The 284,642-nt window shown below is 49.7% G+C and overlaps 7 protein-coding genes, 2 long non-coding RNA genes and 1 other non-coding gene across 15 annotated transcripts; 6 read left to right on the forward strand and 4 right to left on the reverse strand.

The window, feature by feature from the left end:
- Positions 1-429: 429 nt before the first annotated feature.
- Positions 430-77,460, forward strand: BAIAP2L1 (BAR/IMD domain containing adaptor protein 2 like 1). 2 transcript variants are annotated; one of them, XM_043456036.1, is made up of 14 exons: positions 430-740; positions 27,129-27,204; positions 32,703-32,789; positions 58,278-58,339; positions 58,436-58,507; positions 58,740-58,877; positions 59,523-59,675; positions 61,854-62,021; positions 62,947-63,094; positions 64,891-65,098; positions 65,787-65,864; positions 67,236-67,416; positions 76,467-76,504; positions 77,032-77,460. In XM_043456036.1, the coding sequence occupies exons 1-14, from the start codon at positions 690-692 to the stop codon at positions 77,105-77,107; spliced, it is 1,536 nt and encodes a 511-aa protein (XP_043311971.1). In that variant the 5' UTR covers positions 430-689; the 3' UTR covers positions 77,108-77,460. The 2 variants fall into 2 exon arrangements, with proteins under 2 accessions (XP_043311971.1, XP_043311970.1); XM_043456035.1 differs by lacking the exons at positions 430-740; positions 27,129-27,204; positions 32,703-32,789 and adding an exon at positions 56,816-57,191.
- On the forward strand, positions 6,885-7,319 carry LOC122433272 (40S ribosomal protein S23-like). Its single transcript, XM_043456037.1, has one exon. The coding sequence runs from the start codon at positions 6,885-6,887 to the stop codon at positions 7,317-7,319; it is 435 nt and encodes a 144-aa protein (XP_043311972.1).
- Positions 13,054-13,160, reverse strand: LOC122433690. Its single transcript, XR_006267173.1, has one exon. It is a non-coding gene; the product is annotated as a U6 spliceosomal RNA (small nuclear RNA).
- Positions 77,461-78,786: 1,326 nt separating the features above from the next.
- Positions 78,787-85,757, reverse strand: BRI3 (brain protein I3). Its single transcript, XM_043456038.1, has 3 exons — positions 85,424-85,757; positions 84,834-84,936; positions 78,787-79,190 (listed from the first exon to the last, which is right to left on the reverse strand). The coding sequence occupies exons 1-3, from the start codon at positions 85,560-85,562 to the stop codon at positions 79,058-79,060; spliced, it is 375 nt and encodes a 124-aa protein (XP_043311973.1). The 5' UTR covers positions 85,563-85,757; the 3' UTR covers positions 78,787-79,057.
- Positions 85,758-95,343: 9,586 nt separating this feature from the next.
- Positions 95,344-98,584, forward strand: LOC122433312. The gene is made up of 3 exons (XR_006267073.1): positions 95,344-95,476; positions 97,872-98,026; positions 98,546-98,584. It is a non-coding gene; the product is annotated as an uncharacterized LOC122433312 (long non-coding RNA).
- A 7,063-nt stretch (positions 98,585-105,647) lies between these two features.
- On the forward strand, positions 105,648-134,395 carry TECPR1 (tectonin beta-propeller repeat containing 1). 3 transcript variants are annotated; one of them, XM_043454775.1, is made up of 25 exons: positions 105,648-105,750; positions 110,573-110,808; positions 111,162-111,344; positions 111,595-111,717; positions 112,545-112,670; positions 115,433-115,607; positions 115,724-115,824; positions 117,011-117,112; positions 118,287-118,432; positions 121,122-121,435; positions 121,758-121,903; positions 122,367-122,522; positions 122,933-123,082; positions 123,171-123,328; positions 124,147-124,274; positions 125,093-125,195; positions 128,906-129,002; positions 129,077-129,156; positions 129,775-129,831; positions 130,226-130,406; positions 130,701-130,836; positions 131,569-131,661; positions 132,357-132,463; positions 132,615-132,734; positions 132,900-134,395. In XM_043454775.1, exons 2-25 carry the CDS (start codon positions 110,584-110,586, stop codon positions 133,041-133,043), a joined length of 3,351 nt encoding a protein of 1,116 aa, XP_043310710.1. In that variant the 5' UTR covers positions 105,648-105,750; positions 110,573-110,583; the 3' UTR covers positions 133,044-134,395. The 3 variants fall into 3 exon arrangements, with proteins under 3 accessions (XP_043310710.1, XP_043310712.1, XP_043310711.1); XM_043454776.1 differs by lacking the exon at positions 105,648-105,750 and having other exon boundaries at positions 110,667-110,808; positions 111,162-111,301; XM_043454777.1 differs by lacking the exons at positions 130,226-130,406; positions 132,615-132,734; positions 132,900-134,395.
- A 93-nt stretch (positions 134,396-134,488) lies between these two features.
- On the reverse strand, positions 134,489-138,277 carry BHLHA15 (basic helix-loop-helix family member a15). The gene is made up of 2 exons (XM_043454778.1): positions 138,152-138,277; positions 134,489-137,484 (listed from the first exon to the last, which is right to left on the reverse strand). The coding sequence occupies exon 2, from the start codon at positions 137,425-137,427 to the stop codon at positions 136,867-136,869; it is 561 nt and encodes a 186-aa protein (XP_043310713.1). The 5' UTR covers positions 137,428-137,484; positions 138,152-138,277; the 3' UTR covers positions 134,489-136,866.
- Positions 138,278-139,536: 1,259 nt separating this feature from the next.
- Positions 139,537-212,264, reverse strand: LMTK2 (lemur tyrosine kinase 2). Of its 2 annotated transcripts, none has more exons than XM_043454774.1 (14): positions 211,881-212,264; positions 187,753-187,877; positions 184,570-184,714; positions 182,545-182,618; positions 182,008-182,126; positions 178,210-178,297; positions 169,165-169,301; positions 162,205-162,289; positions 161,145-161,266; positions 156,815-156,964; positions 152,600-155,528; positions 144,302-144,434; positions 143,834-144,073; positions 139,537-143,030 (listed from the first exon to the last, which is right to left on the reverse strand). In XM_043454774.1, exons 1-14 carry the CDS (start codon positions 211,963-211,965, stop codon positions 143,002-143,004), a joined length of 4,461 nt encoding a protein of 1,486 aa, XP_043310709.1. In that variant the 5' UTR covers positions 211,966-212,264; the 3' UTR covers positions 139,537-143,001. The 2 variants fall into 2 exon arrangements, with proteins under 2 accessions (XP_043310709.1, XP_043310708.1); XM_043454773.1 differs by having other exon boundaries at positions 211,875-212,264.
- A 35,540-nt stretch (positions 212,265-247,804) lies between these two features.
- LOC122432765 lies at positions 247,805-249,506 on the forward strand. Its single transcript, XR_006266956.1, has 3 exons — positions 247,805-247,911; positions 248,003-248,152; positions 249,458-249,506. It is a non-coding gene; the product is annotated as an uncharacterized LOC122432765 (long non-coding RNA).
- A 25,988-nt stretch (positions 249,507-275,494) lies between these two features.
- LOC122433116 (oncomodulin) lies at positions 275,495-279,315 on the forward strand. Of its 2 annotated transcripts, none has more exons than XM_043455679.1 (5): positions 275,495-275,628; positions 276,267-276,334; positions 276,964-277,096; positions 277,545-277,654; positions 279,041-279,315. In XM_043455679.1, the coding sequence occupies exons 2-5, from the start codon at positions 276,274-276,276 to the stop codon at positions 279,064-279,066; spliced, it is 330 nt and encodes a 109-aa protein (XP_043311614.1). In that variant the 5' UTR covers positions 275,495-275,628; positions 276,267-276,273; the 3' UTR covers positions 279,067-279,315. The 2 variants fall into 2 exon arrangements, with proteins under 2 accessions (XP_043311614.1, XP_043311615.1); XM_043455680.1 differs by lacking the exon at positions 275,495-275,628 and adding an exon at positions 275,733-275,852.
- Positions 279,316-284,642: the final 5,327 nt, after the last annotated feature.

Raw genomic sequence — 284,642 nt, forward strand, 5'->3', positions numbered from 1 at the left:
ACCTATGAGAGCCTATATCCTGAGGCCCCTCAGATCTCTGAAGTCGGCGATTCGGGAGTGCAGGAAGAGGTCAAGCAGGAAAATGAGTACAACTGGGCGACACAGCACCCGAGGAGAACGTGGGCGTCAGGGCCCCTGTCGCTCTAGGACCACAGAGGTGTGACCGCCTACGGTGCGGGCTGAAAGCAGAACAGCGTCGCGAGCCCGCCAAGGACCCCTCAAGCGGTCGGGGTCCCAGAGTTCCAGCGCCTCAGTTGGAGACGCCCCGCCCACTTGGCCCGGCGCGCCTCCGCCCCGCCCACACGGGCCTCACCGCCCCGCCCACCACGGCTCGGCCCGCCTCCTCCCCACCGCCCAGGCCGCCTCAGGTGGGGTCGCCCCGCCCGCCCGGCCGCCCCGCCTCGCGGCCGCCCCGTCCACCCCGCCCGCCTCAGGTGGGGCCGCGGGGCCCGCCCTGCCCGCGCCCGCCGAGTCTTAGCTCCTCGCCGGAGGCCGCGGCGGTCGCGCTTCAAGTTTTGACGTTTTGGCCGCCGGGTCGCGCGACTTGCACTTCCCGGCCGACGGCTGTGGAGGCAGCCGACGCTTGAGGGCCCCTCAGCCGCGCCCCGGCGCTCCACAGCCGCCCAGGGTCGGGCGGCCACGAGGCCCGGCCGCGTCCTCCCGCGTTCGCCCGCCCGGCGGCTGCAGCCATGTCGCGGGGGCCGGAGGAGGTGAACCGGCTCACCGAGAGCACCTACCGGGTAAGCGGGCCCGGGACCCAGGGGGCGCTGGGGTTCGAAGGCGGGAGATGCGGGGACTGGGGAGTGGGGGGCCCGGGGTTCGGGGGCGAAGAGGCTGGGACCGTGGGGGCATCCGGGTTCGAGGGCGGAAGACTGGGGCGCCAGGGTTCGAGGCTGGGGGTGCGGGGAGAGGTCCGGAGCCCTGGGGGAGCCGGGGTTCGGGGTTCGAGGCCGGGGAAGTGGGGACGCCCCGCCGGCGGCCGGCAGTCCTTGCCCGGGGGGACGGTCGGATTCTTCACCTTGGAGGTGAGGAGGGGACTTTACGCGGGACTGTCCTCCCCTCCCCCTCCGTTCTTTACCCGGTCCCCTCCTCTCCCTCCCGGCGCAGGAGACGCCCGGTAAATTACACGTTTCACAACCAAACGTCTTCGGGGCGGGAGGGTCCTGTGTCGCCCCTGGGGCGCGTCCTCCCGCACCTTCCCTTCGGGGTCTGTGGCCTCGCCGGCGCGGCTGCGGCGCCTGAGTTCTCGGAGAGCCGAGCTCGGGTTTCCTCCGAGAATGAAGGGGGGAAACTCCCAGGTAATTAGCCAGCGCCAGGTGAGCGGGACTCGGCTCTGGGGCCTGCGGGGGGCGCCCCCGGCCCCAGGACTTCACTGGGAAGGTTTGAGACTCGCTCCCTCCGAGACCCTGCCTCACGTAGCTTTACGTTCAATTTGGCTTTCAGATATCGATTATTTGGGGGAGGTTAATGGGAGTCTAAGAACGTCCGAGGTTTGAATAAAGTTGACCCAACCTTAAGCAATGCGTTGATGGTCATTCTCTTAACTTGCACTTATTACGAGAGAATGTTTCCAGAAACATAGATTTAGGATTAGTGGCCAGTTTAGTAAGTTTAAGTACGTATAAATGAATTCCAGTTTGAAATAAGATATGTGTTTAATCATCTGCTATTAATAGAACACAAAACAACTTTTGTTTTAATTCGGCTTAGGCTCATGGAACCCAAGTTCTCCAAATGCATTTGTAGTCGTTTTTAAGACCCACAGTTGGGTCATTTCTATAGATTACTTTTTTTTTTTAACTCTAAAATTTAGTTTCTAGATTTGCAAGGTCTGAGTGAATTCCTGAAGTCAGAGAAGTTTATTGACTTTTGTTGGGTAAGAATAAAAGCATGAAAATAGGTTCATAATCCTTTGTTCAAAAGACTGGTTCCCTTTATCTGAATACACAAATCCTGTCACATGTGGACTGTATTGCATTCACACTAAACACAGTAGATACAGTTGTCATAGCATTCTCAGTAAGCTCAGTAAGTAACTGTGACCAAAATCTGGTCCTTATTCATGGTTCCTTAGAAGAGGGCAGTTTTTAGAAATCCCAGAAATTTGAATGTTAAGGTTTTACCTTTCTGTTGAGATTGTTTAGGTGATCCTGAAGATGGTGGGGGTAGGAATGTGTGGGCTGTTGACTGTGTTAATATAACATTGTTACTCTTCAACTTGGGAGTTGTGGCTACTCTGATGACTGTCAATTAAAGACAGTAAAAAACTGTATGTTATTGAGGAATGGAGATCATTGCAAATTTGAGTGGAATTGTGACCCCGTCCCCGTGCCTCCAAGACACAGGCTGGTATATCTTTCCAATCTGAGATGAGATATGACTCGGGCATCTAATCCTGAAGTCACTCTTCTCTGCTTTTTCTCCCAGTTCTTCCTCACTGTCACTTTTAGTGGTGACTCAGCGGAGGGGCTGTGCTCAAGTGAATTACAATCTCACAGATATCAATTTTGCATTACCCAAAGAACTGAGGCAGGAGGGAAAAGGTGTGGATTTCATGGTCTAGGTTATGTGTGTTTATCGACACTGTTGTTTAGTCGCTAAGTTTTGTTCAACTCTTTGTGACCCCATGGACTGTAACCCACCAGGCTCCTCTGTCCATAGGATTCCCGAGGCAAGAATACTGAAATGGGTTGCCATTTCCTTCTCCATAAAACATTGTAAATCATTTTTGTATTTTGAAAGGCTGTGATACCCTGACAGTCAGAGACCTGTACCTTATTGCTTTCCATTCCCAGGTGTCTTAAAACATACTAAAAGCTCACAGATGTTTATTGACTGACTTTAATCACCATTTCCTCGTTAATGTTTTAGGGTCAGGTTTAGGTTAGAATGGTGGGATAATAATTTACAGCCCCAGACAGCAAGTTTATATATAATCTATAAAGTGAATGCCACTAGCTCATGCTTTGACTATGATAGAAATGCACAGTGAAATTTCACAGATCTGATTGAAAGCCCAGCATCTTTTTACCACCTCCTCTTTCGGTTCTTCCTCCCCCAACCCCCTCAAAACCAAACCTGAAAACAATTTAAGTTTAATATGGTAAGAGTCTCCCAGCAGCGTGGATGAACCTGGAAAAGAGATCTTCTTGATGTTAACTGGCAAGTTAGAATGTTTTACTAATAGAAATGCAGCCTAACCAGGTGCATTTACAAAAAAGCCTCCTGCAAATGAGATTTTATGATTCATATGGGTTTTGGTATTTTTTACTACTCAAATTTCTCTAACTTTGAAATAAAGGAATAAATTCTTTAGAGAAAAGGGGGGATTATGAAGTAGTGTGACCCTCTGTATGCAGTATCAAATATCTTTAAATATTTATTTAAACATTTGCTGAGTTTTTTTCAATGTGTACTTAGACAAATGGTTACCAGAGAGCTATACTAAATCCCAGGAGGATGTGTGTTTTATGACTTCACAAGCAAATGGCATGATAGTAAGCCCCAAAATGTCAGGTAGTGTCACTGTTGCTAATTAGAATTAAGCCAAAGATCCCTCCCCACACTTCAGCCTATACAACACCCATAATTTCCCTCAGCAGCTTGCTCATGATTTTGCATGGGTTTTCTGATGGGTGCATGTTTTAGTGGTACAAGGAAGAAGAAGTTTAAAAAAAAAAAAAAAAACCCTTAATTAAAAGTAACCACACACACACACAGAAGTAACCACAACCTTGCTGGAAGTTAGACCTGTTGGTCTGAGGAAGTTAAGGACGGCTGGATGTGATGTCATCCCTGCATTAATCTTGCTGAAGCAGCAGTGTTGGGGGAAGGGACACAGAGGTCTTTGTTTAAATGTCACCTCCTCAGGTGTCCCACTCAGACAGCTTTAAAGTTGAAGACAGCCCTATCCGTCTCCCAACCCCCTCCACACTCACACACCTGTAGTGCTCACTCCCTTAGCATATATTGTTGTTCAGTCACTAAGACTTGTCTGACTCTTTTGTGACCCCATGGACTATAGCCCACCAGGCTCCTCTGTCCACGGCATTTCCCAGGCAAGAATACTAGAGTGGGTAGCCATTTCCTTCTCCAGGTCATCTTCCAGACCCAGGGATCAAACCCGAGTCTTCTGCATTGGCAGACAGATTCTTTACCACTGAGCTACCAGGGAAACCCTTGGCATATAATATATATTTATTTATCATGTATGTCTATTATTTACATGTATGTTTATTATTTATCATGTATGTTTATCTCTACTCCAACTCAAATGTGATCTCCCAAATGAAAGAAGCTTTGTTTGGTTCTGAGCACCTAGCACACAGTTCCTGGCACCTAATAGGTGCACATACTTATTGAATAAATGAATGTTTAATTAATTTAGTAAGCTCCTGTCCTGTGCCAGGCTCCCCTCTCCCTCCCTTGACACTTTTCATAGAGCATTTGTTTCATTCTAATTACACATCAGCCCTGAAGGTGGGCCTGTTTGTTTACTGTTGAGAAAGTGAGGCTGGAAGTCAGTGCCCACAGGCCAGTTCCCCTGCCAGCCTCCATCCCCGTTCCTTGGTATCGGAGTTTAGTTTGTAGTAGCCAACAAACGCGCAAACCAATTACATTTTCATACTTTGGTGCCTAAGGTGTCACCCAAAGTTTGTTATTGCTAACTCATCATCATTAGCATGTTGTAAACAAACCTTCAAGTAAGAAAATGAGGGACTTTCGTTCTTTCATTGGGTAAAGCAAGCAGTCTACACCTGCATGCTCAGTTTTGCTTGTATAATGGTGGTTTATTTTCTCAGCTTGGGTTTAAGTGGGGATGTTTCAGTGAAAGTCCTGCCTGGTTGGCTTCCAGTGTGGGCTGTGGCATATAGGTCTAGGTTTTGAAGCTGGTGGCTCAGACAGTAAAGAATCTGCCTTCAATTCAGGAGACCCAGGTTCAGTCCCTGGGTCGGGAAGATCCCCTGGAGAAGGAAATGGCTACCCACTCCAGTATTCTTGTCTGGAGAACTCCATGGGCCAGAGCCTGGTGGGCTACAGTCCATGGGGTCGCGAAGTCAGACACGGCTGAGCAACTAACACTTTCACTTTTTTTTTGGAAGCTTTTGGTCGCGGTTTATGTTTATTGCTGTTGCTGTGTTGGCTACTTGATATCTTCATCTGTTCCCATAACACTGCTTTCTTCAGGTATGCTGAAGATAAAATAGCATCTGAAGAAGCTCAGATAATTTGGGCTCCATGATGACTAAAAAAGGGAATTGTAAGAATCAGGTGTCAGGTAGCAGCAGAAAGGGTTGCCAGGTATCAAATATTAAACTGCACAGCCCAGTGTTATAACATCTTGTCTGTAAACACAAAGCTAAACAATGAGTGTCTTTTCCTGTCATAACATCTTTTCTTGATTGGAAAGAGGTTTTAGAACTATGATAACATTACTACGCGGACAGAGCAGCATCCTTTATTAACAAGGCTGGGGCCACTCAGACTTGTGACACCATTCACAAGTTCCAGGTTGCCTCTGACTACATGTGTGACATTATTCCAGGCTTGGGCATTAGTTCTTACCTTGCACTTCTGTCATAATGAACTGCAGGCAGACCTGCAGGGAAAACTAGTGTGTGTGCAGTTGCAACTGTTTGGATTGTTTTTTCCCCTCAGAATTCTACACAGCTATTTATTCTGCAGTTCAAATGTAAAACTCATTATAAAAGCAACACAAATATCCATTGAACTTACCTGTTAACATTTGCAAGTACATTTTTATTTATTTATTTATTTTTATTTCTAAAACTTTTTATTTTTACAGAAGTACAGTTAAAGATTTACAGTGTGTTCATTTCTTCTGTATAGCAGTGATTCAGTTATATATATATGTACATCTTACGATCCTTTTCCATTATGGTTCACAGGGTATTGAACATAGTCCCCTATGCTATACAGTAGGACCTTGTTGTTTATCCATTCTATTCCTAAAACTTTTTATTAAACTTTAATCTACATACTGAAAGGCTTGCTTAGGCCTTTATAGCTCACTAAATTGTCACAAACTGAACCCACATGTGTATTCAGCATCCAGAAGTAGACCCTGATCAGCCCCCGAAGCCCCTCTTATGCCCCCTCCAGGCGTTGTACCCACTCCAAGATAGCTACTCGCCTAACTTAGAGCAGCACGGGCTAGTTTGGCTTGTCTTGTCTGCCTTCTTTCACCCAATGTGTTTTTGGATCCACCCATCCATATCACAGCAGTAGTTGCCATCCGTTTTTCTTTCACTGTGTAGTATTACAAGGTGTGACTGTATCACGGTCTGTTCTTCTTTGAGGGGCGTTTGGATTGTTTTCAGACAACTCAAGGATATTATGAATAGTACGAGTCTGGTGGGCATAGGCCCTCATTTCTCTCGTGTATGTACACAGAGGAGTGGAGTTCCCGGATTATCAGGTATTTAAATATTTATTCAGCTTTGGCAGAAACTGCTAAGCTGTCTGCCAAAGTGGTTGCATCCGTTTACATTCCCACCAGAAGTGTGTGAGAGTTCCGGTTGGTTGCTCTACAACCTCATCAACAGTTGATATTTTCCTTCCTTTTCATTTTGGTCGTTCTGATGGGTATATGCAAAAGTGAAAAAATTAATTCAAGGCGAAAGTTTGCCCCAGGCTTGCTGGTTGGAGTTCTTGTAACCGCAGCAGGAATGCCATCTACCTGGGGGATTCGAAGACAGATTCAAGGACAGAATAGAGACCTAGGGATCAGATGCCTGAGAGAGGCATCAGTGGTGGTGTTCAGTAGAGTAAAAGATAAATTTCAGTTTATTGGACTCTCAGACTCTCATAGCTGAACACATCAAAAGGTTTTCTTGTGGGCTCAGGCCCATGGCGCCGGCAAGATGGACAAGTGTTGCAGTCTTCATACTGCCAGCAAGCTCCATGGTCACCGACAAGGCCATAAGTGGCGTGATAAACAGTACAAGAAAGCCCATTTCGGCACAGCCCTGAAGGCCAGCCCTTTTGGGGGCACTTCTCCTGCCAAGGGAATTGTGCTCGAAAAAGTAGGAGTTGAAGCCAAACAGCCAAATTCTTCCATCAAGAAGTGTGTCAGGGTTCAGCTAATCAAGAATGGCCCCAAAAAAAAAATCACTGCTTTTGTACCCAATGATGATTGCTTGGATTTTATTGAGGAAAATTATGAAGTTCTGGTTGCTAGATTTGGTCACAAAGATCATGTTGGTGACATTTCTGGAATCCTCTTTAAGGTTGTCAAAGTAGCCAACGTCTCACTTTTGGCTTTATACAAAGGCAAGAAGGAAAAACCAAGATCATAAATTTTGATGATGAAAGCACGATAGTAATAAATTCTCATATACCAAAAAAAAAAAAAGGTTTTCTTGTGTAAGAAGTTTGTGGGGCACAGATGAACCATAATTAAATGAACTAGACTGCTGGGAGGTGTAAAATCAGAGTTATTTGAACTTTCTAGTTAACTGAGTATTAAGGAGAGTTATGACCAACCTAGACAGCACATTAAAAAGCAGAGACATTACTTTGTCAACAAAGAGGTCCGTCTAGTCAAAGCTATGGTTTTTCCAGTGGTCATGTATGGATGTGAGAGTTGGACGGTGAAGAAAGCTAAGCGCAGAAGAATTGATGCTTTTGAACTGTGGTGTTGGAGAAGACTCTTGAGACTCTCTTGGACTGCAAGGAGATCCAACCCCAGTCCATCCTAAAGGAGATCAGTCCTGAGTGTACATTGGAAGGACTGATATTGAAGCTGAAACTCCAATACTTTGGCCACCTGATGCGAAGAGCTGACTTATTGGAAAAGACCCTGATGCTGGGAAAGATTGAGGGCAGGAGGAGAAGGGGACCACAGAGGATGAGATGGTTGGATGGCATCACCGACTCGATGGACATGAGTTTGGGTAAACTCCGGGAGTTGGTGATGAACTAGGAGGCCTGGCGTGCTGCGGTTCATGGGGTCACAAAGAGTTGGACGTGTCTGAGCGACTGAACTGAACTTTTCCTTTCTGTGTGACTTTTCTTAAAAACATACTTTACTGTTACAGGCACAATAGACTAGTTTTTAAAAGCATTTCAGTGAGTTACAGTTAAATCAAGAGGCTTCAAGACTAGTATTTTTTTCTAAAGGAAATGTTATTTTTAATTTGGGTCTTCTCCACAGTTAGATTGTTCATGCTTGAGAACAAGTCCCCCAGATTATACATCTCTGCGTTTCCCACAGTTATCCATGTTTTATTTATTTGTGTGTGTTGGTTTTAATCTTAGAGGCTCTTGAAAACTGATATTTTTATATAGATATATGTAGAAATAATATAGAAAATATAGGAAAAAAAACATATTTTGCTGATACCAGAGAATTTCCAAAATTTCTGTGAATATTACACTGAAAGTAATAGTTACCCAGAATCCCACACTATTAACTCTTATTGTCACTCTTTCAGATATTTTTCAGTACATCTTTCCATGTCAGTCAGTATTGTGTGCTTCGTCATTTCGGTGGCTCTCCATTCTTCCTCAGAATTTATTCATCCACCCACCTCTTCTTGGACGTTAGGTCGTTGCCAATACCTGGCTATTAAAGTACTGCTGTGAACACCATTGTAGGTGAAACTTGCACAGATCTGGGATCTTTTCCTTAAGCTAAATCCCCTGCAAGGGGTAGTCAACATATTTGCTATACATTGCAAAATGCCCTCCAGAAAACACACCCCAGGCCATGCTGTAATCTGATTGAGTGAGCATGGACCTTTCCTGAACCTCAACCAATTAAGTAGATGTTTTAAAATGGCTTCCTTTATACACACACACACACACACACACACATATACATATGATATGTATATATCTCATAGAGAGTTTTAAAAAAAATAGTAAAACATGTATAAAACCTATAACAGGGTAGTTTGTGGACATTGGCCGGGAAAACACCCGAGATTTCATGTCTGGCAGTCATGGGTGTAATTTCCCCTATAAACTTTGTACTTGATGTGTCTGCAGTAATTACAGCTCTGCAGCCCTTGAGGCCCATATACTTTTGTTCTTACTTTCCTCAGCCTTGATTTTATCATTCTCTTTACGTTTTCCAGACATTGAGTCTGTCTTTCTGGTTTATCATTATTTTAAGGACTGTGTTCTGTTATAACTCAAATCTTTGTGGATAAAGGTGAGACTTGTGGAAATGAGATGAAATGTTGCTGGTTTCTCTCTCATTCGAAAATAGATGAAAAATATCACGAGAATGTGTTCCCAATCCAGGGAGCAAACTTTTAAAAAAAAAAAAGCACCCCTCGGAGACATAAGGGATTGCTCACGGCCTTCCAGAGCTATGTGCTGAGAAAGAACAGCTGGTGAGTGAGGGTGCCCTTGGGTTTGTTGCTTAAAATGGTTTTATTTGTGTGGTACTTTGGAGGTTAAAAGTCCCTAAACAGTAGCAATTCCTTCACTAAAATAGGAAAGGATAGTTGTGGTTAACTCTAGGGGAGAGGACGAGGGGCTTTTATGTCTGTCTTACACTCTGCCTTTTGGTTTATATTTTATGTGGCAGATTATGTTTATAATATTTAAGCTAAAAAAAAACCCCTAGAAATTGATAAATCTATTCCATATTAATGGATAAGAAATTTTAAAAACTAACCTAAAATGTGTCACTTCCTCTGTTTTGCAAACTGACTTTCTAAGGGTAAACCTAATTTAAAATCTTACCATTTTCTCTTAGTTTTTCCCTATGGGGGGGAGGGGCACATGTTTACCTTCTACTAAAACCTGAAACTATGAATGCAGCAGCAGAACGATTCAGCAACACTGAGCACCGAATTCCAGCTCTTACAACTGTCTTTGCAAACTCTCACGCCTGATGCTGCAAGCAGGCCGCTGACCCCTTCAAGGTGCAGCTGTATCCGTGCACAGTGCACATGCAGGAAGAAGACATGTGCCAGTGAGCAAAGGTGCAAAAGCGGGACTCCAGCCTGCCAGTGTCGGAGGGACGGCAGTTCAGATGATAACACACCGCCTGTCGTAGACGCGGAAAGACTGGGGCAGGAGGTCAGGACCGATCTCAGCTAATGAGTCCAGCTACAAGCCACCCCCGGGTGCTTCCTTTTCACCTGCTGGACAGAGCGGCCCCTCCTGAGTTACAGGGAGGGAAGCCCCGGTCTCTGGGGAGAGGAGGACCAGAGACCACCCTGGTCACCTGTTGGATTCAGATGCCTGAGGCCTAAGCTAACCAATCCCTTTCTGGCCACAGAAGTTCAAAGGACGAAAGAAAATCAGGAAAATCACAATGACAATTCTTTATATTTAAGTGCTGCCATTAAAAAAACAATTAAAACTTTAATGGTTTTAATGGACCAAATGGTTTATTTTTTCTTTGGCTTCATCTTACACTTGGAGTGCCAGACACAACTATGTCTGATGGTACAATCTATTTCTAAGTGCATAGACACTTTAAACATACAAAAAACTTGTTCTTACATGACATTCAGTCCCACTGTTGTGCTCCCAAGACTGACGACTTCTTCAGCGAGCCGACCCATCCTTTGTGTTACCCCAGATTCCTGTATGTACTTGATGATGTATTTCTCCATTTGACCTTGCCTTCAGTTTTCACCCACCTCATACGATGGTTGTGTAGATTATGTGGATACAAAAGTTGTTAGGACAGTGTGTTAGCTGCTAGCAGTGGTGTTTTTGTTTGCTAGACCACAGCCACCCTGCATGCGTTGGTTTTCATCTGTCTTGTTTACTGCTTATCCTCAGCATCTAGCAGAGTGACCCACACATAAGTGGATAAAAGAATAGTGTCAATATTATTGGCACAAATTTTTCTCTTAGTCAATAAGCTGTACACTCCTTGAGGATTTTTTGAAATCTCTCATCGTGCTGATGGCCCAGTAAGAGTTTAAAAATATTTGTTGGGTAAACACAGAAGCTGTGTGCTTATCACACCATTGTAACGAAACCCTCACCTGCTCCGTAGTGGGTGGAACTGCAGTTGCACTGACGATCACAGCCACCATGTTCCAAGCAACTGTTAGGGATGCGCCAGCTTCCCACCTACATTCATTCCTTCAGCAACTCTCTTCTTGTGCACCAGGCTGTGCCAAGCACAGAGGTCACCCATGGGAACCACCCTGGAGAAGAAACAGCCTGTGCTGTTCTCGAGTTGATAGTTTATGACAGGACAGCAGTGCCTTTCCCTTGCACCTCAGCCTGCCTGGGATCATCAATTCCGCTTCCTTCTCCTTCTGCACTTGCAGTACTGGAGGTGTCCTGCTTTTACCAGTTCTGTTCTTCAGACTTTGTTTACTTTGTCCTAGTGCTGGGAGAAAGGAGGAAAAGAGGGATGTATGAGCAAGTCAAGTTCAAGAGGAGTTTCTTAGGTGTTTGTAAGCAGTCTTTGGAAAGTTGGCTGTATGAGAGAAGTCGGTGAGAAACAAAACATAGCAAAAGCTTTAGAAGTTTTGATTCCCCTTACCAGCATCAGAACTATATTTAAAACAAACAAGCTATTTTTACATTATTTTGAGTTTTTGAGCTATATTTCTGATTGCAAGGGCTTGGATTTTAATGCAAAGCAGAATGACCCGTCTCATGGGCTCTGATTGAGGGACGTTCATTAGAATTGTTCTAGGTATTATGTAAGAGTGGTGTTTGGAAAGAACTAGTAAATGTAAAAAAGGAATATCGCTGGATATTTGAAATCAGTAATTTACTGCTGACCATTGAACAACACGGGTTTTAATTTTCCCAGGTTCACTTATACTTGGATTTTTCTCAGTAGTAAAATCAGTATTGCTGTATTGATGAAATCTGTGGATATGGAGGGCTGACTGTACTCACATTTTCAACCGTGGCGAGAACAGGTGCCCCTAACCCTCTTATTGTTCAAGCGTCAACCGGACTTTGATCTGGTAAAGTTCCTGTTGCTCGTTACGTATCAATACTTGGGGACTTTCTAAACAAACACAACTCAGCACACAAGACATTCTTCCTGTAGTTTCATTGCTTTTAACTCCATGACACACCTTTTAAAATTAATAACTGGACAGACGGGAACACTTAACCAAATGGTGTAGCACACCCTACAGCCTTCAAAGTATGTGTCTGTTGACAGCTATTTTAAACCTAGTATCTAATCAGTCACTGTTTCCTTCATAGATACCATCTATCTGTGGTAAAGTCATATACTTCTAAATGATATAAGTTATATTAAAGACATTTGCATTTCTTATTTTTACCATGTCAGTCTAGATTGCCTGGGTATTTCTTCATACCCGTTTCCCTTAGACTCTGCATTTTCAGGGCCTCAGGGAGCTCTTCCTTCAGCCCGCTGTGGGTCCTATGTGTCGAGCGTAGGGCCAGGCTCACTGTATGTGAGTCATCAGGATTGAACAAGGCTCTTGTTGTTTCAAAGGCCCAAACATGAGGACTTGACAAAGTTGTGTGTGTGTTAAGTCGCTTCAGTTCTGTCCAGCTCTTTGTGACCCCATGAACTGTAGCCCACTGCTCCTCTATCCATGGGGTTCTCAGGCAAGAATACTAGAGTGTGTTGCCATTTCCTCCTCCAGGGGATCTTTCCGACCCAGAGATCAAACCCCCGTCTCCTATGTCTTCTGCATTGGCAGGCAGGTTCATTACCACTAGCACCACTTGGGAAGCCCCCGAAAGTGTGTCAGTCGTTCAACTATGTCCAACTCTTTGCAACCGCATGGACTGTAGCCTGTCAGGCCCCTCTGTCAGTGGGATTTCCCAGGCAAAGTGAAGTGATCCATAAGTCCACATTATCTAGTATCTATCTATCATTGCCGTGATAGATTGATCTCCCCACACACACATACACACGAATGCTAGAAAAGAAGGCAATCTCCAGATTCTGATTGAAAGTTATGCAGTAGTTGTCCTGGCACTGTGGCTATAGTAAGGATTATTTCCCTTCTTTCAAATAAGAACATGGGCCTCTAGGAACCAAGCAAAAATGGGTACTAGTATTATCATAGCTGGAATTTCAAGAAGTGATTCTTTTTTTTTTTTTCTTTTTTTAAAAATATGGAACGCTTCACGAATTTGCGTGTCATCCTTGCGCAGGGGCCATGCTAATCTTCTCTGTATCGTTCCAACTCTAGTATATGTGCTGCCGAAGCGAGCACAAAGTGATTCTTTTTTAACTTCCGACGCTCAGGTATTACTTCCTTTGAAGTTAAAGGTCCAAAAGTTGCTTAAATTCTGGGGCAGCGTCCCTGGATCCCCTTGCTAATGGAAGCCAGTATGGGCCAGGCATTGCTTCCACGTCTGATAACACTGGCAGTTGGCAAGCTGGGATTGCTTGCTCTCGGTGCTGCCCTGAAATTCATGCAACTGTGTGGAGTCACAGTACTGGCTGGACCTTGAACCCAGTATAATCATCTATGCTTAAAACCACAAGGAAAAGTGGTTTCAGATGATTCCACTCACAGACAGATGTGAAACTTTTGTCTGGTGTTTAAAGTAAAATGAAACTTTCTAGTGTTATAGGGTTCAGGCTGTTGGGTTTTTTCCCAGATTATGTTACCAGAGGATCGTGAACACCGATTGCCTATAACATGATTCTTCCTCCACAATTTTCTTAAAAGAACAACCCTTGAAACCTAGTGCAGTAGTTTACTGGGTGGGATAGCCCCGGGACATCATTTTCTTGACAGGTTTGATAATTTCGTCCAAAAGATTTGAAGAGTTACAGAACACACTTCTTTCTCACCCCAGTGTGTTGGGACCTTTTTATTCTGCTTAATTGTGCTTGGCTTCAGAGCAGTTTTGGTGGCCTAAATGAGTAGGGAAGGTGGAGTTTTGTTACAGAACTCTGTGTCTTTAAACAATGAAATAAAAGATCCCAGAGATGTGACTGCTTCTAGTTAACGGATCTTAAGAGGTAGCAGTACATACCTTTCTGGTTCAGGTCACTCTGCTTCTCATCACTTGATTGGTTCTTAAGGAGCTTAGGACCTACCAGGTTCTCAGAACTCTCTCAGAATGTTCTAGGAGAGGCTAAGCCCAGAGAGCTGGCCCTGTGCTTTACTAACCACTGGCCCAGTGGCTTCTTGGGCAGAGGTCATGTGGTGGGGGCGGAGCCGGGGACCCTTGGCACCTCATGGCATCATTTCTAGCATGCCTTTTGCCCTCTGAATGAAGGACCCGCTTGGTAGAAATAATTATCTATAAGCCAAAGCCTGGTTATGGATAAAGAAAGGGAGGCAAAACAATGTTTAAGTCAAAGTTTCTGAAGCGAGGTTTTGGGGGTCCTCTCCTAGGAAACTATCCTTCGAGAGGAACACAATAAGGATTTTTTTGCCTAGAGAAGCTTTGCCAAACTCATTCCTCAATTGTAGCTGGAGAGACAACCGCTAATCCAGCAGGAGATTCATCTCCAAATGGCTGGGTTTTCTTTTTCTACTAATGGATCGGATTGATTGAGCGGCAGAGGTTGCTGCTAAAGCTACATGGGCTTAAGTGCTCTTCAGACCAGGAGCATCGTTCCATCTGGTCCCGGACCAGTGTTCACAGAAGACAGGGGATGGCCTGTGTCTCAGCACATCCGACTTTTCAGTGGGCAGCAGGCTAGTCAGAAATCACAGCTCTGTAGCCTTGATGAAGGCTACAGTCTTCCCAGGTGTAAGGACAAAAGTCTTCCCAGATGGCTTAGTGGTAAAGAATCCGCCGGCCGGTGTAGGAGACGAAGGAGATGTGAGTTCAATCCCTGGGTCAGGAAAGATCCTCCAGAGGAGGAAATAGCAACCCACTCCAGTATTCTTGCCTGAAAAATTCCATGGACAGAGAGCTAAGCAGGCTACAGTCCATGGGCTCACAGAGAATAGATCACAACCGAGCGATTAAGCGTGCACATACACCCTTAGCAGCCTGGGATGTTGAGAAGAGCTGTCAAGGATTTTTGTTGTTGCTGTTTGTTTGTTTGTTTTTAAACATCTTTATTGAGGTGTAACTTATAAACTATAAAATTCACTCATTTTAAATGTACAATTCAATAATTTTTTAGTAAATTTACAGAATTGTGCAGCCATTACCACAAGCCAATTTTATAACATTTCCATCATCCCACAAAGGTCCTTTATGCCCATTTGCTGTCATTTCTCATTCTCAACCCCAGCCTCGGGCAATCACTAACATATTTTCTTTGTCTTTTCTAGATATTTCGTAGAAATGGGATCATACAATAATAGGTAGTCTGTTGTGGCCAGCTTCTTTCACTTTTGCATAATGGAATTTGTCCATGTTGTACTTTACTCATTTTTTATGGCATTTTTATTCCATATATGGATGTATCCTGTTTCTTCACCTGTTCACCAGTTAATGGACATTTGAATTGTTGCCAGCAAGGTATTTTTTTAAGAACTATATTATCACCTAACTATTTAAAAAGTAATTTAAATGTCAGCTTGGAGAAACATAGAGTTGGGAAGCAAAATTCACGAGGAAAGAATGGCATTTATAGGCTTTGTAAGCCTGTTATGGGGCTTCCCTGGTGGCTCAGTGATAAAGAATCTACCTACCAATCAATGCGGGAGACATGGGTTCAATCCCTGGATTAGGAAGATCTCCTGGAGAAGGAAATGGCAACCTACTCCAGTATTCTTGCCTGGAGAATCCCATGGACAGAAGCCTGGCGGACTCCAGTCAGATGAGACTTAGTGACTAAACAACAGCAAAGCCTGTTATGACTTAGTAGGTAAAGGGCAGAGTCTTGCAGCTTCCATGAGCCTCAGGTTGAGCTAATGAAGCCACGAGCAGTGCATTACCTCACTCTAGGAATCCTGGCCGTGGCTAATCAACCCGCCTAGTCATTGAGTCTGTGTGCTCATCAGATGAGCTGAAGGTACGTCATGCAGCCGATTCATCCAGGAGCACACACAGCTCTTACATGACTCTAAAAGAATTCAAGAACTGCCACTGCGAGTACAGCTTGGGCATTAGCCTGCTCTTGGTGCTGGAAGTGCAGTGATCCTTGACCTTAATTCATTTCCTTAGTTTTTACTAGTGAGACAGAGTACACAGGTAGTATCCTGTAAGGTAGAGACAAGCCTTTTGAGGAAGGAGAAGCAAGAAACAGACCTGGAAAAAGGAGGAGGGTCGAGGAAGCGTCTCAGACCCAGGCGGCTGGGTGTCCAGGAGGAAAACCTGCAGGCAGGAGAGCAGGGTCCTCGCCTTGGCCCGTTGAGAGCACAGCCCAGAGGCCGCTGTGTCTGGAGCACAGCGCTGCGGGTGGAGAGGGGCGGCGGCTGCCCTTGATCGCGGGCCATAGCCACGCTCTCAGTGCCTGGTCCTACCCTGTGGTGAGATGGACAGAAGTCACTGCTGACTTTCCTCCGTGGGAGACTCGGGCCCTCTGTGTGTTCTCTATGCTTGGTCATGTCTGACTCTGCGACCCCATGGACTGTAGGCCACCAGGCTCCTCTGTCTATGGAATTCTCCAGGCAAGAATACTAGAGTGGGTTGCCATTCCCTTCTCCAGGGGATCTTCCCAACCCAGGGATCAAACCCAGGTCTCCTGCATTGCAGGAGGATTCTTTACCAGCTGAGCCACCAGGGAGTTCCCTTTATTTCTCTTCCCCTGCGTAGATAGTTCAGTCCTGGGTCTTTTTTTAATGCTGACAAGGGAAACAGTTTATGGTACTTAAACAGTACTTTTCACCTATCAGGCAAAAAAGTGTGATAACACCAAGTGTTGGTGATCATGGCAAAATAGTACGGTGGTTGTAGGAGCACAGATTGTTGCAGCCACTTTGGAGAAAGTGTTTGACAATATCGAACAAAAATGAAAAATCTATCATGTACTCTCTGCCCCAGTGATTCTGTTTCTAGGTAAATTCTTCCCTGTGTGCACAAAGAGACATGGACAGCTTCTTGGCAAACAGTTGGTATTAGCAGTAACTTGTAAGCCCTCTAAATGTCACTTAGACGAGGAAGTAAAAAAATTGGCTTATGTGGTTGTGGGAGACTGGAAAGTCTGAAATTATAGGGTAAGCCGGCAGGCTGAAAGTCCATGAGCAGAATGTCTTCTTCCTCAGGAAAACCTCAGTTTTATTCTTAATGCCTTTCAATGGATTGAGTGAATCCCACGCAGATTATGGAGGATACTCTCCTAAAGGCTACTGGTGGTTAACCACATCTTCAGAAGTCCTAGACAGCAACACCTAAATTAGTATTCAGTCGACTAACTAGGTACGGTAGCAGACACACAAAATCAGCCATCACAAAGGGATACAGAAAGAAGTTAAATAGGAATAAACTCAATTAACACATATCAAGGTCAATAGGTCTCTGAAGTTTAACATTGAATTTTTTAAAAAGTAAGGTGTGACAGTAAAATTTATTATATGATACTATTTATTTAAATGCTCAAGCAAAATTACCAATCCTGACTAAATATATGTGTGTATAAAATGAGTTAGAAAGTTTCTAGTCAATTAGTGGTTCCCTGTGGGGAGGAAAAAAAGATATGAGACTTGGATGGGGTGGCTAAAACACCTTTTGGTTTTACCATGTAGTTCTGTAACGTTTAATTCCTTTTCAACAAAGGAAATCAACATGGCAGTGTTACCATTATTAATTCCCGGAAGGACTACAGGTAGTTGGAGAATCTTCTTTTTCTCCCCCACTCCTTCCCTTTTTTTAAAGGAAAGAAAAGGAGAAAGTCAGAAATATTTGTTTGCCTGGGTAGAACTTGTCCATATTGTGTAACTATCAGGTTAATTATACTCCTCTAACATCAAGAGGAGCTTCCCTGGTGGCTCAGCAGTAAAAGAATCTGCCTACCAATGCAGGAGATGTGGGTTCGATCCCTGGTCGGGAAGATCCCCTGGAGAAGGAAATGACAACTCATCCAGTATTCTTGCCTGGGGAAGCCCATGGACAGGGGAGCCTGGTGGGCTGCAGTCCGTGAGGTTGCAAAGAGTCGGACAGGACATAGCGACTAAACAACAGCTACAAATCAGGGGTAAGATTACAAGAAACCTTCCCCAAAGAAAATATTGTAGAAACTTGCATAATTTCTTACCCTAAAATAGTGATCTCTGCCATAAAAGCATTTCTATCTCACTTTATTGCATAATCCTCCTCAAGGAACTTATCTGGAGGCCTGAGGGGTGAGTGCAAAAGTTAGTGCCCGGGGCTAACTCTACCTGTGGGACCTTCGGGGAGGTTTTTATATTTCACATCTCAAAGTTTCATGTCTCACCTCTAAAATGGGGATGATAACTGTTGTATTGTTAGGGTCTGAAGAGAGAACCCAAGTGAGGTGCCAGGCCTAAAGCCTGAAACATAGACTCCGGAGCATCAAAATGCATCTCAGAAAGAAAAAAGGAATAGAGTTTCCAACTGGATAGAGCAGATAATAATTACACCTCCAGTTTTCTTGGTACTGCCTGCTTCTGGAGGTCTTTGTACTCATGGTCTCTCTCACCCTGACGTGACGCTTTGAGGCAGGAGAGCCCAGATCATTTGTTTTCACGTTACTGAGAGGAAGCGGTGGTGCCTGGAGACTTCTATGTAAATAGGAGTGCTCATCCCTCTGAAGAGCTGACTAAAACTTCTGAGCTCCTGTCTTGCAACGTTAATTACTATAGTTGATTCAGTGCACTCGGAGTCAGGTGTCCTGAAGAGCACACAGTAAGTGTTCCATAAATGTTAGTTATTATTTCATGGGATCTTCATACCCCTCATGAGGTAAAAATGAGTTTTTGCCATCTTACAGAGGAGGAGACTGGGGCTCAGCAAGGACAGATGTGATCTGCCTGAGGATTCAAGGCCATAGTATTTTTTATGCCATGTTCCCCCACCCCTCATGTTCATTGCTACTGGGATGGCATGTTACAAATTCTTTGTTGTTGTTCAGTCGCTAAGTTGCGTCTGACTCTTTGCAGCCCCGTGGACTGCAGCACACCAGGCTTCCCTGTCCTTCACTATCTCCTGGAGTTTGCTCAAGTTCATGTCCATTGAGTCTGTAATACTACCTAACCATCTCATCCTCTGCCAGCCCCCTCCTGCCTTCAGTTTTTCCCAGTATCAAGGTCTTTTCCAATGAGTCAGCTCTTCACATCAGGTGGCCAATGTATTGAAGCTTCAGCTTCAGCAACAGTCCTTCCAGTGAAGATTCAGGGTTGATTTTCTTTAGGATTGACTAATTTGATCTTGCTGTCCAAGGGACTCTCTAGAGTCTTCTCAAGCACCACAATTCGAAAGCATCAATTCTTCGGCGCTCAGATGATACGAATTGATCTGTAATACAAGTTGATAGCTGGTAGCCTAGACAGATCATGCAGACTGTTCACATTCGACTGGTGGGGAGCATTTTTGTGTATTTATATCTTCAAATATGAGTACTTTTGCCCTAACTTAATATTTCAAGCAAAAAACATCTCAGTTGTCTAATTTTCTTGGCTTCTGCTCCCCATTCAAGATAGGCATGAACACATGGCTCTTCAGACCATCAGTTAGCCCACAGGCATCTGCCCTTTTGCCAGATTTACTCACCATTACTTTTCCTAAGGGCTCCCCAGGTGGCTCGGTGGTAAAGAACCCACCTGCCACTGCAGGAGGTGCGGGTTTGATCCCTGGGTCAGAAAGAGCCCCTGGAGGAGGAAATGGCAGCCCACTCAAATATTGTTGCCTGGGAAATCCCATGGACAGAAGAGCCTGGAGGCTGTAGTCCATTGGGTCACAAAAGAGTTGGACAACTTAGCAACTAAACAACAGCAGCTTTCTCTAAAGGCAGGGGACGTAATCACATACTGATGATGTCAGTCTAGAAACTGCAGCTTCCAGCAACACCTGGAAGAAGGAAGTGAGATTTTCTATTAATACAAATGACTTCTATCTAGAAGTAATCTCAGTTAGCCCTTGTTGTTGTTCAGTCACTCAGCCGTGTCTGACTCTTTGTGACTCCATGGACTGCAGCACGTCAGGCTTCCCTGTCCTTCACCATCTCCTTGAGCTTGCTCAAACCCATTGAGTTGGTAATGCCATCCAACCATCTCATCCTCTGTCATCCCCTCCTCCTGCCTTCAATCATCCCCAGGATCAGCATCTTTTCTAATTAGTCAGTTCTTCACATCAGGTGGCCAAAGTATTGGAGCTTTAGCTTCAGCATCAGTCCTTCCAATGAATATTCAGGACTGATTTCCTTTAGGATGGACTGGTTTGATCTCTTTGCAGTCCAAGGGACTCTCAAGAGCCTTCTCCAACACCAGAGTTCAAAAGCATCAATTCTTCAGTGCTCAGCCGTCTTTATGGTCCATCTCTCACATCCATACATGACTACTGGAAACTATAGTTAGCCCTTATGAACAAGTATTCTTGTCAGATGAAATTAAAGGGTGCCTTGTTTAAGATCTGTGACATTGCTAGATTAATTCACATGAGATTGTTTAAAATAAAATACAAAAAATTTCAAAGATACATACAGTACCTGAATCAAGTTATAAAAAACCTCATATTAGAGATTCTTAAATAACTTTTAAAGCTTATTCTAATGTAACTATAATCCACACGTTTCAACTGAGAAAAGTTAAAACAAACAGCTGAAATATCAAATAATTTGTTCTTGGTCTTATAGAGAATTGACAAAAGAAATGGAAAGAGAAACTGCTGCTTAGGAATTTAAAGTCAGCCCAGTTTAACTGTCTAGTCATATTTGTATTTATGCCTTATAAATATCCTGTAGTTTCATACTGGTAAAGGTAATAATTTTCAATAATGAAAGAAAAATCTAAATGGTGAGAAAGTTAAAACCATCATAAGATTGTGTAATACTTTTCAAAATTATGATCTGTAACTATATATGAGGCAGAGAAATTGTATGAGCAACTAGAAACTAGTGAACAGAGCAACTAGAAATCTGGTGGGATGTGCCTGTAGGTTTTCAGTGGCCTCTTCCTCAGCGGTCTGGGGACTAGCTAAGGGCGAATTCCCTAGGGCCCAGAGCTCTTGTGACAGGACCAACCCTCTTCACTATGAGGTGCAGCACAGGTACAACAGAGTTGTTGCCAGTCATCTTTTTTAGCCTAGAAGATCCATGTTCTTCCCTGAATGGAAAGGAAACTCATTTTGGTTCAGACTGGTTTGACACATTATCCCTCTCGCTGAGCAGTAACTGTTGGAATACTTCCTAGGCTTTTGTTATTGATGGTAGCAAAATAGTGATTCTTGGCCCAATAATGCCTTTTATAATGTATTTTGTTTTTATACTTGAAATCTTAAACCTTTTATTCTTAGTGCCAAACTTAAAATGGATTTGTTCATTACTGCTCTTGATTCTAAACTTGAGGCGCTATAAACAATTCAGGTCTTGGCAAGCCTTGACACAGCATGGCCTTTGACCCAACTACTGCCCTCCCCCTCAAAATTTAGGACCTGTCCAATTCACCAGGACATCCATTGCTATGATTGAAATTTTGCAGATTGTGAAATAAGACAGCCACACTGCTTTTCTGTTCCTGAGTTTAAAAATACATGTACTTCAGCTAAAATAGCTAGATTAATGGCCAACAGCCAGTGAAGTAGATTTTCCACTATTCAAAGAGGCCAGAATTTCCAGGGGAACCATTTCTGTAGCAAAACCTAAAATAAAGAATTGAAGTATATGTTGATCTTCCAAGCTTAAAAATTCTTGTATTGTTTTCTCTGAAGTCAGTGGTGGTCTCTTGTCTTGAACTTTTTTTCCAGTTGAATCATTTGGATAGTGGTTTATGCTTGGTGTTAATTTTGGAAGTTCTCATGAATTCATTGTTTTTGAAATTTTAAGAGAGGAGTTATATGTAAATAGTCTAAGAATTCTATCAAGAAATCAAATTCTGTTTTCCCATTATTTGAGTAAAGCTGAACTAAGAATAATCTTAGGAAAGAACATAGAGCTTAGCTTCTTTTTGTGACTGCTTGTCTGCTAGAAGGCAGGTTGCTCTGTATTGGTATCCTTGTACATATTACCATCTAGACTCAGGCATGTAAGATTATTGTAAGAATTTTAAATGATGTTTTAAAATAGTTTTATCTTTTTATTGGAAAGCAACCATTTTCTAATGAAGTTATTACATTTTAAAAATACGAAATATCATACATTGCCCATGGGAATGTAAAACAGTACAGCCAACTCTGGAAAACAGCTTGGCAGTTTCTTAAGTTAAACATCCACCTACTGTATGACGCAGAAATTGAACTACCAGGTGTTTATTCTAGAGATAGGAACACTCATGTTCACACAAAAGTCTGTGCATGATTGTCCATATCAGGTTTATTTGTAATTGCCAAAAACTGAAAACAGCCCAAATGGTCGATGGTGAAATGGATAGATTATGATACATCCATACCGTGGACCACTAATAGAAAAGAAAGGAATAAGCTGTTGATACATCCAGCAATTTGGGTGGTTCTTAAGGACATTGTGCTGAGTGGAAAAATCAGTCTCTAAAGGCCACATACTGTACAACTCCACCTATGTTACATCCTCACAGTGACAAAATTATGACGATTGAGATCAGCGGTTGCCAGGGGTTAGGGTGGTTGGGCTATAAAGGGGTAGCATCCTGGAGACCTTTGTGTTACTGGGAGAGTTCTGTATCGTAATTGTGGTGACGGTTATACAAATCTATACGTGTGATAAAATTTCATAAAAACAAGGCACACACCGTGCAAATTAGAGGTATAACAACTGGTAAATCCAAATAAGATCTGTAGTTTAACTGTATTGTACCAATGTTGGCTTCCTGGTTTAGATGATGTACTTTGACCATCTAAGTTCCCATTGGCGGAAGCATACATGGGAGCTTTTATACAGTTTTTACAACTAGTTGTGTGCCTTAAGCTATTTCAAAATTGAAAACTTAAAAGAATTGAGGAAAGATGATAGAAATAGCAGCTATGGTGACAGGTCCCCATGATCAGATGCTAAGACTGACTGGCTAGCTGGGGGACTGGTGAGAGGTCAGCCTCGGCGCTGGGGCTTCATGGCTCCTGGCTGTGAATGAGGCTCAGCTGACTGGCTCCAGCAAGACAGGCTGAGTGGACTTCCAGTTAAGCGTGGCCCATTGACCTCATATGTTGTTCTTCTCTTCTGAGAATACATTAAAATGATGGCAAAGGAACTTAAACCCCCTGTAAATCCATAATGTAGAGACCTGAAAAAGGAAATATCTGTTGACCAAAAGCCTAAAGAAATTTGGGGTGATAGAAATGGACGGAGGTGCAATAACTGCCTTACATGGACTGAAAGAACCTGCACAGAGGAGTACCGAAGAGAACTGAGCCCTTCACCCCAGAGAGCCCCCCCAAGGCTGGGGAATAGGCCCCACAGAAGGAGGGAACATGCAGGTCTAGGATAGGAGTTATACAGGTGGTTCACCTCCAGGTTCCCTTACCTGCCTCAGCCAACACTGTCACAGCTGCTCCCTCTGCCTGGCAGCCAAGGTTCAGTCTCAGGATGTGTTGACTCAGATGCTTTCGACTTGGAAACAGCAGCTGAGGGACTGACACTCAGGAAGAAACCAGCACACTGATCTGTGGGATACCCAGCCGCCTCCCAGACCTGGGGGAGCAGACTCCCTGGTGACTGCTCCTTCCCCCCAGGGACAGGAAGTTAGACGTTTCTCTGGAGAGACCCAGTGGCCCTTGGTTACTGTCTCTTGGCCAGTTTCTTTACAGCTGACCTGCTGTCCGGCTGTTTCGAATGAAGCCGCCTAGTCAATAACCACCCTGTATGCACATGCACACACTTCCAGCCAGTGTTTTAGGGCTTGACTCCTAAACACAAACTGATAGTCAAGGATCGCCAGCCATTTGAGGAATGCCTCCAACATGAAAGGCAGTTAGATACCAAACAGTGGGGGACTGGCACATAATACCCCTCAAATTGCAGTTTATTCAGATAAGAGATGACACCACATCCATAAAGCAAGAACAGGATGCCTTTTAAAAGGAATAATCAAAAAACTTGAAAGAGCCCAAAAATATATCAAAAGTTTTAAAAACAGAAGAGTTGGAAAGTAAAGTTGAGGCTATCTGTCAGGGACAACAAAAAACGAAGAGTCAGAGGAAAAGGGTAAGATGATTAGAAAATAAATCCAGGTTATATAAAATCCTTCTCAGAGTTCCAGAGAATGAAGAGAATCAAATGGGAACATTTTCAGACCTGAAGGATGTAATTTTCTCTATGGATAGGGTCTGCTTGAGTGCCAGTAAATAAATTTAAAAATACCCACACTGAGACAGACCACTGTGAAGTTTCAGAACACAGGAATAAAGAGAAGGGTTCCAGAAGTAAGCGCCTTCCCCTGCCACATCTCATAAAAAAAAAAAGTCATATACAAATGACAGCTGACTTATCAGTAGCAAAACTGGACGTTAAAGACAGTGGAAGGCTTCCCTGGTGACTCAGCGGTAAGGAGTCCTCCTGCCAATGCAGGAGACACGGGTTTGATCCCTGGATCCAGAAGGCTCCCCCTTGCCTCAGAGCAACTAAGCTCGTGTGCCACAGCTCCTGAGCTGGAGCCTTGGCTACTGGCACGCCCTAGAGCCTGTGCTTGCTGCAACTAGAGAAAAGCCTGTGCAGCAACAAGACCCAGCACAGCTGAAAATAAATAAAAGTATTAAAACAAAAATAAAGACAGTAATTTATAAGGAGCAATATCTTTTAAATCCTGAGGGAAAATCACTTTAAACCTGAAATACTCTGCCCAGCGAAATACCAATCAAACATCAAGGTAAATATAATTTCAGGCACATGGGGACTCACGTCTACCTCCTTTGTCATTTCTTAGGTCATTCTTAGAGAGTGATCTCCAGCTAATAGGGATAAATGAAGAAAGAGGAAGATGTGGAATCCAGCTAATGAGACTCTGTCACATGGGGGACCAAAAAGGGACATGTGAGGGCAACAGCGTGGCAGGAAACGGTCAGGCCAGGCTGAGCAAGGGGACAGAGAGTCCTTGGGGAAGTTCTGGGAGAGAAAAAAAAACTGAAGATCAACTGACAACTTTGGCTTGAAAAATATCAATAGGCTTCTGTTAGATCTCATGGAGTGTGAGGAAGATGCATGGAAAAATCTAAGGAGGCATTGGAATGAGACTTGTTAATCTCCGGAGAAACAAAAAGGTGTATCAAGAAAGGAAGCATAGGCGAAGGAAATGGCAACCCACTCCAGTATTCTTGCCTGAGAAATCCCATGGACAGAGGAGCCTGGCAGGCTACAGTCCATGGGGTCACAAAGAGTCAGAGATGACTTAGCAACTAAACAACAACAACATTGAAAAAAAAGGAAGCATAATTCTTGGTACATCCCTTGCATTGTAGTGACCAGTATTTACAAAGTCATGATAAATATTGACTGTTGATATGCCAGGAAACTGCTGTTATATAGGAAAGACTGGGAACAAGGAAGGTAGAGTTGTTTACCATAGCAGAAAGCCAGTGGTTATTGTCCAAAGTCAAGAAATCAAGAATATTAATCAAAACTATGGCAGTAAATACGAAAGAGCACTTTCAGTGGAGCTGTTACATGGGAGTAAGGCCAGGGGTGGGGAAGGGTTGAGGCAGGCATTATTTTCCATGATAAGCCTCTATCAGTGTCTAATAAAATGCATCTAATAAAATAAAAGTTAATAAATAAACTTTTAATAATAATAAAAGTTACAATGTTCTTTAATAAAGAACAGTTATAATAAAATAAAAGTTATTATGTTCTTTCTCCCCTACTAACATGTAATGGAGAACCTCTTTATCCCAAAGAATACATGTGTCATGTCTCTGCCCTTTGCAAATTGTGTGGGTTTTTTATTCTTTGTTGCTTGGGCCTCTACAAACAAGGTACACATTTTGGTGGAGGCAGTCAGTAAACAGATTCGACTGGTCTACCTGGAAAGATTAATATTGTGAAGCTTATTGTTTGTTGGTGGGACAAATATATTCAGTCACCAAATATATTCAGAGCCTTGTAGGAATGATTTCTTGTCTGTAGCATCAGATTTAGGATAGCATTTTAAATTTAGACCAATGTTCTAAATAGTTGCTTGTCTTATACCTGTCATAGTGCTTCTCTCTCTGTTTATGACCTTCTATTGATGTAGAAATGACGCTATTAAAAATGAAATCCGTGACATCTGCAGAGACAGAGCATCATGAAGCCCAGAATGGGCAACCACATCTCCACCTCTGCTGCTGTGAGCACAGGGCCTGGTGCACACTCCAAAAATACGTACTGAGTGAACTGATGACCAGGAGAAAAGACCAGTGACCCCCTACAAAGAAAGTTCCAGGCAGTCCTGTGTCTTGGAGCCATCCACACCCATCCCTCTCCTAGTAATTAGGCAGAGCAAAAACATCTCTTAGAAATGTCTGTTCTGTTGCCCAAATTCCTGTCCATTGAGTCAGTGATCCTATCCAACCATCCAACCAACCTGCCACCCTGTTCTCCTCCCGCCTTCAATCTTTCCCAGCATCAGGGCCTTTTCCAGTGAGTTGGCTCTTCGCATCAGGTGAGGTGGGCAAAGTACTGGAGCTTCAGCTTCAGCATCAGTCCTTCCAATGAGTACTCAGGCTTGATCTCCTTCAGGACTGACTGGTGGGACCTCCTTGCAGTCCAGGGGACTCTCAAGAGTCTTCTCCAACACCACAGTTTGAAAGCATCAATTCTTTGGCACTCAGCCTTCTTTATGGACCAAAAATCTTCTTTATTGATAGCCAAAACACTGTCCATGTACTTAAGTTCCTGTCATGCACCCGTGTTTGCTGTCACTAGTGTGACAGCCATTAACTGACCTGAACCCAAAAGCAGCACTGGCTTCTGCACTGACAGCCCCCTGCAGGCTGTGCTCTGTGGGGGCTGCATGTCTGCTACGGGCTCCGTCTACAGTCAGCTCTAGGCAGCTCCAGGGCAGGCGTGGCCAGGCTCACGTGGCCGCACCAGTTCCCTCAGTCAGGATGGACGTGCTCTTTCCTGCTTTCAAATCGGCATCCATGACTTTGTGGACGGTGCCATTGGGCACACATGGGGATCTTCGGCTATGCAGTGACGACCTCTGAAGGTTACTTGGTCTAGTAGTCACTTATTTTCTTAATTTGGTTTTTTGTTTGTTTTTCAGAATGTTTTGGAACAGTTCAATCCTGGGCTACGAAATTTAATAAACCTAGGGAAAAATTATGAAAAAGCTGTTAATGGTAAGTGTCTCTTTTCTAAATTTATAAATATAGAGGATGTACAAAAGCCACTTATTAAATATTTTACTTAATTATTTTTAAATACTTGCTACTGAATTTCTAAAATATCTTTAAATTGGTACAGTTTATAATTAATCTACAGAAACTTTGCAATGGTAGGATATTAGTTTATTTGAAATAAGTGAATTGAATAATAGACTACTATAAGTGACATATCTTAAATATCAGATTTTGCTTTTTGAAACTGCTTAATCTTTTATATCATTAAAATATAAACATGTTTACTACCTTATAAACCAAATTTTTTGTAAACCAATATATTAAAAAGGTAGTTAAAGTATTAGGATCCTAAAGCATAGGAATTACTCTCCTTTTTATACAGAAGAATTTCTGATCTTTGAGTGTATCATTGGGTGGGGATGGGGGGGCGATATATCACTTTTGCTAGTAATAGTGAGAAATAAGATGTTTAGCCTGAATGGAAAAACATCTAAATTAAAAGTTGAACTTAGATTCTCATTTAAAATGGACTCAAGCATTGGCTTTTGTGTCTCTGTGAACTAGAGTCAGTTGCTGGTTTGAACAGATTTCATTTGAGGAAAGTGATATGCACCTTCACGTGCATTCCCCTCCCCAATCCCCTCCCCAAGGCGGGTGTTATCAATGATCACCTTGAAAATAATCACCAAATTCTAACACGGTCAGAACCATTCTCCATATGTAGCACGTGTCACCCACCCGCCAAACATTCAGATCCCTGTTTCGCCATCTACCCTGATTCACTAGGCCCAGCATGTAACATAAGTAGAAAGTTTAGTTTCCAACAGTTTGAGATTTGAAGAAGCCTTCAGGTCAAGCTCTGTGTCTTTTCTCCCCGTCTTGCTTCTGTCCGTCACAATACCCCCACCTCCAGCTGCTCCCTGGTGATGTTTTGAAAATAAATCTGCACCCTCACACCCTCAGCCTGGGCATGTGCCAGGACAGGGGAGGGGCTGGCAAGACCTGGGATGCTGGACGACGGGTGCCCTGCAATTGCAGTCGCTGCAGTGATAAGCTGCTTGTTGGCTTTCCTCTGGGCCTTGGCGCTCTCAGCCACTGTCCAGTGTCAGGAAGTGCAGCAGGCCTGGCCTTTTCCTCCCTCGCACCCCCGGCAGTGTAGATGACTTCTGTGGGTGCCCCCTCCCTCTTTTAACAAGCTGGAGCTTTGTTTTGCAAGCTGACTCTCCCCTGATGAGGGGGTGGGGGCCTTCCCTGGTGGCTCAGAAGGTAAAGAATCCACCTGTAATGCTAGAGACCCCGGTGTGATCCCTGGGTCAGGTAGATCGATCCCCTAGAGAAGGGAATGGCCACCCACTCCGGTATTTTTGCCTGGAGAAGTCCATGGACAGAAGAGCCTGGCAGGCTACAGCCCATGGGGTCACAAAGCGTTGAACATGACAGAGACTAACACTTTCACTTTTTTCTCCCCTGATGATCGCCTAGTCACAAAAACACAAAGTCATCACCTTATCCATCACCATGAAGGAGAGCAGTCTGACCTGCAATTGTTTTTTTCCTTTCTAGCACGAGCTGCCTCTCTGAGGCAGAGATTTATAAAGTGACGCAGCGAACAGCCCACAGCTTAGCCTCCTGCTAACAGGACTTCTCCCCAGAGGCCTCTTATCACTTTAATACCTCCTGAGGCCTATTTTGCACTTCATAAGGTGTTTCCAGAATTTCTGCAGGCCATCTGTTTTTAGCTGAAGCCATTGAGAAACTTCAATAAAACGTGTCAAGTCCTTGGCAAGAGTCCGTAGTACAGTCAAGGCTGCCACGCGTGCATCAGGACCAGGCACTGCTGCTGAAGAACACGGTCACGGGGGTCTGAGCCAGAAGTCAGGGGAAGAGCAGGCAGGAGGCCATGCGGGAGCTGAGCGGGGTAACCGGTGGCAGCAGGCAGCCGCTGCTTTCTAGTGCTCCAGGCAGAAGAGACAGCCTGCAAGCCAAGACCTGGGGTCCGCACTCGCATGGGTGCGGAGCGTGGGGGAACAGAAAACTTAAGGTGGAATGAGGTCCCATTATTAGTGTATGTGGATGCAGCGTCGGTTACCTGTTGCCGTGTAACACACTGCCCCTGAGTTTGATGGCTTCAGATGACAATAGTTCGCTATTTCCAATGGTCCTGTAAAGGCAGTACAGTTGCCTGTATGCCCGAGACTCTGCATTGCAGTCAGAATCAGCTGCGGCCAGGGCTGGGCTCACCTCCTCTCTCAGGCCTGGCTGGTAGTCCCAAGAGTACAAGCCCCATGGGAGTTATGCCTGCTAGTACCCCGTTGGCCAAAGCAAGTCACATGACCAAACCACGCCTCTGTGTCCTAGGCAACACCACCAGCTGGGAGTTCTGGGAGGTGTGATTCATTGAAGGCCACAATTGTAAAAATCCACGATGAACTCTGTGGAGTGAGACAGGCTCATCCAGGGCAGTGGGAGGCCACTGAAGCTTTTTGAGCAGAACTGTAACCTAGTGAAATCATATTTTAAGGAAAATTTTTCTGGTGGAAGTGTGTACTTTAGGTTGATGAAATAGCTGGTCAGCCACTAAATGAGAACTAATAAGCCTCATTCCTTAAAGCAGTAGCCGGTATAAAATCTCTTAATATATTTACAAGAGGGAACTCAATTATGAAAATACCAGTTTATTCTTTTTTTCGGGATAAATAATTTTTACATTAATACAGCTTTATCATAAAAGCAGGATATTTTACTAGACTAAGAAGGTTTAATAGTTTTAAACATAAGTCAACAGTTAGTGAAACTGAAAAACTGAAAAAATTTGAAACTGTTGAAATTGAAAAAATTTCAATGTAATATGTGGATGCAGACCAAAAATTTTGTTTGTGTGGTGTAATCCTGTATTACTCTTCTCCAGCTAATTTGCTTTTCAGCTTATCAGTACCTTACAATTTTAAATTTTCCCACGAAAATATTACATATATTAACTTGACAGCTTACTGGCTATAAGCCTTGTTTTTAGGTGGAGTCACCTCTTTTTCAGTGCTAGCTGAGACCAAAGAGTCAAAAAGCACCGTGATTTGCACCGAGGACGTGAACACGCCCGCTGGAGTTCGTGCACTGCCTCTGTTTCTGCACTGACCTTGGGTCTGGCCCAGAATGTCTCTCCTCTGCTCTCCTCCCTGAAACAGGGTGGTAACATCAGCACCCTGTGTCTTAATGCCGTCTGGTAGATGAATTATCTTAAGTAACGATTTGGAGAGTCTACCTAAATGCTATTTGTTGTTGCTCTTTTTTTTATAATTATGCTTTATGGTTATCCTCAGTTCAATTCAGTTGCTCAGTCGTGTCCAACTCCCCATGACCCCATGGACTGCAGCACTCCAGACTTCCCTGTCCATCACCAACTCCCAGAGTTTACTCAAACTCATGTCCATTGAGTCGGTGATGCCATCCAACCATCTCATCCTCTGTCATCCCCTTCTCCTCCCGCCTTCAATCTTTCCCAGAATCAGGGTGTTTTCCAATGAGCCAGTTCTTTGCATCAAGTGGCCAAAGTATTGGAGTTTCAACTCCTGCATCAGTCCTTCCAAGGAATATTCAGGACTGATTTCCTTTAGGATGGACTGGTTTGATCTTGCAGTGCAAGGAATTCTCAAGAGTCTTCTCCAACACCACAGTTCAAAAGCATCAATTCTTCGGCCCTCAGCTTTCTTTATAGTCCAACTCTCATATCCACACATGACTACTGGAAAAATCATAGCTTCAACTATTTGGACCTTTGTTGGCAAAGTAATGTCTCTGCTTTTTAATATGCTGTCTCGGTTGGTCATAACTTTTCTTCCAAGGAGCAAGCGACTTTTAATTTCATGGCTGCAGTCACCATCTGCAGTGATTTTGGAGCCCCGCAAAATAAAGTCTCTCACTGTTTCCTTTGTTTCCCCATCTATTTGCCATGAAGTGATGGGACCAGATGCCATGATCTTAGTTTTCTGAATGTTGAGTTTTAAGCCAACTTTTTCACTCTCCTCTTTCACTTTCATCAAGAGTCTCTTTAGTTCTTTGCTTTCTGCCATCCCCAGTCTTATGAAATAATACTATAGTAGACCATTACATTTTCTAAACTTATGTGTATATGCATGTAGTAAAAGCTGTAACTTTTTAAATTTTTTAACTCTACAAGACCTGCAAAAGTAGTTTCATCTGTCATGAAACTCCTACTTTTTTGGCCTTCAGTATCTTCAACCAGACTTATAGATCAATTAATTCTATGACCTCTTCCGCCTTTTTTCAACTTGAAATATCTTTTAAAATCCATCTTTGAAAAACAATACCCACTCTAAAATGGGTCAGAGTGGCTGGTGTGGCCTCAGGTTTTTTTCTCAGTGAGAGGAGATTGCTTAGGGCTCTTTTATCTTCAAAATCCTGTGATCTCCAAGGCTCCCAGGCAAAGTGAGGTCTGTGTAAGAAGCCAGCCTTTGAACAAGATAAAATATTTTCTCCAAAGTCACACTAAATAGCCTAGGTCTTGTTGAAAGTCTTGCTTACTGCATACTGTCAGTCTCCTGAAACCCAGCCTGCTGTAAAGTAAAAGAACGAATTGGTATTAGCAGCTTTGACTAGTTTGTCCAATACACATACTATTAGGGCATTTTTAGATTAACATCTTTTGTTTCAGAAAAGAAACTAACTTGCCCAACAAGGTCATGTTAGTTAGTTGGAAGTAACAGTGGAATTCAAACCCATATTCGTCTTGCTTCTGACACGCTCTCCAACCACCGCCCACCCCACCCCTCAAAAAAAGGAAAGAAAAAATAAACCAAATCAAAAGCAGATTTCTATACCTTATAATGTAGTTTTCAGAATCTGTTTTAAAGGAGAAATGTGATTTTTTAAGATAATTAGGATCCAGCTTGTATAGCAATAAGTTTTCCTGTCTCTGCCAGAAAGGAGGGGAAAGAAAAGCAGAGCATTCAGTTATTTTTCAGGTAATTGTGTCGTTTTTTGAAATGATAATGTATTTCAGATTTCATACACTTTTCTCCTGGCAACAGTATGGTAGTTGCTTGTGCCTTAGATTATCTGTTTCAACAGAAAAAAGTAAAAATGCCGTCAAAGGTCCGGTGCCTAGGCCACCCCACACAAGCCCCTCCAGCTAACAGCTCGCAGGCTTGTGTTGCTGTTAAGTAACCAGCCTGGCTGGAGTGGACATGTTCCAGCCTTGATCCTGTGTTAGGAACACAGCCGCTCTGGGACTGGCGTCGAGAGCAGCTGCTCTGGACCTCCAGCCCCTGCGGCCGAAGGTTCCCAGGGCTGGTCAGAGGCAAGGATGCCCTGGGTGCTGTCCGGCGGTGGGGACCTCCACTCCAGCACAGCTCTCAAGCACCACCGCTGCCCTCTCAGCCACACTCGCCTTGGCCACAAGGGACTCAGATGTTTGGAAGGAAACCTGTATTGCTTCCTCCTTTCTGGGTGTGACGGTTCTGTGTGTCACTTTCCCTCTCCAGCTATGATCCTGGCAGGAAGAGCCTACTACGATGGAGTGGCCAAGATTGGGGAGATTGCCACCGGGTCCCCCGTGTCGACAGAGCTGGGTGAGCTGACCGTCCGTCACCTGCACACCTAACTGAGCCGCGGTTCCTGGGCTGCCGTCCCGCGCACCCTGAGACGAGCACTCAGGGAAGTGGCACAAATCCAGAGTAGAAGGGGGCCTCGGGTCCTTCACCTCTGCGGTGATGGCCTCCCTGTGGTCTGTCCGTGGTGGGCGCTTAGAGGAGGGCAGGCCACTGGGAACTGAGCTTCTGCCCTGAGGTTTGGGCCCCAGGTCCCCCTTGAAGCCTGAAGCCCGGGAGCCTTGACCTAGATTCCTAACTGGAGGGGTGAGCACCGGGCCTCCCGCCGCTGGCTGAGTGTTTCCTGTGAGTCACCCCGCAGAGTCCGGCTCCTTTACGCTCTGCTCTTGGCCGTCACTGCTTCCCCAGTCGCCCTGGGTTGTGATTTTTCCGGTTTTGCTGGTATGAATGGATCCCCTGTGCACTCGCGGAGGGTGCGGGCAGCCACACCTGGGCGCGCCAAGGCTTCTCCGTACAGAGCCCGCTCACTGCCATCTCCAGAGCCTCACACAGAAGCATCATTTAAAAAACTTGTTGAACACATCTTACTTGATAAAGGGTAACATTTCAGACTTGACAGTGTGTGTCAGAATTTGGAAAGGATTGGAACACTGTGTGTACTTTCTTTTTAAAGACAAGTGCGTCCCTCTCCAGTTAAAAAGTGGACCGGGAGGCAGAGGAGGGGCAGAGGAGCATGTGTTTAAGGTTCACATAATGCACGCTGTTTCTGTGCTGAGTGTCTTGAGGGTTTTTTAGGTACGGTGTTTTTCCAAGATTGCTTGGAAAAAACTCTTAACTGACCCATAAAAGCCACGGAACAAGTTCAAGGTGTGGTGACGGTTCTGGGGTTGGAGGCTGGGCTGCTGGGTAAGGCAGTGGCTCTGGGCCCTTGTTAACATTCTCTGACAACTTTTGTACTTAAAAGAGTTCATAGTCTTGAAACCTGTAGCCAAAAGTGACGTGATGCCTGAAGTGATGCTGAATGATGAATAAATCAGCACTGCGATATGTAATAGAATCGGTTACCTGCAGAAAATTTTCAAAACCCTGAGTTGTCTTCTGTTGGTGCCATTAACTTCTGCATGCTCCGGCAAGATCTGAATTCTAGTAACTCCGTCCAAAGTGGATGAATTTAATAAAATACACAATGTTAAAAAAAAAATTACATGCTGTTATGTAGACAGAAGCAGTAAAACTTAGGATGTTTGAGGGATGATTGGACTGATTATAGGGTTCCAAAAATAGAACTTAATTAAAAAGAAGCATCCTATTTATGTCAGGCATTGGGCAAAAAAATGCCTGACCCTTAGGTTAAAACATATGGCGCTTTGACTCACCGTCATTCAATGTGCCTTTTTAATGTTTTATGGTTCTTGCCACTGTTTGAATAAGACTTCTGTTCCACACCTTACTTGATTCAGCTGTGAGTTCATACTGTTGAATCAACTGTTTCCACAGCAACCATGTTGTTACAAACATAGTCTTACAGCTTCAGCTTCAATGAGGAAAGCTTTCCTGCGTGTGTGTTTCATTCAGAGGGGATGGAAATTACTCGATGTGTTTCATTTTTGTTCCAAGTTGTCCTTTTCACTTATATTCACTGTATCATATACTTAATTTTTTACTCACAGCCATTCCACGAGAAAGTTCTGTCCTTGTTGGAGGTGCTTTTGGAGGCCTGACATGTTCTGCTTTTGATTCACTTAGTTTATCTTGTTAAAGTTTAGACTAAAATACTACCCTGTTTCTATTTAAATTCCTGTATGGAAGAGCAGAGGACAATTCATAGGAAAGAGAGAAAGACCTAAAGTAGATTGTGTTGTCTTTCTTGTTTTTCAAGAAGATGTTCTTGTCTGGTTTCTGACCTTGTGGTATTGGTGTTAAGACCCGGAGAGGAAGTGTGTGCCCGGGCTCCTCACCTCCGCACTTGACTATGCTTCCCTGAGGCCAAGGGAAAGGAAAGAGGCAGCCAGTCAGGTCGCTGAAGAGGAAGAAAATGGAAACCGCACGGTGGGGACCTTTTCCAGAAGGAGATGACCGGGAATCATTGGTGTCACAGCAGCCAAAGCCTGGGAAGGGGTGGCACATGTGCTGTTTTGAGCTCAGTGGTCTAGGGTCCCACCCAGGAACACCAGGTGTCATGGGGTCGAGGAAGATGGAAATACCAGAAGTCTTACAGACATAACATTTGGCTTCTTATGCCTGTTGCCTGACTTTTGGACTGCTGTGCTTCGTGTAGAAACTCAGGTCTTGGTAAATGCGTGTTGTGAGCTGCGTCCTCCATGCGTTGCCTCGTCTCATCCTCGGAAGTCCCGTCAGTGGACGTTACCTCCCAGGTTTGCAGGGCGGGCGCTCAGCCCGCATTTCCTCGGGGAGCCTGGTAGACTGTAAGAGTCAACCTGGCGGTCATGGCTTCCGCACGGGAGTGAGAGAACCTCCGTGGGCAGCCACGTGCGCTGCCGCCAAGCAAGGCAGGAGGGCTGTGGAGGTCGTGACCTCTGGGCGAGGGTGGTCAGCAGCGTAGGTGCCGCCCAGGAACGGCCCTGTGGCCAGGCGGGGGAGGCCGGCCCGATCTTACCCTCCCCTGAGGCTGCCCATCGCCTGAGACGGGCTCAGTGAAGCTCGCGTTGCTACAGTGCTTTTGTCAGCCTGTGCCGCCACCGGCCACACGCCACCTCCTGGGTGGGGGCAGGACCGAGGGAGCCGACACATTCTGGGTGGCTGGGAGATGGAAGGAGAGAGTGCGTTCTAGAGTCTCCTAGACCAGAAAGATGCCTCTCTTGTCACTTCATACGTTCACAAGTGTTTGGGAACTCAAAAATCAGTGCCAGTTGTTTCCATTGACTTTGTTCTCTTCCATGAAGTGGGTGATATGTTCATAAGAATACACATTTTGCCTTGATTATCCTTGATAATCAATTCAGTTCATGAATATGAACAGATTTTTTTCAATTCTCTCTATTGTATCTTTATTTTCTATTTCATTAATCTCTACTCTTACCCTTATTTTCTTCCTTGTACCATCTTTGGGATTACTCTACCGTTCTTTTCTAAATTCTGAAATAATACATTTAACTCAAATTTTTAAGTATAGGCAAGACCACAAAGATAGCCATACAAGTTAAAACTATGCAAAGCCATCTTAATCAGTGGGAGAAATTATGATTGTCCTGTGACCTTTAAAAATGTTTGTCAAAAAAAAAAAAAATGTTTGTCAGAAACACTAAAAACTCTCTTACTGTCAGTTATAAATGTATAAGGAAATGGAAAATTGACTTGGAACTTTTAAAATTTCTGTTAGCACTGTTTTGTAGTTTTTTTCATAGAAGTCTTACACATTTTTATACATGCATTTTTAGATATTTATGGTGTTTTTAAAAGGCCTACTGTATATGGCATTTAAATTTTTTCTAGTCAATTCTGTTGAGTTTTCAATTTCATTCTTTCTCATTACTATCCAAATTAATTTTATCATATTTTTATAATTGCTTTATTGAGATCTAATTAATACGTAGTACAGTTCACCCATTAAAGTAATATAGTTTAATGATTTTTAGTATATTCACAAAGTTTTAAATTATCCTCAGAGTCAACTTCAGAATATTTTTCTCACTCCAAAAAGAAATCCCATACCCATTAGTAGTCACTTCCCATTCACCCCCAACTCCAGCCATATTTAACCATTAATATGTTTTGTCTATTATAGGTATGGTTTTGCTAAACATTTCATATAAATGGGATATTGTGTAGATCTACCATGTTTAATTTTATCAGTTGATGGACATTTGGGTTTCTTCTACCTCTTAGCACTAAAAATACTGCTACTATGAGCATTTGTGTACAAATTTTGTGTTTACCAACATTTTTCCATCTCTTGGGTATACACTTAGGAGTGGAATTGCTGGTTCATATCGTAACTCTAAATATAACCCTTTGAGGAACTGCCAGACTGTTTTCCAAATGGAATACACCATTATACATTCCACCAGTCTTCCCAGATAGCGCTAGTGGTAAAGAATCTGCCTGCCAATGCAGGAGACACTATAGATAGGGGTTCAATCCCTGGGTCAGGAAGATCCACTGGAGTAGGAAATAGCAACCCACTACAGTGTTCTTGCCTGGGAAATTACATGAACAGAAGGAGCCTGGAGAGCTTCAGTCCCTAGGGCCACGGAGTCGGACATGACCAAGCACCTGAGCACACACGTTCCACCAACAGTGTATGAGGGGCCCAGTTTCTCTACATCTTTGCCAACACTTGTTATTGTCTTTTTGTTTGTTTGTTTGTTTATTGTAGCCATCCTAGGAAGTATGAAATACTACCTCATTTGGATTTTGATTCACATTTCCTTAGTGGCTAATGATATCAAGCATCTTTTCACATTCTTACTGGCCATTACATATCTTCTTTGGAGAAATGTCTATTCAGATCTTTGCCCATTTTTAATTGGGTTATTTGTCTTTTAGTTATTGCATTTGCCGATCAACTTTTTAAAAAGGTTTTGTTTTCTGTTTTGATCCTTTTTATTATCTATGTAGTTTGGGGTTCTTGATGGTCTAATTCTGCTGATGCTTTGTGGTGCCTCTTGATTATCATTCACGAGAGAGTCTTTCTGTAAGGGTTTTTTTGTCATCTCATTGTTCTCTTGCGTGTTGGGGTCACCTATGGAGGTATAAAAGTTTTGTCATTGAAAGTCACCAAGAAATGAAAAGTAGAAATGCCAAGTAATAGCGGAGCTTCTCTGATTTAAATTATCTTTACTTCTTAGAAAATAAAAAGTTGATATAATAGGACTTGCCATTTGATAAAACTCTTATAAAATATTTAGAACTTAAAGCAATAGAAATAGAACTTTTAAATAGAACTTTAAAGCAATAGAAATGCTCCTTTATTTTCTATCATATTCATACAAAGGTATTCTGCCAATTTTGTGGGGAAGTGGCTCAGATTTTATAGAAAATACTTTAAATATCTAAAATGTATAAGCTATTCTAATTGTCTAAAACTTAAGAAAAAACAGCAGATTTTAATTTTCTATAGGTCAGTTATATATCCTCCTCCCAAGGAAGTCATTCCTGATGGCTTTCTCTTGAAACTTAAAGTCCTTTATGAATAAAGTCTGTTCTCCTATTTCAGAGAATATTGAGAAAATGTGTCATTACTTTTTCTCAACTCTAATTTACACTGATAGAAAAATATTTTAATGATTCAAGAGAAATGCCAGATTTTAGTCATTTTTGTGCTAAATGCTCTCTATCACTTGAAAATTCCAATAAGAATTAGCATATATTTTGAAATTGCCTTCAAATTCAGTTTACTGAAGCCTCACCTTTTATCAGTTGTACCTTAACTGAGCAAACTAGAGCCAAGGGTCTGGCCAGCACCGATTGGTAACTGACATTTTAGTGGGACCCGGCCGTGCCCACTTGTTCATGGTTGTCTGCAGCTCCTGTCAGGGTGCAGAGGAGTTCGGCCTCTGAGACCTGAACTGTTTGTGACCTGGCCCCTGGCAGGCCCTTATCTGACAGTGGAAGGCCTGTAGGGTCATCCCATTGCTTAAGTCAAGACTGAGCGACCATGTGAGGGGTTTGATATCCTCCTCTCCAAAGAAAGCAGCTCCTTAACCACCTGGGTTTAGCACTGCACTTTCTGGGATTGTTCCTACAGACTGTTACTAAGTGCTTGAGTTTAACACACATCACAGCACCGTCCCAATAACCACAGCAGGCAAACAGCTCAGGGGCAAAACCGCCTTGCTCTGTCAGGAGGGAGGAACGAACAAACAAACGCAAAGCCAAAGACCAGAGCTCTGCAGTCAGGATTTGGCAGGTAAAATATTTTAATCCACTGTGTTTGTCAAAGAGTAAGTCATATGAATAATGTTCATGTGACTCAGGTTGTCAGGGTGTGTACCTGGAACTGTGCACATAAATCTTTATCACAGGTACACAGTTCCACTCTGGGAACAGTGCTTGTTTAAAAGAGGAAACTGAAGTTTGTCTAAAACTTCCAGTTTTGTCTTTAAATCAAATCACGTTTATTTTTTAAAACTTAGAAAATATGGAAAACGTTGGAAAGGGAAAACAGAAATGGTCAGGGGAAAATATTTTGGCAAAATATTCAAAAGAAACTTTGAATCAGTTTTTTCATCTTTAAACCATAGAAAAATAAAGCTTGTTCTCATTTATTTCTCAAGGAATAACAGGGGACTCTGCTTTGGGGAGCTGACAGATTTCCTGTGAGGTGTAAGGACCTCAACATTACATCTATTTAGACTATGTTACTTTTTTCCAATTCAGCCAGCTATTACATTATTTTGAAACATCTATTAAATTGTTTAGGCCAATTTCCTAAATTGAGTGCAAAACAGAAGATTTTATCTCTTCAGCATCAGGGAACCTAGACAATCATAGGTTTGCTTTTGTAATTGAGATGCAGTTTTAAAAAATGTTTATTACACTTTTGTCTTGTTGACACTCAAAATCCAAACTGACAGTCTTGGGTCTTAAAAATAAGAGCAGGGAAAAAAAAAAAACAACCTGAAATATTTTTAAAGAAATGTTATTTCTAAAAAAAAAAAAAAAGAAGAAGAAATGTTATTTCTTCAGAGAAGTATCTTAAACAGATTCCTAAAATTTAGGTAAAATAGAGTTAATACTAGAGACAGTGAGAAAGCTAAGTTGAGCCAAAGCAGTTGTTATTGAGCAAAACCATTTATCTTTTAGTTTCGGGTAAGGCTCACTTTAAAGAGATTAAACTCCTTCCCACAAAAATAGGAAAGAGTTAATAAGGAATTTATTTTATTTGTTTAACTTTGTGCCTGCCAAATGCATATGAACGCCTTTGCTCATCATGATAATTCTCTAAAGCAGGTGCTATTATTATTTTCATTTTACAGATGAGGATACTGGTGTTCGAAGAGAGTTAGATAACTTGCCGAAGTCACTCATCTGGTTAATGGCAGGTTAATTGGAGCCCAGGAAGTCTGCCAGTGGTACAGCCTATTATGCTGATTTAATTTCCTACATGTGGAAAAGATGAGCTTTTTCTGATGTGATTAATTTTATGGTGTCAGATCATCCTGTCCATTATAGTTCAGATAAAAGGTTGTGTAAAATAGTAAAGCATTATACAATCTGAAATTGATTCTTCATGTAGGAGTCTGTATTTTGTGTTTTCATCAGATATAATCAAGGCTTTGTAAATCATATTACAAACATTTATTCAGTTCAGTTCAGCTGCTCAGTCGTGTCTGACTCTGCAACCCCATGAACCGCAGCACTCCAGGCCTCCCTGTCCATCACAAACTCCCGGAGTCCACCCAAACCCATGTCCATCCAGTCAGTGATGCCATCCAACCATCTCATCCTCTGTCGTCCCCTTCTTCTGCCCTCAATCTTTCCCAGCATCAGGGTCTTTTCCAGTGAGTCAGCTCTTCTCATCAGGTGGCCAAAGTACTGGAGTTTCAGCTTCAACTTCAGTCCTTCCAATGAACACTCAGGACTGATCTCCTTTAGGATGGACTGGTTGGATCTCCTTGCAGTCCAAGGGACTCTCAAGAGTCTTCTCCAACACCACGGTTCAAAAGCATCAATTCTTTGGCGCTCAGCTTTCTTTATAGTCCAACTCTCAAATCCATACATGACCACTGGAAAAACCATAGCCTTCACCAGACGGACCTTTGTTGGCAAAGTAATGTCTCTGCTTTTTAATATGCTGTCTAAGATGGTCATAACTTTCCTTCCAAGGAGTAAGCATCTTTTAATTTCATTGCTGCAAACACCATCTGCAGTGATTTTGGAGCCCAGAAAAATCCATGACCATTTATTCCAACTTCGTAAATGATTTACCATTTCAATTTTCAAGTGGCAGTTGCACCTCTTTTGGAGCAAAAAAAAGGTCTAACTATGGAGAAAGATAGGCTTAAAAATTATGAATGTACAGTTTGTAACATCTACATAAACACATACAGGGAGTCCATATACCATCTAGGCATATTGGTATACATGCATGCTTGCTCAGTCGCTTCAGTCCTGTCCAACTCTTTGTGACCCTGTGGACTGTAGCCTACCAGGCTTCTCTGTCCATGGGATTTTCCAGGCAAGAATACTGGAGTGGGATGCCATGCTCTCCTCCTGGGGATCTTCCCGACCCAGGGATTGAACCTGCGTCTTCTGTATCGCAGGTGGGGTCTTTACGCTGAGCCACCTGGGAAGCCCCCAGGCATATTGATATAAGTATATATAAATTCCTAAAACTATGAGAAGGTGTTCTGTATTGTAAATTGTACCTCTCTACAGAGAGGTTATAGGAAAGGTATTCCTTCTCCCAGCTTTGAAGTAGCCGTATGTGCAGTGATGTATCATAATTAGGAAGAACTATAGGTACGAAACTCCCCTGGTGGCTCAGAGGGTAAAGTGTCTGCCTGCAATGTGGGAGACCCAGGTTTGATCCCTGGGTCAGGAAGATCCTCAGGAGAAGGAAATGGCTGCCCACTCCAGTACTCTTGCCTGGGAAATCCCATGGACAGAAGAGCCTGGTGGGCTACAGTCCATGGGGTCTCAAAGAGTTGGACACAACTGAGCAACTTCACTTTCACTTTTCACAGGTATGAAAGGGCTTCCCCGGTGGCTCAGCAGTAAAGAATCCACCTGCAATGCAGGAGATGCGGGTTCAACCCCTGAATCAGAAAGATGCCCTGGAGAAGGAAATGCTGCCAAAGAGCAGCCGGTCAGGGGGCCACCGCCATTGCCCTGTCTCCGTGAGGTGGGGCGGGTGCGGGCGCTGCCTCGCGACAACCTCGCCCCTCACCTGAGAGCCGCCTGCACCCCCCCAGCCCCTCGCAGGTGTCTTGCTCTATTCACAGTGCTGTGCTGGGCCTGAATCAGGAGGCAGCCCTGCTTACTTAACTTCTCTGCAGAGCACATCATGAGAAACGCTGGGCTGAAAGAAGCACAAGCTGGAATCAAGATTGCCGGGAGAAATATCAATCACCTCAGATATGCAGACGACACCACCCTTATGGCAGAAAGTGAAGAGGAACTAAAAAGCCTCTTGATGAAAGTGAAAGAGGAGAGTGAAAAAGTTGGCTTAAAGCTTAACATTCAGAAAACTAAGATCATGGCTTCTGGTCCCATCATCTCATGGGAAATAGATGGAGAGACAGTGGAAACAGTGTCAGACTTTATTTTTTTGGGGCTCCAGAATCACTGCAGAGGGTGACTGCAGCCATGAAATTAAAAGACACTTACTCCTTGGAGGCAAAGTTATGACCAACCTAGATAGCATATTAAAAAGCAGAGACATTACTTTGCCAACAAAGGTCCGTCTAGTCAAGGCTATGGTTTTTCCAGTGGTCATGTATGGATGTGAGAGTTGGACTGTGAAGAAAGCTGAGTGCTGAAAAATTGATGCTTTTGAACTGTGGTGTTGGAGAAGACTCTTGAGAGTCCCTTGGACTGCAAGGAGATCCAACCAGTCCATCCTAAAGGAGATCAGTCCTGAGTGTTCATTGGAAGGACTGAAGTTGAAGCTGAAACTCCAATACTTTGGACACCTCACACGAAGAGTTGACTCGTTGGAAAAGACCCTGATGCTGGGAGGGATTGGGGGCAGGAGGAGGAGGGGACGACAGAGGATGAGGTGGTTGGATGGCATCACCAACTCGACGGTCATGAGTTTGCGTAAACTCCGGGAGTTTGTGATGGACAGGGAGGCCTGGCGTGCTGCGATTCATGGGGTCGCAAAGAGTCGGACACAACTGAGCGACTGAACTGAACTGAACTGAGCTGAACAAAAACACAAAATGCTAATGCAGAAAGAGGGGAGTTTATGCCAAGGAAGGGTGGCTTTGGTCAGAGGCACCAGGCCTCTGTGACTGGCTGAGGGGAGGACCACAGGGGTCAAGGGAGAGGGACGTGCCAGAGATGGAAGTGGTCAGAATCGCGGTGTGGGTGCGTCCTGCCCTGACCCTGCCAGACACCTGTTCTCAAGCACACTGGGGGCGCTGTGGGGGTCGTGGTCGGTTCCTTGTGAGCCCAAGAGGGGTTCTGAATGTTTCTGGTCTTCAGCCACTTGGAAGTAAATGCACTTCCTCAGGTACTCTTTCCTGGTCTGAATGACTTAACAGAATTATTAAAAGTAAGGAGGCCAGTGCAAATCAACTATCCCTCAATTGAAAAAAAAAAAAAAGGATGCCAAGGAGCACGTGAAAAGATGCTCAACATCATTAGCCATTAGGGACCTGCACATCATAACCACAGTGAGGTACCACTCCACACCCAACAGTGGCTGTAATTAAAGAGACGCCAGCATGTGTTGGTAGAGAAACAAAAACTCTTGCACTTTGGTGGGGGGGAATGTGAAATGGAGCAGCTGCATTGGAAAAGAGTTTATCAGTTCCTCAGAACAGGAACTTAAGACCCAGCAACTCCACCCCTTAAAGGTCTACTCAAGACAAACGTATGCCCACACAGAATCTTCACGTTATTCCCAGCAGGCACAAGGTGGAAACCACCCAAACGTCCAGCGGCTGATGAATCGATAAACAAAACACTGTGTATCCACACTGTGGAATGTTAATCACACATAAAAAAGAATGAAGTCTTGATGCATGCTAAAACATGGATGGAACTTGAAAACATCCTAAGCGACAGAAACCAGATTAAAAGGCCACATATTTAAGATTCCACTCATTCAAAAATTTGAATCAGCAAGTCCCTATGAGAAAAAGCAGATTGGTAGTTGCTGGGGGTTGAGGGATGGGACAGTGGGGAGTGACTGCTTAATAGGCACAGGGTTTCCTTTTCAGGTGGTGAAACGTTTTTGAACTGGGTAATTGATGGTTGTACGACATTGTGAATGTACTTAATGTCACTATTGGTAAATTTAGGTTATGTGTATTCTATTGCCAAAAAATATAAGTATGCCACTTCTGTTAAGTCTTCAACCCTAACTAATTCACACTAAAAACAATATAATAGACATTGTAATAATTTGAGGGGCTAGTTGTGCACATTTCCCAGCCCTCTGTGAAGGGTTTTAGTTGGCCCCACCCAACTCAGAATGAATAACATGGTAAATGAATTTTGAGGCTCACACTTTGAGTTGTAAAATGAGTGAGTCATTGGGATGTAATGTACAGCAAGATGACTATAGTCAATAACATCATCATGTATATTTGAAAGTTGCCAAGAGAGTAAAACTTCTTATGACGTACACAAAATTTTTTGTTAGCACTGTATGATAACAGGGGATAGCTAGACTTCTCGGGGTGGTCGTTCTGCAGTGTATGCAGACATTGCATCATCATGTTGTACACCTGAAACTAATGCAGTAGGGTATGTCAGTTATACCTCAATATAAAAAATTTTTTATGAATTTTGTTGACATTAATGGAAATACAAAATTCAGAAGTCTCACTGAATTCTCACAGCAGTCCTCAGAGGTGGGAGGTATCGGTTCCAACTTTTTATAAACAAGAAAATGAGAACTTAGGTTAAATAATTTCACATGGCTAGATAGTAGTGAAGCTGGGTTTAAATTCCAATTGGTTGATTCCCTGGTGAATGAAGGGTTTCCCATAGACTTCAAGTCTCAGCTTTAAGGCCTCTCAGTTTCATGACATCTTTAAAAACCCTGTTGGTAATTTTGAATTTGGAATTTTGTACTCCTTAAAGCAGATCCCACAAAATTGGATTTCTACACAGAAAACGAATTACAAAAGTAGTCTTTAAAACCTGGAAGCCTGGGTGTGCAACAGAAGATGTACACATATTGTTCCTGAAATCCAGTGGAAGGAAGTCCCAGGAAGCCAGCATTTGGTATTTTCTGTATATTTGGCTGCCCCGGGTCTTAGTTGCAGCATGTGGGATCTTGTTCCCTGACCAGGGATGGAACCCTGGCCACCTGCACTGGGAGCTCAGAGTCTTAACCACTAGGCCACCAGGGAAGTCCCAGGAAGCCAGCATTTGGCTCAGTGTAGAAAATGGCCTTGGCACAAGTCCTTCTGTAAAAACCTGCTAAGGAGCTGTGAACAGCTGTGCTTATAGTAACATCTCGGAGGATTCTGAAGCGGGGTATCCTGATGGTAGTCCAGTAGTGTCTGCTCCAGGGAAAGTCCAGAGGGGGAGGGAACAGCAGCTACCACAGATGTGCCACCTCTGCCCCCACAGCGAGGCAAGGATGAGAGAGTAGGCTCCAGGATGAGCTTGGAAATGTTTGTTGGTGGACTAAATGAGTGTATCAGATAAGGGTGTTGGGCTCCTCCCTTCTGACTCTGTGAATCAGGTTTCTCTAGGCTTTCTTGAAACCATGACTGTTTGCAAGCTTAGTAAACTTGATCCCCTTCAGGATATCTCCAGCTTAGTATGGGAGATTATGAAAATACACACACACACACACACACACAGCTTTAACACAGGGCCAAGAGCAAGAGTGAAAGGTACAAAGCTACAGGATTCCCTCCTATGGGATCATACCTTCGGGTGGAGGAGGTGCTGAGTCAGGGGGTGCTGTAATCCTATGGACGGCCCAGAGATGGAAGGGGGTGGATTCTGCTGGAGGGAGCAGAGGGACAGGACACGGGAGAGTTCAGCTTGCCTGGGATTCAGGGCTCGTGGAAAGGATCATGGGAGATTTTGGATATATAGGTTAGAGTTATTATTTTGAGTGATAGGCTACAGGTTCTGTGTTTCTATGTCTCATTTCAAATTGAAACAAGAGTATTATTAGGACTAAAAGGTTTTTTCATGATGAAAACCTGACTAATGTTTTAGGAGCATAAGTTCAAAGATTAAAAATTATGAGATGACTAAAGAGGCAAACTAAACAGCATGCTCTTTACAACTAAAACCTGGACTCTTGATGTCCAGAACAGGTCTGTTTCTGTAACTGTTGAGTGTAGTGAAGATGACACACACATATATATGACTCAGGTATTTATAACTCAGAGCCATGGCTGATAGTCAGCAGCTTCCATTTTTATAACAATAGAAATTTGTGACATACTAAGTAAGGTTTCTTTTTTTCTCTTCATATGTATATGACTGAATGTTTTAATATTATCTCTTATTCTCTGCTTGATCTCGCCCAACTTTCCATTTTGCATTAATATTTTAAAACAACTTATGAGTCCTCTAGGAAGTTTAGAAACCATTTGATAATGACTATGAAAATATACTTCAAGTTTTTAAAAAATTAATACTTTTACTGAAAAATGAACTTAAGAAACAGTTTCAGTCTTTATCATTTTAAAATAGCTGTTTTAACATAATTAAAATCTGTGGTTATATAAACTATCTTGGGCACTGCTTTTTTTTTTTAATCGAAGGATAGTTGATTTACAGTGTTGTGTTTGTGGCGTATGGCAAAGTGATTCAGTTTATATATTATATATATATATTCCTTTTCAGATTCTTTTCCATTATAGTTTATTACAAGATATTGGATATAGTTCCCTATACTGTATAGTAGGACCTCGTTTATTCTGTGTACAATGGTTTGTATCTGCTAACCCCAGACCCTAATCTATCCTCTCCCTGCCCTCCCCTTGGTAACCATAACTTTGTTTTCTGTGGCTGTAGTCTGTTTCTGTTTTGTAAATAAATTCCTCACTATCTTTTTTTTTTTAGATTCCACATATAAGCGGTACCATGTGATGTTTATCTTTGACTTACTCCACTCAGTATGACGATCTCTAGGTCCATCCATGTCGCTACAAATGGAGTTGTTTCATTATTTTTAATGGCTGAGTAATATGCCATTGTGTATGTGTATGTACATGACATCTTCTTTATCCATCATCTGTCGAGGGACACCTAGGTTGCTTCCATGTCTTGGCTATTGTGACTAAGCGCTGCTGTGATTCCTGAGGGGGCACTGCTGTTTTAATTGAACCTTCCACGTGTATTTCCTTGAATTTATAAGTAATCCGTGTGATCATCATTCTGATGGCTGCCTCCGTCTCACTCATTTGTTTTCCTCTGTTGGTACCGAGGCAGAGCCCCTGTGCTCTGAGGGTGAGCACGGTAGTATTGGGATGAGGACAGGGTTTGTTTCTTCTTTACTCTCATGAAAAATTGTCCTTTAACAACAGCAACAAAAAAAGCCCTTCTATGGTTTTCTGAAAAGTACATAAAGCCCAGTATTCAGTAATCAAGGAATTGCAGTAGTTTTTCTTTCCTCATTTAAATAACAGTATGTTCACTTCAGTGAGCATCACTTGATAGGCATTGTTCTGGTCACTTAGGGATAAATCAACAGGTAAAAGGTCCCTGCTCTTGGGAACTTGCGTTCTAGTGAGTGGTAAACAGGTCTGATTTGCCAGGCGGTAATAAGGTGAGTGGAGAAGGCACTGGCACCCCACTCCAGGACTCTCGCCTGGAAAATCCCAAGGACGGAGGAGCCTGGTGGGCTGCGGTCCATGGGGTCGCTAAGAGTTGGACACAACTGAGTGACTTCACTTTCACTTTTCACTTTCATGCATTGGAGAAGGAAATGGCAACCCACTCCAGTGTTCTTGCCTGGAGAATCCCAGGGGCGGGGGAGCCTGGTGGGCTGACGTCTATGGGGTCGCACAGAGTCGGACACGACTGAAGTGACTTAGCAGCAGCAGCAACAAGGTAAGGGGCCGATGAGTGATGGAAAAGAGGGATGGGATGTAGCCAATTTGGGTAGGGGGTCAAAGAGGTGCGGGCTAGAGGGAGAGCGGCAGGCAGATGTCTAGGGAGAGTAGTCCCTTGGAGGCTGGAAGTGCAGCATTCCCGAGCCCTTGTGAGCTTGGGTCGCAATTTGGAAGCTGGTCGGTAGAGGTGCAGTTAAGGCTGGAGAGAGGGGGGCTGAGGGCTGGAGAGGGGCTTGCAGGGGTGGGACAAGTCCCGTTGGGCCTTGTGGGTCATGGTAAGAAAGTTGTCTTTTAACCTGAGGTGGGGTTGGGGAGCTTCTGGAGATTTTGATCCCCAGAATGAAAAGGTTTGACTTAGCCTTTAAAAGGCTCTCTCTGGCTTCTGCCCAAAGAAGAGATTGTGGAAGGGTGGGACCAGGGAGACGGGGCGGGAGGCTGTGGTACCAGCGCAGGTGAGCAGCAGTGCTGGGCTGCACTGGGCATCGGCCGCCAGGGGTGGGGCCAGGGGTGTGGGGGTGAGGGCGTCAGGGTGGCTTTCAGAGGTCTCAGGGTTGGATGCCTGCTAGGCCCAGTGGAAATGTGAGTCCGGAGTTCCCTGTGTGTACGTGTAGTTCTCTGCCCCTGTGGACAGGAGAGGCCCGTCCACTCACCCAGGGTCACTGATGCTTGACAGTGTGCTCTGTGGACTCCCTCGGCTGGAAGGAAGCCAGCAGCTGTGAGCATCACAGCGTGTCAGGTGCTTCACTTCTGTGTCCTCGTCTGAGTCTCACCGGGTTCTGTCAGGGGCTGTTTGTTTACATGTCCACCTCACAGATGGTCCAGGGAGGCAGGGACCAGCCCTCCCCACCCCACAGAAAGCCTCACAGCCCCAGGAACTTGCCAGTGGGGACCCTTTCCAGAGCGCCCTTCTCCAGTGTGAGCTGGGCTGCAGGCTGTGGGGTCCCTGCCATTTGCGATGGATCATCATCTTTTGATGGCTCCTTTCCTAAAGCATTTTTTGTTTCAAAAGTTTAGTGCCGGAAGCAGGCTGGCCACTGATCGCTCTGTTTGACTGGCAGCTGGGCCCGAGTGTGTGTTTGGGCCACAGCAGGTGTGGGAGGCCGGTCGTCACCTGTTGCCTTGGGAGGCAGTCGTGCCACTGTAGCTTTACTTCCTGCACAGCCGACACGTTGAGCTGAAATGGCTTCAGGCCGCCAGGCCCGCCCTCCCCAGTGCCTCTGTGATGCCAGCCATACGCCGCCCCCACCCTCCCAGGCAACTGTTCCAATAAAAAAACAGCCCTAGTAATTAAAGCGTCCCGGCAGATGCTGGGAGACTTGCCTTTCCCTGGATTTCACACATGCCAGGCATCATTCTGTCCTCGGGCCCGGTGGGAAAATCCAGGTCCTTTCTCATGCTTGAGTGAGGATGCAGGGTGGTCAAGAGCACAGGCTCGGGCTCAGACGTGAGTCCAGATTCCAGCCCCACTGCCTTTAGAACTTGTGTCATTTGGGGAAAAGTCATCCAAGGCCTCAGTCTGAGCTCCCGCTTCCGTTCAGTGGGTTCAGAGCTACTCTTAGGTGGTGAGGACTAAGTGAGGCCATTTCTGTGAGGCAGCCTGCACGTACTGGGCACCCGGGAATGACCTGACACCTGTGAGCGGTCGCTGTCTATGAGCATCAGAGATGTCATCTTCCCCTCTGAAGAAGGAAAAGGTAAAGAACACTTAACTGTGAGAGCACCGAGTTATTCTGTTTGTTCTTATTCTGTGTTCCCGTTGTTCCTGTGGAGTAAGAGATATAATAAAATGGATTCTGGATTTTCTGGAATCTCCCTTAAATTCACATCATAATAGAACTAACCAACATGTACCTGGGGTGTGTGGTTTTAGATTAATGGCTTTCCACTGGGAGCAGAAGCTTTGTTTTATTTCGTGTTTTTAAACTTGCCTAATTAGAACTGGTTGCTTTAAAACAAAACAACTGTAGTCTTTTGAAAAAATTCACTCAAAATTTTTAAGATGGTTTTTACCCATTAATACTGAATAGAAACTGTTTCTCAGTTACTTTTCTGTGTGTTGTCCTCATCGCTGTGTTTTGGGGCCTTGTTTTAATTATTTTAAATAATTCACATTTTTCAGGTGTAGCATTTTTAACGTTTAAATGAAAATACCTACAGTTCATTAGTGACTCTGTAAGAATAACCGGTTGTCAGCTTCATTCATTATTAGTAATGCGCTTGCTTTCATTTTTATTGGCCTCAAAATGGTTGTCTTTTACCTTTAATCTACTAAGTGATGAAAAAGGAAAATGAATAATTAATGTTAATATACCTCACGTGATATAACTAATCTTTTAATGCTGTATTTTGCATTCAGATGTAAGAAGACAACTGCTTATAATCTGTATATGGATGCAAAACTGATCAATTATCTGATATATAATATATACACTTGAATAAATTAACATTGTTCTTTTAGCTAAAATAAGAGTAGTGCATTAACATCCAACTTTTAATATCTTCATTACAAATCCTGTACTTTGTTTAACTTGACAGCACTTATTTACAGCAGGTAGGCTAAATTCATTTAATTGTTAATCAACAATGAAGTAGAAAATGAACGTTCAATTTGCTTCCTGAACCAATATTATGACAGAATTATCACCTAAACCTCAAATCTCCACCCTACTTAAGATAATACTTGGTTAAAATCTGAATGGACATCTTTACTAGGTGTTACCTTAGGTATTGTAAGACTAGATCTCTGATATTGTGGGATTGCATTTGCTCTGCACCTACCTGGAAAGACTTGATTCTAAAATATCCAGAAGTGTTTCTAGTGATAATTCCCATTGAGAGTTAAGTCCTGTTTGTAGGATAATTTGTTGTTCAGTCACTAAGTCGAGTCCGACTCTTTGCGACCCCGTGGGCTGCAGCACATCAGGCTCCTCTATCTTTCACTATCTCCCAAGTTTGCTCCAATTCATGTCCATTGAGTCAGTGATGCTATCCAACCAGCTCATCCTCTGTTGTCCCCTTCTCCTTTTGCCTTCAGTCTTTCCCAGCATCAGGGTCTTTTCCAATGAGTCGGCTCTTCGCATCAGGTGGCCAAAGTATTGGAGCTTCAGCATCAGTTCTTCCAATGAATAGTCAGAGTTGATTTCCTTTAGGATTAACTGGTTTGATCTCCTTGCTGTCCAAGGGATTCTGAAGAATCTTATCCAGCACCACAATACAAAAGCATCAATTCTTTGGTGCTCAGCCTTCTCTATGTTAGGATAATAGTAATATTTTATCTTTAAAAGCATTCTTACATAAGCTTAAAATTAATTCAGCATGTCAGTCCTATGGGGTTTATTAGTTTCCATTTATTCTTTCTTCAGACCTTATTCAGAAAAATGTCTCTTAAAAAAGAAAAAATATTTTAATGTTTCTTTTTCTAGCAACCTCCTTCATCCACTTTTCTTTTGCTGCCACACTTCCCAAACAAGTAGTTTGTACCAGCTTCTCCCTCCCTCTCCCAGTCTTTACCGGAAGTCAGGAAGCTGGAAGGTGTCAAACACTGAGTGTCTAGTGTGTGTCTTGCTCTTGGCACGTCTCCCTCGTTAGGATACTTAATCCTCACAACTCGGGCTGCCAGGTGTCCACCACTGAACCCAGAGTCTGGGATTGTAGCTTCTTGCTTGGCAAACTGAAAATTTTATAAACAAAAATGTCTCGTTTTCTTTTTTTTTTTTTAATTATCTTGTTTGTGGCTCAGGAGCCTCTGAGACTGGACCTCAGTGTTACTAAATCTTGGTGATAAGAAACAAAAGATGCCAGGAATTTGCTCCTGGAGGCCCTGTGGGTGGAAACAGCCCCAGATGACAGCCGGCTCTGCTGAGACTGCAGATGAACACCCAGCGCCCAGAGGTTAGGGCCCAGGCATGTGGGTTCCACAAAAGTCATTTTTCCTGTAGGCATTTCTGTAACCAGTATGGGTATAGCAATAGAATCAAACACTACAGATGCCACCTTCTGAGGGGTCCAGCTTTCACTGGTTTTCTTCTCTTGCCGTCACTGAACTTCCATGCTTTACTGCAGTCAACCTTCCACTCATTGATTCAGTGTATTCATTAACGACCAGACTCTTAAGGCCTGTGTGTTCCTGGCAGGCACCTGGGTGGGGGCGCAGCACACAGGTAACGGAATTGAGAGATCCACTTCTCTTCCGTGTTAACTGCCAGAAGCACTCAGACGCTGTGTGTGTGTTCCTCCCAGGGAGCCACTGGTTCCTAATCACTGCAGGGCCCACACGACTGCCGTGAATATATTTTTAATTAATAGACTTTATTTTTTAGAGTGGTTTTGGGTTTACACAGAACTGCCGAGACCTCACAGAGTCGTCACGCTGCTCCCTCCCCTGCTCACTGCTTCCTCTGTTTTTATGTCTTGCACCGATGTGGTGCCTTTGTCACAAATGATGGACCAGTCCTGGCACATGATTAACTAAAGATCATAGTCTACATCGGGATTCTATGAGCTTGACAAATACATAAAGAGAACCCCTACCAACCTTTGGCAGTCACTAATCCTTTTTTTTTTTTCCCATCAATGTTTCTATAGTTGTGCCTTTTCCAGAATGTCATTTAGTTGGAATTGCATATCAGGCAGCCTTTTCAGACTGGCTTCTTTCACTAAGCAACATATATTTAAAATTCCTCCATCTTTTTGTGGTTTAACAGCTGGTTTCTTTTTAATCCCTGAAGAATATTCAGTTGTACACACGTGCCAGTTTGTTTACCCACTGAGTTGGGTTGTTTCCAGGTTTTGGCAGTATGAATAAAGCTGCTTTAGGTATTCATATACAGGTTTTTCCACAGACGTAATATTTCTAGGCATTTGAGTAGACACCTAGGAGTACAATTACTAGAAAAAGACTAGTTTTGAATAATTTGAACTGTTTTCCTGGGTGAGAAGCTGCCTAACTGTCTTGAAGCCACAGTAGTTTTGCGTTCCCTCCCATCGTGAATGAGCGTTCCTCTAGCTCCACAACGGCATTTGGTGTTGCCAGTGATCTGGATTACAGCCATTCTGATAGGTGTGTGCTGGTATCTTATTTTAATTTGTAAGTTTCCATATGACTTGGAGCATCTTGTCGTATGCTTATTTGCCATCTTACGTTTTAATTGAGCTATTTTTCTTATGTTTGTGCTTTGAGTGGTCTTTATATTATTTGGGATACAAGTTCTTTATCAGATATGTGTGTTGCGGATATTTCTTCCCAGTCTATGAACTTGTCTTTTCATTCTACTAACAGTTTTTTTTTGTGGACCAGAAGTTTGTGATTTTAATGAAGTCCAGCTTGCCAGTTTTTTCTTTCACAGATCATGCTTTTGGCCTGATAGCTAAAAACTCAGTGCTAAACCAAAGTCATGTGAATTTTCTCTGGCTTTATCTTCTTAAAGTTTTATTGTTTGGTATTGTACATTTAGGTGTGTGCTCCATTTTGAGTTGCTTTTTATGAAAAATGTAAGGTCAGCCTCTAGATTTCGTTTCTCTGGAAGTAGATATCTAGTTGTTTAGCACCCTTTGCCAAAAGGACTGCCCTTTCTCCATTATTTTTGTCCCCCTCATTGTCTTTGGGTTGCTTTCGAAAATCCTCTTAAATGGAGTGTCAATTATAACCCACTGTTATTATCCTGGAGTCCTGTTGATGGGTGATGTGGTAAAGTATTGGAGAGGAGGAGCATCCTTTATAATCCCATGTTTAAATCTCCATTTTGGTGGTTTTGTGGTGTGTTACTGGTTTTTAGTGGCCACAGTGTGTGGGTCGTGATCTTCCCGAGAGTTTCTCAGGCTCTTTTCCCCTCTGCTTACCTGAGACAGGAAAGCGAGAGGGGCAGCAGGCAGCTAGTTGTCCTTCCCCAGATCAGATAGGGCTCAGGGAAGGGTTTCCCTGGAGGGCTGGCCTTCCTTACTCAGAACAGAGCAAGAACAGGGTAACTCTGGGCAAATTTCAAAACACTTTGCCCTCCCCACCACCAGAAGCCCCAGAGGAATTTCCTCATTCCTTACAATAAAAACCTGGTGGTGGGGGTGCGTCCTAGAAATGAAACTCCTGAGAAGTGAGCCCCTGTTGTTTTTAACTCTCCACACGGAGCCTCCAGCGATTCCTCCTTGAGTTCCTGGCAACCATGGCTCCAGCATCAGTTTCTGCTCCCTGTAAACTCTGATTTTCCACATCATTCTAATTCTCTGATGAATCTGAGAGTTGTTTTTCAGTGTGTTTAGCTTGTTTCTTGTTGTGAATAAGGGAGTGACAACTTTGAAGCTTTTTACGCATTGGAGCAGAAGCCCGAAGTGCCCTTATGGTTGGTTCTAACCAACAGCAATCAAGGTGTGCCTGTTCTCATAATGGATGATCCTGATGGAGTCCCTTCAACTACAGTATTGTGAAAGGCTGTGAGGCAGAGAAAAGTGCAGTGTATTCTGTTCGATGGTGGGAGATTGAAAACTTTCCTTTGGGCACCCTGGCAATGAAGCAGGGGGTTGGTGAGAGAGGAGATGAGCTTAGAAGAGTTTGGTGTCTATTTCTCTCATTCTATAAGTCTTAAGAGTTCTTCCAAAGCGTTTAAAATACATATATACATATATATTTATAATGTATAAGGCTTCCCAGGCGGTGCCAATGCTAAAGAATCTGCTGCCGATGTAGGAGACATAAGAGACACCGGTTCGATCCCTGGGTCAGGAAGATCCCCTGGAGGAGGAAATGGCAACCCACTCCAGTATTCTTGCCTGGAAAATTCCATGGACAGAGGAACCTGGCAGACTCCAGTCAAGAGTCAGACACAACCAAGCACACACGCCATGTTTGTATAAGGAGCAAAAGATAATAAAACATGGTGACTAGCTACAAGTTGACAGCCTCATACGTGGATTTTATTTCGGGAAGACAAGTGCTCACCCAGAAAATGGCTTGTTGAGGAGTGAGGGGGTTCTGTTGGCATACATCATGCATTATGGGGCTCACTTGTTCCTTCTGTCTGGGCATGCACACCTTACCAGCCAGCGTTTCCCTTCAGTGCTCAAGACAGAATCACACCCACCCAAGCCTGTGAAGCGTGTGTGCTGGTTGCCACCTGCTCACTTCTTTGGCATCGTGCCTGTCTGCACCTGGTTTATTCACACAATTTCAATACTGATGAGTGAGGAGCCCCTCCACCTGCATCCAGGGACAGGGGTAGACAGCCGTTGAGAGATGTTCTTAGACGCTGGCAGGTTGGGTCACCCGATGCTGGTACTAACGACCCTGAGTGCATATCTGTTGTTTTTTTTAACATCTCCCACCTGTGTATAATTTGCTTTTACTTTCATTATATTTCCTCTGCATCACATTAGGTATTTGGAAAACTCTCAGGAAAAGTATAGCCTTTTTACAGTAACTTTTTTTTAAAATTTTTCCTTTAATTCATATGGTGTAACTTTAGGCCCATAGTGGGTTGGCTTCCACCTTGTCATTTTATTGTCCGATTCCACTCGAAGTCACATAGAGGAAATAGCATGTGACTCAGTCACTGCTCTGCACTCTCCAGAAATAACAGACGTTGTGATTATCCATGATCAAATATAAGCGAGAAAGAACATTTATGCCTACGTGTTCTGTGTCCCCGAAGTCTGCTAGTAGTTTCCCTCTGGCTCCTCTAAACTTACACCATGAATTGACGAATAATTATCTAGTTGAAAATATATTAATAGTGCCATGATTAATCCACATTTCAGATGAAAACCTTGTGTTCATACTTTTTAAAATTTTGTTGTTTAACTTTTAAAGTCCATACTGCCTATTGGCTAAACACGTGTATCTTCATACAGTGTTACCCAAATTTTAGACAGATTTGTTCACGGTTCCTAGAATTAGAGTGATACCACCAATAGCTATTATTTGTATGAATTAGAGAGAAAAATTGATGGTAGACATTGACTTTTTAGTTGTATCAACTTCATGACTTTGAAAAATAGGTATATATTTCAATTTCTTTAATACTGCCATTTAAGAATATAATTTATTCAGACTGGGTCACATTACTGTACTTACTATGAGTTTCTTCCCAAAATATTGACTCAAAACCTTAAAGGGAAAAAAGGAAATGATTGATCCCGTACATACGGTGCTGTAGTTCCTGGGATCGACACGTAGATTCCTGTTTGGGCATTTATTTAGCTCTGCTCCATTGAATTCTGGGCTATGCTTTCTCAACTGCTTTTTCTTTTTTCAAAACAATTTTTTTCTTCCCAAATGTAATTTATGAAAAAGTAGGTTATGGAGCTAAGAGTAAAATGTGTGTGATTCCACATCTCAGACATAAAGTAGCACTTGCTTTATTAAGAGTAAACATCCGTAGATTGAACATAAAGGCTGTTTTCATTTTCTGTTCCAAGATACTCTTTGGGCAGCTTGCATAATCACAGGAAAGATGTTTTTTAATCCTTTTCATGCCTGAGGACTCAGAAGTTGCTGCTCTGAGGTCGGCATTTAAATTCCACCAACAGTGAGGGACTTAGCAGGGGTAAGGTTAGGTGTTCCCTTCCTGCCCGCAGAGTGAATGGTCTGTTTCACTGGGCCCTTCCATCAGGCTCTGCAGTGGGGAGGGGGCACAGGCAGGAGGGGGTGCGGGCAGCCGGGGCCCTCAGTTCAGGCCGGAGCACTCGCTTCAGCGGCGCTGGTGTTCTCACAAGCCCAGACTTTTGGTAGCACGTATCTCGGAGGTCGATGTTGTATAAGATTGTAGAAATAAAGTTCTTGACTACATGAAAAAAAAAATTGTGAACACTTTCCTCCTAGCCTGAATCACTCTGACTGATTTAAGCAAAATTATTTTAAGTAGATCTGATTTGCCTGGAATAGAGTGCTTGATTTTCAAATAATTGGTTTTTTTTGTTGTTTATTATTCATCTCCAACTGGGAGTTATTTATGGGTTTAAAATAGATGTGAAGTTTATTAATATTTCACCTCAGATTATTTCAATACATGAAATGACATTAATGTAATTATATTCTTGGTCAGATAAAGGCTTCCTTTGTGAAGAGCTCTGGTTTGTGTATTTGTTTCATGTTGAGCTTTAGAACTGAATCACAGGATAAATGGAGTCAGGATCACTGAAGGTACAGTGGGTGCCTTGATACCCTGGCGGGGGCCTTCACTCATGCTTACCCAGCAGCAGTTCCTGGAGTCACATGGTGCCTAGGGGCTTCCGTACCTCTAACCTATTAACCCGGTTATATCCTTCCAGGAGAGTCTCTGTCCCCACCACCCACCGTGGTCATTTTCAGCAACACCGTTCATGGTGGGCTTCAGGCTGAGGAGTTGGTTTACCTGGGACACCATGGGTGGGAGTGACACTTTACATGTAGATTTGGAGAGCCCCCTGGCACCTGGGAGGAAGCAGATCCAGAAGAGAATGGGCTGGGAGTCATGGGAAATGAGAGCTAGGAAGAGGAGGGCGGCTCCTCCGAGGTCCAGCAGGCAGGTTGACACGTGTGGGGCAGGGCGTCTGGGGAGACTCCCCACCTCTGCTGGAGCGGGCCATCCCCACGGGCCTCCTCTGCGGGGCAGCAGAGGGCTGGCACATTTGTCAGCCAAGGAAACAGGAAGAGTCAGGGCACAGTTCCACCCGCAAGCTGGCCCAAGCGACGGCCCCGGGGAGAGAGTCTTTGTCCGTGAGTGTGGCACACAGGCTGGCCATCAGCCCCTAGGACTGGCTGGCTGGCAGCCAGGAGCTGGGATTAGAGAAGACGGTGAGTGCACTGGGAGGCGTGCTGAACACGAGGTGCCCGATGGGGTCGGCAGGTGGGCGTGTTCAGGATGGGTTGAATTTCTGAGTCTGAAGGTGAGGGAAGAGCCTGGGCTGGCCCTCCTGGAGTCAGATGTCCTCAGGTGTCCCCAGAGCTGGGCACGGTAGAGTCCTTTGCACAGAGGTGCTCTCCGAAGCCCGAGTCCAGTCCGCAGCCTTTCCCTCTTTCCCCACGTCTGCCGTAGTCATCCTCTTCATTCTCCCTTGTCAACAGCCATTCAGTTTTGCCCAAAGAGTTCCTTTTCATCTGCCCACCGAACTGTAGGATGGTCCCCCCGGCACGTTGTGTGGTTTGGTATGACTTGGTGGTGGTCCAGGTGACACTGTTGCTCCCAGTTCTTGGCTATCAGACCCATTTGGTTCTTGTAGAGACGTCGGCAGAGGGAGGCTCTTGTTCCCTTCTAGAAGCCGGGAGGCAGCACTCTGCCACACACCGCAAGAGATGCACCTGGAGCATCTAGCTGCTTTTTGGAGCAACAACTCCTTTGTCCTGGAATATGTAGCCCCAGGAGATAAAACAAGGTCCCTGCTTCGGTTTCCCAGATTTTTTTTTTTTTTTTTTCAGATTTTCCAGAGTGATAGGAGAACTAATATAAGAAAAAGAAAATAACCTTTATCTGTTATGCCTGACAGATAATCAGATTACCCAGGGGATTAGATAAAAAATGAGTCATTTGTCCCTATAATTAGTTACTATAAGCACCAAGATAATCTTTTGTAAGAGAATTTAACAGTTAAACCCGATAGGTAGGATTCGGCTTAGGGGATGGGTAAGTAGCTGGAGGACGAGGGGAGCTTGAAGACAGCTGATGGGTCTTGGGGAGTGTTGTGCTGTTGTCAGCTGTGTCCATCGGGTGTCTACCCCTGCTGTTGGGCCACAGCCAGTGTTCCCAGTGCCGCGGGGCCGGGTGCTCACCTGCCCTGGGAGCAGCTGCGGACTAGGCCTCATCCGCCAATTTACTCCCCCTCGCATCTTTACAACACACCACACAGTGGCTTTTCACCCTAACATCCCTGATTTTGTTCACAGGCCATGTTCTCATAGAGATTTCGAGCATCCACAAGAAACTTAACGACAGTCTTGATGAAAATGTATGTGAACGGTTTTTCTATTTACCAAATAAATATACTTATTTTATTTTGCTTCAAGTCTCAAACCTGGTCTCAATTTTTCACTTGTGTTCACAGTTCAAAAAATTCCATAAGGAGATTATCTATGAGCTGGAGAAGAAGACAGAGCTTGATGTAAAATATATGAATGTGAGTACCAGGTTTTGCTTCACCTGCCCTGGGCGGAGGGCACCCGGGGCGGGGAACCTAGTTTTCAGGGAGGCTGTGCTCGCCTGATGGCTAAGCCTAAGGAGAACTTGCCCACGGTTGAGTCAGCGGCGGTGGCGGCAGCGAGCATGAAGGCCACAATACCCCGTTAAAACAGCCAGAGCAGCCACCTGCCTGGCGCTTCGGTAAAACAGGTGCAACATTTACCTTCCAGGCGACTCTCAAAAGATACCAAGCAGAACACAGGCATAGATTAGATTCTCTGGAAAAATCGCAAGCTGAATTGAAGAAGATAAGAAGGAAAAGTCAAGGAGGACGAAATCCATTCAAATATGAAAGCAAAGAGACTGAGGTGAACTTTTCAGCACTGTGTTACTTTATTTTGGGGTGGATGGTTTATACAGTTAATGGGAGGCATGCTCATCTCAGTCAGCCTATACTTTATCCATCAGATGTGCTGCTGCTGAAAGTCAAAAATAAGCATTTTGACTGACTTGGTGGGAACTGAAGACCGCAGAATTCCCCAGAGTTAAGAATAATTAGTCAAAAGCACTGGTGTTGTCTCCTGACTTTGGGAGAGTGATAAGCATTGTGTCCCCATTTTACAGATGGGAAAAGTGAGGCTTTGGTTAACTCACATGGTTGGCACTTGGAAATGTGATTTGATCTTGAACTTTCTGGTTCCAAAACCCATTATTTTCCAATAAAACATGATCCTGTCCCTGGAGTAAAAGTAATATTTTATGCAAATTGCCAAGTGGAATGTAGGGCCTTTGGCAACTTCTCTCCAGGCGTGGATCAGGGACCTTAATGAGAATGTTGATATCTGCTCGGATCAGGTTAGGGCTTTGTTGTTCTGTCTAATGTTTATCTGCCTTCAGCATTCACTCCATTATCAAAATAAATCAGCTGTAAAGATGGCAGGAGATAAGTGTCAGGCTGGGTAGCTGTTTGGTTCCTCATGTCATACTTGTATAATTATTATTTATTTTCCTAGTATGTAGAAACCATTACTTCTCGCCAGAATGAAATCCAGAAATTTATTGCAGATGGTTGCAAAGAAGCCCTGCTTGAAGAGAAAAGGCGCTTCTGCTTTCTAGTCGACAAACACTGCAGCTTTTCGAGTCAGATACACCATTACCACACACAGGTGGGCGCAACAGCAAATGTTTTCCTGACATTTAAATACCCTTGACAAGATTTGCCTTCCATAGGTGCCCCAGTGTAAAGCAATGGGCTCATTTTGCCAAGGAAAGAATTCTAAGGAAATAATTTTTGACCAACTTGAATGAGTAAACTTTTAGAAATGTAGATGAAATGGTCAAATGTTTGCTTATCATGTTGAATTTAGTGACACCCATTCATATTTAATCAATGGCTGAGAAATGGCACTTTTTCCCCTTTTCTCACCCATGAGCCAGCCTCTCTCAGACTCTCCCTGATGCATCTTCAGCATCAGTGTCTTCACCAGAACCACGGGTGAGTCCCGCCAGCCCCCAGGTACACCCCACCTGGGTGGTCTGAGAGGCTCTCCTGGGGGTCCATGTAGACGATGTTGCTGGAAATCCTGTCCTAGACCACAGACCCTGTCATAGCCTCAGGACAGCTGGACGGGAATCCTTCTTCACACTTTTTCACTCCTCAAGTTGTGTGTGTGTTCCTGATCCCATCAGCCCCGTAACTAGCTTTGTCACCCTCCTTCAGCACATGCAGTTGTGAGGTTATGCTTCTAGGAATCATCACAAACTATGTCCTAAATTTCCTTCCCTCGTTTTTTTTTTTTTTTTTTTTAATAAAACTATGGGCTCTGTTGGGCTTCTGTACGCATCCAGAACTAGCAGTGACTGAGGTCACATACTCACTGTTCTTCACGATGAAGCGATTCAGAGCGCACTCCATCACGCGAGAAGCGTTCTAAAAGCTTGAATGTAGGGCTGCTTCCTTTTGGGGGGAACCTGGCCTTGTATGCATGCATATATCATAGGTTACATATTCCATAAACTTGAAGGAATATTTAGCTACCAAATCTATAAATACCCAAGGTCTCAAATTGTTACAGAAAAGAAAAACAAACATGATGCATTAGATGATGACATTTGTCCCCAGCGTATCTGTAGTAGCTTCGGCATTGTTTCCATGGTGAGGGTGTCCGCCAGAGGGGGCCAGAAGCAACCTTGAAGCTCTCTGTGACAACACCCCGCCTCCCCCAGCGATGGGGCAACTTGGTCTATTTCCAGAAAGCTCTAGTAGTTGACACAGTCTTCCACACACTTAACCTTGAGTCCCAGTTATGTCTTTCAGCGTGACGCAAGCCAAATTTCCTTCTTTCTCTACCAGAAGTCTCTTCAGGTCTCTGAAAACCGCTTTGGTGCGTTCCCTGGTCCCAGCGGTTTCAGTGGCTCCTTGGACATAGCAGCTAAGGCCGTTGGTCCCCGGCGTGTCCAGGCCACAGGCAGGGGATGGGGTGGAGCGAGGGGCAGGGCTTAGGATTCACATTGACACCCCCAGACCACACCTGATGAACACAGAGTCTAGATGAAAACAGTACAGTTGTTACGAAAATAGTTTCACAAAGGATGCTCTACTTTCCTTTTCCAACTAAATTGCCGCCTAGAAAGGGGGCTTCTCATGAGGGCTCCCGGGAACCCGGGGTCCAGTCGGAGGAAGAGCCGGGCTGTGGGAGGCGGGATGACACCTCCGCCTCGGGCCGGGCGGCCTCAGCCCTGTCCTGCGTCTCTGCCTCCCAGCTGCTGCCTGCCCAAGGGCCCCGCCGGCCTGCGGTCAGGACTGCCACTCAGCACTGCCCTGACTCCAGAGAGCCACCACTCTCCGCCTCCGGTCCCCCCGTCCCGTAGAGGACCTTCTTAGGACAGACCTGTCACCCCTCCAGTGCGCCAGGCCTCTCTCTCGGCGGTGAAGTCCACTCCTGGTCCTCTCGCTCCATCAAAGGCGCTTCTCGTGGAAGGGGTGGGGGGAAGACAGAGGGATCGGCAGTTCTCGGGCCCCTGATAAACACGGGGGTTAACACAGATTGCTCCACCTTCTGTCTTAGTTCTGAACTTCCGAACCGTTGACGATCCTTGTATTAGCCTGAACTCTACCCACACTGAGGAAGGTGGGAAATCCTTTACAACAGGAGCCTACGTGCTCCTCAGCAAATGAGACACAGCAGATCCTCACAGATGCTTCAACTACTCACTGAATTTAACTCCTCACTCCCACACTTCCGGTGGTCAGCCAGGAATCTGAGTAGTAGTTATCATTTGTGTTCGTCCTTCTAACAATACATGTTTGTCTGTCTCTGGTTTTGTTTCTTTTGAATTTATAGTCTGCAGAACTGATCAATTCCAAACTGCCTCGGTGGCAAGAAACCTGTGGTGATGTCACCAAAGTGCCAGAGAAAATCATGAACATGATCGAAGAAATTAAGACCCCAGTCTCCACCCCAATGTCCGGAACGCCCCTGCCTTCACCCATGGTCGAGAGAAGCAGTGTGGTAAGAACTGGTCGTCACCTCAAGATTTCAGCCATACCTTTGCTAATAAGATTTCAGCCAGATTTGCACAACAGAGCAAGGCCACCTTTGTCAGTGGAAATCACGGGCCCGCCTGTATCACTTCCAGGGCCTACCTTTCCTCACTGCGACTTCACCCTTCCAGCAGCGCAAATACCGAGGCCGGGCCTGTCCCCAGACACACGCTGTTGCCCGCCACTTCTCCCCCCGCCCAGCGCCAGCAGCAGTCCCTGCAGACATGACCTGGACAGTCTGGCCCGTAACGCAGCAGGCAGGGTGATCCTGGCTGGATCACAAAGGCCAGGACCTCAACAGGCAGCAGAATGTTAGCGACAGAGGATTCTGAAAACTTTCAGAGAGGGGAAAATGGATTATTTATTACAAAGAAAAGAGAACCCCACTGAAACCAGACTTCTTTTTAGAAAACTAGGTGTCAAAAAGTAATAGACTAATGCACTCAAAATTCTGTGGAAAAATACTTTTAAATGGAGAAGCCTTGCGCCAAGCAGCATTTAAAAGGGAGCCTCGAAATCCACAGAGAAAGAAAATAGATGAGTGCTGTTCAAGGGCTAGGGGAAACGGGGAGGAACTGCTTTAAAAGGGGGAGGGGGGCACTTCCCTGGTTGTCCATTGGTTAAGACTCCGCACTTCCACTGCAGGGGGCGAGAGTTCAATCCCTGGTCAGGGAACTAAGATGCACGGTGCAGCCAAAATAATTAAATAAATAAATAGACAAAAGAAGGGGGTATCTTTAAAATAGTTAAAAATGGGGCATTACCCTGCAAACAAGAGAATTTGGGGAAGAAAATGGAATTTAAAGCATGTAATGCAAAACAGCCCTGGGGATCAATCTCTAATGCCATTGCTGTGTTATACTCGGATTAAACTAATAAGGGATTTTTCACAGGTTGGGCAAGATTGTGACAGCCTTTCTAAATACCCACCAAAGATCCCTGCAGCTCCTTCAGCCAGAGCCTTGACCAGCCCTTTGATCGATCTGTTTAAGAACCCAGCCACAGTCACACAGAACTCAGAAAGAAAAAATAATTTAACAGGTGAGCTGTTTAGTTGAATTTCCTTTAAAGTACCTTTAAATTTCTTAAATATTTAGTTAAGTGTGCCTTGAGATCTATATCCATAGAGTCACAAAGAGTCGGCCATGACTAAAGCAACTTAGCATGCATGCACGTCGTGAGCTAGAAGTAAATACCTGTGTGTGTGGTAGCACCAGCTCCACACTGGCTCAGGGGAACTCACACCTCCAGACAGGGGTCCAGGTTGATTCTAAAACTGTAAGACATGTTGCTTCGACAGATATGACTTCTGTATGCTGATAGATGTTTCCATAGAGTAAGCATACTATTGAAAGGTGTTATATTTTCAATACATGCAATATAACAGAACCTCACGCTGTGTTCCATATTCACTGGCAGCTGAAATAAAATCTCTTTTCAGTGAAACAATGAAACAGATGATAGAAATTCACATATCTAAGTTATGGTTCCTAGTCTCACCAGTAGGCTTCGATTGAATTATACTCAGTGTTTTTCATCATCTCTAACAGAGCACATCATGCTTTCTGAAGGCTTCAGTTTCAACTGTTAACATTTCTTAACCCAGCTGACGTGCTCTGAATAAATCAGGAACACGTCTTGTCTGCAGGCATTTCAGATGGCTTCAGCCAGGCTCCACTCTTGCCTGCAGGGTCTTTGGCGTCCAGGACCTCAAGACTGCGGTGGCACTGGGCGTGTGGGGGTCTCACAGGCCCCGTGGGGTGAAGGTCGTGGCAGTCACACAGGGCACTGCTAGCGAGAGTCCGCAGGCTGTCCAGCGCGGGCAGCTGTGGGGAAGGAGATGAGACTTTCAGAATGTCAGCTGCAAAGAGGACACTGTAGTCACTCGCCTTTGAAGACTATGAGTTCTGTGTATGTGACATAGGGGAAAGCATACAGCACTGTCTGCACCCTGGTCATTCACATGATTCTTTGGTTCTTGTGGGAAATCACTGGATTCGGTGTAACCTTGATAATTAGAGTAGACGGCGTGTCAAGCAGAGAGCAGAGTTTACATTGTAGTGTCAAGAATTTCTGAGGACGATGCAGACAGAGATTCTGCATTGTTTTATAGTAAATAATAGGCTAGCAAAATTTGAGTGGAAAAAAACGTATCTGGAAAAAAATGTTTCCATTCCATTTTTTTTTGCGGGGTGTTGGGGTGGGCTGGTAAAGACCAGCCCGCGTTTGAGCTGAGACCTGACCTAGTGCAGCGATGGCTGTGGAGGCGGGCTGCCCGCATCGAGCTCGTCTGGTTCCGGCTCTGGCACCGAGGGTGGGGTCGGTACGCAGGGGGTGTGCTCAGCACGTCCTGCCCCACTCGCAGGTGAGCGGCCACGGCTGCCAGAGCGTGTGTCCCCAGCGTCCTCCTCTCTTGTGGCACAGGCCCTGGGCGGTTTGGTCTGAGCTGGTGCCTGACAGCACTTCCGCAGGCTGTGGCGGGCGAGCTGGGCGGGCAGAGGCGCGGGCCTGCTGGCGTGGAGCCCTGGCCTCTGTGGGCCGTCCCAAGGGACTCCATGCAGGTGAGGCTGGGCCACGTGGCTTCATCCTCTTGGTCTGAAGGGCCTTTGGCCACAGGGCTCCTCCTCCGAGAGGCCTCAGGCCAGGCTTAGGCGCTGTCCCTGTCTGTTGCTGTCTGTCCAGCCACAGGCGGAGGTGTGGGAATAGAACCAGTTGGCATTTCAGTGGAATGAGTGTGCTGGTGACATGGGGTGGCCAGGTTTCTGGGGCTGGCGCCTTTGAGCTCGCCCAGTCATCCTTCTTTGAAAAGTCATCGCTGCCCTGCTTGCTTCCGACAGGTTCTTCCTTTGACCCCAATTTGCCGCGATCTGTTTCCATGGCCTCCGGACTGAACATGGTGAAAAAGCAGAAAGTGAAAACCATCTTTCCGCACACGGCCGGCGCTAACCAGACCTTGCTCAGCTTCGCTCAGGGAGACGTCATCACACTGCTTATCTCTGAGGAGAAGGACGGCTGGCTGTACGGGGAGCACGACAGTACCAAAATGTGGGTCCTGGGCCGGGCCGTTCACACCCTGAGGGCTCCCGTCAAGGCCATCCTTAAAGGCAGATGAGCGCCTCCACCCCAGCAAGGTCATACTTTAGTGACAGTTCTAGCCTAGTTAACTGCTGTTAGTCTATCCACGTTGTTCCCAAGCTGTTTTCTGTATGTGTGTGCATATAGAGATAAGTTTTTTAAAAATTTTGGCCACACTGCATGGCCAGGAATTGAGCCAATGCCCCCTGCACTGAAGCATGGAGTCTTAGCCACTGGACCACCAGGGAAGTCCTATAAATTTGACGTACAGATAAGAGACCTCTGAAAGTAAAGGCACTTGTTTGTATGTGACTTCAGATTTCTCAGGATAACGCTCTAAATGAGATCTGACACATGAGTACTGTAAATGCCAGTGTCCTCATTCCAACTGTGCGCACAAGCCTTCCTACAAGGTTAAATTGAGTTTCTGTGTAGATTATTCACGTACTAAGTTTAAACCAAAATGAAAACAAAAGACGCAAAGGGAATCCAACTAGAAATGACGTGTATGTAAGAGGCTTATAATGGGATGTGATGCAAGTGGCCCAGTCGCCCCCCGGCCCCGAGCAGTCCCCAGGCCATTCCAGGCGCGTCTGGGTCCGCGTGTCCACTGCCAGCACCCCAGCGAAGTCGTCTTCTCCCCGCTCTCCGCCTACAGGAGGGGCTGGTTCCCGTCGTCCTACACAAAGCTGCTGGGGGAGAATGAGGAGGAGGCCGCGAGCGAGCCGACGCCAAGGTAGGACCGCCTGTGGCTCGGCCAGCTGGGCTCGCTGGGCCCCCGGCTCCCAGGCGCGTGGGGGTGGATCTGGACGAGCGGCAGAGCCCACGACGACGCCACAGCCGGGCTGGCGGGAGCGGGTGGCGCTCCGTGTCTGTTTCCTTCCCGATTTCCTGTCTTGGCGCTGTACCCTCTGCTGGGAAGAGATGCCCCTCTTCTCGGCCCACGGTCCCTCCCAGTCCTGCGCCCACCACAGTGAAGTCCCAGGCCACGTGCCCGGCCTGTCTGCCCTGGTGAACACGTGCTCTGGAATGTTCTCCCCCGCCTGCCCTCTTCTCTCCTTCCCTCACCAGCCGCCCGTTTTCAGTCCCCTCTCAGGCCTTTCCTCCGCCCTCTGCTCAGACACAGGGTCCTCGGGACCCGCCCTCGTCCTTTTTCCTTCCCGTGCTCCCCGGGCCACTGTGACTGCTCCTGTGGCTCGCGTCACATCAAGGGGCTTCACTCAGCACGTCTGAGCCAACAACCCCCGTCTGTGTCCCACCCAGGAATGACTGTCACTGCCGCTCAGGAGCTGGCCGCTTGCGCTGACCACGTCATTTCTTTCTCACACAACCTTGTGAGGTCAGGCCCTGGTTGAAAATTGAGGAAACAGGGGCACAGGGAGCCAGAAGTGATGGAGTCAAGGCAAGACTAATTCGGGCAGGTCTCTCCCAGCCGAAACGGGAGGGTCTGTGTGTGGGTTAGTTGGCTGTCCCGTGGGTCCTCAGAAACACGTCCCAGCAGAACGTGGCATCACCTTGACCACAAGCTGCTTCGGCCATGGTGTCTGCCGTGTTCAGAGCAACCCCCGGCCCTTGCTCTGACAAGGGCCTTGCTGTTACCCTTGCTCACGGCCAGCTGTGTGTCTCTGTCCCTTGCAGAACAGCTCAGCTGCCATTGGCCAAGAAATGAGACTGAGGATCTCAAGGGTGTTAAAGTTCTGAGATTTTTAGTTTGGAGCGCTCAGTGCTGTCGCTGTGTTTTCTTCTTGAACTGGATCAGGAGTCAGCCCCCAACGGAGCTAGCTTTCCTCTCCCTTTGTCAGGCCTTTTAAAGACTCTTGTGAGTGTGCATGTGCAAGCCAGCAGAAACACTGGCACTCCAGGACTGTTGCCTGGGAATCCCTTGAACAGAGGAGCCTGGCGGGTTACAGTCCATGGGGTCACAAAGTGGAACGCGACTTAGCGACTAAAAATCAATCAAGGAACAGTGCGGTGCTGTGTGTGTTGCACTGGTCCCGCCCCACCGTTGTGGATCACTAATTCACGTAGTTCCGGCGGAGGAGACGCGGGATGTCTGGGGTGCGGGGGCAGGCCTCCTCTAACCCGCAGCCTCCGTTCCCATCGCTAGCTTGGTGCCCGTCCGCAGCGTGAGCACAACGAACTTGGCGGAGAAGAACAGCGTCGTCATCCCCCCGCCGGACTACCTGGAGTGTCTGTCCACGGGAGCAGCCACTGCTGAGAAAGGAGACGTCTCCCTGAAGGCTTCTAACCATAAAGCCCCAGCGCCCAAACCAGAAAGCACGCCTCCTGTGAGTAGGGCCCCAGGGGCCCCGACCCTGACGGGCAGGCTCTGGGGTGCAGGGCCCCCTTCCCTCCAAGCAGGAAGGGGGTGACCCTTGGGCGGGGCGCGTGCTTGCTCCCAGGGCCTGCAGATTCTTTCTGTCATGCAGTCTTTCAGCCGCCTTAACTTTTGTCCTCCTCTTGTTTTTATTTCATCTGTAAATGATGGCTGGCACACACGCGGTCCATCGTTTCCCAGACTGTGCCCGCTTTCAAGCTTTCCTTGCCTTTGGTCATGTCTGCAGTCCTTTCGTCCTATAATCACCTTTCTCTGCACTTCCTTCAGTTTTCATATTGTTTCCTGGAGGAAGACTGAAGTAGTGATCTAATCGCCACACCTTCAGGAACTACCCGGTACACATGTTATCTGTGATCTTAAGCCTGGGACTGGGACAGAGGCCATGAGTCACTTCATCCATCCCAGTGATGACTCTGTCTTCAAGCCAGGCCCAGTGGGCTCTGGAGGAGCCAGAGATAAACAGCTCTGGCTCTGCTGGAGCTTAGGCTCTAGTGATAAGATAAGCAGCAGACAGTGAGAGATAGACAAATATGTCAGAGCTGGGAGCTCCGTGGGAGAATGGAGCCAGGTGCCATGACGACAGGGGGTGCGGTAACATCTTGGATGGAGGTCAGGGGTCAGTTTTCCTGGGACGCTGACTCAGTGATGAGGTGGGCTATGTCCACAGCTGTGGAAACATCCAGAAGGCAGAGGTGGCCCGGTGCCCCCACAGCCCCCGCTGAGAGCACTGGGCCAGGATCCTGGCAGGGGCAATTCCTGGGGAGCGCTGCCCACCTCCGCAGCCAGAGCCGTTGTCCTGAAGGGGGTGCGGCCACTGAGACAGGGACCAAGGGAGGCGCCTCCCAGATGGGAGGAGCCAGAAGTTTACAGCTCCTGGCGGGGTGTACTCAGCACAGTCTAGAGGGGATTCTTGTCGTCTTTTCCCACAACATAGATTATACAGCAGAGAAGGCAGAGAGGACGGAGGAAAGGGGGGTGACTGAGAAGGAAGGGGCTGGCCCGCCAGGAGCAGGGACGCGGGTCCCCTGTGCCAGCGGGGAGGGCAGACTTGGGGGGTGTTGTCTGCTATCAGCGCCGAAGGAAAGGTCGCCCTCGGACAGGGCAGGCGGAGTGGCGCTGAGCAGGTTTGAAAGAAGAAAATTTGTGCCGTGGGTATTTCTCAGAGGGAGACGGTGAGCCTGCCCCTGAGCGTGCTCCGGAGACGAGGGCATGCAAGCCAGTGGTGCTGTAATAAGCCTGGGCCACTTCGACTGTTTCTTCTTCTTCTTTGTTATGGGTTTGTTCTTTCTGTGGTGATTGCTGGAGCCACGCACCCCCACAGGGGTGTCCCCACCACTGGGGACCTCTGTTCAGCTGAGTGGTGCTGGGCGGAGTCGGTTACAGGGAATGAGACTGAAAGATCGGCCGCGGGTACAGTGGGGACCACGCCTGCCTCCTCGAAGGCTGCAGTGTGGGTTTGGGTCCCGGAAATGCCATTTTGGAATCTCATTCAGAAATGTCTTTGGCTTCTCTTCTTCTCTTCCCTTTTCATACTGTTCATGGGGTTCTCAAGGCAAGAATACTGAGGTGGTTTGCCATTCCCTTCTCCAGTGGACCACATTCTGTCAGACCTCTCCACCATGACCCGTCCATCTTGGGTGGCGCCACACGGCATGACTTAGTTTCACTGAGTTAGACAAGGCTGTGATCCGTGTGGACCTGTCTCTTGAGAAACCTGTATGCAGGTCAGGAAGCAACAGTTAGAACTGGACATGGAACAACAGACTGGTTCCAAATAGGAAAAGGGGTACATCAAGGCTGTATATTGTCACCCTGCTTATTTAACTTATATGCAGAGCACATCATGAGAAATGCTGGGCTGGAAGAAGCACAAGCTGGAATCAGGATTGCCAGGAGAAATATCAATAACCTCAGATATGCAGACACCACCCTTATGGCAGAAAGTGAAGAAGAACTAAAGAGCCTCTTGATGAAAGTGAAGGAGGAAAGTGAAAAAGTTGGCTTAAAGCTCAACATTCAGAAAACTAAGATCATGGCATCTGGTCCCATCACTTCATGGGAAATAGATGGGGAAACAGTGTCAGACTTTATTTTGGGGGCTCCAAAATCACTGTAGATGGTGATGCAGCCATGAAATTAAAAGATGCTTACTCCTTGGAAGGAAAGTTATGACCAACCTAGACAGCATATTAAAAAGCAGAGACATTACTTTGGCAACAAAGGTCCATCTGGTCAAGGCTATGGTTTTTCCAGTAGTCATGTATGGATGTGAGAGTTGGACAGTGAAGAAAGCTGAGCGCCGAAGAATTGGTGCCTTTGAACTGTGGTGTTGGAGAAGACTCTTGAGAGTCCCTTGGACTGCAAGGAGATCCAACCAGTCCATCCTAAAGGAGATCATTCCTGGGTGTTCATTGGAAGGACTGATGTTGAAGCTGAAACTCCAATACTTTGGCCACCTCGTGCAAAATGCTGACTCATTGGTAAAGACCCTAATGCTGAGAAGGACTGGGGGCAGGAGGAGAAGGGGATGAAAGAGGATGAGATGGCTGTATGGCATCACTGACTCAATAGACATAGATTTGGGTAGACTCCAGGAATTGGTGATGGACAGGGAGGCCTGGCGTGCTGCGGTTCATGGGGGTCGCAAAGAGTCGGACACGACTGAGCGACTGAACTGAACTGAACTTCTTTTCCCAGATAAGCACACTGCATGACTCCTTGCTTTCACTGTTATTGCTGCAAATCACTCCAGCTTTCTAACTCCAAAAATTACTTTTAGAAGGATATGGAGCTTTCCCGTTTTGTTAGTGAGAGATGTCAAAACTGGAGACGCTGCTTGAAAGGGCAGATCTGAAATGCTATTTCATTAAAGGGCCTGGTATATTTTAAAACAATACTCAAACTATTTGGAAATGATCTTAAGGCACTTCTAAAAGCATAAAAGTTCCTTTTGCTGGGAAAAAAAAAATCAAATTTGCATGTCACAAAATTCAGGATCCAGGCATACAAGGTGTGGGACCTGTTGGTCTATAGTGCCTTCTTCTGGATTTGATTTTCAATTTTTTTTTATGGAAAAATTCAAACACACATGAAAGTGGAAAGAATAATCTACTGATCTGGTCCCCCAGATCAACAATTATTAATTCATTTATAAATCCTGTTTCATCTCTCCCTTACATAGTCTCAGATCAGCAAAGCCAATTCCAGACTTCATATCATTTCATCTGTAAATATATTAAAGGTCCTCTTTTGTTTCTCACAAAACCAACTATTGTTATCATGTAAAATTGACATTAACTTCTGAATATCATCACCTGGTCACTTCAAATTTCTGATTGTCTCATTAAAAATTTCTTGACAGTATCGTTGTTCGAATCTGGACCCGGGTCAGCTCCCCACACCGTCGCTGGTGACTGAGTCTCATGACTCGTCTTTTCGTACCTAGAGATCTCCCCAGCTCTTTCCGTGTCATCTCTCTGTAGGAAGCCCAGGTTACTAGTCCTGGAGGGTGTCCCCAGTCTGGATTTCGCTGGTTACATCCACATGGTGTCCTTTATTGAGTTCCCCTTTTTCCCTTGTTTCCAGCCTGGGGTCAGAATCTGCTGCCATTGTGGTTTGTTGGCTGGTTTTGTGTGGCGGGAGCATTTCATCTGTGGTGGTGGCCAGTCCACCTGTGGTCCAGTCTGGTGGTTTCCTTCTGTGATGATGACCATTGATGATAATGACCACCCGGCTCTGTGACTTGATAAAGGTTGCACAAGCAGACCTCAGATGCAATGGGTTAGTTTCCAGACCATCTCGATAAAGCAAGTCACATGAACTTTCTGGTTTCCCAGTGCATGTGAGAGTTATGTTTACATACACTGTAGTCTATTAGGCATGTGATAGCATTGTGTCTAAAAATAAATAATAATTTTAAAATATTTTATTGATAAAAAATGCCAATTAGCTGAGTTTCAGTGAATCGTAGTAGTGACACCAAAGAGCACCAATCAGTGGTCACGATGACTATGATAATAATGAAAAGCCTGAAATATTGCAAATGTGACACAGAGACATGAATTGAGCCAATGCCATTGGAAAAATGATGCCAACAGACTTGCCACAAACCTTCCATTTGTAAGGAAAAGAAAACAGTATCTGTGAAGCACAGTCAAGTGCAATAAAATGAGGTCTGCCTCTATACTGCCTTTTAAGGTAAAAGAATCTTGCCCTAAAATCATAGCTAACACTGGAATTATAAATGAGAACACATTTTAGCTAACAGCACTGAATTCAGAAGAAAACATGTTTTAACTTTCAGTTTTTTTACCACGTGGATGAAGCTCAATGAAGACGGCATCAGTGTGGTTCTCACCACACTGAATGGATAGTGAAAAAAAATCCTGGCTTTAGATGTCAGCACAGTCTGCAGTGATATTCATTATTAAGCATTTGGCAGTTTAAATGAGCTCTAACTTTATCTCCCTGTTGGCTGGACCATAACAGACTGTCAGAACCAGGAGGCTGTCTTGAAAAGCGCGAGGACCAGCTGGGGAGCCTTGTACACCGCGCCCACCTTTTTATTCCTTCCACTTCCTGGAGCAGAAGAGCCTTCAGCACATCTCTCTCCCAAGGCCCAGGGTGTCCTGTGGCCGCCTCCCCCCATGGCAGGTCCTTGTGGGAGCTGTCGCCCTCCCGCCAGGACCGGGTGTGGGGCCTAAGCTCACCCCCTGGGCTCCCGTCCATGTGGTCCTGGCAGCCCCCAGGCAGAAGCCCCCTCTCCACCGTGTCCTGTCACCCTCAAGTCAGTAACAAGGTCTCCCAACAAAGCCTGAAACCCGATGGCTTCACTGGTGAATCCTATGAAACATTCAAAGAAGAAGGAATGCCAGACCTGCTCCAACTGTCCTTAAAAGTGAAGAGGAGAGAACTCCTAACTCATTCTGTGAGGCCAGCACAGCCCTGGCAACTCAGGTCAGGCCCCCTTATTTCTGTCTCGCAGGCCGGAAGGCCTTTTTCAGTCTTTGATTTTATTATAATTAGTGGCCTTTAATTTTTGATTTCTTGGAAGAACATTTAACAGCCCTACCTATCTAATGAAAATGCCCTCCTTGTGTGAGTTCCCATGGTGATTAGTTGTTGCTGGTTTTGCAGATGTCAGAATAATGAATGTTGATGAACACTTCCCTTCATGATAAGCGAAACCTTCCATGAAAAGGGAACAGGCATAGAGTTGATACCTACAGTGAGGTCACAGCAACGTTAGCAGTGAACATTTCCACGGCATCGGACTCCGCTGACCAGCTGAAACCTTTGGTAGACACGGTCAGCGGGCACCTGAAGGCACAGCTTGTGAAGAGGGCCTGCAGGTCACACTGGCCTCGTCCGGGGAGCGTTTATTGACGAGCTGGTTACAGTCCAGGCCTGCTCCAGGCTCCAGGGAAGCAAACCAACCCAGAAGTCCAGTCCAGGGAGCAGTGATGAAGAGGCCGTGGAGGAGGTGTAGGGGCAGGAGGCGGGGAGGGCTCCAGCTCCAGGGTGGGGCATCCAAAGTGGCTTCCTGGGGGCGAGCACGTGAGCTGAGTCCTGGAGGAAGAGCTCTGAAGAAACCCAAGGCCTCGCAGGCGGCGGCACAGGGTCTGGTGACTGGGTGACGGCTGATTCCTATTCCATCTCTATCGCTTTATCTTGGGAAGTAGTATTTCACGATCCTCTGCAAACTGCCGGAGACGAAAGTGCACCTCCGTCACAGCCTTCGACACCACCGCCTCTGCCCGCCCTGTCCTGTCTATGAGAGGAGCTCCTGCATCTCATCCGTACCGGGTCAGAGCCGCAGTCAAGCTGCAGGGCGGACAGATAACCGGTGCTGCCTGCAGGAGAGCCCCTGGGGACCGGGTCCTGGTGGCCTCTTGCAAAGACAGGAGGCATAGGGTCAAGTCACCTGTGCATCAGTAAAGCACCCAGAGAGTTGACGGGTCGGACAGAAATGTGCCAGAACCATTTTAATCTAGTCACACGGTGAGCAGCCGCCACATGGGACAGCCAGGTAGAGCTCACCCGAACGAGCAGAGATTCCATGTAGAAACCAACCTGGAAGGTGATGTCAGGAGCAGGTCCCACAACAGGCCCGTCCAGGAGCAGGAGGGCCGGAGCCTCAGCCCTGGGATTCCGTATCTCAGAGGTTCTCATGCCTGGCAGGGCTGGTAGTTCATCTTCCCTAAGCTGTTTACAGCAGCTGATAACACTGCAGAAAACCAGGCTCTATCTCAGCCAAACGTTGGGGTTCACGGAAGCTGGCACAGCAGCTCGACACGATTACGTGTAGATTTTGCACACACACAACCACCAAGCGCCATCAGTTACAGGTAGTTTTGTTTGAACACCGGGAAGCCTAGGGTACCCCCGGTGGCTGCCTCCCAGCTGCCGTGTCCTGGCTGCTTGAATAGGGCCTCTGAGGGCACTGGGGTGCATGCAGCTGTTTGAATTACATTCTTATCTGGACATAAGCCCAAGGGCGCAATTGCTGGATCAGAGGGCAAGTCTGTTTTCAGTTTTTTAAGGACCCTCCACACTATTCTCCACAGTGACTGCACCATTTTACATCCCCACCAGCAGTGTAGGCGGACTCCCCTTTCCCTGCACCCTCTCCAACGTTTGTTATTTGTAGGCATTTTAACAATGATTATTCTAGTGGGCGGGAGGGTCGTACCTCCTCGCAGCTTGGATTTGCATTTCCCTAGTAATCAGGGTGGCATGTCTGACTCCTTGAGACCCCGTGGACTGTAGCCCACCAGGCTCCTCCATCCATGGGATTCTCCAGGCAAGAATACTGGAGTGGGTTACCATTTCCTTCTCCAGGGGATCTTCCCGACCCAGGGATTGAACCCTGGTCTCCCGCATTGGAGGCAGACACCTTTAACCTCGGAGCCACTGGGGAAGCCCAGTAATCAGTGATGTTGAGCACCTTTTCATGTGCCTGTTGGCCATGTGTGTCTTCTCTGGATAAGTCTTCTGTCCACCTTTGGATTGGGTTGTTTTTGTTACTGCATTGTACAAGCTAGCCAGGTAAGTGGCTCAGACAGTAAAGAATCCACCTGCAATGCAGGAGACCTGGGTTCGATCCCTTGATCAGGAAGATCCCCTGGAGAAGGAAATGGCTACCCACTCCAGTATTCTTGCCCAGAAAATTCCATGGACAGAAGCCTGGCAGCCTTTAGTCCATAGGGTCGCAAAGAGTTGGACACAATTGAGCGGTTAACACTTTCACTTGTATGAGCTATATGTATATTTCAGAAGGCAAGCTTTTGTTGACAAAATCATTTGCAAAATCCTTCTCCCAGACCGTAGGTTGTCTTTCCGCTTTGTTGATGGTTTCCTTTGCTGTGCAAAAAGCATGTAAGTAGGATTAGGTCCCGTTTGTTTTGTTTTTGCTTTTACTTCTATTGCCTTGGGAGACTGAGCTAAGAAAGCATTGCTGCTTTTTATGTGATGTGATTTTTGTGGCAGAGAATGCCCCGCCTGACGGCCCTGCTATTGGGACCGGGTGCTGCCAGCACCCGCCGAGTGCCTCGGTGCCCCCTGTCTGTGCTGCTTGTACCAACCGGAGCGGGCTCAAGGGGGCACGGGCCGCGCACCAGCGCCGGTGGCTTCAGGCGGCCTCTTAAAGAGTCGTTTTGCCGTCCTTCCTCGTGGCACGAGCTGTTACTTCTCACCACTTCCCCACCAGGGCTGGACTCGGATGCATGTCCTTCACCGTCTATTTCTCGAGGCTCAGTTCACAGTTCAGCTGAGCTCCAAGGTTTCTGCCTCGAGGGCAGCGGGGGCACGGACGTTCAGCAAGCAGGGGCCCTCTCCAAGACGAGGGCGCACAGAAGAGGGAGGGGGGCGTGTCCTGCCCCGGGGACAGGCAGGAAGACGGCTTCCCGGGTGGGAGGACACCCCTACCGCCCCTGAGCCACAGCCGGGACTCGGCTCCCCGCTGGGCGCCCTGAGCACGCATGGGGCTGCACACGGACATCAGGGAATGTCTGTAGAATCGCAAATGAGCCCTCCATCCCCCTGTAACACAGGAACAGCCTATGCCGAGGCCTGCTGGGCGTGCCCTGCGGGGACAGCCCTGTGGAGACAGGCCTGGGGTCGTGCTGACAAGCGAGGCAGCTGCTCTGGGCTTCCCCCTCCGAAGGGGAGACAGGGAATTGGGGTGCCAGGCTGACTGTCCTGGTGGCGGGGTGCCCCCTCAGGATGAGCTGGGTGGCCCCGGGTCCAGGCCAAGGTGTGTTCAGAGGCCCAGACCCGCAGGCACAGGTCAGAAGCAGCCCTGGGCCCCCAGGCTCCCTCCGCCTCGAGGGTCTGTATGTCCAGCGCGGCACAGAGCGTCCCCAGGGAGCGCTGGTCATATGGCGTGACACTGCCCCCTCCTGGGCGGCCAGCTCCGACAGCGAGCCTGTGCGGCAGCCGGAGCAGAGGTCTGGGGGGCGAGGACAGGCCCTCACCTGGCCCCTGGCCATGCCGTACCCAAGCCCCGGGAGCCGGAGGCTGGGCGATTCCCCGAGGTGGAGACGGCGCCTGTGCTGCTCCGTCTGCCCCGACCCCCGCGCCGGCGGGACTCCCTACAAGCTCAGGTCTCTGGCAGTTGGCAGCAGTCTGTGTGCACCGAAACCCAACAAGTTTCCTTCTGACTTCATGCTCCTCACAGCATCCGTGAGGACCAGGCTCCCGGAAGCCACTCGCGGCCGCCAATCCTCACCTGGACAGACCAGGCGAGCAGCAGCGCCCCCGTGCCCTCCTGCTGGACGCACCCGTGCTCCTGAGGGCCAGCGCCAGGCTCCCCAGCTTCTCCCATTCTCGCCCCGATTCCTCCGGGGGAGTTTAATGTCTCCTCCCCAGTGAATGGAGACTATCCGGAGCTCTCTGCACTTTCAGCAGCCGTGGGCTTCAGATGTCCATACCCTCAGGTCTTACTGCAAACTTCCCGATTTCTTGAGCCTTCCATAAATGTCCTCTTTCTCTTTCCCACAGAATAATGCAAATGGGTTTGCAAAGCCTCCTTTCCTCAGGTAAGTTAACTTCCTCCCCAAGGGCCTCTCCCTCCGGTTCATCCCTGGGGGCCTGGGCTCACTGAACCTTAGTTCCAGACCAGGGACTGACCTTGGGCCCCTTGGCAGTGATAGTGCTGAGTCCTAACCACTGACCGCCAGGGAAGTACCCCTGCCGACAGAGGGGCGCCCTCCTCTCCGTGGTCCTGCCTTGGGTGCGGGGGAGGGTCGTGGTAGGACAGCCTTCCAGGATGGGCCCTCCCTCTGGATCAAGGCAGAAGCAAGCCCATCCAGTGCCCAGCCCCCAGCCCCAGAGGACCCCACAGGCCTGAGGCCTTGGGATCAGTTCCCTCCGAGTCCAAAACAATCAGTGCTTACAACAGGCGGTGGGGAGAGAACCATCCCAGAACGGAACTTTATAATGTTCAGAAAACGCCTGAAATTTATAGAAGTGTATGTTACAGAACAAGGGTAGTCACTGGCTGTTTTCAAATCAAACCCATCTTGGCGTATTTCTGCCAACATTTTTCCTGCCCCACCCCCTACAGTGGAGAGAACCCCTTTGCTACTGTGAAACTCCGCCCGACGGTGACGAATGACCGCTCAGCGCCCATCATCCGATGAGAAGGCGGCCCCAACGTTCTCCTGGTTCCCCGCTGGGCTCTCGCTTGGGAAACGATAGGTTTGTGTGTGACAAGCGCCATCCGGTTGTAAAACTTCTCCAGAGAGCGTCTGATTCTGTGTGTATTCCACTTGAGCAAATCAACACATTTTCTAAGTTAACATAGTTGGGTTTACACATTTCTTTAAGATAAATCAGTTTAGTTACAACTCAATCATTTACAAGTTTTTCCCTATTCTGTTAGAAAATAGTAAATTTGGTTCCAATCCTTATTGTATCACTTTTTGTTTAATGTTCTGATTTTTTTTTTTAATAGCCAGAGTAAGGGATAGTGGATGCTTTTGTGACTGGCTTTCTGCACCCAAATGCAAATGAGATCACAGTTTTATAAGGCATGTGCTCTTAAATAGCATTATGAAGAAGATACTATGTAAATTTGCATCCCAGCATGCAAATAATCTTAAGCAATATAAATTATGAGGATATTGTATAACACTTATTTAACTTCAAAATTTGTTTACTATAGCCCTAGCCAAGATGAAGCATCCCACAGGTTCTCGTGACTTAAGACAGCTCTAGAGCCCTGAGATCCGCCTGGCCCTGTCATAGCCGGGTCTTAGTACTTGAGTAGTTCTCAGAGGGACTGAGCCTGGGGCTGAGTGACCTCACTAGGATGACCCGCGGAAACCCGCCAGGCTCACGTGCCTCACGGGGTCCTGGCTCACAGGCCGGCACCTTCCTGGGGAGACTCCACGGGCGGGACCAGTCGCCTCTCGCTACGCTAGTCGACCAAAGTCGCCTCCAGCACCGTTTACTCTGAACCCTCTCGGGATGCAAGTTTCTCTCCTTTTCAGTCGGGCACGGAGACGCCCAGCAGCCCGCATGAAGCCAGGAGGACCCCTGGGTGCCGGGCGGGGGAGCATTTCAGCCCAGCCCCACCCTGCGCTGGGCCTCGGCAGGGAGTCAGAGCGGTGCTGGGCCGGTCTCTGCTGCGGGCCAGCGCCATCTGGAGGGGACGAGGGGCGAAAACACACGCAGGCCGGCACCGCGTGGGGGTCTCGCTCCTGGTGCCAGCTTTCGGTTCGGCTGTGATGTCCTCCTCCTCTAAGCACGAGAACCACTGAGGGCAGGTAAACAGCGTGGGGCGTGGCGCTCCCGGGGCTGGTCCTGTCCCCCGGCCAGTGGGCCACGCGGGCGACCCCTCGGTGGCGGGTCTGGGGCCACTGTCCTGCAGCAGCAGCCGCGTCCGCCAGCGAAGACGACACTCGGGTCTGTCCCGGGGCCAGTTCCTTCCCACCGTGGGGGCAGGCTCTGGAGGCTCGTGAGTCAGGGGAAGGGGCAGGGGTCCCGCACCCGCTCCGGGGGTCGTGTGACTGTGAGGCTGCGGCGCGGGGGTCTTGGGTCCTGGGGTCACCAGGCCATGCACACCGCCCTGCTCACAGGACGGAGGCCGGGCGGTGGATCCTGGGCATGGGGCGCGTGCTCTGCGGATGTCAAGGTATCAGGCTTCGTTCTAAGAATAAAAACTTGAAAACAGGCACATTCTTGGAGCTGTGTAAGGGAAGGTCGCCCGAACTGCGTGGTGTTGGGGGGGTTAGGGCCGGAGAGGCGCGCCTGTGTGTTTTCCGTAACAAAACTTGGTGACAGCGTGCACACACTGAAGAAGCAAAACCAGGTGAACAACGGTATGGATCTCATTTATTTAAAACAGTATTTCTCACCTTTCTCAAATTGAAGACTGCGAAAAATAAAAGCAGCACTTTATTGAGCTTCGTTCAGCCGGGAACAGAGCCGCCCGTGTCCTCACTCCGACCCCGTGCCCCTCGCCCGCCCCGTCCACCCGCCTCACTTTACAAAACAGTCCTGAAGCTTCATCAAATAAAGCTATTGTACACGACATTTACATTAGAAAAAGATAGCTGGGTGTGGGAAAGCCAGGTGTGGTGTTCCCTTTAAGTGAAGTTGGCTCCACAGTTGGGGCATCTTCGCTTCCTCAAGGCGAAACAGCAGATGAACCCAAAGGGGAACAAGACGATGGCCAAGAAGATGCCCAGGAAGGTGAACGAGTCCTCCAGAACCCCGACCCTGCGGAGACAGAGCGGGCACGCGGGTCAGGGCCCTCGCGGGCCTGAGGCCACCCCGAGGTGCCCCCACCCTCTGCAGCAACCAAGCCCGCGGCCTGGGCACCTCCGGGGCCGGGCGCCGCTCGTGGAGGGGACGCCGGGGGCAGCTGCAGAGAAAAGCGCTCAGAACAGGCAGCAAAGGCCGGTTCCTGTAGACACTTACATGGCCAAGAACACAGCCAGTTCCTATAGACACTTACATGGCCAAGAACACGAGACCCAAGTCACTTTACAGTATTTTTTTCCCACCGTTGGAAAGTTTTAGACTTATTTTTCCATTCCCTAGAGGAAAATTCCAAGAATAGTGATAGTTTGGATTCTGTGGGGTTTTTACTGGTGGGAGGAGGGGGCAGCAGGTTTCAGTGAAAGCCTGAGATCACCCAGGTTCACACCATGTCACTTACCTTGGGAGGTTTGATCTCAAAGCTCCTCCCTGGAAAAAGTCACATTAACCCTCCACATGCCCAGTCTGAGACCTCCCGGACCGCGAGGGGCCAGCCCCCAACCACATCCCCAAGAGGTCACCGCCCAGGGCCAGAGTCCTTTTCCAAGGCCCCTGAGGCGGGTAGAGGAGCTGCCACACGCCCTCACGGCTGAAGTGAGACCCCCGACGCCAGCCCCCAGCCCCAGAACCACTTCCCTCCCACCCCGGAGCTGCGGGAGAACCGGGACCCACCCCACCCCACGCCCTCCCCCATCTTCCTGAAGCCCCAGCAGCCCTGTGACACTGCGGAAAGTCAAACGGGGGTTCTCGGGGAACCCCTGAGGTTCTCGGCCCTCCCCTGGAGGCCCTAGCTGAGTTCAGGAAAGGTCCGAGAAGCTGGGCAGCAAAGCCGCCCGCGGGCCAGGCCTGCCCCAAGGGGCTGCACTAGGCTGTCACCACACCTCTGAGCCCCGGCCCGCCCAGACCGCACCTGCCCGGCTCCAGGCCCGCAGCCCAGGAGGCAGGACCCCCGCGGAGGAAGCACGAGGCTGCAGGGGGTGGGGGGTGCTGCCACCGCCAGGGCTCCACTTGGCATGGGACAGGCCGGCGGGCGGCCACGCCCCTCAGGCCACTGGAGGGGGGCCAGGGGGCACCTACCCCACCTTCTCTACGTGGGGCCAAACCCCAGGGCACAGCCCTCAGTCAGAACATCCAAGGGGGAAGCAGGGGACAAGGGCCCCAGGCCTCCCGGCTGGGTCAGCCGCACCAGCTGAGACCTTTCAGGAGAGGCCTGCCCCCCAGGGTCACCCACAGACACTCCCCGAGCCCCACCCAGGCTGGACGCCCTGCCGTCTCACCGAAGGCCCAGACTGCAAAGAGGCACAGCCTAGAACCCCATGCATCCCCCGGGGGCTCCAGGATTCGCCGGGAGGGCGCGCTGAGGGGCACCCAGGCTGGAGGAGCCTCGCGGCGTCCACCTCCCCTGGCGCAGGGGCAGGGCTGGCCCGCAGCCTGGTGCCTCGTCCACACGGGCAGCCCCCTGGCACGTCTCCTGGCCTCTGGGGTCAAACGGCAGCAGCCCCACCCCCCTAACTGCCCACCCAGACCCAGACCCGGTCTACACCGCACAGGGGCGGGCTCTCGTGGGGCCCTCGGCGGCCTGAGGGCAGACACCGCGCCCCAGCCCACGAGGCCCGACAGCCCACCCCGCGCGCCTCAGCCCGCCGACCGCGGCTTTTTCTGTGCAGATCTTTCCCTCTCTCCAGCCGGAGCAGAGCGGCAACCCTTCCCACGCCCTTGGTGGGAGTCCGGGTTTGATGGCAAGAGCTGCCTCACCCCCTGCAGAGGGCGGCCAGGCCACCCCGGGTCTCGGGAGGAGTCGAGCCGCTCCCCTCGGGCAGGAAGCGAGGCGAGGCTCACAACCAGACCTGACCCCGCCCCACAGCCCCAGGGACCAGGGGCCTCTGACCCTCACCTGTGCCCTGGGCCCACACCTCTGAGCTACAGCCTCAAACACCAAGGGCTCTGAAAGCGGGACTTTTTAACAAAGTTGGTAACAAACTCAACCGGCAGCCACCGTGACCTCAACTACCATGCGGCCGTTTACAGTCCTAACGTGTCCACTCCACGGGAATGTGTGCGTCCTGCTGCAGAAACGTTCGCCTCTGACGATGCGTGCTGCCTGCCTGGGCCGCAAAAGCAGGGTGGCTGTGATTGACTCTTTTTAAAAACCCAGAATCTTTTACACTGAAAAACTCAGGCTGGTCTCTAGGCCGACCCTGACGTGGCAAGAAGCCCAGGGTACAAACCACCCAGTCCCTGTGGGCCCCCCGCCCATCCTGCCAGCCCCTCCTGAGCAACCTGGCCGCTCCTTCTCCAAGCCCCTCAGGAGCCCCCATCAGCTCAGCTCTTTACCACCTGGCTCTGAATCCCAACTGAGCAAGGCCCCGTCCATGTTCCTCTGCAACGGGGGTGAGGAAGATACGGAAGCTGGAGAAATCAGGGAGCTAACTCTAAACACACGCATCTCGCTGCCTCTGACCTCACGGAGAAGCTGGGCGCTCGGCCAGGTGGGGCCCCCTCCCCAGGAAGCTGGACCAGAACCTGGTGGGGCTGCAAGCAGCCCAGACCCGGCCAGGGCCCCCGCCCTCTGCGCCCCCCGCCCTCTGTGCCCCAGCGGCAGGAGCAGCCCAAGCAGCACCAGACCAGCTTCCTGGGCAGGGGCCAGAGGACTCCGCCTCCTCCAGGAGCTGTGAGCCCGTAGCCAGGTGGGGACACGGCAGGGTGCCCCAAAGCACTGGCAGCCCCCTTCAGAGACCAGGTCACGTCTCGTCCCCTCAGGACACACGTGCCCCACCAGGGGTCCTAGGGCCCCACTCCAAGCAGGCCTCCCCCGAGGGTGGGTCTCAGGGCCTCCGGAGGGGGCGGGGGACCCACGAAGCCGGAGGCCCGCAGGGGATCAGGGGACACCAGGCTCAGTCCAGGATGGATGTCCCAGGATGGGGCTAGATGCCCCAGAAGCTCTGCGCACCCTGCCCGCTGCGGTCAGGGCTGGGCTCAGACTGGGGATGCCCCTGGGCAAGGGAGGCTGGGGCACCGGCCCCCTCGCTGCCCTGGCCTGCGGACAGCATCTGACCCCTGCACGCCCGTCTCGGCTTCCAAGACCCCGGCCACCCCAGAGCCCCCGCATCCCCCTGGTCACCCCAGGACCAACACCCGGCGGCACCCAGCAGGACCCTGGGCCTGGATGCACCTCCGGCCTCCACACCAAGCCAGGGCCCTCTGCACAGGCCCGCCCCCTGCAGCCCCACCTCCCCATCCCACGGCCTGGGATAGGCCCCGCAACGGGGCAGGACGGCCTCAGACAGGGCTGAGGCCTGGGCCAGGCAGTGCCCGGCCCACAGCGGCCAGGGGTGGAGCGCGCGCGCCCATTTGCTGCTGCTAAAAAGGGAAGACAGGGTCAGGCTACCCACGGGGGCTCCGATGGTGGCAGAGGGCCCAGTGGCACTGGCCTCGCTCGGGGAATCACGGACGTGTGACTCCTGCAGATGGCTGCCAGGCTCCCAGGGCAGACGGGCTGGGCGGGCAGACGGGCCGGCTGGTAAGGAAGGAAGCTCGGTCACAGGACAAGCTCTCCCGACCCACTGCCGCCGCCAGACAGGCCAGCCAGTCCCCAGGGGACCCTCCCCAGCCTCCTGGAGGTACCCACTCCCCAGACAGCTGAGAGGCTCCTTGGACACACCTGGCCCCCGCCCACAGAGAAGCCCAGCTGCTGCCCTCTGCCCTCCAGCGACATCAGGGCCACAGAGGACGAACCTCAGAGGCTGCGAGGGGGTAAGGCCCGATCGGGGCCCTGAAACTTGTCTTCAGCACACGTGCTCCCCTCTCGCTGCGCCCACCGCCCAGAGGCCGGGAGGACTGCGACCCCAACCCAAGGAAGGAAGCCTGTTTCGGATGCAGGGCCCCCCCAACGCCCCCAGCCTTCGCCAGCGCGGAGCCCACACCCCTCCCCAGAAGAGCAGAGGGACGGGGCTGAGGGCGGGAGCCGGGCTCCCACCCCGGGGGAATTCTCGGCCCCCAGGACCCGCTGCTGGTCTCCTCTCCTCCATCCAGGGCCAGCCAGACGGCAGAGCATCCACCAGCGTCCCCCTGCCCAGATGGGGCACTGGGCCCGCCGGCACAGCCAGGACGGGAGCCCGGCTCGGCTGGGCCCCGCACTGGGACGCCAAAACCCCAGCTGGAGGGCTCCGCTCCGGGGGCCTTCCTCAGACTCCGCGGCTGCGAGCCTGACACCCTCCTTTGACTAGGAGATGGCTCGAGACCCCTCATGCCCAAAACAAGCCCCTGGAGTCGCCCAGCTGAGCCGCACCCACGGACCTGGGCGCCCAGGACCCGTCTGGAAGCCAAGCGTGGCGGTTCCCTCCCCCCACCCCGCTGTGCCACTTCCCCCGATGGCCCTCTCGGCCAGGACCAGCCTTGACCCTTGCCCTGCCCCACGGCATGTGACCAGCCTCCCGGGCCACGCCTCCCCGCTCCAAGCCCATCCACGTGCCTCCAACCGATCGGCTCTGCCGCCCACAGGTGCCCGGGGCAGGGAGCGGCTCTGGAGGCGGCCAGTTGTCTCCCTTCCCCCTTCACGTTCTCCAAAGGCCAGACTGTCACCAGCTGTGTCAGAAGACACACCTCTTTCAAGTCTGCCATCTGGGGTCCCCCGGCCACCGCAGCCCAGAGGGCTCTCCATTGCCCACCGCCCCCTCAGCAAGCACGTGGCTGGCTCCGGGGGGGTCCGGTTCTGCCCCCATCTCTAGAAGTCCTTCTTCCTTGGCCCTCCAGTCCTCCCCACACGGCTGATGCCCAAGACTCAAACTATTAACTTCCCTTGGACGCTGCTCAGGGCCTGCCTGATACACTTTTGCAACTAAGGAAACCAGAGTTTCTCAATTCCATCTCACCAACTCCAACTTCCGCACCCTCACCCCCACAGGCTGCCCCCTGGCAGACGGAAAAGCCAGTTCTGGCCAAGTCTGCCCTGACTTTCTGAACCATCCATGCACTGGAATCCACCAAAGGGCAGGGAATTTGAACCCTCAGGACAAGCATCTACTAGCTACATCTCAGGCCCTATGAAAACAGAAGATGCTGGCGGCTGGACTTTGAGAACATGAAACACCGCTCCCACCCAAACAAAGAACCTCAGCGTCCCTGTCCTTGTGCAGCTGCCAGCCGGATGTGGATTGAGCGGCCCTTGCCCGTCACCCCCAGCCCTCCAGCTCCTCCAAGACACTGGTCACCTGAGTCTGGGCCCTCCTGCCCATCTCTCCAAACAGGACCCTTCCCGGGGAAAAGGGAACCTCTGGCCACCTTCCAGAAGCAACTGCAGAGCCAACTTGCAAGTCCCAGAACCAGGGACAGCAGGCGGTCAGTCCAACTGCTGACATTTCTGCATCCCATCCCCATGGGGCTCAATGGCCCAAAAGCACACAACGGGGGGAGAGGGACGGACACCCAGCCCCCTCTGCCACATGAACCCTGTACGGACCCAAGGACCACCGGGCGCGCTCTCTTCCACGGCGCAGGTCAGCAGCTTCGCCGGAGACTGACCATGTCTCCCCCAGATCCTGCCTTTATGAGGCTCTGAGCGTGTCCTTAGTGGCTTCTGGAGCCCCCAGGCCTGGGACATACCTGCAGACTGGGCAGCCTCCGACCACGACGATGGAATTGGCAGGGTACCGGGTGACATTCCGACTGTGGATGTTGTAGACCCTGGGGTGGTGGGTGGGTATCCCTGTGGGCAGGAAGACACATGAGAAGACGGCAGGGAGGAAAGAGGGTCTGAGGTCCACTTCTCCTGCCCTCCCCCTCCCCCCCAAATGCATCCTTTTCAAAATCAGTACGACAGCTGCGTCCACTAAGTACCCACTATGAGCTTTAATTAAGCGTTAACTTGTGGACAGCGTCTCCTTAATAAAGTTAAACCTACAGAGAGATGGATGTGCTTCCTAGGAAGGGCGAACCGGGCGCGAGCGACCCCGCAGGTGGGCTCAGGGCGCTCGGGCGGTGCCCAGATTCGGGGGCCCGACTTCCTCTTCCCGGGGCGGCGCCGTCCCCGACCCCCTGCGCGCGCCGGACCCCGGGGTCTCCCCTCGACCGCGCCCCCCGCCGCCGCCACGTCCGGAGAAAAGTTGGTTTCGGGGTTAAAGGTCGCGGCGGAACTCCGCCCGAAGTTCGCTCCCGGGCCCCCGGCCCGCGCCCCGGGCCCGGCCCCAGCGCACCTGTGACGAGGTAGGGGTAGGGCGGCGGCGGGGCGGTGGCGATGGCGCCGTAGCCGTGCGGGGCGCACGCGAACTCGCCCTGGCCGGCCTCCAGGTTGTAGGCGGGCGGCCGCTCCTGCAGCAGGGGCTTGTGGTCCATGGCGGGCGGCGCCCCCCGCGCCCGGCTTGGCTCCCGCTCCCGCTCGGACTCGCCCCCGGCTGCGGCTCACTCGGACGTGCGGAAGCCCGGCGGCAGGACCCGCGGCTCGCGGGCGGCGGCGGCAGCGGCGGGGCTGGGCCCCTGGAGGCGGGCGCCGCGGGCTTCCCCCCGCGCCTCCCCCGCCGGTCACAAGACCCGGGTCACGTGGCGCGGCTCCCGCGGGGGCGGGGGGAGGCGCGGGGGGCGGGGCCGGCGGCGCTTAAAGGGGCCGCGCCCTCCCTCGGCCGCCCCGCGGGCCGATTGTCAACCGAGACCCCGCGCACCTCCCCGCTGGGCGTCCCCCGGGGGCGAGGGGGCGGGAAGAGACGCAGGGGACGGGGCCGGAGGCGCTTAAAGGGGCCGCGCCCTCTTCGGCCGCCTTGTCGACGAACACCCAGCGCGCCTCCCCGCTGGGCGCCCCCACTCCACGTCCGCGGCCTCGGGCCTCACACCCCGAGGAGACCCCCCGACACACGCACACGCACGACTCCCAGAGGCGCCGCGCCAGCGCCGTGACCTTATAAGGCCTGTCGGCAGCGCCCTCCCAGCGCCAGATCCTGATCTCGGAGGACGGAGACCCCAGGCCCGCCAGGCGTCCGGTGACCCGAACCCACCCGTCCCGGAGGACGGGCCCGGCGACTCGGGTCTCCGGGCCGCCCGCTGGTCGTCGCCATCAGGGGCGGAGGGCCGGGGACTCAGCCTCCGGAGCAACTCGGGTCGGGGTCGGGCAGCGCTCAGGGTCAGTGGAAGCTGCGGCGAGCCGGGCCTGCTCGCGCCCAGCGCCTCGGTTTTCTTTTGACAAGGCCGGTCATGTATGGGGTTGTGGCCTCTGATCACAGATACTGCCCTGTTGGGGACGGCGGACGCTGCCCCCTGCTCTTCCTGGGTTCACAGCCTTCCCAGCAACCCGGGAAGTAGTGACCCCCGGTCCACAGTCCGGAGACAGCTCAGAGGAGAGGAGGGACCTAAACGGGACCGCCAAGGCCGCTCGGCCGCACGACCTCACGGAAGCACTGGGCCTGTCGCACACCAGCGCTTAATAGTTTGGTACTAAACTTGAATTTGACAGACGTGTGCGCTGTGGCCACACCGTGGCCGCCACCCCACCCCCCGCACCCATTCCCCGCCGTCTGCAGCATTTGGGGTTTCGCAGCCTTTCTCACCTGACCGGCACCTTGATCTAGCTCAGGGACAACTCTCAGACCCCACCTCATTTTTAACTTTTCATAAGACAGTATCGTGATTCTTTATCAGGAGTGTAGCTCCTGGAACCCTATCCACACCTGTCTTATCCCAGTACTGCTCAACTGCGGTCCTCCCAACAAGCCTATGGAGAGGGACAAGGGGGCCAGATGGGGGCCTGGCTGGCATGGGGTGGGGGTGCCCAGTCCAGATTGGAGGCTGGACTTGAGTGGCCAGGGACTTCCGGCCAGCAGAGGTCTAGGGAGGCCATGCCTTCCCAGGAGTTTGAGCTGTAACCAGACATAGGGTGACAGCAGGGAAACCAACAGCCCCTGCCACGCCCCAGGGAAAACTGAGGGTCAACCCCAAGCTTCGCCAAGAAGAGAGAAAAAGTGGGCTCCAGGCAGGCCCCCTAATACTGGTCAGCTGTGGAAACAAGGTGGGGGGCATCCTTCCCCTGCCCCACCCCCAAGCCTTTCCTATCAGACTCCAGCTAAGTTGGCAGATGTCCCTCCAGTTTCAGGGTTAATTTTCCTTTCTTCCAATGTCTCTGTTTACAGATCAAACTCCACAGAACCATAGCCTTTGGCTCCCTTCTCTTCCTGTAACAGATTTCTACCCCCAGCGGTGACTCCGTTGGAGCTTGGAAACCCATATCTGTGAATGAGAGAACGTGGGGTTTCCCAACAAGCAGAACCCCCCTCCCCATCACTCCTGGCTGAGCCAGGGGTGACCTGCTCTCCCAGCTCTGCCTCCCCCACCCCAGCACAGATGGCAAGGGAGAAAGATAACTGGTCAGGGACGCAGAAGAGAAACAGCCAGACAGTAAGCTCACAAAGGCAGTGCAGTGAGGCTTGAGCGGTCATTTAGAGGTGCCCAGGGGCCCTGGCTGCCTCACCTGCAAGGAAAGCCTGGGGGCGAGCATGCCTGGAAGAGTGAACTGGGATCCAGAGAGCAGCAGCCACTACCTGCTGAGACACCAAGTCGCCTGACCTGGCCAGAGCCCCAGGGGGAGGCCCAACTGCTGGGAGCCGAAAAGGGGCAGCAGGAGCATCAGGTTTACTGTTAGGAAAATGATTGGCGGTGGTGGAGTGAAAGGAGGCTGGGGAGTCAGTGAGGAAGGAACAGCTGGGGAGACGGGAGGAGAGTCAAGGTGTGAGAGAGGTGGACAGCCTGTTAAGACCTGGCAGCTTCCAGAGTGGATACGGGAGACTCCGGATGCTCAGGTTTCTGGCTCAGGTGGTGCCAGGGCCTGGATGTGGATTGAGAGAAGCCAGCAGAGAAGACACTGCACTCCCAATGCAGGGGCCCGGGTTCGATCCCGCATCAGGAAACTAGATCCCACATGCTGCAACTAAGACCTGGCACAGCCAGATAAATATATATTTTAAAGGTATCCAAAAAAAACAAGGGAGCCCCGAGGGTGGACAGGTAAGGAGGTGAAGGAGCCCAGCAACACTTGAAACTCACATACCATGAAGACACGCTGACCAAAGGAAGGCATGCACATCTGAGCAGCTCTGCTCTTCGAGTAAAGACCTGAGACCATCTCAGTGGCCGCTCACCCTCAAATGTTCTGGAGCAGACACTCTGCCCCAGGAGGCAACAACACTAGTGACCCCCCACCTCACGGAGCTGATGCTCTAATGGGGGGTGGGGGGTTGGGTGAGCAGAATGAGCAGGGGCGGGGCGTGTTACACTGGTATTCAAGGCGAGCCAGGCCGCAAGGTGCGCAGGTCTGGAAGGAGGCGGGAGAGTCCACCCACGAGGAGCCTGGAAGGACCAGCTCTTGTATGTTGCTAGCTTTCGGGTGTTTGAATGGAAGGGGAAGTAACAGCAGGTTCTTAAGTTGCTGGGAACAATCAGATGCTGAGGGGGAGTGGGAGGAAGGGCTGGTGGGGGGGAGGAGAAAGGGGATGAGGTCCCTGGCGGGATCCTGGACACATGGGTGCCTATGCAGGTGGGCAGAGGGGACGCTTTCTTCCGATGGCCTCTGTGTGAAACAGGAAGCAAGACGAGCTTCTGGGAGTAACCTCACCTCCAAGCCACCTCCTACCTCAGCTCATCCCGGGGCCATCCCGAGAAGTAGGCACCGGCATCCCCCAACCGCTTAACGAGGAAGCCCGGGCAGAGAGAAGTGGCGGGGCCTTTCCCCGGTCCCCAAGCCACAGAAGGCGGGTCTCTGGACCCCAGATGTGGACTTGTGACCCTAAGGAACCGCACCTCCATGCCAGATGCACCAGAGAAGCCAGCCACAGGGCGCTCCTTTTAACAGAAACACACCTCCTCAGGCTCCCCTGGTGGCACAGCGGTAAAAAATCTGCCTGCCAGTGCAGGAGATGCAGGTTCGATCCCTGTTCCGGGAAGATCCCACATGCCCGTGTGCCACAACAACTGAGCTTGTGCTCTGGAGCCCAGAATCTGTGACTGCGGAAGCCTGCAGGCCTTAGAGCCCACGCTTCCGCAGCAGCAGAACCACGGCCATGAGCAGCCTGTGTGCTGCCAGGGGGCCGCAGCTAGAGAGAAGCCCACGCCCCAGGGAAGACCCAGCAAAGTCAAACATTTTTAAAAATAGGAAAAAAAAAAAATACCTCCCTCCTGGGCATATTTTTCAGATCGCTGAAATTCTGCTCCTAATCCAGTTTTATATCATGAGTAAATTAACCCCCAAAAATATATATTTTAGCATTGCCAGTTCCACAGAAGTGAGAATATGGTTTTAACTGGTACGTGTGCATGTTTTTGCTGGGAGCCCTCGGCAGGGGATGTGGTCGGGCAGTGGACGCGCTGTCCCCTGGCTGGGGGTGGGGGGGTTTCGGGGGGCGGGCAGGGAAGCTGACACTGTCCTCCCTGCAGACCTTGACAGTCCCCAAGAACTGTCCTCAGCTGTAGTCAGAGGAAACCAAAAGCAGGTTGGTGCCCTTTCCGGCAGGCTTTGAGAAGTGCTGCAACCCATCACATGGGCTGCTCACACATTCAAGCTACAATCTCACATGGTTGGGATTGTGGCAAAAAAATAAAAAAAGAAGGAAGCAAATATCATTTCAAAATCCAAGACTGTAACTGATTACAGACTGCCTGGCTCAGAGAAAGCCCTTACCAAATATTTGCTAAATGTTTCTCTTAGATAAACACTGAGTTTTCAGTTTGATGGTAAGCCTGTGGCAAGCCTTACAGTTCTACTAGACAAATCTTTCTAAATATTTTATAAATTAAGCACAGATGTTTTTATACCACACAGGCAATAATTTTGTGCAAGTCACGTGGTGAGTCTTACTGAAAGCATAGACAGACCTCCAGTGCACTTTGCAGATACTGTTTTTTTTTAATTAAAGAAAGGGAAGCCCATGGCAAGTCTGTCAAGAGCCAGTTTTACAACAGCACATGCTCACTTCCTGTCTCTGTTTTACGTTTTGGTAACTGTCCCAATATTTCAAGTTGGTTCATTATTACATTTGTGATGGTGACCTGTGATCAGTGATCTTTGATGTCACAGCTGTGATCACTAAAGGCTTAGATGATGGTTAGTATTTTTTATCAATAAAGTATCTTTATATTAAGGTATGGGGATGGGGAGGGAGGTTCAAAAGGGAGGGGATACATGTATACCTATGGCCGATTCATACTGAAGTTTGACAGAAAACAAAATTCTGTCAAGCAACTATCCTTCAATAAAAAAATTAATAAATTAAGGTATGTAAGTTTTTTAGACATAGTGCTATTAACAGACTACAGGGTGTTGTAAGCATAACTTTTATATGCACTCACTTTTCTGTGGTGAACCAAACCCCAAAATACCTCTGGGGTCCGCCTGGATGGCTTACTATACTTAAATCCATACTGGACTGCCCTGGTGGATCAGTGGTTAAGAATCTGCCTGCCAATGCGGGAAACGTGGGTTCGATCCCTAGTCCAGGAATGAAGATCCCATGTGCCATGGGGCAACTAAGCCTTCAAACCACAACTACTGAGCCTGCAAGTGGTAGAGCCTGTGTTCCCCACGAAGAGAAGTCACCGCCGTGGGAAGCCCGCTCGCAGCAACGAAGACCCGCTGCAGCCAAAAATAAGATCTAAAACACCTTCACACCCTTCGTTCTCTCAGAGGTGCTCCTCACTGCATAATCCTGCCGGGTAGAACACATTTACTAGTGCAGTGGAACACAGAAATCATCTCTTGAAGTCAGAATTTCCTAGTAATTCTCACAAGAACAGAGTCAATAGTAGATGGCAAGTTTCTGGCTAAGTTACCAAGCAGCTGTACTCAAAACCTCTGAACAGCCCTGCAGTATCAAAAGATGTCACTGACGTGTCTAGACCAAGCACGGGCTAAAACACGAAGTCCACATGTTGGTGGCGACCACACGCAAGGTGAATCGAGTGCCTTTCATCACTGCCACGTTCAGAGGAACAGAGCAGGGTGCTTCTCCGGGACTTCCTGACGGGAGGTAGGAAGAGCCCAGGGAAACCTCAGCTCGTTTGGACGCTGTGGGAGGAAGCGTGCTCTGGTCCCCACTCTGCCTGTCCCACATGCTCCCCGTGTGACTTGACAAGTCATTTCGCTTCTGGAAGCCCGGCTTCCTTACAGAGACACTCAGCATCCCTCAGGACTATAACAGTGTCCCCTCTCCTGGGGGCAGGTTCACCTCATCACCTTCCACGACAGAATCGCCATTTCAAGGGTGAAGTCCACGTGTGTCCCACTCTGAGTGTGCGTGGACACTGCAGGGACCCCCACTTCGTATCAGGGCTGTGACACTTGGGTACCACCCTAACCTGGGGGAGAGAGTTCATCTCCCCACTGAGTCAGGTCCACTGAGCCCCTTGTGTCTTATTTCTGCATCTCCAGTGCCTGGAACCTGCTGGATGTTCCATGAACGTCTTAACGGAGCTCAAGGTCGCCTGCCCAGGTGAGGGTTCACACCTAGGTCCCTCTGCTCCAGACTGAGCTCTGGCCCAGAGACCATGAGGTGTACCCCTCAGGCTGGATCATTCCCGAAGGCCATTCCCGGTTTTACAAAATCAAAGGACCCAGGGACTTCCCTGGTGGTCCAATGGTTAAGACTTGACCTTCTAACGCAAGGGATGCAGGTTTGATCCCTGGTCCAGAGCTCATGCCTCATGGCTAAAAAAACAAAACATAAAAACAGAAGCAGTATTGCAACAGACTCAATAAAGATGTAAAAATGGTGCGCTTTGAAAAAGTCTTAAAAAGCCAGTGTCCAGATAGTAGGGAGACGCTTGTTAAGACGATGCCTGCTCTTTAGGACCCGCTCTGTCTTCTGTGACGACAGAGCATCTTTCAGGGGAGAATTTCCAGCCTCTGCCAGACGTCAGTGAAAGGTACTCAGACTGACAGAAAGGATTTCTCTCTGAAATCCGCCACCGCGTGGACTTGGGACCCTTTACCAGAGCAGTGAATTTGGTGACACCTGGGCATCTCTCTGGTTGGGGGCAAGCGAATGACCACTCGCACACCGAGAGGAGAGGGCACGGCCTGGGGTCAGGAAGGGGCCTCTGTGGGCCGCCCCCCGGCGCCTGATCGGTCAGGGCCCTGCAGGGCCTGGGAGGGCCTCGATCCCCGCTCTCTAGGTCATTCATTATTCTGTCAGCAAGCCCTTCAACTTGGTTTTCCTGCAACCGCAGAGAGAAGCAGAAGAAACCACGCGGCCCTGGCTTTGTAAAATGGGCAGGGTTCCTCAGGAAGGAGAAGGGACCCTCTCCCCCACCCCCTCCATCCCCTCCCCGGCCAGGCCCACCCTCCCCGCTCCTACCTGCCGCCTGCACGGTGGACATGGCTGGCTTCAGCGAGAGGCCCCTGGGCGGGAGGAGGGAGCCCACGGACGGGGCCGGGAAGAGCGCCCTTAGGCTCCAGAAGAGAGCAGGAGGCAGGGGGCGACATGAATGAGGGACGCAGAAGGCCCCGGGGGCGGGGCCATCGCGGGCAGAAGGCCTGGAGGAGTGGGGCCGGCCGGCCCCTGGGGGCACAGAATGCGGCCTCACAATCCAAGGTTCTCAGGTTCTGAGCCTGCAGCCGCCACCGCGGGGAAGAAGCCCCAGTCCGGATTCCACCTCTGGCAGCTGGGGCGCTTGGAGAGGAGCCCGTTTCATACCACTGTTCAGGGGGTCCTTGATAAAAACCACGGCTTACGAGTGGTATTCTGGCCTGGAGAGCTCCATGGACAGAGGAGCCTGGCAGGCTACGGTCCACGGGGTCGCAAAGAGTCAGACACGACTGAGCAACTAACACAAAAACGACGAGTGGGGGGGCTCCTCCGGGGGCTGTGCCTGCCCACGCAGGAGACGTGGGTTCGACCCCCGCATCGGGAAGATCCCCCGGAGAAGGACCCGGCAACCCACTCCAGTACTCTTGCCTGGCAAATCCCATGGACTGAGGAGCCTGGCGGGCTACGGTCCACGGGGTCGCAGAGGAGTCTCGGCGACTAAGCAGCAGCGGGAGCCCAAGCCGCAGGGCCTGGAGAGCCGGCCAGGGGAGGTCCAACGGCGGCAGGCACCGCGACAAAGGCCCGCCAGGCGCTCGCCCACGTCCTCCAGGGCGGCGGGGACCCGCGGGGGAGGACTGTCAGCAAGCAGAGCGCTGAGGCTCCAGGAAGCAGGCCCCTTGAATGGGCCCGCCGCTCCTGCTTTGCTTCCGAGGACAAGTTCCTTCTTCGGTTTCCACGGAGACCCAAGGAAAGGACATGGGGTTCTGCAGCTCCACCAGGAGCAGGGCGCTGGGGTCTGTGCGTGGAGCTGGCGAGAGGAGCCCAGAGGCGTGTCCCGTGATCACGACTGTCAGTACTTTCAGCTGCTGCCGTGAAAAGTGCTAACAGGTGTGGCGCCATGTGGCGAGTTCCCGGGACTCCCCACGGGCCACCCGGCCCGAGGAACCCGCTTCCAAGGCTGGGCTTTCCCTGCAATTCACACGATTACAATCAGCTGAGCTGGATGCCGAGGCATAGGACTGGGTCTTTGGTGCCTCCCACTAGGTAACCCTCACCTCTCATTTAGGAGAGGCGCCCTTCCCTATAACAGGCCTCCTTCCATCTTCCTACCTGGAGGAACCCGGGCCTGTAGCCTGCTGCAGGGGTAATGGTGTGGTCTCTCTTTTAAAGCGGACACAGCCTACTCTTCCATCTCGGGGCTGCGGGTCCTGGCCCACTAAGAAGGAGCCCACTTCTGACTCAGTTTCCTCACCTGTAAAACAAGGCCAGTCAGTCAGTTCAGTCTCTCAGTCGTGTCTGACTCTTTGTGACCCCATGGACTGCAGCACGCCAGGCTTCCCTGTCCATCACCAACTCCCAGAGCTTGCTCAAACTCACGTCCATCGAGTCGGTGATGCCATCCATCTCATCCTCTGTTGTCCCCTTCTCCTCCCGCCTTCAATCTTCCCCAGCATCAGGGTCTTTTCCAATGAGTAGGTTCTTTGCATCAAGTGGCCAAAGTGTTAGAGCCTCAGCTTCAGCAACAGTCCTTCCAGTGAATGTTCAAGACTGATCTCCTAATTTAGTATGGACTGGTCGGATCTCCTTGCAGGCCAAGGGACTCTCAAGTAAGATGAGGCACTTCATCGGATCTCTATGAGAGGAGACAACACACGCCACCTGAGTGAGCGACTGTCAGCGGAGTGTGGGGTGGCCTCGGAGCCCAGGGGCGGCCTGGGGACCCTGCGCAGGAGAGCTGACTGCAGGCGAGACCCGACTGCCCTCCCCGCCCCCAACCCACACGTTGTGGCGAATGGTTTAAGGTGGGAATTGTCATCGCTCTTGTTACATGTATATGCGAGGCTTCCCAGGTGGCTCGGTGGTAAAGACTCTGCCTGCAATGCAGGAGGCTCAGGAGATGTGTGTTCGATCCCTGGGTCGGGAAGATCCCCTGGAGAAGGAAATGGCCAACCACCCTAGTATTCTTGCCTGGAGAATCCCATGGATGGAGGAGTCTGGTGGGCTGCAGACCATGGAGTTGGATAAGACTTAGCGACTAAACAAAAACAGGCATATGTGTAATTGACAAGGGTCGACTCTTCCCCCACATGGATTCACCTTTCTGTTTTGTTGTGCAATTTGCTTTTTCTCCTTGGAGATCTTTGCTTCTCCTTCAAGATCCCATGATCTCTGTCCTCTGTCTGACCAGTATATCTGTCCCTGCTCGTTCAAAGGCCAGGTCCCCCCTCAGATCAGATTGCAGTTCCCTTTCCCTTGCTGATGATTTCCCAGGAGTGTCCATGCGCTGTGGACTCTGTTTAACTCAGTTCATGTTCAGTGAACCAGATTTTACAAATCTCTCTTTTTTGGCACATCTAAATAACAATTACAAACACATTAAAGCAGTTCTCTTATACAATGTAACCTGCAGTTTTAAGTATGGCATGGTTAGATTCTTTTGAATATTGCAAACACCTCAGACAATGAATAAAGCATATATCAATGCAATGATTACCAAGCCAATCTCTTACCCCAAGTAGCAACATCATGAATTAAACTAACATCTTCATTATTCCCTCTTTTTTTCAAATATCTTTTTCAGGTTACAGTTATATTTATTTTGATACTTTTCCAGGAGTGAAGGCCCCAGAAAAGAAGAACACCATCTCTCATCAGCTGGGTTAAGGCATTTTGGTTATAGATGGAGGAATTCCTGGATGGGGCTGGATCTAGACTGCTCTTCCCAAGGCCATCAGATTAAAGTTGCTGTTTGTAAGTAAATGTCATTTGCTGCATCGATCAGAATTGAAAGCTCAAACCCTTCACATAGCTTTCAGTTCTTTGCCAGCTTGTATTTCCTCTAAAACAATGCCATCTATAAAGTCTTGCTTGATGGTATTCTGTAACTTCTTATGGAAAAAGCCAAGCGAAATTCTTGGGCCAATACATAACCCATCTCTGGGTGTTTTGTTTTTCTTTTTTAAACTTATCTGGCTGTATCAGGTCTCAGTTGCCAAGTTGCCCCATGGCATATGGGATCTTAGTTCCCCGACCAGGGATTGAACCTGCGTCCCCTGCATTGCAAGGTAGATTCTTAACCACTGGACCACCAGGGAAGTACCCCATCTCTGGGTTTTTATGTTTGACTAACGCGGTCCTGTCATTATGAATTAGTGACTTGACCTGTTAGTGTTATTATAGAGTTATGTTTGTTCTATTTGTATTGTATGAAAATTAATAAGGCCGCCTAAAGAAATGAAGGGTTGAGTCCTCCTGGGCACCTGGGGAGACGGCTGCATGACCCGGGAGCACCCTGCTGATCCCCCCCTTCCCTGGCTGCTCTGTGTGGGTGCTAGGGCAGACCCCTCCTGCTTCTCGAGTGACACTTCCTGCTTTCTGGGGGCCAGTGGCAAGTATGCAGCGTCACTTTGTAATGGGAGGAGGAACAACACCCCTATATGTTAGCAGCTGCCCACTGGATTAGTTTTCTGTGCTACACAACAGAGGACCACAGACTTAGCAGCTGAACACAGCGCCCATCAGTGATCTCACAGTTTCTCTGCCTCAGGAGCCTGGGCTCGGCTTCACTGGCCATCTGCTCGGGGGGCTCACAAGTTTGCAGTCGACTGGGCTGCAACCTTACCTGGAGGTCTGAGTGAGAAGGATCTGCTGTCGGTCCATGCAAACTGCCGGCAGGATTCACTTCTTGGAAGCTGCTGACTGAGGGTGCAGGCTTCGTGACTGCTGGACGTCCTTGGATCTAGAGGTTGCCCGCGCTCCCCCGGGGGCTGCTCACAGCCTGGCTGTTTGCTTCTGCAAGGCCATCAGGAGAGAGAGTTTCTCGCCTCAAAGAGTGAGGTCCTTCTGCAAAGGGCTTTTATATAAATGAGCCAAGATCACCCAAGATAATCTTCATTCTGAATAACTCAGACTCGACTGATTTGGTATTGTAATTACACCTGCAAAATCCCTTTCTCTTTGCATTATTCTGCCAGCTAAAAGGTTGTTACTTGTCAGCCCCCATTCCAGGGAAGGAGTTTTATGGGGGGAGAGGCAGAGACCTCAGGGGCCACCCTGAGTAGACAATGAAATCAGTGAAACCTAAACACAGTTGCCTAGGAGGCACTAGTGGTAAAGAACCCGCCTGCCAGTGCAGGAGACATGAGAGACCTGGGTTCGATTCCTGAGTGGGGGAGATCCGCTGGAGGAGGGCATGGCAACTCACTCCTGTATAGTGTTCTTGCCTGGAGAATCCCCATGGCCAGAGGAGACTGGTGGGCTACAGTCCACAGGGTTGCAAAGAGTCTGACATGACTGAACCGACTTAGCATGCACACACAGTACTCCTCCACTTCTGGGTAACCACCATCCTGTGCACCCTTCACAGTCCCGGGTCCCTGCAGAGCATCAGTATGAGCTCACGGGTTCGCCGCGGCCCCAGAGGCCACCTCCCCCTGGGCCTCCTGCACCTGGGCTCCAGTCAGCTGGCCAAAGTCCCTGCTTCCGGGCCTTCGCACTTGACGTTCCCTTTGTCCACTTCCCTCCCCCGCGTCCTCACACCTTCACTGTATTCTGGCCTCCACTAAACTGCTGCCCATCAGAGAAATCCTAATGCCCCGAAAGCCTCGCTACATGCCTCCTGATCAGACGGCCACCGGGGCTCTCAGGGGCCCTTGGCTCCTGCCTGTTTTGAACCTGGTTTGGCAGCCCTGTGTCGATTCCACAAGCTAAACAAAACCCATCACCAGGGATTCCCTTTCATGGTTTGGTTTGCGACCCAAGAATCCTGAGTGGCGGTGTGAAAATGGGCAAATTACTCTCCTTCCAGGAACCCAAGGATGCTGTAGGTGGGGCTCTGGGGCTGTGTGAACACGGAGGACCCTCCTCTTTCCCCAAGAGAAGCTGGGATTCACTTGGGCTCAGTTTTTTGAGGATGACAATGAAATACATGTCTATAATATTTATTAACTTGGTTTCATGTACTTATTGTCAAGCCACATTTGGGATAAATTATTATCTTGAAAAGATGTTTTTCGCCCTTACTTTTCTGGAAATGACTTTTAACTCAAGCTTATCATCATCTTCATCATCGGTGTCACTATCATCCCAGAATTCTCTCTCTGCCTCAGATTCCCAGCTTACCTGGTCTTGTCTTTTTTCTGGACAGTTCCAGCTATGGCCTTTTTAAAACTCATGTGTGGGGGACTTCCCCCGTGGTCCAGTGGCTAAGAATCCACCTCCCCAGTGCACGGGACACGGGTCTGATTCCACAAGCTGAGAGTTGAGGCCAAAAGGAAAGAAAATCCTGTGGTGCTGTGACTGGTAAGTCATCCCACTCATGCAAAACTAGGACAGCCACTTTAACTATACGTCCTTTTCAAAAAAAAAAAAGAAAGAAAGAAAAGAACCTTTTTAAATTGTAAAATATAAAATGCAGAGAAAAATATAGAAGATTAAATGTGAATTATTTTCAAGCAAAACATGTAACCACCACATGGGTCAAGAACTAGAATGTTGGCAACAATCTCAAAGCCTCAGTATGCCCCTTTGGTGCCGCCAAAGGCATCTACATCCTGGTTGCTATGGTAACATTACGGTACTCACTGTCTTTATACTTTGACCATTAAACGTACATCCTTCAATGTTATAATTAAGTTCTTGCCTATTTTTGAATTTCACCTATAAAAGGATCATATGAGCCTCTTTGAGGGTTTGGCTTTTTCACTTGGCACATGTTCAAGATTCATCCATGTTGTTGCATTGTTGTCCTTCATTCTGTTTTTCTTGTTACCAATAGTATCACATATAAATAAACAGACCACATTTATGTATCCATTCTAGCGGTGATGGACACTCGGGCCATGACAGACAAGGCTGCTGAGAACGCTCTTGCACCCGCTCCTGCTGTGTGTACGATCTAAGGCAATACTGTCCCCAGGCCAGTCCTAGCTTCGGCATCAGAGATAAGTGATGATGTCAGACCAATTTCCCCAGTGATAGCATCAACCTACAAGTCCATGCGGCCTTCCTGGTGGGTGTCCATTGTGGGTTTTATCTGCATGTCTCTGCTTGCTGAGGTTGAGCACTTTTCCCTACATTTACTGACCATCTGTAGTTTCCCCCTTTTTTATTTCTTAAAATTTGATTCGAGTCCTTTGTTTTTTTTTTAAAGTGTTTGTCTTGTTCATACTGATTGACAGGCGTTCTTTGGATAATCTAGATCCTGGCCCTTTGTTGGCAACAGGTGTTGCAAATATCTTCTCCTGCTCGGTGGTTTGCCATTTGGGGGTTTGTTTGTTTTTTAATATTTTATTTATTTAAACATTTTGGAACTTTTTATTTTGTACTGGAGGATAGCTGATTAACAGTGTTGCCACAGTTTCAGGTGAGCAGCAAAGGGACTCAGCCCTACATGTATCCATTCTCCCCCAAACGCCCCTCCCCTCCAGGCTGCTACATAACGTTGAGCAGAGTTCTCTGTGCTATCCAGTAGGACCTTGTTGGTTATCTGTTTTAAATATAGCAGCGTGTACATGTCGATCTCAAGGTGGCTTGCCTTTTCACCCTCTTAATGATCAAGAGAAGTTTTTGATTTTAAAGTAGTTCAAGGGGGAGGGACAACCTGGGAGATTGGGACTGACATATACACTACTATGTGTAAAACAGAACTAATAAGAACCTACTGTATAGCACGAGGAATTCTACTCAATACTCTCCAATGTCCTACGTGCGGAAAGAACCTAAAAAAGAGTGGGTGTGTGTATACGCACAGTTGATCCACTCTGTTGCACAGCAGAAACACAACATTGTAAATAAACGATACTCCAACTAAAAAATCATCAAAAAATAAAGTAATTGAAGAGAATAAATGCTTTCTTTTTTAAAAATTATTTTTTCTTTTTTTAAAATTTTAATTGGAGGCTAATTACTTTACAATATTGTGGTGGTTTTTGCTATACATTCACATGAATCAGCCATGGGTATACATGAGTTCCCCATCCTGACCCTCCCTCCCACCTCCCTCCCATCCCATCCCTCAGGGTCATCCCAGTGCACCAGCCCTGAGCACCCTGTCTCATGCATTGAACCCGGACTGGCGATCTATTTCACATGTAATATACATGTTTCAATGCTATTCTCTCAAATCATCCCACCCTTGGCTTCTCCCACAGAGTCCAAAAGTCTGTTCTTTACATCTGTGTCTCTTTTGCTGTCTCGCATATAGGGTCATCGTTACCATCTTTCTAAATTCCACATATATGCATTAATATACTGTATTGGTGTTTTTCTTTCTGACTTACTCTGCTCTGTATAATAGGCTCCAGTTTCATCCACCTCATTAGAACTGATTCAATGCATTCTTTTTAATAGCTGAGTAATATTCCATTGTGTATATGTACCACAGCTCTCTTATCCATCTGTCTGCCAATGGACATCTAGGTTGCTTCCATAATAAATGCTTTCGAAGACTCTTGTACAGAAGACGCTTGAGAGTCCCTTGGACCCCAAGGAGATCAAACCAGTCAATCCTAAAGGAAATCAATCCTGAATATTCATTGGAAGAACTGATGGTTGAGATTGAAGCGCCAATATTTTGGCCACCTGATGTGAAAAGCTGACTCACTGGAAAAGACCCTGATGCTAGGAAAGATGGAGGGCAGGAGGAGAAGGGGGTGACAGAGGATGAGATGGTTGGATGGCATCACTGACTCAATGGACATGAATCTGAGCAAACTCCAGGAGACACTGAAGGACAGGAGAGCCTGGCGTGCTGCAGTCCACGGGATCACAAAGAGTTGGACACAACTTAGCGACTAAATAACAAAATAATTGAGTGTATTAATTTTTTCCTTTAAGGTTGGTGCTTTTTGCATCTCTTTTGTTGAAATCCTCCCTTATCTCAAGATTGTTAGGATGTTCTCTTATACTATCTTCATGATGCTTTGTTTGGTCTCGCACACCTAGCCCTATGATTAGCGTGGCCTTACGTCTTGGTGTGTGCCTCTCGTCTTAGCATCTCTTCCAGTGAGCATTGCTTTACTCTCAAAAGTACCTGTAGAATTTCCTTAAGCTTTTCTTCCAGGGCAGATGATACCTGTGATGCTGGCTGTGGGCAGGGTTCCACTTCTATGCTGGAGAGGTTGCTGATGGGGTCTGGGATGGGAAACACCACTCTGGGGTAGCTTAGTAAAAAACCTTGTCTGTAAATGGCTGTAAATGTCTTGACAATGAACACATTTTAGGTACAATTGGTGTGCTGGCCAAATTATATTCCTGGAGTCAAATATGCAGAACATTCCTTTTTTATGCAGGTCTAACACAGATCATCATCTGGTTTTGAATATTCTGTGAGACTTTAGCGCCATTTGATTTCTCTGGTAGCTCAGAGGGTAAGGAGGCTGCCTGCAATGTGGGAGACCCAGGTTCGATCCCTGGGTCGGGAAGATCCCCTGGAGAAGGAAATGGCAACCCACTCCAGTTCTCATGCCTGGAAAATCCCATGGACGGAGGAGCCTGGCAGGCTACAGTCCATGGGGTCGCAAAGTCAGAGACGACCGAGCGACTTCATTTCACTTCACTTAGTGCCATGAGAAGCTCCTCAAACTGTTCCTGATCAGGAGGCATCGCCTGGTGGTGGGTGCAGAGTAAAGCATAAGGCAAGTGGAAGGTGGGCCCTGCCTGGAAGGCTTCTGGTGGAGAACAGATAAATAGACAGACCCGTATTCCGACAGGTATATAAATATCAGGGACTTGAAGGTAAGAGTGCAAGTTAGTTTATCTGGCTGTGCTGGGTCTCAGTTGCGGCATACGGGATCGAGATCCCTCACCAGGGACTGGACCAGGCCCCCTGCACTGGTAGGGAGTCTTAGCCACCAGACCACCAGGGAAGTCTCATGAGTGCAAGCTTTATTTTGTTTGTTGGAGTGTAGCTTATGTTAAGCAAATTAACCTGGGCTTCTTGGTCCACTCCTGACCCTTGAACTTTACCACTGACCTCATCAGTTTATCCTCCTTAACCACTGATTAGCCGGCTTTATACACTCACGGAGAAGGCATTGGCACCCCACTCCAGTACTCTTGCCTGGAAAATCCTGTGGACGGAGGAGCCTGGTAGGCTGCAGTCCATGGGGTCACTAACAGTCGGACCCGACTGAAGCGACTTAGCATACACCCAACTCAAATAAACCCCTACAGGTTACAGAAGGCCTTTCCTGCCTTCTCACATATTCCTCTCTCCCTAATTGGACGTTTCATCCACATGAAGAGGTCTCTTGACCAATCTGAACCCGCAATAGGGCCTGACACACAGTGAGCACTCCTAAAGTGTTTGTCAAGAGAACGTTTGACTCGGCCGTGCTTACATGACTGGGTTGGGGTCAGGCGGCCGACAGTGACTGTCACTGGCTCCAGTGACATTGCTTAGCTCGCTGTTTGCCTGTCAGAGGTTGTGTAGGTTTTCTCTTGGATACAAAACATCCCCTCTTCACGTGAAGGCACGGTTGCCTGACCTTGGATAGGTGAATCTGGGCATGCACGTGAAGTCTGAGCTGTACTTTTCTACACAGTGTTTCTGCAAGTTTTTCTCTGCCAGAGATGGGGGAAATACCACATTTTCAGCTGCTTCATCTCTTAAGTATCAGGTGAAAAACGAAAGTGTTGAAATTCATTTCATCAGCAGAGCGCGAAGAAAGGAGCTATACGGCGCGGCCACCCTGGGGGCCGGGCAGCCTGGTGGTGAGAAGGGGTCGTCAAGCCGAGGAGCGAGGCTGCCCGGGGTCCCGCCCCAGGAGCACCAGTTTCACGGCCAACATTTGACTGACTGGCTTTACAGAGCAAGGAGCGGCTGTAAGCAGAGATAAAATGAAAAGACTGTGTACCACTTGTGGGAAAGCGTTTACTCCCAGTGAAAAAAAATTTCCATAGAGAAAGGAAACATCAGTGGCTAACAGAGATGTGCCATGGCAGAGTTTAAGAACAACTTGAGCACCTCAGCTTAGCTCACGGTAGACAGCCTACTGTGTCATGAGAGGATGACACATTGCTGATGGGGGTGCTGAAATGCAGCGATGGGGTGAGATGTGTGGGAGTCAGTTCTGCTAATCTCTGCCCTTTTTGTTCAGGCCTTTCCAACATTTCTCAATGTATGAATTTACCCTTTATCCGGGGGACTGAGGGAGGGATATTCACTCCTTTAATAAAAATCAAGTACCTGTTGTGCGCTGAGCAATCATAAAGCCCTGGAAATTCCAATATGAGTAAGAGAGGCACTCCCTTGGAGATCTCATAGTGTGGTCACGGAAACAGATAGGAAGACAAACTATTGTAATATGACACATGAGGGGCTAGAAAGGAGAATGTACAAAGTATTAGGGTGTAGACTCAGGTCTACTTTCCCTTGGTAAGATCTGACCTTTGATCTGAGACTTAAGGTGGGATGAGAATGGACAGTGGAAGGAGGAAGGTGGGGAGGACGTGTGGGACAGTGGGGTCTGCGTGGAGGAAGCCTAGGGGTCTGATGGAGCAGGGGAGGGCCCACATATGGAGCTCTACCAAGGCTCAACTTAAAGGTTCAGGGGAGCCGAGGCTACCACGGAAGGGGAAGCCAGGTGGGGGAAGCCATCGGGAAGAACCTCAGCTCCACTGGAGACATCCAGTCAGCCCATCCTAGCATCAGTCCAGCCATGCCTCTCTGCCCCAAACAGCAGAATATACACAGTAATGTCCATCATCCTGAAAGGAGCCCTCTACCAATCATCTGGAAGGGTGCTGGATCCAGGGTTGTTTAGTCTAAAGTGTTTCTGGAACTCTCACAAAGCAGAGATGCAAATGGCCAAGTTCACCAGCCCAATTACACAGAGATGATACTAACACTAGGAATGCATGAGTCCTCACTGGGGCCAGGCACTGCTGTAAGCGGTCTACACGCACTTCCTCACTTCATCCTCTGCACCACGCAAAGGTGCAGATGGTGATGTTATTCCCACTTTGTAGATAAGGACACAGGAGCTGAGTGACTCACACAGCAAGCGATGGACCTGGAATCTGAACCCCGGGGAGAGAAGTGACAAAGTTAGGATGGAGAAGAAACAGGAAATGAAAGTTGAGATTTTAAAAAGCAGAAACAAGAATGAGGATGATCAGTTGTGGTGAGGACAGAAAAATGCAGACCTCCTGACAATAACTGAAAGGTCTGCTCTGCAAAGGCTGGAAGGACTGGGGAGTGGGGTGGGGTGGGGGAGAAACGTGGGTCCCCAGAAGATCCACTTGTCAGACCCTGAATCCAGGAAAACTCGCATGGAACTCTGTCACAGCACATAGCACTGCAAGGACCTTGGAGAGCTCCTAAGTCAATGGCCTGTTCTAAAGCAGAACCCAAGGCCAGAGAGAGGAATTGGCTACAAAGTGTCACATGCAGAACAGGATCTAGGTCTTTCTACTTTGAGACTAATGTTTCTGCAGACCAGTGGCCATTCATGCTCCTGCTAACAGTACTCCAATTCTCCTCTGAGGAACCACCATCTCTGTCTGGCTGGGCCTTTATGCTATGGGTCTCAGCTCAGGTTGCTACAAGAAAAATACCACAGTCAGTCAGTCACTGGGTAGTTAAACAACAAATATTTCTCACCATTCTGGAGGCTGAGAGTCCAAGATCAAGGCACTAGTACATACTGTATCAGGGGACAGCCTGCTTCCTGACTTGAGGACAGCCACCCTCTTTGCTATAGCATTACAAGAGGCAGGGCTGTGAGGTCTTCTAGTCTCCTCAAGAGGGCTCCACCTTCATGACTTAATCCTCTCAAAGGTCCTGTCTCTAAATGTTGTACCTTCAGGGATTACAGTTTCAATTATGAATCCTGGGAGGACACAAACATATCATCCAAAACAACCCACTTCTCCAGGCTCAGTCAGTCCACACATGCCATTCCCTCATCACACACAAGACTCTGCAGAGCCATCCAGGGTGAACCAGAGGCTTCAGCTTTTTCTCCCTCTGGAGCCAATCCATGCGGGGCTTCCCCTGTGGGTACCCAGAAAGGAGCAAGAACCAGAGAGGAAGGGAGAGAAGCAAGGTCCAATTGCTACTGCTTTAGCCTCTGTGTCTGGCTGTGCCTGGCCTTTCCTCAATCGCATCTCCTTTTTTGGTTTCCTTTTTCTTTCTCCAGCCCAACTTCGGGAAAAACATCATCTCCTACCTCTCTGGGTTGTTGGAGAGATGAATTGAGAAGGTCCACAGACAGCACTTACACTTACACCACATACAGCACATGTGAGGCACCCATGGAGCACTCACCTGTTGGCATTACTACATAAAGCTACCTCGAAGTAGGTCTTCGAGGGTAGTTAAACACCGGCAACACAGAACCTGAACAAAATGGTGACTTGTTATTGCTACCACACCATGATGTACTCACAAAATCACCTGTCCTGGGATTTCTCCCAAGAAGCTTTATGTGTAGGCAAGGCGACGTTTCGATCAGGTGGAAACCACCTGGACACCTGTTTCGATGCCTGAGCCCAAGTGCCCACAAGCCGGCTCGCACCATCACCCCCGGCCCGCTCCTCCAGTCCCCGCAGGGCTGTGCACCCAGGCGCCTCCCCGACCCTGCCCGGCTCCTCGCCTGCGGCCCTGAGAACACACCGCCCGCTCCAGTGGGTAGCCCCTGGGGGCGGCGGGCGGCCTCAGGAGGCGACCGACCAGGTCCCGGGGGACTGTGGACCGTGTGCGGCCCCTATGGCCCCGGGAGCGCGGGAAGCGCGCGGAGCCACCGCGGCACTACCGAGGCTTCGCAGCGCTTCAGTCAGACCCCGGAAGTAGGCGGGCACGCGACCCCGCCGAGGCCCCGAGGCCGGGTGAGGACGCAGTAGGCCGCAGCCAATAGCGGGCCTGCGGTCTTTTGCGTCACTGCAAGGCTGACCAATGGGCGCGTGTCTGGCTGCCGCTTCCTGCCCACGGGCTCCTCGGCCTCGGGGGAGGGCCGGGCCGCTCTCCAGCCGCCGTGGAGCAATCGCCGCGACCCCGTCAGCGCGGTGCCCCTCTCCCGCAGGTGAGTGCAGAGGCGGCAGGGAGGTGGGATGGGCGCCTCGGTCCCTCCTGCAGAGGTTGGGGCGGCTGAGGCAGCAACTGCGTTTGTCCCACGCGCGCGGAGTGGGGAAGGGGCTGTGCTGGTGCTCTTTGCTGCACACCGCGGGGGCACCGCCCCCGGCCCGCCCCCCCGCAACATGACACCCCAACCAGCATCTGCCCTGGAGTGACTTGGGAAGTGACTGGCGGGTGTAGAGGATCGAGCTGCTAGGAGCCCGTCTTCCTCTCCTGTGGGCAGTTATGAGAGCAAAGCTGCTTGTCCTGGGATTAGCTCAGGCAGATGGTCAGGGACCGGCGCTGAGATGCTACTAGTGGCCCCGCAAGGGGCCCACCTGTCGCCCAGCCGCTGGGAACGAGAATGAAATCAAGCTGACCGCCCAGATCCGAGAGCCGGCGGGGGGCAAGGGAGTTTCTATTTTCTGAGCTGCCAAATGTGGGAGAGGATGGACCCAGCTCCTCAGGAAGGGCTCAACTACCTGGCATGTCCTTCTGTTTTCTCCCACCTCTTTGACCCTGACATCGCCTCCCAGCAGCCCTCACAATTGTCAGGCAGTGAGCTGCTTTAGTAGCAAGGGGTTTTCTCTGTTTGTACAGGGGATGGGTGTGACAGGGTGTGATAAAAAGAAAAAAAAAAAAACCCACAGCAGAAAACCTTGCAGGAAGCAGTCCTAAGTCGACTGGGAAGTAAATGCTTCAGGCTCTCCTTTGGGACCCTGTCCCTTCCTCTACCACACCCCAGCCTACTGTCTCCACCCCCACCTTCCCTTGGGTACCTCCACTTCTCTGAAGGAATCTGTTAATTAACTGCACAGAGAGGCAGATGGTTCTGAGGGTGGCCAGCAAGTCTTCTGAGTAGAATGACTGAGGCACTAACTGGAAATCATCATGCAGAATTTCTTGGTGAATCGGAGGTCACTTTCTTGGGAGATGGTTGCCTCTACCTCTTCACTTCTACAAAACAAAGAAATCCCAGAACCGTGGCACTCAACGCTTCAACCTCCCATTCAAGAGTCCTCTGACCCAGTGACCCAATGTCCCTAGACGTGTTACCCCATCACCTCACAGCCAGAAACTGGCTTATGAGAAATTGAGACCACATCCTGGCCAAGGAGGTGGGACTAACCAGGGATGGCTACCTCCTGTCATCTTTAGCTGGGAAGTGATGGGCACCAGGACTTTCCACTCCAGATGGAGTTTACAGATATCACCCCCAGGTGAGTCTTCTGTTAGCTGCCCAGAAGGCTCAATTATGTCTGTTTGGAAATGACCACTTAGTCATTTCTCTGAAGGAAAGTGTATCTAAGTTCAACATCATCATTCATTGAGCTCAAGATGCAGACTGAGCTTGACCTCACGGGTTACTTGTACAGTGAGCCAAGAAATGTCTTTGAAGACTGGGTTTACATTAAAATGTCACCATGGGGGACTCCCCTGGTGGCCCAAAGGCTAAGACTCCATGCTCCCACATCCCACATGCTACAACTAAAGATCCCATGTGCTGCAGTTAAGACCCGGCATAGCCTAGTAATAAATAAAACATTTTTTTAATTAAAAAAAAATCACCATGGGAACTGACATACCTCCTTCCCCTATGTAAAACTCTTACTTTTCCCCAACAACTTATGAAGAGGATTGTCAAACATAGTCAAATTGAAAGAATTATACAATAATCACCCACATAACTCACCTTCCACCTAGATTCTACTGTTGACAGCTTAACATACTTGCCTTATCACATACCTATCCACCTATTAGAAGCTTTGTTGTTGTGGTGTTGTGTAGTCGCTAAGTCGTGTCTGACTCTGGGAGCCCACCAGGCTCCTCCGTCCATGGGGTTTCCCAGGCAAGAATACTGGACTGGGCTGCCATTTCCTTCTCAAAGGGATATTCCCAACCCAGGGATCAAACCTATGTCTCCTGCATTGGCAGGCGGATTCTTTACCACTGAGCCATCAGGGAAGCATGACCTAGGACCTTACTTTTAACCTGAAGTATTTGTGACATTTGGCTTCCCTGGAACCGTATTTCCATCTTAGCTCAGGGAATCAGTGAATGTAGGTGGCAGTGATTTTCTGTAACTTTGAATAAACACTCACTTTGTGCAGAGCACTGGGAGATGCAGAGGAAATGAGGAGGTCAAGGACTCTGACTGACCAGAAAGGGCTTTGATTTTTTTGTTTGTTTGTTTTTAAGAGAGAGAAGATTGGCAGTCTGGGATAGTAAATGCCAAGAAGTAAAATGATTTCAGTAACACTTGTTGAGTTCCTGCTGGGTGCTGAGCACTCTGGTACAACTCTGTGCCTGTGTTACCGCTTTCAGGTCTCACAGCAACTACATAAGTAGGTCAGTCCTCCTCTCTGCCTTTTCCAGAGTAGGAGATTGAGGCACAGAGAGGTTAGTCAGTGGACTTTTGGTCATGCTAGAAAGTAGTGGGGCCAGGACCCAAATTCCCACAGTCTGGGTCCAGTGTGACTCTGGGACTGTTGAGTGACAGTGTAAATGCTTCAGGGGAAGAGTAGACCCTCAGGCTTGACCAGGGAAGAGCAGAAGGCATCTGGAGGTGCCACAGCTATCCCAGGAGTCCCAGCTCAGGCACCCGGATGAAGTTGCCAGTTTTCAAATGGCTTCAGAAAGCTGGCGTCCTGACTTCCCATATGTTTGACCTGGATGTTGGTGCCCCAGGTGGAAGGATCACACTTCTCCATTCTTCCTGTCGCCACTGCCTGTCCTGGGTGTTTTCCAAAGTTTGGCACCTGCTCCACTTCCCGACTTCTATCCTTTATCCTTCAGTCACTTCCTTGCCACCCACACTCTCTTCTCCACGTCTGTAAGACACACTTTGTTCCAAATGAGCCTAATTACTCGTGTTTTCAGAGGCGCTCCGTCATCCACGTTGCCATTCCAGCTGTCACGCTTTCCGTGCCCCCAGCGTGTCTCGAGCAGAACAGCCTGGCTCCAGCTGTGAGGCTGTGAGGCTCCGTCTTCTGGTCGCTCCGGTTTCCAAGTCAGACAAGCTGTCTTCCTTCTGCGGCACTGCTCAGCCTTGGGTGTGGGGGCTGCTCCATCAGGCACTCACTGTGACTCCCCCAGCAGCCCCCATCCAGCTGTTCTGTCTTGCTGCCGTAGGTCTGGCCACGTGGCCTTGCCAAGGCTCCAGGAGTCACACCCCAGGGAGCAGCAGCCCCGTCAGCCCCACGGTTGAGGGGCGGGGGGAGGCAGTCAGTGGTGATTCTGAAAGTTCAGCTTCTCTGCACACCAGTGCCACACTGGATCTTGGAGACAGACCCTGATGCTGGGAAAGACTGAAGGCAAAAGGAGAAGAGGGTGGCAGAGGATAAGATGGTTAGAGAGGTTCATGTCTAAGTCAATGGACATAAATTTGCGCAAACTCTGGGAAAGAGTGGAGGACAGGATCCTGGCATGCTGCAGTCCAGGGGTCGCACAGAGTCAGACACAACTTAGCAACTGAACAACGACAACAGAGTTTTGGGTGAAGTGAAAAAGGATAGCTTTACTGCTTTGCCAGGCAAAGATAACCACAGCAGGCTAAATGCCCTCAAATACATGTGTCCCGACATGGGGAATGTAGTGACAAGTTTTACAGTAATTGTCCAAAGAGGGTGTGGTAAGCTCATGGACATTCTTCTGATGGGTTGGTGGTGAGTTCAGCCCCACCACCATCAACCTTCAGCATTATCAACCTTTGGGTCCAATGGCCTGGGGTCTACATGTTTGTGGGCAGCATACTATGGTTAATCATTAACTTCTCCCACCTGCAGGGGGTTTCAGCGTCTGCAAGGTAGCTTAAAGGTCCTGTGGTGTGTGATGGGGAACCAGGACCTTGCCCCAAGGCTGCTCTGGACTCTCTCCCTGGTCTTGTAGGCCCTCCTTCCCTAATTACCAACTGCTTGAATCTGCCCCTTGGAACTCAGGGAAGGTCATGGAGGCTGAATGAAGGCCATCCTCTGTAGTCAAAGACATGGAGGACACAGAAAGGCCTTGTGCCCAGGAGCCCCCCGGGGCCCTGCACGCATCAGTGGCAGAGCACAGGCGTGAGCCTGCACACCCTCCACAAAGCAGAAGGGAAGAGGAGAGGAGGAGGAACAGCAGTGGAGAATGGCAGGAGGAGAGGGTCAGAGGGAGGTGGTCACCTACGGCTGGTGAAGACAGGCCCCTCCCATCCCTGCCACCCGCTCAGTGGCTCCTACAGGACCACACAGGACTCTGGCTGGGGTGCCAGGCCCGCGCGAACGCCCTTACCAAACCCGGAGGACGCGTGAGGGGGTCCCTGTGCACCAGAGGGTGGGGCCTCTGGGAAGGCCTCTCAAGGATTCATTAGATCTGCAGCCTGTCATTTGTTCTTTAGACAAGAAAGATCCAAACTATGACCGAATATAATTCTCAATAATATTATCAATAATGTTATAATAACATATAATAATAATAATATAATACTGTTAACAATAATAATAATAATGAATTATTATTCATTAAATTGGGGACAGTAGGTACTTGGATGGTACATTTTTTTTTCTCTTGACCCTTTTGTATATTTGGAGGAAAAAAAATCCTTATCGTGAGAGGGAGAAAAGGCAAAGAAGAGAAAGGAACCTGGACTGAAGCTGAGCTCTGCCCCCACTTTGCTGGGGTTGGGGAGGGTGCTTAGCCCCCTGCAGCGAGAGATCATCACCCAGGGCTCCCTGCCCGGCCAGGCGGTCCCCGGGGCCGGGTCCTGGAGCGGCCGTGCCCGCTGACCTTGCCCTCCTGCCTCTGTCTCCCCTCAGCCCCCGCAGCCATGCCCAGCTCAGTGCTATGGGCAGTCGACCTGTTTGGGAGGGTGTTCACGCTGTCCACGGCCGGGCAGCACTGGGAGCCGTGCAGGGACGCCCAGCTGGAGTTCAAGCGGGTCAGCGCAGCCAGGGACTGCTGCTGGGGCATCGCCTGTGACCACCAGGTGTATGTGCTTGTGGGTGCCAGCGACGTCCCCATCCGCTGCCAGGAGGAGGCCTATGAGAATCAGGTGGGTCCGAGGGGTGGCGGGGTGGCCAGGAGACAGCCCCGCACCCGACGCCTGGCCAGTTCCCGCCTGTTTCCTTCACTTTGCTGAGATCAGGCTGCAGCAGCCACGCCGCAGCAGCCAGGCCACGGCCAGGCCTTACCCAGGCCGCGGCCGGGTCTGCACAGGGACGGGTTCTGGGAGGTCAGCACGGCTGTGCCCCCCGCTGCCCGGGGCGGCAGGTCCCTGCCCTTTGGGGTGCGGTTCTGGTGGCCCTCTGCTCACTTCCTGTCCTGGAGAGGAGGTGAGGGCCCCGCTGACCCCAGAGAGGCCCTTGCCACACAGGCCTCAGGCCTGTCTCTGCCTCTGGCCCCCAGCGCTGGAACCCCGTGGGCGGCTTCTGCGAGGCGCTCCTGCCGAGCGACCGCTGGCCATGCAGCGATGTGAGTGGGCTCCAGCACCGGCCGCTGGATGGGGTGGTGCTGCCCTCGCCGCATTGGGAGTGGGAGTCGGATTGGTACGTGGATGAGAATTTTGGAGGGGAACCCACCGAGAAAGGGGTAGGTGAACTCGGGTCTTGCCAGCGGGGCTCCCCCATCCCCCCAAGTGCTGTCCCCAGTGCCCAGTGGTGTCAGACCTCAGCCTGGGCCCTGCACGCTCCCTGCTTGCTGGACGGGGCCCACGGGTTGACGCTTCAGGCCACGCGCTGCCTCCCCGCCCCTCTTCCGTCCTGCTCCCCCTTCCCTGCTCTTTCCTGTCCTTCCCTGGGAAACTTCCAGAGGCCCCCCCACCCCCACCTTGATGTTTCAGGGGTGGACGTATGCCATCGACTTCCCTGCCACCTACACAAGGGACAAGAAGTGGAATTCTTGCGTGCGGCGCCGGCGGTGGATCCGGTACAGGAGATACAAGTCTCAGGACACCTGGGCCAAGGTCTGGGGACCCGCGGGACCAGGGGGCAGGTAGACCGCAGGCCCGCCGTGGGGAAGGTCGCATGGACCCGTGTGCCCAGCCTGGGGCCTGGCCTCTGACTCCCTCTGGTGCTGAATGCTGTGACCCTATGTCCCTTCCTTTGGGAAGTGGCCGCTCCGGGAACCAGGCCAGACTGTGGCCCAGGACAGCACAGCAGGGCGTTGCCCTGGTCTCTGGACTGCCCTGTCCCGGACTGAGACTTGATCTGGGTACATCTTCCTCCCCGCCCTCCACCCCACCCCGTGCGGGAGCCACTCAGGCCCTTATATTTTTCCAGTGACCCAGAAAAACCAACCAAGGGACGTGAGGCCTGGACTGGGGTGCTCGGGGGCCTTGAATGAGAGGAAGGCCTCAGACCCTCAGCCGACCTCCCTGCAGGGCCCTTGCCACAAGGTGGGGCCGCCGGCCTGCCTGCCTGGCCCCAGGGTGGGAGCAGTCAGGCAGCAGGGTGATAGCCAGGGTCACGGGAGCCCCCACCCCATGGCCGTGTTCTGGGGTCAGCTCCTTCTCCGTGGCGGATGGAGTCAGAGTGAAGCGGGGGCCGCCATGAGCCCTCGGGGCCAGCAACCCAGCCTGGGGCCAGTGGGGGGAGGACACGGCAGAGGGGGTCCTCCGCCCGATGCTGCCCACCCTGTGGGGTCAGCGGGGCCGGGCTAGAGGACAGAAGGCAGCGTGCTGAGGGCTGGCGGGGCAGCTGGGGTGGGGGCTCGCAGGAGCGGACCAGCGCCGCCCCCAGTCCAGGCACCCACGGGCACTGACGGCTCCTGCCTCCCACATCCTTGTTTCAGATCCCTTCGGAGGACGACCCCCAGCAGCTGCCCGACCCCTTCAGCGACCTCTCTGTGGGCGGGTGGGAGGTCACAGACGAGCCCGTGGGCCGCCTGTCCGTGTGGGCTGTGACCCTGCAGGGCAAGGTAAGGAGGCGGCGGACAAAGGCCGCCCCCAGAGCGGGCGCGGGAGAGGCTGCCCCTGCCAGCCTCCCAGGGTGGACAAAGCCGGGCTCTCCCCGGGCCCTCCTCCTCACGTCCCGTCCCAGCAGCGGGGGCTGCCTGAGCAGGTGGCATGTCGCTGGGGTCCCCACAGCACCCCCTCCTGCGACCCTGCTGTCCTGGGCACCCCCTGGGTCCTCGTCCTCCCAGAAGCCTCTGAGCTCCCGCGCATGCCTGGTCTTGGCCTGTCCCCCCCGGGCACCTGGAGCCTTGGTCGGTGCCCACCCTGGGCTGGTCGCATCAGGCTTGGCTCCTCAGAGAGAGACTCGGCTCCCTTCCCACTGACCTGTGGAGCCTCCCACACAGCAGAGTCTCCGGTACATTAAGGGTGGGTGGGAAGGATGGGTAGATAAGTGGATGGATGGGTAGGGGTGTGGATAGGTGGGGGTGTGTGTGTAAGTGGATGGATAGTTAGGTGGATGAATGCATGGATGAGTGGATGAGCAGATGGGTTGCTAGATAGGTATATGGATGAATGGATGGTGGATTACTAGGTGAATGGATGGGTAGATAGATGGGTGGATGGGGGGGATGTTCAGACAGGAGAGGAGAGCCTTCTCTGGGGAGCTTGTGATCTAAGAAATGTGACTGAAAGAAATGACACCCACCCGACAGCAGCAGTGACAGCGATGCCGACGGTCCTGGGTGCGGGCAGTCTCACGCTGTGGCTCCTCGGCACTCTGAACACAGACCGATCACAGACCTCTGGACGGCTCAGGGCAGTCCCAGCGGGTGTCTGTCAGGCTCGCCTCCAGGCTGAGGCCACCCGTGGTGGTGCTCTCTGAGCCACACTGCGGGGTGCTGGGGAGCTGGGCTGGACGGAGCACCACTGAGGGGCCACCTGGATGCAGAGAGGGAAGAATGGGTTTGCGAGCCGTGCCGGGTACGAGCCAGCACTCCTGTGGCACTCCTGCGGTCCATTAAAGGTGGAACCTGGGCTTTGGGAGAAGCTGGGCAGACAGTCGGGTCAAAACCAGCAGGCAGCAGGAGCGGGGCTGCCTGGGACTGGTTCTGCAGCGTGCGGGGCCGTGGATCCAGCCGCTGGTTTAGTCACTGGATAAGCTGTCTGAAGAAGCACCCAGCAAATAGGGCACATTACCCAGAACGCATGTGGGCAATGGTGAGAGAGTTAGAACCTATCCACTCCAGGGTCCCTTTTTTCCGTTGGAAAATACTGTTTATACTAAATCACTGGAAAGGTTTTATTCATTATCATAAGTGAGATGTTACATATTTCAAAAATGTTACTCTGCAGAGATAGCATAGAATTTAAAGTTTATAAATAAAATTAATGAGTAATAAATCTCACTATAAAGAATTTTTTTTAAAAAAGGTGAGGTGACAGGGTTGGAAGGCCTTGGACCTCAGCCCTCCTGGACCACAGAGATATGCTGTCCCCTCCAGATGAAACGAGCCACATAATTTAGACAATAGAACCAGGTGGTTCCATCTTAAATATCTGATTATGCTCCCTGTCATCCGATTAAGGACAGAAACAGCATTTTGCTGTTGTTACTCAGTTGCTAAGTCCTGTCTGACTCTTTGGACCCTGTGAACTGCAGCACACCAGGCTTCCCTGTCCAGAGTTTGTTCAAATCCGTGTCCACTGAGTCAGTGATGGCATCCAACCATCTCATCCTCTGTTGACCCCTTCTCTTTTGGCCATCAACCTTTCCTGCATCAGGGTCTTTCCCAATGAGTCAGCTCTTTTCATCAGGTGGCTAAAGTATTGGAGCTTCAGCATCAGTCCTTGCAAAGAACATTTTGAAGTGAAGTGTTAGTTGCTAGTTGTAGCTGACTCTTTTGTGACCCCATGGACTGTAGCCCACCAGGCGTTGCCAGTTCCTTCTCCAGAGGATCTTCCTGACCCAGGGATTGAACCCAGGTCTCCTGCATTGCAGGCATATTCTTATACCATCTGAGCCACCAGGGAAGCCCAAAGAACTTTTTGTTGTTGTTCAATCTCTCAGTTGTGTCTGACTCTTTGCGACCCCATGGACTACTGCACACCAGGCTTCCCTGTCCTTCACCATCTCCTGGAGCTTGCTCAAGCTCATGTCCTCTGAGTCAGTGATGCCATCCAACCATCTTGTCCTCTCTCGTCCCCTTCTCCTGCCCTCAATCTTTCCCAGCATCAGGGTCTTTTCCAATGAGTCAGCTCTTCGCATTAGGTGGCCAAGTATTGGAGCTTCAGCATCAGTCTTTCTAATGAATATTCAGGATTGGTTTCCTTTAGGATTGACTGGTTTGATCTCCTTGTAGCTTTAGACATTCCTAAAAAGGAGGCTTAAGGGTTTTCTTTTCTAGCCATCCAGCCCCCTGCTTCTCTTAGAGACAGGTGTGGTGAGAGCATTTGGCCACTAGGGGGCGCAGGACACCCAGGCCAGGGCTGGAGTTACCGCAAGTCAAGCAGGTGACAAAGGAGGTCTGTCCCCTGGGACCGCCAAAATCCACGTGTCGGTGTCGCATATTCTAGCATAGGCAGGAGACATCTAATCTGGCTCAAGGCTCTGGATGGCAGCGGGGGCAAGGTGAGGGAGATCTGGGTGGTCCCCTAGAGACCCCTGGTCCTCTGGAGACCCCCACACCTGGGCTGTGCACAGGCTGGTGCAGATACAGCCGAGCTGTGGAAGCCAACCCCGGCATGGAGCCCTGGCCTGACCCTGCTGGTATCCGTTGCCTCCCAGGTGTGGTACAGAGAGAATGTCAGCCACCACAACCCCGAAGGCTCGTCGTGGTCCCTGGTAGACACGCCCGGGGAGGCGGTTCAGATCAGCTGTGGGCCCCACGACCTGCTGTGGGTGACACTCTGGGAGGGCCAGGCCTTGGTTCGGGAAGGAATCAACAGGAACAACCCCAAAGGTGGGCGGCTCTGCGTGCTGGGCTGGGAGCGGTGGGCAGGGGGCGCCCGGCTTCAACCCCCCACCCCGAGCTCCCAGTGATGGGGGCTGCCTGCACTTCCTCCTGGGGCCGGGTAGGAAGTTCCTGGTCCACAGTGGAGCCTCCCACATCTGAAAACGGGATCCTGCATGTCTCCACGGGAGTCTGCGTGGTCTGGGCCGTCACTAAGGACCGGAAGGTAAGACAGGGTCCCTGAGGCAGGGTCCGAGGGCTCGGTTTAATGTTGAGGGTTGTGTGGGTTTTTGTCCTTGTGAGTGTGGTCTTAACTCTTCAGGGCTTCCCTAGTGGCCTGGTGGTAAAGAATTCTCCTGCCATTCAGGAGACATGGGTTCGATCCCTGATCCGGGAAGATCCCACATGATGCAGAACAGCTAAGCTCGTGGGCCACAACTATTGAGCCCTCGAGCTCCAGAGCCCGTGCCCCACACAAGAGAAGGCACCGCATGAGAAGGCCATGTACCGCAACTAGAGACAGCCCCTGCTCACCACGACTAGAGAAAAGCCCACACGGAAACAGACCCAGCACTGCCAACAGTTAAAAAATGAACTAATAAAAAATAAACAAATAAAATTAAACTCTTTAGAACACATCTGGCATCAGCTGAGCCTTGTGCATTTTTCTGCTGTTGTCACTGACGATCTCTGAGCTCTTTGGTGACCCCACCCGTGCCTTGCCTGCACCCCTGTACCAAGCACAGAATGACTATCTCTCAACAAGCCATAGCATCCCAAATATCAGAAGCAAACTCTCAGCTAACTGACCGATTCCCCGTCCTGTCCAGACGTGCTCATTTTTACTTCATCGGAGGCAAATCCAGTGAAATAAGCTTACTTTGAGTTGCTTTCACAATCTCTTCTTGTTGCTTCCACGATCTCTAATCCCACATCCAGGGCGTCCTTTCTTCCTTTTTTAAAAGAATTCTTTGTTTTTCTGTGTTGGGTCTCAGCTGTTGTTCGGGCCTTTCTCCAGTTGCAGGGAGCGCGGGTCGCCCTCCAGCCGCGGCGCGGGGGCCTCTCACTGCCCGTTGCAGAGCCTGGGCCCTGGAGCCCACGGGCCTCAGCAGGGGTGGCTCCTGGGCTCGAGAGACAGGCTCGGTGGTTGTGGCACGCGGGCCTAGTTGCTCCGCAGCAGGTGGGATCCTCCTGGATCTGGGGTCACATCTGTGTCCCGTGCACTGGCAGGGGGATTCCTCACCGCTGAGCCGCCGGCGACGCCCGAGGGCATCCTTTCTGAATGGCTTGCTGTGCTCATCTGTGGCCTGGACCAGAGGACCAAATTACTCATTTGGTCTTCCTGAGACTTAAAAAAAAAACCTTGCATTTCAGTGGCCCTCCAAGGAGGTGTTTATTTTTTATTTTCCCAGGTTTGGTTCCGAAGAGGCGTCAACTCTCACAACCCCTGTGGCACCAGCTGGATCGAGATGTTTGGAGAAATGATGATGGTGAACGTGGGCCTCAATGACCAGGTGTGTGTGGTTCTGAGCCGAGGTCAGCGGGGGCGGCCTCGGAGCGGGTGCCCCCTTGCTCCCCACCATCCCTTTCCACCGGGCCTGCCCGTGAGGCTGCTAGGGGAGGGGTCTAGGGCGGGCACACACTGCAGGCCCACGAGGGCAGCCGGGAGGCCGCTTCCGGCTGAGCCCCAGAGCAGTGGCCACAAGCACAGATCTGGGCGGGGGCGTTCACCCTGGAGACTGGGAGGCATGCTGAGAAATATTTGCGCACAGGTAAAGGGCAAAACATTTTCCAACTCTAGCAGCAGCGTCTCGTTAAGCGTCATGTTAAGCGTCATGAGCATGGCTCCTACAGGGTAGCCGCCTCCTCACAGACAGAGAGGTTTGGCTACTCATAAGGCTCAAGGGTGAAGGCGACACCTTTCCCATTGCTCTAGAATCACTTCCGGGGTACGGGGGTGGCGGCCCTTCCTGTGCCCGCTCACCCTCCTCACTTGCCCTGGTGGGCTGGGCGCCCATGGGCGGGGGCGAGGTGGGTGCTCGCTGGTGCCCACAGGCGTGACCACAGAGGCCGTGAGCCATGACCAAGTAAGAGAGACGCCCCGACCCCCACAGCAAGGCCTCCTGGGGCCACGGCTCTGCCTTCGGGCACCCCCAAAGCCAGGTCCCCTCTTCTGGGTCCCTCAGGTGCCCACACACCCACCTTCCTCAGCGCCCAAAGACAGAGGGCAGGAGGCTTGCCCGGCCATCTTCCCCCTAAAAATGAGATTGGAATCAAGGTTATTTCGCCTCTTCAGAAAGACCAGGAGCATCCTCTGGGTTCACTTGGGGAGCAGCTTCCTTCCCACAAAATGTCACACGGAGGATGGGGACACGGGTGGGCGTCCGTCCCCACACAGCACCCACCGGCATTGGCACCTCTGTGGACCCTGGTGCCCCAAAGCCCTGAGTCGGCCTGAGGTCGTGGAGCCAGGCTGGGCTCCCTGCTCCTCCTGGACTTGGAGACGCACCCGCCCCGGCCCCTCTGGGCTCCGCTTCCCGCATCCGAGTCCTGTACTCAGCAATGGCCCCCAGCCCCTTCCCAGGCACACCCCAGCCGACGCCCGGGGTGCTCGCCCCACGCGGTCCCGCCGCCCCCCAGAAGGATGGGAGCTCCACGCCGCCCGCCCAGCAGTACCTCTCCGCGCAGGTCTGGGGCATCGGCTGCGTGGACCGGGCCCTGTACTTCCGTCAGGGCGTCACCCAGAGCGAGCTCAGCGGGAAGACGTGGAAGGCCATTGTCGCCGGCCGGGAGGGCGACCGCTCGCTCTCGGGCAGCTCCATCAGCCTCCTCAGGTGATGGGCGGTGGGCTTGGCGGGGCTGGCTGGGCGGGCGGACGGGGTCAGAGGAGGCTGGCCCGCCTCGTCCCCGGCGGGAGAGAACCGGGCCGACCCACGAGCTCCACGGCCGTGGGGCCTCCTCTCCTGGGCCGGGATCCTGCTGGGCCCAAGGGCAAGAGCCGAGCGCGGGAGGTGGGAAGGCGCAGCTCTGGGAGGCCAGGGCATCCGTCCACATGGGGCTTGGGGCCAGCCTGAGCGGGGCTGGCCTTTGGTCTCGAAGCCTCAGGATCTGGGAGAGGAAAGGCTTCCTTTCCAGGGCTGCTCAGACCCTGTGTCCGAGGAGAGTGGGAAGGAAGGTGCAGGGTCTCAAGCTGGAGGCGAGGTCCCGGACTGAGACCAGAACTCCTGGAGGCCTAACTCTCTGGGATCCTCACGCCCAGCCCTCAGAGCTTCCTTTTTGAGGTTCTGCTTTTCTCGCAAGGTCCCTGGTCTCGCTGGGGTCAGAGAGGGGGACGCGGCCCAGCCCTGCCCGCTGGCCAGGGGAACGCTGGCAGGTGACCCTGCGCCTCAGCCGGGGCCGCCTCTGTTCTGTGGCAAGGGGCTGCCCGCACTCACCCTCCCGGCCACGGCCCACGATCCTGTCTGCAGCTCGGGCCCCCCTCAGACGCTGGTCTTCACCCTCCGCTCCCTCAGCCTGGCGCTCAGCACTCAGCTGCACCATCAGCCTAGAGGGGTCGGGAGGCCAGCCAGGCAGGGTTTGCTCACATTTACCTGCTGGTTTCAGCTTCAGCCAATAGTTCTCGAAGGAGGCAGCACGTTGGAATCAGCTGAGAACTTCCAACACCACTGATGCCAGATCTTGGTGACCTTGGGTTTGGCAACGGCTTCTTAGATATGACACCCAAAGCACGAGAAACTAAAGGGAACGTAGAGAAGTCAGAGTTCATCAACATTTAAGAAAATTTTGTGCCTCTAAGGACACTTCAAGAAAATGAAAAAATCAAAAGGATGGGAGAAAATATTGGAAATCATATATATGACAAGACCTACTGTCTAAAATATACAAAGGGCTCCTGCAACTCAACAACAGATAAAAACAACTGAAAAGGGCCAAGGAGGGACTTCCCTGGTGCTCCTGCAGTAAAGGATCTGCCCTGCAATGCACGGGACATGGGTTCAATCCTTGGTTGAGGAACTGGGATCCCACAAGTAGAGAGTCCAAAAGTGCCACAAGTAAAGAGTCAATGAGACACAAGCAAAGATCCCAAAACGAAGATCTCGTGTGCCGCAACTAATACCCAACGCAGCCAGATACATACATATTTTTTTTAAAAACAGAGTTTGCATGCCACAATGAAGATCAACAGTCCCATGTGCCACAACTAAGACCCAAGGCAACCAAATAAATAAATAATTTTTTTTTTAAAGTAGGGAGGAAAAAGACTTGAATAGATACTTCTGCATAGTACGGTACATGAGTGGCCCAGAAGCAGAGGAAAAGATGCTCCACGTCATGAGGCATGAGGGAAATGCAAACAAAACCACATTAAAAAGACAAACACGTTGGATACCACTTCACACCCACCAGAACAGCTGGAAAACAGAGACAGAAACAGTGTTGACAGGATGTGGAGAAACCAGAAACCTCCTGCCCTGCACTGCTGGGGGTGTAAATGACGCAGCCACTTTGGAAAACAGTGTGGCAGCTCCTCAAGAAGGTAAAGACAGTTACCATAGGACCCAGCGATTTCAGTCCTAGACACATGCCCAGAAGAACTGAAAACAGATGTTTAAACAAAAATTTGTTCACGAATATTTATAGCAACACTGATGGGCTTCCCAGGTGTTGCTAATGGTAAAGAATTCGCCTGCCAATGCAGGAGACGCAGAGACGCAGGTTCGATCCCCAGGTCAGGAAAAATCCCCTGGAGAAGGAAATGACAACCCACTCCAGTATTCTCATCTGGAGAATCCCATGGACAGAGGAGCCTGGTGGGCTAGAGCCCATGGGGGTTGCAAAACGTTGGACACAACTGAGCAACTAATACATCCCTTATGCTCACAATAGACAAAACATGGAAGCAACTCAAATGTCTGCCAATGGAAGAATGGATAAATAAAACAGTGTATACATACAATGAATATTATCTAACAATAAAAAGGGATGAAGAGCTGACACCTGCTACAGCAGGGACGACCCTTGCCATCATTACACTAAGTTGAAAGCGGACAGTCACAAAAGGTCATAGCCTGACCATGCCGTTTGTATGAAGTGTCCGGAATAGTCGAGTCCGTGGAGACCGAGCGAACTAGCAGTTGCCAGGAGGCTAGGGGGAAGAGAGGAGAGTGGAGAGTGACTCCTTAATGGGTACAGTTTCCATTCGGGGTGATGAGAAGGTTCTGGAAGTTGGTTGTGGTTGCACAGCACTGCAAATGTACTTAATGCCACTGCATTTCACAATTTTAAATGGTACATTTTACATCCCATGTTTTTACAATAAAAAAGCCATAATGCTGCCAGATCGCCACCCAAGATACATTGATTTGGTTGGTCTGGGTGTGACGCAGAGACCTTTCCAAGTTCCCAGGGTTCCCGCTCCCTGGGAGGCAGGTACTGGTGTCTATGGCAGAGAGGCTGTGATTTACCCAGGGAGTCACACATTCTGTGTCCAAGGGAGTCACAGGTCTGCCCCCTTCCTTCCAGCGCTGGCTGCTTCTTTGGCAACGAAGTGAGGAGCAGTGCAGAGTCCTGTGGTCCTGGCGACACCGATGCCTCCTGGGAGGTCCCCGGCCCTGCCTCCAGCCCGGCCAGGCTGCGTGGGAAGGAGTCCAAGAAAGGGCCCAGCCACGCAACTGCCAACTTTCCGGAGGCCACCGACCTGTCCTCGCTGACGCTCCTCCCGCTGGGCCTGGAGGAGCCCGAGAGCGCCGACTGCCACGCGCTGTGGGCCTGGGTGTCGGGCGGAGGCTGCGCCGTGGAGGCCCACACCACGCTCAAGTGGTTCACCACCCAGTCAGGTAAGTGTGGCTGCCCAGTGCCGCAGAGGGGGCCCCGGGGATCTGGAGCAAGCCTGGCGCCCCCACCGTGCTCAGCCCGTCTTTCTGGAGCCTTCCGCGACAAGTCAGGTGGTCGGAAGGAAGGGCATCGGCCTGGCGCCCTTCCCCTCCCGTCCCAGCAGGGGTGGCCATCCCGGGCTGACCCGGGGGACGCCTGCTTCCCTACCAGGGTGAGCGATGGCAGGGAGGGCTCACAGGACATTTCACAGAGATGCTAGCCTTCCGGAAAGAAAGGGCTGATGCTGGCCTGCAGCCCGGCCCTGAGGCTGCGACTGGCCGGCAGGCCTGTCCCCCTCGGCGCAGACGCTCTCGCTGTCCATCACTCCCGCCCAGACCGCTGCCTGGCGGAAGCAGATCTTCCAGCAGCTCACGGAAAGGACCAAGCGGGAGCTGGAGAGCTTCCAGCACTACGAGCAGGCGGTGGAGCAGGTGCGCGGCGCCCGGGGCACCTCCTGCAGCAGGCATTCGCTGAGCGCCTGCCGTACGCCCGCCCCGGGGAGAGTCGTGTGCGGGCCCCACTGTGCTCCGGGCACAGAGGACCTGGCCCCATCTTGGCTGATGTGGGTCCCCGCCTTGCAGCTGACTCCTCTGTGACGCGGTTGGGCACAGAACTGCCCGGGCCTCAGTTTCCCCACCCTGTTCAGGGGGTAGCGGTGCTGATCCCGAGACTCACAGAACTCCCTGGCTTGGGGCCTGGCCCCTGGCGGGTGTCTGATGGTGTCACTTTTGTCCTTAGGGTGAAGTGGGGGTGGGGGGCGGGAGGGCTGAGTGGAGCGACCCCCGAGGCAACGAAGGGACCAGGGTGGCCCTGGGGCGCCGGGTCCGGGCTGGAGTGTGGGGGCCCACGGGCCCGCCTCTGACTCCATCCCACTGTGCTCCGGCTCTGCCCCAGTCTGTGTGGGTGAAGACCGGGGCCCTGCAGTGGTGGTGTGACTGGAAACCCCACAAGTGGGTGGACGTCCACGTGGCCCTGGAGCAGCTCACCGGCAACGATGGGGCCCAGGACAGCATCCTCTTCGTCTACTACGTGGTTCACGAGGAGAAGAAGGTGGGCGGGGCATCGTGGAGGGGCGGGGAGGTGGGTGGGTTGTCTAGGGGAGGAGGGAGGTGGGGGGGCGGTGCTGTGTTTAAGGGAGGGGCGTCCAGGGAAGGGATCGGGTGGCCGCATCCCAGGCAGTGGGGGCAGGTGTGTGCCGGCCCTCGAGTTCCAGATGAGGAAGCAGGTTCTGGAGGCAGAGTCAACCTCCCACCAGGGCTGGAGTTTGAACCAAATCAATCCGGTTCTAAACATCAACAAGGTCACTCAGGTTTCTGCTCAGGAGCGAGCCCCCCACAGTGACTGCCTCCCACCCGCACTGAGCCCCACCGTCCTCGGCCCCCAAGGCCTTCTGACTCGGCTCCCCCCACGGTGCCGGGCCTCCACCCAGGGTCCCACTGACCCCCGCCTTCTGCATGCAGTACATCCACGTGTTCCTCAACGAGGTGACGGCGCTGGTCCCCGTGTTCAACGAGGCCAAGCACTCCTTCGCCCTTTACACCCCCGAGAGGACGCGGCAGAGGTGGCCCGTGCGCCTGGCCGCCGCCACCGAGCAGGACATGAGCGACTGGGTGAGTGGGTGGGGGTCCCTTGGGTGGGGGCGGGGGCCGCCGTCTTGGAGCCAGCCCAGCCTTGCTGACCCGCCTCCCCCCTCGCCAGCTCACCCTGCTCAACCTGTCCTGCTGTGAGAGCCGGAGACTGCACGGCCGCCCCTCCCCGCAGGCCATCTGGTCCGTCACCTGCAAGGGAGACATCTTCGTGAGCGAGCCTGGCCTGGACCTCGAGGCGCCCGAGCGCCGGCTGCCCTGCGACCAGATGTGAGTCAGCTGCACCCGACTGGGCTGAGGGCTGGGGGCTGGGGGCTGGTCCGGCCCCAGATCTGGGTTCCCGCTGGCCCGGCCTGTGCGAGGACCCCAAGGGGGCCCCAGGAACCTGGCGGGGCTGGGGGTGAGGCAGGCGTGGCCCACAGGTGGCATTTAAAACCACAAGGTGGAGTGAGGCCCCCCGGGGGGGCAGCGTGAGCAGAGTCCTGAGGACGCAGGGCTCCGACTGTCCTGCTGCTGCTCCCCAGTCACCCAGAGCCCGTGAGGACCGGGGGCACGTGGGTGAGGCCGGGGCCCCACACAGGAGGGAGAGGGGACATCCGCTCGCCCTCTGCTTCTCCGCTCCTGGTGGCCCTGTGTGCCCGGGGCCCAGACGAGCCTCCTCTGGTGACAGTGCAGGGCCTCCGCCCTCAGGAGGGCAACCCCGGTGGCCGCACACCCCGCATCCGGGACACCATGCCAGCCCACTTGGTGGCTCACCCTGCTCTACCATGACCCGCCCCGACCCGGGGAGCAGGAACTCGGGGTGCTGACCTCAACTCCCCACAACCGTCCCCGTTATCCACACAGCTTCGCGGACAGGGACTCCTGAAGGCCCTGCCCACCGCAGGCCTGACCGGCTCCTGCGCCCGCTCTGGGCCCCCTTAGCTGGTTAATTCCCCCAGGGAAGCCAGGCCGGTTCCCTCGTCCTCAGTCGAGTCTGTCACTGGAGACCAAAGCTGAGTCAAACAGGAGCCCTGGAAGGCTGCGGAGGGAGGGGACGAGGCCGGAGAGACCTGCTGGACGCGCCCTCCTCCCTCCCCACACTGCAGGTTCTGGCGGCAGATAGGCGGCCACCTGCGGGTGGTGGAAGCCAACAGCCGGGGCGTGGTGTGGGGCATCGGCTACGACCACACGGCCTGGGTCTACACGGGCGGCTACGGCGGAGGCTGCTTCCAAGGTGAAGGAGGGCCCTGCTCCCCCAGGCCCACCCTGCTCTAATCCCCGGCTGGCTTCCCTGCCCCCGTGCTGGCGCTCGGCTGACGGGTGACCTTCACCTCTGCCAACCTCCAAGTCCCAGGGCCAAAGCACACGGCATGAGCCCACAAAGGCCTGGCCTCTGACGAGCCTTCCTGGGCACCCATGGCTGAGCCGGAGACCGTGCAGGTTTCAGAAGGACAGCTGCCGGAACGAACCACAGTCTCTTGATTCCCAGGCCTAATTCCAGTCCCTCTTTAGTGGGGGTAGTGCCTTAGTGGGTGAGAGATTGCTGAACCCCCATGGGCTCCCTGCGTCCCAGAGGCAGGGCCCCTGTGTCTCCTACAGATAAACGAAGGCAGAAGCAAACCCTGAAACGGGACATTTCACGCCCTGGCCCACACACCCCATGGTGAGGGCAGCTAACCCTGTGGAAGTGTGGTCCAGAGACCGCTGGAACATATGTCTGCACAGGCTTAATGGCATCCGTTTGTGAGGCAGGAATTCCCTTGGTCCCCACCTTACAAATGAGAACATGGGGTTCGTGAAGGTCATGTGAGGGGTCCGAGGCACCTTAGTAAGGAGTTGAGGGGCCCTCACACCCACCGGGTGCCAGGTAAGTGAGATGGAAGGGGTAAGAGGTGTACCCAGTAGAAGAGGGGCAGGTGATCCGCCCCCTAGGAGAAGAGACACCCAGCCGGCCCACCAAGCCCTCCCGGGCTGCCCGCCCGCCTGCTCTCACCTGGCCGGGTGGGTGGGCAGCAGGTGTGGCTTAGGTCTGACCACCTCCTCTCGCCCCAGGCCTGGCCAGCAGCACCAGCAACGTCTTCACACAGTGGGACGTGAAGTGCGTCCGCGTCTATGAGAACCAGCGCTGGAACCCCGTCACGGGCTACACCAGCAGGTAGGCCACGTGGGCGCCTGCAGAAGCAGGCCCCAGTTGGTTGGACAGCCGCGTCCCAAGTAGTGGGAGAGCTGGCGTCCAGCCCCCAATGTGGAACTAGCTGGATCCAACTGCCTACAGGATTTTTTCCCCCATGAATCTTTAAGTATAACACATATCTTAAAAACTCACTTATGGAGAGCATAACATATATCAAGTTCATGAAATGTGCATATACATACATGTGGCGAGATGTGTCTATCGAAGTACATGTAGACATAACATAGATATGTCCATGTATATCACTGTGTATGTGCGTTCTGAGTCGCTTCAGTTGTGTCTGACTCCGCAACCCCATGGACTGTAGCCCACCAGGCTCCTCTGTCAATGGGGTTCTCCAGACAGGAATACTGGAGTGGGTTGCCGTACCCTCCTCCAAAGGATCATCCTGACCCAGGGACTGAACTCACATCTACTCCTGCATTGGCAGGCGGGTGGGTTTTTACCACTAGTGCCATCTGGGAAGCCTGTGTATTACTGACTTATCAGAAATCAAACACCAATGTAATCACTACCAGGGTCAAGAAATAGAACACTGCCACCCCCTCCCCATCCCATCTGGTGCTTTTTTTAGGGGGAAGAGGGGAGTAATTTAACTTTTTTTAAAAGTTTTGCTTAATGGAAGCTACTGAGAACACTGCAGCCTTCACCAAAATTATTTTAATTCCTCAGATGTGAGGCTTTGGGACAAGAGAGTGGTGTTGTGTTTGGGACAGAAGTGGAGACACTAGAAAAGCTAGATCGTATGCCTCTTATTATTTCCTCAACATAGAAACATGTTTCTCATACTCTTCCTGGGATATGTTCTTTTGCTTGTTTTAAAAAGTAAACGAGTTGTGGTATTTCTTGGCCCTTAAAGCCGTTGCGTGAGTTCCAGCGGCCAGAGCAGCCTTATCTAAGTTCAGCGTTGGGGAGCCTCCCGGAAAGACTTTGTCCTGTGGGTCTCTTCTTTCCACTGGTCCCAGTATAATAAAACTACAAGAGTTCTCTCATAAGGAGAGAGCTTTCCTGAGTTCTGTGAGTCATTCTAGCAGATTATCAAATCTGAGGTAGTGGGAGCCCTTGTTTGTAGTCAGTCAGTCAGAAGCCCGGTGTGGCTGCGGCCTGAGGTGAGGTGGTTTTGCTGCGGACCGTGTCCCTTACCTTGTGGGGGCCTAGTGGTGTTGCCGTCCACCCAGTTGATGTTGGAACTGCCAGTTCTCTGAAGTGGGCATGCCCCCACATTTTTGCTGTTTCTGTGTTGCAGCCATTTTGGTGACCATGAAGTAGTGTCTCCTGTTTCCAGTTGCTGTTTCCTGGCAGCTAAATGGGCAAAGGGCCTGTCACATACGTGGCACTTGGATACTTTCTCCTTTGCAAAATGCCCCTTCGAGTCCTTGTCCTGCGCTTTTGTTGATCTTTTTATTGATTTGCCAGTGCTCTTTATATATGAAGGTGTGAGCCCTTTGTTACATATTCACCCTATAAGCAGGAACTTTTAATTATTAAATGTAGTCCAATGATCTTTTACGTAAAAATGGAGCCATACAAAAACCCTCTTAAGAAATCTCATTAACCCTAAGGGAATAAATACATCCTCCTATCTCTGCAACTGCAGTCGGCAGACTTTCTATAAAGGACCAGACAGTAAATAGCTGAAGTGTGGCGGGCCTTAGGGTGTCTGTCACAACAGCTCGCTCTGCAGCTGTCTCTTGAAAGCAGTCACAGAAACAAATGAGCATCACTGTCCCAGTGAGATGTTACATCTGGACACAAATTTGAATTGCATAGAATTTTCACTTGTCATGAAAGCATTGTCCTTTTTTCCCCAACCATTTAAAATGTAAAAACCACCCTTATCTTGTAGGCTGTGCTGACAGTTGTGATTAGGCCCCTGGGACATGATTGGTCCAGCCTGTTCTAGAAGCTTTACTTCTCTGTCTTATCCACTTAGGTCTAGAACCCCCTCACCCGAACTAGTTGGTATGTAGTGAGGTAGGCATCAAGTGTTGTTCGTCTTTTACTATCCAGTGACCCACACCATGTATTGAAAAGACTATCCCTCTCCCTTGCATCACAACAGCCACCTTTGTTCTAACTCAGGTGTTCATTTACGTAGATCTTTAAATTTTATTTATTTATTGGCTGTGCTTGGATCCTGATTGCCGTGCTCAGGCTATCTCTAGTTTTGGTGAGCAGGGCTACTCTTTGTTACGGTGCGGTCTTCTCACTTCGCTAGCTTCTCTTCTTGCAGAGTCCAGGCTATAGGCACATGGGCTTCAGTAGTTGTGGTTAAGTGGATTCATTTGCCCCATGGCATGTGGAATCTTCCTACAGCAGGGTTCAAACCCCTGTCCTCTGCATTGGCAGGAGGATTCTTAACCACTGGATCACCAAGGAAGTCCTATGTAGATTTTTAATTTCTTTTTAATAACATTTTGTGATTTTCTACGAGATGAGGGTCTTGATATCTTAAAAATGGTATTTTTATATTTTTATATGGTCTTAAAAATGCTATTTTTATATGGTTCATATTTTTGATACTAAAATAACTGGCACAGACCTTTTTATTTCTTGTTTTTTCAAATTGATGAAAATACGAAGTAACACGAATAAAAACTCTAATCCCACCAACCAGATAGCCACCACTTTCAGCATTTCAGAGTTCTCCTTCTGCCCGTCCCTGTATGCCTGCATTTGCTGGTAGCGGGGGCAGCAAGGGGTACAGTCAGGCACGTAGAGATGGTGGGTGACAGCCTCCACTCAATCCCTGAGGGTGGACAGGCTTATCTAACCTCTCCTCAGTCGTGGATGTGTAGACCATTTGTGACCTTTCGTACGGACAGTTTCAAGGATTTCTTCATGTGTAAATATTTGTGTCTGTCTGTTCATCTCAGGAAATCAGGGTTTGAGCTCTTCTAAGGCAGCTTATACACACTGCCTGCATGTGTTCTGGAAACCTCTGCCTCAGCTGTGTGTAGGGTCCACACAGGGTGCTGACCTGCCTGCCTCTGCCCTTCTTCCTCACTCCCCGCTTGGTCCTTGGGCTGCCCCGGCTCAGAGCCACCCGGGGAGACCACCCTGTACTGTGTGTGCTGGGAGTGTCCGTCAGGCAGTGTTGCTGTAACAAAACACCACGGGCCAACAGCTCAAACAGCAGACGTCCATCCTCTAGGTTCCAGAGGCCTCGGAGCCTGAGTCAGGTGTCAGCAGGTCTCTTCCCCATGAGGGCCATGGAGAGGATCTGTTCAAGTCTCCCTCCTGGCTCCAGGGGCCTCAGGCACTCCCTTGGCTGGTGGCGGCATCACTTAATCATTACATGGCCTTCTCCTGGTCTTCACATCAGCTTCCTGATTTGGGAAGCTTGGGTCCCAATCTCCCATTTCGTAAGGACGCTGTCATAGTGGAGTAGAGCCCACTCAGTAACTGTCTCATCTCAGCCACGCCCTCTGCAGAGACCCCCTTTCCAAATAAGGTCATGCCCACAGGACACGACCACACACAATGCAAAAGAAGGGGGGTGGGGTCCACAGGCCCCAGGTGGGTGGTCTGGCTGTCTGGTGTCTGGAGCTCCTTCTGTTTCTGCCCACCCCACCCCTCCCTGCAGGAGATGCAGGCACCTGGGCGGCGGGTGGTGGCGGTGCTGTGTTCCCCTCTCTCTGGCGTCACCTCACCCCTGGTGTCCCGCGCAGGGGTCTGCCCACTGATCGGTACATGTGGAGTGACGCCACGGGCCTGCAGGAGTGCACCAAGGCCAGCACGAAGCCCCCGTCCCTGCAGTGGACCTGGGTGAGCCCCGGGCTGGGGGTGGGGCAGAGGTTGCAGTAGGGGGTCTGCCCACACCGACCCACCTGTTCCTCCAGGTTTCTGACTGGTTCGTGGATTTCAGCGTCCCCGGCGGCACGGACCCAGAGGGGTGGCAGTACGCCAGTGACTTCCCCGCGTGAGTGTCTCTTTCTCTCCTTGGGGAGGGGCTCTCAGCGGGGCTGGGGCCCCACACATCAGGCCTGGCAAAGTCAGTCGAAGCCCCTCCACCCTGCCCAGTGGCGCAGGCCCTTCACGGTACACGAGTCACGTTCAGATGGAGGACGGAGCCGAGAAAGACCGAGCCAGAGCCTGAGCCGAGGCTTCTGAGCAGATGACGTCTGATGGGGAGGAGGTTTATCCTGATCTGAGCCTTCCCTTTGACCTGAAGCCCTGAACTTGACTGCTCGCAGAAGAGCAATATGAGGCCTGGGATGGGGAGGGCTCAGAGGCCCCTTAGCTAGAAACCACCGTCCCCTGCACCCGCCCCCCACCCCGGCCACCGCAGGTAGCTGCCACGTCTAGGCCTCACTGAGGTCCCAGCCTCAGGGAGAGGAGACCCTGACCCCAGGAAGACCCCCTCCCGAGGGAGGCCTGGGTGGGGCTAGAGGCCACTGAAGCAGGAGGATGGTGTCCTATATTACCTGCTGCCCCTGCTTAGCTCACACTGAGGGCCTGGGAGAAGGAATGCATGTGCAGCGTCGCTTTCCAGAAAATTCCACAGAATGGTGCTGACTTCAGCTTTTTCCTCTTGCAGCTCGTACCACAAGTACAAAACCATGAAGGATTTCGTCAGGAGAAGGTGCTGGGCCAGGTGAGAAGGCAGGTAACTGGGGGGTGTGGCCGCGCCCCTCCCTGCTGGAAGAGGGGAAGAAAGGGGGAATTTACAACTGGGGAGGAGAAAACAGGATCAAAATAAATGTCAGCCCAGGAAGTGCCCCCGGGCTCCCAGGGCTGTTTCTGAAGGGTTTGTTTTCAAGAACAAATAAGAGAAATGTCATTGGCAGGGCCCGCAGGATCCTGGGGGTTTGGGGGGGGGGGGCTGGCTTGGAGTGGGGGCAGGGCAGGGGCAGACAGCACAGGAGGGTGGTGCCCAGCGGCTCCTGTCGGGGTCAGGGGCCTGGCTGCTCCCTTCTGTCCAGAGCGGGTGGCCCTGGGGCTCCCAGCACCACCAGGGTGACCAGGGCTTTGTTCTGTCTGCCGCTCAGAAAGTGCAAGCTGGTGACCAGCGGGCCCTGGCTCGAGGTGACCTCAGTGGCCCTCAGGGACGTGTCCATCATCCCCGAGAGTCCCAGCGCCCAGGGGAGCGGGCCGAACATTGCACTCTGGGCCGTCAGTGACAAGGGGGACGTGCTGTGCCGTCTGGGTGTGTCCGAGCTCAACCCCGAGGTGGGCACCCCGTGGGGGAACCCAGGGCCTGCCCAGCCCGCTGCCCCCTCGGGGCTCGGGCGGATTCTCACCGAGACATGGCTCCGCCGTGGAGTCGGGCTGGGCTCCGGCCTCCCCGGGCCTGACCAGGACGGTCCCTGGGCCCGGCGGACACCGCACGTGGCCCGAGGGGGTCTCCACGCCTGCGGGCACTTGGAGCTGAGGTCGAGGTTGGCGTGAGGAACTGTCCTCCCCGGGGCGGGGCGGGCGACAGGCCGGACCGGGGCAGCACTGAGCGTCGCTCCTTCATCTCAGGGCTTCTGCTGGATGCACGTGGGCACCGACCAGCCCTTCACCTCCGTCTCCATCGGCGCCTGCTACCAGGTGTGGGCCGTGGCGAGGGACGGCTCCGCCTTCTACCGCAGCTCCGTGTCCCCCTCCAGGCCCAACGGTGAGAGCCCTCGCCTCAGGCGGGCCCTGTGTGCCCGCCGCCGCCGCCATGTTGTGATGGGCGCCAGGGGGCGGCTACGGCTACTTCCGCTTCCGGGGGAAGTCGGTTGACGGGTCTCCGTTTAATTCAACAAGCATTTACCGAGTGCTGCCTGTGGACCCGGCATGGGGCCAGGCTGGGCTACCCTCAGCGTCCACGCCCCCTCTGCTGGGGTGACCCAGGGGTGGTCACCGGTGACGGGGCTGTCCTTCACCACCCCCGGCCTCCTGCCCCTCAGGGGGCCTGCCTGGGCGCCCCCCGTGGCCCATCCACAGTGTCCACCTTGACTGCCCTCCAGGAGCGAAGGCCATGCAGGCTTGTTGTTGGCTGGACATCTGGACAGTGTCCGGCACAGGGATTGATGGGTGTGTGGCGGCTGGTGCATCTCTGCCCTCCGCCTGGGGCAGTGGGTGCGCACAGCAGCCCGTGGCTGGGCTTCCACCCCAAGCCTGGCCGCGTCCCCGTCCCTGTTAGGGCCAGCAGCTGATAAGAGGCTGCCCCAGCCTGGGGAAGGCCCGGGCAGGCCAGGGCATTGGACAGCAGGACCCAGGTCAGCTCCCGCAGGGCTCTGTCACCGGTGTGGTCCGCCCGGTCTGGGGACTGGGGTTGGCTGCACCCGCTCGACCCTGAGAGCTGCAGAGGCGGCCAGATGTGCCGCTTCCAGGCCCCATCCCAACCCATCTCCCACCGCAGGCGACTGCTGGTACCACATCCCGCCTCCTCCCAAACAGAGGTTGAAGCAGGTGTCCGCGGGGCACACCTCAGTGTTCGCCTTGGACGAAAATGGCAAGTGGCTTCTGATCGCCAGGGGTCACCTGGGGAGGGGGTTCCCTGAGCACCCCGATGAGATGAGACCAGACCCTTGCCCACCAAGGCCCCAGCACAAGACCTTCCTGAGCCCCATGAGAGCTGCCAGTCTGAGGTCGGCCTTCCCGCAGGCCCCCCTCCCCCCGGAGTCATGCAGGGTGGGGAGCACCAGCCCCCCCCCAGGTGCTCAGGCCTGCCTGCGCCTCGGGCAGAGAACACGGCGCCACGGCCCAGGAGCATCTTCTAGATGGTGCCACCCGGGCCTGGGACTCGGAGGTCACCTGCCCGGCCTGGGCCACCCCTGCCCCCCAACCCCAGGCCACCTCCGAGCGGTTCCGCCCGCGCCCTTTCCTGGCCTGTCGCTGTCACAGCTGAACAAGGCGAGGAGCTGGAACCCGAGGCTCTCATCCCAGGCCGAGTTGCTGTGTCGTTTAAAGAACTCCTTGTCCTCAGGTTCTCATGCGTGGACACAGGACGAGTGTGCCAGCCCGGTCCAGCACGATGATGATGTAGCGGGGTGCAGGCAGGCCTGGGAGGGCAGGGCTGGCCCAGGCTGTGGGCAGATGGAGAGGGAGACCCTGCCCGTCCGTCTCTCGGTCAGACCTCCTGGCCGTGCAGACCCTGCAGTGGGTCAGGACGCTCAGGGTCTCACGTCTCTGGCGTGTCTCTCCTAGGGAACCTGTGGTACCGCCAGGGGGTCACGCCCAGCCACCCGCAGGGCGACAGCTGGGAGCACGTGTCCAACAACGTGCGCCATGTGTCTGTGGGGCCCCTGGACCAGGTCTGGGGAAACGGATGGAGGGTGGATGCTCCCTCTGGGGGCGGGGACTGGGGGGGTCTGGTTCCTGCTCTGGTCTCCCCCGCTGCTGTCCCCATGGACCCCATGCCGCGAGGAGGGGGAGGGAGTGGGCTTCAGCAGGTCTCTGTTCCAGGTCTGGGTCATCGCTGACAAAGTCCAGGGGAGCCACAGCCTGAGCCGGGGAACTGTGTGTCGCCGCACGGGCGTGCAGTCCCTGGAGCCCAAGGGGCAGGGCTGGGACTACGGCATCGGGGTGAGCAGGCATTGGGTGGCTGTGCTGGCCGGGGACTCCGGGCCCCCAGGGGTCAGGTGGGGGGTGCCCTGGGCAGAGCCCGAGGGTCTGGCCACCTGGAGGGAAGGTCTCTGCCCTTTGACCCCCTCTCTCGTGGCCCCCGGTGAGTCGGTTCTCTTCTCCCAGGGGGGCTGGGATCACCTCTCCATCCGGGCCAGTGCCACCAGGGCCCCGGGGAGTTCATCCCCGAAGCCGGCCAGCAAGCAGAATGGGCAGCCCCCGAGCGTGGCCGTTGCCCCATGGGAGACCCCCAGCCCCGTCTGCTGCTGAGGCCGCCTCCCCTCACCGGGAGCAGCTGTGGCGCCGGGTGCCGAGGACCAACGCTGATGCGAGCCTTCCAGTCGGAGCCATGCTCAGGCAGAACACCCTGAAACATGGATCTGGGGGTGGCGTCGCCAGGCCCAGACTCCACACTCTGTGCAGAACCTGGCCTGAGGTCACGGCCACCTCGGGGGCCCTGAAACGGCCCAGAAATGTGAAGCTCTGTGGACGCTACGCATCCCCGGCCGTGGGGAGAACGTGGGGTGTGTGGTGGGCCCCCATTGCCACGGCCTCAACTGCCTGCCCCCCGCCCCTCTGCCTCCTGCCTCTCGGGGTGGGAGCCTGGAGCCTTCCAGGAACACTGCCCTAGGGAAGAGGGCCCAGGGAGCCCCCTCGGCCCTGGGTGGCCCCAGATGGCATCAGGACCCTCCTCCCCCAGGAAAAATGGCAGCAGGGCTCAGGATGGTCTTTCCTGGGCCCGATCAATTCTCAGAACAGGGCTCGCAAATAGGACTTCATTTCCTAAGTTAAGGAAGGGGTTGGAAATAAATGCTGGGGAGGGGTGTCGTCTTCCCAGGGTGGACAGAGAACGGCCGGCCCACTGTCCAGTTGCAAGGTCAGCATCACCGGCCCTCAGCCAGCCCTTCCCCAGATGTGGTTGGGGGCTGGGGGGGCTCCTCTCACGGCAAATCCTGTTGCAGAGGGTGGGGTGGGTAGAGGGCCAGCAAGAGGAGCCTGGAGGTGGCAGGCCTGAGCCGAGTCCTAGGGAGGCACCCCTGCCCCCAAGCGACCCCACTCCCAGCGTACAGCTGCTTTTTATCAGAAAAGGGGCACACTTGAAGCCTCAAGTCAGCCTCCCACAACCAGGTGATTTGACTCGTGCAGACCCACATCTCGTCTCTGCTGGTTTTGAGACCCCGATGAGCCGACTCCGCCGGCTGCCCCGGTAGGCCCACCGGAGGGGCTCGGCAGTGCGCTGTTTTGCCTCCTGTTTGCTACCCAGAAGCTGACTCTGAGGAGGTGTCCCTTGGGGTCCCCTCCGCGGGGGGCACTGGAGGAAAGCTGGCGGCCTCTGCCGGGTCGCCTGAAATTGGGACCAGGAGGCGGGAGTCAGGGGCAGCACCCAGGGAAAGCTCGTGAAGGGTTGGCGCCCTCTTGTCTGTTTACACTCAAGTCGTCAAATCTCTCCAAGTGGGCATTACGGCTTCTACAGTGGCGCCTGTTGCTCTGCTGTGAATTGCTGGTTTCACCCGCCCCCTTCTCCAGGGCGCCTGTTTCCCCCACCCCCAACCCAGCTCAGCATCACTGAACCATCTCGATTCCTTGGATGCTTTATTCAATAAAAACTTAACACCAGAGTATCAAGGACATGATAATTATTTTTTTTTTACTGCTACCACTATGATTAAAACAGCTCCCCACCCACTCAAGCATAGGGCAAAAAGCACCAATCGCCCCATTGGACCTTTTATTTTGGCTTCATTAGTACCTGAAGAGGCTGTTAAGAAAAAATGAAAGCAAACTGGGGTCGTTTAAGAAACATTTTCACCATAATTACAGCGGGGGCACTGGCCGATCAGTTCCAGGTGGGTCTTCCCCACAGGCAAGCCGCAGTTCCGGTTTCTCCCCGCCCCCGAACTCACACAGGTCTGGTCTGCCTGTGGGTCTGTGGCCAACGGTGCCGGCCCCAGGCTCAGGGTGCGTGAGCCTCCGACTTCAGGAAACACACAGCCTGGGAAGGCCGGGCCGGGCTGGGCATCCTCACAGGTTCAGCCTGGGCTTGGAGTCCAAGACGAGGGTCGACGGAGCAGACCCGGCAGCAGGCTTGGCCAACCCCCTCTCCATGTTCAACAGTCCGAATCTGGACCGGGACCTTCTGGGCCCCTTCGTGACATGGCCACGGGGCAGGCAGGTGCGCTCCGGCCTCAGAGGAGACGACGGGGTGCCAGTCTGGGACAGACAGACTCACAAAGGCTCTCCTGCAAGGTGGTGACCCACAGACCCCCAGGCAGCAGGCGTGCCCTCCTGGATGGAGCCTCTGCTGGGCCGCCCCGACCCCGTGCTTTCGGCTCAGGCTTTGTCTCATTCAGCAAGTTCAGGGACCAGCTGAGCCTGCCCTGGCCTCAGCTCAGCCGGAAAAGAGCTGCCAGGCTTGCGGGTCTCCCCGTCCCATGTTCCAGGCGGCCCCGCCACCCACAGCAGGGGCGCAGAAGCCCCATCTGTCCCCAGCTCGGAGTTGCCCTCGACGTCAGCGCCTATTGGGTGGACCCCTGACCACTGACCCTGAGTGGCCTCCCCTGGGGGACAAGCCAGGTGCACCTGGGGTCCGTCCTCACCCATGCTGAAGGTTGGCTGGGGCGAGGGGCTGGGACCAGACCAGGCCTCCTCCGGTGGCCCTTCCAGAGGGCCTGGCCCTGGGGCCTGGCGGCGGGGGAGGGGCGGTGTCCGGCTGGTGGGTGACCTGGAAAGTTGGGACTGAAGCCCCTAATGGCTGTTTCCAGGGGCGCCACCTGCTGCCCTTGATGCAGCCGGGGCTGATGCCAAGACGGGTAGGACGTGAAGTGGCTGGGGCCCAGATGGTCAAGGCTGGGAGACTGAGCCTGTCCATCGGGGAGGGGTCCTGGGCTGTGGCAGCCCCGCCCCCAGCTGGGCTCAGCCCCCACCCACAGTGCCCATGAGGGGCTTGGCCCCCGGGAGCTCTAGGACAGCTCCAGGCATGGGGGACCCGGCCCCCCCCGGGGCCAAGCCAGCTCCAGCCTCTCTGCAGCCCCTGTGCCTGGGGCGCCTGCCTGAGGGCTGCCCCGTCCCCTCCCCAGGCTGGCCCTGGGCAACCGGACAGGGGAGACAAGCTGCCAGGGCTGAGAGCAGAGTAACCCAGCCCATGAGGGCTGGCGGGGCAGGAACACCCCAGGAGGAAGCGTGGCCCGAGGCGGCCGAGACCTGCCAGGCTGCCCAGTCCTGCCTTTGAGGAGCACCCGGTGGGGGAGGGGAGCCCCTGCCGCCCTGCACGGGCCCCTGAGCGCAGCCAGGACCCAGGAACATCCTGACGTCTGTCAGACCACCGTCCGCCCAGACCCCTGTCTGCCACAGACAGGACCATAGATTCAACAACGCGTGGCAGACCTGGAGGGGACCCAGAGGGAGGCAGGGGGGACAGACCCTCTGCCTGCAGGGGGAGACCCCCGACCGCTCCGGGAAACCAGGCCGGAGCAACCTCTGTCTCGCCCACCCACCCACCCGGTCCTGTCTCAGCACCCCGCTGGCCGCAGACCCTCCTCAGTCAGGAGCCCCAACCCGGGAGGAGGGAGCAGAGACCACCCCAGCCCTCTCGCTGGACAAGCTCCCTTCAGAATCAGCGGGAAAGAACCTGAAGGGCTTCCACCTGACAGATGCTGAACTGGAGGCTCCGAGCACCCCCGCTCAGCCCCACTCTCCTCCAGGTCGTGCGCTTTGTTTGCCCCATGCCTCAGTTTACCCAGAACGAGGAGGCTGCGGTGTGGGTCGGGGGAAACCCCTCCCTGGGCCCCGGGTCTCAGCAGTAACTGGGGAACTTACCCAAGCCACCCTCTACATGGAATCTCCCCTCGCCTCGGGAGAGAGCAGGAGTAACGAGGACTCAGGGACCAAGGCCGGCGGCTCCTGCCTATGTGATGAAAAAGCAGGTCCCAGGACCTGGAGGAGCTTCGGGCCTCCTGATGCCCAGAAGCCGCGGCCTCGACCAGGCCACGATTCACCCGGCCTTGTCCCCAGGGGGCCGGCGCGGGCCAGGGGAGGCACTGAGCATCCGGGACCCTGAGCCCCCGGCGTGGAGGTCCCAGGCCCCGGCAGTGTGCTAGGAGCCCTCGCGGAAGCTGTGGATCTGGGTGGAGTATTTCTGCAGGTGGCCCTCGGGCGGGGCCTCGGGCACCCCAAGTGCGCCCCCAGACGCCTGCTGCTGCTGTTGATAGTGCTGGTAGAGCTTGGGGCCCGGCCCGTCCAGGCCCGGGAGGCGGCCGCTGGACATGGTCAGGATGGTGGCGGTCAGCGACTTGATGTAGTTCTTGGCCAGTGTGAGGGTCTCGATCTTGGAGAGCTTCTTGTCGGCGCGCACGTGTGGGATGACCTCGCGCAGCGCCTGGAAGGCGTTGTTCAGCTTGTGCATGCGCTGTCGCTCCCGCTCATTGCTCTCTAGCCGCCGCTGTACGCTGCTTTCCCGCCGGCCCCCCGGCACCGGCCGCCGGCGCCCGCCCTCCGCCCGCGCCCCCTGCGCCCGCGCCGTCCGGCTCCGCAGAGCCTTGGCCGCGTCCGGTCCCCCCGAGCCCGGCGGTGGCCTGTCAGGCGTCCGCTCTGCTGGGGTGGCTTCTGAGTCTTGCGGAGGTGCCCGGCGCCGGGGTGGCCGGCTCTTGGTCTTCATGGCTCCAGACTCGTTGTCCTGCAGGTGTTGGCTCTCAGAGGGGGTGGGCCTTTGGAGCTGAAATCCAGAACACAGGCCACCCCGCACTCACTCAGCAGGCCAGGGGACACTCAGGGCAGCTGTCCCCAACGGCAGCTGACCGACCACTCATTGCACAGTGACCCCTGAGTCCTTCCCATTCACCTCGTGGTGCTGAGCTGACCCCACCCCCACCCCCGCGGCCCCGCTGGACCTCACATTGACCCCTCAGACGTTTCCCGGATCTGGTGGGTGGCACGCTTTGCCCCTGGGCCTTTCTCTGGCCCCATGCCCCTCACTGTCGCCTGAGGGCCTCCTGAGCTTAGGTGGCCAGTTGGCACTCTGCTGAGACCACTCAGAGGTGCGGCCCCTCCGCCAGAAGCTAAGCTGCCTCCAGCTTGCCCGGATGGCCAGGCAGTTACTCGGCCACCATGCTGGCCGTCCTGCCCCCAAGACGTCACACACGCAGGGACACTAGTGCCAGAATGGCTGTGGACCTGAGGCGGCTGTCGGGAGGTCAGCAATGGGCAATGGCCAGAGCCCACAGCAGTCCCCAGGCCCACCGCGGGGATTGGACGGCCGTGGCCCCGGAGGGGGGGCTGCAGACCCGGACTCCCGACCCAGGTTTTCCCCGCCAGTCGCCACCCCGGGTCCTGCCCCAGGGCCCTCTCCCCGCCGCCCCACCCGCACCCCCACCCCCCGTTACCTGGGGATCCGCGGCCGCACGCGCTGGGGCTGCCCACGGGGGACAAGGACACGTCGCTTTAGGCGCCTCGGGCGGGGCGCGGCCGCATGTAAATGAGCCCGCGGGGCGGGCGTGGGGCGGGGCCGGAGTCCGCGAGTCCCGCCCGGGCTGAGGGGGCGGGGGCGCACCTGCAGGCGGGGGACCCGTGGCCGCCTCCCGGCCCGGCCCTGCCCCGAGGAGCTCTGGCCCCCGCAGCCCGGGCCGCGGGTCGGATGGGAGCCCGAGGCCTCGCCGCGAGCCCGCCGGCCCGGAGGGGGAGCTCCCGGCCGTGGGGCTGTGAGCCAAAGTCAGACTCGTGGAGCAGCCGTTTGGCAGTAATGCTAGGGTCCCCAGCTGGCCACAGCCCCCGCGCCCTCACCCCGCGTTTCGGAAGGACCCCCGCGGCACCCGGGGCTGCGGACCCGCCCCCCGCCAGGCCCGCGGCGCCGGCCCAGGTGCGAGGGGGCGGAGGCTGTCCGGGGGCACCTGCTCCGCCGCTCCGTGGGCGGATCACCGGTCAGAGGTTTTCCTTTGCAGGTCTCCGGGGGCGCGGCCGCTTGAGCTCAAAACGATCTGCCACCTACCTGCTCTGCTTACTCGCCCCTGGCCTCAGCTTCCTCACCTCTGACTGGCGCACTAAAAAGTGTTACCGGCAGCAACTGGTCAAGGGTTCCCGGGGGCTGAAGGGAAGCTCGCAGAGCGCAGGTGGTACCCACGGTGGCGCACGGGCGCGGGCTACCACCCCCTCCCGGACTCGGGCCCTGCCTGCCCAGGGTCGGCGCTGTCTCCGCACTTCGGGGACACGGTCTCTCGCTGCCCCTCTTGGGCTCCCCGAATGGGGGTTCACAGGTCTCTTCCATCTACCCCCCCCCCACCCCACCCCGAGAGCCACACCGCAGTTGGTGTAACCTGAACCAGGGCCAGACCCCCCGTTTTGGTACAAGGAGGCTGACTTCCCTGCTGGTGGCAGCTCGGACCAGGCCATTAAGGAGGAGACACTCAGGGCACAGAAAGGCTGGTTTTGAGCTGATTAGCCCCTGGGCTTATTAGAGCTCCATAGAGGCTGGCTCTCTGAAACTAAAATGCTTCTGAAGTTCATCCGTAAGTGCAAACACTTTGAATTACAGATACACTTTACAGCGATGCAAACACTACCCGCCAGTCCCCCGGTGACTATACAAATCCTTGTTCTTGGGAGGCTGGAAGGGGCCGGGTTTAGGCCTGGCACAGCAGAGGGCACACAGTCTCTAGGGACTTAGGGCAGCAGGACCCAGGGCTTCAGGCTCCCGGCATCCTCCAAGGCAGCGCCAGGCCACCCACCTCGGGCTTCACACAGTCGAACACACAGAATCGGTGTGGCAACAGAGTTTATAAATATATAACTATATTTATTTTGAATATTAAATAGTTTTTAAATTACAAGCAATTTATTTGAATCACACTATGCATCAATATACAGTAAAAATCTTACAATTTAAAAATGTACACAATTTAAACTCCAAGTTCATTAACTTGTTATATTGCCGTGAACCTCTTACAACCGAGTCTAAGCACAACAGTGAAACCTCGGAGGCGGTGGGACAGCCCCGGGGTCGTTGGCGGCTGGGATGCAGCAGTGGCTACTCACAGCGGGCTGTGATTGCCATCTGTCTGTGCCTGTGCCAGCCTGAACTTAACCGTGTTCCAGCCATTCACATAACAGGTTGTTGGTGATTCAATACTATCAACACCTCTTTTGAGAACTCACTTATATAACTAAAGAGAGCTTTCCTTTTCGAGAGCCAAAACTTGAGCCAAACCCGCCCCCCACCCCCAACTTAGGAACATTGTCTCTGAGGGTTTAAATCGGAAGTAACTGTGTGCACCCACTCTTGTTTTAAGGCTACCTCTCAGAAGGCTAATCCTCTGAAGCGCCCCCATCTGCAGCCTCACACTTGGTTCACTTCTGGAACTTGCAGAAAACCAGGAGCTGCCTCCCTTGCTCCCAGGCCCTCAGGACAAACATGCAGTAAGTCATTAACCCCAGACACCCCATGAGAGGTGGTGATAAAAGGAAGAGGTTTTGAAAGGTGTTTTATGGCAGCAAGACAGAGAAAAAAACTTTTCTGTGATAAATCCATTTCCATAGAAACAATCGCCTGCACATTTAAAAATAGAACAGATGGGTTCTGTTCTCCATTCAGCTTCCTGGAGCTTCTTCAGCCTTAAGATGAATGGGTTCTCACCCCGACGTACAGCCCAAGTTTCAGGAGGATTTTGGGGGGGGGAACACTTTTCCTACTCTTCTCTTTCTGGCTTGTGACTGAGTCACTGGATAACACAAGTTAACACCTAGCTAGGAAGGTGATGAAGGAGGGATTATGGTAGGATTTAAGATAGGTGAACTCCACCAAAGTAAGACAGATCCCAAAGGAAGCCAGGAAATACCGTTGTGAACCAGGTATGATGAACCTCACCGACATCATCTAGAGAATTCCACCGATGTTATTTCACTGCGTAACTGAGAACAAGATTGGTTTAGAAACCCACTACTGGTAACCAACTGAGTGAAACGAAACTGAATCAAACGACAAAGCGTGTGCTGACCTTTCAAAAACGGGCTGAAATTTTTAATCTACATAATTTCCTGTACATCATTTCCTGTGTATTGCTTGAGATTTTCAAAAGAACATGTTAATTCACGTGTTTATTATAAATATAAAATCTTCCCAACCATGCAACACCACACTAAGACCTACTATTCCAACCCCCGCCCCCACCCCCCATATAAAATGTTTTTGGCAATTTATGAGTGATACAGACCTTAAATTAAAACGGGAATTACGTTGTTAAAATCTCCTTAATCGTAGTGAAAAATGTACAGCCCCAAAGAATAAATTTACCCTGGGCTGACTGTATAAGACTATATATACTATGGATCTGCTTGATTTTTAGTCATTAGAGCTGAACTCCTTAAACCTATAATTTAAAAAAAACAAAACACAAAACTAGTATAATTGTGTCTCATTTTCTTTCAACCAAGACTGGTAGATGTAAAAATTCAGAACACACAGGAAGTCTCCATAGCAAGAAATTGAGAGTTACAACAGTTTTGGCAAAATCACCTCCTAATGCCCTGGTAACTGTCTTTTCGACACGCGCGTCCCCGGGTCCAGCCTGGCAGTGCAGTGGGCTCACGTGGGGGAGGGGAGGGGCGCTCCTGCCACCCGGAGTTGGCCTGCTCTGGAAAGTTATTGCTTGTATAAAAAGGGAGCAAGCCCAACTTGATAACAGAGGTCACAATGTACTACGGAAACTCTTGCCAGCGAACACACCTGCATCAGGCCTGATGTCCCGCCCCCCAGCCCGAGGCCTGGAGGGTCGTCCCAGCATCCTGCTAACAGCGGGAAAGCACGTCAGCACGGGAGACCCCAGGGGAGCAGCCGGCGTGCGGGGCCCATGCTCCGGGGCTCCACCGTCCACGCCAGCTGCCATGCTGCGGGCAAAGCAGAACTCAAGGACCGCAGGGTGAGGTCCGCTTTTTATCACAAACGCCGGGCTGCAGCCTACATCACGACACTGCGCCGGACGGGCTTGGTCCTTTCAAAGCAAGCGGAGAATGGGGGCTTAATGCAGAAGGGAGGGGCCAGTGCAGGTGAGCCCGGGGTGACGGCCACTCGGGCTGCCCCAGGCCCCGACAGGGAGGACGTGCTGCCTGTGGCGGCTCTCCGGTGTCCCGTGTCCCCCCTCACGGTCGAGGGGTGTAGTGAGTACCCATGGTTCCAGACACCAGCCTCACCCGGGCGAGACGGGATCCGGACTGGCTCTGGGGGCTGTGAGCAGCCAACACTCGAGTGCACAGGCAGGAGGAGCCCAGACGGTCCTCGGCGCCCAGAGCCCTTGGCGGAGGAGCGTCTGTGCGCCTGAAGGCGGGCGTGAGCACAAGGGCCCCAGGCCACCGCCACCCGCGCTGCTTAGAACCCAGCACAGGGCCTGGGGCCCTAGCTGGGAGGGGGCTGTGTGGCCCCGGCCGGGGAGAGCGTGGGGGCCTGGACGTGCCAACTGCAACCAGCTCTGGGAACCACCCGTCGATTTGTACCAAGAAGGTTTTCTGAAAGTCGGGGGAGGGGCGAGTGGGAGAATCACACAGAGGGGCTGCAAGACCCGTCAGCTCCTCGGAGAAGCCTCATCTGCAACAGGGACAGACCACCTTATAGAGAACAGACAGAGATGTGTTTCATTCCATCAACGAAACAGAGCAGTCTTTCCGACTCATCAAAAGTATTTCCTATAAGAACATAAAACACTAACATTCAGAATTATTTATCATTTACGAAAGAGTACCATATGTACAATTCCAACAATTTCTAAAGACAACATAACACTCAAAATACTTAAGCTTTACGAGTACCATGCAGAGCAAACAAACTATAAAACAGAAGAAAAAAAAAATCAAACTAGTGGATAGCACCAGCTTGACCTGCCTTATTTTCCTCAAATAATTTAAGATTCTGTACAGTATCAGGGACTCTTAGGACATTTATCCACAGTGCAATTACAGAAAGCAATTAGTGATTTTTTTAAAAACAATAAATATGGCTCACTGGTGCCAATTCCCCTCGTGGTCTGCAGGGCCCTGCACACGGATGGGACACACAGGTGTGGACGCGGAGGACACTCCACGTGGGAACCGGAAACCGCCTGGAGCCCACAGCCCCCACGCCGGCCCTTCCGGTGGGCAGGGGAGGCCTGGGCGGCAGCCGGCGCAAGAAGACCGGCTGGGCACCTGCGCCTCCTCCCGGCCGGGGACACCGCCGCCAGGGCAGCCTGGGCCCGCGGGGCCTCGGCATCGCCTAGTCTTTCTCTCCGTCTTCGCTGCTTCCTAGGAGAGAGCAAGCAAAGCTGGGTTTTTAAACGGATCGTCAAAGGTAAAAATAGCATGGATGGCGTCTGATCTTCGCTGCAGAAAGAGGAACTGAAGCCAGAAGGGCAGCTCTCGGCCACCTGCCCAGCCGCCTGCGGCACCTGCAAGCGCTCTGGCTGACACGTGTGCACACTCACACGCGGCTATGTGTCAGAGCTCAGGGCCCCGCACATCTGCCCCAGCAGAGAGGGGGTGACGGCCGCTATCTAATCAGCACGGCGAGACCCGGGACAAACAAACAAGCGCTCTTTATGTTTCAGAGTTATTGTTTGATCTGCAAACGTCACATCAGAAAGTGCACCGACTAACCGTTATCTTCCGATCTAGCCGTGCGGGAGAAAAGGCTCCATATGTCCAGCGACCACTCCACGGGCCCTGCCCATTCCCCCTGCCCCTCCCCGAGCCTCCTGGGCCTCCTGGTGTCACGCGAAGACCAGGACTTAATGGTAAAATCAACATTCCCGGGGAAGGGCCCCAGAGAATTCGGGCTTAAGGCCAATATCACCGCCAAGTGTTCTTCAGAGCCCTTCTCTCTGGGGGGGAGGAGGGAAGATGGGAGCTGATAGCAAGAAAGGGAAAAGGAGAAGAAAAGGGGGAGCAGCCTTGGTCCCCCGGCCCAGCGGGGCAGAGACAGCAGGAGGAGGCCGACAGGCCCCGGAGCACCGAGCTGTGAGCCCTTCAGAGGGATCTGCACGACGCTCTCGGGAACAGCCGCTCAGCTGCGCCCCCCGCCCCGCGCTCCCGCCCCGCGGCCTCCTCACCTCCCTGCTCCATGTCCGAGTCCGTGAGGTGCGTGAGCGAGAAGCTGGCGATGCTGGCGGGGGTGATGGAGAACCTGGAGTATGGGGCGGCGTGCGGCCAGCTGGGCTCCGCGCTGCGGGGCGGCGGTGGGGAGAAGTACTTGGAGTTCTGAAGGGCCGGCTTGGAGCTGAGGAGGTGACTCGTCGTCCTTGACAGGAAAGGGTCTGGGGAGAAGTCGTCGTCCCACTCGAAGCCTCCGCCTGGAAGTAAGCCGGAACTCACCCTCCTCTCCTCGCCGCTCTCCAAGGAGCGGAGCACGGGGCGGGGCCTACAGACCACCCTGTGCGCACGCGCAGGCCTGTGCCGCCCCCCCACCCCCGCCCGGGTGAGGGGGGTCCCTGAAAGGGGTATGTGGGGTCATCCTCAAGAACAGTTCACACCCCGCGGATCTTTAGCTGCGTTCTGAGCTTGCCCCCCGAGTGTGGTACCTTCTTCGTCGGTGGAGCTCTCAGAGTTCAGGCCCCGGCTCAGGTGCGGGGAGCCCGCCGCCGGCGCAGGGCTGCTCGGCTCGGGGCTGCGTGCGGCTCCCCCGCAGTGGCCCAGCTCTTTGGTCGGGGTTTCCTGAAAAGCCCAACACAAGTCCCATCAGCGGGGGCGGGCTGGGCAGCTGTGACCCGTGCCTCCCGCCCTGGGGCGGGGAGGCCACACCCCTTCTGTCCCGCTGGACGGGCTCTGAACCCCCGCAGACACGTCAAGTGGCTCCCGGAGACCGAGGAAGAGACGGCAGTGGGTAGGACGCTGGAGTGAGGACACCAAGCCGGTGGTGCACACAGCCCGCCCGCCCGCACCTGCCCCAACACTTGGGTTCTGGCTCCAGACGCAGAAGGGGGTCTTGTGATGCTTAGAAAAGAGGAGAGGAAATTCCAGATTTTTCTCTTTCCCCGGTTCTCGCTCCCACTGCCAGCTACCCCGGAGCGGTGAGCTTGTCTCCAGTTGGAGAAGCGGGGGAACCCCACCCCCACCGCCTTTTCCCTCTGTCCTCCGGTCCCCCAGCCTCACAGGGCAGTGTGGTAACCCACACCCCAGCCCTCTGGCAGGAGGACGACAGAGGAGGCCCACGACGCCGGACGGCCCAAGGGCTCCATGGGGAGCCGCCGGCTCAGCCCCACTGCGCCGGGCAGGCCTGACCCCAAACAGCTCACCAGGCTTTGGGAGGGAACTGCAGGGGGACCACTGCCAAGGCCCAGTCTGGCCAAAGGGGCGGCAAATGCCCAGGACAGGCTCACACAGCACAGCAAAGGCTCTGAAAGGGGACCCCAGACCCGGGGAGGCTGGGTGGAACTTGCGACTTGAACCCGACTGGGTCAATGCCTTCTAAGATGAAAACATCTACATTCTCCATAGAATCCATAAACAAGACAAAGAATCGGAAAATGAAAAAACAAAGGTACAATCTAGAATCACTCAGCAAACAAATAAGGAAAACCTGGATTCACAGGAGAAAGGACAACCAGCAGATACCAGCGCCAAGCCATCCTCAGCCAAGCCGTCCTCGGACACGAGAGCCACCTGCAGAAGACCGTCACACACGCTCCCACACAGTGAGGGAGAGCACGCCGGAGACAGATGGGCATGTCTCAGCAAAAAGAGAGGATAAACACAACAAAACGCACATTGTGGAATAGGAAAATACAACAATCAGAATTTAAAACCTCCCTGGCTGGACTCAACAGCAGGATGGAGGCGAGAGAGGACAGGCTACGTGCACGCGACATGCATCAGAAACGGTCCCACCCGAACAACAGGGGGAGCAGAGGCTGGAGGGGGAGCCAGGGGCGGGGCCTCAGGGCCTACAGGCTAGTTACTCGGTCACTAGGCTGTGTCCAGCTCTTTTGCGACCCCATGGCCTGTAGCCTGCCAGGCTCCTCTGTCCATGGGGTTTCCCAGGCAAGAATACTGGAGTGGGTTTACAATTTCCTCCTCCAGGGGATATTCCCAACCCAGGGATGGAACCCGCATTTCCTGCATTGGCAGGTGGGTTCTTTACCACTGAGCCATCAGGGAAGCCCCTATATCCTAGAGACCAAAAGGCATAACACTGGAGTCCCAGAAGCAGAGACAGAGTGTGGAATAAAATATATAAGTGTATGTAAGAAATAATGCCTGGAAACTTCTGAAACCTGCTGAAAGATACAAAACTATGGGTTCAGAAAGCTCTACAAACTTAAAATGAAACAAAGAAATCTATGCCTGTAATCCAGAAACCCATAATCATACTGAAAGACACAGACGGACTCCTGAGGGCAGTCAGGAACAGGCAGTCAGAAACAATGCTGAAAGTAAAGCACTGTGGCCTGAGAAGTCCATGCTCAGGAAAAACACCCTTAAGAAAAGAGTGTGAAATACAGAGACTCTCAGATGAAGAAACACCAGGAGAATTTGTTTTAAAAAAAAAAAAAAAAGCCAAACAAACAGAAGGGAAATGATAACAGAAAGGAACCTGGAACATAAGAAATGGAAAAAGAACAGTGATAACTACCTGAGTGAATATAATCCTATTCCTCTTCAGTTTCTTTAGTAAAAGGCGAAAGATTTATACGATCTGAAGAGAAACCAGAGTATCCTCTTCAGTTTCTTAAAATATGTTTGATGACTGGAAGTAAAGCATAGAGCACTGTGTGATGGGGTGTTTAATGAGTAAACATGTGACACATCGGACAACTTGAAGAAAAGGTCTAGGAGAGGATGAAGGACCTATAGAGCACAGAGGTTCCTACATTCCACTTGAAATGGTAAAACACTGATTCTAAGGAGGCTGTGGGAAGTATGTACATTGTAACCCCAAGAATACTCCAAAAACTATACGAAAAGAAGATATATAGTAAAAAATACAATAAATAAAAGATAAGACTAAAAACTGTTCAAATTACCAAAAGGAAAGCAAAAAGAGGAAGACAATAATTAAGAACTAGTGGAACAAACAGAAACACTGAATAAAGTGGTGCACCTATATCCAAACTTGAATAACTCTATTAAATATAAGTGGCCTAAAAATACCAATTAAAACACAAAAGGGAGAAGGAAATGGTAACCCACTCCAGTATTCTTGCCTGGGAAATCTGGACAGTGGAGCGTGTCAGGCTACAGTCCATGGGGTCACAGAAGAGTTGACATGACTTAGTGACTAAACAATGAACAGAAAGACAAAAAATTTCAGAACAGATTTTAAAAACCACCTAACTGTGTGCTATCCAGAAGAAACTGCTGAGTTTAACTACAAGGATGCAGATGTGTATAAAGATGGAAAAAAGCGATAGCACATAATTACTAGTCAAAGGAAAGCTGGAGCCGCTTCATGAATATCAAAGGAATAAAGAATGACATTACAGAATGACACAAACGGTCAATTCACCAAGAAGATGTAATAATTGTAAATGTGTACGCAGCTAACAAGAGAACTACGAAACAGACAAAGCAAAAATGGACAGAAATGAAAACACAGACAGACAAATCTGTTTATACAGCCGAAGACTTCAATGAACACTTCTCACTCAGGCATAGAGCAAGTAGAAAAATCAGCAACAGTACAGAAGAAATGAACCAAGTGCATGTGACATTTATAGAACAATCCACCCACCAGAAGTGAAATACACATTTTCAGGTGCACATGGACCAAACATTTACCAAGATAGACCATATTCTGGCTCTACAAACAAAACAACACACATGAAGGAATTGAAACCCTACAAAACACGTTCTCTGACCAAAACAGATTACACCAGAAGTCAGTAACAGAAAGGTTAAAAAAAAAAAAAAGAACCTCCAACCCTTGGAAATTAAACAGTATTTTTTTTTTTAAATAAGTAATCCTTGGGTCAAAGGGAAAGTCTCAAGGAAAATCAGAAAATATTTTGAACTGAATGAAAAATGCAACTTATTGCATTAAATATTAATAGTAGAATGAAAAAAAGGTCTCAAATCCCTTGCTTATACTTTAAGAGTCTAGAAAAAGAGCAAAATAAATCCAAAGCAAGCAGAAGAAATAGAAGATAAAATAGAAATTGATAAAATTAAAAAGAAAACAAAGGAAAACATTCCATGAAACCAAAAGCAGTTCTTCAGAGAGAGATCAATAAATCCACACAATCTCTTCCCAGAAGAGGAGGTGATGCAGCTGACCCGACTGATGCCCACGGGCCGAGGGCCCCGATTCCTGCGCAGCTGAGGACCCCCTGGAACTGTACCGTCGCCCCTTGATAGCCAAGGTTCCACGTTCACAGATGCAACCAGTCTTGGATCGTGTAGTATTTGGTAGGTGTTTAGTGAAAAAACCCACATGTAAGTGGACCCACACCATTCAACCCTGTGTTATTCAATCGACTATGACTTTCCAACTCGCTTTATGAGACCAGCATTACCTTGACACCAAACCAAAGACAGAGCAAGAGTAAAAGTCAGCCAAGTAGTCAAACACCCCCCAAAATTACAGGCCAATATGCAGACCTCATGAAATCCTCAACAACATACCAGCAAAGCAAATCCAGCAACATGTAACAAGAACATTACAACCAAGTGGGCTTTACTTTCCAGGAATGCAAGGCTCATTAAATATTGAAAAATCAATCAATGTTATGTAACTGCTCTATTGAACACTGTCTTGGAAGTCCTAACTAGTGTAATAAGGTAAGAAAAAGAAATGAAAGAGATACAGTTTGGAAAAGAATAAACAAACCTGTCCCTATTTGCAGGTAACACGCTTGATTGTGTAGAAAACCACAAGGAATTTGAAAACAAAATTCCTAGAACTGATAAATCAGTACAGCAGGATAGAAAGTCAACATATAAAAATCAACCACATTTCTGTATACTGGCAAGGAGCAAATGGAAACCCAAATTTTGGTAAAGGGGAAGATATACAGATCAATGGAATAGAGCAGAAAGTCCAGAAACAGATCCATTAAAAATATGGCCATTTAACTTTTGATGAAGGTGCAAAAGCAATTCAATGGATAGAGAATAATCTTTTCAACAGATGGTGCTGGAACAACTGGACATCCATCCAGAGGCAAAACAATGAACCCCAACCTAAACATTATATAAAAACTATCTCAAAACGTGTAACAGATCTAAATGAAAAACGCAAAACTGTATAAAACTTTCAGAGAAAATATTCAGGAGTTAGGGTTTGGTGAAGAACTTAGACATGACACGTAAAGCATGGTCCATAAACGGAAAAAAAAAATTATAAACTGGAATCCATCAAAATTTAAAAACCTTGCTCTGTGAAAGATAAGCCATAGATTGGGAGAAGTATTTCCAAGCCATATATCTGACAAAGGACTCTTATCTAGAACTTATAAAGAACTTCCAAAACTCAAAGAACACAGAGAATTCACCTAGAAAATGGGCAAAAGGGGCACTTCACTGAATAAGACATACGGATAGCAAAGAAGCACACGAACAGACAGGCAACATCCCGATCCAACAGGGAAATCCAGTTTAAGACCATGATGAAGTATTATTTCACATCTGTTAGAAAAGCTAAAATAAAAATTAATGGGGACTTCCCTGGCAGTATAGTGGTTAAGACGCGGTGCTTTCACCGCCACGGGCCTGCATTCGTTCCTTGCTTGGGGTACTAAGATCCCACAAGCCGCATGGTGCAGCCAAAACAAAACAAACAAAACAGGAGAAACTAGGTCTGGAATGCAGAATGATACAGCCACTCTGGAAGACAGTTTGTCATTTTCTTTAAAAACTAAACATACACTATAAATCAACTGTTGTTACTGCTCAGTCACTAAGTCGTTGGTCAACTCTTTGCAACCCCATGGACTGCAGCACACCAGGCTTCCCTGTCCCTCATTATATTTCAATTGAAAAAAAAAAGGCGCCTAAACACACACACTTATCATACAACCCAACAATCACAGTCATGGGCCTTTTCAGAAAAATTAAAAGTTGTGTCCACACAAAAACCTACAAACAGTTGTTCAAAGCAGCATTATCTGTGACAGCCCCAAAGCGGAAACACCAAAATGTGCTTCAGCAGGTAAATGGTTAAAACGATCATATGTCTACAAGATGGAATGTGTCTAAAAGGAAGGGTCTACTGCAACAAGCAACAACTTCTACAGCTCTCAGAGGAATTGCACTCTGAGTGAAAACAGCCAGCCTCCGAAGGTTACACGCTGTGTCACACACGCTGCTGGTGGAGTGTAAAACGACAGAGGGTGTTCTCTGCGCTGAGGGAGCTGTGTCTCTCATGGTTCTGCGGAGCGTGACATGAATGCTAACGTTTACAGCATTGTACACACACACAAGAGGGGCCATTTTACTGTTTAACTTTTAAAAAGATTAAAAACAATTAAAAAAATAAACAATTAAAAAATAATAATAAAAATAACTGGGTGTAAATATTGGCCAGCAGATTAACGAACAAAACGTAACACCCACACAAAGGAACGCTCCTCAGGGATGAGTGTAGAGCGGGGGGACTCCCTGACGCTTTACAGAGTGAGGCTCTGGACACACAAGGTCACACACGGTCTAATCCCGCCACGTGGCCTTCCCCGGCGGCTCAGCCGTAACGAACCCGCCTCCCAGCACACACGACAAGGGTTCCACCTCTGGGTCGGGAAGATCCCCTGGAGAAGGAACTGGCCACCCACTCCAGGATTCTTGCCGGGAAATCCCGTCGACAGAGGAGCCTGGTGGGCTACACTCTATGTTATAAAAGAGTTGGACCTGACTTAATGACTAAACAACACCCCTGCCACTTATACACGATTCTAGAAAAGACAGAACTCCAGTAACAAAAGCAGGTCAGTGGTTGCCAGGAGAGGGATGTGGCGGGGACTTTGTGGGGATGGAAGAGTTCTATTCTGGAGGGGGCAGTTACGGAGAGCGCTTACTTTTGTGTGTGTGTGAGATGTGGTAGGAATTACAGACAAGTTTTGTTTTCTTGAATGCTTTTCACCACGTAATTTCTGGTGTGTGTATGTAAGTGAAGTGGTAGCAATTACTGAGAAGTTGGTTTTCTTGAGTGTTTTTCTGTTCTTTAAATTGAAAAAATTTTTTTCCAAGAAGGTATTTTTCCTTATGCTCACTGCATTTTTTTTTTGAAGGAACATGTCCTTGTAAACCAAATGAACTAAAGAAACACAGCACACAGACCCTCAGTTCCCCGTCTGCCCCAGGACCTCACAGACTCTGGGGGCTCTGGGCTGTGACACCACCTCCCACACTGTCCGGCCTGGCCCTGTCACCATAGTGACCAGCGCTGGGACGCATGGGACTGAGCTCAGAGCTCACCTGTCCTGTGACAGGCTGAATGGTGTGACCGTACGTCACCTTACCTGCAAGTAAGCATCACCACCCACTATGATGGCCGTGAGAACACTGTGAGTCCGGGGCAGCGGGGGCGGGGGGGGGGGGGCGCAGTGCAAGAACAGAGGGTCAAACGCGCCCACCAGGCTCATGGAAGGGCCTGTGAGAAACACGGGGAGACCCCCGCTGCGTAGTGAAGCTAAGGAGACCCTGCTTGGGAAGGGCGGCACCCAGACACTCACTTGCTGGGCTGTGACTTCACAAGAAAGTTGAGTAAGCGTTCACCAAGCACCTGCTGAACCAACGGTGAAATAACCAAGGCAGAGCTGCCAAAACCCATGATGCTCAGTGAAAACTCTGGAGCTTAGGAACTTAAACCACTTAAAAACCAAACCACTTCAAAACAGGCTCATGAAGCTGGAGAGCAGAAGCAGGAGGGAACCTGCCGGCCAGCAGTCTGAAGCCACAGGTAGCTGTGACTCCATGGAAGCTGCATGGGACCCACTGGCCACTGCAGGAGCTTTTCAGGACTTTGTTCGGGACTTCGCCCACATTCCCACTTTCACTGTGACAAACTTCACATCTAGTAAGATTTTCAGGACTTTGTTCGGGACTTCGCCCACGTTCCCACCTTCACCGTGACAAATCTCACATCTGTTAAGCATGCCGTACACTTGATTTCCGTGCCTTTGTTCTCATGCCGTGAGTCTGGCTCTTAGGCAATCCTGCCGGCTTCTGAACCCATCAGAACAACACTCCCTCCCCACCAAGTCCCCACACAAGTGCAGCCCTTCTGTAGCCCAGGTGGTGGCTTCCACAGGGGCGGGGTCCACCTCAATGCTCCAGAGACCCCCAGACATCTTCCCCAGCGCCTGCCCACACTGCTCACAACACACAGTTCATAACTCTTTCTATTCCACCTACAGGTCATCAGACCTGTGAAAGGCACAGTTCAAGTGCGCTGAGAAGATGAAGGAAGGGACACGTGAATTTGAACAGCTTTTGACAAACACAAAGCCTGGGACCAGGAGACCCCTTCCCGCCCGCCCCGCTGTCTCGCCAGCCCGGCCCTGCTCCACAGGCACCGCCTGTCGGTGTCTCCAGGGCTACGTGTGAGCCTCGGAAGGTTCCAGACAGCCCGGGGCGCTGGGCATCACTGCCAACCACCTGCGGACACTCGTCTGCTCAGGAAAGGATGAGTGATTCAGCAGGGCTCTGCCAGGACACCCGGGAGGAGCCCACAGCCCCCTTCACGCGATAGGAGTTCCCAGTGCAAACCTCGCTTCTGCGTGTTCTTGAAACTGACATGGTAACCACCCCCAAATTCCCTTTACTGAGAAAATCACAAAACAATTGGTGTCCTCAGAACGGCAGTCAGAAAACCCGAGCACACTCGTTTCCCCGACACATGCTGGAATCTCCAACGTGACAACCCAGAGGGGACAGGGAACAGATACCTGGTCAAAGAGATAGACTGTGACGTCATCAAAAAACGTCACCGCCTTCCTCTCCCTCCTCCAGCCGGGCGGCGGGTCCGCGGGCTTCAGCAGGCTCCGCAGGCAGCGGCCGTCCTCGCGGCTGAGGACGACGGGCACCGGGTGCTCGGCCTCGTCCTCGGACTCGGAGCTCAGGCTGTGCAGGGTGAAGGCCCGCAGGTCCTCGTCCGAGTCTTCGCTGTTCTCGTCCTCCTCGTCGGCATCCATCCCATCCTCGGCGAGGTCCAGCATCCCCGACACGCCGAGCTTCCCCAGGTACTTTCCCTCCACGTCCGGCTCCTTCAGCTTGGGGCCCTCGGAGTGGCCGCACAAGGCCTTCTCGGCTGTCGGGGCCGCGGGGCCGCCGCAGCGGAGAGGGGCGTGGGTCAACGCCAGGAGTTCATCGGTGTTGGTGCCAGTGGAAGTCAGCGTGCAGGGGGGCTCCTCGGGGGCCTCGAGGTCATCCCCGCTGCTGAGCTCCGAGTTCTGCAGACTCGAGGGGCTGCCAGCCTCGTCGTCGGGGGGAAGTGTGTGTGTGGGAGCTGGTTCTGCGGCTTCTCTGGATTCCAGGTGACGGGAGTTCTGCAGATCAGGACAGCTGGGGTCAGGCGGGCTGCTGCTGGCGTCCAGGCAGCTGTCCAGGGGGCCGGGACTCTGCGGCGGGACACTCTCGGGCAGGGGCTGGTCGGCTCCTAGGGCCGACACCGAGGTGCCCAGGGCCCCCTCCGACCTCCTGTCGGGCTCAGAGTCGTTGTCCGAGAAGTACGCGGAGTCTCGGTGCGAGCCCTGGGACGCAGGCGCAGCAGTCTGTGAGGTCGCCTCCGCGCCTCTGTGGCCGTCAGCAGCATCTGAGATGACGATGAGGGGCTTGGGAGGCAGCCTGTCGGGAGTGCCCTCACGCGCCGAGGCCGTGTCAGGCGCCGGGGCGCCCTCGGGGGCCGGGTGCAGCGTCCACTCAGGCGACTCCAGGTTCTCTGTCTCGTAGCCGCTGTCCGCTGGCTTGTCGGGGGTCAGGAGTTTCTGTGGCGTGTGAGCACCTAAGGAGCCCAGTAAAGCCTCGTGGACGTCCACCGAATCCAGGGAGTCCGGGGTCTCCGCGGACGGCTCGGAGGTGGGCACAGGCGCCGACAAGCTGTCCTCCAGGAGGCTGTCCTGACTGGCCGAGTCTGAGGAGAGGGCGGACACCAAGCCGCCCTCCTCTGCAGCAGCATCTTTACGACCCAGCTGCCCCAGCGCCTCCACAGCCTCCCGGGCTCTCTCCCGCAGGCCTCGAGGGCCGTGCTCTTCCAAAGGCAGCTGGTGTTTTAAGTTCTGCCTCAATTCTGGAAGGCCGTTCCCTATACTCACCTTGCTGGCGGAGGTGTCCTGGACCAGGCTGGGGTCACTTTGGGTCAGGCTCACGGCCCCCTCCCCCTGCTGAGTCAGGGCCGGGGACCCGTCGCCGGTGGGGGCGGGGGTGTCCGGTGGGGCGGGCGTGGAGTCCGCGTTTACCTCTCGGCAGGCGCCGTCTTCACGGACACCGCCCTCTGGACACATGGGCCCGTCTTCACCCTGCTTCAGGGCTACACCCGGGGGGACTTCGTGAGGCGGCCCCTGGGTTTCAAGCGAGGTAGGAGGTACCTGCGGCTGTGGGGAGCGTGGCGAGGCTGCCACCCCAGAGCCACCCTTGGGCACTGCGCCTGACTCCCTGCCCTGCACGCTGACGCTCTCCTGCAGCGAAGAGTCTGGTTTATTTTCAGCAAATGTAGGCTCAGCCTTTACAGACTTTCTACTGGGAGTTTCTAACATGTATTCAGGAAAGCCAGCATTTCTGAGTTCTGTCTGCAGATCATTTACATGCTCTTTGCTGGACAAGGAGTCTTTCAGTAAGTTCTTCTCTTGAAGAAACAAAAAATTTTCTGACAACTCTTCAATGTCCAGCTGATCAAAACCATCTTGGTGTACGAGCTTGTCTGTGGAGTAAAGAGGCTCGCAGTCAAAAAGCTTACGGGGCTGTTCCTTCTCCAAGTGGCGCGCAATTACTGACTCTTTAGGGTCATCCAAATTTGAACTCAGGGTGGGCGGCTTAAAGTCAGCTTGGACTCCATTTAGTTCCATCAAGTCAAATATTTTTTGGTGACTGGGCAGAGCCTCTGACTTGTCAAGGTCATTAAATAAACTGTTGAAAGGGCTCTCGGGACCCTTGGTGCTGTGTGCCTCCTCAGGTCTGCTGGCATCTTTGGGGTCTGCACTCTTCTGGAAGAAATCCTCCTCCGTACTGGACTCCTCAAGCTCCAGGCTCCTGAGCGTCAGACACTGGGACGCGCTGTCCCCAAGCCTCTCAGGATTATCCATCTCCGTCGTGAGCAGAGTAGGGGGGTAATCTAGGTCCAAGTTGCTACGGCTTTTTTCTTCTAACTGGATGTAGTAGTCGCTTCCGACAGAAAGGTTGTGGGCGTCGAAAACGGGCACCACCCCGGGGGCCCGCAGGGGGACGTCCTGGCCACTGTCATTCTGCTTGCCAGGACCGGGGTCTGAAAGCGAGCTCTCGAACGCTTCCGTGGGGAAGAAGATGCTGGTGTAGGACAAGGCTTCGTCCGGGGGGCCTCGGCTGCGCTCGTCGAAATGGTCGTGCTTGGCAGCCTCCCAGACGTACTCGAAGCTCAGGCCTTGGCTCGTCTCGGTCACGGTGAGGACCTCCTCCATCTCTCGGCCAAGCCGGTCCCTGGTGAAGTGGTCGAGGATGGGGAAGGCGGCGTTACTTGCAGCATCTCTGCTGTTTGCGCTGGGCTTGAGCGCGTTCCACTGCTGCTCAAAGTCCACTTCCGGGTCCCTCTGGCTCTGCATCCGCAGGTAGGTGAGCAGCCTGTGCACGTCCTCCGCCGCTGGCCGCTTGTCTGGTGACAGCCAGCAGAACTGCAAGACTTCATACCTGAGCAAGACGGACAGGAGATTAGTGGACAGATGACAGATTGTTTCAAAACAAGCAAAGACCTCACAAGGACGCCCTAGGCCAGCTCAACACCCCAGAAGCCCCAACACTTGAATCGCTTTGCTGGCCACCAGCAGGAGTCTGGTTCACGGTGAGCTCTGGGGAAAAGAGGAAGTGGAGAGAGAGACAATCTGGCCACTGATTTTCTGCGTCCTCAGGACACCGTGCAGCGTCACTGCAATTCTTCTAGCCTTGTCATTTGTTCTTCTGGCGTTTTCCAGGCGCTCAGCCACTGAATTTACAAGCAGCCCTAAAATGCTCTCCTCTGAACACGACCGCCATCGGCCTCCTGCTTAGTCCAGGACGCACGTGTCTGACGTGTGAGACTTACTCCCTCTACTCTGCGAGGACTCACGCAGACACACGCCGTGGTGACTGCCCTCCAACGACTCCCCCGACAGAGAGGGACAGCACAACCCTCTGCGGCACAGCTTCCCTCAGGCCACCAGAGGAGCTGAGGGCGGAGGGCAAGAGCAGAAGCAGAAGCCCAGTGCAGGCGGCAGTCAGGCGCTGGTCTTCAAAGGGTTGGCTGAGTAAGGCCAACGCCTTAAACTGCGGCCGTGAGTGGAAGGGAAGACAGGATGACAATGTCACGGTATTAAATTTACGGCATAAACATTCAGTTATTCTGGGTGAGTTAGTTCTAGCAAGTCGGGTGAGGGGCTGAGCAGCGACCACACAGAAGGGCACCAAGGTGCAGAGGCAACGCCCGCCGAGTACAGGGTGACGCGGACAGGGGCCTCGGCATGGGTGAGCCCAGCTCTAACTGGAAACCGAGTTAAGAACGGGTCTGGAGACTCTTAAGAAGTGAATTTGTTTTGCAAATGTCAACACACATTATGCAAACTGCCTCAGGTGCCAATTCAAACTCCATCACGTCTATGCTACCTGTCTGGTCACACACGCCGGGGTATCACACAAACAGCCTCATTCAAAAACAACTCCACAAGAGCACACGCCCATAAACTGATTCTTAGAATTAACTCGGACGTAACAGGTTTCTTATCACATGTAAGACATAAATTCCTGCTGGTTCTACATCAAAAACAAAAAAAAACAGCATTACATCTTAAAAACTGGACGTTAATTCCCAAATCAGTCATGAATAGTATATAAATGGTTGCTTTTCATAACATTTATTGTTGAAAATCAGGGAATATATAACTAAGACCTGTGGAGACAGAATTTCTTCACCTTCTGAGAGAATGTGACATGAAGTTACCCACCATCTGTCGGAGTAGGGCTGCTCCAGCTGGGGCTTTGGGAGTTTTGTGTCTCTCTCTCGAATGACCTGGTTGAGCACATCTAAGTTGGAGAGGCTGGAATAAGGCTGAGCAGCATTCTCAAAGAGCTCCCACAGCGTCACACCCAGGGACCTGCGGGGGAATAAAAAAGCACATCTTTCTTTCTTCAGATACTGAATTTTTAACACCCACATTTTTACATGTACAGTCATTAGTCATTTCAAGCACAAGGGTCTGAGGAAGAGGTTATTCAAGATAGCTCTTCAACATGATTTAAAAAGCAAGCACTTCTATTAAGATGCAGACCACAACAAGAACACCTCCTCAGATTAACAGAATGTTATTTTAGGAGTAAAATGAGATGGAGCTAGAGAGAGTAATCACAGGGAGGCATTCAAATGACTGTCAACTTTAAAACTCAAGGAATTATAAAGATCATCACAATGGCCTTGAAAGGGTTCAGCAACATGGCTAGATACAGAGTAAACACAAGGACTTCTGAGGGTTTTGGTGGGGGGAAAAAAATCCCATTCACAACAGTAGTAAGCAGTGGAACTTCCAATATGAACAGGTCTTCCCTGTTGACCTGTGTGTTTCCTATTGTAGTTGTTCTTAGTATTCAGAGCTTTCTGCTATTAGGAAGGATGACTCTTCACTGCTCGGCGGAAGAGGCCACCTGCCTGGGTCACTCACCACCTGCGGGTGCCGTCACCACAGGCAGGGACCCCCTTCTCGGTACCTGCCCCGCCTGCCGGCGCGGTGCCCGCCCGGTGCCATCCCCTCAGAAACGGCCTTTGCTGGAGGGGCGGGGCGGGGGCGGGGTGGATGCCTCCTCTACATGGTCTCCACGCTCCACGTGGTCTCCACATTCCTCCCACCACTTCCCCTTCCGTCCTGTGTTACAGTCTGTCTTCTGCAGTGGCTCCTAGACCTGGCAGATCACCTGTGTCACCCAGACGCTGGTACTGAGCACCCACCCCCGAGGACTTGGTTGGCAGATGCAGGTGTGGCTGCATGCTTAAAAAGCGCCCATGTGACTGTGACTCCTGTCAGGTTTAGCTGTCGATGGTTCGCATGAAGATGACCGATACCTACCAGAATAATAACCTGTATTTGAATACATCAATCTATTATTTGACACTGCACAGTACTTATGAGTTAACTTATGAGTTAAATTCTCTTTATGCTCATCTCACAAATCAGTGAGTAAATCAACATATTCAGTATCTAAGTGGAGAGGGCGTTTCTATCAAGGAAATAAAAGAACCCGAATCTCTAGTCCAGTTCAAGAAGGGAGATGTGCCCCTAGCACAGAACTGCTAGGAGCAGAGGGCTGTCTTGGATTAAAAAAGAAGTTTAAGACACTGTCAGCGACTTTAGGGAATTACCAACTTATTTGATTAAGGAAAATAAAAAGTTTGCATGAAATGCTAAAGACCACAAAGGCAGCCTCTGACTGGGACACAGTGAGTGCTATCAGCGCCACGTCTGGTTTGACCCTGGGCATGTACCTCTGCCCGCCTCAGTTTCTCCAGATCCCTGATGCCCTTTCTCTCCCCTCATAAGGCCTGTTCCTGAACCAGCCCTCTCCTCAGCCCCTCCCCTGCTCTTCAGAGAACATGAGGCCTGGGCTGTCTCAGCCCCCAACTCCTAACACCTTTCTCCAGCATCCCTCGTGCGTCTCCTCACGCAGACCAGTGAGGAAGACGAGACGTGTCCCCCTCCCCAAGGCCCCCCTGCAGCTCCCTATTCCCTCGTCTTTCTGCCCAGTCTCCTCAGGAAAAGCGGTATCAGCCACTGCCCATCATTCCCTGTCTCTCTAAAGACCAGTGGCCTGCTTTCTTCTGGGAGGAAAAATGTCCCGTAGCTCTTCTCCCCTCTTCCACCAAACTCACGGGGCCAAGAGCCTCAGGCTCGTCCCCAGCACAGGGCAGCGTGGCCCCTGCCTCGGGCAGAAGCTGACACACTGCCAGTCCTGCCGCCAGACACTTCTCACCCCCTCAGAAACAAGGGGCGGCGCTGCCTCTGGGAACACGGGCTAAGTCTTCAGGTCAGTCACCCAGCTGAGAGCAGTGAAAGCATGGATCATGAGTGAAAAGCAACTTCTTATGAAACACATCAAACAACAGATAAGCTAGCGGGGAACTCACTGGACAAAACCTGGAGCTTAGAGAACAAAGGAGAGCACCACACCACGTCCGACCGTGGCCCCTGCTGGGGCACGGAGCCTGGGCGTCTGTGTCTTTGGTGAACAAGGCTTGATGGTGGACAGGCCAAGCCCTGGCCCTGCCCAACAAGGGGCCTCGCAGAGACCTCCTCATCACAGTGGGAATAAACCCACCCCTCAGAAGCCTGGGGGGCAAGCTGGCTTGGCACTGAGGCCCTGTGAGTGAGTGCATGTGTGTGACTGTGAGTGTGTGTGAACATGTGTGTTGAGTACACAGGTGTGTGTGTGCCTGCAGGGGGAGTGGGGTGGTGGATGGTCCCAAAGAAGCTGGTCACAGAGCCGGCCTTACTGGGATTCACAGCCCAAGCTCATACAGTCTAAGTGCCCCCAAGACCTCAGGCTAAATACAGAAAGCCCCAGGCTGCTGTCGTCCCTGACCAGCCAGGACACCCAGAAGCCTCACAAAAGCACGCGTGCACCCTCTCTGAAGGAATGTTCTCAAGTCCAGGCTTCCAGGATCCTCACCAGAAGAAGGCCCCAAGGAAACAAGGCACCATCAAGAACCAGGAAGGTCAAATCCACAAAGACTTCACATTTGGGAATTATCTGATGTAGATCATAACCAAATTTTAAAAAACTCTGGGCCAGTTTTTTAAAAAATCAAATAGACCTCCTAAAACAGTAAAGCCAATTAACTCAACTATAAAATTCGGTAGAGAGATTTAACAGAGGAATAGACACAGCTGAAGAGGAATTTTAACAAGACCAAGAATTGGCTGCTAGAGCACAGATCTGAAAGGGAGCTGAAGGGATGAAACACATAAAGGAGAGAATAAGAGACAAAAGACAAAGCAAGAGGTTGTGATGCATGTCCAATCAGACTTCCAAAAGAAGGAAAAATGGGGCTGAGGCAGTTATTGGGAGGGTAAGGGCTGAGAACACCCACCTAAGATATGAAAAGCCAAGCAGAAAAACAAAAAAGTCCACACCCATACTTATCACAGTGAAACTACAAAAAACCAAAGACAGAAGAGTTTAAAAGTTACCTTTAAAGAGCTTAGGGAGACTTACAGCTGACTTCTCAAGAGCAACAATGGAAGCCAGAAGACAGTGGAGTGAGATCTTCAATACACGGAGAGAAAATAACTGTCATCAAGTAAAAAAATACACTTCAAGAATGAGGACAAAACAGAGGTATGCGCAGACCTACAGAAAAAGACCTGAGAGTCTGTTACCAGTGAGACTACACTACAGGGAATTCTGAAGGACATACTTCAGACAGAAGGGGACTCAGCCCCGACAGAAGGTCTGAGATTTGGGGGAAAAAAAAAAAAAGAAAAGAAAAGTGATCTGATTATGTTGGATAAACCTAAACAAACACTGATGTTAAGAAAAATAACAACATCTTGTGGTGTTAAGAGAAAAAATATGATACCTCACAATGATGAACATAATTGCATGTGTGTGTGTGATGTAAAGTTAAAGCATGTTAAAATACCCTGGGGTCCTTGTATTTCTCAGAAAGGGGCCAAAGTAAGAACTACGGTTAGACTAAGTTAAGTATACATGTTATTTCTACAGCAGCCAATACAATCATAGCAATAGAGTACACAGCTCCCAAAATACGAGAAAAGAAAAAACAATCCATAAAAAGGTAAGAAGCAAAAAAAAAAAAAAAAAGAAAAAGCAGGACAACAGCACCCAAAAAAAAAGTAGATATAAATTAAGAAAGCTATAACAGAAACTGTTAGTCAAAGACTTCTTACATACATTTTTTTTCAACTTCCATTAAACTGAGCTATATCTCAGTACTATGTAATGGCCCAAACCTCTTTCAGTTTTTTCATTCACTCGATTAATATTTATTAAACATCTACTATAAACAAGGTCCTATAGTAGGCAAAGAAAATAGCTTTGGTTCCTGCTTTTATGGAGATTATTACTGTTGAATGGGTAGAAGTTATTGCATCATTGCAAAAACTGGAATCATTACTATGATGTCAATAAACTGCCTTTCACATCATCAGTCCCTGGCATTCCTACGTCTTATTCAATTATACTTTCCCGTAAGAAAGTAGTTGAGAAGAAAGAAGTTAGGACTTTGTTAATAACAAAAGCCTAATCGAACGGTAAACCGATACATACCAGATATTACTGTATTTGGTTTGATCTGCAGTTAGCAGTCTGTCTTGAAAGCTGGTTACTAACTCTGGAGCAGTCCACCGAAGAGGGAAAAGTTTTTTATCATCCGTCTCAATATAATCCTCCTGTTTTGTAAGAAATCACACAGAATTTTGAATTCTCTAACACCTCTATGTGAGCTCAGTAACTTAATCCCAGGTCATTCTCAGAAAACACATACTCTACCTAAAAACACAAGTCAGAAAAAGAAATGGACACAGAGACAGAGTTTCCGGGCAGAGGGTGGGCTGAGGGTTTCTCTGAATCAGCCTCCTGGGCCTCATGAGCTGGTCTCTGAACCTGCTCAGTCACCCTTCCTGGAAAAGGAAGGTACGCCATGTCTGATGTTACAGAACGCAGACTCTGAGCAAAATATCTTGTAAACTATGCTGGGCTGTATCCCTGAGCAGAAGAACAGGGTGGTTAATGAGTAAGAGCGCAGGCTTTCGAATTGGACAGGCTGGCTGAGTCAACGTTCAACCAGCTACCAGCTCTGTGACTCTGAGCAAGCAGCAAACATGCTGAGCCTTCTTCCTGACCCGTAAGATCAGGAAGATGCACCGGCCTTCCCTTCATGGTCAGGATGACGTGAGATCATGGGGGCAAGTACTTCACAGTGCCTGGGTGGTATACAGCCAGTGCTCAAGATAGCCAGAGCTACTACATAGACTAAGAACAGACTTACATTTGCATGAATTTTTTTTTTAACCCCACAATAAGCCACCTTACTCAGCTGGGCTAAGCAAACACACACAAAAATTTCCCAGGTACTTCATTTATTTTCTTTGGGAGATATATTTATGACAGAGTTGAAAAACTCAAATCCCAAGCTTACTGATCTGAGCTGAAATTTTAAGTTTCTCTACATGTATGTAGAAATATTTATATATGATGTGTATATTTCATTATATGGTAGCAATAATTATTTACCCTCCCTTTCCAAACAGGCATGGCATTTTGTGATATGACCACTTCATGAGCATTAAATTAGATTAGGGAGAAAACCCTTAAACTTCTGGCTTACCTTGTACCTGCTGAATCCTATTCCATAATCACCCACTTTCACATTTAAGTCCGAGGTAAGAAAGCAGTTTCGCAGGGCTAAGTCACTGAAAACAGAAAGAGTGAAGTGAACATGAGAACAAGGAGAATCAACACCCAGGATGACATGACGTGGAACTGCCGTGGAAAAAGGCTTTCTTGGGAAATCAGGGTGGTAAGTGTATTGAGTCCCCTGATGAGTAATTCATGTTTTAAAATCCTTTTTCAGAGAAAAAGGCAATGCCATATTCCTAATTACTTAAAGAATGGAGATGATCAGATTTTTTTTTTTTTTGTAAATCACTCTGACTGCTAACAGGTTAAATTCTAAACATATTTGTACCTTGTTCTGCATTGATACCAGACTTGTGGCTCATTTCCTGGTATTTTTAGAGTTGCCAAGGAAGCATTCTAAACTGGCTAATTTGTCTGAATTTATTTTAAATAGCTTACATTACCTAAGCAATAATCTAGTAGTAGTCTCTTACCTGCAAGTAAAGAATAAAGTTACAACTTCAAGCACACTAAAATAATCTACATTATTAAAAATGTTTGTTTTAATTCCTTTTTCAAAGATATGCAAGCATTATAAGTGATTTAGCCCCCTCCAATTCACTCTGTTCTCTAACTTCTCTTCCAAACTCTACTTCTCTCCAAGAGGGAGGCAAAGAGCATATTTTCAAGACTGACTCAAAACGATTTACTCAGTTTATTTAAGAACAAATTAGTTTTAAAAACTACCTAACTTGAAAAGTAAAAAACTTTTTCTAAAAAAACTTCCCATAGAGACAGCAGGTTACATTTTTTGGATTTCAGCTTTAACCCTTGGAATTTTATTAATTATCAATTGGCATATGAATGAAAAAGCCACTGAACTAAAATAGAATTGAATACCTAACTTACAGTTTTAAATCCTAAATAAAAGTTCTCAGAAACTGAATTTCCACAGTCCAAAAATTTAAAACGTTTGTCTTTGGCCAAAAATCAAAAACTTTATCAAATTCTGATTTTCAGTGATTTTAATTTCCAAAGCTCACGTGTCTGAAATAGAACAACGACGTGGATAAGGACACAAGAGCTAACGCTGACGGAACCCAGTGACGGCCTGGTGCACACCACCACTGACCCCATCATACCATCAGGGCTCATGTTTAGAAAGCCCTTTACACACAGGTGTTTCTCCAAGCGCCTGATACGTATTAACTCATTTCATCTTCACAACAGGCCTCCCAGGTGGGTACCATTATGTTCCCCGTTTACAGAAAAGGAAACTGAGGCGCAAGGAACTGAAGCAACTCTGCCAGGGTCAGTATTTCTCTCACCATCAATAACCATCAACAACAACCCATTGCCAGTCAGAGCGCACTGCCATATGTGCGACTGGTCCTCAATAAACACGCTGATCTCACGTTGATCTCAGTAAACGTTCCTGACTGTGTCACATCGAGGTGGCTCTCACAGTATTTCACACCTTGTCGCTGTCATGTTTGTTATGACGATCTGTGATCAGTGACCTTCAGTGTTACTACTGTAATTTTTTGGCATTTTTTAAGCGATGAAAGTTTTAAGTCCAAGATAAGAAAGCAGTTAGATGTATTCAATTAGTTAGATTGTGTTCAATCAGTTCAATTAGTTAGACTGTGTTCAATCAGTTCAATTGGTTAGATTGTGTTCAATCAGATGTGTTCAATCCCTCCCTACATTATGATTACAAGCAGTGTTTTCATGGCACTCCACCAGGCCTCTGGAATGTCTGGGGAAAAACTCGGGACACCTCTAATGTTACAGACAAAACGCAAGCACGCGGGGGGATCAGTGTCCCAGACCACCTCAACAAAGCGCCTCTCATGATAAAGCGAGTCCATGCATGTTCAGGTTTCCCAGTGCAGAGAAAAGTGATGTTTACACTACACTGTAGTCTATTACGTGTCCAAAAACATACCAACACACAAACGCTATGTATAAACCTTAATTAAAAATACTTTATCATTTAAAAAATGTCAAAATAATTACAATAGCAACACTGAAGATCGCTGATCACAGATCATCGTAACAGATGACGATGACAAGGTGTGAAATACTATGAGAGCCCGACGTGGCACGGACGGGCAGCGAGCACGCGCGCTGGAGAGAGGCGCCTCCAGACCTGCTTGACGAGGGCTGCTGCAGACTTCTGACCTGTGTGTGTTTGGGGGAGGGAGCCCAACAAACCCACGGTATCTGCGAAGCATGGTAGAACAAGGTGTGCCGTAGAAACCTCACATCTCAAGGAGAGAGGTGGCCCCTGGGTTTTGGAAATGATGGAAGGAAGGGCAGGCAGCCACGTGTGGGCAGCAGAATGCGGGGCTCCAGGCCACCTGGCCCTCTGGACTGCAAGCGGCACACGCGTGGCACCGCGGGTCCTGCCCCAGAGGCTCCGGGCACCGCCGGCCAGCACTGCTAAGGCCCCTGCAGACAGACACTCCTCAACCTTCCCAACACCTCTGTCCTGGGACCAGAATGAAGATCTGGGTGCCAGGGCCCCTGCCCAGGAGTGTGCAGGTCATCTGAGGCAGGGTGGCAGCCCGAGGCGGGGGCAGGGAGGGCACCTGCAGGGTGGCCCCTGGCACCTTCCACTCCGCCCACTCGAGCCACACCAGCGCGGCCTCCCTCCACACCTTTCCCCTCACATGTGGTCCCTGCAGGTCTACAGACACGAAAAGCAGGTAAAAGATGAAAAGATATGTGCAAAGGGCCTGGGGCTCTCTGTACACGACACTGTGAAACTCTCCTACAATTTGACTGATGGTCTCAGAGAGAGAGGAGGAAACGCCTCTTGTTACCACAACACCAAGGGTACTGAGGAGGAAAATGATGCTGTGACCAAGGGAATTTCCTCTAAACTCGCCCTCTACTCCGCCCCAAACATCCTGGTCACCGGAGGACAGTGCAAAAGCACTGGACAAAGTCAGAGACCGGCGACCGAGTCTTGGCTCCACCACTCCTAACTGTGTGACTCTGGCAAGTCAGTCAGCACACCAGAGCCTCAGTTCTCCTTGGCAACAACAACAAAAAAAAGAGAGGGTGTGCGCTAACCTGTAAGGGTTACCTCGTAAGATTTTTATAAGAATACAGATTTTAAACATCGAAACATTGAAAACATCAAATTGTTGTCCAAATTCAAAATTATAAAATTCAATTCAAAAGTAGTAACACATAAGTACTCTCCGAGGCCCAATAACGTACCAAGCTAAAGAACAGGAAAATGTAAAGGTGTAACTTTTTAACAGCAGAGGTAACTCTTGACGTCAATGGCCAGTTTGGGTCAGGAAATACAAACATACCAGTATATTCTTCCTTCAAGTTGAAAAACAGGTCTAGTGGCAAAGCTGCCAGCTGACCTGGCCCTCAGAGCTTGGGCTCCGCCGCCCTAGGCAGTGGCTGCAGGGACCCCGCCAGGTGAACAGAGCGGCGGGCACACAGGGGACGTGCTCTAAACAGCTTCCCGCCCTGATTCACAAGGGGTACAGCTCCCACTGGCGTGAGAGCTCGCCCACCTCAAGGAGATCGTTCTTGTGGAAACAGCTCAGCGGGGCTGCAGCCGTTTTCAAAACCACTCTGTCCTCTATTTAATTAACATACTACCCACCAAGGCTCTCCCAGGAACCTGAATTCCTGATCAAAAGAGCAAGCACGGCCCACATTACCTTATGTAATCCTGAGAAAAGCACTTCAGGGCAAGATTACCCTGTTTCAGGGAAGAAACAGGCTCAGAGGATTAAGGAAGGAGAGGCCACTTAACAGCTTCAGCTCACCTGCCGCCAGCAGCCACCACGGTGTAAAAACTAATCCCCACGTGGGCTGTGAAGAGACTTCCACCCACTGGAAGGTGGCTGCAGCTGCAGAGGCAGTGGCAGAGGAGCAAGGCCAGAGGGTTCAGACGCAGCACAAAGAGGCAACTGGGCTCATTCAGCGTCTGGACAGCTTCGCCCCTGCTCATCAGGTCAGCCTGCATCACGCTTCTCTTCCCCGACATCACAGTCCAGACAAGGTCTACAGCCCAGGCCTATGGCCGGTCCTCCCTAGCCCTCTCACACACACCGTCCCCATAAACTACGTTCTAAGGATGCCGGGCTCCTGTAACACTGGGACACCCACGCTCTGAGGGCTGGAGGACTTAATGACCTCGGTGTTTCTCAGCAGATAGTAACTTTTAACTTTAAACTGGGAAAATCCTAAAGAGGTCTTTTGTGCAGTTTTGGCCACACTACACGGCACGTGGGATCCTCGGTTCCCGGCCGGGAATCGCACCTGCACCCCTGCAGTGGGAGGCCGAGTCCTGCCCACTGGGCCACCGGGGCCGTCCCTCGGGAGGTCCCTCGCGCACGGTGTTACCTGGGCGCACCTTAAGGCCACGGTCACCTGGGCCTCCAGCTGCAGGGGCCACGCCCACACCGCCCGCTGGAGGCTGTGCTCTCACTCATCGCAGTGGCCTGGCGGCTCCTTCCTGCTCCTCCAGGAGGACTGACAGGCCGGGCACAGGGAGTCCTAGGCGCTCGGCCAGCAGGTCAGGAAGGTGCGGAGCGCGGCACGCTGGCAGCTCCCGCTGTTTACGTGGCCTGCGCGGACGTCGCGTGTCTGGCTGCAGAAACGCAGACTACCCAAGACCCAGGCTGACGTCTCCTCTTAGACAATAAGTAAAAGTAAAAATTAACCGGGGGTGCCCTGCTAGACCAGCTTCCAGCTGGATGCGTGGGAAGTTCTATTTCCAACCAACATAGAAAGTTCGACTTTGAGTCAGCAAATAAATATTCTAAAGTCCAACTTAAAACTATGCTGTTGTGCACTCAGTATCTTATAACAACCTAGAATGACAAATAATCTGAAAAGCATACATATAACTGAGTCACTCTGCTGTACACTTGGAGCACAATACTGTAAATCAACTCTACTTCAATTTTAAAAAACGCTGCTACAGTGTGCTACCAACACAAAAACAAAGCACACAAAACTACATAAAATACGGCTACTTTTTAAAAGAAAATGAAACCGTTGTCGATGGTTTCAGGAATTTTCTTTACCTTGAGTTTATGTACCTGAATTACATCCAAATCATGTTAGTTAATTTATCATATTTATTTGTTTGAAACAAGATCCTAAAGTAAGTAAAACTTTAACCTAAAGAAACACACACACACACACACAAGAAACTCACAGGAAAGTAACATTTACTCTGACATCTCTGCCAATTTTTAAAATGTAATCATAGAAACCAACTTGGGCTTGAAACAATTTCCAGTTGACTTTGACAATTTTATGTTGCTGATTCTGATGTGATCTTCTCTGAAAATGCTCTGTTCTCCAAAATCTAAAAATTCCTACACCAAGTATTTAGGTAATAATTACTTGTGTTTTATAAAAGAGTAACAATACAAATATGCTGGGTATTAATCTGTTACAAGGGAAAAAAACAAAATATAAGATTTTTCCATTATAAAACAAATAGATCTGTATATTTTGACATTTTGTGTAAGGGTTTCTGCCTTGGGCCTGAAGAAATTCATAATTATTCGAGTCTCTATAAAGCACCTTATCAGAATGATCTGCTCACTGTGCAAGTCAAACAAGATAGATACGTAAGAAGAGTGTTAATTTTCCTTCTTCCCACCCTGAAGTAATGCTGAGAATCTGATAGGTATAATTTTTCCATATCTGCTCACACACATACACACACAGACTCACACAAACCCCCACAGATATAAGCATTTTTTTTTTTAATGGCGTCATATTTTAAATACACTATATGTATGTGTGTATATATAAAATACACAACCTGTGCAACCTGTGTCTCCGTGTCAGTACACAGGTGTTCCTTTTCAGGTCTTTGGATTGTTAAGAGTAAAATGATTGAATTAAAGTCAACTAAAGAGACAGCTCAGTGGTAAAGAACCCGCCTGACAATGCAGGAGACTCAGGAGATGTGGGTTCGATCCCTAGGTCAAGAAAATCCCTTGGATGAGGAAATGGCAATCCACTTCAGTATTCGGATGGAGGAGCCTGGCAGGGGGCGGTGCAAAGAGTTGAACATGACTGCGCACACATGCATGCATGCACACATGCATACACACACGCACCCATGCGCGCACACACACAAACTGAGCACGCCAAGAGTCAGACATGACTGTGCATGCATGCGCACACATGCGCGCACACACACTCTCTCTCTCTCCCCAATTTGTCCAGAGACCTGAGAAAACATTTCAGACACAAATCAGAGCTGAAAAGGCTGGAGGAGAACAAGCAGGAGTCTCCTTCTGAGTTTAAAGAACCATCATCTCAGGACTCAAAGCCCTTTGCTGTCCTAATTAAAACAATTATGTGGATGATTGGAACAAAACACGACGCGCTCTGAAGAGCTGTGGCTGTTCAAGTGGGACCAAAAAGGTCTGGAAAGACGCGTTACCCCGACCCCACAGCTGCTCACATACAACCCAGCATCCCCGGTCCAGCTAGGGCGGCTTCACGGAGTGCCGACCAGAGACCGACACTGGGACCTTCTATCAGAAGATGATGTCAGACCCTCACAGCCCTCCTCTTCCCGCCTCTAGGACGGGAGAGGGCCACACGGTGACAATGATGCCGAGCAGGTAGAGGTGGAGCCTGAGGCTGATGTGAGGGGGACGCCAGGGCAGGAGTCCGGAAGGCAGACCAGAACTGCTCCCTCAACTCTGAGCATCACACCCTCTCGCGTGCTTTGAGATTCTGGCAATAACCTCTAGGTCTTAGGCTGTATTGAGGCACTCTGTTCCCTGGAGCCCAGGTCGGCCCTTATTCTGACCCTAGGCAGGAGGGGACGGCTTGTTTATAAATCGAAGGTTCACCCCCACCGCCGGTCCTCCTTGGGCTTCCAGCAGCGCCCGTGCCACGTTCGGGGTTGGGGAGGCGCTCGCGCGGAGGGACCCACCTGTGCAGGAAGTGCCGCTTGTGCATGGCCGCCAGCCCCGCCGCGATCTCGCACGCCAGCCTCTGCAGCAGCATGGTCTGGGCGTCCCCCCGCGCCGGCTCCGGCTCGCCGCCGCGCAGGTAAGCCTTCAGGTCGCCCTGCGGGAACCAGCCCAGGTCAGTTTCCAGAGAGGGACCGGGGGGACAGACGGGCATCTCAGCTGACAGAGATACTGACATGACTTCTTGGAACTTACTCAGATTTGAGTTTAATGAAGAATCTTACCGAACACATTTAAAATTACTAAAAAAGCAATTCCAACCAAATACTTCAAAGCTCGAGAAAATGTCCTTCTTCTTTTAGGATCATTCTAAATTCAATATTAGTTTACCTTTGTCATAGAAACACATGGATAACAGCAGCTAAAAAATAATAACAACAAAAAAAGATAATTTTACAATGACACACAATTTACATTTAGCGCTGAGTACAGAAATGCCCAGGTCACCGGGAGACGAGATGGAGAGCAACACCGTCTTCAAGGGTTCCAGGGGACGTCACATCACAAAAGCTCTCAGGAGCAACAGAGAGGGAAGGAAAGAAAAATGGATGGGAAAGGAAGAAAAAGCGTTTTCGAGTGCCGGTAACTGCTTCAATTCTTTGCCGGCTCCCCCACAGCCCCTGTGAAAAAGAACATTAGGGCCACTTCCAAAATATTCATGATGTGACCATAATTAAGTCTGTTCAAAGGACAGGAAATTGAACAAATTCACACTTAGACCCCATCACACAGGTGTTTTCAATGTCCCAGGTACTCTCGAAGGAACCCCCCACCCCCCCCTTCCCCCACAACACACACAAACCTTTCTTGGTTTTTGTTTCCTGACTCTAAGGGTGGTATGTCCTGGGGGATTTACCATGTAACTCTTTGGGGAAATACACCTTTGAGGCGATCTTCCATGTTCTGCTTACCACATGATTAAGTATTTATTGATGTGATGTAATTCCAAGGTAAAGCTTTATATAATCAGTTAATAAAATTTAGAAAAAGCAAGTCAAAAGCTTTCAGTTTTCTTTACATGTGAGTCAAAAAAGATGCTTGAGGAAGAAAATTCCTTGACCAATTAAAAGAATCTAATACCTTTCTAACAACTGCTACTGAAGACAGCAAACTGATCAAACCTCCCAAACTAAACTTTAAACACAGTATTCCTCTACTAGCATTCGTCCACACTCAATACTAAGTGCATTCTAAGGTAATGTCTAAGTCCACACCAAGAACCTAAATTTGTTTTCATTCCCAGTTTCAACGACCTTTGTATGAATGATAATGTTGGTATCATGGAGTTCTCATGGCTGGGAAAGATTGAAGGCAGAAGGAGAAGAGGGTGACAGAGGATGAGGTGGTTGGAGGGCATCACCGATTCAATGGACATGAACGTGGGCAAACTCTGGTAGATGGTGAGGGACGGGAGGCCTGGCGTGCTGCAGGCCATGGGGCTGCAAAGAGTCGGACACAGCGTGGAGACTGGACAACAGGAACAAGAATGCTGGTATCAATAACTGTCACCATCTGAGCTTTCAAGCAGGAGCTGACCACTGTGCTGGGAGTTTCTGCACCTGTTACCGCAAGTGACTCTCACAGTTTGAACCACTTTCCGGAGGAGGCTGAGGGAGGGTGAGAACTTTGCCCAAGGTCACAGAGCTAACAAACAAGTGCACTTCCACTCTTCTGTTTACCTGCCAAGAAACTCCTATTTGGTGAGTGAATCCAATTAGTATGCAGATCAAATCAGTTATTTTATAAGAATGAACGTCAAGTCAGTGAAAGTCAACCACACAGCTCTCTAGAATTCCCCCCACTCAGCGAGCTGCTCCGCCATGGGGGCTGCCGCCCCGGGCCAGGGCGGGTGCTCACCCCCACCGCCGTGCACACACAGCCTCTCCCCTTCTGCACCCCCGCACAGCTACAAGCTGCTCCCGACGAGAAACACCTTTTTCCCCCTTTAAAAATACATTCTCCTCACCACCCCAACCCACCTTCACCCAGGCTAGGCTCTGTCCAGTGCAGAAGAGGTGGGAATAAACCCCGTGTTGGGTGACAATTAAGTTAACCCAGAAAAACTCCAGCAGAAAGCATGGGGCCTACAGGCTCATGGGATTTTCATAAGGTAGTCCACACGGAAATGAAACATGAGAACAGAGAGCTGAAGTTTATTCACCTTACCAGTGAAACGACAACTTAAAAGGCATCTGTCTAACCCCCTTCCTTCAATGTCCATCTAAGGAAAAAACTACCCTCACACAAAAGTAGGACTATGCTGTTCTGCGTCTGGCCAATTCTCAAAGCAAACAGGAGCTGCTGGCAAACAGCAAACACTTCCCAAGTGATTTTGGCCATGAAGGCAGGAACAGCAGAATGGGTGTAGCTGTTTTTCAAGGTTACCTAAAGTATATTCCTTACCACTCACTGTTCTTACGTTATCTTCTCTCCACAATAGGCCACTGCCCAAATTTGACCCGGAGATAAAGTATAATAAACAGAAGGAGATTTTGCTTCAGCTCTGAAGGTTTCCAGCTTGGCAAAAACTCAGTCTCTCTGCATCTGCACTGGGGTGGGGGGAGGCGGGAGGGTGAGCACGGCCCAGGCAAACACGTCCCTAACCTGTGGAGTGAACGTCAGCGGTTCCTGAGGAGCCAGATCAGCTTCTCATGGACGAGACCTGTGATGGGCTGGGAGGGGCCCAGGGCTACTTCTATGTTCTAGAAAGAACCCCAGCGCTCTCCTGGCACCACCGCGCAAAAGAAAAATCAGCTTAAGATTCAACTATAGCAAAGACGTTTCTAAAACTACCAAAAATTGATCCATTCTATCCAAAACAGATAAAGCTGTAAAAATTTAGGTATCTGGGTTACGTTTTAATGACGCTTAGTGAGTAGACTGGGGTTATTACTTTGGTCTATGACTTAAAAAGAGCACTGAGAACAGCCATGTAATCTAACAAAGTTCCTTTTATCCAAGTTTTAAATATTTCTCACATCCTCCCTAATGCCCTGCCCCAAAAAACTCAAGGAAACCGTAGGACGCTAGGTGGCAGCAAAGCGCTGGTACTGAGCCCAGACACCAGCGCGGCGGCCTTCCGCACTGAGGCGCACGGACCTTCGGATGCGCCCTCCGGAGGGCCCTCTTACACCCCAACACCGACTGTCGTGAGTGCTCTGTCCAGCTGTCCGCCAGACACGGAGAACCAGGAATTCACTCCAACAGCGTAAAAATCCAACAAGCAAATAGATTAGAAATTACAATTGCTCATACGTTTGACAGAAGGATATGGGAGAAAACTTTGTTTTTAAACAAAAATTTGACCGACAGCCACGTGCTCAGCATGTGCTGAGGAAATGAACCTCTGCGCCAGGCGGGAGGCCCGGGAACCGCCAGCCCGAGGGTGCTCACTCCTCACGCGGGCTGGGCCTCCTGCGGTCGCAGGCGCTCAGGCCCTCACCTGTCCGCCCACACCCGCACAGCACCTCCTCTCCTCACGAATTCCCCTCCCCGAGCCCATCCTGTCTCTGCTCAAAGAATCAGCACCCGCCCCTCCATACCCAGCTCCTGCACCCACCCCACCTCCCTCTTATGGACACAGGGCTTTGGGCCTGCCGGCTGGCCTGCCCCCACCCCCGGAAACCCTCACCCCACAACAGGCTGGGCTCCAGCTGCTCCCATCAGCTATCCCCACCGCCTCTGCCGGACGCAAGGTCGGCGGTCACCAGCAGAACCCAGTGAGGGCCCCGCTCCTTCCTTCCCCACCGGGCTCCCTCTTCCAGCTCACCGGCCACTCCCTCCCAGGCCCGTGTGGAGCCTCCCCCTCCCTCCGGTCAGCAGGGCCGGCGCGCCCAGGGCTCTGCCCGTGGTCCTCATCCCTCCTCACCGCAACACTCACTCCTGGGCGCGCACATCGCCCCACGGGCACTGAGCATCATCGCTCACACACCCTTCTGGCTCAGATCCCCCACCCCGAGCCCCAGGCTCACCTGTCAGCTGCTCACTCGACACCCTTCCCGGCATGCCCGAGAGGCACCTCCAACCCGACGCACATAGTGCAAAGCTCCGAGATCTGCTCCGTCTCAGGAACTGACATCTCTGTTTCCCCAGGGCATCCAGCCAAAACTAGAGTTCTCATTCTGGAGTCAGCTCTGGCCTGAGATGCCCACCACCACCCATCACCAAGTCATGAACCTACAGTTAGAGAGAGCCTGGGCCGCGGGGCCCAGGGCAGCAGTCATGTGCTGGGGGGGCGGGGGGGGCCCGCTGGTTGGGCCCTGGGAACGCAGCGCCCCCCACCAGCCGCCCACATCGCCGCACCGCCAAGCCTGATCACACCGTGTTGTCGTTCGGCACGTGTCCCCTCTGCGGGCTTGGAGTTGGGGACACTGTCCACGTGCCCCCTCTGCTCCGCCGTAAGCCCATGCCCTCTCTCTTCTCCTTGCGCTCCTGAGGCACGGGGCACATCACTCATCTCCGTGTCTAGAAGGATCCCCGCCCACGGGCTTACTTCACAAGTTCATTCATGAACAAGACGTGGCACTTCTGTACAAAAGGTGAATTCAGGGAGGCTTCCCACTGGCGGAGCACAAATGTGCAGGCGTTAACCCCACCTGATACAAAAGCATGCGGAATACAATTAAGCCATTAGTTAAAATCCCCACTTCTCCACGGCAATCATGTGACTCAGACGAGGGGAGGGGAGGAGAAAGCGTGGTCCTGGGTGTGGCCGGCAGAGCCCTGGGTCCTCCCTTGCAGCTGGTCTTCTCATCTGTAAAATGATGCTGCGGCCGCCTCCTCGGAAGACTCGGTGCCCAGCAGGAGGCCCGGCACCGTCAGGGCCCCGTCTCCTCCCCCCACGCCCGTGCAGGCAGGGGCCGTGCTTCCATCAGCCCCGGAGCCTCTCCTGAGCTGCTGGAGCCAGCCAGCCACAGAGGGGCATGAAGTCTACACAGACACCAAGAACGCTCCCTGGCAAAGGAAAGACTCTCACCTGTACATCTCCACTTCAGAGTCTGGGGACAGAGGCAGAACTGCTGACCCTCATCCGAAACAAGACGCAGTGGAGCGGAACCTGCTTCCTCTGTCACCCTGGCCTGCAGTCTGACCTCCCAGTGGTTGGTCTCTGCTCAACTCCCTTCCAGCCGATCCCTCCCAGCAGACGCCAACCTGCCTCCCCGATCGTGGTGCTCTCGCCCACCAGTCCCCAGGCACCCCCAAGCCCACACGTGCACACCATCAAGCTCCCCTGCCTGGCTCACAGGTCCCTGAGACCCTTTCTTGCTGAGCAAAGTCCATCCACCCACCTGTCCACATTCAAACCAAACACCACCTTCTTTGTGAAGCCTACCCCAGTGAGCCTAGTTAGAAATGCTACACAGAACCACCAAATCCTTAAATTACGATCAACTTAAGAAAATAAGAAAAATGAATAAATGTAACTACCATTTCCTGAGGACTTAGTATGTGCCCAGCGATTCACATTCACCAGCTTATGGTCAGGCAGTCCACAGGAGAGGCAGGATCATCCCCATTTTACAGATGCCTACACTGAGGCTTCATGAGGTTAGGACCTTTGCAGGGAGACACACAAGCAGGTGGCAGGCCGAGCGTGTGCAGGCAGGCCCGCCTGGCCCTACGGGTGAAAAAGGCAGGATTGGGGGTGACTCGCTGTGCTCCCCACAGTGCGGGGCACAGCCCTCAGTTCCCAACGGTGCTCACATACTTTAGCTGAGTGATCCTGACCCCAAACAGCCTCATCGCCCGCCCAGAGACACACACGGGGCGCGCCACAGCCCCCGCGGCCACGCGTTCCACACGGCGCTCTGCGCTGAGCTCTCCGCCCACGAGCACTGCGCTCTCGGCAGGACACACCGGTGACTGCGGGCCAGCTACCAAACCCGGCAGTTTTTTATTTGCTTTCATAAAAATTCTAAGATAAAGTGTTTTTCAAAAAGAGACCAGTAATTCCATCTCGCGAGGAATGACTTAAGTAAGTACGAAAACATACTCTCCTTTCTCCTCAAGAGATGGTATCTCTGAGCATGCTCTCTGCCTGGTGATGACGCGAGACGCCAACGTGCCCGTGCCAGCTCCTGACCTGCTAAGAACCTGTGAGGACAGTGGCCCCTATCACGGCGGCCGCGGCGACTCGTTCCCAAGCCTGGGCCGGCAGCCTTTGTCCTCTGGACCCTGGCCAGAGGGTGCCTCTGCCTCGGATGACGTGCCTCTGCTCAGGCCGGCCTCTTTCTGGGGGGGTCCTGGGGCACCCAGGCTGGGAGCAGGGTTCAGGGGAAGCCGGGCCGACATGAGCTGAGCATTTCTGTCACCAGCCCCTGAGCACACTGAGCCCGAGACCCTGACCCTGACCCTGACCGCGCCCCCGGCGAGGCCCAGCCCTGCTGCTGGGGAGCTGGTCTCTCCCACATGTACTAGGGTCCAGAGGTGATGAGCAGGAAACCGCCCTCAGAGGCAGATGTGACCTCACCAGGGGCAAGGTGGGGGGCTCCCTAGGTTAACGGCCTTACCTTCACACGAGACTGGTCATTCTGATGCCAACCGACAGACTTTCCACGGGCACACCAGCCTCCGCTGGGCGTAGGTTACGCTGGTAGAGCCCCTGACCTAACACTCAGTAATCACCAACGTCTCCTGTGTGTGATAAAAACCACCTAACGTAAGGCTACCTCCCAACCACTTCTAAGTGTCCACTTGCACGGCATTAAGTCCATCCACACTGTCGTGCAGCCCTCACCCCCATCCACCCTCAGGACCCTCTTCATCTTCCCAAACTCAGACTCTGCTCCCTGCTAAACACCAACTCCCCCTGCCCCTGGCACCCAACCTACCACCTTCACCCCGGAGGGACCGCTCTGGGAACGTCATGCAAGTGGATTCCTACACTATTTGTGTTTTTGTGACCTAGGTTATTTCACTGAGCATAATGTCCTCAAGGTTCATTCACATGGCAGTAGATGTCAAAATTTCCTTCCTTTCTAAGACTGAGTAATATTCCAGTTCATGGACAGACCCAATTTTCCTTATCTGTTCATCCACTGAGGGATCCCTGGGCTGCTTCTGCCTCGTGGCTCCTGTGAATAATGGTGCTATGAACACGAGCATGAAAATGAGACTTTGTGCTCAACTATTTGAATATGTACCTAGATGTGAAACTAAACTCATCACCTGAACCCATTCAGAAGAAAACATCAAGCTTTTACTATTCCAGGAAAAACAACAACACTGCCCAGTAAAACTTTCAGGAATGCAGACAGGGTGAGGAATAAGAAAATGCCAAAGCACATGGGCTGCTTTTATAAACCACCTCGATTAGCCTGCAAATGTGCCATTTCAGGAAGATGGTGACTCCCACTTATTTCTCTGATGCTTGCTCACAAAGAGTGCTCCCATTGCTGTTTGTAATCAGTATCAGGAGCCAATTAGGGACCAAAAAAGACACCATTAAATGTCTCACAAAAGCAGAACTTTGACAAGCGGACCTGTCTCATCACATGAAAATACTTCTTTGGTCTTCCTTCTCCACAGGCTGGGTCACCTGTCATAGTAGTCACTCAGAGCTAGGCTAAAAGGATTATTCTCATATTCTATTTAATAACAACCAAGGATCATGCATACTGTACCTCTGATAACACTGAGACAACCAGCATCAACTGTGCAATAAAACCATCAGAAACACAACTGGGAACTCCTTCCCCTTTGTTCTCACACCTCTATGAAATAATCCGGCTAAATGGCAATTGTCACATGTTTGCTCCCTCTCGGCAGGAGACCCAGAGGACAACGACCAGTTTTCTCTTTGGGTCCCGTGAGAGCAGGGAACCGCCTTTCTGCAACAAGTGTTCAATCAGGAAGCAGCCTCCACTACAGGAGAAACCGTGGGGATGGCACAGACAGAAGTGAGATTAACTCTGGCTTCCTTACACAGAGAGAGAGCTCTAGGAGGTGTCTCCTGAGGAGAGTTAAGTCCATTAATTTTAAACTTTGTTACCCTAAAGGTGGATGTTGCAACTTCTGGTGTAACCATACACCAAATTAGAAACAGTATCTACAACAGGAGATGGGGAAAACTGAAACAAAAAAATTTAAGAATCCAAACCAAGGCTAGAAATACAGTAAATAATAAAAGTTGAAACAGGTAGGAAAAACAATACAAAATAGGCAGGTAACATTCTAAACATCACAGCTGGTAGGATAAATACAAATGGAAAACTTGTTCCACTTTAAGTAACCAAGACTGACAGATTAATAGAATTCTAACAATAAGCTATTTACAAGAGATGTCAACCAGAGGATTGGCAGAACTAAATCAGGCAAATTCTAACCAAAAAAAAGCTGGCATGGCTATATCAATATTGTTAAAGAGACTTTATCCTCAGTAATGCTTTTAATCTTAAATAGAGTCCCTTCATAATAACAAAAGTTTCAAATTACCGGAAGTTATATCTATTCTAAATTTGTATCCCTGACACAGTAGGTATCAAAATGTACGAAACAGAATAACTAGAACCATAAGGAAAAAATAAGGAAAATACATAATCAGAAGATTTTAACATGCCTCTCAATACCTAACAGAAAACTGACCCAGGTTCCCTCTGTTCTTGCCCCCTCTCCACAAATGAGGAGCAAACAGGACATGTGAACAGCCTCATAAACTTGACCCAAAAGATCCACACAGACAGACTGTCCTGATCACCACAATACACATTTCCCGCAGCAGCTGCGACGGCATGAAACACCGACCCTGGAGCGGAGATGAGCGCGGCTGGGAAGAGTGCTGCAGCTGACCCCAAGCCGGCGAGGACTGTGCTCGGTCACAGGCTGGGGCGAGCGCGGGGGAGAGTCTGCCACAACATACCCCACTGAAGGCAGATATATACAGCTTGCTAATCATGCTTCTTTGGAATAGAAGTGAAGGCCATCCCTCAACCAGCATTTCCATCTGCCAGAAACACTTTGGTAAAAACTTCTGAATACGTGACCTTGAACTTGTACTAGAAACTTACCAGGTCACAGAACTCGAACACCAGAAGATAGGGGATTGCTTCTACACATTGTCCGACACACTGGAGGACATTTGGATGCTGAAGGATACTGGTAAAAAATAAAAGTCACAGCAGTGTTCATGAGGGAGGCCAGTAAAACTGTTCAAACAGTAACCCCAAATTGAACATTCTTAACGATTTAAATATGATCAACTGAAAAGTGCACCAGAAGATTGTATTTAACAGATGCATTCTAAGCTATGTATTGATTAAATAATTCAAAGGCAAGCAGGTGAACATTTTCACAAATTAAAACAACTTCTATCATCAGAACCTTTTAACTCTGGCAATTTAAGTTTATAGCAATCATTTTGAAGCAGCATTTAAAAGGCGGACTATATTCAATAAGCATTTCAATCCACATGTTAAGTAACTCAGTTACTTCTTAGGCTATCTAGTTTATATACTGCTTTTATAAATCATTGTACATGCAAACATTTTTGAAAAATATGTTGTCTAAAACAAAGCTTAAAAAAAAAAGATATGCCAAAATGTTGTTGTTGTTTTTTTTTTAATCTTTATTTTGAAAACAATAATGAAATAAGAGTAAGTTGCAAAGACAGTACAAAGAGGTCCCAGGCTCCCTTCAGCCAGTTTTCCTTCCTGGTGACACCTGAGACAAACACAATGCCATCCTGAAACGAGGGCATTGACACTAGGGTGCAGTGTCTGTGTGCGCCTGGCCCCTGTTGCCAAGTGTGCAGATTCATACAACCACTACACAATGGAAATACATAACTGCCCCCCACCACGAAGCGCTCCGTGCCACCCTCCATGGTCACACCCGACAACCCCCACCAACCATCCCTCGGCCCTGGCAACCACTAATCTGGTCTCCTTTCCCACATGTCTCATTTTGAGAAGATTATGTAAATGAAATCACACAGTGTGTGGCCTTCTGAGGTTGATTTTTTCACTCAACATAATGCCTTTAGGATTACCCAAGTTGCTGCCTGCATCAGGGGGTCCCTTCTCATTTACTGCTAAGCAGAATTCCACGGGTTGGATGGACCACAGTTTGTCTAAACCAGTCACCTAGGGATGGCATTTTAGTTTTCCCAGTTTGAGGCTATTATAAATAAAGCTGCTATAAAAAATCATGCAAGAGATTTTGTCTGGAAATAAGTTCTCCGAGATGAATGCCCAGGAGTGCAACAGCTAGACTGATTACAGGATGTGATAGTTAATTTTGTGTCAACTTGGCTGGGCCATAGTGCCACAGATATTTGGTCAAACATTATTCTGGACCACTTCTGTGAGGGTGTTTTGGGATGAGACCATCATTAAATCAGTTAACTTTCAGTAAAAGCAGATCATGCTCCACAGTGTGGGTGGGCCTCGTCCAATCAGGTGAAGACCTTAACAGAACAAAGACCAGCCTCCCCCAGTGAAGAAGGAAAAACTGCGAGCAGACGGCCTCCACACCTGAACCTGACGGTGGCGCTGCTGCGCCGCCAGCCTGCTGGCCCCACATGCAGACTCGCCAGACTCCGCAACTGCATGAGCCATTTCCTTAAAATAAACTACCTACCCACCTATCCATTCATCTGTCGATCTACCTACCTATCCATCTATTTACCTATCCGACTACCTACCCACCTACCTATTCATCCATCCATCTATCTACCGGCCCATCTCTCTATCTATAGATCCTACTGGTCCTGTTTCTCCAGAGAACTGTGGCTAATACATATGGTGGTTACATGTATGTTTAGTTTTTTAACAAAGTGTCTCACTAGTCTGCAGTGACTATACCATCTTCAACTACTTTGAAGAATTCTCTGGACAAACTGTCTAACCCCAGAGATTCTTCTGGAGAGTTTTTAGGTTTCAAACTCCATTTCTTTAACAAATCTATTCAAATAACCTATGTCATAATGAGTGAACTGTGGTGGTTTGTGCTTTTTGAGTGACTGGTGCATGTCATCTAAGTTGTCAAATATATATACTAGAGCTGCTGGTCCCATTCTATCCTCTTGATGTCTGTAGGGTCTGTTTCATTCCTGGTATTAGGAATCTGCATATTAGGAATCTCTCTCTCCTGTTCTCTGTCAAGTGTTGTTAGAGGTTTTTCAATTTTATTGTCTTTCCAAAGAGCCAGCTTTATGTTTCACTGATTTTTATCTACTGTCTTTTTGTTTTCTGCTCTTTTCTTTAATATCTACTCCTGCTTGCATTGAGTTCACTGTGCTCTTTTTTTCTGGTCCCTTGACATACGCGCTGAGATTTCTGATTTGAGAGTCGCCTTTTCTAAGGTAACCCAGCCCCGTAGGTAAGACGGAGCTTCCCTCTCCCTGCTCCTGAGACTGTGCCTGTTGTTTTCAGACATCTGACTATGATGTGTGTTGGCACACATTTCTCTGGGTTGATCCTGCTTGAGATTTTCTCCATGTCTTGAATCTGTAGGTTTGTCTTTGCAAAATGTGGAATAATTTTCAGTGAATAGTTCTTCAAACATCTTTTCTAGCCACCTTCTATCTCCTTTCAATCTGGGACATCCTGATCTTTTGTTCAAGTCCCCCAAGTCCTTGGGGCACTCTTCATTTTTTAAGCTTATTTTCTTTTGCTGCATGAACTGGGTGATATTTATCTTCAGCTTCACTGATGCTCCTTCTTTGTCCTCTCCATTCCGCTGCTGAACTCATCTATTCAGATTTTATTTTGATTACTATTTTTTTCAGTTCTAAAGTGTCCATTCAGGTCTTCTTGATGTCCTCCATATCTTTGCTGAGGCTTTGCATGTTTCATTTGTTTCAAGGGCACTATAATTTAATTGTTCACTGAAGCATTTTTACAATGGCTGTTTTAAACTCCTTGTCAGATAATCCAAACATCTCTCTCACCTTGGTGTTAGTATTTGTTGTCTTCTGTGTACTTATTTTATTGAAGTATAGTTGATTTTCGATGTTGTGTTAATTTTTGCTATATGTCAAAATGATTCCGTCTTACAGATATACATGCTTTTTCATATTCTTTTCCATTATGATTTATCTCAGGATATTGAACATAGGTCCCTGTGCTGTAACAGCGCGACCTGGATGCTATCCGTTCTCCATACAAAGGCGTGCCTCTGCTAATCCCAAGCTCCCAGCCCAGCCTTCCCTCAGCCCCCCTCCCACGTGGCAACCACACGTCTATTCTCTCTGTCTGAGAGTCTCCTTGTGTTTTGTAGATACATTCATTTCTATCATAGTTTAAACTCCACATGTAAGTGGTATCATATGGTATTTGTCTTTCTCTGTCTGACTTGCTGCAGATGGCATTATTTCACTCTTGTTTATGGCTGCGTAGTATTCACTGTATATACTGTACCTACTCCTCCTTTATCCACTCATCTATGAACACTCAGACTGTTTCTGTGTCCTGGCTGTCGCACACAGTGCTGCTATGAACATATTGGGGTGCATGTACCTTTTATCTGAATTACAGCTTTGTCCAGACATACGCCCAGGAGTGAGATTGCTGGATCCTATGGTAGCTCTATTTTTAGTTTTTTGAGGAAGCTCCATACTGTTTTCCATAGTGACTGCACTAATTTACATTCCCACCATCTGCTGCCTTTTCTTACTTGTGCTGAGTTCTCTTGGTTCTTGGAAAGATGAGTGATTTCGATTGTAACCTGGACATGTTGGGTCTTGTGCTGTGAGACTCTGGATCTTATTTAAACTGTGTATTTTACAACCAGAAATCTCAAACTGGTTTTAAACACCTGATCTTCAACAGACCACATTTGAAAAACATATGCTATGGTTTACTTACTAGTATGGTTCTCCATTTTTCAAAAAAGTGTCTTGTTCCTTTGGGCTTGCGCTTGCTTTTAACTCCTTCACGATTACTCTTGCTACGCTAGTGCCTGTGTAGATCTCTCCAAGGAGCACCTAAAACCAAAGATGAGAAACGGAACAGTTCTTCACAACGGTTTTCATTATAACCATGCTATCTACCTATTAAAATGTGCTTTAAGTGTCATAAGGGGAAGTGGGAAAAGGAGGAGAAACAAATAATTGGAGGAGGATGAAAAGCTTCTAAAATTCCCATCTCTTTTCCATTCTCACCGCTCTTGTGCCAACAATTAGAAAAGGCTCTGATAAAGAAATAAAAGGCCTTCCTGGGGAAACTCACACACCCAGAAGCACTGACGCTCACGCTCCCACGTGGTTTCAGGGGCCCATGGAGAAATGCAATGGGCGCCACAGTGCGTAGGGAGGTGTGCAATGTCATGCACAGTAAGACTTAGGCGCCTCTGCATTCTAACAGTGTAACAGGGGGGAAAAAACGAAAGTGAGCAGACTTTACCTTTCCAAACCAGCCATTCCCAATTTCCTGTATGTAGTTGAGACTGTGGCGGGCAACTTGGGGCTTCAAACCTTCTGTAGGAAAAAGAACATTTAAGAAGTAAAGGTAAGTATTTAATGAGAAGACATAATCAGTATATAACCTATAAAGTACAAATGCTAATATAAACTTAATGTTTGTGATAATAAAGATAGAAATAAATACTTAAGGGCTTCTCTGATGGCTCAGCGGTAACGAGTCTGCCTGCCAATGCAGGAGACACAGGTTCAATCCCTGATCTGGAAAGATCCCACATGCTGCGGAGCAACTAAGTCCATGAGCCACAACCATCGAGCCTGTGCTCCAGAGCCCTGGAGCGGCAACTGCTGAGCCCTCCCAGCAGAGCTGCTGAAGCCCGCACACCCCAGAGCCTGTGCTCTGCAACAAGAGACACCGCTGCAACGAGAAGCCCCAGCGCTGCAACCAGAGAGCAGGCCCTGCTCACGGCAACGAGAGAATAGCCCATGCCCAGCAACAAAGGCCCTCAGAGCCAAAACATCAGTAAACAAAATTATAAAAAAAAGAAAGTTTTAAAACTGACAGTATTTGTGAAGGAGTATCCTGCCCTGACTCTGAGCTCCGGCACCAAACACTCTGATCAACAGCCCTGCTGTAACCGCCAGTCACCACCGCTCACTGGCCTTTGCTGTCTTTACTTTTACGGGGGTTGGGGGTGGGGTGGGGAGTAGGGATCTCTAGACTGCTCCTCTCTGGAAACACTGAAAGTCTTGTCACAAACTCAACCTCATCAGAACTCTGGAAGATGGTGAAGGTTTAGAGCAATCAAAGGGAACTAGGAGAAAGGCCACTGAAAAAGGGAGAATTTCTTTGTGGCCTTTCATTCACCCACATCCCACCTCCCTCTTAAAAACATCTTAAAAACAACCCATGTGCCAGAGTGGGTGCTGGTCCCAGAGGGAGCAGAGTGGCCTCCTTCCCCAGGAACTGTGTCTCTCTTGACCTGACCGGGGCTTCCCGGAAGGAAGGCCTGCTGCAGGGGTGTCCCTTCTTCCACTGAACTGGGCTCTATCAGGATGTGGAGGCTTCATGTGCCTCAAAACAACAAAAGCCAGGTGGACAAGGCGCTGCCACCCAGGGCAGAAATCAACAACTGAGGCAATAATAAACAGGCTGAAGCTTCAGGGGAAAAGCTCAGTGAAATCTGGGGTGGGGGGAAAGGAGCTCTTTTTAAAAAGCTATTATTACACATATGGGGTAACCTAGGAGCCATGTGCATCCTCAGGGAAGGACATCCGCTCAGAAGAGACCCAAGAACAGAGGCGTCACCTCTGAGGAACTGAAGGCTGAGGCAGAGCTGTCAGCGGCCAGGCTGGGCACCTGCCCTGGCAGAGTCAGGCTGTCAGGACCCAGATGGCATCTGTTCCTTGTTCCCTTTTTTTTTCATATCATGTTATTCAAAATATCCAGTTTTCAACAGAAAATTGCAAAACAAGTAGAGAACAATAAATAATGGTACATGAACTGGTACAAAGGAAATTTAAATGAAAGTGTCCCTGAGAAAACAGACACCGGCCTTACTGGACAAGAGCTTAAATCACGCATCTTAAATACGCTGAAAGGGCTAAAGGAAACCACAGGCAAAGAACCATAGGAAACTGAAAGAAGATCAATAAAGTGAGAGAAATGATTAAAAGGAGCCAGAGTTTTAGAGCTGAAAGTGCAAGAACTGGGGGAAAAAAAAAATCACAAGAAGGGTTCAACAACAGATTTTGGATAATCAGTAAACTTGAAGGCAGGTCAAATGAGATTATCCAGTCTGAGGAGGAGGAAGAAAGAAACAAATGGAAACATCAATGAACTTAAGTCTGACCGCCAGAGTGGTGCTTCACCACAGAGCAGAAGGCAGAGAAATCAGCAAGTGGAGGAGACACGCAGTCCAATCATTTTATGACTAGTAGCAAGGCTTCCTTTCTCAGGAATCAGAGGTTATTCATGGAAACATGACATCAGGATGGAAGGCCTTACCTACAGAAGGCTGGAACTGTGATGGAGCTGGTAGTGAGACCGTTGGTACTGAAAGTGTGAAAACTTCTGCTGGAGACTGGACAGAGGGAGTGTCTTCTGCTGGTGGTGTAAAATCGATCTCATCGTCGAAATTATCTTCAAATTCCTAAAATGAAGGAAGAGCGACACTGTGTCTAATATAAATCCGCTTGAGAGCAAGTGCCAAAAACATCTGCTAACATGTAAGACATGAACATTTATTCACTCATTGGGAACACCCTGCCATAATTTTTTTTCCCAATTCATATTGTCTTCAAGTAAAAAACATATGTAACTGTGTTCTGTGACCCTAAACAGAATAAGATCTGAAAATCAATTATCGTATGTAACTTTTTAAACCGATCAACTTGAAGTTAAATGCAAAGTTTTCTAAAATGACACCTAGAACTTAAAATTTACAGGCTCAAAATTTTATTTTTAAGTTACTATGAAAGTGAAAGTGTTAGTCACCAGCCATGTCCAACTCTTTATGACCCCGTGGACTGGGGCTAGCCAGGCTTCTCTGTTCGTGGAATTTCCTGGACAAGAACACTGGAGTAGGTTTGCCATATTCTTCTCCAAGGGATCTTCCCAACCCAGGGATTGAACCTGGGCCAGTTTAAGGCATTCTTTTTACTATTATTATTCACTTTCACAGATCTCTTTGCATACTGAATTAAAACATTTATTTTTGAATTGTATATGTATTTCTGGTGTCTTGTGATTTCAATCAAAATAAAGACAGTTAAAAGACTCAGAAAAGATATTTTTAAGTGAGTCCTATTTCTCTGGCAAGAGTAACAATGCATAAACGTACTAAAGGAGGTAGAAAAACCATCAGGATCTGAACCATGAAGGTCAGTATTAAACTCTGCAGCACATAAGTGCAATAAACATTAAGAACATCTGGCTTTCTAAAGATGGTGACTTTAAAACGGAGGCTGCACCAACCGGGCTGCGGAACCCTTTTAAGTGTCCCTGTCCAGCAGAGCTATCCTGACTCCTGTATCATCCATTCAGCGAGCTGGGCCTGTCTTGGTGCCTGTGTTAATTTAACATGGATACAGACGACTATCAAGGTCACTCAGATGACTAATGAGCATTACCCCGCCAGGCGCCATGACAGAAGCCGGACGGGACTGTTTTCCAGCCCTCTACGTGACCAAACTCTTTTCTACCACCTCCCTTGACCCCACCCCGTGCACGGGAGAAGCTGCCAGGTGTAAGGATGGATGTTGCTGAGGTAGCATTTTGTATTTTCATACACGTCACAGGTGTTGCCAAACGCATCAGGATACTATCACTATCTGCTGGGGAGGGGAGAGGAGGACACTGCAATCTGTGAGGTCACCCCGAAACAGAAGAGCTCTGTCTGGTTTCCCCTTCGGACATTCCTCAAGGTTCTCGTTTAAAAAACAACTCCATCCGTCACTCCTAACCTGGGCAGCGTGTGATATCCCATTAGGCAGTAGGAATTCTAAAGACTGAGAAAGGTAACACAGCCTAACAGCGACAACGACGGGGCCGTGGTGGAGACGGGGTCACTCTTAGTTACGCCCTCCACTGCCTGGACGCGCTCCCGCAGGCCAGTGACTTGACCAGGCTAAGCCTCCTGGTCAGGAAATGACTTCCCAGGGGCCATTCAGTTCTGGAACGCCACCCCTCTAAGGCCAAAGGAAGACCACGAGTGCTGGACAGTGACTCCCTCCTCCCGTCACACCGTCTGAAGCTGGTGAGGCTCTTCTGAGCAGTGTGGGCCCTGAGCGGCTGCAGCAGTCACCTGGGGAGGCCTGATAAACACACACACTCCCCGAGTCTGCGTCGTCACGGACACCCTGGGCCCACACTGAGCGTCAGGGGGTAAGAACGATTCAAGGCAAGAGTGAGGTCTTGTGACGTGAGACTGGTTTCAGAAACACTGATCGGCCTTTACGTCTGTCCCCAAAGGGCCAGGTGTCTGCACGGCCCGTCAGCGAGACTGAGTGAGTCTGCCCGCTGCTGTACCCCCAGGCAGTGCAGTCACCAGGGCCCCCCAGAAGGGTCGGCACCGATTCCAGGGCCTTGGGGGCTCATGTCCTCTGGGCGGGGAGTCTTCTAGAGACAATGACCCATGCTAGGGAGTCTTCCTCCAGCCCCCTTCAGCCCCCCTCTCCCCCTAACATGTGTTAACACTGGCGTCCAGCCAAAGGGATAGCAGGTCTTCCGTTCTCAGAGCTGCCACCAGACCCAAGGCAGAGGGGACACACAACGGAAGCAGGTGTGAAGCTGGAGAAATGAGGCCACGTGTCCACAGAAAAGGCTCCCCCCGACTTGAACCTCAGTCCTCAGGGCTTGTGGGACAGCCCCACGACTGTCATCAGGCACTAAAGCTCTACCTGCAGGACCATTTTCTCTGCACACACCCCCTTCTTTCCCTGCCTTGTTTCATGGACTCCTTTTAAATAAGTCTTCACTGAGCCCTAAAGCATGCCAGCTGCAAGTTCTAGAGAGGACACCCCAGGTGGTTTCCAGCAGACTCCGCCCAGAAGCTACCAGGCCAGCCCCTCTATGTTATCACACACCCCCCACCCCTCACCTCCCACCCGGGCCAGCTTTATTACCAGATGCTGCTCCTGACAAACAAAAGGCACTGGGGGATCCCCTGGCTTCTGTCACTCAACAACCACAAATACACCAGCACTCGCAAGTTTAGAAAAAGAATCAAAACCAGCCTGCTTCTCCCTACAGGCTTTACAGCAAGTGAACTGAATCACCGTTCCTTATTCCTCACTCAGCAAAACTTCCATTAGGACAGGCAAGTGGTTCCTGTCCGTGAGGCTCCGAGGCCAAGCTGGCAGCCGCGGCCGGGGGCCCAGACGCAGACGGCCTACTGCACTGTGTACGTGAAGCTTCACCGACACACAGTGGGGACCACTTGCTTCCATGCTGTCTGGGGCTCACGTGGCCACGACAGAGGTGAGGCTAAGCAGCCTTGACAGAGACCGCGTGGCCCACAGTACTTACTATTTACAACAGCTCTTTATTTCACTTTAATGGTTACTATCTGGCCCCTTCAGGGGAAAAAAAAAATTGCCACCCCTGTTCCCCAGGGACCATGATATACAGCCTTTCTGTTGATAAACGTATCAGAGGATGACTTTAAAAGTTCCTCCCATCTGTGCTCACCTTAAAGTCTATTTCTGGGTCCTTACAGCAGGATACACAGTTTGCAATTAACACTATTAATATCATTAAACTGCCCACAGAGAGGATCACAAAAGACGTGGAAATTTCTGCAACAGGTGCCTCCCCTGGAAAGAGAAATAAACAATGTTAACACAGGCATTCCAAAATCGACTTTAATAAGCGAATCAATATATTTTCTGCCATATATAAATGGGACCAAGAGTTAATAAAATCATTCTCAAATGCTCAAGATACAGCTGATGACCAACCTAGGATAAGAAGTTGAGAGTCTTTTTTTCTTTTTAAACTTCTGATTTCGAAACAATTTTAGATTTACAGCAGTTGCAGAGACAAGGCAGAGCGTGCCCGTACACTCTTCCCCCAGCTTCCACCAGCCTGAGCATCTTACGCAGCACGTTTATCAGAGCTAAGACACCAACACGCGTACGACACCACCAGCTGAAGCCCCGACTGTACCTGGACTTTACCAGCTTTTCCACCAACACCCCTTTTCTTTGCCAGGATTCAACCAGGGCCACCGATGTTCCATTTACTCATCATGGCCCTAATCTCATCCAACCTCTGATGTCTCTGTCTGTGCTTCACAACTGTGACGCTTCTGAAGAGTACTGGTCAGTGACTTTGCAGACTATCCCTCAACTGGGGTTGCCTGATGTTTTCTCAGAACTGGGCTGAGGTTACAAGTATGTGGGAAGAATCTAGAATACGGCCGGGTGAAACATCCTTCGCGTGACATCGTATCTGGGGCACGTGATGTTGGCACAACTCACTACTGGCTACGTGAAGCCGGGTCCCGGGGCCCAGGTGGTCTCCGCCAGGAAGACCAGGAAAGTTAACAGTCTCCTTTTCCCTTTGCACACTCCTCTCTTCAGAAGCCGGTCACAGAGTCCAGGGCACACGCCTGGGGAGGGGAATTTAGCTGTACTTCTTGGAGGGAGCAGTGTTACTGATGTGCAGGGGTAGGTTAAAATGACTACAGTCACTGATAACCAGGGGGACGCGCTCTGAGGCTCTGCCCACACACTGGGTCTCTGGAAACACATACACTGTGATGCTCTACTGGTGATTTTTCTATTTGCCTTTGTTCTTCAACATGTATTACTTGGGACTCTTCTGTAAGGGAGAGTTGTCCCTATTCCTGCATTTTCAGTCATTGATAAAGTTATGAACTCACAGATATTTACTCTATTCTATACTTTGGGTGATACTCCATTATTCTCATGACTCTGCAGCTCAGATTGTGCCAGCTTTGGCCCCGCGGGGAGCTCTTTCAAGCTAACGCCTGGGTCCTTCGGACATGCCCCCCTCTTTTTTTTTTTTTTCCTCCAACACTTCCTCACTCTGGAGCTACAGGAGGCTCCAAGTTCCCCTTATATTTTCCCTCTTCTGGCTTTAGAATCAGCCACTTCTCTAGGGAGCCCCGGTCATGATAGAGAAACTGGAAACGACACACCTGTGACTACAGCCTGTGACCGGTTTTTGCTTGGGGGTGAGGGGACAGCTCAGAATAACTTCCACATCTTTAGAGGGCTGTTTCGAAAAGAATCTGCAATAGACACTCCATGTGAGCCACTGATAAGAAGCCTGCAACCCCTGTCGGGAGCACAAAGACTCTGACAGCTCACTTTCAGCAAAGACTCAGTTATCTAGACATCATCTTATTCAGGTAGGCTTACTCTGAACCTTTGTGTTTTTGTAACAGCAAATTGTTCAGTCTCACCTACTGGTGTTTTACAAAGAAATATACTTCTCTTTCTTTTTCTCCCACTTTGAGATATAACATATAGCACGGTGTAAGTTTAAGGTATACAACATGATAATCTGATATACATATATACTGTGAAATGATTGCCACGGGAAAGTCAGAAACAAACTTTTCCACCTGCGGCTAATTATGTGTTCAGAGGCACCGAGGAGGAAGCCTGGAGACAAGTGAAGTGTCTCCTTAAATGAGACAGCAGCAAGGGAGAAGAAAACAAACATCGAGCACACTCCTCTGTGAGTGAAACGCATTCTCGAACATAACACGACTTCACTGAAGAGCAACGAGGCCTGCACGTCGATGCAGGACTCAATTCCCTTCCAACAACAAAAGAGAGAGCGCTGTGAAACCTGCTGTGTTACAAGGGGGTTTGGACTCCGTTGCAGCCTTCCTTCCTAAAAACAACACGGTTAACCAAGTGTTGGAGAAGGCACTGGCACCCCACTCCAGGACTCTTGCCTGGAGAATCCCATGGACGGAGGAGCCTGGTGGGCTGCGGTCCATGGAGTCGCTAAGAATCGGACATGACTGAGTGACTTCACTTTCACTTTTCACTTTCATGCATTGGAGAAGGAAATGGCAACCCACTCCAGTGTTCTTGCCTGGAGAATCCCAGGGACGGGGGAGCCTGGTGGGCTGCCGTCTGTGGGGTTACACAGAGTCGGACACGACTAAAGTGACTTAGCAGCAGCAGCAACCAAGGGTTGTCTAGAAGCTGCAAGTTCTAGACCAACAAAACTGCACACAGAGGGAAATCCACACATGAACAAGGAAGACCGCAGAATTCACCAACTAGGGACACTGACGTCCATCTGGGAAACTAAGCTAAGCGAGAATCCCAAGCCGGAGGGCCGACCTCCTAGGAACCAAGACACAGCCTGGCCTGTGCCGCCCATTGGTGTTGGTTCTCAGAACCGTTTCACTGCCCTGACTCGTTCGTACGATAAGGTCAAAGACCACTCCTGAGGCTTACGTGGCAAAGCACTTTCATATACGCTGTATCTCACTCATCTTTAAGACGCGGTTTGCCCACCGCGCCACATGTTAGGGGTATTTTACACTTGAGAGGAAGCGGTTTTCATTGGCAGTGTCTCTTCTTTCTTAATGGCAGAGAATTAAGGGAATGTCATAATTGGTCACATCTGAGATTTCACAGACGATAAGCACTATTTTCACTCGACCATCAGGACACCAGCTCCACGTCAGGAACAAGGACACCGACGTGCCCAAGAACACAAGATGAGAGGGTGGCCAGGCCAGACTCAGTCCAGGGCGCTGGACTCAAGCCCTCTCCTCTGCCCCGATTCCCTCAACATCACATCATTCTGTCTCGTTGTTTATAACATTCAAAAACAGCCTAGCCTAAGTGCTTCAGATGGAAGCCTCGCACTGTAATCAGGGCAGTTCACAATTTTGGGGCTCCCCCCCAAACTCCACAGAGTGAAGAGTAAACAACTTTTCCCCCTTGTTTCATCCTTTTTATCATTACCACCTACCATAACATTTGATCAAAACTGCCTGAGGGCCAGCTCAATGATCTGATTCATAAAACTATCTCCTCTGAGTCATCAGGTAGACATGAGAAGTCATACCCATGTTAAAAATAAATGGTCATGCTGAGTTTTGCCCGTCCATGAAAACGTATTTATTTCTGTTCTGACTCCACAGGGAGAGCGCTCAAATCCTCCCTGGGCTCTGTGACGACCTAGACGGGTGGGACGGGGCGGGAGGTGGGCGGGAGGCTCAAGACGGAGGGGACACACAGACCTGGGGCTGATTCACGCTGACGCGTGGCAGAAACCAACACAAGATTGTAAAGCAATTATCCTCCAATTAAAAGCAAATAAAATTTTTTTAAAAAGACACTGCAGGGGCCTCTGCTCTGCTGGACTCAGATTTCTTCAATGTACACAAGCCTACTTCACCTCAGTGTCAGCCAGGCCCACTGAGAGGATGCTAAATCACTAACCTAAAAAATTTTCTAGATAGCCTCGAGCAGAAATTTTTACAATTTTACCACTTCTAAAAACTACTTCGTTGACTGCATTTTTCTTCTGACTGACCCAAAGTATTGTGATTTAAAAAGAGAGGAAAAAAGCTCTGTATATCAACAAAGAAAACTTCCATACAAAAAAGAACTTGCATAAAATGAAGAAAACAAACCAGCCTCCCGTGGGCGGCAAGGTGAGCTGGGTTTGCACAAACCACAGAGAGGAAGCAAACTCTAGACGTGAGGAACTGCAAGGAAAGCCCCGTGGCCCCCATGGTCAGACTGCAACCCGGGCCCCTGCAAGGTTCCTGGTTGCAAGTTAAGCAGCTGTGAAGAAAGACAGCTTTCCTTTGACATTCTCAGGCTGCAGCATTCAGAAACGTGTAAGTCAAACCGATCACTGCCTAAGGGAAAACATCAATAATGACAGGAGTGTCTCCTCCGCACACTGAGGCTGCCTGGCTGATTACAAACTGGGAACAAGGATAATGAGAGGTTTGGGGTGCTTCGTACGCCTCCCCAAGACTCCAATGCAAAAACACAGCATCTCAAAGGTGCAGCCAGTATAAGTTTTTATTTTAGTTCCCAAACCGTTTTAATAGACATCTCCCCAGCACTTGATTTACTAAGTTAGGGAACTTGAGAGACTCAAGGAGGTAGGTGCGTATCATGTTTTACAGACAGGTAATCTGGGGAGCATGATTTCTCAGCAATGACTCAGAGTAAGTGAGGCGTGCCACGCAATCATTAATTCCACCATTTTAAAGCCCTGCCTAGAACCCCGATCAGAACTTGAATATATGCATAATCAACTGAAGATTCACCTGTGAATCCATTTTCAAATTAAATTAAAAATCTTCAAGGTTCACAGATAAAAAAGAAACGGTGATCAGTGTCAAGACCCACAGGGGACGGTGACATGCTGACCTTCTCGTTTCATCACTCTCTCCTTGGTTACCAGCCGATATGCTCTCACAAAGAAAACTGCCTCCTACTTACTCTTTGGTTGCTCAGTGGCTCAAGTCATAAAGGGCGAGACTGAAGCTTCAAATTCTCTAATCGCACGGTTCCTTCCTCTAGCCACCAGTCCCTTTCCCAAAGCTACTTAGGGACCTGCCAACATTCGCACACGCTGCAATCAAGATTGCTGGGAGAAATATCAATAAACTCAGATACGCAGATGACAGCAGCTTTATGGCAGAAAGCGAAGAGGAACTAAGAGCCTCTTGATGAAAGTGAAAGAGAAGAGTGAAAAAGTTGGCTTAAATCTCAACATTCAGAAAACGAAGATCATGGCCTCTGGTCCCATCACTTCATGGCAAACAGATGGGGAAACAATGGAAACAGTGAGAGACTTTATTTTCTTGGGCTCCAAAATCAATGTGGATGGTGATTGCAGACCCGAAATTAAAAGACGCTTGCTCCTTGGAAGGAAAGCTATGACAAACCTAGACAGCATATTAAAAAGCAGAGACATCACTTTGTTGACAAAGGTCCATATAGTCAAAGCTATGGTTTTTCCAGTAGTCATGTACAGATGTGAGAGTTGGACCATAAAGAAGGCTGAGCGCTGAAAAATTAATGCTTTTGAATTGTGCTGGAGAAGACTCTCGAGAGCCCCTTGGACTGCAAGGTGATCAAACCAGTCAATCCTAAAGGAAATCAACCCTGACTATTCATTTGAAGGACTGATGCTGAAGCTCCAATACTCTGGCCACCTGATGCGAAGAGCTGACTCATTGGAAAAGACCCTGATGCTGGAAAGATCGAGGGCAGGAGAAGGGGGTGACAGAGGATGAGGTGGTTGGATGGCATCACTGACTCAATGAACATGAATCTGAGCAAACAGTGAAGACAGGAAGACAGTGAAGGACAGGGAAGCCTGGTGTGCTGCAATCCATAGGATGGCAAACAGCTGGACACAACTTAGCGACTGAACAACAATGATGCAAAAAGACAGACAATCTAACAGTATGTGCCTCCAGATGGAAAAACACACCATCACCCACTACAATCCAACAGTAACAAAATATCAAACTTGTATCTGACCAAGCCTCTAGGTCTAAATACCAATTAACAGGAAATAAAGAGAATGTTGGAATGTATTGAATTCCCTAACAAGAACATAACCAGCAAAATTCAGGCTATGAAAAACACTCAAGGAGAAAAACCTGATGAATTACAAGGAGAGAGAAAGAAAGATAAAGAAGGAACTAGAAGAGAGTTTAAGAAAGACATACCAACCAAGTGCAGTGTATAGGTGTTATCTGAAACACGATTCAAAACCGTAAAAAAAATTGACTCAACAGAGACAGCTGGAAATCTGTGCACTGACAAGTGACCATACTCAAGAAGCATGATTCAGTTCTCTGAGGAAAAAACTGATACTGCTTCTGTTTTTAAGAGTCGTCTTAACCTCTCACAGATAGTGACCTACTGAGCTATGTCTGAAATTCACTTCAAGATAGTATGAGGGTAGAGAAAGTGATGGGGGTAGTATGAAGCAAGCTGGCCTCCAGCGGATTCAAGCTGGGTGAAAGGTACGTACATGGGAACTCACTGCAGGCCCTGTCTGGTCTTATGGATGTTTGAAGTTTTTCATTTATTAAATAAATGCCTCACATCTATTAAGTAAAGCTTAAAAGAAAAAAAAAAAACAGTAGACATAACAATTTACAATGCATGTGTTAAGTTTTTTAGAAACGCTGTCATGGAGGGTGAACTGGCACAGACAGCTCTGGAGGCTCCAAGTCCCAGATGAAGGGTGGGCAGGGCTGGTTCCGCGGGGCTGTGGGACGCGGCCTGTGGCTCCCCAGCATCTTCACATGGCCTTCCCCCGGCGCCTATCTCTGTGTCCAAAAGTCCCCTGCAAGCAAGGACACGGTCATGCCGAATCACAGCCCTCCTCACGACCTCATCTTCACCTCGTCACCTCTGTAAGACCCCATCTGCAAATCAGGTCACACTCTGAGTTATCAGAGGTTAGGGCTTCCGTGCATGAATTCGGGACGGGTGTTCGGTTTAACCCATCTGCAGGCCGTATGTTTAAATGAAAACAAGAAAAGAAAAAAAAACCAGAAAGAAAGAGAACAGGTCAGGACAGTGTCACACGAGGTCACCAGGGGACCAGAGAGGGCGCCTCCAGGGAGGACGCCGGGGGGAGCTCTGTGTTCTCACCCATCTCAGCAGAGGGGTTTCCCGGGTCATCGGCCTAAAGTCCAAGCTCCTTCACGAGCCTTGCAGGGTCCCTGGACCTCCAGGGACCTCCAGACCCCGGCCAGGCTCTCCACCCGGAGCAACGATGCTCCCAGTCCTTTCAGATGGACCCTCTGTCACCTCAGCCTTCAAGTTCACCTTCTCCTCTCTGCCCTGAAATCCATCAGAAACCTACCAGTGAGCAGGAAAAATTTAGACTTCCAGGGGCAAACAAACAGGACCAAAAAGGAGCATTCCTTCAGTGACCTGTGCTCTTTCTCCCCATCACCACAGTCTCAGTCCACGGCCTGGGGCGCCCCCCGCTCCCCCGTCAGTTTCCCACTCCCTCCTCAGCTCACACACAACTCCCCACACACTCTTCACCTGTCCATTCTGCAACGCGAGTTTAGCCGCAAAATTCTTCCATGTTTTCTTAAAAGCTGGGTTTCCTGAACCAACCTTCTCCTGTGATGACGAGTATCTGTCCCACAGGACCCGCTCTCCGCACGCCTCCTCTCCCGCGAGGCCGCCAGAGCAGTCCTGCCCAGCGACAGCGGGGGGCTCAGACGCCCCTCTCCGGCACGGGCCCCGGGGGCGCCAGACACGGGGACGGCCCGCACACAAGGAGCCCCCGGGGCCTCCACTGACACTGGTAACGGGAACCTTAACGGCCGCCTTCGAAGACGCGACGCCAGCTCTGCCCGGGCCCCCGTAACGGACCACCACGGCTGGGCAGCTTCCACGACAGAACTCGACCACCACACACCCCGCAGGCTGGAAGCCCAAGCCCCAGGGTCGGCGGGGCTGCCTCCTCCTGAGCTTCCCCATGGCCTACAGACCACGGCCGTCTGCTCGCCGGGTCCTCGCACGGCCCTTCCTGGGAGCAAGCGTCCCCGATGGGTCTTTGTGTTCAGATTTCCTCTTCGTGGGAGGACCCCAGGCACACTGTGTTAGCAGCTAACAGCCTCGTTTCTAACACAGTCACTTCTTCAAAGGCCTGGTCCTCCGATAGTCAGTCACCTTCCCAAGTTGGAGGGGGCTCAGTTTGGCCCCTAACACCATAAACGGGTAAATTTAGGAACACCGTCCCCTCTGGCAGGGGACCCCTCCGTGTTGGCACCAGAGACAAGTATCCGCTGCCTTCCCCCTTCCTCGCTGGCTTCCCAGGACGCCGTGGTGTGAAAACGGCCCTTAGAGTGCGTGTCAGACACACGCATCACCCTTCTGCTCTCCACCCTCGCCCTCAGGAGACACGCGTGAGACACTCAGGTGTCCACTTGACAATTAAAGCTGGTGCCCACCGGGCTGACCAGGCAGAACTCAGGGGAACGAAGGACTGGCAGTCTTCCAAACCAGTCCTGACATCCAGTCCATCTTCCCTTTCCAACATCCTGACAAGTAGCTCTCCTCCCTGGAGACAAGTCGAATGAATTATCATCATACTACTTGAGGAAAAACATTCAGACCACCAGAGCAAATCACACATTTTTGTTTAATGCCTCAAGATTACAGACCCATCTATCGTTAACGGTTTCCTGTACATGGAATCTTCAGTCACTAAAGGTTTTCCTGGCCTCTCAATCTAACGATACACCTATTTACAACAACATTCAACACTCTAGACTCTCCCGGATGACCTCTCATATGAGGAAGGGAAAGTGAAGCCCAGCACTAAATATACCCACCACACAGAACAGTAATAGTGTGCTGACATGAAGCAGATGGACCAGAGGTTCCACAAAGACCCCGAAGCCAGGACATCAACAGCCCAGAAGGACACACCGCGCCGCGTGTTCACTAGTGAGGTGCGCTCCTTGTTCAAAACCCATTTCCAAGGCCCGCCCGGCCCCCTGTTCTCTCACCTGCAGAGAGGTGGTGCGCTTTGAGTACCTGCGAATGAGATCATTTCAGATGAAGCTGCTGTTTCTCTCGGCCATTTCCAATAAAATCTGTTATCAGAGGCTCGTTTCACTCCAATTTTAAAAACACTGACTAGGGCAGAGGCTGCCACATAAGAGCTACGATGGCACGGTGGCATGGTTTGGTCAAGGGAATGCCAGGTTTCAGAGACTCCGGCCAGGCTGCCGAGGCCCCACACCACAGGAAAATGGCAGCAGGAACCACACTTTACGAACCAGAATCTTGGTTATGTTGACGGCATAGTTGACGTGCGGAGTCATCCACGGTGTCAGATGTTTGTAACACTCTGAGTCAGGACCTCCCTGCGGCCCAGGACACCAGCTCACCACCAGGCAGCACTGGTCCGAGAAGCAGAAATGCAGAGCCAGTATCCCAGGGCTTCGTCCCTTCAGTGCACCACTAATGTCAAGGGGAAAGGACGTTCCGTCTCTCCATACACCTTCCCACTGCAGTACTGTGTTCACAACACTTAGCTAATACACTTTCTGCACAAGAAGGCCAAAAAGGAAATGAGAAATGACCTAGATGCTCCTTACTTCCCAGGCAGGGCTGACCCTTACCATCTGAGAAAAATGTGCCCACCTGTTTCTCTAAAATTTCCTACAACACCTTGATGGAGCCAATGGTCTTAGAACCTTTCTGACTTCCTAAGGTCTAACTTAAATTCTTGCCAATATAGTTAAAACACATTTTCAGGCAAAGTGTGCTTAAAACTTCTCCCTTCAGAGAGGAAGCAGATGGTGTCTGGATGCTGCTGGACCGGCCAAAGGGACGGATGGACTGGGACAGGGGGAGAGAAAATTCATTGTACTCTTCTACTTTCACAAATGTTCAAAATTCTCCAAAATGAAGTGCTACCTTCATAACTAAGCCAGAAACTGCTCACAAGGTTCTGCAGAGCATCAAGGGAAGAGTACTGAGGATTTCCTATCTGATAATGCCCACTGATTTTGTCTTTATATTATACAGAAAAATAAATCTAATCACAATTTAACCCAATACAACTAGGTGTTTCCAGACACTCAGGTGTCCAGTCCAAGACAAGAGACCCACACATAATTAGAGGAGTCCTGAGGACAGCGTCTCTCATGGAAATGGCTATTCCATCACCAACTGTGAAGTTCACCCATCAGGAAGCAGCCCCAACCCCCAAGGTGTTGGCTCATTCAGCAGGTGTTCACCAAGCATCCCCTGCAGGACAGACGCTGCTGCAGGCTGCAGAAGCACGGGAGTGGGGGGAAGAGAGCCCCTGCGCTCACGGCGTGTGCTCTCGTGCAGGGAGACGGGCCACAAGCAAGATAAAGTACACAGTGCCTGGGATGGGGACGAGCAACGTGCAAAAATAAAGCAGGCGAGACTGTCAGGTAATCAGGGAACACATTCTGATATTAGGGAATTCACACGAGAGATGATGGTGGTTCGGCCCCCGATGGTTAGGAAAACAGCTAACACTTAGCAGTGCTTACTATGTTCCAGGCACTGTTTAATCTCCAGCCCCACAACAACCCTTCGCGGGGTCTACCTGAAGCCCCACTCTAAAGAGAAGAAGCTGAGCCTCGGAGAGGCAGAGCTGCTTCTCCCAGGTCACAGAGCTCCCACGGGGTGACGCCCAGGGCGCGGGGGGAGCGGGAGGCACACCGCACTCCAGGGCAGTGGGGCGGGGACGCCCAGGACGTGGGGGCAGGGGCGACAGAGTGTGAGGGGAAGGGTCGTGGAGGACCTCCCATCAGGGCCCCTCGCTCTTCCACACGGGCAGGCTCTCAAAGATGATCTGACGTCTGAGAAAACCATCCTGAAAAAGGTCAAAGCAAGTGACAGACCCAAAGAGAGAAAAAGGGATTTGAAGGAGGCAGATGGTACCAAAAAAAAAAAAACTATTACAAAACTATAATTAATATCCTCAGAAAAAAGAAAAGATACTACACTCATGAGAAGATGCTGTTTAGAAGGGGGTGGGGAGGAAAAACTCCTGGAAATAAAATGTAATAGAAAAAAAACAAAGAGCCACAGAGTAACACAAAGAGATGAAACATGAACAAAAAGGAGCGTCGAGACTCATTCCAAGGAGCTCAACACTGAACTAGGAGAAGTCCCAGAAGGAAAAGAAAAGGAATTTTTTAAAATGTGTGATGAGATTCTTCTGGAACTACACCACTCTCCAGATTCAAGAGACCCACGGAGCACCTGTCTGGGTGGGGGGAATGGCAAAGACTCACGCCTTGCCCTTTTCCGGAACGGAGAGAGGAAGTCCCCAAAGCTGCCATCCCAGGAGGGGAACCGAGGGCACGCAGGCAGGAAGTCAGGTGCCACGGGCCTGGCAGCAGAGCCACCGCCTGGGCCTGGCCCGGCCAAAGCTGCCGAGAGGAGAGTCAACTCCTGCTGAGGGGGGTGGGACACACGAATGACACATTCACAAAAAACTCAGGAAATGACAACAACGCCCAGGAAACACAAAAGATGTCGGAGAAGTTTAATCATCAGAAACGCGACAGGGCCAGCTGCGAATAATCTGTAGTCATAAAAACATGAACGCAGTGCTGACTTAACCAAGAAGTGTAAACAACGATGCTGAGAAGGGGAAGAGTGTATGAGTACACACATTCTCTTCTTCCACGGTAGAAACTCAGTATCTACTTAAACCAAGGAACAGTAGTGTAAGCCTGTTCTTCAGCAAGATGCGGGGGAGCAGAGAGCGGGGATGAGGAAGGACAGGACAGGACAGGGGCTCACTGGGCTATTTTCATCATAAGCCCTGGAACACTTTCGCTTTAAAAAGCATCCACATGCATTAACTTATACAAAGAGAGAGCACAGGGGGAAGAGAACAGAAAACAGAGGGGCTGGGGCAGGGGAACAAAATTTAAGGAATGGGATTAAGAAACAGGGTCAAACAGGAAAGACGACGCTGTGGAGGCAGATGGAGACACGGGCACAAGCTGCACAGAATGCAGAGGAGGACGGCATTTAAAAAGTGACTTGGAAAGAAAAATGGTGATCAGTAGCAAAAGAACCGAAAGAATGGTTTGCTTCTTTGTTTTTTTTAAACTACTCCTGAGTCCCTTGGACTGCAAGGAGATTCGAACCAGTCCATCCTAAAGGAAATTAGTCTTGAATATTCACTGGAAGGACTAATGCTGAAGCTGAAACTCCAATACTTTGGCCACCTGATGGTAAGAGCTGACTCATTTCAAAAGACCCTGAAGCTGGGAAAGATTGAAGGTGGGAGGAAAAGGGGACGACAGAGGATGAGATGGTTGGATGGCATCACCGACTTAATGGACATAAGTTTGAGCAAGCTCCGGGAGTTGTCGACGGACGGGGAGGCCTGGCGTGCTGCGGTCCATGGAGTCGCAAAGAGTCAGACACGACTGAGGGACTGAACTGAACTAATGAATAAAACAACTTATACTAACAAAGTTATTCAAAAGTAGAATAAAGCTATGATGCAGACAAACATACACGTTAAACAGTCATCTATTATAAGTAAACCAGGAGAGGGTCCAGGAGGGAAACCAGAAGCTGCTGCACTGCCTGAGCCCGGGGAAGAAGCACAGCCGAGGAGGCACAGGGCCGAGGGCGCCCATCAAGGCGCTGGTCTTACAGAGCTGAGGAGAGTGTGTCCAGGACACCAGGCACATTTCCTGACCCCTGCCCGAGACTCTTCACTGTGTACGCAAGCCACCTGCTCACCAGCACTCTTCTTGGGATCCACAGCCTCCAGCAGGCTCCTGACAGGGTCCAAGCCTCCACAATAGCACTGATTTAATCATAGCACTTGCAGTATTTTTTGTGTTCACAAGTGAATATTTACAAGTTTATGATTAACATTTCTTTCAAGTGAGAAATATTTTTTATCACCTTTAATTAAACACTGCAACTGAGAGGCGGCAGTAGTTGTTCTCAAAAATAAAAAAAAAAATTAAATATGAATGTGCTTTTCTGAGCCTTATTACGGAAGTCAGCATGTCAGTTTCCTAACTCGGTAAGGAATTATCTTTACCATTTCAAGGATCAACTAAACAATAGGTACCTTTGAATTTCACCCAGGACCTTCAGATAAAAAAAACGTAAATAAATATCCAGAGGAAAAACAACTGGGAGCAGCCATGCAACCGCATCACTCTAATCAAAGTGTACTGTAAGAACCAGACAGAGCGCCTGAGGACTGGGTGGGCCGGGCGTCAGGCCCCCTCGGCCCACAGCGGAGTCCGGCTGTGACAGCTCCACTGCGTTGGACCCACTGCTTCCCTTCCCCGGGCCCCACCTCCCTCCCCTGTGAACTGGCCTTTCCGCTCTAAAGTTCTCGCACAAAGATTTTATTCCGTGCGTGAGGCAGGGTGCTCAGTGCTGGTGCACTGGGATGACCCTGAGAGATGGGATGGGGAGGGAGGGTCAGGATGGGGCACTCATGTACACCCAAGGCTGATTCATGTGAATGCATGGCAAAAACCACCACAATATTGTAAAGTAATCAGCCTCCAATTTAAAAAAAAAAAAAAAGTCCAAAATTGGACTAGCCCACCGAGTGTCTCACTTGAACAGCGAGTGAGAACCGGTGAGAAGTGGTTATCAGATCTTTGATTGAAGTTAATTTCTGTTTTTTAAAAGCAAACCAAGTAGAACTACAGACTCCTGGAGCGAGCCCCGGCAGCAGGCCTCTGGGGGAGTGTTCCCAGGGCACTATTTTCGTTACGTGTGTTATTTCTCAGTGCCTCACCAGCAATCAGCACCCGGGTGCGCTGCGTTTTATGACGGTCTGAAGTCGGAGGCGGGGGAGGCGCGGGGGCTCTGGGCCCAGAACCGCAAGCTGCACCCTGGGAGGAGCACTTGCTGCTGACACTGAGCCCTTCTCCCGGAGGCGCGCTGCCAGGCAGCCCTGCGCAAAGGGATTTTTTTTCCTTCTGAAAGGAGCACAGGTTGAATTTATGGAGGGTTCCGAGGAAGAATCTGCAGCGTGAAAGATGCTTTAAATGCAGAGGCTAATCTGAGAGGTAACCAGCAGATCACAGCCTTCGGTTCTACAGTAAGAAGCTGAAGCTACAGAATTTTACAATTACTGGTTGGTCAGAAGAGATATTTTAAATGTGCAGAATAACTGCAAACTCATCCACCTCTGGCTTCTAAGTCCAGAATGGCTTAGAGATTCACTCACCATAATTAAAGGCTGCAGTTACAGCACGTTAAGCAAGCCGCTTGTCCAGTGTAGCAAAAGGGGAAAAAAAGACATTATCAGGATGGACTTTGAACATGGACCTCAAAGAGGAAAAAAAAAAAACTATGAGTTTTTAAAAATGACATCACAGTGGTTTCACTTTTGGATAAGAGCAACTTCTCTCTCAAAACTCACTAGCCTAGATGCTTAAAATAAAATTCTTTTCTCCTATGTAAGGCATACATGTTGCCAAAAAAAAAAAAAGTCCAGAATTATCTGAACTAGTGTGTGGGTCAATGATGTTCTTAATCAAACCCAACTCATTACACAGTTGTCACACTGAAGCATTCTGAGAGAGAGTTTGCTTTCTTTAGCTCATCATATTTTGTACATATCAATACACTCACAGCAAATATATTAAAATACATCTACAAGCTTAAAAAAAGGCTACCTATTGAAAAATATAAAATGGGCTACAAATATGAGGCTATTCCAAAAGAAACCAGCTGAGAAAAACTAACTTTTTTATATAGCAAAACGTTAACGACATGGTTATCATACTGCACTGCCGTCCTACAGGTCAAGAATCAGGGGCTGTCACACGGCGAGCACACCTGTCACCTGGGAGCAGGGAGCGTCCTGAGTTCCACCTGCTCGAGTCTCCCTGCTGGGCTGGGACCCGGCAGGCCGGGGCAGGCCCATCCGCACCACGAGGCGCTCGGCTACGGCGCTGGCAGCTGATTGTCAGGCCACCAGCTCACAGCTCTTTTCCTGATTACTCATACAGAGTATTTATAAAATGTAAAGAGGTTATTATTTACACTGCCTCCCAGAGAAAGGGTTAAAGTTACAGGGGGGTGGGAAAAAAAAAAAGGCCTTTGAGGTGGTAGGTGGTGTGTATTCTGCCCTGAAGTTTTTACATTCCTTTGTGGTTATAGCACACATAACTCCTCACAGGAAGATTCTTCAGAACAATATTCACGTACGGTGATCAGGAGCAGAGATCGCTTCAGATCTTAGGCGTTGACATTACTATTTTATTTTTATTTAATTTTAAATTGTTCGTCCTTCCTTGAGTCTCACAAGCGCCCCAAGTCAACAGGCTCCTATTAAATAACTGACATCATCTCGTGTCCAGTGGAAGACAGGCTTCCCAGGGCCTCAGCGAGAAGGAACCCGCCTGCCACATCAGGACACCCAGGAGACGTGGGCCCCATCCCTGGTGGGAAGATCCCCTGGAGGAAGGAAGGGCCATCCACTCCGCTGCTCTTGCCTGGGGAACCCCATGCACAGAGGAGGAGCCTGGCGGGCCACAGTACAGGGGATCGCAGAGTCGGACACGACTTCACGACTGGACGCGCATGTGGCACGATCAAGCATTTCGTGTTGTGGGGTTGGAGAAATCACCAGAAAAGTATTACAAATGCAGATTTCTGGGCCAATCTCCAGAATTCCAATTCAGCTGGTGTGTTTGGAGGCCCCCCAAATCTGCATTTCTACAAGCACCCAGCTGATCTTGATGTAAGTGATTCTCTTTTATAAAAACAGCTTTACTTTTTCCTGAAACATTTTCAGCTGAACTGATACTGTGGCCGGGACTGATATTGAACCAATGGGGGCCGCAAAGCAGGTGAAAAAGGCACAAGTGAACAACATTATAAATTTAAAGCTGCTGATGCTCGGTGACAGGCACATGAGGGTTTGTTATATTCATTATTCTACTTCTGTGTATGTTTGAAATTTTCCATAATAAAAAAATGAAAAGAAACCAAAAGCTCTGTAAAAAGATCAAAGCAAGGCTCCAGCCCTCTGTGCTCTTCAAGTGACTTGCCACTGGACATTTCATCTGAACTTTCACCAATTAAAGGAGTTGCCTGTAATTCCGTTCAGCAATTTCCAAAGCTGATAAGACTCCCTGAAGTAATTCTAACTGTAGCCTTAAGCTTAACAGGTTTCCCTCATCTTCTTCTAGATGAGGCTGCTCTTGGAGAGAGTAAATAAAAGCTTCCAACAATAATATTTGCTCTAAAAATAAAAATAACTTCTTGCCAGTACCATTATACCACAAGCACGGGATGTGTAGTATTTACGATGGTGTTAAGAAAAAGTTAAAAGGTGGCCAAGTGATAGGGTCCAACATGCACAGCGTCCGTCCCAGTCGTCCGTCCCTCCCTAAGAGGCCCTTGGTCCCGCCAAATCCCTCGCCTGCTCTCTCTTCCCAGCACCTGGCGTTAGGTACAGGAAGCAGAGGATCAAAACCCTGTTATAAACATCGCAGCAGCAGTGGTGGGCAAACCCGGGGCCCAGATCCCAGTTTCTAATATCACCCTCCAATAAAAGGAAGCCCTGGGAGACATGGACTGGAGCAGGGGAGCCCATAGCTTCTCACAGCACCAGAAAACAAGGAAGTGCTTGGGGAAAAAAAAAGATGGATATGTGTCTGCAGGACATAGGAGCCAACTGAAAGAGCTCCCAGTGGCCCATTTAAGCAGCAAAATAAATAACAGTATTGAATTATAACCCAAAGTGCAAAAATCAATATCCTCATGTGCATACTGATATAAATAATTGAATAAGGAAACACACGGGGAAGAACAGTTAAATCTCCTACACAGAATCCTAGGTAGCTTCTATAGACACTTCTCCCTCAAGGAGGTGGCGGGTTACTCGTGGGGGCCGGGCACACGCGCGGTACAGAGAAGGGGGTGTGTGACTGGCAGAAGCGGCAGCTGACAAACAGCACCTCAGCCAAGGGACCAGGGCCCGGTCGTCCTGAGAGCACACACCCCTGACATGACGTGATGAGAACGGCACTGTCACGCCGTGGGATTCCTCCCACACAAACACGGCATCCCAGCCTCATCCCGAGAAAAACATCAAACACGCACCAGCTGGGGGATAACTCTACAAAACACCCGACCAGTACTCCTCACAATGCCAAGATCACCAACACAGGGAGCAGACCGGAGGGGCCCCAGCAGATGTGACGACCAGACACACGTGGGACCCTGAAACAAGAAAAAGGACGTGAGGAAACAGGAAAGAACCCTGATAAAGTCTGGGCACTGACTAATAATCATGCATTAGAACTGGTTCCTGGTTGTTACAAGTGTCAAAAGGGAAAACTGGACAAAGGATACACAGGGACTCTTTGTACCATCTTTGCAACTTTCCTGTAAATCTAGAATTGTTCTAAAAGAAAACATTTACAACTAAAAATAAAACAACTATAAACGGCCTCCTTCCGGGTGAGGGACGGGGCTGGCTGAAGATAAAGTTTGCAGGAGAATGAGAGGCTCTAAGCTGACACCCTCTCCTCTTAACGCATGGACATTCGAGTACTGGTCTGGGGAACTCAGTTCTCCAGCACCACCTTCATCAAACTTCAGCATCACCCACAAACTTCAACTAAACGTGGGATACCACGCAAACATGAGCAATACTAAGGCTTGCAATCCAGACGAAGAGACAGGAGTTAAAACAGGTGGTAGGAAAAGGCAGTATCAGTCACTCAAAGTCGTGTCTGACTCTTTGCAACCTCATGGTCTGTAGCCTGGCCAGGCTCCTCTGTCCATGGAATTCTCCCGGCAAAGATACTGGAGTGGATTGCCATTTCCTCCTCCAGGCGATCTTCCTGACCCAGGGATCGAACTCTGGTCTCTTGCATTGCAGGCATTCTCTACCGTTTGAGCCACCAGGAAAGGCAGGGGGAGAGATAAATTAGGAATTTGGGATTAACACATTCACACATATTTAAAACAGATAACAAACAAGGACCTACTGTGGAACACAGGGAACCCTCCTCAATATACTGTAATAAGCTAAGTGGGAAAAGAGTTTGAAAAAGACTAGCTGTATCTATAACTGAATCACTTTGCTATACACCTGAAACCACATAACATTGTAAATCAACTACACTCCAATATATAATTTTTTTAAAAAAAGGTGGTATTTGGTAAATGCACATGGTAGGCTTGTAACACAAACCCAAAACCTTTTTTGATGACACAGCTCACCAGTAAGTTTTCTCTGTATTTCTTCCATTTCTTGTAAATTTGTTTACATAATCATACAAATGTACCAATGTATTCTATACCTTCAGAAAGTCAACATATTTTAAGGATGAAATGAAAATAAATTTAAAAGTTCCAATGTCAAAAAAAAAAACAAACAGTTCCCATGTTTTCATCCCGCATCCCCTGGAACCTCTTGCCCCACAAAGGGACACCCTAGGAGTTCATTAGGGGAAGCAAACACTAAAGTGTTGGTCGCTCAGTCGTGTCCAACCCTTTGTGACCCCATGGATTGTAGCCCTCCAGATTCCTCTGTCCAAGGACTTCTCCAGGCAAGAACACTGCAGTGGGTTGCCATTCCCTTCTCCAGGGGATCTTCCCGACCCAGGAATCACAGCCAGGTCTGCTGCATTACAGGCGGGTTCTTTACCATCTGAGCCACCAGGGAAGCCCAGCAATCACTAAGCCCAGGCAAAGAAAAAGGTCTTAGTAGGGAAACTGGGGTTGTAGAGAGGTTTAAAAGAAAAGACAAGACAAAGAGATGACAGCACCTAAGACACACAAGGGGAAGACTCAGGCAACTGCGAACAGAATGTGAAGCACTGGAAGATGGGAATCGCAACAGCATATTCTGCAAACTCTGAGCAGATCAATTTAGCCGGTAAGAAAGTGCCTTGAGGGGAATTCCCTGGCAGTCCAGAGGTTAAGACTGTCCGTTCCACTGCAGAGGGCCCAGGTTCCACTCCTGGCCAAGGAACTAAGATCCCACAGGCCTCTTGGTGCAGCCAAAAAAAAAAAAGTGTGATGGAGCAGGGTGAGCAGAGGCCAGGGCAGCAGAAACCCAGCTGCGATGACCTGCCTGCCCAACGCTGCCCAAGCGGGGGCTGGGGGCTACCCCAGCCCCACCCCAGCATCTGGGATCTGATCTGATGGTAACTCCAGCCTTTTAAAACAAACATAACATAGTAAAACGCAAAATGTGCCAAGCTGCCAAAAACAAAATGGAAGGTTTACCACCACCCGGCTGAAGCCCCAGGGAGGCAGAAGCGGGGCAAACCGCTCTTCCGCAGCCAGGGGAGAAACGGCAGGGGCTTTCAGAGGAGGAAAAGCACGCGCTGGGCTGTGGGTTCAGGCACCTGAGACGTCTGGCATCAGCTGTTCTCATGTTTCCCCACTTGAATCACAATAAAGTCAAGTGAAATTCGCAATCTCTGCACTGAGCTAACCTCTGCACAGAACCTTCTTGTGAAAGATCGAGGTTATTTTTCTGATATGCCTGTTCTCTCTGTGGCAAATAACTGTAATGCCAAGGCATGGTTCCAAATTAGTCATTCGCTACAATTTAAAAATACTTCACTCCAATATTTTGCCCCGACACAGCTTTCACCGCATTTCCTCAGGGTTCTTACAGCATCTTCATATCAGGAGTCACAGAAAAATAGAGATTTGAGTCTAAAAACCACCTCAGATACAGTAGTCTGTTTTCAACCAGGAACACTTGTCCAGCTTCTCCTTTCTATAATATCCCTTTCCCCGTGTCTGAGTAATACATAAAAATTTCAGAGTGAAGCAACGCTAGAAGCCTGCAAAAACACATGATTTTAAGAGTGAGTGAGTGAGAGAGAAAGGAGGTCTCTCACGTTCATCTCTCTGAATGACATTTTCTAAGGGGAAACCTCAGCCCTGGGCTGGTCCGAGCACAGCCCAGCTGAACCTGCTGCCTTCACGGATGCTTTCTGCGAGTGTACAATTTTTGTTTGGGATCAAACCAACTTAGATCGCCTGTGGTTCCTTTAAGTAAGTTAAAACCAGCAGTCGTTCACATCCAAGAGCTTTAGTCATCTTGACATTCAAAAACAGGTTTATTATATAAAAGCATGCTGATCCAGATCATCTTAAAAATTTCTAGCATAACTCCCCAAGGCTGTGAATTTCAAGAAGCAACAACACTCACACTTCGGTAAGCCAGATTTCTCTCTAAAGGGTCTCATCTTCACCCATCACAACTTGTTATTTTGAGAAACAAAGACTTTTTTTTTTTCTTAACATCTGTAAGTTTCAGGCACTCCATGTTTAAGCGGCTCCCATGCTAAGTTCCTTCTTTGACAATAGCACCTACCATTAGTCAACTCTATGACGACCCACCAAATCTACAAAGAAATCTACGTTGTCAAGGGTCTGACCTGTAACAGACGTGGCTAGCACGTGACAGCAACCCCTTAGGTAAATATCATCACCGTCCCTTTCTAAAAGCTGAGTGAGTCTAAGAAGCTCAGAAAGGCCAAGTGACGGGCCAAGGCCTTAAAAGCCACTGAGGCGGCCGAGGGAGGCCTCACACCCAGGCCAGCCCCAAAGGCCAGGTTCTGGTCGCAGGACCCGCTCCTCCTGTGACGGGCACATGAAGTTTACTCCCAACCGGGCTGAGAAGTTGGGATTCTTTTTATATGCCCGCGTGTAAGGACTTTTTTGAGGACTTGTCTGTTTAACCATTTCAGAACCTTGGCCATCCCCTACGTGACGTTTACATTACAGGGTGATTTTTTAAAAATTATTAGCTATACAGCCGCTATCTCTGTCTATGCCCACAGGAGACACGGAGGGCCCAAGGACTCTTTAAATTTCAAAAGAACTGCATCAACAGTTAGCAAAACTGCAGAGATGTGATAACGTCAATGCTGATACTACAAAGTTGCTGGCCCTATTTCCTATTACTAGGCAAATAAGAGTACTTATTTAACCCCAAAGTATCACCAATTGAAAGCAATTAACAGCGTTTCCAGCCTAAATCAGATCTCAAGCCTCACAGTCATACAGACTGACAAGAATCTGCACAAAAAACTTGTTGAAAATAATTTTTATTTCTCAGAAGCTGTTAAACAAAAATTCACACTTTAGAGAGCACTTCCTTTACTTCAGAAATCTTATTCAAGACACAAGCTTGTTTGTTTAAAATAAAAGCCCAGGTTTCACGAGCTAATGTTTAATCAATAACTGAGTCCCACCGGGTTCACAGACTTCCGTGAGGTCCTGTATCTGGAGCTGCTAAAAGCTTCCTCTGTGTTCTGTGACCTAACATGCCACAGAACAATGCAAGTGGGTGTCCCAGTCTCACCACTATCCTGATATTAATAACGAGCGATGGACTCAGAAGAATGCCTCACGTGTACCCAATCTTTCTTCATGATGTGAATTCAGAGTCTTGCAAAAGGCACCTAAGTACTCTCCAAGAGAAGAAAGCTAGGAATGACTTAACTGTAATCTTAGTTTGGTAACTGAAGTGCGCGTGTGTGTGTAAAAAACATTTGCTAACTGAAGAGTGTGTGTAAAAAACAGTGGACTTTCTCTCTTTACGTAAGCTTCCTAAGTGAGGACCAGCTCTTGCAGAAATACATATTCTCAGAAAAGGAGCCCTCCCCACTGAAGTGTGTGTGTGTAAACAACAGTGGACTTCCTCTCTTTATGAAAGGTTCCTAAGTGAGGACCAGTCCTTGCAGAAATAGATTCTCAGAAAAGGAGCCCCCACCCCAGGGAGGACATAAGGGACGTAAGTGATAAAGAGATCCACTGTACCCCCCAAATTCAACCAAGAAATGCCTTCATACCTGATGGCAAAGGCAATCTGCATATTCATAATGCTCACCCGTGACTGACAGGTAAATGATCTTTTTTCAACTTCAGAATCTAGAAACAATTTTGGATGACAAAGAAATCTTTGGATAAATGAACTTTAATTTAAAAGCCAAATTTTAGTTAACCATCTCATTTCCCCATGGCAAAGACTAAATTTCAAGTATTTTTTCCAACCTATTGTTGATAAGCCATGCTTTCTTCAAGACACTATTAACTAGTTAGAACTTCAAGCAGCATTAAGACCAAGGGGGCAAAGACCCAACGCAACAAATCTACTCAGAATCTGAAAGTGGCCAGACTTCCCTGTGTAAGGAGTACAGGCCCCAGCTAATCAAAAGCTTGAGAGTTACTGTTTTCAATGTTTAACTGTTCTTTTATCTCCCATGTATATTCCAGAGGGCTTCCTCTTTCTTGATCATCGAGCTCACTTATCAGGACTAGCTCAAAGGTTTCTTTCTTTCTCTTGATCTAATACATCTTGGTCAACAATCCATCTCCATTACCACTATTAAAAATCTCTTTTGAACGGAAATACAGACTCCCAGATCTATGTGAGATTGTGCGTCCTTCCCAATAATTTAACCCCGGCAGGTACTTGTCATCCATATGTCACAAGTCTCGCCATAATGCCATCCAAGCAACAAACACGAAGGGAAAATCTACAGGAGCTGCTCTATGTCACCAAATAGCTCTTTATGTCTTTGTTAATGCCAAGATTTGATATTTCTATTTATGGATTAATTTTCCTGATTGCTTTGTCTCACTCCAACAAAAACGTCAATTTTTTGACTCATACCTCCATAAAATTTTAAAAGAAGGGAATAAAATACATGTTAAGAGATTTATAGGCAGACACATTTCCAAAGGTTCCTACATAGAATCTGTTTTCCAAAATATGTACAAATTCAATGAAGTGCAAAGTCATCTGGACACTTCCTGAATCCCTTCTGCTTGCATATTCTTTATCCACTATCCTACTCTGCTGCTAACTTTCCATTTCACCATGAATATCTTTCAATATCAACACTGACATTCCTCCCTGTAGTAGACTATAGGGAGGTACTTCCCAGGTACTTTCTGGGACTCTTACCTGGGCTGCCTACACACTCCTCATAATGTTCACTCTTCTTATCTATCAGATCAGAAAACATTCACCTCACAAATATTTGATTTAAGGCAATGGCAGAAATTTAGTGATACACTACATGTTACAATGATAACAGTTAATACCCCACTAAAGGGCACTCAATGACATAACCTGGTGTGTCTCTGGAAACAATTATATTTAGCTTCCATTGTAGATATGCTTGAAAAATATGTCTTTACTAGAGACAGTACCTTCCACATTCTGTATCCAATTAACATCATTCTAAAATAACTCTTCACCTCAAGAGTATCCTAAACAGCCAAGAGACTTGATATGGTAAAACAGAAAAATCACACAACTAGGGGAATCTAAGACCTGGGTTTTGTGGCTCCACCTACAATTTAGCTGTGTCACCTTGGGTAGATCATTGGACCCCCAGGGCCTCACTATCTTCAACTGCAAAACGATAAAAATTGTACTAAATTTTCTTTAAGGCCTCTTCCATCTCTAAAATTCCATGATTCTGTGAAATTTCAGTCTCCTCTCAATTCAAAGATCAGCAGCAGCAGGTAACATCAAATTAGCCTATTTTTTTCCCTAAAAAAAAATTATCCAACTTGAGATGCTTTCCTGGATTGAAGTTTTATCGGGGAAAATAAACCACAAACGAAAACGATGGGAGAAAAATAAAATCACACACTGACATGGCTAAAATAGAAACTTCAATCACCCCCTGGGCCATTTTGTCAATAGTTACTCAAAGGCTGCTACTCTAATCACTGGCTTCCTAAAATAAAGATATTTATAGAGCTGCTTCCTTCTCATCCCCAGAGATCCAATTCGAATAAAAAGCACAGCGTTTTGAAATCAATTGACAACTTCGGAAAGAGTTTCAGGGAGAGAAGAGAAACTCTGCGCAGCTCTCCAAAGTCATTTGCATTAAAAAGTACGATTAAGGCTTAAGAAACGGTTCTTATTATAAGATGTGAGGGGGGAAAAAAGCACAGGAGGCAGGTGACATCTGGGGAAGGAAGCAGAACTGCCGGGAAGCGATGTAGGCTGAGGACCTTCGGGCAACAGGTCCAGAGCCGGGACCGCAGCCTACGCCGGGGAGGGGATGGGGGCTGCCGCCCGACGAGCCCCATCCGCAGAGCCTCGCCCCCGCTTCGGCCCTGAAGAGGCAGCCCGCCCCCACCTCACGCCCCTGCGGCAGAACCTCCCTCAGCACGGGCTCCACCAGGCCTGCCGCCCCGGGCAGGCCCTCCGCTTCCTCGGCGCCGAGGCCGGGCCGGGCCCGCCGCCTCCACCCCGGCCGCCCCCCGCCGCCGGGTCCCCGCCCGGGGCCCGCTCACCTGCACCTGTTTGCGGAAGTGGCGCGGCCCCGGCGCGGCCCACGGCCAGGAGCAGGAGCAGCAGCAGCGGCGGCGGCGGGGGCCCCGGCATCTCGCCCGCCGCGCGGCCCCGGGGGCCGGCTCTCAGGTCGCCTTCCCTCCTGTCCGTCGGTCTGTCCCTCGGTAGGTCCTGCCTCCCTCCGCTGCCTCAGCGGCACCCGCGCCGGCTGCTCTCGGGCACGCGTCGCTTCGGCCACACCTCAGCCCGGCTCCTGGTCCGCGCCCACCGCTCCGACCTCGGAAACACCATCCTTCCCGCCCTCCCGCCTGCCCGCGCCGCCGCCTCTCAGCAGCAGCAACGGCAACCGCTCTGCGGAGCCGCGGGCCCCGGCGGCCGCGCTCCCACCGCCATGATGGGCTGCGTCATGTGACGTAGGGCGGGAGGGGCGGGACGCCGTGATAGACAGCCCGTCCCGCCAGTCTTCAGTTCCACACCGGCTCGGGAGGCCCCGCCCACCGCCCTGGCGGCGGGACGGTGGCCGCCGGTGCGCCCCCTGCAGACACAGGCGTGCATGGGCAGCAGGTGATGCCAGCAATTTTTTTTTTTTTTAATTTTTTTGGAAAAAAGGTAAGTATAAGAAGACGATGAAAAGCATCCAGAATCCGTCCTGAATTTTTTTCTCAGTATTTTAAAAACGCGTAAAAATAGGCCCCTTTTGTCTTCAGCCTTTTTTACTTGTAATAGGCGTTTTAGACTCTTCTTAGGTTGACCTATTCAGCCACCGAGGAGCTTTGGGCTTTTTTATTTCAGTTTGACAAGAATAGAATACTGTCTCCCCTTGCGCCCGCTAATTCGGCTCCTGAGCTCAAGCTGTTCCCCTTGACAACGGTGCCCTTCCTGTCCTTTCTTTGCCACTTGGCACACTCCCTTTCCATGGTGGAGACTCACCTGAAGAATACAGTCATCCAAGGAGGCCTCTCCCAACCCCAGGAGAAATGACTGTCACCTCCTAGTGCGCCCGTGGCCCTGGCCCCACTGCTATCCTGGCTGCCAGGCTGTATTGTTCCTGTGACTGTAAGCTCCCTGAGGACAGGAACGGTGCATGTGTCAGCTGTGGGTGCCTGGCACCAACGGGAGGCCTGGCTCCAGGAGAGATTCTCTACAGGAGTAGCGCCTGGCCTGGGTGCCCGCCTCTCCCCACCAAGAGAAAAGGCCCAGCCAGTAGTTGAGGAGAGACCATCCTACTGCAGAGAGGCGAGAGAAAAAATATTTTCCAGGTAGAAGTAACAATGAGCAGAAGCTTGGAAGTTGGGGAAATGCTGGGCTCTTCCGGAGAGCGCACTCATAGTCCGGTGTGTACATGAGAGGGACTGACTTGAATCTTATCAGATGGGGCACTACCAGCTGGCGGCAGGGGGGCCTCCCCAGTTCTCTGGACTCCTCAAGTCCATCTCGAATGCCAGCTCTCTGCGGTGCTGATCCCTTCAGGACACACAGACCATGCCCAGGGAGTATTTGTTGGACATATAAGGCAAGACAATAAACACCTAAGTAAACAAATAGCTGGAATGTGGAAGTGCCGGGTTAAAGCATCCATGGCTGTCTGCTGATCTCTATGTGCAAAAGGAAAGGAAGGCAAAGGTCGAGAAAAGAGACACAGTCACCTGTTGTGCTTCTACTTTCTACTGGGATCAAGGAAGCTCTGGACTTCAAGTTTCAGGGAGCCGGGGAATGCTCACGCTGTGTCCCAGGAGGAGTCCCTGGATGTGTCCACAGCAGTGCCGGCCCAGCCAAAGCCCTCGTAATCCTGGTGGTTGTTAATCATAATTAAAGTGCGCTCCAACCACAACACGTCAGATCACAATCCCAAAGCAGGTTTCGTTATTACTCAAGTGGCCCAAAAGTTTTTTAGAAAATGTTTCTCCTTTCCACTTCACAGAAGAGGGGTTAAGGTACACATTCCTTGGACGGTGTCTAATGGAAAGCTTTACCCGACAAACTACCTCACTGCTCACACCTTTGCCCAGTACTTCTCTTGAGGTCTTGAAGACTTCCAGTTAGAGAATTTGCAAAGCAAATGAGAACCTGTTTGCTTTGTTTCATTTCCTCTAGTAATCACAAAACAGCCTTTGGAACAACCTGGGATTAGATCCCTAAAATGAGAAGCCACATCTTTCAGGATTCCTGTGGCTGTTCTCCCCTGTGCTCAGGCTTTTCCAGTTTCTCTTTTAAGCCAGGCCATCACTACACAGGCATTGTCTGTCCTGCCAGCAAGCTCAGGCTGAGGGCTGGAGTCACAGGGATATACATTTTGTTTAGTACTGGATAAGCATGCATCTCTGGGGATCTGGCATTCAGCAGGTACCCTAAATGTTTTCAGGGCTGAGCTGGATCAAATGCATGAATCCAGAGGGTTCTGTCAGTGGTATATTAAAAGACAGAAAATCATCAGTGTTGGTGAGAATGTTTAGGAATTGAACCCCTGTTCTTTGCTGATGGGAATGTAAAATGGTACAGCCGATTTGGAAAATAATCTGACAGGTCCTCAAAATATTAAACATACAGTCACCATATGACCCAACAAATCTACTCCTAGATATATACCTACTATAAATGAAGACATATGTCCACATCAAACCTTGTCCACTGACACTCATAGCAGCATTATTTATAATAACTAAAAGATGGAAACTACACAAATGTCCATCAACTGATGAATGAATCGACAAAATGTTATATCCTTGTAGTGGAATATTATACAGCAATAAAAAGGAGTGAAGTACTGATACATGTTACAACATAGAGGAACCTTGAAAACATATGCTTAGTGAAAAGAGCCAGTCACAAAAGTTTATATATTTTATGATTCTATTTTTATAAGATATTCAGGTTAAGCAGATCCAGAGAGATAGAAATTAGGTGTGTGGTTGTCTAAGGCCAAGGCAAGAAATGAGGATTGACTGCTAATAGGTATGGGGTTTCTTTGGGGGCTGTTTGAAATATTCTGAAATTAAATAATGGTGATCTTTGCACAACTCTGTGAATATACTAAAATCCATTTTAAAGGAGTGAATTTGGTGGTTTGTGAATTATATCTCAAAGTTGTTATTAAAAGCAAAAGTCCCAAATTCTAAAAAGTCAGTTATGTTACTACATTTACTGTTATCTATGCTTTGGGGTTATTTATATCTATCATAGCTGTCCAGTAGAAATGGTATATAAGTCCTCTTGCCAACTCTAACTCCTGTGCTATCATGCCTATAGCTTGAGTATTTACACCATGGAAATTGGCAAACAGTACCAGTCAGAGCTCTCTTCCCCCTACAGAACCACTTGTTATGTGCACTATTGGTCTTGCCATCGGGCACCCTCCATAAGGTCCCTATGACTGCCCCTTGCTGACCTGAATCCTTTCTGTGGTTGCATTACTTTAATTCAGCTCTGAGCAAATAAAGAGACCACACAACTTAGAAGTCATCTCTTCCTAGTCCTATACCACTGAAATAAAGGCCACACACCTCACCCCCAACTCTCCTTCTGAATGCCTTTGTGTGACAGTCTCACCTTTTGTTGCCTTTTAGATCCTTTGTCTACAGCTGAGTCAGGGACAGCTCACCGGAAGTGATGGCCATTCAGAGCCTAGAGTCACCACCCATTTATGGAGGGGGGAAGGGCACCAATATGGTAAAATGAATGAATGAATAATGCTATCCACAAGATAAGTTACAGGATTTACAAAAAGTACTCAACAGACGGTGAGGTTCAAGAAGGGGATATCACTTTAAAATCGCGTTATAAGCATAGCTTCCCCAAGCTCAACAGGGTGAATGCCTTCTTGTGGAAGTGAGTTTTACTTAATAGTGACTTATGGGGAAAAAAAAAAAAAAGTGACTTATGAATCACTTTCTGTGTGTCAGGTTCTGCTCTAAGCATTGTGCAAGTAATAACTCTTTAAACTTTATCTAATTTTAGAATATTGTCATCATCCCTAAAAGAAATTCTGTACACATTTGCTGTCACTCCCCATTTGCGTCCCTCCTCCTAGTCCTTGGAAACCAGGCATCTGCTTTTTGTCTGTATATCTGCCTGCTCAGAATCTGGCTGGCTGAAGTGGACCCATGAGAGGACTCCAAGGCACAAGAGAAGGACGAAGACGTTAGACAGACGGATCCTGAGTCTCTGAGTGACTTCGTGCAGCGGAGCTCCCAGCCCTTCCACCACGTTAGACTGTGCCGTGCCGAGCCGTGCATGCCTGCTCAGTCGTGTCTGATTCTTGGTGACCCCGTGGACTGTGGCCCTCCGGACTCCTCTGTCCATGGGATCTTCCAGGCCAGAATACTGGAGTGGGTTGCCATTTCCTCCTCCAGGGGATCTTCCCGACCCAGAGATCAAACCCGTCTCCTGTGTCTCCTGCATTGGCAGGCAGATTCTTCACCACTGAGCTCTCTGAGAGGCCCTTTATCTCTATGGATTTACCTACTCTGGGCATTTCCTATAAATGGGATCATTCAATATGTGGCTTCTTGTGACTAGTGTAAGCTACTGACAGTCCCTTTTTACAGACGAGGAAACAGCACCTCAGTGACGGTCACGCAGCTAGTAAGTGGCAGATCCAAACTCAGGCAGCCTGGCTCCAGAGTCCTTGCTGAGTTTCAAAATCAAAAAACTGAATAATGTCAGGGATTTCCCTGGTGGTCCAAGACTAACACTCCACCTTTCCAACGCAGGGGGCCTGGGGTTCGATTCCCGGTCAGGGAACTAGATCCCACATGCCGCAACTAAATATTCCGCCTGCCACAACGAAGATCAAAGACCCCGTGTGCTGCAACTAAAAAAGATCATGCACGCTGCCACAAAGACCCGGCGAAGCCAAATACATATATTTTTTTAAAAAACTGAGTAACATCAAAAGTGTACACTGAAGACCTTTTGTGAATAGGGCTGTGTGCCAAATTGCCCTACGTGCGCCCCCCCAGGCCCTCTTAGGGGCTGCTTTCTGGTGGGGGCTGAAGTAGGGGTGGGGGAAATAAATAGTACCCTGTAGGCAGTAGTTGTTCAATAAAGTAAACTTGTCCATTGCGGAAGACAGAAACTCCTCCAGCGATGAATGGTTGGGTTTCTTCTCTCTTTGGTCTGCCGAGCAGCTAATTCCTACCCATATTGAGAAAGCAACTGATAGGAATCTTGGCAGTCGGGAGGTCACCTGCCACCATGAGGTCTAGGGACCAGGTGGGCCATCTGGGGCCCCAGCAGCCAGGACGCAGCGCACGGTTCCAGGTCCAAGGTGGTGTCAGCAGCTGCGTCATCCTGGCTCACGCATCCCTCCTGCCCGGCCCCCTTGATGACTACTTGTGTCCCAGGCCCAAGCCCGGCTCTTCGGTGACTGTCCACTGCTCTCCCGCCACGTCTGGGCCCTGTGCAGCCTCTCAGAGCATCAGAGGATCCTTGAAACCAAGTCTCCGCTACTTCTGCAAGCTTCTGCCAGGATCCCTGGCGGCTCCTCATTGTGGGTCCAGCCAGCGCCGCGGGACTGCTCTTGGATCAGGCCCTCAGGAATTCATCGAGCATCAGCTACAGTTGGTCCTTGCACTTGGCGGTGAGAGAACATGCTGGGACATCTCGGCTTGCTGCCTCCCGTGGTGACCTGTCCCTGTCACTGTCTGACCCCTGGACTCCATGCCATCATTCCGCAGAGGCGTTTTCACTCTCTGAGATCATTGGCGCATTGCTGGTCAGCCTCCATTGAAACAGAAGTCCTGTGAGGGGACCCCTCTCTGTGGAGTTATCCGCTGCATCCTCACTGCTGGAATGCACCTGTCACCAGTGGATCTCCGGCCACCACTGTTGAGTGGCTGTGGGTTTGTGGCGTGTTGGGACCCAGGCGGGCTGATGCCCGAGTGTCCAGCCGGTGTACCACCTCACAGTCTGCAGGCTGAGCTAGAGGCGGGGCTGGATGGGCACCCACCCCACCCCCCACCCCGGAAGCTTCTCCGGAAAATCTGGTGCAGGTTGAATCCTCTTACCCTCGTTCAGCCAGATACAGGGTTTTACTGTGACGCCTTCTGCTTCTCTCTGGGCTTCCCAGGTGGCACAGTGGCCAAGAATCCACCAGTAAATGCAGGAGACACAAGAAATGCAGGTTCGAGCCCTGGATCGAGAAGATCCCCGGGAGGAGGAAATGGCTAGTTGCTCCAGTATTCTTGCCTGGAGAATCCCATGGACACAGCAGCCTGGCGGGCAACAGTCCATGGAGTCTCAAGGAGTCGGATGTGACTGAGCATACACCCTGCATCTCTGTCACCTACACTCCGCTCTCATCTGACCACCACCGCCCGCGGGGTCGCCGCGTCCCTCTGCACCCCTCCCTTCTGCCCCCGTCCACCTCCCGCAGCGTCACTACTCTTCCTAAAAGCATCAGCGGCGCCTGTCCACCCACGGCCTCCCACTGGACAGGCCAGCAGCCCTCCTTGCCTCTCTTCCACTCACACGGAGCCTCTCACCTTGGAGGTGTTCCCTCCACCTAGAAGGCCCTTCCTTCTTGCTGTTGATGCAACTTGCATCTGCGGTCCACACGCCTCTTCAGATTCCTCCCCGTGTCTGTGGACTGAGGGCTTCTCTCGGGCAGGGCGTGTGCTCTCTTCATGTCTGCTCCTCACCCATCACTCACCGGTGATGTCAACAAACGTAGGAGGTGGCTGTGATGCGTTGGGCCGGGTTCCAGGCACCGGACTGAACACAAAGAAAAGGCCTTTGCTGTCGGGAGTTAGTGCCCTAGGACAAGGAGCACCAGGCTGCTTTGGGAGACCCCGCCTGGCTCAGCGTCCCGTGCCCCAAGCCCGTAAAACAGAGGCTGACAGACAGAGGTGACCATGTGCGTCAGCCCCGCCAGGCCGGCCTGTGCAGGGGAGTTTCACCAGGGCGGGGCTGGCACGTGCGCCCCGGGTGGCTGGGCAGGTTGGCTGGGGCCTCGCCCGGACCCATCAGCTGGTGAGCATCATCCTCCTTCGGCAGTGGGCCAGAAGGGGATTTCACGAGGCGAGGCATGGACGCTTCGAGGCAGAGGGACTCCTAGTTTCCGGTAATGTCACCCAGTCCCGTCCAGGGTCCCCGGGGTGTTCCAGAGAGGGGGCAGTGGAAGGGGAACTTTCCTAATTTTTTTTTGTCTGACCCTAAAGGCTGGGGAAACAAAGCCTTCATGGGACCCCAAAGACAACGACAAGTAAGGAATCAACTCTCCCAGAACCAAACTGGCCAAAACTGGGGCTGAAGTCACCCAGATAGACCACAGGCCACTGTTTGCTGCTGGTGCCTGATCCTGCAGGGCTCTTTGGGGCTCCTTGCCCAGCAGGAAGCCTCGGGTCATGGAGCGGCGCCCTGGGCTCTGCCCCGGCTGCCTGCCAGGGCCCAAGTCAGGGCGGCCCAGGTGACCTGCACCTCCCTATGCCCCACCTGCTTGTGCCTGAGGCTGGTTAGGGCAGTTCCCACATCCTCCGACAGGTGTGGTTCCTTCTCTGATGTTCAGTGAATTTATCACAGGGAGCTGTGGCCGTTTTTAAAATTGCCAGGCTTGATTGGAAACAGCCTTTTTGCTGCTACGCACCCGTTGTAACCATGAACCACGGCTCTTCCTCGAGGGTGAGTGTGTATTCCTCTCTCCGATTCCAGGGTCAGACAAACCAGACACCGCTGAGGATGCTCCGTCACGAGCTGTGTCCCGGGTGACACATGGACACATCCTGTGCGTTACTTCACTGCGTCCCGGAAGGACTGGAGCCATGCCCATTTTGCAGGTGCGGATAGTGGGGCATCTTAGTTTTCCCTGAGGATGAAGAGACCGTGGGATGTTTTTGGGGGCGGAGCTGTTTGTTTCTGGCTGTTCTGGGTCTTGGTGGCAGCGCAGGCTTCTCTAGTTGAGGACAGTAGTTGCAGTTCGAGGGTTTAGCTGCCTCGCAGCGCGTGGGATCTTAGTCTCCCAACCAGGGATCAAACCCGTCTCCCCTGCATGGGAAGGTGGGTTCTTAACGACTGGAGCACTGGGGAAGTTCTTGAACGGCTTTGGAACAGCAGCATGAAGGGCTCACAGGGAGGCTGACCTTCCTCCACGAACTTCACTTGGGTCTAGGGCCACAGTCTCCCTCCTCACTCCTGGTCTCTTCTTGGGGGAGAATGGCCTTGTCCCAGCTGTTCACCTTTCCTTGGGGACAGCAAGGCTGACGCCGGTGAACAGGTAAGGCTTGTCTCAGTCCAGAGGGCCTGGCGGGACCCCAGGAAGGACAGGGCAGAGGGGCCCCGGCGTCAGGGACCGACAGCAGATCTGTCCTAGGACCTGAGAAGACGAACCGCCTCCAGCAGCCCTTCAGCTGGAGTCGGAGATTTCTGGCACCTGGGAATGTCGGGCGTGAGTGTGTGAACACCTCCAGCCACCCCCGAAACTGACCTTTGTCCTCCTCTGCCCGCTCTGCGTTTACGTGGGTCGTGCTCAGCCACACCCCAGATTCCTTTCAGAACAAGCACCGGGGACTTTCTTCTTATCAAGATGGGTAAGGAATGGGAGCCACGTAAGCTAACGATTCCGGGCAGAAAACCAAGCACGAACTCCTTTACCCTTCAAGAAAGCATTTCAGGGATTTCCCTGGTGGCTCAGGGGTAAGGAATCATCTGCCTGCCAATGCAGAAGACGTGGGTTCGATCCCTGATCCAGGAAGATCCCACATGCCTCGCGGCAGCTAAGTCCATGTGCCACAACTCCTGAAGCCCTTTCGCCTCAAGAGCCCAAGTTCCGCAACAAGAGAAGCCACTGCCCTGAGAAGCCGGTGAAACTAGAGCGGAGCCCCAGCTCCCCGCAATAGAGAAGAGCCCAGGCAACGACGAAGACCCAGCACAGCCAAAGAAAACAAATGAATAATAAAATAAAACAGAAAGCATTGCAAGGAAAAGACACGAGGCCTCCTGAGCCATTTATATCCAGGCTGATGAGAGAGCTGGAGGAGGCGGGGAGGGGGCACTGTTCCCAGAGGTTGCCCTGGCTGATGAGAGGCCTGGCCAGGGAACCAGGGTCTAACAGGGTGGGCTGTTCGGTACCCAGAAGGGTCTCACGGCCTCGCACAGGCCGTGAGTGCAGAGACGCGAACGGGGAGGCGTAAAAACCAGAAAATCACAGTCGCAGTGAGGCCGTGTATGAGAAAGGGAAGCGCGAGGCAGGAGACAGAGGCCAGAGGCCAGAAGGCCTTAAAACGCAAGAAGAGGGATCAGGTAGACGCGATCAGACTGGAGTGACCACGTTAACGAGCAGAAATGCTGTGTTGCCATATTAAGTCAGAGGAGGCAGCGTAGAACCATGTTCATATTCATATGCAAATCATTCATATTCATAAGGCCTGGGAGGAAGTCACCAAAACACTAGGATACTAACATGGTTATCTCTAAGTGCAGAACTATGGATGCTTCTTCATTTTTTTCCTGCCTTCCTTAATTTATTCATTTCTTTCTTTCCTTCTTTTTTTTTTTTTTGGTACTTTCTTACTTTTCTACAATGAGCCTGAAGTATTTCATAGGGGAAAAGGGGAAGCTTTGCTTTCTATGTGTGTTTATTTTTGTTTTTAAGCCAAGGGATTTTCACAGACTCAACTCACTCAGCGACATCCAGTCAGGGACAGAGACCTGGTCACCAGCATCTCCTCCCGAGTAGAGAATCGTGAAGAATTTTTAAAACTGGCTTTCTGTCGTGGAAGATCTTCCAGGTGGCCCTAGGACAATAACATCCACTTCTAAACATTTGTATTCATGGTGCAAGGGTGCCGCTGCTCCTGGCCAAGCCAGTCCGTGTTTTATGGTACACCTTGGGCTCCGCTCGCTTGATTATGAGCTGTTATCCTCACCAACTCTCCAAATCTGCTGCCTGCTGCGAGGTGTTAAAAAAAAAAAAAAAAGCCCTTTTTTTAGAGAGATAATTGAATCGGCTGAGGGCAGTGGAGTGTTTTATTTTTGGTGGGGTGGTTGGCCACGTTCCCCGTATTCTCTTTACATCTGACTCGAGAGGTTGCTGTTGTCTGGTGGTGGCGGGGAGCTTTTCGCTTTGGCCCTGTTGCATTGTTTCTGAGCATGGTTTAGAGCCGCAGAGATGAAATTGTATTTGTCGTGTCTTTATTCAAATCTGGGTGTCTGTGTCTATGCAGAGAGAGGCTGGAGCCACTAGCTGGCTTCTGTGGGGAAGGACGAGACATCCTGTGCAGATTTTGAAACATCACAGCAGAGATCGGCACCTCTCCATGAGTCAAGTGTGAGGACTCAGGGGGTCGGGGCTCCAGGCCATCCGCACGGGCTGCCTCCTTTATGCGAGAACAGGGCAGGGTTGGCTGGTTAGTCTTCTCTGTATTGATTACGATTAGCAGTGGACCGAGAGAGATGATGTTTTGGCAGTTGGTTACTTGGCTTTAGTCCTGCTAACATAGATCCAGCCAAGAGAGTCTTTGAAGACCCTGGGCTCTCAGCAAGCAGACGTTTTCAAATGATGATTATGGTAAAATATAAAAAAACACAGAACATGCTGCTTTATTTTTCGGTGAGCTGGTCGGTGGCATCAAGGGCATTCACGGCGTTGTGCAACCATCATCACGATCCATCTTCAGAACCTTTTTATCTTTCCAAATCGAAATGCACCCCCATTAAACAATCACTCCCCAGTCCCCACCTGGAACCCACCATTCTACCTTCTGTCTCAATGAATCTGACTCTAAGTGCCTCATATAAGTGGAATCACATAATATTTGTCCTTTTGTGACTGGTTTATTTCGCTGAGCATACGTCTTCTAGGTTGGCCCATGTTGTAGCAGGCGCCAAAATTTCCTTCCTTTTTAAGGTTGAATAATACTCCATTGTAAGGACAGATCACACCGTGTTTATCCATTCATCTGTTGACGGACACACAGGTGGTTTCCACCCTTCAGCTGCTGTGAATAACGCTACTTAAGGACGTGGATGGCAAATATCTCATGTCCCTGCTATCAATTCTTTGGGGGTTTACATACACCCAGAAATGGAACTGCAGAGCAAGCAGGCATTTTATTTAATATTAATAAGAAATGGAGACGAGGCCATTTGGGAAGTCCTCTGGCTCCCGGTCCTTGGTGTCAACAACACTTGCATCCTGGAAGGACCCCAGAGGTTTAGGAACCGCAGGGCCACTGAGCCCCAGAACATTGGGCAGAGCTGGAAGGGGCGTGGAGCCCAGCGCTCTCTGTGGATGAAGAATCTGCGCTGAGTTCAGGTCTCATCGTGAGGCAGTTCCTCTGTGCCGGTCGTGAAGCCCGAGCTCTTCTCCTTTCGAAGATAAAGAAGAGAAGGCCAGAACTCCAGAGCAGGAGCTCTAGGGGGGGATTTTCTGCTGGATCGGGGCTCCCTGATTCCTGAGCACCTCGCCACACGTGCACACGCTTCTCCTTGGGATGGAGGTGAACTTCACAAGGAACCACACGAGTTCAGTGACGTCCCGAGGGACAGGCAATGTAAAGCATTAAAGGGCGAAGCTGATTAAACCCTGGAGACGCGCCTCTGTCCATCAGAGATTCCCCTCCACACAGACATAAACCAGAGGCTCCATGCAGCAAGAAGCTATCTGAGATTGTGGTTTGGCGACCACTGTGGGGGAATGCCAGAGATGGGTGTCATGGCCTCTTATAATTCTTTCTGGCTCCCAGCGCCAGCAGGCAGAGGCTGCCGAGCATTTCCCAGCCTCCTGTGAAGCTAGGGTCCTGCCGCGTGACTGCATTCTACCAATCGGATGCACAGGTGCCTAGTCAGAGGCTAGAAAGAGAAGTGGGTAGCCAGCACATCCACTTTGAAGTGGGGTGTCTGTAACTACATCTAGTGCCAAATGGGGGGGAAGCAAAGGGGTTGCTGCTTGCTTCTAAAGGGGGTGTCCAATCTAAACTGGCTCTGAAGTGTGCTTGGGGCTTGTTCCTGGTGGTGGAAACTCCAAGCCAGATTCTCCAGCCTTCCTGGAGATTCTGTGAATGCCCTTTCTCCATGTTCTGCTCAAACCAGCTAGAATTAGTCTCTGTGGTTACAACTAAGAACCCAGGCTGATTCATCAGATTACTGGTTATCAGTTAGAAATTAGGTTCAGCTGTGAATATGGGTGACCCGCCCCCCCCAAATAAGAGAGCTTTAAATAAGACAAAGGTTTATTCCTTTCTCATTTAAAAGTCTGATCAAACAGTCTTGGCAGCACAAAGGCCTCAGATGTCCTGGATACTTTTTGTCCCACTCCGCCATCCCTAGGGTCTGGTCCTACCCTCATGGTCCAAGGTGGCAATCGGACCTCCAGCCATCGTATTCACATTCCAGATTGCAAACTGGAAGTAAGGACAAAGAAGGGGCAAAAAGTTTGTGACGGCTATCTTTCAAGGAAGGTTCTTGGAAACTTAAAACTCATTAGCCATTTTGGAATTTGATAGCGGTAATGGCTGCACAACTTTGTGAATGACACTGAAAACCACTGAAATTCCCTTTTTAAAAAGTGTGAATTTTATGATACACGAATTATATTTCAATTAAAAACAAAATTCATTGGTCAGAACTTAGACACATGGCCGTACCTAGCTGCAAGGAAGCTGGGGAATGTAGGCTTTTTTTAGGTAGCTGTGTGACCAGCTAAGATTTAAGGCTTTCATTTACCGGGGAATTAAGGACCAGCAGATACAGAGGACAGCTGGCAGCCTCCGCCAGAGTGAAGAGACACAGTAGAGGGTCTCCAAACACTTAGAAGGTTTAGGCCTTATCCTTCAGCACTCCCATGCCAGCCAGAGTCCGAGAATTAGTGCCACTGTTTTCATAAACACACATCCCCCTGGTTTCTTACGACTAATCCCTAGTCAACTAAGTAGGGAATTTTAGCAAGTGGCCTACAAAAGACAAGGCGAAGATGCCTCGCTGATAGAGGGCATGAAGAATATGCTCATCCCAGGACTTCCCTGGTGGTCCAGTGGCTAAGACCCCACACTCCCAATGCAGGGGGCCCCGGGTTCCATCCCTGGTCAGGGAACTAGATCCCACATGCCACAACTAAGAGTTCGCATGCTGCAACTAAAGATCCCACGTGCTGCAACCAAGAAGGAAGATCCTGTGTGCCACAACTAAGACTCAGCGCAGCCAAGTCAAAAAATTTTATTTTAAAAAGAAAAAGAACATGTCCATACTGAGAGGCCTTCTATGTGCCACCTTTCAGATCTGGGCATCAGAAGTCAGTGTGGTACCCAGACCAGAGACATCGACATCACCTGGGAACATGTCGGAAAGGCATCTTCTCAGGCCCCAGCCTGGACCTCCAGCAACAGAAACTGGGGGTGGGGGCGCGATCTGTGCCTAAGCAGCCTTCCGGGGGGGTTGGACGCTGATGTTTGAGAGCCACCCCTCCCAAGGTCACATACGAGGACGCAGGACCTCTGCCCCTCACATAGCTGTCTTCACAGGGTTGCCTCTTGTCCCCGAGTGTAATTCCCAGCATCCAGAGCAGTACCTGGCATGTTGTAGGTACTCAAGAATTACTTGAATGAATGAATGAGATGCTCCTGGCTCTTGTGAAGGAAGCAGTCCATTGAAATTCATTGTCAATTTTGCCTTTGCTCAGGGGACATGGTTCACCACCACCCACCCACCCTCATGCCCTGTCTCCTACATCACATTCCACATGAGACATTTATTTTCAAACTTAGGGCCAAAAAAGCTTGCTTCCCCGAGAAATGCATATTCTATCAGCCAAGGTCCCTCAGCGTCCAGATGGCACCCTCAGAATAGAATCATTTTCGGAGAATTTATTTACAACGGAGCTGTTTACAAAGGTGTGGAAGACAACAGTTGAGTTGTTATCACCCCTTGCTGGAAGGAGTAGGGAAGAGGGGGTTACCAGAACCCAGGAAGGGAGAAAGCAAGGGACGGAAGGATGACCTTCACTTGAGATGACAGCCAACTCAAGGCAACTTGACCTTGAAGGATGAGGGGGAGATGACTGCCCTTCCTCACTCTCCTCTCACCTCTGATCTTGTGCCAGAGCCCTGGTGGAGTGAACCTGCTGGTGTAGTCTGCGTGGCTCTACTTCCCAGGGCAGAGAATGTCCCAGAGAAGGGTAGAGAGTAGATCTGATGCAATAGAGGGGAGATGTCTGGCATCTCTGACAGTCAGCATATGACTGATGGCGGTCCCTTTTCACTTTGACCACCAGGAAGCTCTGAGCCAAGTAAGAGAATTGTGTACAGCAACTATGTCAGCCTTTGACTGCTTTTTGACTTTGGCCCCTAGCTGTCACTTTCCCACCCCATTTCATTGGCCCTGATTCCATCCTCCTGAGTTGTGATGATCTTGCTGCACAATTTCCTTTCGTAAGCCCTCTCAGACTTTGTGGCAGGAATCCTGGCACAGATGTGAGTTTTTAAAATTAAAAATAACATCAAATGGCTAATCTGTGCCAGCCTTTATAATAGATGCAGCAGGATGTAAAAAATAAAATAGGTGAGATGCAGCCTCTCTCCTCAAGGAATCCACATCACCATACAAAGGAACTGAATTTCACATTTAAATGTGAACAGCCACCTGTGGCTAAAGGCTACCTACCGGACAGCACAGACACAACTCCACAGAATTCAGTTCTCTCTTAGTGGCAGCATCTTTTTAGTGATGCATCTTTCCAAAAGGCAGATAAATCTGACATCTCACCGAATGTACCAGGGCCATCTCTTGAAACATTTCCCGCACGTATTTTTCGGCATTTCTGAGAAAAGGTTCATCTCTGAGACATGCGGGAGCGGGGACTGAATATGCAAGGGGAGAGGAGGGTGGACAAATGTTGGGAGAAATTATAAAGAACACTGACCTACATCAAACCAAAACACTTCCGCACAGAAAACAAAACCATCAACAAAATGAAAAGGCACCCTTCAGAATGAGAGAAAATATTTGCAAATTGTATATCTGATAAAATGGTTTATGCCCCAAATATATAAAGAACTCATACAACTCAACAGCAAAATCAAACAAATAATCCAATTAAAAATTGGCAGAGGAACAGAACATTTTTTTTTTCAGAGACAACATACAGGTGGCCAACAGGTACATGGAAAGGTGCTCAGTATCACTGATGACCAGGAAAATGCAAAGCAAAGCCACAATGAGCTATTGTCTTACACCTGTTAGGAGGGCTGTCAGCAAAACGGCAAGAGACACGTGTTGAGAAAAGGGAATCTTGTGCTCTGTTGACAGGGATGTAAAGTGCTGCAGCCACTATGGAGAGGAGTATGGGGGGTCCTGAAAAAGTTAAAAAGAGAACTTCCATGTGATCCAGCAATCCCCCAGCTGGGCATTTATCTAAGGGAAACAAAATCACTATCTTGAAAAGTTACCAGGATGCAGTGAAGAGGGCAGACCACTCAGGAGAGAACACTTGCATCATTCAAGCAGGAAGTGATAGGCTAGGAGGCGAGGGTAGAGATGAAGAGAAAGGAGAGGACTGGAGAAAGCCTCCCGAGATGTAACTCACAGAACACGGTCATCAGGACTTCCCTGGTGGTCCACTGGCTAAGGCTCCACGCTCCCAATGCAGGGGGCCTGGTTAGGGAACTAGATCCCACATGCCACAGCTAAGATCAAAGATCCCGTGGGCCTCAGCTACGATCTGGCGTAGCCAAATAAATATATATATTTTTTTTAATAAAAAGAACGTGGTCATCAATTGCATATGGGAGGAGGGGAGGCATGCGAGTGGCTCTGAGTTTCTGGCTTGGCCAGCTGCCCACTTGCGTTAGCCACGGCCCAGCCCCGCGCACACGCATATTAACTAATTTAATCATGCCATCAACCCAGTGAGGGAGGTACTGTCACCAACTTGATTTTACAGACAAGCAAATGGAGGCAGAGAGATTAAGGAACTTGCCCAGAGGCACACAGCAAGCTGGGATTCATACCCAGGCAGCTAGTTACAAGGTCTTTAAGCTAAATCATCACGCTACACGGAGTCTCTGCAGTAAACACCAGACTAAGAAAAAGAAGAAGAGAAAGCAACCCAAAATATCTGTACCTACGGATTACAACTGTGTACAAACCCAAGGCCCTCAAGGAAGATTAAAAGAACATTCAGAGAGATTGTGGGATTTAATGATCTGCCGGTATTTCTTTCCTTGAAATTCACTTGAGTTCCTCCTTTAATAAAGATAAGTCTGGGACTTCCCTAGCCTTCCAGTGATTAAGATTCTGTGTATCCACTGCAGGGTGCACAAGTTCAATCCTCAGTCAGAAAACTAAGATTCCACATGCTGCTCCCAGTGCAAAAAATATATATATACTTTGCTAAATCTTAAAAACAGGTCTAGGGTTGTAGAGCCTCTGAGACAGGCAGTAGTCAAAGGTTTCTGTCCCTTAACACCAGGGCTCGATGCGGTGTCTGCAGAATTCTTTATTGCTGTTAAGACTGGCTGCCGCCTGGGGGTCCTACCTCTCAGCCAGAGCAGCACTGAGGGGGGAACAGCGGACCCTGTTGAGACTCTTAAAGAGGAGACTTTCCCTCAAGTCACCGTGAGGCCCAGCATGTGGTCTCTGGCCCGTCTGAAAGGACGCTGGGACACTTTGAACCTCTGAGCTCGTTTACTCAGACATGCAACGCCCAACATTGCCTCTTTTTCCTGCTGTTCAGGTTCTATGAGCTGGGGTCGGAGTTCCAGGTGGATCGATCGTTCCCCATCTCAGCCCTTCTACTCCATCACCTGGGTGGTAATGAGGCAGGTCTCGGGCCGGGTTAAACTGAAACGGTTCCCACCGTATCACCAACAGCTGGATTCAATGCGCACTAAAAATGCTGGATAGAGACTGATTGACTGACTGCTAGAATGAATGAATGCATGCAAGCAATAAGGAAATGGTGTCAGAAATATGACGTGATTGGGGCTGTAAATACGCAGAGAGCCCCAGGGGCACCCGGCCAGCCTGGGGGTCCTACACAGGGTGGTGGGGGGAGAGCGGACTTCTGGAGTGACCTGAGGACAGAGCAGGGCTCTCTGTACGGGGGAAGACCAGGGGCGAGGGTTAGAGCCGGTGTGCGGCGTGGTGCGGGGTGTGTGCTAGTGCCCAGAGGGGCTGGGGGTGGGGAGAGCAGAGGCCAGGCCACGGGGTGAGGGGACGACGGGTCCAGGGCTTGGACTCTGTCCAGTTCACTGTGAGGGACCCCCAAGGGTGTTTTTCACTCAACTTCTGGCTGGGGGCATGTCAAACATACAAACGTAGATGATGAAGTGTAAGGACAGCTCCCCATCCCCTCCCCCCAGCACACATACTTGTCACCAGCTTTAGCGAACCTTCAACTCAAGGCCAGCCCTGTCTCATCTCCTCCTGCCCCTTGCCCTGTTACTCGGCAAATTCCAGACAACCTACCTTTTTCATTTGCCAATGTTTCACCTGGCAAATGTTTCATCAAGGTAAACATGTCTGATTTTAAAAACTATCCACAATACCACCATCACCAAAAATAAACAATTCCTTAATATCGTCAAACCTCCACTGAAGGTTGGGAATGGAGAAACAGATAACACAGTCTGACCGACATCTTACAGAGCTGGGGGAGGAGGGGGGATGAGCCGGGAGGAGGGAGGCGGGGACCAGCTGGGAGGCTGCACGTTCCTCCAGGGGGGAGCTGGCCCTGGCCTGGACATGGGCTGAGCTGCGGAGACGATGCAAGGGCTCAGGTGTGAATGGCATTGGGGGGTACAGTCCCCCCCACGATGTGGGGTAGAAAGATCCCCTGGAGAAGGAGATGGCTACCCACTCCAGTATCCTTGCCTCGAAAATTCCACAGACAGAGGAGCCTGGCGAGCTACCATCCACAGGATCGCAAAGAGTCGGACAGGACTGACACTTTCACACGTGGGATCTGCTTCGGTGACCCAGGGATGAAACTCATGCCCCCTGCATTGGCAACATGGAGCCTTAACCACTGAACTGTCAGGGAAGTCCCACTCCTTCCAAACATTCTGGCTTGGAAAGGTTCCCAGACGCCCAGGGAGCTAACTGATGGGCAAGTTCAAGGAAGGCTGATGGGAGGACTATGAACAGGGTCCCCCAGTGTTTCTGGAGAATTCAACTGGGGCTTTCAGACCTTCCTCCCTGGCCCCTTCTTGGCTTTGCTGAAAGGCAGTGGTGATTTCAAAGCCTCCAAAGTCAGCTTTATGCTAAATAGTTCATAGGCAGTAAAGGACTGACCCTGTCCACAAAGAGGCCTGGCCTTTGCGCTTGGATCCTGGGCAGTGACCTGTAATCCGTGGAGTGTCTGTGCTGATGATAAGAGTGTCTTCACTTACCTGGAGGCCTTGGGCCATACCAGGCAGCCTAGGAATGTGGCTGACAGCAGGGCCTTGGGGCCATGCAGCATCAGCTTGGCTTCTAGAACGCAGGCGTTATTCACATTTCACCAACTGTCCCACGGATGTCCTTTTTTCTGTTCCTGGGACCAATCCAGGATACCACGATGCATTCAGTTACCCAAAGTGCTTTTTCCTTCCAGTTTTACTGAGATACAATTGACACAGCGCACTAAGGTTAAGGTGTTCGACGTGATGATTTGACCCACACACATCATAAAATGAACACCGCAATATGCTGAGTGAACACGAGAAACCAGCAGCTGGTGATCAAGTCCTGATGGCTCTGGGCTGGGTGTTGCAGAGGCTGGGGGTCAGAGTTCTGTCTTGTTGTATGGTGTGGCCATTGTTGGTCTGTATGTATTTGCCATTCAGCCGCTCAGGCGTGTCTGACTCTGCAACCCCATGGACTGCAGTACACCAGGATTCCCTGTCCTTCACCAGCTCCCAGAGCTCGCTCAAATTCATGTCCATTGAGTCAGTGATGCCATCCAACTCTCATCCTCTCTCGTCCCCTTCTCCTCCTGCCTTCAATCTTTCCCAGCACCAGGGTCTTTTCTAATGAGTTGGCTCTTCCCATCAGGTGGCCAAAGTATTGGAGCTTCAGCTTCAGCGTCTGTATGTATACTCAGGTCTGTATGTATATTCAGGTCTGTGTGTATATTCAGAGGTGATCCCTGCCTGTTTCAGTGTTGATTTCTTCTGTCTCTTCCCTTTCTTTTGCAAAGTGTAGGCTCTCCTTGATATACACGGAGACAACGAACCACTACCAGGGCTGTGGGCTCCCACCCCCATGTCCATGGAGGGACTGGAAAGCTGTTTCAATCTTTCTCCCGGGAGCCCCCAGCCAATGGGAAACTAAAGTGGTGCCAGGGGAGCAGACCACCCACCCCAACTGCAGGCAAGGAGGAAGGGCATTATCTGCTGAGGATTTAATAATAATAAGCTTGATCCAATGTTCATCTGATTTTTATGATCACCTTGTGCCAACAACTCTCAATAATGTCAGTGATAAAATACTCCTCTTTGGGAAGAAAAAGGATTATGGTTGGTTTACTTTTTATTCAATTTGCTGCAGTTACTGTTGGGTTTTAAAAACACAGATGTAAATTCAAATTTGCATATCTTTATTTCACTTTTTTAAAAAGATTTTTTTTTAATTTATTTGGCTAGGTTGGGTCTTAGTTGTGGCACTCAGGATCTTCGATCTTTGTTTCTGCATGAGAACTCTTAGTTGTAGCCTGTGGGGTTTAGTTTCCTGACCAGGATTCAAACCCAGGCCCCCTGCGCTGGGAGCTCGGAGTCTTAGCCACTGGGCCACCAGGGATGTCCTCCACACCTTTATTTACAAGCACTGCATTCTCCATGGAGGTTAACGCAGAGCTCACGGTTAGGCAGCCGGCCCCACCAGGCACAGGCCACTTTGGAACGGTGCAGAGCTGTCAGAGCCGACTTTTGGTACCGTTTGTGTCTCTCACCCCTGTGGTTGTTCTTCATCTTCCAGGGACAGAGATTATAAAGACCAGGCCCAGAACTTGAGTTTCTTCAGTTCTGTCCTCTCATGTGACCACTTGGGGATTTGCATTTCGGTTTAGAACCGTGAAACAAAGTGTGAACTGCAAGGCGTGATGTTTTTATTAAGTGTTAACATTTAGTTCACGTGTGAAATAGTTTACTGATTTGGGATCACATTTTCAAAAACAGAAATGAATTCTTTCCTAAACTGTTGATGGCTTGAAAATCAAGGAACAAATCTAGAAAATAATCATCTTTCCATAATTATTACTGAAAACAATTTTGTCTTATAGAGAAGGGGAGTGTTAAAAATAATCTGAGCAGGGGACTTGCCTAGTGGTCCAGTGGCTAAGACTCCATACTCCCAATGCAGGGGGGCCAGGGTTCGATCCCTGGTCAGGGAACTAGATCCTGCATGCAGCGACAGAGACCTGGCCCAGCCAAATCAATAAAAATAATCTGGTCAGCATCATGTAAACTTGGCCCACCAAGCCCCAGGGGCTAGGGGGAGAGCATGGGTGGGCCTTCGGGGGCCATGAAAATGTTTTGAAACTAGACTGAGGTGGTATTTGCACAACACTGTAAATCGGTCACTTTAAAATAGTTTCATGTTACGTGAATTTCAACTTCATAAAAAGAGAAGGCAAAAGAAAAAACTTTGTGGGCCTCATGGAAGAGGTACCAACCACGAGATGCCGGAGACACCTCCTGCTTCTCCCCGGCGGGAGCGGGGAGAGGCTGCAGGTCTGCCCTGACCAGAGGCTGTCGGCCGGGGGGTGAGCAGCCGGCCGCCCCGTGTGACGCCAGGGCAGCTGTGTGGTGGCCCCGCTCGGTCCTAAGTTAGAAGCGGGCACACACAGTCAGGACGGGGCCGTTCTCGGCTGAGTCCCCGCTGGCTGGCGCTGGGGGCTGCAGGGCTGGTGGTCAGAGGTCTCCTGTCACCTGCGCTCTGCCCGTTGCCGGTTTGCGTGCTGAGTTTCACTGGAAGGCGCGGGCAGTAATGCTCCTGTGCCCCCACGAGCGCTGAGTGCCGTGGAAGGGTGAGGTGGTGAGGGGTGGGGGGCGGGGGGAGCAGGTCAGTTACTGTCAATTTTGTCTGCATCCAGGATTCGGGCTCTGAGCGGCAGCTCTATGCGGGCGGAGCCCTGGGCTTTCCGCTTGCCTCAGGGAAATCCTGGGGGCTGCTCAGATTTGTGGGCTGAGCTGCGCATATACCCCCAGTCCAGGGACCGTCCCTCCTCCCGCCCCTGCCCGTTCGCCTCTGCGCCCTGCCCCTCACCTCTCAATGCCTCGCTTTCACCCTGAGACACCAACCCCGCCCTCGGCCCCCACTCCCCACCTCCACAGGGGGGCCCTGGAGTGGGAGCTGGGTTTCCCTAGGTGGAGCATTCCCTCCTGGAAGGGTCCTGCCCCACCCCCAGGAGGGCAGGGGCTCCAGGTGCGGGGGGTGAGGGGGGGGACACGCCCAGAACACCTGGGCCCATTTGCCAGGATGCCCCATGTCTCCCAGTAGGATGAGACCCAGCGCCCTGGGTTTCGTTTCTGTAGAAAACAAAAACACTCCATTGGCCTAAACCTGAAAAACAAGCCCAGCCCAGCGCTGCTGACGGCAGGCCCCAAACCAGCGACATTCTTCTGTGTAGCCCTGGGCTCGGAGATCACGGCGCCTAACCTCGTTCCTGAAGAATGCTCACGTGAGCGCTTCAAGGGGAAGGCCGGAGCCAGGGGTAAGTGGTGCTTTCTCAGAAACTTCTGAGCCCAGGAGGACCCGCAGTGCTGCAGGAGAGAGAGCAGGGGAGCGCCAAACAGCACCAGGCTGGGGTGGCCTGGATCCGCCCTGTGATGGGGGAGACGCTGGGGGCAAGGCCCGGCCTGGGAGCCCAACACGGCTCGGCCAGCGGGTCCGCTGTGGGTGCAGCCCCGTCTGACCGAGGCGCTGCGTCTCCCCGGTGCCCCCGGCCCAGGCCCCACCACTTCTTGCCTGGGGGGACGGAAGCAGCCCCCTCTGCCTCCTCTTCGCCTGCTGGGGTGGGTTCAGTAGTGTTCCCCCCAAATTCACATCCACCTGGAGTCTCAGGTTAGGCCGTGACTTGGACACAGGGTCTCTGTGGGTGTTGTCACTTAGGCGTCTCCGGCAGAAATCACGCGGGGTTGAGGGTAGATCCTATCTCCACTGACCGGTCAGGACACAGACACCCCAGCAAAGCAGGTCACATGATGACGCAGCCAAGGAAGGCCTGGGGCCTGGCCCCGCTGACACCTCGATGTCGGACTCTGGGCCTCCAGAATACGGCTTCCCAGGTGGCGCTGGCAGTAAAGAAGCTGCCTGCCAATCCCTGGTGGCTTGGATGGTAACAAATCCGCCTGCAATGCAGGAACCCTGGGTTCAATCCCTGGGTCGGGAAGATCCCCTGGAGGAGGAAATGGCAACCCACTCCAGTATTCCTGCCTGGAGAATCCCATGGACAGAGGAGCCTGGCGGGCTCCAGTCCGTGTTGTCGCAGAGAGTCGGACACGACAGAAGCGACAGCGCACGTAAGTAAGAGAATGTATTTCCGTTGCCTTAGCCACCAAGTTCGTGTGCTCTATTGCAGCAGACCCTGGACACTCACACGCTTGCCTTCTGACCTGCTCCCCGTCCTCGCCCTGGGGGGATCGCGGAGGTCCCGCCCCGCAGCATCAGGCCCCTGCCTGCCTCTAGTCATCGCTCCCTCCCTGCACTCCACCCCCGAACTGTCACTGCATTGAAAACTTCCGCTTCCGGAAAGTTCTGTTCCCAGAAAACCAACTGAGTGTGTTCCCACCTCGGGAACCTTCGTGTTGATTGTTCCCTCTTCCCGAACACCCTTCCTCCGGGTCGGTGGATCTCCACAGGGGCGATTTTGCCTCCCAGGGGGTATTTGACTATGTCTAGAGACATTTCTGGTTTCCGTGACTTGGTCAGGGGGGAGTGGAGGCCGGAGGTGGGGGCTCCTCATCACCCCACAGGGCACAGGACGCCCCCACGGCCAAGAGTTATCCTGCCCCAGTGTCCACAGTGCCGAGGCAGAGAAACTCAGCTCCAGGCCTTTCCTCCACTCAGGCCTCCTCTTTCGGGCCTCTGCTCAAAGGCCACCTGTTCTCACAGGCCCTCCAGACCATCCTACGGAAACGGGGAACCTCCCGCCACCCCCTGATTCCATCACATGGCTTCGCTCTCTTCACGGCCGCCCCTATCATTGTCTGAAATCATCTTGCTTGTTTATTTTTACTTGGCATCTGTCTTTCCTCTGCGAGGACACCCCGGCGGATTTCACAGCCACTGAGGATGGAAATTTTTACTGTCTAGCCACCTCCCTAGCAGTCCTCACCCCCGCAGCCCCCCAGGGAGTCATTAATTGAAGGTCTGTTCTTTTCCACTTAGCTAACAGATACTCTTTCCCTTCTCCCAGGTCTTTGTGTGGAGCTGAACGCTGCTGGCCTGAACCTGTCTGAAAGATCGTCACTCAGCACAGTTCTAGCACTTTCTAGTCCTGCCAAGGCGATGAGGGCAGCTGTGGAGGCAGGTCGGCCTCACCTCGCCTGAAACAGACTGTTCTCCCCGAGTGCACCTTCCCAACGGCGCCTGGTCTCAACACGGGGCCCTAGAAACAGGAGATGCTGGCGCCCAGGTCCCTACCCTTCTACTTTGTTCAGAATGAGAACCCCAAGACAACAGGAAGGGGACTGCTCTGGGCTCAACTGTTGTTGTTTAGTCACTCAGAGGTGTCCGACTCTTTTGGGACCTCGTGGACTGTAGCCCTGAGAGGCGCCTCTGTCCGTGGGATTCCGCAGGCAAGAATGCTAGAGTCTCCTCCAAATTCATGGGCTGAAGTCTCAAGCCTCGGGACTTTAGAACGTGACTGGAGTTGGAGACGGGGCCTCTAAAGAGGTGATTCAATTAAATGAGGTCATATGGGTGGGTCCCAAACTCTTATGACTCATGTCCTTATAATTAGAAGACAGAGGAGCACCGAGGGAAGACCAGGTGAAGATACAGGAGGAGACGGCCGTATCTAAGCCAAGGAACCTGGGAAGAAACCCACCCTGTCCACACTTCATCTTGGACTTCTTCCCCGCGGAACTGTGAGAAGATTAGCTTGTGTTGTTTAAGCTGCCCGGTCTGTGGATGTGGCCAACCCTTCACTACCTGTGTACTCCTGGGCAGGTCTGCCTGATCTCCCCATGGTTCACTTTTTCCATTGGTGAGACGGAGAGTGTAAGACTGTTACTACATACCTACTTTATAGAGCTGTCATGAGCAGTGAGTGAGTCAATATTTCTTGAGCCCTAAAGACGCGCCAAGCCTTTGCTCGTGATTTATTATGCATTTATCTTGTTAAATCCTCACAACAAATCCTTGAAATAACTTCTGTTATGCCCATGTTTATGGTTCGGGAAACTGAGATCCAGAGAGATCACATAACTTACCCAGTTTCACACAGTTGATATAAGTATGGTGTCTACTTTTATTGTGGCAAAATATAAATAACATAAAACTTTTCATTTTTTTTTAAACTTATCATTTTGACCATTGTAAGTAATACAGTTCAGTGGCCTTAAGTACATTCACAGTATTTCTACAACCATCACCAGTATTTCTAGAACTTTTTCATTATCCCAGACAGAAACTTTGCCCCTATTAATCAGCAATTCCCCAACCTCCATTCCTTGCATTGTCTTTGCTTTTTAATATTTGGGTCCTGAGCTGGAATTCTGGAAGGCCAGGTACCAAAATCATCTCATCCACTCACATGTCAGGCCATTGATACTGCCCGGGGCCGCTGGATTCTTAGGGGAGTGGGGCTATGGACTGGAACACCTACACATGGCCTCTTCAGGAGGCCTGGGCTTCCTGCAAAAATAGTGAGTGGATTCTGAAGGCAAGTGCTGAGAGAAAGGGAGAAAGAGAGGAGAGGGGAGGGAGAGAGGGGGAGAGAGAAAGGAAGAGAAAGACGATGGAGAAGCTGTATCCTTTCTATGACCTTGTCCCAGAAGTCACACAGCCTCACTCTGCCTTTTTCACTGAACTGGGCAGCTGCCGGGTCCAGACTCCCAGGGAGGGCACACTGACTCCACTTCTCAGGGGGAGGCAAGTTAATCAAGTTTTGTGAGAAGAGCACGTAGGATGGATAAATACATTGGTGAGGCCATCTTCGGAAAACACAATCTGTTGCGCATGAGGAGGCTGAATACATAAGTGCTGGGACATTTCTAAGTATGGATATGACCGTGGAGGGATGCAGCTGGGCATGGAGGAGCTGAGTTCTGGGCTTAACAGGAATATAGGATTGTTCATAGTGGGGAAAAGGTAGTGAAGGTGGTCAATGCAGCCTGGAGAAGGGCCTGAGGCTTGGCTACTCCTGTTTGTCACGTGTGGATAGCTCTGTGAAGTGGAGTCCATGGGACTCAACAAAGTGATGCCCTGTGACCAACAGAGCCGTGACCATCCAGCCCACGTGTGTGGGAGCCAGAGCAATGAGCCCAAGAGAGAGCCAGCATGGAAATGAGTTTAGAATCTACTAAGTTTAGCAGAATCTAAAGGTGGTCTCACAAATTAATGTGGAAGAGTTGGCTGCTTTGATTAATGATGCTGGGACAATTGGTTAGGTTATTGTGAATGAGAATAAAATTAGACTTCTTAGCTCCCACTTTATGGTATCCAAATACATTCCAGATGGATTAAAGAGTTTAAATCAAAGCCATAAAGAAACAAGACAGTTAGTAGAAAATGTTTATCTGATCCTGGGGAGGGGAAGGTCTTCCTGAGCATAAATGGGAACGAATTATCAATAAAGGAAGCAACAAATAACGAACATACTCTGTGGCGTTGTTTGTAAAAAAGGAAAAGTCAGGATCTACTTGAATAGAGATTAGATAAGTTATGGGAGGAATTTCCCTGGAGGTCCAGTGGTTGGGACTCCACACATCTACCGCAGAGGGCATGGGTCTGATCCCTGGTTGGGGAACTAAGATCACACAAGGCAGGTGGCAAGGCCAAAAAAAAAGTTACTGGATATATCTACATGTTTAAATACAATGTGATGGTTAAGAATCACATTCTTTAATATTTAAGGACAGAGGGTAGGAGATAACAGACAATATATTTTGGCCTACATGGAAAGGAAAAAACTAAGGGACATGGTCATGCTGTATTAAATGAAAAAAGTGGATAGCAAAATATTACAATTATACCATGCTACACTTTGCTGTAATTTTGGCGATGGCTGAGGTTCCATTGCTTACTATGTATTCAGCACTGTGCTGTGTTTCATATGCATTATGTTACAGAAATTTCCCCAATGACCCTATGAGATAGGCGCAGCTAATATTCCCAGTTTACAGGTTAGAAGACTGAGGTATAGAGAAATTCATTCCTTTGCCTGAGGTGGCAGTTAAGCAAAGGAGCTGGCCTTGTTACCCAGGTGTCCCCATCTCCATAGCCCTGGCGAAAATTCTCTTGACAGCTGTGAACTTCCAATTTTGTAAGAAACTGACCCCTCAAAAATGAATGGAACAGAGGGAAACTGGGAGGATAAAGGTTCAAATGTCACCCTTGGTTACGGGTAGGTGGTGAGATGACTTTCCACACTTTGTACAAATTTAAAGAAAAACAAATTTATAAGACCCATATAAAAGAAGAGTCATGTGCTATATAAAAGTCCACACAGGCATGTCCTAAAGACTTTTCCTCTCTCGGGGTCTCCTAGGAACCTGTAACCATGGGCCCTGGGGGTCCCCATGAAAAGACACACCCAAAAATGCCCTGAGCAGCACCGGGCCTCAGAAGATGCCTGGAAAGCCCTTCATGGTGAATGGCTGTAGTGGAAGTCTCCTGAAAGCGATTTCTGAAATGCACTGCCACTGCCCTAAGGGCAAGGGACCTGGGGCGACAGGGACGCTGCTCTCTGTATTCAAGGAAAGGCCCTCAGTGCGGCCCCTCTGACTCACACCTGAGGACCCCTCACAGGGGGCGCCGCCAGAACGGCCGCCAGGTGGCGCGCGGGAGCCCGACTCGCCGACTGGTCCAAGCCGCGTCAGGACCCTGGTTGCCATGGATACAGCCGGGCGGGAGCGGAGCCACACTGGATCCGCGCGAAGGAAGCGGCCTAGTCTCAACTGTCTGCCACCCTCCTGTTAAAATCCCCACCCATCGCCCCCAGTTCTGTCGCCCCACCCCCAAGCCTCGGATTCCCTGTCTTTTAAAAGGCAGGGACTGAGGAGGAGTGAAAAACAAAAAGGGAAACATTTTTAGGGCTGCTTTTTTTCTTCTTATCACTAATTATGGAACTATTCAAACATACAGACAACTACATGGAGTGAAACGAACACTCATGCACCCTCCACCCAGAACAAGTATGTGTTATCGTTTCCGACTTTTAAGAAATCCCCTTTGCCTCCCTCCTGGAGTTCATGTTCCTCTGCTTGGAGGCCAGCCCTATCCTGAAGTCACCTGTATCCTTCCTGTCCTGGCTTTTCTGCTTGAACGACCTCAGCAGTATTCATGAACAATGGATAGCATTGTCTTTTGTGTGAAAATGTACCTTTTCACACTAAACAGTCTTCAATCTGCTTTTTCACCCAGCATGTTGAGATTTATTCTTGATAGGTGTTCATTTTAACCGCCTGGAAGTCCTTCATTTTAACACATCCACTTTTGCTTTGCTTAAGTATGGTCATTTCTGTTACTTCCAATTTGCGGGCTATTACAAACAGTTCTGTAGTGAGCATCCTTGCACTCTGTGCCCAGTGGCCCATGCAAGACATTCTCTCTGGAATATGTCTAGAAACACAAGTCCTGGGTGGTGAGGGATGGGCAGCCTCCAGTCACTAGGCCTTGTTGATTGTGAGTGAGTGAGGCAGTCTCTACTCCCACCAGCAGGGTGCGAGTTCCCATTTCCCCATGTCTGCGTCAGGACTTAGTGTTGTTACCCTTTCCTTATTTTCAGTTTGATGCCTTCCTGCCTCCTCCTCTGGGAGGTGAGAGGTGGCTCATTGCTAACTGTGACTGACCTCTGAACTGCATCCCTAGGTGGACATTTGAAAATACATCTTGCATCTTCTCCTTTTGAACAGACCTGTGGGGAGCAGAACAGGCTGCCGCCCGGGGTACCACCAGCTTTCTCCAAGTGCCCACAGGGTCGTCAGAATGAATGCCCCTGACCACACTCCTTGTCACCTCTGCTTGTCGCCTTCCTCCCAGCCCATCTCCTTCCTCACTGTGTTCGTAATCTGCCAGCAGAGTCAGCAGGACAGCACCGGCTTCCTGGGCGAGTGACGCGTGCAGCTGGCAGGACCCCAGGCTCAGAGGAGCCCCACATTCAGCTTCATGCTCTGCTCTCACTCTTGAAATTCTGAGTAGTTTCCTCTTTGTACTTGTGTTTGTTGGGTGGAGTCAGATGGAACAATGGAACAGGTCTGTGAACAGGGCAGATGCCTGAAGTAAACACATCAACGATGGTTTGTCACCCCACGTGCTTAATGACATTCCTGGTGCTGAGACCCATGAGGTGCAGGAGTTCAGGGAGGCTCAAGGCTAGAATAAGGGGTAAGCAGAACGGGGCCCGTCCATGCCATGGGGTGTTATTCAGCCTCAAAGGAAGACAATTCTTCCTCTTCTTTTTCCTGCTCAACTTGCAGGACCTTGGTTCCCCAACCAGAGATTGAACCCAGGCCCTCCGTAGTGAAAGCATGGAGTCCTAACCACTGGATCACCAGGGAATTCCCTTTTTTAAAAAATTGTTTCTTTCTTTTTTTGGCCACTTGCATGTGATATCTCAGTTCCCTAACCAGGAATCAAACCCACACCTCCTGCAGAGGAAGTGTGGAGTCCTAACCATTGGATGGCTAGGGAAGTCCCAGCCTCAAAAGGAAGAAAATTCTGACACCTGCTGTAATATGGATGAGCCTTGAGGACCTTGGGCTCAGTGAAACAAGCCAGTCACAAAAGGGCAAATGACGTGTTAATATGATTCCATGGACATGAGGTTCCTCGAACAGTCACATTCAAGAGACAGAAAGCAGGAAGGAAGTTGCCAGGGGGTGGAGGAAGGGATGATGGGGGGTCGCTGTTCAATGGAAGCAGAGTTTCCACTTAGGAAGATGGAAAAGTTCCGGAGACATCGGCAGTGATGGCTGCACAGCCGTGTGAATGCCTTTAATGCCTTGAACTGTCCTCTTAACAAACGGCTAAGATGGTAAATATTGTTAGATATATTTTACCTTAATAAAAACCATCACCAACAACCACCAAAGAAAATCCACTCCCCTTGAAATTAGGTGGGACCCGTTTTACACTTCGGGGAAAGGCAGGTGCAGATGGCAGCCTGGACCCAGGAACATGGCAGTATAACCCCCGCGAAGGAGCCCAGCACCCTTGCGTGCAGAGTGCCTCGGAAAAGCAGCTCTTCAGAGCAGTGGCAGGAGGTGAACCTCCTGTCTCCCTCCCTCTGAGGCTCCGTCCTCACTCTCCCTCGCAAGCTGCATCAGCTGCATTGTCACCAAACAAAGGGAAAAACAAACAAAAATCCTCCACACCAGCATCTACACTTGGGGGCCTTCTGTCCAGGCTTCGGTCACCTGCGGGTACATCTTTACCCAGTTGGAGTCAGCACGGAGACACTTCTGGATCCTGCCTGTTTTACTTTAATGTTGTGGACATTCTGCACACACGGCTGCAGCCCCCGTGGCGGTTATTTTTAAGAGTTTTTAACATCCCATCTGGTCTGTGTACCATCATTTATTTTGCCCTTCTCCTACTTTTGGACGGGTGGCCTGTTTTTAATCTCTCACCCTTTAAGGAGTGGCCTGGCCAGCTGAGCACTTTCCTGCATCAAGATTTCGTCCTTGGGCTTCTTCCAATGGTTAAGAATCCACCTGCCAGTGGCGCAGAGGACATGGGTTCAATCCCTGATCCTGGAAGATCCCACATGTCGCAGAGCAACTAAGCCCATGTGCCACAGCTACTGAGCCCACATAGAGAGCAGCTCCCACTCACTGCAATGAGAGAAAGTCCGCGGTCAGCAATGAAGAGCCAGTGCAGCCAAAAATAAATAAGTAAATAAATTTCAAAAAAAAAAAAAAATTTTGTCCTTGAGTCTCAAACCAGCATGAGAGGGCGCATGCTGACCACGTCTCAGACGGTCTCCAAGAACCCCAGGAGCTAAAGCAGGTGCGCAAAGGGCCAAGGCTGGGGAAGGACCTGAGCTATTAGGGGACCCCAGGAGGACCCCCAGAAGGGAGCAGACACTGTGTGACACCGCCGCCTACATGGGCCATATAGGATGCCACCAAACTTTAACAAAGATAAGTTACAAGTTCAGCGGGACCAGAGCCTGCCTCAAGTTCCATAATTTCCCAGAAGGACTCAGAGAACTCAGCAAAGCCACTGCACTCACGGTTATGGTTTATTACAGCAAAAGGATATATATTACAGTCAGCGAAGAGCAGAGACTCACGCAGCAGAGTCCAGGCGGGTTCCACACAGAGGCAGTTAATATCCAACGTGTATAACTTTATATATGTTGGCTAACAACCCCTTATCGGATCTAAGCTTTATGAAGTGGGAGGTGAGGCCATTGGCTGAGGGGGTGTGGGGAGGAGGTAAGGGGCAGGGATCTGAGGTTGGAGGAGAGAAGGAGGAGTCTGAAATAGTTACTGCAGAGTGCAGGGCAGTCACGGGACCGCAGAGCCGCCCAGGAGCGCCGTGGGCCCTGGGGGATGACCGTGGAGGACGTAGAGCAGAGCCCCCGGGCCCTCTGACTCTCCCGCCCTCCTGCACCCACCTCACCCCCACCTCCACCCCCTCCCCAGCTGCTCAGCACCAGACCCAGAGAGAGAACCCTCCTGCGCCCCTGAAACCCCGCCGCCCAGATCAGTGGGCCATTTATCGGCATCACTAAGTGGTCCCCAACATACATGCGGTAGAGGGTGTCCATGTGTAGACATCTGAATTTAAAAGATGTCAGTCTACAAACTGCCAAACCTTAGCCCAGGGAATGGAAAGCAGCTGTGGGGCGTGTTCATGAGATCCAGGGCTCTGGGAGGGTGGCTGTCAAAGCAGCTTTGTGATCCTCTCTTTCTGACTTCGAAGGACGGCCTCGTCCCCACGGCCGGTCCAGGTGGAGAACCGGAGCCCACCTCCTGCCTCCCCACTCCGGCCCCCGTCGGCGCCATCTGTGCCTGAGAACAGCTCGCCCCACGTGGCTGGCTCTGTTTGCAAGAATCAGCCAGCGGATGAAGCATCTCTGACGTGGAGCCCACAGGAGACCCACACACATGAAGCCAGCAGACCTAAAAAAAAAAAAAGGCCATCCAAAATAGATTGTCTACGACAGAGAATGACTCAGCGCCAGAATGGAAAAGACCGACTGGAGGAGCCATTCCCAGGCCTCCTGAGGGGACACGCATGTGGAGGCTGGGGAGGCCGGGGCGAGAGCCAGCAGACAGGGGCCCAGAGGACCTCTCCGTAGCACTCTCTCCACGTGGGCAGTGCCGCCTTCCTCCTGGGCCACGTCACCAGGCCTGGCCCTCGGGGGACCTCGAGGAAGCACAGGAGCCTCTGGGCGGGGTGACACTGGGTCCGAACCTCTCCCCTCGGCTGGTCTCAGGGCTGAGACCAGGCCCAGCCCTGGTGAAGCCCACTGCCCAGGGCTCTCTGCCTAAAAGAGGTCTGAGAGCCATGGCCCCAGGAACAGCCTGCCTTTCTCCAAGGGGGCCTTAACCCCAAACTGTGAGTCAATGGGTGATTATTTCCAGATCGATGTGGGCACCTGGCGGCGGGGGGGTGGGGGGGGGTGCAGACAGCCAGGATGCAGACACCATCTCCCAGGAACCCGTGCAAATCACTTGGAAGGAAGACCTTACTAGAAAAACACAATGATATGCATGTCAGGACATTTCTAAGAACAGTAGGAGAAAAACCATGGGGGTTTCCAAGAAAATGTCTTTTTTTTTTTTTTCCAGAAAATGGCTTTTTAAACGTTAAGCAAAACCACAGGCGGAGAAGGAAAAAATAGATGAATTGGAATACCTCCGAATTTAAAACCTGTGTGCACCTAAGGACACCGTCAACAGAGTTAAAAAGCAACCCATGGAAAGCAGGGGAATATTAGATGCAAACCTTATGTCTGATAGGGGTTCATATCCAACACGTATAAAGGACTCCTACAATTCAACCATCCCCCAAACAATATGGTTGTGCTGTGCGCAGTCGCTCAGTCGTGTCCGACTCTTTGCGACCCTATGGACTGCAGCCGGCCAGGCTCCTCTGTCCAGGGGGACTCTCCAGGCAAGAATACTGGAGTGAGTTGCCATGCCCTCCTCCAGGGGATCTTCCTGACCCAAGGACCTTCATATAACGATATGATTAATAATGTGCAAAGGATTCAAGTCAACATTTTTCCAAAGAAGATATACAAATGGTCAACAGGAAAAGATGTTTAATATGTCTAATCATTAGAGAAATGCAAATAAAAACCTCAATGAGATACCACTTCACACCCAGAAGATGTCTACTACATTAAAAAAAAAAAAAAAAAAGACAGTGACAAAGGTTGATGAGTATGTGGGAAAATCAGAACCCTGGTGCCCTATGTTGGGAATGTAAAGTGATGAAGCTGCTGTGGAAAACAGGAGGATGTTTCCGCAAAAAAAAAACTAAAAATAGAATTACCATATGATCCAGCAATTTCATTTCTGGGTATACATGCAAAAGAACTGAAAGCAGGGTCTGAAGAGAGTTTTCCCACCCATGTTCATAGCAGCATTATTCACAATAGCTAAAATGGGAAAGCAACCCGAGTGTTCGTCGACAGATGAATGAATAAGTAAAATGCTGTAACAGTGGAATATATTCAGTGACCCCGGGGCAAGTGACTTAATTCCTCAGAGACTTTTTTTCTTTATCTGTAAAACAGGTGAATAACACCAATATTTACAGGCTTGCTTTGAGGGTCTAACTCTGAGCCATCTAGTATGGCAGTAGTGTGTGTATGCTGTCCGACTCTTCCCAACCCCGTGGACTGTAGCCTTCCAGGCTCCTCTGTCCATGGGATTTTCCAGCAAGAATACTGGAGTGGGTTGCCGTTCCCTCCTCCAGGGGATCTTCTAGATCCAGGGATCAAATCCATGCCTCCTGCAGCTCTTGCATTGGTAGACAGAGTCTCTACCATTGAGCCACCTGGGAAGCCCCAAAACTGAGGTGCTGGGGCTTCCCCAATGGTTCAGCTGGTAAAGAATCCCCCTCCAACCCAGGAGATGCAAAGACACAGGTTCGATCCCTGGGTCAAGGAAATTCTGCTACACCTGCTACAACATGGATGAACTTTGAGGACATTATGTAGAGTGAAAGAAACCAGTCACGAAAGGACAAATTCTCTGTGATTCCACTTGAGATGAGGTACCTGCAGTTGTCAAATTCATGGAGACAGGAAGTGGGATGATGGTTGCAGGGCGGCGGCAGGGGAGGGAAGGGAAGTAGTGTTTAACAGGGATAGTCTCAGATGTAATAATACAAGTGTTATGGGAATGGATGGTAGTGATGACCGCATGACCGTGTGAACGAACTTCATGCGACTGAATGGTACACGTGAAAATGGTTAGGATGCTCAATTTTATGGCATGCGTATTTTAACACAATGAAGAAAAAATTTTAATTAAAATACAGAAACACTACTGAACTTCAAAAAAAAAAAAATTAAGCACAAGATTTCCTTTCATCAGTTTGGGAGAAAAATCTGGAGATCTGCCAACCCCCCGAGGGTCAGTCAGCAGCTTTGGAGCCAACATCAGTGAGGGTCCCCAAGAGCCCAGGAGACGAGACCCCCTCCACTGACAGGGAGGGAACAACCCAGGGAATCCCACTCTCGCTCCTCTTTTCAGCATCCGAGTCTACAGTGTTTCTGCTCCTTTGCTCCCGAAACAAAGCCTGAGCTGCCGGCACAGGACCTGTTTGTCCCGCCGACGCTGGCAGGCAGGCCCGTCCCGGCACCGGCTGTCTGCTCGCAGCGGAGGCAAGTTAGCACATTTCAGAGCCTCTCCGCTCCCCCTGCTGCCCGCTCGTCTCTTGGCTCAGCCTGCCTCCTGGGGCACAGCCCAGCACTTTGTCCTTTGTCCTTGGCTCTGGGCTTAAGGAGAAGTTTAAACTTTCTGCTTAAATCATGAGAAATCCGATCTGGCCAAGCACCTTCCCCAGATTTAGACACTTTTCCTGGTTTGTTTGCAAATATCAGGTGCATTCCCTCAAGATAAAAACAGCAAGAGGTGATGACTTGGGGTCCAGCTGCCACGGGGCCCCTCTGGATGCCAGGCCCGGGGGCTCTGCGCCGGCTCAGCCGAGGGTGCGTGACGGTGGGAAGTCCTGCAGGAGGCGGCACTGCCTCCTGGTCACCCGGAGCGCCCCATCCAGGAGCGCCCGAAGGGGAGCCTGCAGAATCTCTCCACCTTTCTCCAGGAGGAGCCCGGAGGCCAAGTTTGTGCTGCCAGACACATGGGGGGAGTGACTTCTGCTGTCAAGTCCCTGGAGGGTGGGGGCTAATTGGAGAGCTGAGGCTGGGGGGTGGGCAAGTGCTGAGCATCTCTGAGGGGCCTTTTCTTGGTGGGCTCAGCAGCCTCTTTCAGGCCAGACCCTAGGGATGAACTGACAGGAGCAGCACCTGTGGACCACAGTTTCCCCCTCAGTACCACGTGCTATGGGGCCGTCAGCAAATTTGCCCTGAGAGATCCCTCAGCCACGAACTCTGCCCTTAGGACCAGCAAGCTGGTCCCAGCGATGGCACAGCTGATGGTTAAGAGCCAGATCCTAGAGTCAGCAAACTCGAGCAAACCTTTTCAACTCGCTGACCTCAGTGTCCTCATCTATAAGATGGGGATATTAAAAGATACTCTCCTAGGGTCTGTTGTAACGTTTAAATGAATTAATTTACATACAAGGCACTTTAAACAGTGTCTGGCACCAGAATAAGCTCTATATGATGTTATTACTGTTACATTTTTTAAATTACTGTTACATTTTAACAAGTGGAGACAGACTCCCCCTCCCCTCAAAGTAAACCAATGTCTAAGGTAATTTCAAGGACATAACAAAAGAAGAAACAAAACAGGGAGAAACAAAGAACAAAGAAACAAAACAAAACAGGGAAAGCAGACCTCAATTTGAGAGCAAAATAAATATATGCAGATCAGGATGTTCCTAAGTTCTGTAAGAGAAAAACCATGGCAGTTTCCAATTGAGTGCTCTTTTAAAATTTAAGATTTAAAAATTAAGATTTAATTACCCAAGAAATACACGGCTTACACATAATACCCTCTCCATGTGAAAATTTGAAACATCACATATTAGCTGGCCTGAAGTAGCTCCAGAGAGGGGCTGGGACTCATCCAGGACCCCACCCGCATCCTGGGCATCTATTTTTATTGATTCCTGCCTGCAGTCATCCTGCTCCCAGGGGTATGGGTTAGTTCACGATAGAGGACTTGCCTTGGCCAGTCATAAAAGAGATTTATAGGTTCTCTGACCCGTTAATTAGATAAGGGCTTTTGAGTTCCACAGAAAGGCCGCACTGACACCTGCTCTCTGAGGGGGCACCTTTCCCAGGCAGAACCCCATCCCCACCATGGCTATTTCTGGCTTCCTCAGGGAAGAGTCATAATGACAAAGCAGAAAGGCTCTCCCTTACCGTCCTCCGTGGCTGCAAACCCTACACCTCTTTCCAAAGCATTAGCTCAGCGTGGTGGCTGCAGGGTCCAGGGATCCACTTTTCTTGATTAAACAGAGGGCATCTGCCGACCCGCAGATCTGGATCCAGGCTTGGTGCTGGGCGGACTCAGCGTCTGTGGGGTCCCGCCGGCAGGCAGGCAGTGCCAGTCAGCCCCGGGGCTGGGGGGCAGGAGGGCATGTCCTGTCCCCACCCACCGGGCCAGGCCCCAAATGTGGGGTTCTTTTCTGAGGACACCTCCCTCATCCCCAGACTCCAAACTCTCAGGCCTGAATTTGATTTCAAGTGTTAACAGGGGCAGACTGGGGACAAAACAAGGAGACTCCCTCTTGCTGGTTATTTCTTGGCCCAGCCATGCCGATGACCGATACTGTCTTCCCAAAGGCCATGGAGGCTGTTTTCCACGGGCAAAGGTGAGGGGTCTGCTCTCTTCCCCAAGAGGGGAGTCCTGGGGTGTCAGAGCAGCTGGGCCTTAAGCACTCAGTCCAGCCCTCTTGCTTTCAGGTGAGGAAACAGAGGCTCAGGGGGGCCTGGTTTTGCCAGGGCCATCGCAGGGCTTCCAGACTCTGCTGCCGGCCCGGAGACCACAGGTCCTCTCGCAGCATCTGGAATTCAAAGGCAGCGGATGACCTCCATGACGGCACAGGGTCACAGGTGAGTGCACAGGTCCGGGGCTCAGTCTGCCCAGCCTCAGTCTCTGCTTGGCCACTCACGAACCCCAGGACACCAAACAGCCATTTACTTCCCACTTAATAGCCCTTCAGCCTTAGGGAGTTCGTGTGTGAGACAGAGATAAAAATAGAAGCTGTTTCATACAATAGAGCCCACGATCTGACATGTGGTTAACCGCTCAATAACTTCTGGATATTATTGCTATTAATTTTCGACATCTTTCATTGAGGCCTCTTTGTGAATCAGAGAAAGTTTATATTCTGGGGAAGGAAATGACACTCTTTTGTTGCTATCTGTGGCCAGGTCTGTAAATCTGAAGTATTGCTTCAGTTGCCATTAGCAACCAAGCATACCTATAGTCTATAAATAAAAAAGTCTATTTCTGATGACTACTTCTAGACGTGGATATCTTGGCTCCTCTAGAAAGGATATTTGATATGAGTGCCTCAGACGGTATAGAATCTGCCTGAATTAAGGAGACCCAGGTTCGATCCCTGAATTGGGAGGATCCCCTGGAGAAGGGCATGGCTGCCCACTCCAGTATTCTTGCCTTGAGAATTCCGTGGACAGAGGAGCCTGATGGGCGATAGTCCATGGGGTTGCAAAGAGTCGGACACGACCGAGAGACTACAGAATTGCACAGGACCAAGAGACTAACGCTTTCACTTTCACTTTCCATAATGATTATATACCAAATACCTGCGTGCGAGCCAAGTGACTTTAGTCATGTGACCCTATGAACCATGAACTGCCAGGCTCCTCCATCCATGGGATCTTTCAGGCATGAATACTAGAGTGGGTTGCCACGCCCTCCTCCAGGGGATCTTCCCTACCCAGGGATGGAACCCAAGTCTTTTATGTCTCCTGCTTTGGCAGGCAAGTTCTTTACCACTAGCACCACCTGGGAAGCCCAAATACATTCTATAAAAACACCAAATCCCTTCACAACCACTAGTACGGTTAGAGCAGCATTATTTACAATAACTTGAAGGCAGAAATAACTAAATGCGCCCCCCTCGCCCGAATGAATGGATGTGCCATGGAATATTACTTGACCCTGAAAAAGGGATGGAGTCCTGACACCTGCTACAACATAGATGAAGCTTGAAAACATTATGCTCAGTGAAATAAGCCAGACACAAAAGGACAAATATTCTAAAACTCCATGTATATTCTATATTAAGAACAGGCAAATCTATAAAGAGAAAATAGATTGGCGGTTGTCAGGGGGGGAAGAAGTGGGAGAGTGAGGAGCAACAGCTTATTGGTGTGGGGTTTCCTTTTTAGGGGTGGTGAAAATGTCCTGGAAATAGAGTGGTGGATGCACGACATTGTGAGTATGCTTGCTTCCACTGAACTGTTCACTTTTAAATGACTAACATTACGTTGTGTGAATTTCACCTCAATACACACACCCGTTACCTGTCTATAAGGACTTTTCACGGGAACAGCAGATAGGGGCTGAGGGCACTGATTTAAAGTTGGGCCACATCTCAAGTTAAAGAAAAAATAACCCTTAAGGGTCTCTGTAGTTTTTTTCAGAATCTGGCAGCTTTAATCACAAAGCCTTCTTTGGCCAGGAGGGCTTAACCAGTAAGAGCCCCGATGATGCCAGGGAGGCAGGACAAGAGCAGCTTCACTGGAGAAAAGCACTTAGGTTAGAATTTGCCAACGTGACCCTCATTTGTTATTAACATTGTCATTATTTTTCTAGAAGCCCCAGTCTAACATATTTCAAGATCTTTAATTTCTCCAGACCTAAGCCTGTAAGCAGGGCTGTGATTCTTAACCAGGGGTGATGTCTCCCCACCTGGAGATGTCTGTAGTTGTCACAACTCGGAGGGAAGGGTTGCTACGGGCGCCGGGTGGATAGAGGCCAGGGATGCTGTTAAACATCCTCCGTGCACAGGACGGCTGCCACCGTAAAGGATGATCCTATGAGAAGCCCTGCAGTGGGGTGGTGGCTTGTGTGTGTTGGGAGAGAAGACCTAGACCCTGGGTCCCCCAATCCGGAGTAACTTTTGACCCTTTCTCAGAGGAAGAGTCTTGGCTGGGAGAATGTATTTACAGACTCTTAAGGCCGCACAGACCTCTGTCTGAGATGCAACGACGTCGGAATCTCAGTTCTCACTCGGTGAGAATCTATCGATTGCAAAGTTATCATTAGAATAAAGGGTTGGTGCTTAAACTGCCAAAATGATTGTTTAAAAGACTGGAAGGTGGCCCCCAAGGAACTTTCTGGGGTGATGGAAATGTCCCCTGTCTTGATCTTGGTGGTGTGTATATGAAAGAAATCCATCAGAATCTATACACCACAATTAAAGCAAACAGCTGGGGAAATTAGAGTAGCTGAATGGGATATAAATGGAATAAACTTTATCAGTTATTGTATAGTCTCACCCTGATGTGCCTATATTTCCTTAATATCCAGAAAAAGACATTTTTTAAAGTAGGGAAAAGGAAGGACTAATAAGCAGATGCAACCTGCAGAAAGACCCTTTCATTTGCACACCTGAGCCAGGTCCATGGAGGTGGGCACAGGAGGGTTGAGAATTAAGCTCCCCAAGCAATATTGCCTCCAAACACAAGGCTTGGGACCCTGTAGAGCTAGTTCTGAGACTCTGGGGCAAGTTACTTAACCCCTCAGAGACTTTGTTTCTTTATCTGTAAAATGGGTGTATAACACCAACATGCACAAGCAAGGGGCGTGAGTCTCCATCCATTGGATACAACATTTCTGAACCATGGAAAATGTTGCTGAGACAACCTTCATTTGTTCTGGGCAATTCTGTTTCTAAAATTCAACTGCAGTGATTTAAAAGGTGTGGGGTGTGTGTGTGTGTGTGTGTCTGTGTGTCTGTGTGTAGTGTGTAGTCAGCTCTTTGGAGCTACAGAGAAAGAACCAGAATTATTTTGCCCTTGGCAGTATCATCCTTATTAAAACCTGATCTCATTCACTCCACGGAAGTGAAGCCTGGGGGAGGAAGTGAAGGATAAATGTGCCTGGGGGAGCTTTGGGCAGCATTTCCCAATTTAGGGAAATGGGGTCACCTCCTCGGGACTGCTTGACCCAGCTGCTGGCTTGGGGTCCGAAGTGAAGGCAAACGGGGATCCACTGGAAGTCCGCTCCCCTGGACGCATGTGGTGGGGGTGGGAATGGCAGGGTGTCTGGCTGCTTATTGCACATCCATAGCAGCCCGACATGCGCAATCCCATTTCAGCACCTTGCGAGGCCCTCTGCCAAGCACATCTATTTTGGACTCCGCAGCTGCGATCACACTCTCTGGGCGGGCGTGAAGAGCGGAACATCGGGACTTTCCAATCCCACCCACAAGGGCACTCTTTCCTCCCAGCCCCTGCCTCTGAGTCCTGTCGATGGGGCCCCTCCGTTCCGAGGACCATCCACACTGTCCATCGGCTCTGTGAGGTGGACCTGTCAAGGGGTGGTTGAACCATCAGTGTGCAATTAGCAGTCTCTCGGGTCATTTGAGAGCACCCTCCGCGTGTGTGCACCCAGAAATGCCACCCTTGCAGCAGAGGGGACTATGACACTCCTTGTCTGTAAGAGCCTGGAGCGATGCTGTAAGTGGGCTATCAAGTGCCTCTCGCTCCCTCGGCAAGAAGTCTTGAGGGAGAAGCAGTGAGGCAGCGCAGCTCAGCCAAGTGGGGCACGAAAGGGGTCTTTTTAAACCTCTAGGTTACTGGCTCAGCTTGGATCCACGGGAGACACCCAAAGGTCACCTCCTCCCACCTCCCCACAGGAGAAGCCGGGAGTCCTGGTCTGTCCCCGAGGAGGTGAGCACCAGAGAACATGTGGGCAGCTAAAAACCCAGGTCATCCCCAAGGTCGTCAACGGTATTTACAATCAGCCCCTGACCACGTCTCCAACACGACCCCATCACAGGCTGCACTGCGGTGCCCGCAGACCGGACCAGCCTGCAGAGTGTTTTGGCTAACCCACACAGAGTTGGAAAAAAACTGTCCCTAATGGCCAATGTTGAAAATGTTGGAGATTTCACTTGGGGGGAAACGGGCCCTGTATTTTCAGATTCTCTCGAAAAATCAGAATCTCTGGCCACACTGAGCCCACATTCAGGTAAGTGATCAAAAGGCTGGGGTTCAGGGGTGGCTACCGGCCTTAGAGTTGGTCACGGTGCCCAGGGCCTCTCTCCCAGGGGCCACGTCTGCCCAGACCCTGTGGGTACACACAGGCTCCATTCCTGCTCAGGTCCTGCAATTACTCCCAAAGGCGGTTGCAACCAGGAAGGACTCCTCAGTGCCCATGCCTGAGACTCAGGACAGCCTCCCAAACGTTTATGAGGTACTTTCCCACACATAGCCTCACTTAACTCTGATAAAAGCCCTCCAGAGGGAAATGAGAAACATGGTAATTACCTGCAGGGGGAGATCATTCAGCCCAGATAAATCTGCGGAGGCAATGGCCTGAGATTCCTGCAGAAGGAACCCCCCACCGGGAGGAAGGGGCCCGGGTAATCAGAAAAGATGACCTGGCTTGGATCACTGGGGACTTCTTGTTCCTGGGTTAAAACAGTGATATAGGAAGCCCATTAACCGTAGGGTCCAAAGGAACTGGGTGGGTGAGAGGAGAGGGAGTTAGGAGCCAAACGGTGGGAGTTGATGGAGGCGGGATGCTAAAGGTCGCGCGGTGCGGCCAGGACGCAGCCCCGCGGGCAACAGCGACCCCTTGTGGACATGGTGAAGCAGGCTCCCCAAGTTCCCAGAGCCCTCGCGGTGAAACCGACAGACAGCTGGGTGGGCACCGCGCAGCCGCCAACGCACAAAACACGTGGTTTTAAATACCTCTCGCGACAACCCTGTGATTACTGCTGTGATCACTATTCCTTTCCACGGCTGAGAATCAAGTCAACTTTTTTCCCATAGCTGTGCGGATTTAGAGCAGAGGCGACCTGGCTACCCCACCCAGGGCTGACCCACTTTGAAAACATAGGCAGGGCTTCCTTGGTGGTCCAGTGGTTGGGAGTCCGCCTTACAAAGTGGGGCACAGGGGATTCAGTTCCTGGTGCTTGAAGATCTCAACTAAGATCCCTTAGCTGCAGAGCAACGAAGCTGGTGCGCCACCACAACTGCAGCTCGGGTGCCTAGGGCCCACGTTCCACCCAGAGGCCCCCACAACGAGAAGCCCGCGCAAATCCCAACAAGTGAGTCGCCTGCACTTGCCACAACTAGAGAAAGCCTGCGCAGCAACAAAGAGCCCTGTGTGCCTCGACAAGGACCCAGAGCAGCCAAAAATAATTTAAAATAAGTAAATGATTTTTTTTTTAATTAAAAAAAAAAAGCAGCAGCAGATCCAGCCATTCCACTTCTGGGGATATGCGCCAAAGAACTGAAAGCAGGACTAGATCTTTGCTCACCCTTGGTCATAGCAGTATTATTTTCAAGAGCCAAAAGGACAGAAACAAGAAGTTTCCATCGATGGATGAATGGTGGTCCATCCATATGAGGGAAGACTATTCAGCCTTAAAAAGGAGGAAAGTTCTAACGCCAGCTGCAACATGGATGAGCCGTGAGGAAAGGATCCCAAAAGAGATAGTCGCAGAAGGACAAACACTGTATGATTCCACTGAGATGAGGTCCCTAGAGTTGCTGAATTCACCTAGACAGAGAATAGAATGCTGGGTGCCAGAGGCTGGGGGAGGGGGGTGGGGAGTTCGTGTTTAGCGGGGCCAGAGTTTCAGTTTAGAAAGATGAAACTCTGTGGAGATCGGGGAGGGGCTGCAGTGTGAATATACTCAACCCCACCGACCTGTACACTCCCCCCGACGGAGCAAGGATCAGATACTCTCCCTCTCTTGCTCCCTGCACCTCCCGTGCCTCACGACATACACAGAAGGGAAGAATTCTGCCGCTGGGCCCTGTTCCAGGTGAGGCTGGTGGGGGCAGACCTCTCTCAATCCTCGACCCAGAGCAGAGCAGGAACCCACCTCGTCACCGCAGACTTGGGCTCAGGGAAGTTCAGGCTTGGCGGGGGGAGGTGGGGGCCTCTCCTCTGGCTTGGTGGTCAGCCCTAGCCAGTGTCACCCCCAACTGAACAGCCTCTCCACATTTACCACCTCCCCCTCCACCCTGGCTCTCCGGACAGCGGCCAGGCCCTTTTGGCCAGGAGTGGACCTAGGGCTTGAGGTCTCCTCTGAGCCTGGAGAACTGTGGTTGGAAGTTCCGCAGGGCAACAGGGTGCCAGGTGCCTTTGTGCTGAAAGGAATTAGACTCCTCGCAGTTTGTCTTATAATCAGCCACTGAGTTGATGGCTTGATCCAAGAATTCTCTGCACAGTCTCTAAAAAAATATATTTTTGGTCTTGTCTGCTTGGACTACAGTCTTTCATATTCTTGCCTTCAACATGTTCCTTCTCAGCCAGATTTACAACAAATTCCTTGCACAGAATTCCCATGTAGGACGTTCCATGAAGTAGGTTCTTCATGACCTTGGTCTGAATCGAGTCCCTAGGAAACCCTTTATGGCATCCCTCTCTCTCCGAGCCATTTCTGCTATCCGGCTTGGTGGAGGCTTCTCTGGGACTCAAGGGGGACTCTGCTGAAGCCTGTTTTCAGAAGCATGTGTGTGTGTGTGTACTACTGGTGTGGCTAATCACCACCACTCACCTCAGATACTAATAATTCATATTTGCAACCAGATGCAGCATTTTACGAGTGGTTCGCAGTTCACAGATGGCGGCTGCGTAAACAAGACTGATGAGTGTCTGCACTGGGAATCAGCAGTGTGCTCACAGCCATGCCGACGAGTGTTTCCTCAGGGTCGGCTCACTCTCTTTCCCTGGATCTGAAACCACAGACTTCCTCGTGTGCCTGCTGAATCTTGTGTTATCGCGTCAATATATTTTTTTTTTCTGGATGATTCTGAGACATCTGAATATGTGTTCGATGTATATTACAGAAAAGCAAATACCTTACTCTCCTTGTGGAAGTTAATTTTTTAAAGGGAAAATAAAAGAACACGCAGGATGTTCATCAAATCTGGCAATTCGGATGATGTCATTTGATTTTTTAACAGATTGATGACATTGTGCCACTTGCCTATGTTGTCAAGACTGTGGATCAAAGACATCATGTGAAGGGAAGACCCTGCGGTATTTTTTAAAAATTTATGTGAATCCGCTACTTGTAATCCCACATTCTATTTTCACGAACCCCTATTTAGCATGAGCTGGTTCCCAAAATGATGATATTTAGCCCCAAATTGGGGTTTTAGTTCAGACTTATGCATTGGAAATAAGATTTGGTGGGAGAGGTAAATAAAAAGTAGCAAAAAGTGTAAAATGGAGAAGAATTTCAGGTTGAGGAGCAAGGATGCTCAGCTGGAAAAACTGCCTGGAGACAGAGCAGCCCCATATGAAGAGAAGGGTCTCTGACCCCACAGAGTGGTCCAGACCTGGAGCATCTGGAATTTTCTCTGTGGATATCACAGAAGCGGTGGCCTCAGGAGAAGCCAGTGTGGGTAAGACAGAGATGGGCAGGATGGATGACTCCCCAGTCCCTTCTGCAAAAAGCCCAGAAAGGATCAGCAGACACCAGTCATGGCTGGTGGTCAGCAGCTACGTCTCAAACCATGAAACACTGTGTGTGTCCAGAGTGGTCAGGTGGTCACCAGACCCGAGCTTCAGGACCTCCCAGCAATGACCGTGCTCCCAGCCCCACTGCACGCCGTGCCAAGATGGGGCACCTGACCATCGAGACACGAGGACTGGACTCCAACTATGAGAGTTACCCAACTACGAAGTAAGGGAACAGTCCTCCAGAGGACGTGTCCACTTCTGATACCAACTGCTGTTAACAGTTTGTGAGTCCCTCAAACCACTCTGAGTCTGGTGATTTGCTGGAAGGACTCACAGAACTCACCGCAAGCTGTGGTTTATATCAAGGATGCAGGAGAAAGTCAGCCCAGGGAACCGCCACACGGACAGGTCCAGGGGGGTTCCGCGTGCAGAGATACTGCTGGTCCCTCCGAAGGAGTCACATGGGTGCCATTACAGTCAGCGAGGCTCACCCGAGCTCCGGAGTCCAGGGCTTTTGTTGGGGCTCCATCACACACGACCCGATGGCTCAGCTCTCCGGCCCCTCCTGGAGAGAGGGCCACATCTGCCCCCGGATCCTGACAAAGACGCTCCTTGGCTGAACTTTAGTCATGCTCCTCTGAGCCCTCTTCTCCTCTAGGCATCCAAGAACTGCAAACTTTTGACACAAACACTTATATACCTCGTCCCCCAGTCCCCATACCAACTTCAGTTCAGTTCAGTTGCTCAGTCGTGTCCGACTCTTTGTGAACCCATGGACTGCAGCACGCCAGGCCTCCCTGTCTATCACCAACTCCCGGAGTTTACTCAAACTCATGTCCATCGAGTCGGTGATGCCATCCAGCCATCTCATCCTCTGTCACCCCCTTCTTCTCTTGCCCTCAATCTTTCCCAGCATCAGGATCTTTTCCAATGAGTCAGTTCTTCGCATCAGGTGGCCAAAGTATTGGAGCTTCAGCTTCAGCATTAGTCCTTCTAATTAATATTCAGGTTTGATTTCCTTTAGGATTGACTGGTTTGATCTCCCTGCTATCTGCAGGACTCTCAAGAGTCTTCTCCAGCACCACAGTTCAGAAGCATCAATTATTCCTTCGGCGCTCAGCCCTCCTTATGGTCCAGCTCTCATTTATGACCATTACAGTTGTAGAAACAGACTCAGAGAGCAGACAGGGCTCGTCTGAGATCACGCAGCCTCTGAACTGGATCCCAGCTCTTCTGAGGGTTGCCTGGCACGTCTTTCACGTGCATGTGCCAGTCCCAGAATGTGCTGGAGTGGGGGGTGGGAACCGCAGCCCCCCAGCCCCAACAGGGCCCCAGCCATCACCAAGTCTCCCTCTGCTGGAGATGGTCTGCTGGAGATTGCAAAGCAACTCATTTGCTGAAACAAGAAAGATGTCTAAATGCTTTGCCAAAAAGAGATTCAGGCAGATGTTAATAAACCTCCAAACTGTTTCCCTAGTGATGGGTATATGGCAACGTGAGAATATGGGTTTGTTAGGCAGTAATACTGAGATGCTCCACGTCTTATTTGCACATTAGTGTTTCTTTTCTTGTTTGTTTATTGTCCCCCTTCCCTGGAAGGTTAGCTTCATGGCAGTGGGGTTCTTAAGAGTGCTTGATTGACACTCTGTCTTCAGAGTGTTTGTTTGTTTTGGGGGGGTTTCTTTTGGCCTAACTTTGTGGCATGTGGGATCTTAGTTCCCCAACCAGGGATCGAACCCATGCCCACTGCGGTGGAAGCAAAGAGTCTCAATCACTGGACAACCAGGCTTCCCTATCTTCAGCATCTTGAACAACAAAATTGCACTAAATGAATGATATCCCACCCACAAGAATAGACACAAACGACTCCATGACACATGCTTAAGCTCCAGCCCAAACCCAAGCTTTTAAAAGGAAGAATTTTACCAAATCTGAACTTGATTAAGCTGGTCTGAAGACCCTGATGCTGGGAAAGATTGAAAGCAGGAGGAGAAGGGGACGACAGAGGATGAGATGGTTGGACGGCATCACTAACTCAATGGACATGAGTTTGAGCAAGCTCTGGGAAATGGTGAAGGACAGGGAAGCCTTGTGTGCTGCAGCCCATGGGGTCGCAAAGAGTCGGACACAACTGAGCGACTGAACAGAAACAACCACCCTGAACATACAACCAAATCTTTCCTTGTTTGCTTTCTACTTGGGCAATGTTTAATTGGGTTGCTTATGATAATATTTGTTTTCAGAAGTCTTTCACTATATCCATGTTAACATATTTTGGTTTTGTGGACTGATTTTCTTGATTTAAAATATAACCCTCTTCCAGTCATTTTGTACCCTCTGCTAGTGATGCTCTGGTTTTATCTCCAGGATTTTTGTGCCCTCTGCCTTGCCTTTCTCTGGTGACATCTACAGGCAGCTGCAAAATTGACACCACAAACAGAATTACAAAGGAGGGGCTTCCCTGATAGCTCAGTTGGTAAAGAATCCGCCTGCAATGCAGGAGACCCCAGTTCAATCCCTGGGTTGGGAGGATCCCCTGGAGAATGGAAAGGCTACCCACTCCAGTATTCTGGCCTGGAGAATTCCATGGAATGTATAGTCCATGGGATCGCAAAGAGTTGGACACGACTGAACGACTTTCACTTCGCTGGAGAACTCAGAGTTCTACTGGAAATAAATACCCTGGTGCACACGCACAATTCTTTAAACTGTGTACTTATTTTTTAATAGGTCATTTTATTTACTTATCTATTTATTTTTTGGCCTGCCCTGCAGCATGTGGGATCTTAGTTCCCTGACCAGGGATTGAACCCATGCCCCCTGCGTTGGAAGCACTGGACTGCCAGGGAAGTCCCCCTGTACATACTTTTTAATCAAAAACCTTAATACCTTACATAGTCTTTAACCAAAAATTCTCCTAGTAGCTTACAATTTTTAAAAAACTGTGGAGATCTCTTCCACTTCTGGCCAAGATGGAACAGTAGGGACTGGATGACCCTCCCTACCTTAAGCTCCTACAAAACTGGACAAAACATAGAACAGAGCAGCTGTTAGACCCCGGCTGGCAGGCAGCGCGGAACAGCGACCCCTGCCGGAGGGGGAGATGAGGCAGGGAGTCCGCAGGCTGCTCTTCGAGGACTGGGGACCTGGGCAGAGCCTGCAAGTCTCTCTGAGCTGAGAGTTTGGGAAGGGCAGAGTGCCAGGGAGGAGAGGGTGGTCAGGAAGCCAGCTCAGGAGATTTGCAAAGGAGCCCGCTTGAGTCCTCAGCTGAGCACCATCTGCCCATGCACACTGGAGTGGGCTGCCAGGGCCTCCTCCAGGGGCATCTTCCTGACCCAGGGATCGAACCCATGTTGCTTAACTCACCTGCGCTGGCAGGCAGGTGCCTTTCCACTAGTGCCACCTGGGAAGCCCAGACAACCACAGCATTATTTAAAAATTGGCACATCTGTGTCACACCTAGATGTGTGCATTCTTTGTTTTCCAGAAATGGTTCAAGAACTAAGGATTTCAGTGTTGGCATTATCTAAGGATTTCAGTGTTGGCATTATCTATTTACTTAAACGCATAGCTAAACTCACTTTCTCTAAATGCACAGGCTCTGTGTTGCCCAAGCACTAAACAGTCCTCACGGATCCCTTAGGACACTGCTGAATATGTCTTATTTCCAGAATTTATTCATTTTTTTCTGTTGCTAAAAGTGATTCATGTTTCTTTAAAAAAAAAAAAAAAATTGCCTCAGCCTTGCAAGCTAAGGGAATGGTGTGGTCCTCATCCACTGCCTTTGTGATGCTCTAAAAAACGCTGACTTTCAGGCCAGGTCAGGGATCTCTCCTCCTCTAATTAGCCAGGCGTCTCTTTTCTCCTCTGTGTCTGGGACATTAATGCCGCTTGGCATCACCATCTTTCACCCGGGGAGTTAACTGTGCCTCATTAGTAAAGACTCAACTCCCGTAAGAAGCAAAACCAGCAAGAAAGTTCATTGTGTCCCGGTTTTCTAGACAGCATCCTTTAAGATCGCACCCAGCTGCTTAATAATTTAGCCTTTTGGGTGAAGTTCTCATTAGAATAGGTCAAAAGCATGAATAATTCAGGCACTGGCGAATCATACTGCTCAGTTATGCTGACACTGGCCAAAAAAGACCGTACGCACTTACAGAGAGGCTCAAGGTGACTAGATCAGGTGGCTGGGTCATGATGACACCAAATTTGGTTAATGGGAATCCCAGGTCAGATCCAGAGGTGTCAAACTACAGGCACTACCTGCTATGTTTTGCAGCTCATTGAGGTCTGAAATGTATCATCAAGTAAAAATCCCTGCCAGGAAACCACACTCTACATCTCTAGTCCTTTCTCTCTATTTCCCCAGTACACTCTTTTAATCCTCAAACCCCAACACATCTTCATCCCCAGCAGGTGAACTTGCTTCTTCACTGAGAAAGTAGAAATCATCAGAAGAGAGCTTTAGGGGACTTCCCTGGTGGTCCAGTGGGTCAGACACCATGCTTCCAGTGCAGGGGGCCTGGGTTCGATCCCTGGTGGGGAAACTAGACCCCACACTTGGAAACTAAGAAGCTGCCATGCCTCGACAAAGATCCCATAAGCCAAAACTAAGATCCAGAGCAACCAAAATAAATAATTTTTTTTAAAAAGAGAGAGCTTTTTGCCCTTCCTCAATTCCATATGTCATTACCGGCACCTGCAACTCACATACTCTGCTTTTTCTTCTATGCATAAGATGCTCTAGCCCTGTCCTACCCAAGTCAGCTCCTCCAAGTAGACTCAAGGACCCCATCCCCTACTGCCCACTCAAGGACGCCACCCCCTCCTGCCCACTCAAGGACATCACTCCACTCACTCTGCCCTCCCCTCAGTCATGGATTGTTCATTACCTAAGAAATCTTTCTCATCAGCCTACAAATATGCTGTTATCGATCCTGTCTTTAAAACTACAGGAATACCTCTGAGATATTGCAGGTTTGGTTCCAAACCACCGAGATAAAGCACATCTTGCAATAAAGCCAGTCATTATGACTATTCGGTTTCCCAGTGCATATAAACGGTATGTTTGCATGATACATAGCCTATTAAGTGGGCAATACCATTACGTCTTTTAAAAAAAAAAGTCCATACATTAATTTTAAAATACTTTATTGCTAAAAAAGGCTAACCATTATCTGAGCCTTCAGCAAGTTGTAACAGTAGTGACATCAAAGATCACAGATCACTATAACAAATATAATAACAATGAGAAAATTTGGAAATTACAAGAATTACCAAAATGTGACACAGAGACACGATGTGAGCAAATGCTGTTGGGAAAAAAAAAAATAGCACTATAGACTTGCTCGACTCAGGACTGCCCCAAACATTAAATTTGGAAAATGTGCAATATATGTAAGCACAATAAAATGAGATGTGCCAGTCATTCTCAATACAGATGGCAAATAAACTGTCTTACTTTTAATTTGGGCAGCTAGAACAGAATACTGCAGACTTGGGGGCCTAAACAAAGGAAATGAGGGCTGGGAAGTCCGAGATCAAGGTGCTGATGGATTTGGTGTCTGGTGAGAACTCTCTTCCTGATTCACAGCTGACACCTTCCAGCTGTGTCCTCAGCTGGCGGAAGTGGGCAAGGGAGCTCCCAGGGGTCTCTTTGACAAGGGCACTAATGAAACTCATGAGGGCTCCACCCTCATGACCTAATCGCCTCCCAATATCATCACATGGGATTAGGTTTCAACCTAACAGCATAGCATAACCGTAGCATAGTGACATGAAGAGATGCTGAGCATCAGAGTCATTAGGAGAATGAAGATTAAAACCCCAAGGTGCCACTGCAAACCAATGAAAATGTCTTAATTAAAACAAAAACAAAAACCAGCAGTACCAAGTGTTGGCGAGGATACGGAGGGACTGGAACTCCGTTCGCTGCTGGAGTCGCTTTCTCCGTGTGAACCGGAGTTCACATTAACATCTCTCGGGTTCTTGCAGCTTGTTTCAATACGCTTTCTCTTCTGAATTTAAAATTCTTTGGAAAACAGGTTGGCAGTGTCCTAAAACCACTCCAGGACCCAGCTTTTCCACTCCAGCTTCCTCCACTGAAGCACCGGGCTTTCCAAGGCCCGTCCTCCCTCCCACCCTATAAAACACATCGACAACCATCACAGCCACCACCACCTGCTACGACACAGCCCATGTCTGCAGCAGGGCTGTCCCCAGAGCCCGCCCCCGCCTCCCATGTTCAAGGACTTCTTGCCAAGAAGTTTCTGGGGATTTTTCAGTAAAAACTTATCCCTGAAGTTTTTGCAGTCTGATGAACCCTGTGATTTATTTCATCAATGTATCACTTTTTTACCAAGGGCAAAAAATATCAGGAGATCCCCAAACTGCTCAGGCACATATGAAATCTTAGAGGAGAAAAGAAACAAAATGCTTTATTTAGATGGCTGATTTTTTCATGAACGAGAAATGTGAGCATCTCCATCTCAACTTACTGATGGGCTGGAGGTAACATTTAATGGAGACTAAGTGAGTTAATTAAGCAGAAATCGCATGAAACCCAGCATAAGGAGAGAGGGCACAGCTCTTACTCCAGGGCACCCTCTTCTCATCTGTCTGCTCTTTGCCAACATGCAGATGTTAGGGCAGGGGGAGCTCCTTGAACTGAACAGACATCCCCCCAAGAATCAGATTCCCAGGAAAACCATCCACGAAGAGAAACTTCAAGGAAACTGTCATTGTCATAACAACTGTCATCTCATGTCATGGAGCATTGCCATCAGAGGTTCTGCAGACCACAGACATAGGGCCGGGTCCAAATCTAGGAGATTGTTCTAGAGCCTCTGGGCCCCCTCAGGTTCTTATCTAGACATGACCTTGAACAGATAAACGAGCAGAAGATGTAGGACACCCTCACCCTGACTTTCCCAGCTGTCTGACCTCGGGAAAGTCACCCAAGCACTTAGAACATCACTTTTCTTATACATTTACATAATAAACTCTTTAAGAGTCTCATGCTCTACCGACTGAGCTAGCCAGGCTGCTTACACAATAAACTTTTAAAATAGGACCCCCTGTACATAAATAGATTTGCTATTGAAAATTGAAACAGCACATCAAAAAAATTTATTAAAATTCAACATGTTGCTCTGATAATGCTCTAGTCAAACTACCTGGTGTTTGTTTTCTTTAGATTCCTTCCACATAGGGTAATTTGCTTCAAATTTTTGATATTGGGTTTCCTCTTAGGGACTTCAGGCTTCTAAAACGGGCAATACTTGAGACCTACTAGTGCTTCTTTGTGTCCAATCAAAGTGGAGCTAAAGGATATTCAAGTCATTCAAATGCAATCTACATAGATTCCTTATAAATTGCCTGTATTAAGACAGAAAAGAGATGCCTTGTGTCACAGAACTTACAATATAGGTTATCAAAATATTGGTGGTCTGTCCTCTATGCTATAAATTTTTATGATGTAAAATTTACACTAGCAAAAGTAATAAAAGATCAGCTGGTTGACTTATTAACTAACATAGAAATAATAAACATAACATGAGTGTGCACATCACAGAGTCCCAGAGATCTCACTGTGTGTGTAAGATAAGAGAAATATATACATGTTGCTCCCTATCCCTGGTTCCTGGCACAGCGCTCCTGGACACTTGTAATTTCCTAAGTGATAAGAGCACTGGGAGCATCCTTTGTTGCTAATATTTGGTCTTTAACTCTGGTTCACAGCACCAGCTCATCAGTGCCTTAGAATTTTCCGGGTGAAAAAAAAAAAGAATTTTCCGGGTGACAGGAATCTCTTTTGTAATAACAAGGTGGGCTCCTGGACAAGGGCTGGTCAACAGAAAGACCAAACCAGGATTAGAAACTTGGAGCTTTACCCCCACCCCACATCCCCCAGAGAGGGGAGAAGAACTGGAAATCGAGTTAATGATTGACCCTGCCTACATGAGGAAGCCTCCATAAAGTCCCCAAAGTGTGGAGCTGGGGGAGCCTCAGCTGGTGAACATGCAAAGATGCCGGGGGAGCGGCTTGCCTGCAGGGGGCACAAAGCTCTGGGCAGCTTCCCATCTACCTTGTCCTACACATCTCTCCCCTCGGGATGTTCATCTGTGCCCTTGATCATATCTGTTTATAATAAACCGGCAGATAGTAAGAAAACTCTTTTCCCGAGGCTTCTGAGCTGCTCTAGCAAATCAATCCAACCCAAGATGGGGTCATGGGAACCTCTGACTTACCGCTGGTCAGTCAGAAGCACAGGTGACAGCCTAGACTCCAGGCAGACAGTGTCAGAATTGAGTTAAATTGCAGGCCACCCAGCTGGTGGCGCAGAGAACTGCTCACGGTGGAGAAAACCCAGCACACACGTCTGCGGTCAGAAGTGATAGGAGCGGGGTCGGAAGGCGAGCGTTAAGGAGACGCACAGGGGAGGATGCCATGGCGGTCATCGCAGGCTGTTCAAGATGGGGGTGCAGTCCACGGACTCCGAAGCTGCGGGTGGACCAGCAAGATGGGAGCACACCTCAACGGCAGCATTTTCTTCCTGCAATGGTCCTCAAAGCCCGAGGAAACCAGGCAAAGGTTAATGTGCAAATAAACTATGATTGATGTTTGGCATCCATTCCACTGAGTCATTAAAGCAACTCTCAAAGAAGAAGAAGAAAGTCATAAGAAGTGCTGTCATCTTTGGGACTATTTAAGGCATGAGACGGGCAGGCAGAGAGGAGGAATTGTTCTCTCCTGCAATATTTGGGTGAAAAATGCTGTGGCCTATACTGTCCTCTGAGAGCCAGTGAGAAGGCTGGGGGGAGGGGTACAGGGGGCCCTGAAGGCAACAAGGGGTCTAAGGGCACCCAGAATGCCAGTCAGATCATTACTGAAGCCTGGAGCGGTGGATCCAATGTTCCAAACACGGGATACAGTCCTAACAGAAAGCTGGAGGAAGAACCCAGAGGTAAGAGGAACTAAAACCCAGGAAACATCAATGTTCTCACAAGTGGGAACCCTCGCCCAAACCTGCACTTTCTGCAAGGCCACTGGCATCTGGCATCTTAAAAAAAAATCCTGGGACTTCCCTGGCAGTCCAGTGGTGAAGACAAATGCCTTTTCATAGCAACTGAACCATAGCTGTGGCTTCTTGTTTGTTCTTAACATTTTTGGCAGAGGAGACTGACATTTGCAGAGTTCTCTTTTAAAAAAAAAAAAAAAAAAAACTTTTTCATTTACTCGTTTACCCGGCTGTGCCGGGCCTTCGCTGTGACATGCGGGCTTGTCTTGCTGCCCCTGGGCTCTCAAACTCAGCATCGCACGTGAACTCTCTAACTGGGGCACGCGGGCTTCGTTGTTTCATGGCAAGTGAGATCTTGGTCTTTGACCAGGGATCAAACCCGCATCCCCTTCATTGGAAGGCAGTTTCTCAACCCCTGGACCACGAGGGAAGTACCTGCAGAGATCTCTACACATCCTCACAGCAGCCTCTCCATTGACTGCGGCCAGGACAGACCCTTCTGAACGATGATCATCTCACTGCGACTCTGCTCTCAGTGTCTTACAAAAGCAGCAGGTAGTCCAGTCAGTTTGGAAAGAGCAGGCAGCCAGGGAGATTTCAGTAGGAAGATAAGGGCTGGCACATTCTCTGAAATTCAGCTCAGTTTCCTCATCTGTGAGGAAGCATGAATACCTGACCTTTGGGAACATTCTCAGCTGTGAGATACACAAGGGTTTAGCACACATTTTAAGTGGATAGGCTGTGTATGGCTTTTTGCAAGAGCAAAATAGGCAAAGTATGAAAAATGACTAGCTTTTATTATTTTACATGTCAGTATTGCTGGGTCAACAATGTTGTGGTTTAGTTGCTCAGTTGTGTACGACTCTTTGTGATCCCATGGACTGTAGCCCACCAGGCTCCTCTGTCCATGAGATTTCCCAGGCAAGAATACTGGAGTGGGTTCATATTTCCTTCTCCACGGGATTTTCCCAACCCAGGAGTCAAACCCGCATCTCCTGCACTGGCAAGTAGATTCTTTATCACTGAGCCACCTGGGAAGCCCCAACAGTGTTTGGATAAATAATAAAACAATGACATACACAATTCATAAGTTGTTATATTTTAAACCCACAAAGTTTGTTTTTCTTCCTTTCTTTTTAGCAAACACTTTGTAATTTTATAATAATATTTTCACACAATATTCTACTGTCAATAATAAGCTCAGGGACTAAAAATTTAAATGCAATTGACTACGCCAAAGCCTTTGACTGTGTGGATCACAATAAACTGTGGAAAATTCTGAAAGAGCTGGGAATACCAGACCACCTGACCTGCCTCTTGAGAAACCTGTATGCAGGTCAGGAAGCAACAGTTAAAACTGGACATGGACCAACACACTGGTTCCAGATAGGAAAGGAAGTATGTCACCCTGCTTATTTAACTTATATGCAGAGCACATCATGAGAAACGCTGGGCTGGAAGAAGCACAAGCTGGAATCAGGATTGCCAGGAGAAATATCAATAACCTCAGATATGCAGATGACACCACCCTTATGGCAGAAAGTGAAGAGGAACTAAAAAGCCTCTTGATGAAAGTAAAAGAGGAGAGTGAAAAAGTTGGCTTAAAGCTTAACATCCAGAAAACTAAGATCATGGCATCTGGTCCCATCACTTCATGGCAAATAGATGCGGAAACAGTGGAAACAGTGTCAGACTTTATTTTTTTGGGCTCCAAAATCACTGCAGATGGTGATTCCAGCCATGAAATTAAAAGACGCTTACTCCTTGGAAAGTTATGATCAACCTAGATAGTGTATTAAAAAGCAGAGACATTACTTTGCCAACAAAGGTCCGTCTCATCAAGGCTATGGTTTTTCCAATGGTCATGTATGGACATGAGAGTTGGACTGTGACGAAAGCTGAGCGCCGAAGAATGATGCTTTTGAACTGTGGTGTTGGAGAAGACTCTTGAGAGTCACTTGGACTGCAAGGAGATCCAACCAGTCCATCCTAAAGGAGATCATTGGAAGGACTGATGCTGAAGCTGAAACTCCGATACTTTGGCCACCTCATGCGAAGAGTTGACTCACTGGAAAAGACCCTGGTGCTGGGAGGGATTGAGGGCAGGAAGAGAAGGGGACGACAGAGGATGAGATGGCTGGATGGCATCACCGATTCATTGGACATGAGTTTGGGTAAACTCCAGGAGTTGGTGATGGACAGGCAGGCCTGGCGTGCTGCGGTTCATGGGGTCGCAAAGAGTCGGACACGACTGAGTGACTAAACTGAACTGATATTCAAAGTATGATGTTTGAATATATTTTCATAAGAAACACATAATAAAGGTAAAACATTTGAAAATCAAAATTATTTGCGTATGTTTTCACAAAATTGTTTTCTTCTGAAGCATTCAAAGTCAGCTACAAATAAATGGTAAAATACACACTATCGTTAACAAAAACCAAAATTTTAATCAAAATGATTTAAATAAAATGAAAGTGTTTAATGTTTTAAAATAGTCACAGAATTTCATTAAACCTTACTAAATTCTTCTAAACAGGAAATAGTTCACAATTCTAGTATCCAATGTCTAACTAGCTGTCAATGTAAAAAATTGGTATCACACTTCTCTCATGTTACATCTAGACCTATACGGACACAAATCAAAAATAGTATGAGTTGTTTAATACAGCAAATTTTCCTTAGTCATCATGTGGAATTGTTTTAAATGGCAAGCTCCTTTGTAAACACCTCTGGAACTACAGATTAAAACCCCAAGAGAAGGAAAAAAACAAGACATTCAGCACTACCAGGAAACAATACTTTGTTATATGAGAAGCCATCATAGTCAATGTACCTGAAAGACAACTTGACAACTTTATTAATTTTGTCTTTTGTTTCTTTCCTAAGATTCCTGCCTCTCAAAGCCTCCCTCTCCCCCAGTCTCTGGGATCAGGAGTGACACAGACTCCGTATCTGCGGGCACAGCTGTCTTGTTCTGAGGACACAGAGCAAGAGACGTGAAGAAGCTTTTCCCTGGGGCCTGAGCTGTTAGCTGGGCAACCGGATGCTCAGTTACACGTCACCCGGGCTCAAATGACAGGAGGGCCTGGGTGTCCCTCTCTTCTCCTCTCCTTTCTCCTCTTCTTCTTTATCTGTATTTAACCTTCACACACACATGCATGCACGCACACACACACACACACACACCAGGCTAGTGACTTGTTCATTCATTTACTCAAAGTGCCACAGTCTTGCCAGGTATCACTTAAGGGCTAACAATCCTAACAGTGGTCCGGATACTTGTTATGCTAAGTCAAGCTATCCTAATGTGATCATATCTCAAAGTACTATATCCTGTCTTGCCCTTAGAAATCCCCCAAGTACACATATACAGTGGAACAATTGTTGTTGTTTAGTTGCTCACTCATGTCTGACTCTTTTGTGACCCCATGAACAGTAGCCCTTCAGGCTCCTCTGTCCATGGGATTTCCCAGGCAAGAATATTGGAGCAGATTGCCATTTTCTTCTCCAGGGATCTTCCCAATCCAGGGATCGAACCTGCATCTCCTGCACTGACAGGTGGGTTTTTTTTTACCACTGAGCCACCTGGAAAGCCACAATGGAATACTACTCAGTCATGAAAAAGAACAAGCCATGCCATTGGAAAGAACATGGATACCACTAGAGATTATCATACTAAGGGAAGTAAGTCAGAGAGAGAAAGACAAATACCATATGATATCCCTTATATGTGAAACCTCAAATATGACACAGATTAACTTATCTATGAAACAGAAGCAGAACCCTGGACATAGAGAACAGATTTGTGGTTGCCAAGGGGGAAGGGGTGGGGGAAAGATGGACTGGGAGTTTGGGGGTAGCAGATGTAAGCTATTATATATAGAGTGGATAAACAAAAAGGTCTTACTGTATATAGCACAGGGAATTATATTCTATATCCTGTGATAAACCATAATGGAAAAAAAACATTTTTAAAAAAGAATGCATGTATGTATAACTGAATCACTTTGCTATATAGCAGAAATTAACACAACACTGTAAATCAACTATACTTCAATTAAAAAAGAAAAAGAAATTCTCCCTAAGGAAACAGGCCCAGACCACACTAACCCTGGATCTTAAGTGAATTATCAAGGGGAACAGGTGGGTGGGCTTCCCTCGTGACTCAGAAGTATTTGCATCATGTGGGATCTAGTTCCCTGACCAGGGATTGAACCCAGGACCTCTGCACTGGGAGCACAGAGTCTTAGCCACTGGACCACCAGGGAAGTCTCCGGATATTGTTTAACTTAAGACTTCAGATTCCCAGCTGGCCCACCTTACAGCTAGTCAGGCACCCAGATGAGGCCAGGTCCTCTGTTCTCCACTGTTAGAGCCCCTGGTGCTAGTAAGTGCCAGGCCCTGAGGGCTGAAGATGAACCAGACACACACACAGCCCCTACTTCTCAGGAGATTCCAAGAAAACAAAGAAATACACCAAAGAAATTCAGACCATGGTAAGCATTCTCGAGAAACAATACACAAAGTGATGCGATTAATGGGGCTGTCATGGAGGGGAAAAATGTTTTCCTCCAGTTTCTTAGGTTCAGTTCATGGGACCTGTGAATTAAACTGACAAAAGACAGGTTAACAGGAGAAAAGGTAAAACTTTATTTTACCTGCATGGGAGTTCACAGGAAAGAAGTGATACTCAAAGAAGCAATTAAGCTTGGGGGATTACATACCATTTTAACAAAGAATGTTGAATTCTGGAGAAGTGATTAGACAAAGGAAAGGGGGTTTAGGCTTCTTGGGGTAATAGATCATGGGGAAGTGACTGGGAAATCTATGGAGAACTAATGGACGATAAGGGTTCTTTTAGAAAGGTCTGTTTATGCAGACTCCTCTTTGCATCAGCATGCTACTTTTAAAAAAGATTATTTATGTATTTGGCCTTGCTCAGGCTTAGATTCACAGTTTAATGGGCAGAGCACATATGAGAAAAGCACTCAGAACTCTGACCCACCATCTGCAGTAACCATCCAGTGGAAGTCAGCCTGTAAGTGAGACTTGTGGCAAATCAGACCACTATCACCAGCAAGTAACCCAGGAAGCCAAACAAAAGCCTGTAACAACTGGCCCAAAACAGTGGAGACTGGATTAATAACTGACAGCTTATTTCACTCTGGCCCTTGCTTCCAACTTAGGACCAAGCAGAGAAAGCCAAATAAGCTCCCGACAGGCTCACGTAAGATGTCCAGTTTCTATCAGCCAGGCTCCGGCTGCTCCTGGCTGCCAGCCTCCTATCACAGCATACCTGAGTCTTCCTCTTTTTCCACTGTCAAACCTTCCTGCTCCTCTGCCTGCCTTTGGGGCTATGCCAAACACAAGAGATGGTGCCTCCCTTGCTGCAGGATGCTCTGAACAAATAGCCCTTGCCTGTGCTCATTTTGTTTATATCCACATGGGGAAACAGACTTGAGCAAACATAGACTCTGACCCTCCTCGAGTGCATCTTACTTCCCAGAGGGCAAGAGACAAGACTCAAGCAACCACAGCAAGTAGGACCAGCAGCTGTGATTTTGCTGCTGAGAGAAGCACAGTGAGAAAGAAGCACGGTGGTTCAGCCACCTGTGAAGTCGGGTCTGACCTACTCTGCGAGTCTGGGATGGCTTCCTGGAAGAAGTGAGGCTTGAGCAGGGCCATAAAGGCTGTGTGTATGAGACACCTAAAGGCAAGAGGAAAGAGAAGAGTGTTTCAGGCAAAGAAAAGAGTAAAACAAGGCCATGGCTGGTGGAAGGGTGGGTAACTTGAGGGTCTGATGTAGGAGATAGTGTGAGATGAGGCTGGAGAAGTCTGCAGGGAACGGATCAGGAAGGGTCTTCAAGGCCGCGGGAGGACTTTTGTCTTTATTCCAAGAGCAAGTGGAATCCAGAGAAGGGCCTGTGGTTTGGTGAAGGAGGCCGGGGGAAGGGGCAGAGGGGTGCCATATGCTTCGTGTTTTACGTTGAATCATGTCCCCCTAAAAGATATGCTGAAGTCCTAACCTGCATACCTCATACAGTGACTTTAGAAAAAAGGTCACTGCAGGTGTGTAATTAGCTAAGATGCGGTCATACTACAGTCAGGCGGGCATTTGATCCATGACAACTGGTGTCCCTGTAAGAAGAGGACACAAGGGGGAAGACAGCCAGGGGATGACGGAGGCCGAGACCCGAGTGGTGCAGCTGCGAGCCAAGGAGTGCGGAGGACTGTCTGCAAACACCAGAGGCTGGAAGAGGCAGGCAAGGATCCTCCGTCAGAGCCTTCAAGGGAAGCAGGGCTCTGCTGCCACCGTGGTTTGGGCTTCTGGCCTCCAGAACTTGAGACGGTTCTCAAGTTTTTAAAGCCACACGGTCTGTTAGGGCAGCCCTAGGGAACTAACACTGCTGGGTTTTTGGAAAGATCCATTGAGTGAGGCTGGAAGGGAAGCCCAAGTGGACGAGGGCTGGCCTGTTAGGAGTCCTCCGCAGCTGTTCCCCAAAGAAATGATGGAGGCTAGGATGAGGGTGGTGACAGTGGGGCATGGAGAGAAGATGAAGCTGAGAAATGTTAGGATGTGACATCCAGTGAGAGAGGATGGAAGTAGGTCCATTGTGCTTCTATCTACAGCGACACGCACACTGAACAGAAGGCCTCAGACACTTCCAAGAAGTTAGTCACCAGCGAGACAGCTGGGGTTGGGCATAGGCGGTGATGACACCTGGGTCAGGCCGGTGTGGCTGGTAAGACGAGGTTACAGAGCTGCAAAATCAGCAGGTGTGTGGGCTCAGAGCAGGGGAAGTCTGTGGGATTAAGAGCCCCACCAGGGATTTGGATTGAAACCGGGGGCTGGGGAGGGCATCACATATCTGAGAGAGAAGTGTGATCTGACAGTCCGGGGCCTGTGGCAGAAGCAAAGCCCAAACACACAGCCTGGACGGAGTCATCGAGTACTCTGCTCCCTGCTGCCAGTCCTACCACTGCAGACAGGGCTAGTCGATCCCAGCATCCATTCCCTCCATTCTGGGAAGTCCCTACCACTCGAGTGGAACGGATACACAAATGAAATACTCTTGCAGCTGCAGGACGGGGTGGGATTCACCAGGGGACACTGAGACTCCTCTGGACACTTGCAGACCTGCGCTTGGCCCCGTGATCCTTGGAAGAACTCTGAGAAGTTGATGGAGCAGGTATATGCATTACTCCTACTTCCCAAGAGGGGAAACTGGGGTCCAGAGTCACATGGCTAATAAAGGACAGATCTGGGCTCAAATTAAGGTCTGTTTCCAATGCTTCTTTCTTCTCTTTCATGGGAATTGGTGACCAAAATAAGGAAGACTACTGACTACTGAATCAACTATTTTTATTGTGGCAAAATATACATAACATAAACTTTACCATTTTAACTATTTTAAGTGTATAGTTCTGTGGTTTTAAGTACATCCATGCTGTTTTACAACCACCAACCACCATCCATCTCCAGAATGTTTTCGGCTTCCCAAACTGAATCTCTGTCCCCATTAAACACTACTTCCCCTTTCTCCTCTCCTGGTGGTTTCCCTTCTATTTTCTGTCTCCAGGATTCTAACTACCCCCAAGTGGCACTAGTGGTAAAGAATCTACCTGCCAATGCAGGAGATGCAAGAGATGCATATTCAATTGCTGGGTCAGGAAGATTCCCTGTAGAAAGGAATGGTAAACCACTCCAGTACTCTTGCCTGTAGAATCCCATGGACAGAGGAGCCTGGCAGGTTACAGTCCACATGGTCGCAGAGTCGGACACAACTGAGCACCAACTGAGGCACCGCAGAGTAGTGAAATCATACAGTCTCTGTCCTTCTGTGTGAATCAACATTTGATCCCCAGATTGCACGTAGTGGAATTCACGTCAGAGTCCTGGTTACATTCTTGATTCAGACATCATTTACTGGGTATCTGTTTATCTTCAGGTTCTATCAGAAAAACAGCATGAATATCTAAAGTGTCTTGGTTTAACCCATATGCTGTTTTCATTTAAATGAGCAGATTTTTTAAAATGTCTTTCTCTCTATGGACAGTTGTAAACCCTTCCACAGGAAGAAAGAACTCAGCCAGTTTCTATGGCAACTTAATGTCAGCAACCTAATTTCTTAAGACTTATTTTCAGAAACTGTGTGTGGTTTGGTTTGTTTTTTTTTTTTTTTTTAGACTGGGGCAAGTGGATGCTGTCTGGTAATCTTGTTTTCAGGTTCTTTTTGCTGTTTTTATATATCTATTCATCATACAATTTCCAAGCACCTAAGTAGATCAGGCACTGTGCTAGGCATTTGGGGCAACATCATATGAGGCAAGTCAGGAAACGGCGCTGACCTCGGGTTTGGTAATTTAAGAGATGCTGTAGGGACATAAAAAAATACAGTTGTGGTTACCAGAGGAGAAAAGCGGGGAGGGATGAATTAGGAGTTTGGGATTACTATATATAAAACAGGTAAACAACAAGCACCTGTTGCAGCACAGGGAAGCCTACTCAATATTTTGTAATAATCTATAAGGGAAAAGAACATGAGAAACAATATATGCATGCACATATAAACATGAATCACTTTGCGGTACACCTGAAACTAATGCAACATTGTCAATCAACTATCTTTCAATAAAAAACAAAAATCTTATACAATGCAAAAAAAAATGCTGTAAGTGTTCCTAAGAGAAACTTTTCATTGATAACACTAGCAAAAGTAGAGGCATAGAATCAGGGGAATATATCTGGGAGGAAACTGGAGATGACTGTCCAGCTTGCACACCCAGATAAGAGTCCTGAGATCCTTCTCTAAAAAAACACTGAATAATTACGATTGCAACATAGGATCGGGTTTTGACTTTTAAAACACTTGAATTCAGACTTCAAAAAAGAAGGAAATGTCATATGCTACCACATGGATGAAACTTGAAGGCATTTTGCTAAGTGAAAGAGCCTAGTCACAGAAAGACAAATACTGCACGATTCCAGTTATAAGGAGCATCTAAAGTGGTCTAACTCTTAGAGACAGAAAGCAGTGTAGTGGTCGCCAGGGACTGAGGGAAGGAGCATAGGGAGTTCTTAATCAGTGGGTATAGAGTTCAGTTTTGTCGGATGAAAAAGTTCTAGAGAGATGTCCCTGGCAGTCCAGTGGCTAAGACTCTTCGCTTCCACTGCAGGGGGCTCGGTTTGATCCCTGGTCTGGGAAGTAAGATCCCAAGTGCTGCAGCACAGCAAAAAAAAAAAGAAAAAGAAAAAAAGTTTTAGAGATCTGTTGTCCAACCATGTACACATAGTTAACGCTACTATGTGTACACTTAAAAATGGTTAAGATGGTAAATTTTATGTTCTATGTTTTCTACCATAATTTTTTTTTTAGAAAATAGCACAGTGATGGCCATATACGGACTCAATAAAAGGTTTGCAGAAAGCCAAAAAACCCCAAAAAACAAAACAAAAACAGGTTACGGGTCCCAAGTCCTGGCCTCATATATTTTCTGCAAATTTTAGCTATGGGGTTGGAAATGGGTAGTTATTTTCCTCTTTTTTTGCCTTTTTAGTATGTGCAATTTAAAATAAAGCTGAGAGCAACACGGATGCAACTAGACATTATCATACTAAGTGGAGTGAGAAAGAGAAAGACAAATGCCATATGATCTTGCTTATACCTGGACTCTAAAACATGAGACAACTGAGGACTTCCTGGGTGTCCCAGTGGTTACGAGTCCACCTGCCAGAGCAGGGGACACGGGTTCAATCCCTGGCCGAGGAAGATCCCACAGGCTGTGGGGCTGCTAAGCCTGTGTGCCGCGACTGCTGAAGCCCGCGCGCTAGACCTGTGCCCTGCAGCGAGAGAAGCCGCCGGGATGAGAAGCCCATGCACCGCCACCCAGAGCAGACCCTGCTCATCACTGCGACCAGAGAAAAACCTGCTCCCAGCAAGGAAGACACGGCACAGCCTAAAAGATGAATTAATATCTTTAACAAAATGTGACACAAACGAGCCTATCTGTGAAACAGAAACAGAATCACGCTCATAGAGAACACACTGGTGGTTGCCAAGGATGAAGGAGCTGGAGGAAGGATGCAGCGGGAGGTTGGGGTTAGGAGATGTAAGCTTTTATATACAGAATAGATAAAAACAAGGTCTTACTGTATAGCACATATTTAATATCCGTAATGGAAAAGGATATCAGAAAAGAATGTATATACAGGTATAACTGAATCACTTTGCTGCACAGCAGAAATTAACATTATAAATCAACTATACGTCAATCCAAAAAAAGTACAGCTGAGAAATACCAAAGTCAAGACTTTTTTATAAAGTCATCTAACCAGCGCTATCCCCTTGGCGGGACAAGTCTTTGTACCCATCTGACACTGACCCTGAGTCTGTCAGCCCTGGACTGAGGTCGGCCTCACACATCTAAAGTTTCAAAGGCTGACAACAGACCTGCCTCCAATGGCAGCCACTAACATCTGTGGGGGGAGCCCTTTTCAATTGACAGAGCCCCCTCAGATGTGTTTGCCTCGCTTCAACCACTGTCTCCTCTTTACCAGGCCTCTGGTGTCTTGACGCTTGGCCAGCAGGGTTGGTTTGCAAAATTGAAACCTTAGTTAAGGCTCGTTGAGGTTTGGTTTTGAAAACTGGCTGTTCCTACCCACATTCCTTCGAGATATAAATAGAAAAAAAAAAAAAAGGTTTAATTAGTAAAGCAAGACATCTGAGCTATGTCCACCTGATCCTTGAAAAGGAAATCTAAGAGGTTCTTCCTATCGCTTTTTCAATCCTATATAAAGTACGTCAGTGAGGTAGCAAAAGTGTGTCTGTTTTTTGGCTCCTTCAGTTCTTTTCCCTGATTCTTCTTGGAGGAAAATCTAAAACGGTGAGTGGCTGGTGGACCACCCAGATCCCAGACTCTTCTTTCCCACTGTGCATTCATTTTAGGCTGGTGCATGCAGTGCTCAGATTCTTTTCCCGTGGAGTTGATACATGGGTGGATTCTGATCTCTGGTTAACGGCTTTTTGATGTCTCTGATTCCCATCCTTCGGGACAGAAGGGCATCCCTTCCATAGAGGGTCTGCAAGCAACCCAAGCTCTGTCCTTCTGTAAGTGAAACTTGTAACGTTGCATTTCTCTGTCTGGTGTATTAAAATGCCATTGCATTTGTAACATGGTCTACTTCTGAATGGCTTGTAGATGTCTGTGTAAGTGGTCGATGATATAAATAGAATTCTTTTTTTTTTTTTTACAAGAAAGCAGCATCAAATCTTTCTTCAGTTTGTATTTTTTAATTTCACCTTTGGTGTATTTTCAAGAGAGGACACTGAGACGAAGGGGGCTGGAATCTTTTCAGTATTTGGTTGTTATTTGGACATTATGTCTTAGCTGGTCATACGCTTATTACATTTTAAAATTTCTCAACAAATGTGCGGTTTCTGTGGGCCTGAGGGGGTGATGTCCCCCAGAGGTGCATGTTTCTGCTAGGCATTTACCACATCTCGATTATTCCATGAGAACAGGTGGAAAATGAGCATCACAGATGTCCTCAGCGCTGACGACATTGCAGCAGCCCTGCAAGAGTGCCAAGGTAAAGGGGAAGCGAGGCAGCGGTGGGTTTCTCACACATATTGATAGCTCCTGAAAAGCTACAAAAATTAAAGCGCAAACTGGCTGAAAGTGCATTGGAATCAAAGGAAGAACTTATTAACTAGATAACCTCATGATAGAAATAGGAGATCTGAGCGTAGAATCACTTTCTGTAAAGTGAAAGAATCTTATTAAACATGAAGGAAAAAAAAAAAAAGGAATCAGTGGATCCCCGTAGCCTGTTTGAATCCTATGACTGTATTTCTCTCACCAATTAGACCAGTGGGGCTGCCATCTTGGACACACAGCCTGAATAAAGGGCACCAGGGGGCACAGAGGAGGGGAGGCCAGAGAAGGGGAGATGGACAAAGTCAAGCGGAGAGGGAAATCTGCGGAGGGGGAAAGGGGATGAGAGCATGAAGGCACATGGTCTTGGCTGCCTCAGAATCCAGACCCAGTCACAGCCCTACTTGGCCTTTAAAAAAAAAGTTTGTTTTTTAAACAGAGCATCCCTGTAGCTCAATGATATCATGTAAAGTAGTTTTAACATCCTAAGTAGTTTTAACATCCTGGTCCAGAGACAGAATACAAACCAGTGATCATCAGAATAACCTATTCTCTGTTTTTCAGATCCAGATACCTTTGAACCCCAAAAATTCTTCCAGACATCGGGCCTCGCTAAGATGTCGGCCAGTCAGGTGAAGGATGTTTTTCGTTTCATAGACAACGACCAGAGTGGGTACCTGGATGAAGAAGAGCTGAAGTGAGCTTTGTCCTAAGCCCAACCAGCACCCCAGCATTGTTAGGTGGGGCTGGGGTGCAGTGGAGGCCAGTCTCCCCAGTATCTTTCAATGACCAGCTCTGATGCTGGTCACTCAGTAGATTCTCATGAAAGAGCAGAACATGAGTCAGTCAGCCACGCTGACTCACAAAACACTAAATACGGGCACCAAAGACCTTGGGGACAAAAAGTCTTTAGTCTTAGGAGTATTCCTTGGCAAACCGACTTACAGCAAACTCCTGAAAAACAATTTTTTAGACAAAAGGTCCACTAGTCTCGACAATGAAGGAAACTTTTGCTTGCTAAGATCTCGACTGATTATTGTGGTTGCTGGGAACAGATGTTTTGCTTCAAGAGAAAAAGAAAGAGGTGAACACAGAAATGTGTGTGCGTTTTAAAAACACTCCCCTCACTCTTTACTATCCTGTAGGTTTTTCCTCCAGAAGTTTGAGAGTGGTGCTAGAGAACTGACTGAGTCAGAAACCAAGTCCTTGATGGCAGCTGCAGACAATGACGGAGATGGGAAGATCGGGGCTGATGGTATGTTCACACCCGTACCCGAGAAACTTGAGCTCAGGAGGCATCCCGGGCAGGCGGGTTAGGCCATGAGGTCAGACCGACATGGGTTAAACCCCCCCTTTCTTCAGCTTGCTGAGCCTCAGTCTTTTCATCCATAAAAGTAAAGTGAGGATGCAAATGATCTATGTCAAGACTCTGGCATGGGGATATAACATAGAAGGTAGTCCCACTGATCACTGTCTATGAACCAGAAAATACCTTTCACCTGACCAGGGTACTAGCTACTAGCCTGGCCCATTATTTGCAAGACACCCTGGTGCGCCTGGAAAATAATGTTAGGAATCTCCAGCAGTGGGATTTGAGTCTCTCTGAATAAGGGAAGAATTGACATTCTCAAGTACATCTCATACCAAAGTATCTATTTGATTCTTTTGAGTAGGAAAGGATCTTAGCTTGCAAGAGTTTAAAGAAATATGTTTTCCTGGACATTAGCATACCAAGGAGGCAATACTAAGATAACATGTAAATCAACCACTATTTGTGCAGCCTTCTGGGTGCAGAGCCCTGTATTCAAATTTTAGCATAACTGCCTGTCTGTAGGATTATCTTCATCTGATTCTGTCATGTTACCACATGTTTTACCTACTTCGTGCATGTCAGCTCAGGAGTACTTATCTGTGTTCCTTATGGTGGTACTAATTAAAATGTAAAACTGCTACTTTAGATCCTTATCTTAAAAAAAATCTACTCAAAATGATACCACTATCACTTACTACATGGGACAGTTAATGCAGCCTGTATAGATAGCTCAGAAAAATATTTCAGGTAAGGGAAAATAGATTTATTTAAACTTACTCATGAAAGACTTCAAACAAGCAAAGCTTACCAATAAATATAAAGCAAATCCCAGTTTTCAACCTCACTCTGGAGCATCCACACCTTATCATCATCTTTTAGTAATATAAATTCGGGGGGCAAGGTTAGGGTCCAGTAGAGAAAAGTTAGCTCAAAGTCCCAAACCATTAAATGTTTCCTAAATATACAATAAGCAGCTACTGAACAGAAGGAAGAAACGTCCCATTTCTGTCCTGAATTGACCAGACACCGTGATGGGCTGCTACAATGAATTCATTCCTCGTCAGAGAAATGACTGGATTGGCGAGTTATAACACAAGGCGCTCTGGTGCAAAATTAAAGATGTTTGTCACATGAGATTAGGCAGGAAGACAGAACACTGCAGACTGTCAGTGACACCTTTCCCTCTTTCTGCGCCCTTGGAGGGGGCCATGGCCGTCATCTGACAACGCGCTCGGTTCTCTTCTCTCTTCAGAACCCTCACTGGCAGTAGCCTGTCTGTACAGCGCCAAGCCTTCCCCGCTGACCCTGTTCTCACCTCTTCTCTTCTAGAATTCCAGGAAATGGTACATTCTTAAAGGGCCCAGACTGTGGAGCTAGAATCAGCTGGAAGGCCTCCAAAGCCCCAGGAATTGGGACACCCCACCTCCTCCCCCTAATTTATTAATTTCCCCCAAAATGCTTCTACAGTTTGCCTGTTGTGTTAGTGAGGTCGTCAGACAGTCATCCGTGACTTTTTGGCGGTGGGTATGCCCTAAGGACTCCTTAAGGCCCTCAGCCCACAAAATTGCCTTTAAAAAAAAAATCACCCAATAAAGACACCTTTCTCATCATCTGCTGATTTGTGGGTGTGGTTTCTTCCTCCAGGAGGGATGAAAGCGATTTGAAGACCAAGGGAAGAATTTTAGGAAGATTTCTGGTCTTAGTCGAGCACTAAGCCATCCTTACTTGCATTGTGCACAAGCACAATGGAAAGGAGGTTGGGGGGGAAAAAAGTCACAAATAAATGGCATCTTCAAGCTAGGATTTTCTCAGAAATTTATCTGAGTCTCAAACGCCTATGAAGAGATTTAGCCAGCGGAAAGTCATGCTTGCTTATGTGTTTTCTGCTACTGGGTGTTAGGTTGTTATAAGAGAGATTTAAGTAAAAGCAAATAGTACAAGACAGAAAATAGTGCAAGTCTACAACGGCCCTAAAGCTGAGGAAACCTGCAGTGCTGGTTGAGACAAGCAGACGTATCTTCAAGCTGGTTTTTTTTCCCTTAGGAAAACAGGTTATCAGAGACTTGCTGGCTCTGACCAAATCTCCTGCCACTCCCTTCTCCACCCTCCCGCCTCACTTCTTCCTCCTCCTCCCTTCTCCTCTCTCCTCTCTCAGCCACTATTTTCCTGGCTCTTATTTGATACCACCTGAACCAATTACACCCAGAATTGCCCGAACATTTGAGGCGAGACTCAGGTTCCCGTTACAGGTCTTTCACTAGGGTGGGGCAACCTCAAGCCAGGAAATTCTCATTAGGCTGACTTCCAGGTGGCAGGTTTGAGCTGTTCTCTCGGGCTGACCCCGCGGGTGAGGACTCCTGGGAGGAACTGAGGCACATTCCCGGAGCGAGTTTACAAGCTCCCACTTTTTACCCCGATATCCAAACTCACAGTGCCCTGGTCCCTCTTGGGTTTGCTGCCATCCTGCTGAGTGGCTTATCTACTTCAAGCTCCTGTTTTTTGGAGGTTGTGGCAGAGCAGATTTTCAAAGTGTGGGCTATGTACTACAAGGGGGTCTCAAGGTGATTTTAAGGGGGCAGGTGCCAACACTATTAAATGTGATAGCCACGTATTTATTTCAATAGGTGTCAGAAAGATAAAAGTAGCACAAACTGGATTTTAATATCGCTGCTTTAAAATAAGGCTACTAGACATTTGAAAGCATACTGAGGGACTTCCTTGATGGTTTAGCAGTCTAGTGGTTGAGACCCTGAACTCCCAATGCATGGGGCACAGGTTCACTCACTCACGGGGGAACTAGGGTCCCACTTGCCACACAGAGCGGCCCAGAGGGAAAGAGAAAGTGTCATGATTTGAAGAATATTAAGTCACGCAGAGGGGCTTCCCTGGTGGCTTGGCGGTAAAGAACCTGCCTGCAATGCAAAGAAGCAGGAGACGCGAGTTACATCCTTGGGTTGGGAAGATCCCCCTGGAGGAGCGCACGGCAACCCACTGCAGTATTCTTGGTGTGAAAATCCCAAGGACAGAGGAGCCTGGCGGGCTATGGTCCATGGGGTCACAAAGAGTCGGACACAACTGAAACGACTGAGTTCACAAGCACGCAAGTCATGAAGAAAGGACAAAACCCATAGAGGTCATTTTCAGAAGACTCAAACTGGAGAGATCCGGCCCCAAAATGAAGCCCTCTTTGGGGAGTGCCACAGAATGGAAGTGTGTCCCTTCACGGCCGGCTCTCTTGTTCCCTGTCTCTGTGCACGGCTGTGCCCTCACGCCCTCCTCATCCCCATCCCTCCTGGAAGCAATCGGGCTAGCTCCTCTGCACCTGTAGCGTCCCTAGGTGTGTGACAGTGTCTCCCAGGTACCAGCAAGAGGGCCTTCCAGGCCAATTCTGATGCCCTAGGAGGCTTGATCCCTAAAACAATCCACACGCTGCCTTCACCACCACACCACGTGGACACTCTGATCCTCCTAACAGTTCTGTTCACTCCACTAGCTCTCCCCAGGTAAGGGCTCTCATCCCAACAGTTCTGAAGGGAGAGCCTTTAAATAACTCAGTGTGATCATGTAGCCTTCCCTCGGGCTCTGGACACCATATGCCTTGAAGAAACAAGGTGAATGATGCTGCTTTTTAGACAATTTAACTAAGCAATCCATTACCCATTGGAGTAGCAGAAGTGGCCTCACCCCAGCAAAGTAAAGACTGTGGGCTTCTCTCATTTCTTCTCTGTCAAGAGGGCATCTGTATTAATGGAAATAATTACACTTATTATGGAAATAATCACTGCAGGGGTTCTTTGGAGCACCCAGGGGACTTCCCTGGTGGCTCAGACAATAAAGAACCTGCCTGCCAACGCAGGAGACCCGGATTCAATCCCTGAGTTGGGAAGATTCCCTGGAGAAGGAAATGGCAGCCCACTCCAGTATTTTTGCCTGGAGAATTCCATGGACAGAGGAACCTGGCAGGCTACAGTGCATGGGGTCACAAAGTGTCAGGTACGACAGAGGGACTGACACCCACAGGTGACACTGTGCCACTGAGTCACACCCATGTTCTGAATGTCCCAGGGAAATTGTTTAGAGGATGGATGGATACAAAAGGATGAATCACCATGTTTTCCATACATTAAAAGCCAGTTATTCATGAACTGTGTTCATTCTACTGTTTCAAAGGGCTTCCCTGACGGCTCAGACAGTAAAGAATTTGCCTGCAATTCAGGAGTCGAGGGTTTGATCCATGTGTCGGGAAGATTCCCTGGAGAAGGAAATGGCTACCCACTCCAGTATTCTTGCCTGGAGAATTCTTTTTTTTTTTTTGCCTGGAGAATTCTATGGAGAAAAGCCTGGCAGGCTATGGTTCATGGGGTCGCAAGGAGTCAGACACAACTGAACAACTGAGAGACTGAAACTTTGCTTTGCCTCACTGTTTCAAAAGTATAATCCAAACTATTTTTGTCCATTTCAATTACATTACCTTTTAATTTTTCTAACCCAGTCTTAGGAGCTTAATTTCAAAGTCTCTGTCACTAGTAATAACTAGCAAACAAAAGGAGCCATCTCTCTGTATTTAACACCTAAAAGTGTCAGCTGGTATGCTTAAATCAAACAATCTTTAGTGGTCTTTATTCATACCAATTTTTAACTGTGTTCTTCGGATCTAGGGTGTTTGGGGGAGGGGGTGGGTCTTCCACTCTGCAGGTAATAACAACTCCAGGCATTCGGACACATTTGTGAATTAGCACTCTTTATTTTGGGAGTTATTGATCTAGGTTGAAATTTTGTAGAAACATTAGCATTTCCAAATTTTAGCAGTAAGTATAATTTGAAAAGAAGAAAATGTTTTCAAAAATTACCCTAATTTAGTCATTATATAAATATTGTACAAAGCAATTCATTTTTAAATGGGTCCTATTCAATATGTGCCTCATGGGAAAGAAAAAAGTGAAAGGACAGACAGCAAAATGTTAACAGCCGTTCTCTCCAGCTGGTAGGATTACAGACCGGTGAGATGGGCCTGGGGGCTTTTAAATAGGGGAGCATAGCAATTAGAGAAAATGAAAATCAAACATAGGATTCACACAAACAACCCACCTCAAGAAAGCATGTTCTCAGCAGTAGAAGGATGATATTTTGACTTTGAAATGAGGGCCTACATTGCCCAGTAGGTCACAGAGCTGAAAAACTTGGTATCTGTTATTTTTCCTAATTGCTTATAAAACAGGGTGACATCAGTGGCTTTAATTTCGACTCTTTGTACAACTATAATTTGAGTTTATAATTTAGTAGTTTATAATTGAATGGAATATGATCTCAAAAGCAGCTTTGTGTATGTGCTTAATTGTTGAGACTAAAGAAAATTATTAAAATACTTCTAATATTAGTTAGCATTTCGCTTCAGCCTCTGCACATTATGTTTATACAATTATTTTAACATACAGGTTTTTGCAGCTCTTTCCAGCTCAAACACAAAGTGTAGCAAAACAGTGAAGATGTGAAATATTTGTTGAATTGTTCAGGTTTACAAGATACATAGTTAATTCTGCACAATGACTACAGTTTAATTTTGTGTAATGAGTACTCGGGAATCCAATTTCAAGCAAAAACCTATCTGGTATCTCTTCTGCTAATGTTAAGGTATGGTATTACTTTGCAAACACTTAAGAAGACAGATGAAATTGGAATCACCAAGATCATTTCCACCTGGCCTGTTAATTTATTCACTGGAAAGGCTATTCATTTACACAATGTTTTAACTGGTTTCAAAAAGTCAACGTTTTGGGGAAGGGAGTGGATTTTGACATCATTTTTCTTAGGGGTTCTTCAATGCATGTAAATAGATTCACACCTCAAATTATAAGGTCTTTCAAACATACACCTGAGACTACAGAGGTGCAGCAAACACCTGCGTACCTACCACCTCACTGCGTCAAACCTCGGCAGGAACTGTTTGGTAGGTTTATAATTTGTCATCTTGCTTAGGCTACAGGTATCCGGTTAGGGTGGGCAGCAGGAGACATCCTGCCTGGGATGTGGAGGGTGGGAGTGAAGCAGCCATGATACTGATGCTCTGGAGGTTGGTGTGGGGGTACCTGACCTGCTGGCTCCCCTCCTTGGTGTGGGGATCTTGCTCTGCCCCAGCTCCAGGAGCATTTCCTTCTATGACAAAGAAATCCAGCTTTGGGAGCAGTGAGACTGATATAAGTTCCAGTCTGTTCCCAGGGGCTCCGGTCTGTCCTCACTCTCCTCTTTACATCCATCTTTCTTTCCTGCCTGTCTGCTCTGTAGAATTCAAGCTTCAGCATCAGATGAAGGCGAGAGCCTTATAGAGACTACTGAACCAGGCTTCACTGGTTCATAATACCTGTAATACACATATTTGTATATACAACTGTATTTATCACATAACCACATAACTATAATTTATACCTGAAAATACACTATATATAACATATATATATATATATATATATATATATATTTCCTAGATTATTCTCACTTTCCAATACTGATTTACCAAACTGCCTCAGATTTTTCACTTTTTAATAAAAGAATCCTTCACAAGTGGAAGATCCTTTACAAGTGATCACAGGAAGAGATGAAGATCAAGGGCAATTTTAACTGCAGGAGAGAGATGTACCCTCAGGATGAAGGTCACCTCAGAATGACACGGTCTCTGGGCTCTAAGTCAACAAAAAAAAAAGGTTGATTACTTGACTCAGGGGTCTGCTATTTCTGCCAACAGAGTGGGAGGAAGTGGCTCTTGGTACAGGTGGCCTTGGGTGTGTATCACACCCAGACGTCTTCTCAACAGCTTCCTTCTGGAGCCCAGTACTAAGATGAGTGTAGGGAGGAGAGAACTCACTAGAATGTCAAATCAGCCTGTGACCCGAGCTCTGTCTGCACAGCTTGCAGCAGACAGAACTATGAAGGAAGG

Source organism: Cervus canadensis, chromosome 32 (assembly GCF_019320065.1).
Source record: "Cervus canadensis isolate Bull #8, Minnesota chromosome 32, ASM1932006v1, whole genome shotgun sequence".
NCBI lineage: Eukaryota > Metazoa > Chordata > Mammalia > Artiodactyla > Cervidae > Cervus > Cervus canadensis.

Coding starts and splice junctions, on each gene's coding strand:
- LOC122433272 (XM_043456037.1), top strand. CDS start 6,885: ATGGACAAGTGTTGCAGTCTTCATACTGCCAGCAAGCTCCATGGTCAC.
- BAIAP2L1 (XM_043456035.1), top strand. CDS start 56,855: ATGGGCTGGGAGTCATGGGAAATGAGAGCTAGGAAGAGGAGGGCGGCT. Junction 65,099..65,786: donor GAGCACGACAGTACCAAAAT/GTGGGTCCTGGG, acceptor CTCCGCCTACAG/GAGGGGCTGGTTCCCGTCGT. Junction 65,865..67,235: donor GCGAGCGAGCCGACGCCAAG/GTAGGACCGCCT, acceptor TCCCATCGCTAG/CTTGGTGCCCGTCCGCAGCG.
- BRI3 (XM_043456038.1), bottom strand. CDS start 85,562: ATGGACCACAAGCCCCTGCTGCAGGAGCGGCCGCCCGCCTACAACCTG. Junction 84,937..85,423: donor CTACCCCTACCTCGTCACAG/GTGCGCTGGGGC, acceptor TCCTGCCCACAG/GGATACCCACCCACCACCCC. Junction 79,191..84,833: donor GGAGGCTGCCCAGTCTGCAG/GTATGTCCCAGG, acceptor CTGTCTCCGCAG/GGTCGGGGTTCTGGAGGACT.
- TECPR1 (XM_043454775.1), top strand. CDS start 110,584: ATGCCCAGCTCAGTGCTATGGGCAGTCGACCTGTTTGGGAGGGTGTTC. Junction 117,113..118,286: donor ACGTGGGCCTCAATGACCAG/GTGTGTGTGGTT, acceptor CTCTCCGCGCAG/GTCTGGGGCATCGGCTGCGT. Junction 129,832..130,225: donor AGGAGAAGGTGCTGGGCCAG/GTGAGAAGGCAG, acceptor TCTGCCGCTCAG/AAAGTGCAAGCTGGTGACCA.
- BHLHA15 (XM_043454778.1), bottom strand. CDS start 137,427: ATGAAGACCAAGAGCCGGCCACCCCGGCGCCGGGCACCTCCGCAAGAC.
- LMTK2 (XM_043454773.1), bottom strand. CDS start 211,965: ATGCCGGGGCCCCCGCCGCCGCCGCTGCTGCTGCTCCTGCTCCTGGCC. Junction 182,619..184,569: donor ACAGTTCCAGCCTTCTGTAG/GTAAGGCCTTCC, acceptor TTTTTCCTACAG/AAGGTTTGAAGCCCCAAGTT. Junction 155,529..156,814: donor CAGCCCTACTCCGACAGATG/GTGGGTAACTTC, acceptor CGTCTTGCTCAG/GTATGAAGTCTTGCAGTTCT.
- LOC122433116 (XM_043455679.1), top strand. CDS start 276,274: ATGAGCATCACAGATGTCCTCAGCGCTGACGACATTGCAGCAGCCCTG. Junction 276,335..276,963: donor AGCCCTGCAAGAGTGCCAAG/GTAAAGGGGAAG, acceptor TCTGTTTTTCAG/ATCCAGATACCTTTGAACCC. Junction 277,097..277,544: donor CTGGATGAAGAAGAGCTGAA/GTGAGCTTTGTC, acceptor ACTATCCTGTAG/GTTTTTCCTCCAGAAGTTTG.